Consider the following 258764-nt stretch of genomic DNA (forward strand, 5'->3'; position numbering starts at 1 on the left):
AAGCCGGATTTCAACAGCTCTAGGACTAGTGAGGGCACCACCCTCACTTTCTCTATTTCTGATACATCTATTGCAAACATTTTTCTTCCAGGATGTCTATGTGTTTTAGTTCCAAAGCACATTAGCCCACATCTGTGCCTTAGAGACTGGAAATGCTGTGGTAGAGGAATTCAAACAGTGAATGTCATATAAAATACCCTAACTTCACTATGGGAAGGAGGCATCGTCAGCCCGCAAATAAATAGAAACAGATGCTCCCCATTGTAAATTCAGACAGGGAAGGAAGGGCCAGATATGAGGATTTGTAAGCTAGCCCAGCTTTAACTCTGGATTTAAAAAATGTATACTCTTTTTTTTCAGACACTGCTGGCTCACACCTGTAATCCTAGCTACTTAGAAGGCTGAGATCTGAGGATCATGGTTCAAAGCCGGCTTAGGCAGGAAAGTCTATGAGACTCTTGCCTCTAATTAGCCACCAGAAAACCAGAAGTAGTGCTGTAGCTCAAAGTAGTAGAGCGCTAGCACTGCGACAATGCCCAAGCCCTGTCAGCAATATATGTGTGTATGTATGCGTGTGTATGTACATATATTACATATATATGCATGTATATATGTACTCTTTTACAATGATAGGCTACAACTGAACTTTTAAATATAATTATTATTATTAAGGTGTTGTACAGAGGGGTTACCATTTTATAAGTCAGTTAATGAGTACATTTCTTTTTTTAACAATGTCACCCTTTCCTTCACTTTACAACTGAATTTTATAAATGTGTGCTTGTCCTACCACTAGCTAACCATGATGGCATTTAGTTAGAGTGATGAATCTCAAGTTTATTGACATTTCTCAGGAGTCATATTGTGAATTTTTTCCTTGTAGATTTCCTACTGATTTTCACACATATAAAAGTGGAATTTCTCATGGTCTTAGCAACAGTGAGTTCCATCTGACAATTCAGAAACTTGGAGGACAGTGAGAACTCTCACTTCACATAGAGCTCCTTGGGTATGGGGGAAGAGAAGGGAGGAGGGGAGGGGAGGGGTCACAGGTCACGGGGTCACAGGATCCCATGACCTGAGCACACATCCTACCTTGAAGGAAGCTGCTTTGCTTTGGAACATCAAGACTGAACAAACAGGGTGGCTCTCCAGAGACCTGGGGTTGGAGAAGGCAGGCTATCAGCATGAGAAAGGCAATGGGACCCAGGCGTTCCTTGGTTTGCTGTCCTTTGAGATAACTCCAAATAGGTGATTAAAATCATCCAAGATGAGTGAATCTATGGGAGGAACCAGAATGTTGAAAATTGTAATTATTTTTTTGAAAACATGTCATTGGGTCTTCATCTCTTCCATACACACCCCCACCAAAAAAAGAAGACAAAAAAGAAGAGAAAGCAAAGCTGTGGCCAGATCTTACCACAGGGCTTGGTCAGGAAATCCACCTGGTTTGGTGAAAGTTCAAGGACTTATTCTAGACAAGGGAAAGGTAGATCTCTATTCTCTTTTCCATTATTCCAGAAATGGTATTTCCCCAACATGTTTGCTACTATGTAAGTTTTGAAGTTGAAGAGAAGATCTTGGAAAAGAAATACAGACAAGTCTCAGTTCTTGTGCTCTATTTGAATAAATAACTTACATAAGCTTCATTATATTAAGATCATTACAAATACAGCCACCTGGGAGTGAGGGCTTTGGTGTCTGAACATGGGAGTGACACAATTCAGTTTATAGCAGTAGGAGATCCACTCCCACTTCACAAGTAAAGCTTACAAATTAGGGAACTAAATTCTCACTGCTTGTCAGTGGAGGAAGAATTATGAGGCTAGGAAGCTAACTTCTAAGCCAAAATGGTCTTAACTATTGGCCCAAAGTAAAAAAGGTCAATAGCCTGTACGTTCTCCATCTAGGTGACATGGTAATCACTCTAATTTCGTGGCTACATTTTCTTATTGCTAATAATGTATAGCCTCATCAATCTATACACTGCTGTTATTTTTACTAAACAATAATTGGCATAACCACCTCTAAATATCAAAGGCTAGGTGCATACTTGGTATTTTACACTAGTTTCTGATATTGTTCATGAATACCTTAGGAACCATTCCTTTACTACCACAGCCTTTATCTGTGACTGTCCAGCAGCACTGTCAGAGTCCCTTAAGTAGGTCTGTGGTTTCTTGAACTGTGTGTTCCATCATCTGAACTACTCCCAAAGTGATCTTTGTAAAGTATAAATGTTTAAGTCTAGACACATGGCTTAAGCCTAGCAAAAATAAGGCCTTGAATTCAAATTCTACCCCAAGGCAGAGATTGATTCAGTCATGGTTTGAAGCCATTCCAGGCCCCTCCACAAAAAAAAAGTCAAGAGACTCCATCTCAGGAGAATAAGATGGATGGATGTAGTAGTGCATGTCTATCATCCCAGCTAGTAGGAGACTGAGATGAGGAGGAGTAGAGTTGCAGCCCAGCCTGGGAAAAACAAAAAGTTCACAGACTCCATCTCAACAAAAACAACTGAGTGTGATAGTGTGTCTCTCAGCCTATCATCCCAGCTACAGTGGAAAGCATAACTAGGAAGATGAAGGTCCAGGCTGGCCCAGACCAAAAAAAAGCACTATCTCAAAAATACCTGGAGCAAAAAAAAAAGGATGAATGTCTGGCTGAAATGGTAGAGCAGCTTCCTGCAAGCACAAAGCCCTGAGTTTAAAGAACATCTCCATTCTTTGTATGTAATGGTACTCAGTTAAGATGGAGGAAAATATTAACCACAAACTCTTTGCTCAGAAAACCATGTGTTTCTTCTCTTATTTTTTCCTAAATTTCTCCTGCTTTGACTTCAGCGAAAGAAACTGGTTTACAGAAACTTTTTCCTCTAGTGTTTTCTGTCTGGTTTTATTGCTCCAAGCATAGCTCCTCCTTTGATCCTTGAACATCGAGGATAATTATATTTAGGTTCCTGATTGTGACATCAGAAGAAAACCGAAAAGGCAAAATGTTAAACATAAAAAAAGGCACAAACATCTAACCCTCAATCGGACCCTGACTTCTCACCCTTCCACCCAGTGATGGCTCCTGGGTTTGCTGTTTGAATGACCTCTTGGTATTCCTTTCCACCCCCACAACACAAGTTTCAGCTCCAGAACAAATATTTGTCCTGGTGTTGAACAAAGTTAGAGAGCTTTACTTCTTTCTCTTCTTTTTAAAAATGAACTGTGCTCCTCTGCTGTTCCTTTGAACTTGGTTCAGTAGGAAGAGGAGTGCAATTCTCCCCAGACCATATGCTCCAGGGAACTTGGCACAGCTGCCCAGCAAAATGAAGCTACTCACATACTTTCTCATCTGGGTATTTCTTTTGGAAGTACAATCTTTTGAAATTCCCACAGATGGCCTTTCCGAAGTAAGTAGTTCCAGACAATTGCTTGCTGTTGGTTTAAGTTTGGGGTGGGGGGGTTGTTTGTTTGTTTGTTTGTTTTTGCCAGTCCTAGGGCTCCAACTCAGGGCTTGGGCACTGTCCCTGGGCTTCTTTTGTTCCAGGCTAGCATTCTACCACTTGAGCCACAGAGCCGCTTTCAGCTTTTTCTGTTTATGTGGTACTGAGGAATCAAACCAAGGGCTTCAAGCATGCTAGACATGTACTCTACCACTGAGTCACATTCCCAGCCCTGTTTTTGGTTTAAATATGGTCAGCGCATATGGTCATTGCAATTGGCATTCAATGAACTTGTTCTGTGGAGAATGGAAACGTGAGAGAATGTTCATCAGTGTACACATGTTTGCTGGCATAATCACTGGAATATATTTGCCTCTTAAAATGTTCACAGGTCTTGCATCAGAATTAAGTCAAGTTCCATAGTCAGACATCATACTGTAGCATTTATTGATGGTGCAAAGTTGCTATTCCTTGCTTGGAATGATAGGGCTGGGAAGGTGGCTCAGTGGTAGAGCGCTTGCCTTGCATGCATGAGGCCCTGGGTTTGATTCCTCAGCACAACATACACAGAAAAAAAAGCCAGAAGTGGCACTGTGGCTCAAGTGGTAGAGTGCTAGCCTTGAGCTGAAGAGCTGAGGGACAGTGCCCAGGCCCACAGTTCAGGCCCACGACTGGACCTCCCCCAAAAATTATGTGTGTCAAGCAACTAATGCAATGCATGGACTAGTACACTTTTAAGAACTACTAGTATGGTGAATAAATTAGTAAATTCTTAATAATCATTGATGAGCTGGTCACCAGTGGCTCATGCCTTTAATCCTAGCAACTCAGGAGGTTGAGATCTGAGGATTGTGGTTCAAAGGCAGCCTAGGCAGGAAAGACCATGAGATTCTTATCTCTAATTCTCCAATCAATCACCAGATAAAGCCAGAAGTGGAGCTGTGACTCAAGTATACCCAGGCCCTGAATTCACACCTTAGTATTGGCACGTAAAAAAATCATTGGTATTATGGTGATGAAGAAATATCCATCATGTTTTACTCAGCATCATTATCAAAGCACACTGTTTTTCCTACCTAAGTAAACAGTGATTAGTGTGATGAGGACATTTCAAATACTCCTATTAAAGGGGCAGGGGCCAGGTACCCCAGAATAAGCACCATGGAGTTCAAGGTCTCTACTTTGGATCCTCAGCCATACCAGTGGAAGAAGAGTCTTGGCTCAGGTCATTCTGAAAGTTATACATGAGCTACTTTTATAACAAAAAAAAAAAGAAGAAAGAAAGAAAATATATTTGTAGGACTATTCTAGCAAAAGTTAATAGCTGTGATACTTCAAGAATGGATTCCTTCCAAACATATCAAAATATGATATAGTGTGTTTTCAGGAGGAAAAAAACCTGTTCTGTTTAGAAGCTATCATCTGTTCCACATTATATATTCCAATACTTTGAAATCTATCACAGTGGGTAGGGACTTTCCTATAGAAGGCAAGACACTCCAATATGTTTGTAGTCTTAAAATCATTTCTAACTAGTTTTCTTTCTATAGCTACATTAAGGTAAAGGAGATAGATAGTTCATATTTGTCTAGGCCCACACTGCTAATGCCAACGTTCCTCTATCCAAATATTTCCCCATTCACTACTAATCACTCTGGGCTCTTTGTATTGTCTGATCATCTCCAAGGGGACATAAAAATAAATGTATGCATCTAACATATTTGAAGATGTGAATTTCCATTTATTCACTTCTGAGACCCAATTAATAAACATAAATTCATTGAAGAAAACTTTGTATAGAGACTGGGCTTGTTCGGGGGCAAAGGAAAGAATGTGAAATTGTTTCATGAATCATGAACACTACCAGTTACCTCTTTTCTTCTGGCTATTTTGTTGCAAAATAATACTCATCCAAAATTCCTTTTCAAGTTTGCAGAATATGAAGATCTGGTGGAACTGGCCCCAGGCAAATTTCAATTTGTGCCAGAGAACCGGAGGCATCAGGTAGGGTAAACTGCACTTCCCGACAGTAAAATACATGGAAGAAATCATGATTGAAGAAGTAAGAGAGCTATGGAGATATCTCTTACAAGATTTGCCTCCAGTGGCATTTCAGTCACTTGGAAATGTAAAAATAAAGTTTATTTCTGCAGACCTTTCTAGAAACTTCCAGACATAATGGCCACTTAAAAGATTCACCATCATATCATTTCCACACCCTCCCCCAAATGAAAGATTATGATGTTATTCTAGGACAGAAGTTTGGAGAGTTTTTCTTTGCCCAGACAGTCACTGTGGACATATATTGTCCTTCGTGGGGTCACTGTCTTGGGGAGCAGCTCAGAGAGCCCGTGGGGGAGACAGCATGGACAAGTCCCGGTGAGGAATGGGCTACATCCTCTGCACAGCCAGGAAGGCCTGACTGCTCCCCAGTGTCCACATACGGGGAAAGAAGGAATTCACCCACCTTCAACTCACCGCTGACTTATTTTGTCATTCAATATTTGACTTTCTAAAGTCCAGGCTTTTATAGATCAGCAATGTTAAAACACAACAGGAATGAAGATCTATGTCAGGTTCTTCACCCGGATGCGGGGGAGAGAATGTAGTCAGGCAGCTCGCATTCAGAAAGGGGGGGCAGTTCTAGACCTCTTGATGCTACATAGCACCCCTAAAGCCTGAACTCACCTCAAATCAGGCAAGCCTGAACCCTGCATTTTTAAAATATATTTATCGTTATTATCCTTAAGTAGTTGTGCAAAGGGGTTTCTAGTCAGCACGTCACTTTGTGAGTACAGTGGATTTTGCAACCCACTGGTCAATCACTCTTCAGTTGTTCACCTTCCAAAAGCAAGGTGATGCCACTGGTCCAGGCCCATGGGCGTTTACGTGGATAATCCCCAAATGGTGCTCAAGAGCAGAGAATCTTCCAGATGCCAGCCGCTGTGCTTAGCTGCAAGCTCCTCATGGCAGGAACACACTGATAGCCCTGCAGTCCTGAAGGAAACAGACAGCTCTTAACCAAGTCATCGCTCATGTAGAGTAGATAACCATAAAGCAATGTGGATGCTCTGAAGGAGAGAAAATGCTGCTATGGAAACAGAAAAGGAAGCTGACCTCATCAAGATGAGGTTTTAGGGAGAATTTCCCTGTGATCTGGAGGATGGGAAGGGGTTCACTACACAGGATCGGGGTGTAGAAGGGGCACTTCACTGTGAGAGCAGCAGTGCATGTAGAGTGAAATGTCAAGAGCTCTTCAACCAAACACAAAGCAAATCAGACAGAGAGACAGAAGGGAGTGCATGATGCTCAATACGACCTTGATTGAATGTCTTCATTTAAAACAATGTTTGTTTTAGAGCCAGGTGAGGTAGCTCACACCTGTGATCTTAGCTACTCCAGAGGCTTATGAATGATTTCAGTTGGAGGCTAGCCATTCATGAGACCTCATCTCAACAGAAAAGGCTGAGTTTGGTAAGGTGTTCCTGTCACCCTAGCTAGGGCAGGAAGCATAAATAGGAAGATTATGGTTCAAACTGGCCTGGGATAAAAGTAAGAGCCTGTATCAAAAATAACCAAAGGAAAAAAAAAAAGATGGGGCCATTTGGATTCTATCTACCACACATGAGGGAAATGATGCAACCTTTGTTTCTCTGGCTTGCTTCACATAATATCATTTGTTCCAGGTTTTTCTGTTTCCTAACAATTGGTACAATATCATTAACTGAAGTATAATAGACTATGGAGAGCCCAAGTGGTGAATTGAAATCCCTTTGTAGAACTACTTAAGAATAATACAATATGTAAAGTAATAATTTTAAGAATTTAAATGGGCTGGAGGCTTGGTTCAGTCAGCAAGGCACCTGCCTACCTAGCAGGAGGCCTTATGGAAACCCTAATTACACCAAGGAAAACAGAATAAAAATATTTGTTTTAGGATTGTATCATAGAGAGCCATATGCATGCAGTAAAAATTGTTGGATGAAGTCTGGAAGCAAAACAAAACAAAAATAGTTTTTGAGGATATTCCAAATAGTTTTCTGAAACTATTCACACATTTATTTCTTGGCTCCATTGGATGAACTATAGCTAAGTTATAGAAGGAAAACTTTTGGATTGAGAGAGTAGTTTTCTGCCCTGGAGATAATAAATACCATGCACATAACAAGTAACTCTCTGTCTTCCTTCCACAGAGAAGCCTTTCCGAAGAGTCAGGAGAAAAGATGGTACGTTTGCTTTGATTTTGTTACAGATTGATGTCTGAATGATTTTCCCGTTAACCATTACCTGAAAACCAATCTGGTTGTCTCCTTGTCTATGTCATTGAGAGTATTTACCTAGCTTTTGAAATACTCTTTGCTCAACTCTCTTTGGAAGTGTCACTAAAATTCAGCATTGAATGAGCAAAGTATTTGCAATCAGGTCAGATGAACCAAGAACTGCAAATGTCTTCTTTATTTTCTTCAGTTTTTCTGACAACATATGTATTTATTCCAGTATGACATTTTTTATTTAACATGGAGACTGAAAAAAAATTCCTGGAGCATCTCAGGTGCCTAAGATGGCCCAAGCAGGACTTCCTGTGGCCAGAGAATACATACAGGAAGTGGGTTATGTTATACTTCCTGCTCTGAACAGACAGGACCATCAGAGCTCATACTTAAGGGAGAAAAGAGCAAGTATATTAGCCTGGTTTTTATCTTAGCTTGGTTTTAACAATAATCTTAATACATGAATATAATGTACTTCAATCAAATCTGCCCTCTTCTATTACTTCTTCTCTTTCTTTCTTCCTTCCTCCTCTCACCACCTTTTTTACACTTTTTATTGGTTTTCATTGTGATAGTTTCTTTTTTCTTTTGGTAGCATTGGAGTTTGAACTCAGGGACTCAAGTTTATTAGGCTGGCCCTCTACCACTTGAGCCAGGCTCACAGCCCTTTTGTGCTTTAATTATTTTTCAGATGGAGTCTCATGAATTTGCCCAGGGCCAGCCTCAGACCATAATCCTTCTACCTATGCCTCCCATATAGCAGGAATTACGGACATATGCCTCCATACCAAGATTATTTGTTGAGATAGACTCAATAACTTTTATCAGAGCTTGTCTTATGCTATAATCCTCCTGATCTCTATTTCTTGAGGAATTAAAGTTGTGACCCACCATGCCTGACCTTATGATATTTTCATTTGTACATGCATATATATATAGTGTATCAATCATTTCCACTGCCCTATCACCTGACTGCTGATTTCTTCCCAACAGTCCTCCTTTCACAATAATTATTATTTTTAAATTTTTATTGCTATTACTACTTTAGGTCTAGATCTCATATATGACAGAAAATGTGTGATATTTGTCTTTTGAACTTAGTTTATATCACTCAGCATGAACCATAGTTTCATTGATTTACTGCAAGCAATATAATTTTATTCTTCTTTGTAGTTGAATAATGTTCCACTGTGTGTATGTATCACATGGCCTTTATCCATTTGTCAAAGAATTCAGCGTATTATGACTCAGAAAGCAGCTGGATTCTTGTGGTTCATGCCTGTAATCCTTGCTACTCAGGAGGCTGAGACCTGAGGATCACAGTTCAAAGTCAGTGGGACAGGAAAGCCCTTGAGAGTCTTATCTCTGGTTAACTACTAGAAAAGCTGGAAGTGGAGCTGTGACTCAACTGGTAAAGGACTAGCTTTGCACAAAAGAGCTCAAGGACAGCACTTAGGCCCTGAATTCAAGCTCCAGGACTGGCAAAAAAAAAGACTCAGGATGCTAAAAGGCATCACAAATTATTGCAAAATAATTTGCATTGTTACTAGGAATCAGGGGCAGCTTAATAGCACCTGAGCCATGTGTTTATCAGTGCCCTAGAATGGTTTGCGACAAATTCAATGTACTGTGGTTGACACCATATATATATGGTGCACTACATTTTCTCTGTGGGTACCATTATATTGTTTTTCCTCTTTCAGGAGGATGCCGATCAGGTAACACTTTACAGCTATAAAGTCCAGTCTACCATTACTTCTCGAATGGCCAACACCGTCATCCAGAGCAAACTGGTGAACCATTCTCCACAACCTCAGAATGTCGTGTTTGATGTTCAGATTCCCAAAGGAGCCTTCATCTCCAACTTCTCCATGTAAGTAACTCTACACAGAGCCTCTGTTAGAGTACATTAGACTTTGTCAGAGAACCACATAGACATCCAGATACAAAGAACAAAGAAAGGTTTATTGCCAGTGAAGGGATTGGCAAGACCCCTTCTCACAAGGGAGGAGTGAGAAGAAGTGCCAGCTATTATCTGAGGTGACCTATATAACCTACAGAAGCTGGGAGGGCCTAGGAAGTGGAGACCCCAGTGTGAGCTTGTGGACCAGGGGCTTCATGATGTCAGTCTAGGATTCATGGCTGCTGCCCAAGCAGTAGATAAGGGGCCCTGCAGCTGCCCAGACCTGAAGATCACTCTGAGGGACTCTTGCTGCCTTATTTGGTGGTAGCTGCCCACAGAGGAGTGCCATCTCAAGGTAAAGGGGGGCTGGAGGCTGATTATTTACTGCCTTTACTACATGGGCTTAGTGTTGCCTAGGAAGGGAGCATTCCAAGCTATGGAAGGGGGAAGGCTCTTGCTAAGCTATGGGAAGGGAGCTCAGTGGGCTAACAGCCCTGAACCGGGTAATGGTCTCCTCAATGATTCAAACACCCTCCTCATTAGCACTGACCTAAATCATCCACTGTTCTGGGGAAGGACAGGTCTTACTGCTTGAGACATACTGCCCTGTCTTAGTCAGCTGGTGCTGCTATGACTAATTACCACAAACTAGGTAGGTTTCAGCATTAAAAAGAAAAAAAAGATTTCTCATAGTTCTGGTGTTTGAAAAGCCCAAGGCCAAGAAGCTGACAGCCTCAGCTTTGGGGAGGATTCACTTCAGGATTCATGATAGCTGTCTTTGTGCTGCCCTCATATGGCGGAAGAGGGCAAGTGAGCTCTTGGCACACAGTCCTATTCATGAGGACCCTACGACTCTCATTACATGTTCTAATTACATGTTCTAACATGTTCTAACACCATAATATTGGGGGATAGATGTCAACAGATGAATTTTGGTGGGATACTTTCTGTCCTATACGTACCCCAGACTATGCTTAATTCTTAGTTCTCAAAGAATTATCTGATGAACCAAATATAAGTTGGCAAAGTAGTGACTCACCTGTACTTCTCCTAGTTATTGTAAAGGCATGCCTAAAGAAATTTGAGCGTTAAAATTTGAATATGAAAAAGGTTTAAACACAAACAATAATATATAAAGGGAAGTTTGTAGGGTGAGAACCAATGAATTACCTAACATCTTGCCAGTTCTGGGGCTTGAACTCATGACCTAAGCACTGTCTCTTATTTTTTGTATTCACAGCTAGCATTCTACCAGTGGAGCCCAGTTCCGCTTCTGGTTTTTTCCTGGTGAATTGAAGATTGGAGTTTCACAGATTTTCCTGCCTGGATTGGCTTTGAACTGTAGTTCTCAGATCTCAGCCTTCTGAGTAGCCATATTACAGCATAAGCCACTGACCCCAGGCTATTTTTCTCTTCTTATTTCTTATAGATACAAAGTGGCCATTGATCCGCTCATTAAGTCAGCCTTGTTGGATTGGTTGTTTGTTACTCATTCATTTTGCTGAGACTCCTGTTCTGATTGGCTACCTTATTGTTTTCCAGGACTGTGGATGGTACAACATTTACTAGTACCATTAAGGAGAAAACTGTGGGCCGAGCACTGTACTCACAAGCAAGAGCAAAAGGCAAAACAGCTGGATTGGTGAGGTAAGGGCTGGGTGAACAGGATTTGCCTTCTTACTTCCATGGCTGCTGCTCTTGCTATTCCATTTGCCCAACTAAAAGTAGGCAAGTGCCAGGTGCCGGTAGCTCCTGTTTGAATCCTAGCCACTCAGGAGACTGAGATCTGAGATCACGGTTCAAAGCCAGCCAAGACAGCAAAGCCCATGAGACTCTTATCTCCAATTAGCCACCAAAAAACCTGGAGCTGTGGCTCTAAGTGGTAAAGCACTAGCTTTGAACTCAGGGATAGCATCTAGGTCCTGAGTTCAAGCCCCAGGACTGGCTCCGAAAAAATAGCAAAAAGTAAAAAAGTAGGCATGAAATCTGAACAAATGCAACTTTCTCAGTCATATGGTAGAATCTGGTCCCACACTATGTCCTAAAAGACCTTGCTTTCCCCAATGGGCTTTGGGAGATCTCACACATGTTGCACTTACACTGATTGTCTCACAGGTAGATGCCTGCTCTGTAAATAAACTCTAGTCTGTTTTCAAAAAGTGTAAAGATAAACTGCAGAAATAGTGTGCTAGTGAGCTTGTCACAAAACAACACAGCCACAGAAGAAAGCTTGGGATATATTCTGATGCTTAATTCTTATTTTAATGCTTTAGTATTATTTCTTTATTTTATTTTATTTAAGAACATACTGTACAGAGGGGTTACAATTACATGGGCAGGATAATGCATACATTTCTTACCAAGCATTGCAGCCTCCTCCTTTGTTTACCCTTCACCTCCCGCTTTAGTATTATTTTTATTGGAATAGGGCCTTCTAAAGGATTACACTTAAGATTTGGCAGATTTTTTCCCTTTATAATATTACATACCACCCATCTCAAAAATAAATAAATAAAATTTTGAGTAAGAAGCTGTAAAGAATTTTTGACTTATTACTCCTTCCATTACTCATGTTCTGTCAAATTCTGTCTGGCTTTTTCTTCTTCATCTTTTCTTCTACACCTCCAGATTTACCTCTAGTAGTTCTTTTCATGTTATTTTATTCATTCATTTTTTTCATTCAGTCCATCAATAGAATTGCATCCAGTGTCAATGCTGTACCCAGTTACATTAGAGATGGCAGCCACACAGAAACAGACAACTGCTCATGGGGAAGAGAGAAAAGGTGACCTGGGTTACCGTTCGGATAGTGGACGAGGGCTAATATACACAGAGTATAAAAGACTATGGGAGCTCAGCATACAATTTTTAGGAGATCCAAGGCTGGGAAGGTGGCTCAGTGGTAGAGCGCTTGCCTTGCATGCATGAGGCCCTGGGTTCGATTCCTCAGCACCACATAAGCAAAAAGAAAAAAGCCAGAAGTGGCACTGTGGCTCAAGTGGTAGAGTGCTAGCCTTGAGCTGAAAAGCTGAGGGACAGTGCCGAGGCCCAGAGTTCAGGCCCCACGACGGGGAAAAAAAAAACAGTAACAATTTTTAGGAGATCCAGAAAACATCTTTGCACAGGCTGGATGTTTCAGCTAAGTCCAAATAGGTGCATGGGAATCAGCCAGATGGAGAAAAGGAAGAAAAATTCCAAGCAAAGAGAACATTCTAGACATGCTGCAAGGTCAAGCAGCCCTTACGTCTTCACAGAGCTCCTGGCTACCTCTCCCACCATTTCTACCACACCGTGTATTCATTTATTCATCCCACAAACATGGAATAGAGACTCTTCTGGATTTAACAGAAAATCTATAATTCACCTTCCAGCGCACTAAACTGAATCTACCACTCACCTTCCAGCTCAGACTGCAAACATGACTGCAGACCACTCCCACCTTCTTTCCCATCCTGACACTCACAGTACTTCCCTGATCCCAAACAGGCTGATTATGTACCATCCTGCCTGGATTATTTAGATTTTGTTTAAGCATTCATTGTTCATCCTAATCCTGCACTCACATTACTGTCGAATCCTGTTTCCTCTTCAAAGCCATAAACCTTCCAGATCAATAACCTCACAACTTTCAATACATAGTTATAACAAAAGACTTTATAGTACTCAGTTTCATGAAATAATAAGATTCTCCCTAAAACACTTGCAAAATATGTAAAGAATCTTTCAGTAAGTCTCAGAATAAAGTAAGGAAGCGGAATTCTCTTTGGAGGAAGGTAAACTTGGGGTTGATCCCTGGTGTTACACTTGGCTCACTGTGGGGTCCTGAGCAGGGTTCTCCTCCTCGGTGAGCCTGGCTTAGTATCATCTAAATAAAATGACAGTATCGATGCTCACCCCACAAAACTACTATGCGGGAGATGCAATAGGCTACTTCCTGGCAGAGTAGGGGCCAGTCAGTGGTAGCCTTTTCCAGATATCCCTCAAATCTGTAAGAAGCTCTAGAAAAGCTTCGATCAGGGAGGGAAAGTGACTGAAATTCCTGGTGGGATTAAACTTATCTAGAAATTGTACTTTTCTCTGGTGTACCTTGTTCGTGAAACACTGAGCAGGCCTGGTTACCTAGGATACAGACCTGTGTCTAGATGCTAGGACTCCATGTGGTCGCATGTTGATGATGTGGGGGTGGCTCTCGCACGTAGGAGCACCGCTCTTGATATGGAGAACTTCAAAACTGAAGTAAACGTCCTTCCTGGAGCCAAAGTACAGTTTGAACTTCATTACCAGGAAGTAAAATGGAGGAAGCTGGGATCTTACGAGCACAGGCTTCATCTACAGCCTGGCCGGCTAGCCAAACACTTGGAGGTGAGCCTGGGTTCCCAAAGTGATGCTGCAAGGGTGTGACATCCCATCACCCTATGGTTCCCAGCCTCAGTTTATACTTTCTGATCCTAACCACTACCAGTGGTGTTTGGTGTTCTTATCCCACCCACCTCCCAAATATATGGATATAGTAGACCGAAAAGATTTGGTTTGAGGTCAATCATATCGCTTTTTTGTAGATTCTGACACCAGCTTAACTCATCGCTGACTATAATAATATTGGCTAATATAATAAGGTACCAGGGATGCTGAAAAAAATTACCACCACAGAGCTGCATTATCTCCCAGTCCGAAGTCTGAATTGAAGGCATTAGCAGAGTCCCTATGATTTGCTCATAGATATAGACAATAAAAAAGGATGCATTAATTACAGTGAAATCTTAACTCCTATTTGAATTAGAATTCTTCACTTGTATCTTCTTAGCTGGCAATGGTGTATCTTGACCAGTGATTTTGTGGCCTTGTAAGTCTACTTTCTTCCTTCTTGATCATTTTGCTTCCGCTGAGTATCCTAAGTCTCCCTCAGTTTCCCCTTAGAAGAAGACTTGTTATTGGATTTAGGGACCAAAGGAAGATTCCATTTCCTTAGCTTACTTTTATTTCCCAAAACACCTTTTCCGAATAAGTTTGCATTCATAGGTCCTGTAGATTTGACAAGATATCTTTCAGGAGACTATTATTTAACCCATAACACTGACTAACAGTCGACTTTCTCCAAGTTTCTACTTTCTTATCAACAAAGAGACGAATATTTGCATTCCTTATTTATGAGTGAGATGGACTTAGGGACATAGTTGGAGAGCACCCATTAGTAAGATGGATTTATGGAAACAAGAGTTAAATGAATATTAAATTGTCTTCCCTAATTACCCCAACTATCTCCTAAAGATAGTTCCTTCGGGGCTGGAATAGAGCTCAGTGGCAAAGCACTTGCCTAGCAAGTGCAATGTCCTGGGTTCGATCCCCGGTACCAAAAAAGAAAAGACAAAAAAAAAGATAGGTGCAATTGTAATTCTAATTTGAAAATCTGCACACCTGATAAATCATATCATTTTATTCTCAAGGTATATGTAATTGAGCTCTTTTCTGGGCTTCTTATAACACATACTGTGCCTTTCTGTGAATTAATAAAGATGCTTTTCCTCCAGGCCAAGATGTCCCACACAGCTATGTAATTCTGGTTACTTTTCTAACAATGATAATGAATGTGTGCCAGTTAGTCACCCACATTGTCTTGCTCAATACTTATAATCCCTTGTAACCACGATGAGTCAGCCATTGCACCTGATGATGAGACCACACACACACACACACACACACACACACACACACACACACACACACACCTAATAACACAAAGAACTAAAAGGCCCAAGAAAATATTCATTTTTGACAGAACTACAGAGTAGATGTAGAGATGTAGAATAATTTAACAATAGCTTTCCTTTCTTTTCTTCTCTGACAACATGAAAGCGCCTATAAATAAAAACGGAATAGTATGAAGAAGAGTATATGATTCCATTTTTAGGTATTCCCAAAAACCCTGAAGGTGGACACCTGATAGGTGGAGAGGTGGGTGCATAAAAATAGAGTGGAAAAATAGAAAGAGACCCGCCTTGTGCTTCTAGAAGGGGGAGGTTTGTGGAGTGGCCTTGGTTTATAGCAACTTACTCTCTTGCAAGCTAACTCATTCCATAAGGCTTGACGACCCCATGACCTAACTCCCTAGTGTAAGGTGCCACCTCTTCAAGTCTCCAGCACTTGAACACTGCCATCAGCTCCCAGCACACGAGAGCTTCTGGGTTGCTCCCAAGTCATCCCAGAGAGGAAATGAGTCCTGAGGAGTGACACAGTAGAGTGCATGAGTTGCTGGAAATGGTAGAATCACAACCTGGGGAATTTAAAGAACTTCCAGGATGATATAGAACATAAAGAATTTCCCAGAATGCTACAGAATCATGCTGAACAGACTCGGTGATGATAAAACCATCAGAGGAGGTACCAGTAGTTGTACTGCTTAAAGACTTAAAGACCTTTAAAGCCGCAGCTTATTTTCTTTCTCACCTCCAGGCAAACGTGTGGATTATTGAACCTCAGGGAATAAGATTTCTTCATGTTCCTGACACTTTTGATGGCCATTTCGATGGTGTTCCAGTCATATCTAAAGGGGCCCAGAAGGTACCATAAATACTCCATGTTTCCACCCATCTAAGTGGCCATTAGCTGCTGGCCTCTGGTCTCCCTTGTGACCTGGCATTGGACTGAGGGCACTTGCTCTATGAACAGTGGTCCATAAGCAGAGGCTAGACTTTCCACTCAACATATAAAATAACTCCCATTGTTTCATTCCATTAGATCAATGACTATACTACTGACCAGCACCTAGAGCCTGCCTCACAGATTCATGGTGACTCTTTATGACTCATAGCAAGAAATACTCAGTTTAATTCTCTTGACCTTCCTGGCCAATCACAAGCAACTAGGGAGATGTCAAACTCCTCTAAGAACCTTTTACAGATTCTTTTCAGAGCCAGGAGCCTTCTCTTCCTGGCAGAAAGGCGACATTCTCTGAAATCTCTTTTTAAAAGGCCTGATGCCTAGCAAACAACATCACAGCCTGGCACAGTTTCTTCTCAAAAGCCTTGGCTCTTCTACACATGGTAGATTAAGCTCACAGTCCTAGCTACTTGGAAGACAGAGGGTGGGAGTATAGTGGTTCTAGGCCAGCCTCGGCAAGATGTTGACAAGACCCCTTCAACTAATGAAACTCTGAGTTTAGTGCTAAGTACCATTATCTCGCTACATGAGAAGTATAAATAGGAGGATTGCAGTTCAGGCTAGTCCAGGCATAAATGCAAGACCAACATGAAAAATAACTAAAGGAAAAGAGAAATAAGGATATAACTCAAGGACTTAGAGTACCTGCCTTGCGAGCACAAGGTCCTGAGTTTAAACCTCAGTACTGAAAAATAATGGGGGTGGGGAGCTACTTGTGTGAGTGGATAGATGCACAGTGCCCACAAGGAAATCCCTCTTACCTGTGCAGAAGCAGGTGAGGCTACCACGCTCCCCTGCTGGCAAGGGCTGGACGCAAAGACCAATTTCTGATGCTCTGTTCCTTCCAGGCACATGTCTCTTTCAAGCCAACAATAGAACAGCAAAGAAAATGCCCCAACTGCTCAGAGACAGCAGTAGATGGGGAACTGGTGGTGATGTACGATGTGAACAGAGAAGAGAAGGCTGGAGAGCTTGAGGTGAGTGTGAACAGACTCATGTGAGCTACCACACTGAAGCCCAGAGACTCCTGCTTTCTAGCCACAAGGCCAGTGTCATGGCTCCACAGAAGAAACTCCACACAGATTTCTCTGGTCTGCCACTAGGCATCATCTTTTATGTCAGGAAAAGCTAGGTAAAGGTTCACGGGGTCTCATGCTAATCTATTTTCTCTCTCTCTGTAACAGAATCTATGTGTTTCCACAGGGATGAAGGATAGAGACGAAATAGTAGAGGCCACAGCCACACAGCCTATAGCTGGGGATTGTAGTGTCCTGGACAGAGTAGGAGGAAAAATTAGGCAAGCCAATTTTTAGAAGACAAAAAAGAGACAGAAATCTAGCGGGATGGCCTCCCACTAACTTCAAGAAAAATGCAGATTCTCTTGTGTTCTGACTTTTCACCTCATCTCTTGAGTTCTATGGCCTCATCTTGTTGGAGCATCAATAGAGCCCCAAGAGTACCTTGTTCTCCCAACACTGGAATCTTCCTCCCCACTCCTATTCGAGCCCTCTGCCACAATGGCAGGCTGACTCCAAGCTCATGCTCAGATTCCAATGTAGAAGCCATTTCTTTGGGGACGCCTTCCCATCTGAGGGAGATACTTGTCCTTTGGTCTCTGGGAGCCCTTTACTTTGCTAATCATGACACTAAAGACCTTTCCTGATCAGTATCACCACTGGCCGTGAGTCCCACAGGGATGAGAACTTTGCCTGACTTGTAGTGGGTTAGCAGAGCACCCAGCACTCTATGGGCGGGATAGAGCGGAGGATCGAGGAAACTGGTGGGAAAAAGGCCCAAACCTCCGGAGGAGAGGAACACGAAGGAACGGCAGAAGGGGGATCAGGATGTGTACCCAACTTCCACCCCTGCTCTTGGCTTCAGAAGCCTTGTGTCTCTGTTTCCCATCAGCCACCTCTCCTCTTATAGTTCCCTACCCGTAAACATTCATTGTGATCTGACTCACATGTACGTTCTATTTTCCAGATATTTAATGGATATTTTGTCCACTTCTTTGCTCCCGAGAACCTGGACCCAATTCCCAAAAACATCCTCTTCGTCATTGACGTTAGTGGCTCCATGTGGGGAATCAAGATGAAACAAGTAAGTGACCTGGCTTGCAAGGGTAGGTGGGACTCGCGCCTTCTTTTGATCCCCTCCATCTTGTCCCCCACCCCCACCTTATAGTAACAGGGATTAAACTCAGGGCCTTGGACTTGCTAGGCAAGCACTCCACTACTTGATCCGTGCCTCTAGTTCTTTTGCTTTTTTAGTTCGCTTTTCAGGTAGTGTCTTGAGCTAAGTTGGCCTGTGCCATCCTTGAACCATGATCTCTGGCTCCAGAGTAGCTGGACTTACAGGCATGAGTTACCATACACAGCCCTTGGATTCCTTCTTAACAATGCAATAATATCAGAGAGGAGGTGGGGGAGGGAGAGGAAGAGAGGGGGAGAAAAATACATTGAGAACCATGAGAGACACTTTGAGGGAACGACTATTTTAAACGAATGTGTGAAGGAACTAGGTGATTTAATTTGAAATCCTTCGGGAAATATTTGGAAAGCAAGAAGCAAGCATGCAGGTATCTAGAAGGCTGCAAGGACAGCCAGTTCACTGGGCCTGAGTCAGATATGTGACAGGCAGGGACAAATAACAGCAAATAACAGGAAGTTAGACAGTGGAGGAAAGCTATAGAAAATGGGACTTGAGAAGGAAGAGGTAGGGAAAATCCTGCAAAGCCTCCTGGGTCACATTCAGAACTCTGGCTTTTTATTCAGAGATAAACAGAGAATTTTACGAGGATTTGAATGAAGGAAGGGCATGACAGGTGAAGAGTTTATGCGTGTGACATGTGCCAAGTGGTCTCCAGCTGCTATATTGAAAAGAGGCTGGTGGTCTCCACAGCGTATCCCAACACACCTTGGTAAAAAGTTAGGGAGACTCCATCTTTTGTTGTTGGTGGTTGGTTGGTTGTGCGGCTTGACCTCACACTGGGCACTGTCCCTGAGCTCTTTGTGCTCAAGGCTAGAGCTCTACCACTTTGAGCAACAGCATCACTTCTGGTTTTCTGGTGGTTAATTGGAGATATGGAGATAAGAGTCTCAAGGACTATTTTGGCTTGGCTGCCTCTGAATCCTGATCCTGAGATCCCAGCCTTCTAAGTAGCTAGGATTAGAGGCATGAGCCACCAGCACCCAGCTGAGACAGCATCTTAATTAGTAAGTCAGCTGTGGTTGTATGAACCTATGATCCTAGCTATGTGGAAGGCTATAGATAAGAGGTTCAAGGTTTGAGGCCAGCCCAGCCAAGAACTCAGCCCTACCTAAAGAAAAACTAAAGCAAAAACAGGAGGGGCTTGCCCTGAGTTCAAACTCCAGTACAACTAAAACATGATAGCTTGGATCATGATTTGCAGGCATGCATATGGTATGGTTGAATTTTGTAATCTGTTTTGAAAGTAAACATTTTCTTTAGGATTGGCTGTGAGTTAAGAGGACAAAGAGTAGAAAGATGCACTTAGGATTTTACTTTGAACAGTTGGAAGGATAGAGTTTGCCAGTGATTAGCAGAGCCAAGGACAGCCAGGCACCAGTGGCTCATGCCTGTAATCCTAGCTATTCAGGAGGCTGAGATCTGAGGATCATGGTTCAAAGCCAGCCCGGGCAGAAAAGTCTGTGAGACTCTTATCTCCAATAAACCACCAGAAAACAGAAAGTGGCTCTGTGGCTCAAAACAAGGGAAGGACAATGGTAGAGAGTAATGAGAAGCTAATGAAAGGACTAATAAAGACACAGGAAGACACTGTACTAAGGAGACAGTGAGCCATGGGCCAAATGCTGAAGATGGGTGAATCTGATGAGAAGTCCACAGTGCTTGGCGACTTCAAGGTCATTAATGACCTTAACAAGGATGGTTGCAGTGGAACAATGAGAATGAATGCAAGAGAAAATTTAAGAGACACTGAAGCAATTTATTTCAAGGAATTGATTGAAAGGGAAGCTAGAAAATGCAGAAAGGAGGTACAAATGAAGTTCTTAGAAAGGTGAGAAATCACAGCCTGTTTTATGCTTATGGAAATGACCCAATAGAAGAGGGAGATTTAAGGGGTGAAGGTCAGTTACAGGAACTATGGTCTCATTCGATGCCAGGGAATAGAGTCCAGTTTGCAGTAGGTGATTTTGCAGTCAGTAGAAATACCGCTTGATGCTCTATACTATCTAGCAACAGGGAAAAGGAAATACTGGCTGATTGGCTTTTATGGTAGGAGGAGTTTATGGAAATTTATGTCTGATTCCTTGAGCTTTTTCAGTGGAGTAGGAGTTGAGGTCATCAGCTAAAGTAGAGGAAAAGAGAGGTGGTCAGTGTCTAGACAAAGAAGACAAGAAAGGGTAGTTTATGGCAGTGATAGTGGCATACAACCTGGTGTGTCTTGTCTTTGGGAAGCTGAGGAAGGGGAATCATGAGGACAGTACAATCGTGAGTTCCAGGACAACCTGAGCTACATAGGGAGACCCCATTTCTAAGCAATAGATATGCATCTCTCAAAGGTGAGAGATGCATAGATAGATAGATAGATAGATAGATAGATAGATAGTAATTTAAGACAATGAGTAGATGGACTTGAGAATGTTTGTGATCCTTAAACTAGGATTCATCAAACTGATAGTACATAACAAAATCAGACAATAAAATATAAGTCTCCAAAAGTCCATTTATATGTTCATCATAGAAAAGGGATATGTCTGTGTTGACTGAGGTGGATGGAAGAGGTGTTCTTGAAGTTAATATTGAGTCAATACTTGGGGGATGGCAAAAGTAATTAATGGTTCTCCTAGATTGTGTGCCAACTTAAGAGTTTATGGAATGAGACCCTTGTTTATTCTCCTTTGCAATAGACGGTGGAAGCGATGAAGACAATACTGGATGACCTAAGAGCTGAAGACCAATTCTCTGTGGTTGATTTCAATCACAATGTTCGAACCTGGAGAAACGACTTAGTTCCAGCTACTAAAACACAAATTGCAGATGCCAAGCGATATATTGAAAAAATCCATCCAGTTGGAGGTGAGCAAGTATGGCCTAAAGCCCAATGGGAAACGTTCATGCAGTTCAAATCTTAAAAATCATTACTGGAGATGAATACTATGACCTATACCTCTAATTCTAGCCCCAGAAGAGTCTAGATAACAGGATCACAGTCTATGCTGGTCCCTGGCCAAAAAAACATGTGAGACCCTATCCAAAAAAGAGCTAAAGCAAAAAGGGGTTGGAGACATGACGGAGTGTTTGCCTAGCAAATATGAGGCTGAGTTCAAATCCTGGTACTACCAAAAAGAACCATTATCCTTTACAACTATGGGTTTTGCCAGTCTGCAGTGATCTACACTAAATAATATATTTATTGTGGAGTACTGAACACTGTTTATGGAGAAAGTCCAGTCTACCATTCCAACCTTTTACAAAAAAAAGGCTGAGTAAAACATGATGATGATGATCATCATTCATCATCATCATCATCATCATCATCATCATCATCATCATCATCATCATCATCATTATCATTGTCTTCTTTTTACTTGTATCACCTAAAATGTACCTGTACCTTTGAATTTGGTGTTTTGTTTTGAAAGGCTTAGTTTTCTCTACTGGGACACTTAAAATAATTTACTGCATAGAGGGATCTTGATCAGGCAGAGCAAAATTTGCATCACTTGGAAAGCAATACAGTGATTTCAACATTGAATAAGTTGTGCATCCATAACTACCTGACAGACAAACCTGAATCTAAGAGGTAATTACGTGTGTGAAAGGAAAGCCTGTGCAATAATACATTGTATTACTTCTCCAGGCACAAATATCAATGAAGCACTCCTGAGAGCAATCTTCATTTTGAACGAAGCCAACAATATGGGATTGTTGGACCCGAACTCAGTTTCTCTGATCATTTTAGTTTCTGATGGAGATCCGACAGTGGGCAAGTATCACTTCATATTTCTCTTGACAAAGATTTTCACTGGTGCTTCTTAAAAAACATATTTTGCTTATGTGGAAACTCTAATGCCATTTTCTCGAGTTTGTAAGACTATTCTAAGCCCTTCCTTCCTACAGGAAGTCCCCTGACCTGGAAGCAATCCTCACTCCCCCCTCCCCCAAGTGAGTCCTCAGGTACTTTCAATGGTGCTTTCCAGTGTCTCAATTTCCCCTCCAAGATACAGGGAAAAGTTGAGTTTGAATTCTACGCATGAGATGTGAGAACTGCTAATGCACACTGGTGTAAGGCATTGATTTTCTCAGCTATAGGTATATGGAAAAATGGAGTTTATAAGAATGACAAATATGTGTTCCAGCCCTCCTAAGGGTACCTCCAGAGGCCACAATATCACATTTTCTCTTGTTTTCCATTTCTCCTTGTTGCAGCTAGAGACACAACCACTGTGTGACACACCTTTAAGTGAATCATTGTTCTTACCCTTACGCCAGTTTCTTATTCACATCCTAATTGGGTTCAAACTCTCCCACGTTTGGTTTTCTGCTTTTATTTTTGTGTAGTTTATTTGTGTCCTTATGCTAATAAATGTAAGTACAAGTGGAGTAGATTGTGTTGGACTGTCTCCCCTGTGCCTGTCACAGCTAAACAGAACAGCCTGGCAGACTCTAACTAACAACACACCCAAAGTTGGAGAAAGACCAAAGCAACCATTTTATTAATAGTGAGACAGATAGTTAATATGTATTTGCTGTAGACTCGATGTTTTCTCCCTCAGATTAGATAACTTTTAAAATTCTACTTTGGAATAAAATCATATGAAAGGAAATATGATAGCCGGCACCCATGGTTCACACCTGTAATCTTAACTACTCAGGAGGCTGAGATATGAGGATCAAGGTTTGAAGCCAGCCCAGGCAGGAAAGTCCATGAGACTCTTATCTCCAATTAATCGTAGAAAAAAGCTGGAAGTGGCACTGTGGCTCAAGTGGTAGACTTCTAGTCTTGAGCGAAAATGATATGAGGGAGGGCACCCAAACCCAGAGTTCAAGCCCCAGGATCAGGGGCAGGGAGAGGAGGAGGGAATGATACCTATTCTCACTCTTATCCCTTCTTATTCATCCAGTTTCTGTCCTAGAGTGAGTCATTGGTTATGTCTCTAGAGATAAGTCATGCATTGCTGTATTGCTCTATAGACACATTTGCACATATATGTTTATGTGCACATAATGCCTGTGCACATGTGCATGTGTACATAGAAATGCATTCTAGAAATATACTATGTTTCCTCCTCTTTGAAAGATGTCTTTGAGTGCTAGTTGCAGTGATGCATGCTTGAAATACTAGAGGGAGGATTTTTACTTCAATGGCAGCCTTGAGCAAAAAAGCTCAGAGACAGCACCCAGGTCCTGAGTTCAAGCCCTAGGACCAATAGAAGAAGAAAAAAAGGAGGAGGAGGAGGAGGAGGAGGAGGAGGAGGAGGAGGAGGAGGAGGAGGAGGAGGAGGAGGAGGAGGAGGAGCAGTAGCAGGAGCAGGAGCAGTAGCAGGAGCAGGAGCAGGAGCAGGAGGAATCTTTGTAATCATTCAGTATAAATACATAAAAATTGTTGTGTTCTTACTAACCACATGGTATTGCACTGTTTAAATGTAAATTGTTTTAATATGGTGCTATTCCCAAATGACATATGCCATGTTTGCCATTGCCCATACTTCACTTTGTCATGTATGAGTGCATTTATAAAAATTCTTAGAAGTTGAGTTATTGAATCAAAAGGCAAATGCACTTTTAATTTTGATCAATTATTGTTTTTGCTATATTACCTTTTCTGGATTTTCTTAAAACTTGATAATAGTAGTTCTGTAGTTCCTTATTTTTTTTTCTTTCTGTCACCCCCAACTTTAGGTGAACTAAAACTTTCCAAAATTCAAAAAAATGTAAAGCAGAACATGCAAGACAATATCTCCTTATTCAGTTTGGGGATAGGATTTGATGTTGACTATGATTTTTTGAAGCGACTGTCTAATGATAATCGTGGAATTGCCCAAAGAATTTATGGTAACCAGGATACATCCTCCCAGCTTAAGGTAATAGTTTTTCTGGTGTTTCCCCCCTTACTAGAAATTACTGAAGTGCCCAAATCCTAAAGGAGACAGCTAAGTTTAATTCAAATGTGTTAGTATTTCAGCCATGGCCAAGGAAGTCTTCAAGTCCTTTCTTACTCATTTCCCTCCATTCTTGTATTTGTGCACTACAAGTCTACTGGAGGCAGCAAAGCAGACCAGGGCACAGGCTTCCCTAGTCCTGAACCAACAGGTCTCTCCATTCCCACACAGCAGTTGCTCTTCCTGCTATGATGACTACTTGCTTACTCTTCACAATGCATTGGATATTGTGTGTGTGTGTGTGTGTGTGTGTGTGTGTGTGTGTGTGTGTGTGTGTGTGCATGGGTGTGGGTGTGCCAGTAATGGGTCTTGAACTGAAGTCCTGTAGGCTGTCCCTTAGCTTTTTCCATTTAAGACTATACCATTTAAGCCACAGATCCACTTCTTGGTTTTTTGTTTTTTGTTTTTTTTGGTAGTTAATTGGAGTTAAGAATCTTACATGGGGCTGGGAAGGTGGCTCGGTGGTAGAGTGCTTGCCTTACCTGCATGAGGCCCTGGGTTCAATTCCTCTAGCACCACATAAGCCAAAAAAGCCAAAAAAGCCAGAAGTGGCACTGTGGCTCAAGTGGTAGAGCGCTAGCCTTGAGCTGAAGAGTTCAGGCACAGCGCTCAGGCCCAGAGTTTAGGCCCCATGACCAGAAAAAAAAATTCACAAACTTTTCTGCCTGGGCTGGCTTCCAACTATGATCCTCAGATCTCAGCTTCCTGAGTATCTAGGATTACAGGCGTGAGCCACTGGTACCCCATGGATATCCTTTTAAAAATCATGTAATATAGACTGAACTGTGGCCTCTCAGTTTTCTTAATCAGGAAAGGTTCAAATTACTTGGTTAAACTGAACAAGAAAACAAGCTCAATGCCAAGGACCCTATATCAACCTGAGGATCCATAGAACATAATGTTCTGACTCAGGGAACCACAGCCCAGCTGACTTATCTTTATGAGTAGCCATGAGTTTTTCATGCTGACCATAACAGAAAGGAAAAAACACTTGGCCCTTAAATCATAAATCACTTCTCAACAACTCTGTCTCTGAGGAGTTTTTCACTTAGGTATCAAGAGTATTTTTCCTTGTCTTAGAAACCCATGAGAATAAACAAATAGCTATTTACCAAGCATGTGAAAACCCTGAGAAGATTGTGTAGAGCTACAAAGTGGTATGAAAATAATTCACTTTTCTGCATGTCCTTTCTCCCCCTTTTTTAAATTGTAGAAATTCTACAACCAGGTCTCTACTCCCCTGCTCCGGAATGTTCAGTTCAACTACCCCTCCCCGCCCATCACTGATGTGACACAGAACAGTTTCCACAACTACTTTGGAGGTTCCGAAATTGTAGTGACGGGGAAATTTGAGCCAAATAAGTTGGAGCAACTACAGAGCATCATCACAGCTACTTCGGTACCTCTGCTTTTCTGCTTCTTCTGAAAATACTAACCAGCCCCTAGGATCCTGCATGTTAACAAGCCAATCCTCTGTGTGCCCAGAGTCCTATGTGTGCAGAACGGACCCCACAGGAGAGAAGGAATGAGAATACTCTCTGCCATCTTCCTAATTCCTCTGTAAACTCTCACTTTTACACCCACCTCCCAGCCTAGCCTCGGAGCTATGTCTTAATTCCCCAGAAAAACCTCTTCCCCATCTCCTCCTCAAAGGATAGTGTTCTAAGTCACTCACAACTGGTACCAGAAATGTGAATTCAGGGCTGGTAAGGTGGCTTAGTGGTAGAGCACTTGCCTTGCATGCCTGAGGCCCTGGGTTCGATTCCTTAGCACCACATAAGCAAAAAGAAAAAAAGCCGGAAGTGGTGCTGTGGCTCAAGTGGTAGAGCACTACTAGCCTTGAGCTGAAGAGCTGAGGGACAGCGCCCAGGCCCAGAGTTCAGACCCCACAACCAGACCCCCCCCAAAAAAAGAAATGTGAATTGATGAACTATAGTTCACCTTGATGTTCTTCCATGGAACCTTCCATCCTCCAGGCTAGCACAGACTTAGTCCTGGAAACCCTGGCCCAGATGGATGACTTGGAGGATTTTCTGTCGAAAGACAAGCATGCAGATCCCAACTTCACCAAGAAATTGTGGGCCTACCTCACAATCAATCAGCTGCTGGCAGAGAGGTAAGGAAGGAAAGCAAATATTCCTCTCGGATATTTGACATGAGACATGGAGAGTCTGGAACCCAGAGAGGCAGTGATTAATGTAGGGTTTGCATTACTAATGTTCACTGCTCCCCAGAACTGCAGCTAAAACTGGGTTAACTCATTTAACCTGGATACAAGGTCTGTGGGGCACACGAATTTTAAGTGTACAGTTTAATGGATGGTTGTGTATGTGTAGCCTATGCAGCCACACTTCAATCCAGACATAGAATCAGGGTCTTTTTCCCCTTCCTCTATTTCCAGTGGGAACCATTCTTCTGATGTCTGTCATCATCCGATAGTTTTGCCTATACTAATTTTCACATATTTCACTCAATATGGTGTCACGAGATTCATCCACATGACCGTGCATACTGGAAGTTCTTTTGCATTTATTCTTGGGAGCAGGTTACTGCCCAAATAGAAAATATAGTCATGTGATTCTGATGTCCCTTAAGGAAGGTCACCACTAGCTTCCAAGCAAGCTGCATCTCAGCTCTAACATAAGAATTGCAACACTAGAGTAGTGTATAGTTTCTTGTCCACTTGCCTTGGAATTATATGGGGATGTCTGATAGAAATCACCATTCTCAAGCCCCACTCCACTTAAGAGATCAGAGTCTTGGTGAGATGGAGCAAGGTCATCTGAACTAGCTGGGAGGAAATGAGATACTATTGTATAGTCGGGCTCACAGAGAAAATCCCTGATGTCAAGAAGATTATAAGATATACACAGGGCTGTAAGCTGTGGCTTTGAAGTGTGCAGGACTATCTCTGCTCCTGGACAGAGGAACACTGGAAGTGTTTAAAAGCATAGCGCAAACTACTTCAGGAATTAAATATTGATTTTCTCAAAGCCCTCTGAAACGATCAGTGGCTTCCTGGAGCTCAGGAAAGTGGGTGATAAATAGGTGTAACATAATACTTTTAGGGTAGTGAAACTATGAGATACCACAGAGGTGGATATTTGGCAACCTGCATTTGTCCAATCGCAGGAAATGTACAACTCCTAGAGGAACCCTGATGTAAGCTATTGACTTGTGTGCTAATGCCTAAGCGCCAACTGTAACAAATGTACCATGCTGGTGTGGGACACCCACAGTCAGGAAGGCTATGCATGGGGTATTTAGAAATTAGCTTAGAACCTTCTGCTCAATTTCACTGTGAACCTACATCTGCTGTGGTGCATATATATATATATATATATATATATATATATATGTAACATAATATACAATATATAATTATATGTAACATAGTATATTATATATTACATATATAATTATATAATAGCTCATTTATTTTATATATATAATATCTGTCATCCTAGCTATGTGGGAGGCTGAGATTCTGAGGATCAGAGTTCTAGGCAAGCCTGGGAAAAAGAAATGATGAGATCCCATCTCAAAAAAAAGAGCAAAAAGAGGAAGTGGGGCTGAGGCTCAAGTGGTAGAGCACTGGTCCACAGCTGAAGAGATGGGGGACAACACCCAGGCCCAGAGTTCAGGACCCACAACCAAAAAAGAAAAAAGAAAAAAGAAAAAGTGAGAAGTGGCACTGTGGCTCAAGTGGTAGAGCGCTAGCCTTGAGCTGAAGAGCTGAGGGACAGCGCCCAGGCCCAGAGTTCAGGCCCCACAACCAAACCAAAAAAAACAAAAAAACAAACAAAAAAAAGAGCAAAAAGATCTGGGTGCATGGCTCACAGAAGAGCACCTAACAAACACAAAGCCCTGAGTTCTAACCCCAGTACTGCCATAATAATGATGATGATGATGATGATGATGATGATGATGATGATGATGATGATGATGATGAACCATCCCCTTGAGACTGCATAGCTAAATGAAATGCTGCTCTTACTGAAGGCAGTTAGCTCTGGTTCCTTCTCACCTGCAGTATTCCCTGCTCTCTGGCCGACTCCTGGGGGAACACTGGAAATGCACCTGATAAGTCCGACACCAGAGTTCACCTTGAATGTAATGATGTTCTATTATGTCTTCCTTCCTGAATGCAGAAGCCTGGCTCCGACAGCTGCAGCCAAAAGGAAAATTACCAAAGCCATCCTGCAGATGTCTCTGGAACACCATATTGTGACGCCCCTCACGTCAATGGTGATTGAGAACGATGCCGGGGACGAGCGCATGCTGGCCGATGCCCCTCCTCAGGACCATTCCTGCTGCTCAGGTGGGCGTGCTCAGGTGGGAGGAGCAACAGGCAACAGCACCGGGCTGCTTGCTGGCTGCTTCTTTTGCTCTTTCTCTCAACAGTACTGAAGCTTGAACTCGGGACCCCTTCCCTTGCTAGGCTGCTGCTCTACAGCTCAGTCGTGCCTCCATCTCTGTGTGTCCACGGTTACTTTTTTAGAATTGGGTCTCAGTGCCCTCCTGAGTTTGTACTTGAGCCAAACTCCATCCACTTTAAGCTTCCAGTGATTGATTGCTGGGATGACAGGTGCACACCACAGCCTCCAGCTGCCCTCCACTGAGACAGGGTCTCATGGACGTTTTTGCCTTGAACATTAATCCTCCCAACTTCAGCCTCCCAAGTAGCTAGTATTATAGACATGATCCACTGGTACCTTCCCAATGTTAAGAGTCCTAGCACTTCTGCCCTCTCTCATCCCATACTATTGCTTGCCTCCACTTTGACCTTACAATCTACTTTGAGCATGCTTTATTACTTTGGTCTTTGCACACTTTTTTTTTGTTCACATATCTCCCAAGGGAATTTTGAAAACCCATGACCTCTCACATCATTCATTCATTCATTCAAATGTATTACCATACCCAGGTTTGAACTCAGAGCCTGATGTTTGCTAAGCAGGGCCCATAAAACTAATGGCTGCAAGCTCTTTCCATACAGGCGCCCTCTATTTTGGCAGCAAAGTCGCTTCAGCATCCATCCCATCGTGGGCCCAGCCCTCCCCAACACCAGTGATGGCCTTGCCTGCTGTAGGAGCCCGACCGCTGGAGTCCACGCCCCCTCCGCATGTGATAAGAGGTAGGACAGCTTCATCACAATCTTCCTTCTGTCCATCCATCAGAGAACCCTGTGTAAGTGAATAAAATCACCAGATCCTGGGAAATAGAGTGGCTTTTACGGGCACCATTGCCTTCTGCTGGAAGATGAAAGCTATTTATTGGAGCTTGCTGGAGCTGTCATAAAAGACACCCCAGGCTGGGCATGTAAATAACAGGCATTCACACATCTCCATTTTGGTAGCTGGAAGTTCAAGGTCAAGATGCCAGGAGGGTGGTTTGTATTCTGAGGTATCTTTGCTGGGCTTGGAGGCTGCCGTCTCCCCATGTATCAAACCCTCCGTTCTTTTCTTTGTGCTTATTTCTTTTTCTAAGATAGTCTCAGATTTTTGCTTAGAGCTGATCTCAGACAGATCTCTATTTCCTGAGTAGCTGGGATTACAGGCTACATTACCAAGCCCAACCTGTATTTTTCATATATGTGTGTGTGCTTCTTATCCCTTGTATCTTTCTTGTTCATTTTTTTACCTCTAGGATGTAGCCTAGAATGCATGTAGCCTAGTATTAGCCACCAAGTAATTTCCCACTATATTTATGAAATGACATAAAACTCTGATAGATGATCCATAATAAAGGTACAGTGAGGGTATGAACTGGGAAAAGTAGAAATGAGGTGCTACTGGGTCCTCAATGCCTCAGAAGTACCCCGCATATAGAAACACACAATAAATATGTATTCTACTTGAGTTAAAGGTGTCCAGGAATAAAATAAAATAAAATGCTATCCAAAAATCACTTTCCTGGGGCTGGGAAGGTGGCTCAGTGGTAGAGCGCTTGCCTTGCATGCATGAGGCCCTGGGTTCGATTCCTCAGCACCACATAAGCAAAAAGAAAAAAGCTGGAAGTGGTGCTGTGGCTCAAGTGGTAGAGCGCTAGCCTTGAGCTAAAGAGCTGTGGGACAGCGCCCAGGCCCAGAGTTCAGGCCCCACGACCGGACCCCCCCCCCAAAAAAAAAACAAAAAAACCCAAAAATCACTTTCCTGCTAAGTGTGGTGATATGTGTGTGTGTGTGTGTGTGTGAGAGAGAGAGAGAGACAGAGAGAGAGAGAGAGAGAGAGAGAAAGAGAGAGAGAGAGAGAGAGAGAGAGAGAGAGAGAGAGAGAGAGAGAGAGAGAGATCCCCTGCAATCCAGAGGCTGAGGCAGAAGGATTGGGAGTTCAAGGCCAGCCTGCGCTAGAGTCAGACCCTGTCTCAAAAGCAACAATAATAAATCACCTTCCTTCTTATAATTCTGGTTTTATTCATCTTATTTATGCATCTTCCAGTTGAAAATGACCCACATTTCATCATTTACCTGCCAAAAAGCCAAAAGAATATCTGTTTCAATATTGACTCTGAACCTGGGAAAATCCTCAACCTGGTCTCTGATCCGGAATCAGGTAAAGGAACTGAGCTATATTTGAATTAGATGATTAGATATTTGTCGTGCTTCACAATTTGTCGCAATTGGAGTTTCTTTCTCACCTGAATAGAAATCCCATATTTTTCACACTTTGGGAATTAGTGAGACATTAAATTGAATTATAAATATATTCTTATGTTTTGAACAACTATAGCTTAAAATATGTATTCTGAGCATGAACTAGCTTAGTAATGAAATAGATCAGCTCTAAAATGAGATTTATAAAGTAAAAATCCTGAAGCAATATAATAACAATTGTTTTCAAATTATTCAATCTTATCCATTTGAGCCATGGTTTCCCTACTTGCAAATAAATGGCAGGAACCCAAGAGAGAAAAAATTTTTTTATTCACAGGAATTTTAGTCAATGGTCAGCTTATTGGTGCCAAGAAACCTGAGAATGGAAAACTAAGCAGTTATTTTGGAAAACTGGGATTTTATTTCCGAAGTGAGGACCTGAAAGTAGAAGTCAGCACAGAGAACATCACTCTGAACCATGGCTCTCGGACATCTCGCTTATCCTGGGCAGACACAGCCCACATTGCTCATCAGAGGCAAGTACTATTCTGCAGTCCTGGACCCAGGGATGCAGAAATAAGTCCATACAACAACCTCAAATGGAACTGCACATCATCATTTCAAACACAAGGAAATATAAGGTCAAAGACCTTTGGTTTGGGTCACTGTTGTGTCTCAGAGCTAGCTAGCCTAGTATAGAGCATACAGGAAGCACTCAATACATGTATGGGTGTTAGATCACTGAACAAATTCTTGTACTGAAATCTAGTAGCCAACTCCTTGTTGGAGAGTGTCCTCCAAACAGTATGACTGTGTCATGGGATCTGCTGATTGGTTGTTCATTACAGGCATGCATATTAGCAGGACTTTAGAGCTGGGAACTGAACTAGCAACATTTCATAGCAAAAGTAAGGTGAGGCTCCAGGAAAACCAGTGGCATTGTACAGTGATGGAGCCAGTCATGATCATGGAAGGAAGAAGTCTGTCCTAGAATCATTTAGTTCCATGTTGACTTTCTTTCACACTAGGGTGCTTGTCTCAGTGAAGAAACAAAAAGTGGTGACTCTCACCCTGGGTAGTGACATGTCCTTTTCCATTCTGCTGCACCGAGTTTGGAAGAAGCATCCGGTCAATGTAGACTTTCTGGGGATCTATATCCCACCCACAAACAAGTTCTCACCCAGTGTGCATGGACTGATTGGTAAAGTATCTCCACTCTCGGGTCAGGTGTGGGCCATTCTAGGTCACCAGTGACTTGGGTGAGTGGAAAGCAGAGGAGCCAACACAGCAATAGCAGTACAGCGATTACAGGAACTACCTGCCCTTCTAGACTTCCTATGAAGGCCATCCCTTCCTACTGATGCTCCTTTTACCTCTAATTTCTACCCTGGAAATTCTGGGGCCAAATGTCACCTGGATCTCAGGATGAGACTCTTTTTTTTTTTTTTGACCTGGGGTTACCTGCTATTAAGTGTCAGGATTTTGTTTTTCTAGGTCAGTTCATGCATGAGCCAAAGATACATATTTTTAATGAGAGACCAGGAAAGGATCCCAAGAAGCCAGAAGCAAGCATGGAAGTAAAAGGCCAGAAGCTGACTGTCACCAGGTAGGCCTTGCGTGCCAATACCAGTAGCAAAACAGGTCTCTGGAGGACTGGACTTGCACCAGCAAAACAATAGATTTGTGAGCTAAGACAGTGGATTCTTAGTGAGTTAACATCACAGTGGAACTATTGAGACAACAGTGGGTTATCAATAGCCACTGATGAGTGTCAAGTGTGGTAAAGAGCATCTATTATAATAAATACGGCAAGTGCTAGCTCTCCATCTCACCTCTACAAGCACTTCATAGAGTATACCAGAACTTGAAGGTGGGTTCATTCAGGGTAGGCTGTGTGTCATATGCCTTCTCAAATCCTTCAAGTGGAGACCACGAATCTACTCAGAAGTAGCTGGCACTGCCCTTAAATAGCTAAGACATGCATTCAGAAGGCGAAGGCAAGAGTCTCAGGTTCATCCTTCAAGTGCCATACAAGGTTTGCTACATGATTTTGGAATTCTATTCCTACCTACTTTCTACTTACTCTTGCTGGAACTATCCATATGGGTCAACTTCTATGAAGGTTATTTGAATTATCTGAGGACACACGGCTAGCTACGAGCTAGCACACTCTGTGAGTCAATGGTAATCCTAGCTGCTCAGGAGGGTGAGATCTAAGGATCATACTTTAAAGCCAGCCTGGACAGAAAGTCTGTGAGACTCATGTCTCCAATTAACCAGGAAAGAAAAACTGAAAGGAGAAATAATGGCTTAGGTGGTAGAGTGCTAGCCTTGAGTGGAAAAAACTCATAGATAGCACCAAGGCTCTAAGTTCAAGACCCAAGACCAACATAAATGAAAACAAAAATTTTTTAAAGGGCATACTGATGATTTTCTGCCCTTTCTAACCAAGCCCCAGACTCTTAACATCTCTCCTGACTTGGAAAGCAGGAAAAGGCAGGAGATGAGCAGGGATGGTAATAAGAGGGGCCACAAACAGCAAGGAAAAGCAGGTGTCTGGCTCTGCCCACTAGCCAGTTGTGGTCTGAACTCTAACCATGCACATCCTTCCTCTCACAGAGGTTTACAGAAAGACTACAGAACAGACATCGTTTTTGGAACAGATGTTCCCTGCTGGTTCGTGCACAACAGCGGCAAAGGTTTCATTGATGGACATTATAAAGATTACTTCGTGCCTCAGCTCTACAGCTTCCTCAAACGGCCTTGAACATTTTTCATCTTGAACATTGTCTGTATACATGTACAGTTTTTTTTCCCTTGTCACTTTTGCAGCCATTCCTTGGTTTGAATGACAAAACAAGTCCAGGTATCATGGTTGCTTGGAAAGCCTGTTAACGCCTCTGAATAAACCTTTTGCAAAGAAGGTTAGTCTTCTGTTGTGTTTTCAGATGCCAGTGTGTATTAGATGCAAAGGGAAGTGGCTTTCGTGAGTCAAACTGTCATCCAGGGTCATAGCTCACTGCTGCTGTTAGATTCTCAGCGTGGTTGAGTAAGTTACTCAGGAAGGTTAATTAAGAGGTTATAGGAACACAGAAAATGAATGAGTCCTACTTGATCTTAATTTCTTTGTAACTGAGATTGATTGCTTCATTGATTGATTTTCCTTTCATTTATTTAGCTTGCTTGTTCAGCTGGTGCTCTATCACTTGAACCATGACTCCAGAAGAGCTTGTTGCTAGTTATTTTGGAGCTGGAGTCTTGAGACCGAATGTCTCTGGCTTTCTCTGTTGGATCCATTTTCAGTCACTGTTACAAGAGTTAAGATGGTTTCTCACCATCTTCAGTCTTATCTGTTATGTTAGACTGCCAGCAAAAAAGACACTATCTTCTATAGTTCACAAAAGGCCTAGGGTTGAGTGTTATTGGACCACATCTGGGCAAATCACTCCAAAGAAAGTGATTGAACCAGCCTGACACAGGTTGCCGGCTAACCCCTGTGATGTCTTGCTTGAACTGAGAGTGGAGGTGGCTGACGGCTTCCATTCAAAGGCGGGAGACTGTACACTAGTAGTGAAAACACAAGAGGCAGGGTAAGGAATCCTACCAAGATGTCAGCAGCTTCCCATAAAATACTGAGGGATGGATTAAAGCCTTTGTCAAATAGCTTGGCGGCATAGTTTCATGGGCAAACAACTGGACCTTGGAGTTGGGTAGACTTTTAAGTTGAATGCTGGCTGTCCTCTGTACTAGTTATATAATTTTAGAATGTTAGTGTTCTTGAGTTAAAAAATATATATAATATAGTAATATATAATAAAACAATAAATTCCATAATTATGTAATTTCAGAATTGATGTGAGAGCTGCAGAAAATACATAATGTACAAAAATCCTAAAATCAAGCACATAATTGGTAGTTAACATCAGAGAGAAGTGTAACTAAACAGGTTAACATCTGAAACCTGACTTGCTAGAAATCTGGCCTGAATAATTTCAGCGAAGAGATGATGTAACCAATTACATATAACTCCCTAATTCTGTAAATTCAGAATCAACTGTGATTTACTTCATTGGAAAATGCTTCATCTCTACCTTTTAACATTTCTTTTCATCAATATCTTCCTGAAATCATCTCTGAATGAAATAAAGCAGTGTATTCAGGTTCAGTTCAGTAAAATTTTGTTTTAAAGCACAAAAATAGGATCCTGAGCTATATTTTTTTCTGTATGTTATTGTGCTAACCAACATGACACTAAGACCTAAATTCAGTACTTTATGAAGCATCCTGAGCTATTCTTTTTAAAAACAAATGGAGGGCTGAGAAGGTGGGTCAGTAGTAGAGTGCTTGCCTCCCACGCATGAGGCCCTGGGTTCAATTTCTTAGCACCACATAAACAGAAAGGCCAGAAGAGGCACTGTGGCTCAAGTGGTAGAGTGCTAGCCTTGAGCTGATATCATGATAATGCTGTGTACACTGAAGTCCTGCTGCACTCCCTTGTGGTTAGTTATGTGACTTACAAATGTCCCTGGTTGGTAGGCTTAGATAGATATAATCAAGTGTGAGATATGTTTCCTGTTTTTATATCTAAATATTACACTGCTCTACTTCAATATAGAACTATATAGTTCAGAATTGTTGGCATGATGAAGCTGCTTTGTAAAACAGTTCAGCAGTTCCTCAAAGTATTACACATGATGAGTTACACAGGACTCTGTAAAATCTGATGTGTAATTGTCATGAGCACCATTCATAGTAGCTAAAAAGTAGCTACAGCCAAAATGCCCACCAACTGATAGATAAACAACACAGGATGTCCACACAATGGAATAGTGTTTGGTAATAAAAGAAATGAAGTACCCCTAAATGACATAACATGGATAAGTCTCAAAGATATTATAACACAAAGTTTAAGACACCTCACATAGAAGACATTGTATTTTTCCATTTATATAAAATGCACAGAATAGTTAAGTCTATACAGATACAAAGTAGACTAATGGTTGTCAGGGGCTGGGAGAGGTTGGGAAAAAATAGATTGTTTACAGGTTTCTTACTGAGGTGACTAAAAATACACTGCCCCCCCTCAATTAAGATAGTAGATATGGTTGCACAACTCTAAATATATTGGAAACTACTTATACTTTAAATGGTGAATTGTGTGAAATGTGAATTACATCACAATAAAACTATTATATTTATAGCTTGGCTTGAAAACTTTTAATTATAATTCAACTTTGCTATTTTGCTACTAAAATATACTTAGAAGTATCCAATCATATGATTCTAAACTGTTATATAAAACACTTTACAATATTCTTTAATGAAGATAGAAAATCATCAAGGAACTATTACAAAAAAAAGCAACAAGGACAAAATTTACAGTTTTGGTACTTCAGGAGACATAATTAAATTTTTCTATAACTTTACACAAATATACAGTAATATTTAAATAAAACCATTTGTTTTATACAAAAGAAATACCCTAACACAGTAGAGTCTCACAATGCTTTGGCAAACATCAATTTGATGCTTTAGAGTTATTTTAATGTATTGTTAACAAATTTTTCAATCAGGCAAGTTTAGATATGTCTTCATATTGAATTCCTTCAACTCTCCGTCCTTTTAAAGGCCCCTAGAAATTCAAATAATTGAAGAAAATGTTAAAAAGACAAATGTGCTTAAAAGGCAAAAACATGAGACCACACTATCAATGCAAATGGGCCTTTTCTATATCTCTAAAACATCTCTAAACCTATGCATTTGAAAAATCAATGGTATTACAATGAAAAGTCACCATGTTTTCTCCAGTGATGTTTGAAATGTGTTATTAGTAGGTTGTATGGCAGGAATTTGGTAGCTATTCAGTATGTGTTCAGCTTCTTGGATAAAGGGCTACAGTTTCTGAATTCTACTGTGACTAGGGAAGCTAATGGCCATAGCTGGAGCTCCTACCCATGGGAAGCCTATATAAGACATGGCTTGGCCATGTTGATCTCCTGGTACAATATGCCATGATCTCTTGTAACCTGCCCATCTCACATGACAACTGAACAAGCCACTTGTTGAAGATGGTTGAGCCCCAGTTGGAAGGATCCTGATGTACAAGTTACCAATGTTCCCTGATAAAGAAAACCCATGTTGAACTTTTACAACGCCATTATCTACTTGGAGATTTCTTTTTTTAGAACATCATCATAAGCAATCCAGATAATCGATAACTTGTCTTCCAGTTTAGTGATGATTTGGGGGGCTGGTCAATATTACATAAAATGGGTTTAACTTTAAATATATTTTCTTCCTCCTTTCACATCCAACAAAAAGGCAAAGGGGAAATCTTTAGAACAAGATGCAACCCAGCAGCACTGAGGCTAATATACACTGCAGGAGTTTCACTCCCACCACCAGTAGGTGGCCTTTACGGTTTTCCCATTCAGTTCTCTTTCCCGGTGTCCCCCATGTGAGATAACAGTGCCTACATTATAGAGCTGTTAGAAAACAGAACATGTGTGAGCATGAGCTCCCATGTAATTGTAACCCCTCTGTACAGTATGTTCACAAATAAAATTAAATTAAATTAAAAAAAAAAAAAAGAAAGTAGATCCTTACAAAGTATAAGAGAATAGTGGAATGAGAATCAGAATTTCCCTTAAAACTGTTGCTCTTTTCTTAAGGAACTAAGTTTCCAGATAAACTGTGACCTGGAAGTGGCACTGTGGCTCAAGTGGTAAAGAGCTCTCCTTGAGCTGAAGAGCTGAGGGACAGCGCCCAGGCCCAGAGTTCAAGCCCCATGACTGACAATAAAACAAAAAACAAAAAAACAGATAAACTGTGACCAAAATTGAATTTTTCATTATTGTGTTTAAAAGTCTTCAGTCCATTATGCCTTTTTAACAAATCTGAATAAAAAGGCAGCCAGACATTTGAGTTCATTAGACTAACAGCTAAAAAGCTAAGCCTGCTAAGGGTCAATGTTCAGGCGATGAAAAGTCTGCCATTAGGGGTCACTCTCACACTAGAGGTGACCCACTTTCAGTCTATTCAAAGTGAATTCCTTTTTTAATGCACTTTCCTATCACTTTTATTACATTTTACACTTGCCTACATTCTTCTCTTGCTGGAGTTGAGGATTGACTCTCCAGTAAGACATCCAATTTCAAAGGAACTTCCTGAATGACCATTAATGTGTGAGCAAAAAAACCCAGGATCTCAGGCTGGGAAGGTGGCTCAGTGGTAGAGAGCTTGCCTTGCATGCATGAGGCCCTGGGTTCAATTCCTCAGCACCATGTATGCAGAAAAAGCGGGAAATAGCACTGTGGCTCAAGTGGTAGAGTGCTGATGAACTGAGGGACAGTGCCCAGGCCCAGAGTTTAGGCCCCACGACTGACAAAAAACAAACAAACAAACAAACAAAAAAAAAAAACGAACAAAAAAACCAGGATCTCTTTTCTCTTTTATAGCCACTTCTAGATGGAGGATTCTAGACTGGGCAACATTCACTGTTAATGTAACCATTTATGTACAGAAACCACCAGGAATCTCAACTGACAAGCCCCCATTACTATAAAAGAGGCAAGCAGCCAGACCTGGGGAACTCCTGGGTTTGGGCTTAGGATCTAAAGACACTGGTTTCAGTTCTGGCAAGCCATGCAGAAGGAAATGTACCCTTTAGGCATTCTCCACTTGAAGACAGTTGATTTTGAATGGAGAGAAAAGATGGAATTGGTTCCCCACAGCTGTTGAAATTATTTTTACTTTTGGGCTGGGAAGGTGGCTCAGTGGTAGAGCACTTGCCTTGCATGCATGAGGCCCTGGGTTCGATTCCTCAGCACCACATAAGCAAAAAGAAAAAAGCCGGAAGTGGCACTGTGGCTCAAGTGGTAGAGCGCTAGCCTTGAGCTGGGACAGCTCCCAGACTCAGAGTTCAAGCCCCACAACTGACAAAAAAAATAAAAATTAAAAAAATTAAAAAAAATTTTTTTTACTTTTATGCCAAATGTTTCCACTTGGAACAGCATCAATTTTTGTTTTTAAAACCACTGTTCAATGGGCTGGGAATATGGCTTAGTGGCAGAGTGCTTACCTAGCATGCATGAAGTACTGGGCTTACTTCCTCAGTATCACATACACAGAAAAAGCCAAAAGTGGTGATGTGCCTCAAAGTGGTAGAGTGCTAGCCTTGAGCAAAAGAAGCTCAGAGACAGTGCTCAGGCCCTGAGTTCAAGCCCTAGGACTGAAAAAAAGGAAAAAGAAAAAAACAAAACAAAACACTGCTCAAGCTGGGCACTGGTGGCTTATGCCTGTAATCCTAGCTACTCAAGAGGCTGAGATCTGAGAATTGTAGTTCAAAACCAGCAAAGGCAGGAAAGTCTATGAGACTCTTATTTCCAATTAACTACCAAAAAGCCAGAAGTGGAGCTGGGACTCAGCTTTGAGCACAAAAGCTCAGGAACAGCAACTCAGCCCTGAGTTCAAGTACTAGGACTGGCACCAAAACAAAACAAAACAACCAAATAAGAACAACAAAAAAACTTTTTTTAAATCCCACTGTTCAGTGGAACAGTGGATTTAGAGGCCTTCTGAGTAGAATCCCTTCAAGTCCTGTTTAATAATGCACACTGGACACTTGTTTTCACAGTATTTAAAATACTGTGGCGATTGTCTTATTCTTTTGAACTCTTCCTACCCGTTATGGGCTTAGATCATTTGTTTTTAGAAAAAAAAAAAAAAAAAACCCTTTAATTCTGAAGGCCCAAATAGTAAAGAGGGATGCAAGGCATGGAAACTGGATGTGGAATCCCTCAAATAAGAACCTAAATGGCTTTTCTAAAAACTCTTTGAGATACATATCTTTTAACAGGCCTACCGGCTTAATGGGCCTATGGATAACCAAGAGAACACATAAAATTTCTGGAATGATTATAAACTTCTATTAGGTTGTCTTAAGAGGTATATTAGCCTCAGAATACTAAAACTTAGAATACTGACGATGACAAACTCTTGTTTACAGATGAAAGTATACTGTGCAACAACAGTGCAGAGCTCTAAGAGCCTTTCCTTCAGATGATATCTGGGCCCCACTCAGACCCTTGTCAGTGATCTCTGATAAGAATGTGATTGCTACAGCAGAGTTCCTGACATTACTGTACTGATGTATGGTACCTTAAATTCTCTATGAAAGGGGGAGGCGTCTGACACTTAAAAACATAGTTGACCACTACAGCAGCTTCCCTATCAACTTTGTCTATAGTCTCTCCACTAATTTTAGTATTCCAAATCAAAATTTATATTATATGAGGGAAAAAAATTTAGTACATAGAACTGTTCATTGTGTACACAATTTTATAAAATATGAAGACTGAAAAGTAACAGACACAATGAACACAATGAATACTGATTGCACAGTAATGAATATTCTTTGGTAATGAAAAAATAAAATGCTTCATTCAAAGGCACAACCACTCAAGAAAATAGGCTTATAAATATTTTCAGTGGCGTTTGAACTTAGTGCCTTGTGCTTGCTAATGTAATAAGCATTTTACCACTTGAGCCTCCCTCCAAGCCCTGTGTATAGATATCTAAATGGGAGGGAAGGTAAACAAGAACCCCAGATTCTAAAACAAAGACCATTACAATTAAAAAGCAGTAGAGTGTGTTTTGAACCTTTGCCTTGTGTGAACATACTTACAGTCTCGATGGTGATGGTGGCTGAGAAGGTCTTCTCATTGATGGATTCCAGCGTGGCTTCATTGCCTCTGTAGCCTCCATTTAAAACTAGAATTCTTTTTCCTATGATGGGGAATGAATGTAAAAGTTAACACAAAGAAAACAGCTAGGTTTTTCTTGTCAGGGCAAAATACACCACACTGAATAAACACAAGGAACTCAAAACCCTTCTCTTAGAAGTTCTCAATCATGTAAGAATTGCAAACTTTGAAAAGAGTTTGACTATAGTTACATAATATTCCTCATTCTTCCCATTCATTTGTTAAAGAGATATATTTTAATTTTAGATTATATATTCTGAAAAAATGGTAAAGTCAGAAGTAATCAGAATAAATTTAGTTTACTTTGTCTTTTCTAATTCCTTAAATAGTTTGGCAGTTTCATAAAAATGTAACCTTATGCCTACCATACAACTGGGCCACTTAAAGCATTTACTCAAGAGAAAAGAAATCATATTCACGAATACACAAACATGAATGTGCACAGCAGTTTTATCTGCACCTGTAAAAAACTACAAATTATCTAAATGTCTATCAACAACTGACTTGGCCAATCTGTGATCTACCTATACAATGGCATACTATTCAGCAACACAAAAAAATGAACTATAGTTATACAACAGGCTCACTCTCCTCCCTAAGAAAAAGACTATAAAAGCTCTGAAAAATATGAACTAAACTGGAGTGACAAAAAAACAGATCTGGGATTGCCTGGAAAGAGAAGGAAGGCTGAAGTTGAGGGCAGAGGATTAGAATAGGAAATGAAGGGTCATATTCATTATCTTGACCACAGGATGGTTTCAGAGTAGTCAAATGTTAAAATGGGTCAAACTGCATTTTTTTATATATGTGCCATTTACTACATACACACTGATAATATATCAATAAAAGTGATGAAAAATTTTCTTATCTGTGAGTTATTTTAAGAGGGAAAAAAATGAGGAATAGGACAAATAAACTAATAAAGACAGTCGCCAAGGCTCACATCATCAATGCCAGCAATAACACACAGAAGAATATTCTGAAATCAGAGGCTAACAATGCAAACCAAAATATATAGATGTGGATAAGAACCCAAAGAAATATACATAGACAGACAGACTTTAACTGGTAGCTAAAAATGTTAATAACATACCTAATATGATTGATTTTTGTCCATGTTTTGCTTTAGAAGAAACAAACTGCAGGAAGGAAAATTCACTCATGCCTTCAAATGGCTTGCTCAGAGGGGTGATAAAGTATTAAGCCACCTGAAGTTGGTTAAATGGTATAGATTATGCTGGCAGTTAATGTTTCTAAATGGAAACATGCCCCTAACTATCCAATAATGTCAAAAGGCAGGTATGTTTTCCAGAATAGAACTGATCATTTTCATAACATACGTATTAGACTGTTGGTCTGCAAACAGATTTACCTGGTGCCGGAATTACTGTCTCTAAATGAGTCTGGTCAAGTTTCAGCTTATCTCCAGAATCAATCATCTTTACAACAGCTGTATACTTGTCAATTACTTCCTGTTGTGTAAAATGAACACTTTTGTAATACAAGAATATGTAAAAACTAGGTAAAAAGGAATAAAATAAAAACAAATGAAATTGCAATTGAATGAGTCATTTCTTCTATAAATAATGCGATTTTCCAGATTATTATGCTTGATTTCTCAGCCCATGATGCTTAATAAAGAACTCATTTCAAAGCTTAGTTGATGTTTTCATCTGGAAAGAATAAGAGACTGATGATCTTAGAATAAGACTTAGAGTAAGTACAGAAGAAGGGCCACTCACAAATACACAAGGCTGGGTGCTGGGATCAAGCTATATTCAGGGAATATGAAAAAGCAGAAAAAGACAGAAATTTCAAAACTCTATGGCAGTCAATAGATTGTTTCCCAAGCAATATAAAAGAAAGTCCTCTGGGGCTGGGAAGGTGGCTCAGTGGTAGAGCGCTTGTCTTGCATGCATGAGGCCCTGGGTTCAATTCCTCAGCACCACATAAGCAAAAAGAAAAAAGCCGGAAGTGGCGCTGTGGCTCAAGTGGTAGAACGCTAGCCTTGAGCTGAAGAGCTCAGGGACAGGTCCCAGGCCCAGAGTTCAGGCCCTACAACCGGATCCACCCCCCCCCCCCCAAAAAAAAAAAAAAAGAAAGAAAGAAAGGCCTCATGAGTTCTCTAGACTGTAAGTATAGTGTCTATCATTAGCAAGACAATACATTTAACTGATAATTAGCAAAGCTTTCACATTGAGTTTTAAATCAAGACTGATGGGGTTTCATATATCCTGTCTGATCCATTAAGAAAACAGACCAAGGTGAACTGAAAAGAAAGTATGTCTCCAAAAGTTGTGAACTTAGATTTCATTTCATGTAATTTTTAGAAACATAGACCCAATACTTCTGCTATAAGGATTTGATTTCTAATAGTTTCACTTGGTCACCCATCAGCTTTTCTTTTCTTTCTTTTTTTTTACGAATTCTCAGCTGGGTGATGGTGGCTCATGCCTATAATCCTAGCTACTAGTAGATTGAGATCTGGTGATTATGGTTTGAAGCCAGCCTGGGCAGACAAAACAATATCATTATTTTCAATTAACCAGCAAAGAGCTGAAATTGGAAGCATAGCTCAAGTTATATTGTGCAAGCTGTAAGTAAAAGTTCCTGGGTTCAAGCCCCAGTACCATCACACATACAGACACACAAGACACATACACATTCTCCCTACCTTAACAATAGCCTTTTTCTTATGATATTTATCTCCAAGTTTTTTGGTTATAATCTTTACAATGATTTCCTAGAAAATAACAGAAAAAGTAAAGATGAAGGAAAAGTCTCAAATTTTGTTTACTCCATACTTTTAAGTCACATTCAATAAAAACATAGTAAAATGGAACTCTTCTGCTAAATAATAATTTAGAAATTACAGTTCTAACTCTTCCCAATAAAGGCTAAACATTGTGTTAGTAATTCTTTATTTCCTTTTCCTCTTTTTTATTCAACATAGTTACCGAAAGGGAAAACAAAACAAACTGGCTGGTTTTCACAGTGAAGGTTTCTTGAGAGCAGGGACTTTTACCATTCACAGCTAATGAATGCTCTACCACATGAACCATGCCTCCAGTCTCATATTTTCTTGGCCAACTAGACAGTCTCCTAGACTTTTATGCCCAGATTGGCTTTGAACTGTGCTCAGATCTCAGCCTCTTGAGAAGTTAGCATTACAGGTATAGGCCACTGGCACTTGGCTTTCACAAGGTTTGTCAACAGGCGGAATTTTTCTTCATTAGGCTGATTTTTAAAAAAACAACAAAAAAAGTAAACAGGATTCCTCTAGATCCGCTCTAGCTGAAAGTATCAATCTGGTGAGCATGTCTTTGGAAACAGGAGAAATCCAGGCTTACTTCATACTAGTTTCACTGCTCTCATTCTTTTTGTGATTTGGATTAGGCAATTAATTTGCTTGATGCATGGCTACATTCACTGCAGGGATTCTATAATCGCCATTTCAAGTAAATAGAAGAAATGGTCACAAGCACTTCCTAAAGGTGTACCAAAACCTGATAAAAACAAATTATTAAGAACTATAAGGAGATAATTAGACAACTGATGACAAAACACCCTATCTGAGTTAGGCCATAAAATATCTAGGCTAAATTTCTCCTAAGTTCTTACAGTTTTATACTGTAGTAATTTAAGACAATTATATTTGCCAACAAAAATAGATCTGTTCAAAATGTTTCTTTTGCTAAGTTGAAAAAATAAAGTCTTTCAAATATATCTCTATAGTCAGCTGGGTATTTCAATAAACTTTACTACCCATCAAATAAGAGACACATTGAACCACTAATGCAGTGTTGGCTACTTGGCACTTTTAACATAATTCTAAGAGAAACTATGAAAAACATGAATTTTTTGTAAGAGAAAATTACCAAGTAAGAAATAAAGTTTAACTGAAAGTATGCTCAATGAAAAGAGAATTTGGAGGGGACCAATAAAAATTTGAAATTATATGTGTATATATTTATATATATATATGTATATATAAATATACATATACACATATATCTTCATGTTGGTTTTCCTTTTACTTTACATCAATTGTTCTTAGTAAGGGTATACATCAGAACTTGGAAGGTGAGTAAAACAATCTGCCTTTCACACTAGGAGACTGGATGGCAGTAGTACTAAAGCATATGTATTTTAAAAATAACTCTCAAGGGCAAGCGTAAGTGATAATAACAGCTATATCAGAGGTTGAGATCAGAAGGACTGCAATTCCACGAACCTAGGTAGAAAAATCTTAAGACTTCATCTCAACAGAGGAAAACTGAGTTGACTTGTATGTGCCTGTTAAACTGGGAAGCCTAAAACAGGAATATTACACTCTAGTTGCAATCTAGAGAATGAGACTTTATCTCAAAAACAAGTGAAAAACAAGGCTGGAGGCATGGCTCAGCAGTAGAGCACTGTCTAGCAAGTGCAAGGCTAAATTCAAACCCTAATACTGCTCCCCTCAATGAGAAAATTTATATTGATGAAGCAAAAATCCCAGAGGTAAGACATTTATGAACAAAAAAATCATGTCATTATGAATGTAGTATGTAGAGCTATATATCAAATATGTACATAGTTTCAAGTTATTATTCTAAAATAAGCAATTAAAAACAAGCCTCCCTTGTCTTGTCAAATTAAAGTCTGTTTTTTTTCCTACAAAGTACTTAAAAGTATGACTTAAAGACTATACATTTCAGCATTTACAATGGTATACTTTAATCCCATTTCTGAAAATACATCATTTCCGTCCTATAACAACAACAAAAAAATCTGCAACTAATTCCAGGCTCAAATTCACGGTGACCATAAACTCAGCACTAAACTAAAGGAACACCACTGATCTATGAACGCAACATAGTTGCACCCAATAATTAATTAAAGTTCAGTAGAAAGTCACTACAAATGATAACTAACTCCATTTACAAATTTTACATATATTTAGGAAATTTAGTTATACCAAAGGTGGCTACATCATTCACTGAATGCAAATGTAGGAGGTAAAAGGTACAGTCGTAACACGTACAGGCTGCAGCCAGTGGTCAGTTCGGGATGTTCTTTTCTTTTCCTCTTCGATCTACAGAACACACAAGATATCCTGAAAATATTCTCCTTAGAATCCTGTTTATTTCAAAATACTATTCTACTTAGCAAAATGACACTATGCAATTCATATTTCACCAATGATAAGGTTTATAAGCTCTAATAAATTTTTTAAGCATTAATTAACTTGTTTGTTCGCTTGTTTTTGAGACAGTCTTACTATGGAGTCTGGTGTAGCTTGGAGCTTGCTATGTAGACCACACTAAATGCAAACGTGAAATCTTCCTGCCTTTACTTCCTGAGTGTTAGGCATGTACCACCACCACTTAGAGAGGTGTTAATTCATTTTGAAATAAGAAAATGGATCATTGGATTTAAAAAAACCAAAACCAAAACAAAAAAATATGTGATAAGGCCAGCTAGCTGACCAAAACACAAAAACCACTTAGGCTGCTCAATACTGAAAGCCGTCTGCCAATCCCACAGTACCCTCCTTGCATTTTCCCCATCCTCTGTGACTGTCACAAGCTGGAAATGTATAAATTATTTTTCATGTGGTGAAAATATAGACAATTTAGCATGGCATGGCTGGGGACACAGTCTGAAAGCAAGAGAAGGCAATGAGAATAAAAGCTCAGAAGTCAAATAGAAGACAATCACCACCAAGAGAGATGTAACTAAGAGAGACAAAAAGAGAAAGTGCTGTCTATTATGGCTATATACCATGCCTTTTTCATTCCCAACTGCTTCAAACTAACCTTAAACACAACTCTGAATGGGATCCAATAATGTCATTCTAATCCTTGTTTTAAAATCCTCCAACAGCAAGGTATGAGCTACTAGCTCATACCTACTAGTAGCTCATACCTACTGAGTAGATAATTCTATCTACTCAGGAGGCTGAGATCTCAGCATTGAAGTTCAAAGTCAGCCCAGGCAAGAAAGTCTATGAGACTCTTATTTCCAATTAAACACCAAAATGCTACAGTGGAGCTTTGGCTCAAGTGATAGAACACCAGCCTTGAGCATAAAAGCTCAGAGAATGTTCAGGGCCTGAGTTCAAGCTCCAGGATAGGCACAGAGCACCTGTGTAGCATGCACAAGGCTTTGGTTCAATCACACCAGTTTCACAGATAAAAAGAATCTTTTGGATAAGATGGCCCTAAATCGAGGAAATACATGGTCAATGACCCATCACATATATAAAGCATTAGGTAAAATAAAAATAAAAGCATGTCTCAGCTGGCTAGGAGGTGATACTTGGGTGTCAGGGGCACCAGGAGGTACAAATGTTAGCGGGAGGACCACCAGAGGAGTTCAATCTGAAATACCACTGAAGTCCTAATCAAATACTAACATAACTGTTTGGAGAGTTTCAAAGTTAGCTCTAGAGACAAGAGAATAAACACAAGGGGATTGGGGGAGGGCAGCATGATGCTCTAATTAGCTCAGACAAACCAAGGCTTTTTTTCCCTCAACACACAGAAAAATTTCCCTAACTTTATAGTAATGTGGTAAGTGGTGTAACTTACTTTTCCTCTGACTTGAGTTACATTTTTCCACTAATTGTTTGCATGTATGGATGTAGCTCATATGGTATCATACCTCCATGATTTCATCCAGTGCAGATTTCTTTTTCTTCTTTTCTTTAGCCTGCGCTGAGCTCTGGGAAGAGTCTTTTCGCTTTACCGACGCTGCACTCCCTAACGTTTTCAGGGCACTTGGCCCCAAAGAACTGGGAATAGAACAGAACCATGATTGCTATACGCAATGTAGTTTACACACATGTACAACCAACAGTAGAACATAAATGCAGCCAAAACAAAGGATGTGCCTGCATCTTCTGCATAACAGCACACGAGGACACAGCTTGCCTGCCTTCGCTCCCCTTATGTCCTCTCTGGCTAATTCAGTACATGCAATATGCACCATATGCAATATGGTGGGGACACAGGCTTCAGCATTTGGAGATGAGGGTTTGCAGCTACTCATGAGGAACATTACGCACTCATTTAATCTTTACATTCTCCTCTGTAATGGTTTTTGGTAATATCCTGGGGACACAGTTCAGGGGCAGAGCACTTGTGTAGCATGCACAAAGCTTTCGTTCAATCACACCAATATCACAAAAAAAGAAAAAGAAAAAAGAATCTGGGAGGGGAATGTGGCTTAGTGGTAGAGTGCTCACATAGCATTCATGAAGACCTGGGTTCAATTCTTCAGTACCACATAAAGAGAAAGAAGTGGTGTTATGGGTCAAGTGGTAGAGTGCTAGCCTTGGGCAAAAGAAGCTCAGGGACAGTGGCCAGGCCCTGAGTTCAAGCTCCAGGACTGGCAAAAAACAAAAAAACTTTTGGATAGGATGGCCCAACTCAGCTTGATTCCAAGAATCAGATAAGAGGTTTTAAAACAATTACTAAGAGTCTGACACCGTACTGACGGTGGTTTTAAAGTAAAGTTCAGCATGTCACTTAACTGTTTTATATTGGTCCTAAGTGTCTAGAGTTTGGTAGTGTACATTTAAAATTCTCTAATGCTGGCACATGGCGTCCCCTGAATGCCACTCTAATCACTACAGTTGAGAAAAAGGTTTGGGGCACTTCAACTGTAGCAACCACCATCTCCAAGACTTGCACAGCTGTATGATTTCTAGCTGCAACTCACCTGGATTTGGAAGATGTTCCTGCTGAACTGCATGCTCCTTTATTCAGATTAAATGTAACTAGAGGGAAAAAAAAATTATTATATATATATATATATATACATATTATATATATGTATTTATTGGTACACACATACATGCATATTTAAGAAAACTTATATAATAAAACTTCTTAAAGATTTCATAGACTTCACAAACTTTGTTTTTTGAGACAGCTCTCACTGTGCAGCCAACACTAGTCCTTCACACTCACAGGCATGCGCCCTGTGTCTAGCCTTAGTCACAAACATTTTTGATCAATGAGGCTAAAAATATTCCTCTCAGATTCCTGCAAAATATCCTCAGCTGGTACTTGTAGAGTGGGGCAGGACCTTATCCATTATGTCACTCTAGCAGTCAGTACTGGCTGCTTTGACATCCTGCCCTCCTCTTCCATTCTTACTAGTACGCCAACTTGGTTTACATGTCCGTACCTCTTCCCTGTGGTTGAGGGGAAATAACACCATCTTCAGCTCTGAGGTCAATTTATGCTGGGATAAATTTTATGTCGATTTGTCTACATCAATCAATATAAAACCTGTGACTGCTTTTAGGGTACGTATGTGAAACAGTTCTGGCACAATGGCATTTGAAAGCAAGTCCACTGGGATGATGACTGTCTTCTAGGAAGTTTGCTTGCTCTGGAAGAGATGCTTTCTGCCATCCATTGGAAAATGCTGAGTCTGTATGTGATGGATGGAATGCTGGCAGCTACCTTGTCTCTGTATGGCATGACCCCATTTTGCCTCTGAGGTTTTTATTACAGCAAGAAATTTCCTTCTTGCCTAAACCTATATTATTTTCTGCTACTTCTGGGTGAAGGCATTCCCATCCAATTCACACTATTATATTTTCATTTTATAGATAAGAACAGTCAAACTCTGATGAAGTAAATGCTTTCTTCCCAGACAAGTTGTTTTCCTTTAGTCAGCAGGTACAAAGTAATTGTTTAAAATATTTAAAAAGGAAATTTAAAAACAACCTTTCTCTTCATCATTTTCTCTGCTTAATTCTGTGAAAACAGGGGTCTCCTGGGGGAAAAAAAAAGCAAAGAAAAAACTTGAAGATGTGGTTTACAGTGTATTTACTATTAGCAGTCAGTAGGTTTAAATTATAACTTACTGATGTAACTTACTGATGTTGCAAAGTAGCTCAAAGACAAAACTATGGATTACATTCCCAATTAAGAAATTACATAAATATGCACTATATTCATAAAATGACATGATAAAATGAAATCCTCACAGCTGGCAGGCTCTCTTCAGCCATATCCTGGGTCTGATATTTTGCTTGTTAACTAGAGACAGAATCCCACGGACTTTTCTGCCTAGGCTGGCTTCAAACCTCTACCCTCCAGCCACCTGAGTAGTTAGGACTACCAGCATGAGCCACCAACATTGGGCCACAGCTGTCTTCATACTGTGTTTAATTTCAATGTTGTACTAACTGCAATTGGATGAGATTAGGGACCATCTCTGCTTTAATGATAAAGAGGCTACAGTTTAGGAAGATTACTTAATGACTCCAAGATTATAAAGTTAGCAAGTGAGGAACTGGTTCAACTCCTAGTCTTGTTGTGCTCTTGCTCCTCCTTAATGACAATACCCAACTCAGTTAACAGCAAGCAATACTCTGTCAGACTTGTACATGGCCTCTGTGGAGGATGAGGCCACTGCCCACCTGCTCTTTCCCTTCCAGACCTCGTCTCACTTGCTCTTCAATAAACTTGGCAGTTTTTTCTTCATCATCAAGGTCCTGCTTCTTCTTTTTCTCTAGCTCCAGTTGCCGCCGAATAGTTTCTGGGTCCCTGTCTATGTACTGAATGTACCAGCCTTTTGGTGTCTCATCCACTTTGCACAAGCCTTAAAGAAAACAACAGATACAGTGTGACTGTGTATGGTGATGGCAAAAGGAGCCTCAATGAAAGCTGTTGATCCAAGGAGTGGAAGAAAAGAGCAACAGACGAGGTTATTCTGAGAAAAACATAACACACACACATCTGAAATGCAATAGCAAAACTCCTCCATGCAATAAATGAACACTAAAAGAAAAAGGAATGGCCAAAAAGTAACACAGGCTCAGATGGCAGGGTGGGCAAACAGTGGGAGGGAGAGGGCTACTGAAGTGGGGAAATGGGGATGGATATGGTCAGTGTAGTTTATTTGTACTTATGAAAATATAAAATGATACCTGATGAAATAATTTTTTAAGAGGGAGAGGGGAGGGGAGGAGAATGAGGGAGAGAATGGATGGTTGGGACACCCTGTACATAAGGCTATGTCACAGTGAAACCCCTCTTGCACACCCAATGTATGCTAGTAAAAAACAAATTACAGATTATGTAAGTTTGAATCTAAATCAAGCAGAATATAAATACAAGTGTGTTTCACTTCTGCAATATAGCAAATAGATTCAAGCACATGAATTTGGAATACTGGCACTTACTGTGAGTGAAGTGGTATCACTCTTTCTTTAAACAGAAAAGATTGTTGTGCATTTTATATATTATACTAAGGTAACATTTAACAGAGAAGCACATGGAAAAACAATTGTTTAGCATAGCAATTATCTAACCATTTCTAAGTATTGAATATCCAATGAGTACATGATGTTTTGTTAACTTAAAAGGAGCAGTAGGCAGCTAGGGGCTCACACCTATAATCCTAGCTACACAGGAGTCTGAGATCTGTGGATGGCAGTTCAAAGCCAGCCTGGGGAGGAAAGGCCGTGAGACTCTTATCTCCAATTAAGCACCAGAAAACTGGAAGTGGAGGTGTGGCAGAGCACTCGAGTTGGGACAGCACCCAGGTCCAGAGTTTAAGCCCCACGACCAACCCAAAACAAAACAAAACAAAACCCTAGATAATAAATGAAACCAACCCTGGAATAGTATGTCCCTCTTCTCCCATTCTGAAATTGCCCTCACATATCTTCTCTTCTATTTGATTTAAAAATTACACATCCTCTCACTCCCATTAATGAAGCCACATGGCAGCTCTCCTCTTACCTTCCCTGCCCAGCCACTTGGTAAAGTCTGTTAGTGTTTCCCACTGAGTGGCATTCATGTGGATGTGCTCACGGTGGCTGATGTACTCATTGTAGACGATGTTGTTGTGCACTCTCTTGGTACCTAAGAACAAAATGTGACACTGGTGACCCTGAGAAGACTAGACAAAATTATAAAGTCATTACCTAGGCAATACTTAAGATGCTTACCAAAGCGTCTCCTAAGAAGTTCTAGAAAGTCATTTCTGAACTCCCTAGTAAAAGAAAGACAGCAAAGTGTTACGGTATTTTCTATACATATATATCACCACCTTTCTGAAATCTAAGCAATCATCATTTTAATACCTAAACAATATAGGAAACAGCTATGAATCTTTTTTTTTTTTTTTTTTGGGTCCGGTCGTGGGGCCTGAACTCTGGGCCTGGGCGCTGTCCCTCAGCTCTTCAGCTCAAGGCTAGCGCTCTATCACTTGAGCCACAGCACCACTTCCGGCTTTTTTTCTTTTTGCTTATATGGTGCTGAGGAATCGAACCCAGGGCCTCAGGCATGCAAGGCAAGCGCTCTACCACTGAGCCACCTTCCCAGCCCCACAGCTATGAATCTTTAAAACTAAACAAGGAAAGCAAAGAATAAGGTGAGGAGTTGGAGTTTGAAGTCAGATCTTCAAACCTGACTAGGCAGGAGGCTGTACCAGTTTAGTCATACCTCCAATTCTTTTTGGGTTGGCTACTTTTCAGATGGGATGTAATACTGACTGCTTCAGAGCACAATCCTACCTATGCCTCCCAAATAGCTGGGCTTATGGGCTTTTCCAAGGTAGCCTCAAACTATGGCCCTACCATCTCCCCACTTCAAGACAACGGCTGTTAAGGGAAAGTCAATTTAGAACTGAAACAGTTTCTCCTTAGTGAAGCAGCCATACAAAAAGTTACCATATAGAAGCAACACTAAATGCTAATAACGATAATTATGAACTAATGTTCACTGACTACTGGATACTCTTCCGGGTACTTAATCTTCCTTCAGACTCTGAAAGAGCAACAATACTGGGAAGTAGGCACTTTTTCAGTGTTGTCTTACCAATGAGGAGATTAAAGCACAGAAAAACTCAAGTAGTTCATCCATGGGCACTCTTCACATCTCCTAAGAGGACAGGAATTTGCTATAGGATGGTTGATAGCATGACCTGTATTCTCAGTCATAATTGTGTCAGAATGAAAGACAGCTTTATAGTTTTGTATGTTTCAAATAGGAGAGGGAGACCAATATTTACTAGAAACACTTTCGTAGCAATTTCATACTGTGATAGATTTTCAACACAAGATAAAACCTGAGCAGAGAGATAATGGAGCCTTCATATTAGCATATAATGATAATAGATCTCCAATATACAAAACTGCATTAAGCACTTATAAATGTCTATGAGATGAAAATGCCTTTCAGTTACTTACTCTGAAAAATAATCCATAAACTGTTGAGGATTTTCTGAAGCCAGCAACAGTTGTCTCTGATGAGATTCAGACATACAATGACACTTGAAGCCATTCTACAAAAACATGTAAAGGTAGTAATTACATTCTTTTAAAAAACAAACAAAACAACAAAGGAGGAGGCTACAATGCTTGATAACAAATGTACTCATTATCTTGCCCATGTAATTGTAACCCCTCTGTACAGTATTTTCACAACAAAAAAAAATAAGAAAAAATTCAAAACAAACAGACAAAACAACCCTGTAGCATTTATTGTCATCTGGTAATAACCCAAGATAAATCAAAAATGTTTGAATAATAAGATCTCAACAATAGGGCTCATTAAACAATAAAGAAGGCAAAAGACAATCAGATGGAAAAATTCAATATAGGGACAACGCACTAGGAAAACTAACTGTTCTAAACCTCTTCAACCAGTCAATGCAAAAGTAAAAAAACTAGTGGGGTGAATGAGAGTGGGTTCTATTCCAAATTTAGAATCCTGAGAAAATTGAGAATTAAAAGCACCAATAATGTGGAACACAGTTTTTAGAAGCTATTTTGTAAAATATTATAATGGTGAGTATAGTAAGCCTGTTCTATTTGTGAAACTTTTAAACATGGTAGATAAACAAATACCAAAGAAAATTTAAAACAAAAATTTTCAACTCCAGCATGCATACTGGGTAGTTCAGTTGATGCAGAACTTTCAGCTAGTGCTGTATTATTGCTGTGTTTAAGTCACATATGGTTGTTTGCCTGCTCCCTAATTTTTGAAAATCTACCTCCCCAAAAGCAAATAGTCTCCACAAAGCATGGAAAAAGTTAATGTGCTTAACGGAAATGAAAGTAAAAATCTGAGAATTGTTGATAGTATGTCTTTAGTGGGAGCTGGGTGGTGTTAAGAGAAAAAGGAATCAGGCATTGGCAGTGTCTTCTTTTTTTTGGGGGGGGGGAGGGGTCCGGTCATGGGGCCTGAACTCTGGGCCTGAGCGTTGTCCCTCAGCTCTTCAGCTCAAGGCTAGCGCTCTACCACTTGAGCCACAGTGCCACTTCCAGCTTTTTTCTTTTTGCTTATGTGGTGCTGAGGAATCAAATCCAGGGCCTCGGACATGCAAGGCAAGCGGTCTACCACTGAGCCAACTTCCCAGCCCTGGCAGTGTCTTTTAAAGCATGTGTAGTTTGTCTTAAAAAATGCTCTCCTTAAAGAGGAGAAGATATCAGGGGTATCTTGTATAATTATACATGTTATTATGCACTTTTCAAAACCCACAGACTCGTCAACACCAGAGTGAGTCCTAATATAAACTGGACATAGGGTGATACAGATGTGTCAAGGTAGGCTCAGCTTACCACAATAGATGCAATACTCTGTTGCAGGATGTTGATGGGGGCAGCCATACACAAATGGGAAGAGGAGGTATATGGGCAATCTCTGTACCTTCCAGCTGGTTTTGTTGCTGTGAACATAAAGCTGTTCTAAAAACTAAAGGCTAATAAAAAGAACAAAGGCCAGCTGCTAGTGGCTCATGCCTGTAATTCTAACTACTCAGGAGGCTGAGATATGAGGTTTGTGGTTTGAAGCCAGGCAGGCTTCAGAAAAACTACTCAGAAAAAGCTGGAAGTGACTCTGTGACTCAAGTGGTAGAGCACTGGCCTTGAGATAAAGAATCTCAGAGACAACAACCTGGCCCTCAGATCAAGCCCCAGAATCTGCCAGAAAAAAAAAGAACAAAACATCATACTGTATTATAATCAATATAATTCATGGCTTTTTTCTTGTGTGCTCATAGGGCTTTTCCTCAGCCTTTTACTCAAGCCTGACACCCTATCACTTGAGCTATACCTTGAGGCTTTTTGGTAGAGATGAGTCTCATGGACTTTTCTGCCTAGATGGGCTTTGAATCACCATCCCCAGATCTCAGCCTCTTCATTAGCTAGGATTATAGGCAGCACCTGGCCAATTCATGGCTTTTGATTGAACTTTGGTTGGTTTGAAAGTGTGACTAGGTAGTGTGTGATACAAAGGATTTGAGATTAAGTATGCTAGATTAATGACACACTAACATATATATATATATATAGATAGATAGATAAATAGATAGATAGATAGATATAAAAGCATCCTGATGGACTGGGAATGTGGCTTAGTGGTAGAGTGCTTGCCTAGTACCCATGAAGCCCTGGGCTCAATTCCTCAGTACACCACAAACAGAAAAAGCTGGAAGTGGCGCTGTAGTGGTAGAGTGCAAGTCTTGAGCAAAAGAAGAAAAGAAGCTTAGGGACAGTGCCCAGGCCCCGAGTTTAAGCCCCAGGACTGGCAAAAATAAAAAATGAAAATAATAAGTAAATAATAAAAGCATCCTGGAATGCTGAGGCATATCAAGTGTTCAGAGGGAGAATATCCTGATACTTAGGGTTTACACTAAAATATTTTAGAAAAAAATAAATATGGCAAAGTACTTCAAGTGTTATATATGGGTGTCTACTACCCACAGTAAAAACCTTAAGAACCAAGTCTGCAGCCAGCCTCTTACATCCTAACATTTCATTACAAGTTGCCAAAATTCATTACTAGGGGAAATAAAGGCATCTTGTGACTTTACAGAATGGTTTACATATGGTTTTCTCTTTGCTATTTTCTTTTGTGTTCTTTCACTATAATAAATCATAGTAAGTAATACTGCTAAAAAAAAATGCACCTAGTTTACTGTATTGTTATAGCAGCCTAAGCAGCTAGAGATACTGGATGTGTAAATATCCATATATCCATTGTACTAGTCTCCAGTTTTCTGTGTGAGAATCTCACCCTGACTTAGAGAGAAAAGAAAGAAAATAACTATTGATATTATTCATTGTATGTTCTACCTAAACTAAAGCACCGAAGTAGACTGATCCTTTGCTTTTCTGAGAAAAATGTCACATCACTAATCTGTTCCTAGTTCTTCAATGGGCTGCCACCATCCACCCCATTCATGGGATAAAAGTATAAACTTCATAGCATGACATGTAAGGGTAAAAAGGTCTTCCTGACTCACTTTACATATGATTCACTCACTTAAAACTTAACATCCAGTTGGGTGCCAGTGGCTCAGCCTGTAATCCTAGGTGAGGCTGAGATCTGTGATGTAGATTGCTAGCCTGGAGTGAAAAAGCTAAGGCACAGGGACGCGTGCACAACATACACTCCCACCTCCACACCCCCACACACCTCCACACCCCCACACACCTCCACCTCCTGACAAGTAGGTACAACTATGGTTCTCACTTTACAAGTGAGTAGGCAAATAAAGAGAGAATGTAAGTAGTTTGCCCAATCTTAAGTGGCACGGCTGGAAGCCATGATTCTGACAGCCTGACTCCCAGCTAAGTCCTTCATTTTATAAGCGCAGCATAATGCCATATTGTCGGTGCTCGATAAAGTCTTGTTAAAGACCATTGTTTTCCTTTGTCATCAGAAGCCGACTGGGAATCGTCCTACTTTTCTCACGAGTGAAGTCAGAGCCGCCGCGCGCCGGCACAGCACTCACCACTCCCGCTGCCAGGAGAGCTGTGCGCGCCTTTTACTTGTTGTGGTTGTTGTTGTTTCCTTTGGGGATTGGGAGCTGGAGCGGGGAGGAAGAGAGTGTCAGGGGCCGGGGAGCCCGGCTGAGGCCCGAGCCCGCAGGGAAGCACAGCTCTACGGGGCTGGGCAGTTGGGTCGCTCCAGCAAGATCCCAGAGGCCCCAAGATGCGACTGCCAGGTGCCAGCCTTCATCCGCGCCGGGGACCCCAACTTGGACTTCCGGGACGGCCTCCGGGGCATACGGAGCCATTACAGGCCTACTCACCTCGTCCCGGCACTGCTTCTGGCACATCTGGCAATACCATCGCAACTTCTGAAGCCCTTTGGATTTGATTCTGTTGGCGATGGCCTTGGGAGTGAGAAAATCTGACTTCCCCATCGCGACCACCACAGCTAGCGACCGCCTTCGGGAGCGCCGAGTCCCGCCGACCGGAAGCGGAACTGTCACGACGGGAGGGGGCGGGACAAAGTTGACAGCCGGAAAAAGGTGGGTCCAGGGAAAAGGCTGGGTTCCAACACTCGCGAGACTTCCCGGTCTCTGGCGGGAGGGAACGAGACTGACAGGGCGAGTGAGGAGAGAAGGCGTGTCGAGGGAGACTTCGCACATGCGCACTAAGGCCCGCCTACTCGACCTTCAACAAGGTAGCCACCACCATCTTTGCTGGGACGAGGGTCGCCGGCCTGTCTGCTGTGGCCCTGCAGTCGCAGTGGTATGGAAACTTGCGGGAGGGTTGCCAGGCACGGGAGAGCTCAGTCAGATGGCAGGGGGAGACGGCTTGGGGGTGCTGCGGGACGGACCCGAGCCTCAGGGCCGAGCTAGGCCCCGAGTCCTGCCCAGGCCGTGTTGGCCCGGGCTGCGGGGAGCGGCTTGGAAGCGGAAGGGCGCGTGCGAGGGCGGGAACCGTGATCCGAGGGATGGAGGTCACGCCGCGTCCCCCGGGGCCGAATCCGCTCTGGGACGGTCGTCGGAGTTAGCGACGGGGCGGTCTCCTGCTCACAAATCCTCCTGGAGCTTGCGCCGCATACCGGGCACCGAGTGTTGGGAAGGCCTTTAGCGGGGTCCGCAGGCAACTAAGGAAAGCCTGGGGTAGAATCAGGTTGTGCTTCATGCCCTTGATGGCCTGCGAGGCCCTCCGGGGCTGGTCGGGGTGACCCTGCAGCCCTGATCGGCCCCGTGTGCACGCTGGTCCGGCACCCACTGTGGCAGACGCTTTCCTGGGCAGTGGGGAAAGGAAGGCGAACGCCGTAGACCTTCGGGGGCTGGTGGTCGCCTGGTGGCGGACGAGACTTGAAAGATGGGTCTCTTGATGGAGAAGGACTAGGCTATTAGCACTGACTCCAAATTCTTGGGTGGAAGCAGGAGCCTGCAAGGTCATGAAATAGCGTCAAGGTCTGTCCTGAGAAGGAGGAAACAACAGGTGGACTTTTAAGTGACATTTGTTAACTGCTGTTCAGGTGTAAAGTGCTATCACGTTTGTGGACTTTTAACCTTAGTTCGCTGAGGCCAAAAAAAAAAAAAAGTATTAGAAGCCCTAAGAATGGCATTAAAAGTCCTTGGGTGGCGGCACAGTTGAACAGGATGGGATATTTTAAAGTTAGATAGGCTGGAATAGTTTCTTACACGAGGCAAAGAGGATTTTAAAAAATATTTTTATTGTTACTGTAGAGGTGGTGTACAGAGGGGTTACAGTTACATAGGTCAGGTAAAGAGTGCATTTCTTTTGGACAGTGTTACTCCTTCCCTCACTCTCCCAGTTTTTCCCTCTCGTCCCCACCCTCAAGTTCTAGAGTTCATTTTCAACATAGTGTTTAGTTGAGTAGCACTGCTGCATTTGTTCACCCTCTGTCCCTCCATTTCTGTGCCCCCAGCTAAGGTTTTTTTTTTTTTTTTTTTTTTTGCAAATAGGTTGTATCCTAGCAATTAATTCGATTTTACAGAGTGGAGGATTTCTAAGGAGCTACAGCAATGAAGTCGGGTTCTGTATGCAACTTCATAAGGAGGAACTATAAAAGCATCGACTGAAACAATTCTTACATTAAGCAAAGAATCTGTAGCAATGTATGAGTTTCAAGATAAAGGGGAAATTAAATATGGAAACATTATGGAGGGTTAGCCTTAGAAGTCAGATTGTTTTCCTAATACTGAGAAGGAAGATTCATGAGAATTAATCCAACAGTAGTTGAATTCTCAGGTGTGGACCTTTTCCCATAAGCCAATCAGCAGACATTTGAGCAGTGCCTATCCTGCACCAGTTGGCAAGCTTGTAAGTGTTAAAATGTACTGATGAACAAATAGGGTTGGAGAGTTTCCTGGCATGCAGTGATGCTCAGAAATGTCAGCCCTTTTCTTTCCTTCTTGTGCATTAATGTTATCTGCAGGATATTTTTTGGAAACAAGTCAAATCCAAATTGGTTTTTAGAACCTTAAAACTATTTTTTAAAAACAGAGTTTCAGAGACGTAATCATCAAATTCTAGAAATAGCATTTAATAAAAACACATACAAATTATTGGGGTTGTGAGGTGGCTCACCCCTGGAATCTTAACTATCCAAGCTGAGATCTGAAAATAGTTATTTGAAGCCAGTCCCAGGCATGGAAGTCTCTGAGACTCTTATCTCCAATTAACCACCAAAAGGCTGGAAGTGGAGCTGTGGCTCAAGTGGTAGCAAAAGAGCTCATGGACCACTCTCAGACCTTGAGTTCAAGCTCCAGAACTGGCACAAAACAACTTGTAAAATAATTTTGAACACCTTTTAGTAAAGGATTGGTTTAAATAAATGTTGGTAGTCAGACAGCTACTGTTAGGAACCTAAATTTGAAATTTCAGTTATCAAATAAAGGTGAGAGTCCTTAGTCTGGAGTGTTGGTTTTTAAATCAGCAGATTATAAATACTGATCTTCAAGCATCAGTGTTCCACTGTGGAATGTATGTTCTCTCTTTCTGCTCTTGGTGTCTTCATTGCTCTTGGTGTCTAATGGTTTTCTCTTCCCACTACAGTTATCCTTTTTATTCAGATATTAAAATCTTACTGGTTTATACTTCACAGAATTGATTTGAAAGGGAAGAGAAATAACTTTGCCCTCACAAAACTATTAAGATGCATTTCCTTGGATCTGTTTTGGTTCTTGGGAGTTTGAAAAAGAAAATATCATTTGTTACTGCTATGTTTCTGTTTTCAAGGAGAAATTTGAGAAAAGGAGTTCCTGGTTTTGCTGTCTTCAAATTTGGGGAACATAAATTCCTTTTTCTTTAGTGTTCAGTATTTTCTAAAATGAAATTGCTTTGTAAGGAGCTATCAGTGGGCATAAATCGTACTCTGTGTACTGAAGAGAAGAGGGCTGGCATTTCAGGAGAGAAGAGGCAGGTCGTCCTCTGAAGCTGAGAATACACATTTGCTGACAGATGTAAACCTCAAGGCAGCAGCAGAGTGTACATAGGCCAAATTGTAGACTCTGGAGCCTGTGTGTGTTGGGCACTGGGGTCCTGATGCTACAGTTCTGCCTGGATGTGTTCTTGGGTGCATTTCTTCTGTGTCTGAGCTGTTGGTTCCTCATCTCTTTTTTTTTGGGGGGGGGGATCCGGTCATGGGGCCTGAACTCTGGGCCTGGGCGCTGTCCCTCAGCTCTTCAGCTCAAGGCTAGCACTCTACCACTTGAGCCATAGTGCTACTTCCGGCTTTTTTCTTTTTGCTTATGTGGTGCTGGGGAATTGAACCCAGGACCTGAGGCATGCAAGGCAAATGCTCTACCACTGAGCTACCTTCCCAGCCCCCGGTTCCTCATCTCTTAAATAGAGGTAATAGACACATTTTGGATTAGCAAGGGTATTACCTTGGTATTCTCAAAGAACTTAGCACAGTGGCAGAAATGATGCTCTTGACTCAATTAGTATTTGAAAAAAACAAGTGTATAAACAGTTTCTACCTGAAATATGCAGTTATTCTACATGGCAAAGGAAGAAGGATTATGGGTAGGTTTTGGAGAAAAAGAGTGAGGCATAGTCACTTTTCAGTGTAGAGGTAGATGATGGACTTGAACACAAGCATTCATTTTCAGAATTAGACATGTTAGACTTTTCCTTGGAAACTAGCTGCTGGTGCCTTTTCCTTAGTTTTTATATTACACAGCATTATATATTCTTTAACTATAAGTCTCTTAAACTGCAATTTCTTTGAACACCTCCACTGACATTTGTTCATCTAACAGTATCCTATGATCATGGCAGATATGGTAATTTACATTCCATTGGATTCTCTATCCATTGTATTTGACACATGTCAAGTTTCTCATATAATCTGAGGGTTTCTTGCGGTGAGAGGACATGATACAGTGATGCAGAACTTTTATCTTCTCAATGCAGAATCTTATTAGTACAAAATTCAGTATCAGATTATGTCCTAAAGAGAGGACAGACCATTTATGCCTAGCCATTCAATGGCCAGATTGTCCTTGGAAAATAAAATTTCGACTTCACAATCATCTTTAGAGCTAAGTGAAGGTCGTGCATAAGAGGGCTTCAAAACACATGACAACACATACCCCCTCTAGCATAAAGAATCAGAAGACACTTCCTCTTCTAGCTCTCACTTGAAATGCTTATGGAAACCAAAACATTTGTTCATCCATATTTGTTCCATATGCTAGTCTGTAATGTAATACTTGTGTCAGTTAAATTGAAGTATATGCATAAAACCATAATAGCTAAACATCAATTGTTAAGGCCTATCAATTTGGCATTTGGGGTGAAAAAGTCATTATACTGAAAAAAAAAAAGAAGCCAGTGAATAACTGATGTAACTGGTGATACTTTTCTGATGCCATTCTGAGAAAAGCTTGTTAGCACTGCAATCGTTATATCTAATAGTTTGTGCTCTGAAATAGCCATTTGTTGATATTTCCCTGCTTTTATTTTTATCCACTCTTAAATCAATCCTAATATTTTACAAATATGTTTCCTCTAAATTATTTCTTTATAACTACTAGAATTATGTAAGTCAGGAGACTTTTTAAAAATAATTTGATTATGACCTATTTTAAAACTTAATTATTACTAATATGCACAATCATAAAAATGATATTGTAAAATACACGTCATTTCTTGACTTGCATTTAAAAAATTATAATGAAGATTTCAGTACAGAGGGTTGTTTTGTGAACTCAGGGCCTTGCGTATTCTAGGCAGCCACTCTTCCATTGAGCTCCCTCTCAGCCCTCTTGCTTTTTTCTGTCTCGTTTTTGAGATAGGGTCTCCTTAATTTTGTTGGACAGGCCTCAAATTGGAGAACCTCTTGTTTCTATCTCTTAGTAGCTGGGATTACAGGTACTTGTCACCATGTCCAGCTTAATAACATTGTAAAGTACAGAAAAAATTAACATTAAAAATTCACAGTTCATTAAGGTTCACTCTTTTTGGTGTATAGTTCAATGAGTTTGGACAAATGTATCCACTATTACAGGGCAGTTTACTCAAAAAATTCTTCCTCCCCTCTCAAAACCCTGACAACCACTGATTTCTTTGCTATTGTTATAGACTTGTCATTTGTGGCATGTAATATAGTAGAATTATGTAATATGTAGCCTTTTTCAGACTGTCTTCTTTCAAGTAGCATATAATTTAAAGTTCTTCCTTATCTTGTTAGAGCTGATTGTTCATTTATTCTTTTCTCTTATTTTTATTATCTCTGCTGTACTGTTACTTTCCTCTGCTAGCTTACAGCATATTTTTTTCAGTTCTTGAAGCCTTAGAATCAGATCAATGTAGTACTTTTTCTTTTTTCCTTTACTTTTTCCTTTTTTTCTTTTTTGAACTTAAGACTTATGCTTCCCCTCTGTACAGTATTTTTACAATTAAAAAATATACACAAAAAAAGACTTTATGCTTTCAAGACATTCTACGATGCTCCCCGCATATGGGAAGGTTATTTGTGTAAATATTATGCCATTTAATAAAAAGGACTTGAATGTCCTTTGGTATACACAAGGAACCTTAGACAAACCCTTTGAATACTGAGGGTTAACTTTTATGTAAATTATCCGTATATCCGACATCCTTGTAGGATATAATTGCATTTTGACTCTAGAAAGGTTCTGGGTTTTCTATATAGACAATCATATCATTAGTGAACAAAAGAACCTTTTTCTTTTTCTGTTTTTGTTCTTTTCTCCCCATCTGTTTACTTCCTCTTCCTGACTTAGTGCTTTGGTTTTGACTTCCAGTATGATGTTGAACAAGAATGCTGTCTGTTTCTCAGTCTTAGGGAGAAAACTGTCATAGGTTTCTTAAGTTTATTCACAGGCTTTAGATGAATGGGTGTTAGATTTTTGTTAGATACTTTTGTGTCCTTTTGTTGTACAGTTTCTCTTCTTAACTTGTGGTTGTGATTCTGTTTGATTTTGAACATTAAATGAGCTTGCATACCTGAGCAAGTCCTACCTGGTAATGGTGTATATTGCTTTTTTATATGTTGCTGGATTTGATTTGTTCATACATTACTGAGTATTTCTGCACCTATGTTCATTTAAGACCTTAGTCTCTAGTTTTCATTTCCTGGTGTCAGCATTAGGTTACTGCTTGTTTCACAGAAGTAGAAAGTGTTCCTTCTGCTTCTAGTTCTATCTGACATGATTGGGATTATGTTTGGGCTTTGTTAGTTTTTAACAACAACTATGGTGACTGGTGGTTTTCAAATCTGTATTTCAAAACCTCTTGAAATATAAAATCCATCATTTCTCATTGGACATTCCACCTAGCCTTCTTGCTATCTCTCACTCAGACTCCTTATCCCCAAGGAGTTCATCCCACCCAGTCTCTCTGTAACCATTATGACAGCACCATCCAGTCAAATCATTAACTTAGAAGCAAAGCTTCTTACTGTTGCCTTTTCCTGTAAGCATCTGTGTGCGTTGGTTTGCCCACATCTTGTCTCTTGTCTGCATGCTACAGGTGCCCATATCTCCATGCTATGAATGTTATCAGTATTCCAAGCTCATTTGACAGTAATCACTTACTCTCTCATCTGAAAATGAAAATGTCTTGTGGGCTTACAAACCTTCATCTCTTTCTTCCTACCTGCTAAATACTATAGTATTTACACACATTTTCTTTGAAATATTTAAAAGTAATAAATTCTTTACATGATATTTAATTATGCCCCATGTCTGTAATTCCCCTCTATTCATGGATGCATGCATGTTTGCTTTCTTGCTTTCCCTCCCTCCCTCCCTCCTTCCCTTCCTTCCTTCCTTTCTCCCCCTCTCTCCCTTGCTTCCTTTTTTCTTTCTTGTGTAATGTTGAGGATTGAACCCAGGGCCTCGCATAGGCTCTGTCTGTCTTTCATGCTCTCTGAGCATGACATTATCTTTCAAAACTACTGTTTGTATCTTGCAAAAATTCTGTTAAGAGAATACCTTCCCTTGGTTAGCACATTCTTTTTTTTTTTTTTTTTTTTTGCCAGTTGTGGAGCTTGAACTCAGGGCCTGGGCACTGTCCTTGAGCCTCTTTGTGCTCAAGGCTAGCACTCTACCACTTGAGCCACAGCACCACTTCCAGCTTTTTCTGTTTATGCGGTACTGAGGAATCGAACCCAGGGCTTCATGCCTGCTAGGCAAGCACTCTACCACTAAGCTACATTCCCAGCCCAGCATATCCCTTTAAAAAAATACTTTCTTATTGTAAAGATACTGTACAGAGGGGTTAGAGTTACATGAATAAGATAATGAATACATTTCCTATCGAGCATTGTTATCCCTTCCTTTGTTTTTCCTCTGCTATCCCTTTGCAGGGCCCTGGAATCAAATACGGTGACAACAAGGATTATACCATGGGGGTAGAACATACAAAAGAAACAAAAAAAATCACATAGTACATTAAAAACAACAGTGACAAAGAAAAAAAAAAAAAACCTCTTGTGTTCCTGTCTTGGGGTCCATTTCACTTAGCATCATCTTACATGATCATATGTACATAGCTTTTAATCTTTTCTGCTTGTCTGGTAAGATTTTCCTAGACATATACTAGTTATTGCAAATAAGGGAAACCATGGGACCTATGTTGCTTTGGGTCTGGTTTACTTAATATAATTTTTTCCAAGTCTTTCCATTTCCTAACACATGGGATGGTGTCATTCTTTCTGATGGAAGCATAGAATTCCATTGTGTATGTACACACACACACACACACACACACACACACACACACACACACACACACACACACACACACACACACACACACACACACACACACACACACACACACACACACACACACACACACACACACGCACACACACACACCCTATTTTCTCGATCCATTCATCTACTGAGGGGCATCTGGGTTGGTTCCATATCTTAGCTATGGTGAATAATGCTGTGATAGACATAGTTGGGTTAGCATATGCTTTATGCACAAATTACTGGGTCTTCAGTTCTCCCATGTACTTTTCCTGACACATCAGTATTTTGGATGGATTCAAAAGATTAAAGATAATATCTCGTGACATGCTATTTTTCCCACTGGAGCAAGCATTCATTGATCTCATTCATCTTTCACCAACATTTCAGTCACTGATTTTGACTTTGTGTAGTAACATTTCGACTTTCAAGACTTAACAAATATATGATTCAATTTATATAAATGTTTTCAGGAATCTTACCTTTGAGTTGTTTCTTGTGTGTTTACATACAATATCCTATTAACCAGTGCATGAACACAGAAGTAGCTTAAAGATTTATTAAATTGACTCTAATTTTTTTTTCAAAAATGTGCTTCCATCTGTGTGGCCCTATTAGTGTATGGCTGCTGCTAAGTACTATTGTTTGCCTGAACTCAAGGCCTTGCTTCCTCACAGAAGGCAGTTTACCACCTCAGCCCTATTTTTTTGCTTATTGAATAGAGATGGAATCTCTGAGACTTTTCCACCTTTATCTGGCTTTGAACTAATCCTCCAGGTCTCAACCTACTGAGTAGCTGGGATTACTGGTATGAGTTACTGGCACCTAGTTTCTGAATATTATTTTTAAAAGTTACTAGGCACTAATGCAGTCAAAGTTGTTTTTAGATGAGTGTGTCCTTGCATGGGGTTTTGGGGTTGTGTTTGTTTGTTTGTTTGCTGGTCCTGGGGCTTAAACTCTGGGCCTGGATAACGGTCCCAGGGCTCCTTTTCCTCAAGGCTAACACTCTACCATTTGAGCCACAGTGCTGCTTCTGGCTTTTTCTGTGCTTAATTGGAGATAAGTCTTATGGACTTCCTTGTGTGAGCTGGCTTTGAACCAGGATCCTCAGATTTCAGCCTTTCAGCTAGGATTAGAAATGTGAGCCACCAGTGCCCAGCTTTGTTTTTTGTTTTTTATTTGTTTTTTTCTTTTTTGGGTGCTAGATTGAACAGAAGGTGTTGTACTTGCTAGGTAAGCACTTTGCCACTGAACTACACCCCATACCTTGGCCTTGAGTTTCTTTTTTTCTTTTTGCCAGTCCTGGGACTTGAATTCAGGGCCTGAGCTTCTTTAGTGAGTGCTCTACCACTTGAGCCACAGCACCACTTCCAACTTTTTCTGTATATGTGGTTCTGAGGAATGGAATCCAGGACTTCATGCATACAAGACAAGCACTCTACCACTAACTCACATTCCTAGCCACAAGAGAGAACTGTAACTTTTTTTTGGTCAGTCGTGGGCCTAAACTTTGTCCCTGCGCACTGTCCCTGAGCTCTTCAGCTCAAGGTTAGCGCTTTACCACTTGAACTACAGCATCACTTCTGGCTTTTTCTGCTTATGTGGTGCTGAGAAATCGAACCAAGGGCCTCATGCATGCAAGGCAAGCACTCTACTGCTGAGCCACCTTCCCAGCTCCATTGAGTTTCAAGTATAGTTAGACAGTCCTGGATATAATGTAAGCCTAGGGATGCAGTTGGGGAAAGACCACTTAACAGTTGCTATCACCAATGCCAGTGCAAGGTTTATGCTCAGAGTTAGGTCAGGTAAAATGGGGCCTTTGGTATTTGCTTGGAGAATTTAAATATAGAACTATTTCTATTCATATATATTTGATAGGTTATTTTTATGAACTATTAAGTAAACATTAGCTCTGAATATGTTTCTTTTATAATGGAGCTGTTTCAAAAGAACTGAAATATTTTTACAATCTTTATTCTCAGGATCCAAGTTTGAAAGATGGTGACGTTGAAAGATAGTAAGTATTTTGTTTGTCTAAATATGTTCATTGTGAAGAATTAAGTTTGTATGACACTTTCTTCATCGTCTATTGGTCAAATAGATAAGATGAATCTATGTTCTATGAATCTATCTATTCTTTGAAAAGATAACTCTGAGGTAACACGTGAAACAGGTTTTTTAATTCTATGCTGTGTCCAGTAATAATACAATTAGAAAAAATGATTATGTGTATATATAATGTTATGGAATATACAGGTGAAGCCATTTTTATTTATTTATTTATTGCCAATCCTGGGGCTTGAACTCAGGGCCTGAGCATTGTCCCTGAGCTGCTTTTTTGCTCAAGGCTAGCATTCCACCATTGAGCTACCGCTTCCAGCTTTTTCTGTTTATGCGGTACTGAGGAGTCGAACCCAGGGCTTCATGCATGCTACCACTAAGCCACATTCCCAGCCCAGGTGAAGCCATTTTTAATGTCAGGAGTTTTTTTGTTGTTGTAGTTTTTGTTTTTTGGGGGCCAATCCTGGGGCTTGAACTCAGCAGTGTCCTGAGCTTCTTTTGCTTAAGACTAGCACTCTACCATTTGAGCTACAGTGCCATTTCCAGCCTTTTCTGTGTATGTGGTACTGAGGAATTGAACTCAGGGCTTAATGCATGCTAGGCAAGCACTCTATCACTAAGCCACATTCCCAGTCCAATATCAGTTAATTTTAAATGTATACTGTATGGTCTCTCATATTGCTGTTTATCCTGTCTAAATAACTATAGTCTTATCTATTTACTGGTACTAGTATTGACATTAAGAGTGGCTTAGCCATTCTGTTCATTTGTACTATAAATGCTGCTTGCTCTATGTTGTTGCACTTTAGAAGAAAATTTCAGACTTCACAAATGAAATTATATTGTAATTCCTTGGTCTTAATGCAGCACTTCCATTTTTTCAGTAACCAGGCGACTGAAGTCGATCAAAAACATCCAGAAAATTACCAAATCTATGAAAATGGTAGCAGCAGCAAAATATTCCCGTGCAGAGAGGGAGCTGAAGCCGGCTCGAGTATATGGAATAGGATCTTTGGGTAAGAGAAGAGTCATTCACACATTACTTAATGTAAGAATTACTGATGACTTTTATCTACTGCTTTACCCAGTGGCAGGCCCATTCTGAGTACTGGCTGTGTGACATCCTCCATGTGCATGCACTTTACATGCATGCATAGCAGCTCGGGGGGGGGGGGGGGGTAGGAATCTTGGGATTCCTACACCTCCAAAGCAAGTGATTTGCCCAAGGTCACATGTCAATGGATACCAGCCTCTGTGTGTGAAACACTGCTTTGTTATCAAATTCTGTATATTAACTACTGCATATGTTAACATTAAACATTGATTCCCCCCCTAGGAATATTAAATATACCGCAAAATATTAATATTAAATGTCCTATGAAAAACCTTGGAAACATAATGCATTAGACACAAATGCTAGCTTTTATCCTGCTACCTCCTCTGTGTTGTTATAGGACTCTGGAGGTGGCAGGTAGTAGAGTGGTACTCTGAGGTGGAGAATTGATTAAATGGTGGTGGAGAGGATGTGTGACAGTATTTTAAGAAAATGAATGATGTAGGATCAAGAAAAGCAACTGAAAACTTTTAACTTTTTTAGAAATAAGGAGTTGCTATGTAGCCTAGACTGTTCACAAACTAAGATCTCCTGAGAGCTGGAAATACAAGCATGTGCCACTATGCGGGACATGTGAAGATCCTTATTTATTTATTTAATCCTTTTCTGTGCAAATATTGGGGCTTAAACTCAGGGCTTCAGGTTCTCATTTGGCCTTTTCACGCAAGGTTTGCGCTTTGCACTGGAACCACACTTCCATGGACCAAACCTTCTACTTTACAATACTTGACATTTTTCAAAGCTTCAAACACAGTTTTACCTTACCATCTTATAGAACACTCATTCTTCATTAGTCTTTGGGTGCAAAGAAGTGATGCAATGGTTTTAAAAGGAATTTTAGTTTTTGTTCTTAGATGGATTCATACCTGATTATTAATTTGTCTCAGAAGCAAAGTTGAAAATGCTGGGAAGTTCCTATCTTAACTTGTTATAATATTTTCTGAATTCTTGCATTATGCCATCTCATGGCTGAATTGAGGCCACCTCATAGAATTTTAGATTCATTATTATGAAAAATGTATACAGGGCTGGGAATGTGGCTTAATGGTAGAGTGCTTGCCTAGCATGCATGAAGCCCTGGATTCCATTCCTCACTACCACATAAACAGAAAAGACCAGAAGTGGCACTGTGGCTCAAGTGGTAGTGCTTGAGCAAAAGAAGCTCAGGATCAGTGCCCAAGTCCTGAGTTCAAGCCCTGGGACTACCAAAAAAAAAAATGTACACAAAGTTTATAGTAAAGAAAATCCTAGTGCGCCCTATGAGGAAAGGCCTAAGTTAAATAGCTACAAGGCCACTTGGCTCCTGTCTTCCACAGGGTTGTTCTAATTAGAACTAAGTCCCTTCCATCTGTTTGTCTAATCATGTAAGTACTGTCCTTGCTTCTGCTCTTGCCCCTGCAGTCTTCTCTCTACCCCACAGGCACAATAAATAAGTTATAAATTATTACTGCTGTTCGCTGCTTAAAACCAATTTGCAACAACATGTTAAGTGATCTTGATTTTCAAGCCTTTACATAATCCTATTCCTGGTACCCCTTCCTTCATCTACATGCTACTGTTTCATTGCTCTATCTGTATGTGTGTGTATTTGTGCCAATACTGAACTAGGACTCAGGGACTGGTACTCTCACTTGGCTTTTCCTGTTAAAGTATGGCATTCTACCACTTTAGCTGCATCTGATTTAGATTTAGATAAGTCTCACAAGGTTTTCAGGTAATATCAACCACAGTCCTCAGATCTCAGCCTCCTGAGTAGCCACTGGTCCTTCACATTTTCTGTTGTTTTGGTAGTTCTGGGGATGCAACCCAAAACCTTGTGCTTGTTACAAGGCATATGTTCTACTACTTGAGGCTGACCTCCAACCCCTTTGTGCATTGGCTATTTTGAGGGTAGGGCTTTGCTTTATTCCCAGGTTGGCTTAGTTTGTGTGCTTTCACCTATGTTTCTGGGGTGGCCTGCACGTATCACTGTGCCTAGCCATTGTTTCCGTAGTAATGGGATTAACAGATGTGTGCCACACACCCAGCCATGATTCAGATGATTTTTTGTGTGTGTGCAAGTTTTTGTTGCCCAGGCAGACTTTGAACCTTGATCCCCTGATAGCTACTTCCCAAGAGGCTAGCTGAGCCCAGAGCCCAATGTGGTAAATTGACATGATTTCTCCCCATTCTCACTGCCTTACACCTCGTTAAATCAGCGTATTCTTATTTAATTTCCTCTTAGCTTTTGCTGAGATCATCAGACCCACAAAGTTGGTCAGATAGTCCCAAAAATAAATTGGCATTCATTATGTAAGTATCAACAAGTTTTTAAAAACTTGATAGGCAGATGATGAGAAGCTCAGTAAGTCTTTGTTTCTGATGTTTTAGTTTTATGCTGGAAGACTGCATTCTGTAGGAGCTTGCTGTCTAGGTGAGTTAGGTACTTCTAAAATTCTAACTTTTTTTTTATTTTTTGGGTCCGGTCATGGGGCCTGAACTCTGGCCTGGGCACTGTCCCTCAGCTCTTCAGCTCAAGGGTAGCGCTCTACCACTTGAGCCACAGCGCCACTTCCAGCTTTTTACTTTTTGCTTATGTGGTGCTGAGGAATCGAACCCAGGGCCTCATGCATGCAAGGCAAGCGCTCTACCACTGAGCCACCTTCCCAGCCCCAAATTCTAACTTTTTTTATTCTTTAGTTTTAGAAACTTCTTAGAGTCAGTACATATGAAAATTGGCCATTTATGACCCTTAGGAATCTTCCCTAGATAGAGATTTAAATCTTTATGGTTTTCAGTCGGGTTATTGAGTATATACACAGACATTCCTGAATGTACTAGTCAAAGTGCCACCTAAACATAAATGAATATATTGACTACAGCACTTTTTTTTTTTTTTCTTGGTCATGGGGCTTGAACTCTGTCTGGGTGCTGTTCCTCAGCTCTTCAGCTCAAGGCGAGTGCTTTACCTCTTGAGCCACAGCGCCTCTTCTAGTTTTCTCTATTTATGTGGTGCTGAGGAATCAAACCGAGAGTCTCATGCATGCTAGGCAAGCACTCTACTGCTGAGCCACCTATGGGCTTCTTTTGTAAATTTGGTTGAGATCATTGCACCTTGAATGCAAATTGCATTTGAAAAATCATATTTTTTTTTCAGCTCTGTATGAAAAAGCTGATATTAAGGTAACTGAAGATAAGAAGAAACACTTGCTTATTGGTGTGTCCTCAGACCGAGGACTCTGTGGTGCTATTCACTCATCAGTTGCTAAACTGATAAAAAATGAGGTGGCTACACTCACGGCAGCTGGAAAAGAGGTCATGCTGGTTGGAGTTGGTGATAAACTCAGGGGCATTCTCCATAGGTAAATATATGGCTTTTGTGCAACTGTACAAGATGTTTTTGATTTACTCAGAGAAGCTTTTTTATTTTGTTTTTTTCCTCTGGATATATTGGGTGGGGGGAGTATGTATCTGTACATATATATTTTACTTGTTTTTAGATTCTCCTTCATCCACACCACTGTGGAATACATTGGTAATATCCAAAGCCATTGGCATTAATGCAAACAAGAAATCAGAGACTCTATCATCAGAGACTGGAAATGTTAGAAAGGAACAATCGTTAGTTCAGATTTAAAGTAGCCAAAGGCAAAGAGAGTGTAAAATAAGGAAGGCCTAACGTTTAGTCCTTAGTTCTTTGTACTGAAAGAAAGGAATGATAAGGTATGATAAGGTCCAAAACTGGACCCTTGGTGATAACATAAGCATTCCACTGAACTGTTTAATGTGATTTCTAGTACTCATTCTGACAAGTTTCTGGTGACATTCAAAGATGTGGGAAGAAAGCCCCCTACTTTTGGAGATGCATCAGTCATTGCTCTTGAATTATTAAATTCTGGATATGAGTTTGATGAAGGCTCTATCATCTTCAATCGATTCAGGCAAGAAACATTCAGAATTCTTAATTCTTGTATTTTCCTGTTTTAAAATAAATGCTTAATTTTAAAATTATTGCAAGATTTACATTTGATTTTTATCACTTCTAGGTCTGTTATTTCCTATAAGACAGAAGAAAAACCCATCTTTTCTCTTGATACTATTGCAAGTGCTGGTAAGTAGTTGCCTGACAAGTATTCTGAGGGTGTAGGTGAAACATCAATTCACTAAGGAAAACAGTCAGAATTTACCAGCTGACACAAATGATACGAGCTGAAATTACAGGTATGAAATACCATGCCTAAAAGATTTTTTTTTTAATTATAGAGAGAAGTTATGATCAATACTATTTGAAATTTGATGAAATACAATAGTGCTTCACGTGTGTGTGTCCTGGTCCTAGGGCTTGAACTTGGCCTAAGTGCTGCCTCTGGGCTTTTTGTGTTCAAGGCTAGCATCTACCACTTATCTACAGCTTTTTGGTGTTAATTGGTTTTAAGGGTCTCACAAACTTTCCTACCCTGGCTGACTTCAAACCGCAATACTCAGATCACAGCCTCTTGAATTACAGGTGTAAGCCACCAGTGCCTGGCTGCTTGACCACTTCTAATGATTTAAAATTGGCATTGACGCAAACAAGAAAAACGCTAAATTTCTGTAGCATTAAAACAGAAGTTCTTATCAGTTTCTGTTTTTCTTTTTTGTTGTTGTTGGTGGTAGTGGTTGTGGGGCTTGAACTCTGGGCCTGAGCACTGTCCCTGAACTCTTCAGCTCAAAACAAGTGCTCTACCACTTGAGCCATAGTGCCACTTGCAGTTTTCTATTGGTTAATTGGAGATAAGAGTCTCATGGACTTTCCTGCTGGGGCTGGCATTGAACCGTGATCCTCAGATCTCAGCCTCCTAAGTAGCTAGGATTACAGGCGTGAGCCACCAGGCACTAACTTTTCTTGAGAATAACATTTCATTAAGTTCTTGATGTTTTTGTGACACTGTTAATCAGAAGATATCATACTCATTGAGTTTAGTAGTTCTTTTAAATGTCACTTTCCTAAAACTAGACTGTCCAGTGTTTTGTTTACACATATTTTGCTAAAAATGTTATCATCTGTGATATAGAAAAAAACCATGTAGAAAATATTATAACAGCTTCATTCAGCTTACTGTAAAGTTATATGCTTGGTAATTTAAAAGGATTTTTAATGCAGTCAGTCTTCTGTACTTATTCTAGATAACTTCAAAAAAAAATTCATTGCTTGTTTTAACAGAGAGCATGAGTGTCTATGATGATATTGATTCAGATGTGCTGCAAAATTACCAAGAGTACAGCCTGGCCAACATCATCTACTACTCCCTGAAGGAGTCCACTACCAGTGAGCAGAGTGCCAGGATGACAGCCATGGATAATGCCAGCAAGAATGCTTCTGAAATGATAGATAAACTAACTCTCACATTCAACCGCACCCGCCAAGCTGTCATCACTAAGGAGCTGATTGAAATTATCTCTGGGGCTGCTGCTCTGTAAGTAATTCTACGTTGTTGCCCCTAGAAGGTTTTACTCTTCTCTCCTGACAGCTCGTTTAACATTTGGATGCTTAAAAGTTTTCTGCCTTTGTGTTGTATTAAGGTGAAAATGATTCATTACTGAATTGTGTGTCCTAACTCTTTGGATGTAAAGATTTGGTAAAGATGGGATTGCTTTGATTTCTTCTGATTGTTTTAGTGGAAACTGGCTCAGGCTGGCTTTCTTGTTTAGAGATCTGTATCTGGTGAGCTCTCATTTTCCTAAAGTGGTAGGAACAAGAATATGAATTCATTATCATTTGGAAATTATCTTCGGTATTTAGTGCATTATAATCCAAACTTTCTGAGATAGAAGACTAGTTTTGGGTTTGTGAACTATTGAATGATGGTAGAGTCCCAGTTTCTATTCAATTTTCTGTATTGTTGCCATTTGGTAGCATGCTTCTCTCCTTTAGAAAATGTCTTGACTATTGAGAAATTGAGTATGTAGGTGCAGTGTTAAGGGTATGATCCTTGAACTTAGGGCCTTGCTAGGCCATTGCCACTTGGATTATACCTAGCTTCTTTGTTGAGATAGGCTGTGAGGTTTTTTTTTTTGTCCTAGTTGTTATTGTTACTGAAAGCATGCACCACCATGCCTGACCCCTCTGGGGTATTTAATACTGTAAGAAAAATACACTAGAGTGTATTTTGCAAGATGAAATGTGTGCTGAGTTGTCTTGGATTTATCCAGTCATACCTCCCACCAGTTGGTTATTAACTTGTAAAACTTTTACCTTCTATGTATCTCTTTAATTTTTTCATCTTTAAGCCCATTTTATACAGATCCTTGTCATTTACCTTTTGAATTTAAAAAGTTCGTATTTGTTTTTTGAGGTAGGTCTTGCTCCTGCGCTTAAGCAGTCCTACTACCTCAGTCTACTACCTCAGTCTTCTAGTTGCTATGACTACAGGCACACCTGACAAAAGATACACATCTCATTTTTGAGTATCAAGCCCTTGCATGGACATGTTTTTATCACTTCTAATCAGATTGGACTCTACAGCTTTTTATCTTGTTGAGTTGGTTTTAAAGGAATGTTTGTTTGTAAAATCTTTATGTGTTATTCTCAAGGTAGCATGTAAAGACATGGACTATGATTAACTCATATGGATTGCTTCTTGACCTGCTTGTTTTGTGTTTGTCTTTTTCTTCTAATATAATAACCAGGGATTAATGAAAACCAACTTCCATCCTCAGACAAGAGGTAAAGTTTACATTCCCCATACACTTTCAGAAAAGAAACTAGCCATAAGGAGGTAACAAAGACATTTGAGATTGGCAATCAGGTTTATTGTAGGATCCAATTTGTAGAAGCATATGGATGGTGGTAGTTGACTTTTTCTTTTCACATTAAATATGCTGCAGAAAAGGATAGATCAGTAACATTATTGTGAACTATTAACTTTGGGTGAGTGAGGACTGATGATTCTCAAGCTTTATGTTGTAGGCACCCCTTAATATCTGATTTGAGGGAGGATATTTACATTTTCATTAGCCTCAGTGTTTATGTTGCTGTGATGCCATGCATCATGTGTCCTCTGGAAAATCTTGTGTACTGTACAGATAAAGAGAACCAAACAGACATAACCAAATTATAAATTTCACAAATAGTCCCATAGACCAAAATTTGAGAACCACTGGGACATCGATATGTAAATTCAGTTTTTTCCACCCCAAGTAGATGAGTTATTTTCTTGACATAATTATGTTCTACTGTTTGATTTTTACTTGTACTTTGTTTTTCAGGTAAAGAAGGAAAATTCAGCAAGCTGATTTTGTTTTTAGCTTATTGCTGTCTTTGTCAGAAGAAACCTGCTTCATTGTTTGAATTACTAAAGACAGCAAGATGTTTGTAAATTATATTACAATAAATGACTTACAATAAGAAAAATCATGGTCTCTTCTTAAAATAAATAGATGTAGTTTTCAAAATGAGGTAATGTTAAGATATTTTAAAATATTAACATGTTAACTATCAAAAGTTTCTAGTGGAAGCCAATTTATGAAGCTCTTCTGGTTTTATGGTTCTGTACAAGCCATAAAGGCCACAATTTCTTCAGGGCTAGGGAAAGAAGAGCTGTTGGACCCACTTTAGCCTTGGCTGCCATTCTTTTGCAAGTTTAAAGAGCTGTCAACAAAATGTAGTTAAGAATGATAACCATTTATCAGGTATTCCTGGCATCAGGAATTCCAGGCATACCCTTATATTTTATATATAAACAGATAAGCATACACTTTAAAACCATTGAGTATATATCATTTCAGTATATTTAGATTTGGATGCTTGACCTAATTCTATACTGTGTTGCCCATGCTAAACTCTTAGGTCTTTTTTCCTATTTATATAAAATAGAGCATATACATTTATTATGAAAGTATTCCAGAATATAAAAAGTAAAACCCATTCTCATTTAAGTTGATGTGATGTATATTCTGAACTGAGAAAAATACCTGAATAAGTGCTTATGTTTAGAAAGGATTCTTCAAGTATTTTCTTATTTTCCTATAACTGTAGTGATTGTGTGTGTGTGTGGGCGGGGGGGGGGGGTAACGACTTTGAACCTGGGACCTGATGCTTGTTATACAGATGCTCTACCTTTTCAGCCATATCCCTTTACCTCCTTTTTGGCATTTTTCACACAGTATGTGGTAGTTTCGGTCTACCTCTTCAGTCATACTTCTTTGCTCCCCCTACCCCCTTTTTGGTGTTAGTCATTTTCCAAATAGGGTGTTAGCCAGCCATGCACCACAGTCCTAATCTCTACTGGATTTTAGCCATCAGCCACCTCACTCAGCTCCAAAAACTATACTCCTTTTTAAAGTTATTTTTATTATTGTTTTTTAAAAAAATATTTTTATTAAGTGGTTGTACAAAGAGTTGCAATTCCATATGTCAGATGAGTGCAATACACCTTGATCAATGCCACCCTTTCCATCATTCTTCCCCCATTTCCCCCCTCCCATCCCTACCCTGTTAGGTAATTCAGTTATTACATACTGTACATTGAATATAATGACTGTATTTGCTCAACCTCCTTTCATGTTTTATTTCATTACCTTTCCCCAAAAAGCATGTTTCTACTTCCTGGTACTTGTTTTTTTTTTTTTTTTAAAGCAGTTTATTAGTCGTTTGGAGGAGTTACTCCTTTGACTCCTCCCTTAAGTATGTCATCCTTTAGTCAGCTTGTGTGTAAATGCATAAAATGTGTTACCATGCATGTTTGTATTGTAGATCTAGCATACATATATAAGAGAAAGTGTGCTGTTTGTCTCTTTGAGGCTTCAGCTCCTCATAAGTCAGGTTATGAGTACAATGCGTCTTGATCAATGTCACCCCTTCCATTGTTCTCGGCATTTTTCCCTCTCCCATCCCCATTCTTTTTGAGCTGGGGATCAAACCCAGGTTCTCACAAGCTCTCACCACACACTGTATTAAGCACTGCCAGTTTCCTCCAAAGACTTAGGTCTCTTATTCTCAAAATTCACAATGATGATGGATATTGTGTTGAACATTAGGGCTTTTAGCTGTGGAAATTCAGACAAAAAGACCCACAATCCTGAGACATTGGTTATTTCAAGTGGCTTCATTGTGCTACGTATTACATGTGATTATTTCTACTTTCTACAGTCATCTCTTGTCCTGAAACTCAGTTTTTCTATTTGGATTTTTTCCAAAGGGAGAAAAAAATCCTGTTAAAGGATTTCCTCCAGTTTTTCTCATTCTTTTATTACATTCCTTTTCTATTGAGTATTCTTTTTCAATAATTGCCCAAGATCCTGATTTTACATAGTAATAATTTCATCTGCTGTTTCCCTGCCATGATCTAGGTTTTGGATTCCAAAGTGTTGGCATACATTTGCAAAGCGCCAGATAGTAAACATTTCAGGCCTTCTGGCCTATATAGGGTCTATGTTGAATGTTCTTTTCCTTTTTTGTTTTGCTTTAAAATGTAAAGGGGGGTGGGGGGAATTCAGTGACCAGGTCCAGGTTTTCCTCAACCCTTAGTCTCAAATTTTCCCCAGATGCCTGAAAATCTTTGGTTTTCTGCCAGTGAGTTTGGGTAATTTACTAGGTCAACTTATATGTCAGTATCTATAGGTTCTTCCAGGCTCCTTCTGGAAAGTGATGGCTTAAAAGCTAGCATCTAGAAAGAAACCAGTAGACAAAGTGGCTTCGCTTGCAGCTGGTAGTAAGAGCCCATCGTCAGGCCCACACAGGCACCATCAGTACTCAAAGATCCTGGTGGCCTGCATCCAGTTGTTCATTCTCTCTAAAGTACAAACCTGCTGTCTGCCAGGGCTGGGAAGAGGCTGTCCCCCAACACTGCCACATGAGGAAAAGGATACAGCTTTCGAATTACTTTCCTGTTGTTCCCTCTGGCTTTTTGTCCAGTTTATCATTTGCGGGGGGGGGGGGGGAATCCCTTCTAGAAGTTTTACAAGGAATCTGAAGAATGAAATTGGGTATCAGTTCATTGGATTTGCATATTCTTTAATGGAAATCCAGGGGAAAGTTTCTTACAAGGAAGTGTTCAAATAAATGCTGCCAAACTGCTCTTGAAAAGATAAACCAGGGCTGAGGGTATGGCTTGGGGGTAGAATGCCTGCTTACCATGAAGAAGGCCTACATTCAATTCCTAGCATTACACACACAGACACAAAATGAAAACCAGGTTATAAACTTTAAATGTTACTCTGCTTTCTAGAAACATCTAAAAACTACCTAAATTGCTAGTTCTGTCAACTTGAGTATTGTATGACCAAGTTTCTATTATTACAAGGCCTGTTTTCTATAATTTGCTCTGTACAAACCTTTTGTGTTTAGGATGGAACATTAGTAACCTTTCAAAACTATTACTGTTGTTAACCTGCCATGTTAAGCTTGAACACTCTGCAGGCACTGAGCTGCTGGGACCGACTGAATGAAAAATGATGCTCTTACCAGAGCTAGTCTATGAATGCCCACCTGTAAACCCTGCCAGCACTGGTGTCTAGCCCAGAACCTAGCTTTGTGTATCTGCTAGCACCAGGGTTCAACCCACAACCCAGCTTTGCTGTGTTCTTGGTGCTCTTCATCACTCAGCAAGATGGAATGATCAGGATTAGGGCTCTTAGTAAGAGCTGTGTCCTATTAAGTTGTCCATAGATAAGAGTTAAACTCCACAGTCCAAAACATCTGCTTTCACACTGCAGTAGTTCTTGCTTCCTGGAATCCATTTTTCCTTCTTTCTACTTGAAAATAACAGCTTTACAGATACAGGTCCATTGCTATAGAAGTCACCCTTTAATTCCATGTTTTAGTATATTCACAATTTAGTTATGTTCAGAGTTATGCACTATACTCATTCTTCACACTATTTCAAGGTGAGCTTTTCCTAGAAAGCATATTTACCACACACTACCTACTAGGTACTATGGACACCAGTGTTTTTTATCATACTGATCAGTGAATGAGATGAACATAGTTCTTGGTTCCTCCCCCCAAGTCTGGCCAAGAACAGAGAGCAATGAATTTTGTTTTGGGCACCCATCAAATATTAAATTTGCGATGTAGATGGGAAATCCAAGCAGACATTAGTCATCAGATACAGTGACCTATGTTAGTATATTTGGGAAGAATGTAAAATCAGATGAGTCACCTTTATATAGCTAATGATTAAAAACTGGCGTGAGTCCTATGAAATGAGAACAAACACTTAGAAAGGAAACAAAGGCATTACAGGATAAAGCAAGCCTTTGATATTACTGAAGTCTGAGTTCTTCCTTTGTGGGAGGAGGCAGACAGAAATGTGATATGGAAGGATGAAAGAACATGGGGTTTTAGTTTGAATTAGGAGCTGCATGTACTTAGTACTTGAAGATACATATGTTCTCCCATCTTTACCACTTCAAAGTCCCTGGAGCAGTGATGCACATTAGTAATAATGGTCACTGTTGCATATAATTATGCTTTGTCATGCAGCCCACTTTCCATGCCTGATCAATGTGGGAGGCCAGATTGGTCCCCTTGCACTCACGTGTATGTAATGTGTTGGCAAAATCCCTCCAGAGTGCAAACTGATGTCTCCCTGCCCAAATCCTGCTTCCTTCTATTCTTCCCTGCCCTTCCTTCCCTCTCTTCACTTTCTTCTCTCCCCATCCCAGCTTCCTTCCTTCCCATGTCCTCCCCTCCAATCCCTTCCTTTCCTTTTCCCTCTCTTTTCTTTAATCCTGCTCCCTGCTCTTCTCTCCCACTCCTAGGTGCTAATGTATTAAAGGCTCCATTAAGTACATATATCCCAGAGAGTAGACAATTCAGAGGTTTACAAAGATTTAAGGGTCTACAAAGGTTCACTGGCCTACTGTATCAGTAAAGCTTTTAGGATCTAGTTGCCTGTCATGTCTTCTACAAGCAACAGATCTAAGCAATTGATTGCCCCTTGTGCCTTCTACTATGAAGAAACATGCCTGCTACGTTTTTTTGGCTTCTGAAAGCAAAGCCTGTCACCCTTAGGGCTTCTTTCTGGACTATATACTGAAGGCATGAAAGGTGAAAGGTTGCCAATTTTGAGATGAGGCCTGAAGCAGGAAGGGGTCTGCAGCTGGTGCAGTATCAGGTATTAATGCTGCCTTTTTCTTTTTCACAAGGCCTGGGTAACCTGGTGGACTCTGGCAGTAGAGGCATCTGCAATGTGATGTTCATTGTAAGTTCTAAATGGTAAATTGCAATGGCACCCCATGTTCTGGAGTAAGATCATGATGTGTGGGGGAAAATTCTAGATCTTTGGTAAAAACAGCTCCTGGCATGGTAAATTACATGGAATGTCTCATCACAGGAAACCAAGTAAGTATAAGAACCGCCTAGCACAAGTTTGGACAAAAGGCTAAAAATAGCAACAGTTGACTTTAAAAGAAAGTGTACATTCAGAATCTACCATAAACAGGGTCCCAGGACACAGCAAGCTACAGGGGAAAGGAGGCCAGCTTGCAGTGCCTTCATTAATGTTGTACCAGTGTTTCTCATTTCACCTTATGCTCATGGTTGCATGGCAATTCCTTATGACCAGCTTGTAACAGGAAGGACAAAAAGCCAAGCTTATTTCACGGATGAGCAGCTTGGGAGGCAAATGAAAGTCAAAAATAGATGGATTGGATTCTGTGCTCCAGCTGATTTCATATGGATGTGAAAGAGGACAGCAATGGGACTTCTTTCTTGGGCAACATCTAGGCTGCTTGCTTGCCACAAGATCAATGCTGATGTCTCTGATGAAGTGAGAGCTGTGTTCCTTTCCAAATATGTGAGGCTGGAATGGCAGGTAACACCTCAGTATGTGACTGTATTTGGAGATGGGGCCTTTAAAAAGTAAAATTAAATTGAGTCATAAGGATGGGGCCTGGTCCCATGGACTAGAAGAGACACAAGGAATGTGTACACAAAGAAGAAAGGCCACTTGAGGATACTTGGTGAGAAGACAGCAGTCTGCCAAGGAGAGTGCTCTGGGAAAATCAAATCTACCTGGACTGTAGTCTATACAAGGATAAGAAAACTCAAAGAAAGCCAGGCGCTGGTGGCTCACACCTGTAATCCTAGCTACTCAGAAGGCTGAGATCTGAGAATCGTGGTTCAAAGCCAGCCGGGGCAGGAGAGACCGTGAGACTCCTATCTCCAATAAACCACTAGAAAACTGGAAGTGGCGCTGTAGCTCAAGTGGTAGAGCGCTTGCTTTGAGCTGAAGAGCTGAGGGACAACGCCCAGGCCCAGAGTTCAAGTCCCACGACCAACAACAACAACAAAAAAAAGAAAACTCAAAGACTATCCAAGAAGACAAAGTAGACTGCATTAAGTTCCTCTGATCCTAGAAAGGGCAGTCATTTATTTTGGTAAGAAGCAGACCAGTACTGTCACATATTATATTTCATCAGCCCTTGGGACTTATTATTCTAACAAAGAAGGTATATAGGAGTACATATGAGGCATGAAATCCACTGGTAATAGGACATACTATACCACTCAAGCTGTCAGCCTGGCAGAAAAATGCAATAACCTTTTGTAGGCACCATTAAAGAACCATTGCACAGGCACTACCTTGTAAGCATGCAGTATAATCCACTGGAGTGCTGTGTATTCTTTAAGTCAGTGGCTTGTCTATGGTGCTGGGTTCCTGACAGTCATTTTAGGGTACAGGCCAGAATTTCTCCTCTGACCATCATTCCCAGTGACTTATTTGGGGAACTCTCCCTGTCCCTGATACTATAGGCTCTCCAGGTTTATAGGGACAATGTTTTCTCCATGGCATCCTGATAAAATATTAGCTATGGATACAATGTTAGTCAAGAGTCAGCCTCAAACTGAGAAGCCATCATGTAGGCAGGAGCAATTAATCCTAATCATTCGGAGAAAGTCTAGCTTCTCTGACAAAGTTGTGGACCAGCAGCAACATCTGGCATGGAAGGGGTTTGTTTGAGAGCCTTTTGGCATTCTTATTTAATGTTGATGGTACATTGACAAACTCAGCAATCACTGTTTGGAAAAGACATGGAAACTAGGGCTCAGAAGTACTGTGCATGAAGTTCTGGGTCATGTCACTAAGGATGCTCCAAGACCAGAAGTGAGAGCAATCTAGAATAGATGGTAGAGGAAAAAAGTATGTATATAATAAATACAACATATATGGTAAATATGGCAAAAATGTTAACAATTGCCTGTTTCAACTTTTCAGTAGGTTTGAAATTTTTCCACTCTTCACAGGCAAATGAAGTTTCAATATTATCAAACAGCAATAAACGTGGTCAAATATGGTGAGGACTGAAAAGTGTGCCTCTGATTTAGCATCAGAAATGTCCCTAATAAGACAGGTGCTAGTGGCTCATAACTAAAATCCTAGCTACTCAGGAAGCTGAGATCTAAGGATCAGAGTTCAAAGACAGTGCTAGTAGACAAATTCCTGAGACTCTTATCTCCAATTAATCAGCAAAAAGCCAGAAGTGGAGTTGTGGCTCAAGTGGTAGAGCCCAGCCATGAGCAAAAAAGCAAGAGTGTAAGTACAAGGCCCTGAATTTAAGCCCCAGTTCCAGCAAACACACACACACACACACACACACACACACACACACACACACACACACACACACACACACACACACACACACACACACACACACACACACACACACACACACACACACACACACACACACACACACACACACACACCTTGATAATTTTGGGAACAGAAGCATCAATAGAGTAACTATAGGCATGCTCCCACCTACTACCTTGTTTCTTCTCTGCAGATTATTTGGCTGACCTACCATGTTTTCAGGTCTACTGAGTTTTCATAAGTTTGTAAAAACTGATTCTTATGCTCAATGTTCTGGAGTATTTCTTGTAGAAAGGATATAGAGCTACTCAGAAGCACAAATATTGGTGAAACCGCATACACTCATGTACTAAATCATTGTTAGTAGGGACAGAAAGGCACATTTAAGAACAAAGTAAATCAGCAATCACAACTTGGCTCGAGCCAAACTAAATTCAGATTAGTCATCTAACCTATGAAATTACTTATGCTTGTAAATTAAAGCTTGTAAAAGCGGGGTGTCTGTGGCTCATGCCTATAATCCTATCTACTCAGGAGGCTGAGGTCTGAGGATCATGGTTCAGTCAGCCTGGGCAGGAAAGTCCATGAGACTATTACTTCTAATTAAACAGAAAACCAGAAGAGGCCCTGTGGCTCAAAGTGGTAGAGTGCTAGCATTAAGCAGAAAAAGCTCAGGGACAGCACCCAGGCCCTGGAGTTCAAGCCCCACTACCAACAAAATAAATAAAAGTTTGTAAATTCCATGCCACCCCTAGCCTGGTGTAAGCTTGGGCACCCTCCCTCCCCCCAGTTACAGGGGAGGCTGAGGGCAGGGAATCACTTGAGCCCACGAATCAGAAGCCAGCTGGACAATATAGCATGACTGACTCAAAAAACCAAAACAAAATTTTTTTCCCAATATTTAAAAATGTTCTTTATCAGACCATCCCAATTTCAGGCATCTTCAAAAAAGACCTGGCAATACTCTGCTAGAGCTAGAAGGGTCTGCTGCAGGCAACCAGGCCTTCCGGAAACTTTAGGTGAACAGGATACAGTCCATGTCATGTATTTTGATTAGTATTTAGCTCTAGGAAATCAAGTTCCTCACATCCTGGTTAGGTCACAGTGGCTGGCAATGTTTGTGGAACAATGACGTTTTGCCTTTTACCGGAAAAGGACTGTGAGATGAGGGCAGTTTATAGCATGCACTTTGACCTTTCATATATATATATATATATATATATATATATATATATATATATATATATATATATAATGCAGGACTCTAAACATTCACACACAGTGACACCAAAGGGAGGATACTTTGGGGGGGGGGGTTACACAAATGTGCAATGCCTCAGTGCTTCTGATCATATAAAATATTGATTGAAATGAATTGTTTTAAAAAAAGAAAATATTGGGGAGGGGGGCTGGAGGAAAAAACAGAGACAATGAGGGAAGAGGTGACACTGTTCAAAAGGAAATGTACTCAATATCTGACTTATGTAACTGTAACCCCTCTGTACATCACCTTTACAATAAAATCGTTTTGTTTTTCATTTTATGTTACTGTAAAGATGCTGTGCAGAGGAGAATTGTTTTTAAAAGAAGGAAATATTGATCTTGGCTGTTGCTTTGGGGGTGGGGGTCATTACCACAGAGACGCCCCCCCCCCGTTCCAGCTGTAATGCGATGACTGTTGAAAGACACGCTAAACCGAGTGGGTTTTTGTTTTGTTTTTGAGACAGGATTTCACTACGTGGCCCAGGCTGACCTCGAACTCCAAGATCCTCCAGCCTCAACCTCTCCAGTGAACAGCTTGTTTTTTAATTCATGCACTAGCTCCCTCCTTGGACCCCCGGAAACACAGACGGCGGCCCCCCTCTCATTTCGACGCCCCCCCCCCACCCTGCCGTTCCTCCCCCCCCACCCCCCGGGGGACCCCAGCAGCACCTGCTAGTCCCAGAGCTCGGCCACCAACTGCGTTCAGCCCTGCCGTTTCCGGTTGCCTTCCCAAGGCCCGAGAATCGATACCGAAACGCTCGCTCTGCTCCCACGGGGCGGAGCTTTGGCCTCGGCGCTCTCGGGTTTCGTCTGGTGCTGCCTCGCTCCGGCGGCCTTCCAGCGGGAGGCGGAGCGAGCCCAAAATGGCGGCTCTCAGGCTGGCGCGCTCGGTGCTGCCGGGGCTTTGAGGTGGTCGCCTCTGAGGGTCGGGGTTGGGAGGCGGGAGAGGGCCGGTGTCCCCGCCGCGGGGCGCGGGGCGGAGGGGGCCCCCCGTCCCCCGAGGATGAACCCGAGGCTCCGCTGAGGCCCGGCGGCGGGGGGCTGGAGCGCGGCGTCCGCGAGGGCTGCGGCGGCGGCGGCGCCCGTCCACGCAGCGGGATGTGCGAGAGTTACTCCCGGTCGCTGCTGAGGGTCTCGGTGGCGCAGATCTGCCAGGCGCTGGGCTGGGACTCGGTGCAGCTCAGCGCCTGCCACCTCCTCACCGACGTGCTGCAGCGCTACCTGCAGCAGCTGGGCCGGGGCTGCCACCGGTACTCGGAGCTCTGTGAGTACCGGGCTGGGGGAGGGAGGGCTCGGCGTGACACCTCCGCGGCGCCCCCGTCTCCCACACTCCCCAACCCCCCCGGGCCGTCCCGAGCAAACTCCAGGCATCCCCGGGGCGGCTCTGCCTCGCCCGCTAACTTCCCGCCACCGGCCCCCCGCGGGAGCCCCGGGCCGGAGCTCCGCGCCCTCCCCTCCCGTCCGCCGCGCCGAGGTGCGCCCGGGGATGGGGGGGGGGGGATCTTCATTGTCCGCCGTCTCAGGGGGACGGCCTCCCCCACACTCCTCCGGATCCCTCCTCACCCGGTCCTCACCTGGGTCCCCCCCCTTCCCGCCCCCCTCATCACCACCCCCCCTCCATCCCCGTCGCCCGCCAACTGCTACACCAGTTGTCACCGGCGCTCCGTCTGCCGTCCGTTTCTGACCGGACGGGGCCACCCCCGAGCTCCCGGCGGCCGCCCCGTGCCCACTCACTCGTTGACAGCTCCTTCCTGGACTGGCCTGCCCTCCCCTCGCTCTTCTTTCTGCATCCCCGGTCGCCAGACAGCAGCTCCGCTCAAACTTTCTCCGTCGCTGCTGGGTGTTTGGGTTTTTTTTTTTTTCCCTGTCGCTTTCGCTGCTTAAGAGTCACTTTCAAGTCACTTTCGCTTGACTCCCCTCCCCTCCCCCGGCAGTGCTCATCCGAACATGGTTAAGGGGGGGGGGGGGTCACACAGGTACTTTGCTACTTCCTCGAGGTAAAGCTGGGCCGCCGCGGCGTACGGGTGGGTGGATGGCTTTCACGTGTAACCGGCCGTGTGTGGTCCTGGGGAAGACTTGAACAGCTGCCCACCCTGTGGTTTAAGGGGCTTTCGCATCGGTGCGCGCGCCGCCTGTGTGACTGTGATGGGGAGGGCACCGTTCATTCAGATGTCACCTTCGATCGTAAGTTGATGAAGTGTTTTCATAAAATGCTTGGTTTTGTGGCCGAGTGCTGGCCGCTCTCACCCGTGACCCCAGCTACTTAGGGAGGCTAAGAGCTGAAGGTTGAAGGTTGCAGTTCAAGACCAGCCTGGGCAGGATAACCTGTGAGGTTCTATCTCCACTTACCCATCAAAAAGCTCCAGAAGTGGAGCTGTGGCTCAAGTGATTGAGCTCCAGTTTTGAGCAAAAATGTTAAGGGACAGTGCCCAGGCCCTGAGTTCAAACCTCAGCATTAGCACACACACACACACACACACTTCACACACACACACACACACACACACACACACACACACACACACACTTCGTTTTGTTGAAGCAGCTTCTAGATTAAATACTTGAAGCCAGGCACAAGTAGTCCCACCTGTAATCACACACACACACACACACACACACACACACACACACACACACACACACACACACACACACACACACACACACACACACACACACACACACACACACACACACACACACACACACACTTCGTTTTGTTGAAGCAGCTTCTAGATTAAATACTTGAAGCCAGGCACAAGTAGCTCCCACCTGTAATCCTAGCTACTCAGGAGACTGAGATGTTAGGATCACGGTTCAAAACCATCCCAGTCGAGAAAGTCTGTGCAACTATTACCTCTAATTAATCACAAAAGGCCAGAAATGGAGCTGTGGCTCTAGTAGGTAGGGACAGTGCCCAGGGACTCCGTGATCAAGCCCCAGGATCTCCACCCCCACCCCCAACCACACACACACAAAGTTTGAAATACAGTACTTACAATTCCATTTTACTGCCAGAGTAATCTGTCCATAACACAGATGGAATCATATGCACAGCACAAATCTGAACCTGTCATTCTTCTGAAAAATACTTCAGTTGCACTCGATTTGTTATAGCTAATAGTCTAAACTTTTAAATCACACATTTCCCTTTGTAAGCTAGCATTTTTCTTATCTTCTCCTACCCTGCCATACTAATCTGCCACCATGCTGAGCTACCTGCCTTTCCAAAACATCTTAAGCCAACTACTCCTATATGTATGCTGTTTCTTTGAGTGTCTTGCACCCTGGTCCACTGTACTGCTTATATTTTGATACTCACTTATCATCGGCTCTAAGGAACTCATGTTGTCTGCTCTTATAATTCGGTTCATGTTTCCCATATGTTATTTATCACCTTGTTTTGTAATTGTTCATGTATGTCTGTGTTCTGTAATCTTGTAAAAGGCCAAAACACAATAAGCATTGAGGAAATACTTGTTGGATAAATGAACTGATAATCCACTACTATAATAACTATTTATTTACTTCACTTTTTGAGTTCCTAAAATCTTTGAAGCATCTTTTGAATGCTTGATTTCCCCGGTACCATTAATTGGGATCTTTAAAATAGAGTTCATTCATTAGTATCTTGGGAGTATACTATTGGTGAAATATTCTGGCTTTTGCCTTTTTTCCTTCAGGTTCCCCCTCTGTAGTCCTTAAGTATATTGTTACCATTATGGGTAGTCCAGATTATAATTTTGTTACCTTGTTTTCTAAATAAAGACAGGTGCTGTGAACCTTTAGGTATATGAAATATCCTCTGAATACTTAGTTACATTTTATGCCTTCTACACAGAGCCAGAGTATGAACTGGCAGTTCATAGTCATCAGTGGTTCACTGTAGTACCTTAGTGTGAGCCTGCCTTCTAGCTACCCATTTTATTGATCAGTTTTCTTGGATTTAGTGTGAATGTGATTGATTATCATGTTCATCGTTCCCTATGTGATTTGGTGACTTTTGAAAAGTTTAACTGTATGTATTTGACAGACATTCTTAGGTTATATTTCTGACATGTCATTTTAAAATGGAATTTTGTAACCTGTATTCTACCCATTTATATGCTTTTTGTCTTTTTGACAGTTGCTTTGTGGGTACTGGCCTTTAACTCAGGGCCGCAAGCTTGCTTGGCTTTTTTGCTCATGACTGGTGCTATACTACTTGAGCCACATGTCCTGCCCAGCCATTTCTGGTTAATTATTGGTCCAGTTCCTTTTATTTTTCTGGATGGGCTGACTTTGAATCTTGGTCCTCTGAATCTCAGTCTTAGTAGCTAAAATTGCAGGCATGAGCCACTGGCACCCAACTCTTTTTCTTGTAATAAGAACACTTACGAACTCAGCCCTGCGCTGGGTGATATAAAATTACTAAGATGCAATCTCTGTCCACAGCGTGTGTACAAGGGAATCAGAATGTTAACACAAACTGATGGCATCCAAAGCTAATATTCTCAAGTATAAATTCACAAACAATGAATTAAAATTTTTCCTCAGTTAACAATTTCTTCAGGTGTTCAGAGGCATATATTTTGGTGTGCATAGAAATTATATTACATATATTACATATGTGTCCAATCATACCTCTTTTAGAATGACCCTTTAAAACTAGATCTGTAACTTGATTATTGCATGGTACTAACAGTTAATATGAAAGGAGTAAGATAAAGGAGAGATGTTTGTGGACTCTGGGTTCCAGGATTACTTTAAAGAAAAGTAATCTGTTGTTAGAGAATTCTAATTCTAGGGTAGAGAATAGGGTAAAATAAATATCCAAGTAGAAGTAATAAAAGTACCACTGAAGTAGCCAGCTTGACATGTATAGCTAGTTCATTGGAAGGATATTCAAGGAAAATGTGCAAAAGGATGAAATCAGGTTGTTGAAGGAATTAAAGTCTTTATTGAAGTAAAACATGTGAGTTATGGTGCCCATCTGTAATCCAAGCATTAGAGAGGCTGAAGCAGGAGGATCTCTCAGGTTTGAAGACAGCTTGGACTATATAGAGAGACCCGTGGAGGGAAGAGGAGACAAGAAAACAAACTTGAAGGCTGGGCTCCATGATAGAAGCAAGCAAGCAGGAAGCTCTTAGTTCAAACCCTAGGGTTGCAAAAGCGAAAAGAAAAGTAAAAAGAAGTAAAATGGGGGTAGAAAACATTTTGTGCCCCTAAGTAGGGGAATGCTGTGATGAAGATGGTATTTTAAGAAAGTTATACTGGCATGCCAGAGAGATTCAAGTGGGACGAACTTAAAACTACAGTAGTAATCTGCCTAGATTTGCCATCTACAACTTTAGTTAAATTTGGTCTGAAAATATCCATCTTTTTTTTTTTCCTTCTTGAAGATAGTGAGAATTGAACTCAGGACCTTACAGTTGTGAAGCAGGAAGAACAAAATAAAAACCGTGTCTTAAACAACTTTAATAACTCATTGTGATTTTCTGTTATTCTGTTTTGGGGAGTTTTGTTGTTGTTGTTGTTGGTGGTGGTGGTGGTGGTTGTGGGGCTTGAACTTGGGGCTTGGGTGTTCTCCCTGAACTCTTTAGCTCAAGTCTAGTGCTATACTACTTTGAGTCATAATGCCATATCTGGTTTTCTGATAGTTAATTGGAGATTAAAAAAAAAAAACTTTCCTGCCTGGGCTTTGAACCAGGATCTTTAGATCTCAGCCTCCTGAATAGCTAGGATTATAGGAGTGAGCCACCAGCACCTGGCTGTTATTGTTAATCTCTTACTGTGCCAATTTATACATTAATCCTTATCGTAGATATGTTAAGTACATGACAAGCAGAGTATGCATAGGTCTCAGGTATCCACTGGGGATCTTAGAACACTGTCTCCAGTAGGTGAGTGGTGACCACTCTGTATTGATGTGGCCATAGTAGGAGTAACAGAGATAGAAGAAAGTCTGATATCTGTGGCAAGAAAAAAGCAGGGGGGCTGTAAAACATAGAGAAGTATTCAAGATTCTACTTTTTTTTAGACTAAGAGAATAATATTAGAAGAGTTCAGGTTCCATGGTAGCCTATCTGCCTAGCAAGTGCAAATCCCTGAACTCAAATCCCATTGCTACACAAAATCAGTAAGAGTTGAAATATGACTTCATGTTCAGTAAGATGGAGAATATCTTTTTTTCACATTGTCGAATTCACTTGTAGAAAAATTATTATAAAAATTTAGAAGTGATCATCCTGCTTCAGCCATCCCAGCCTCCTGTACTATATCTTTCACAATTAATTTGACCATATATCCTTTGAGTTTTTTTATTTTTTTTGAGACAGGGTCTTACTACAGAATCCAGACTGACCTAAAAATTTTGATCCTCCTGCCTCAGCTTCCCAAATGCTAGGGTGCCAGTTGTGTACCACCATGCCCAGCATCCATCCAGACTCTGTCCCTGTGAGCTTGTGCACATCTACCTCTTACCACATTTGGATTTTCTTTTACATTTTATAGTGTGATTTAATTTCAGACATTTTGTGTTATACTTTTTGTCGTTTTGATACAAATAACTGAGAGAGACAGTTCAAAGGAGGAAAGACTTGTGGTTTCATTCCATGGGCAGCTTGTACCATGCTGTAGCCCTGAAGTGTAGCAGACTATCATGACATTGAGAACCTATAGCCAAGTGAAGTTAGTTGTTCACCTAATTATGGTCATGAGGCACAGTGAGAGACAGTAAGGGGCTAAGGACAAAATAAGCTTTAGAGGCAAGCTCCTCTCAAGATTGGACATACCAGCCCGAGACCCAGTTTTCAAAACATGAGCTTCTTGAGGGTACACCACATATCTTAAGTATAACTCCAATTTTGAAGGGACCAAAGGGAATTTCAGTTAATAAAAACATCCTGATAGGTTCACGCTTGACATCCCAGCTACTCAGAAGGGTGGAATCAGAGGATCATGGTTCAAAGTAAGCTCATGCAGAAAAGGGCACATGACTCCATTTCCAATTAACTAGCCAGAAGCTGGAATGGAGGTGTGTGGCTTAAGGGGTACTATAGTGCCAGCCATGAGTAAGCAAACTGATCAAGGGCTGAGTTCAATCCCCAAAACACTCATGTATACGTATATGTATGTGTGTGTGTATTCGTGTAAATGTGTGTACATATATACACAGATAAGTAATATGATACTCCAAAATTTATTGTTTTTTTACAGTAACTAGGTTTTAAGTAAGTTATTTAATTCTGAACTATTTACTTAATATCTTTTTTTGTTTTGTTTTTGTTTTTGGTTGGTTGTGGTGCCTGAACTCTGGGCCTAGGCACTGTCCCTCAGCTCTTCAGCTCAAGGCTAGCATTCTACACTTGAGCCACAGAGCCACTTCCGGCCTTTTCTATTTATGTGGTGCTGAGAAACTGAACCCAGGGCCTCATGCATGCAAGGCAAGCACTCTACCACTGAGCCACCTTCCCAGACCCTACTTAATATCTTTTTCCTAACATGTTTTGATTGTTCATAGGATTTTCCTAAAATGGTTTGATTTGATTTTAACTTGTTTCAGATGGCCGAACAGACCCAATTTTGGATGATGTTGGTGAAGCTTTCCAACTTATGGGGGTCAGTCTGCATGAACTAGAAGACTATATTCACAATATTGAACCGGTCACCTTCCCACATCAAATTCCTTCATTTCCTGTTAGCAAGAACAATGTACTTCAGTTTCCTCAGCCTGGAAGTAAAGATGCAGAAGAAAGAAAGGAGTACATTCCTGATTACCTACCACCCATTGTGTCTTCTCAAGAAGGTTTGTGGTTTGCTCCTCATATATTAATGTCTTTGAATGAATTTTTAATCTCAATTGTCTGTGCGTGCTTACATTTAAATTGTGGAAATGCAATAAGAACATTTTAATGTTGTTTACAAATTATTCTAACCTTTAGTCTGACAAACTTGGAACTAGTATTACCAGGCAGGGTCATGGTATCAATATTCTGTCTGATGGGCGTTTATGCCCTTTGCATCTTTTAAATTAGGGAGAACTGAATGTGACCACAGAGAGGCCTTTCCATAGAATGGAATATTTAGTGATTTGAACACCTTTGAAACAAAAGGGAAAAATGGAGTTTTCCTTCTCCCTTATTATATTACTAATGTGAGTTGAATGCCATTGCTGTTTACTGGCATGAGTTGAGAGTACTCACTGGTATTATTATGCAGACTTGTCTCTGTTATTTTGTGTGTGTGTGTGTGTGTGTGTGTGTGTGTGTGTGTGTGTGTGTGTGTGTGTGTGTGTGTGGATGTGGATGTGTATTTATTTGTATATGTGGGTACTGGGGCTTGAATGTGGGGCCTCATGTTCTCACTTGACTTTTTCACTCGGGGCTGGTGCTCAACCACTTGAGCCACTCCTCCACTTTCAGCTTTAGATTGGTAAGTTGAAGTAAGAGCCCCATGGACTTTCTGTCTGGGATGGCTTTGAACCTCAACTTACTGACTTGCTAGGATTACAGACATGAGTTACCATTCAGTTTCTGTTATAAGTGTCTACTTTTTTAGTTCCACTTTGATAAGTAGGATCATACAACATTTGACTTGATAGTTGATTTCACTTAGCATGTTGTCTTCCAGGCTTATCCATGTTGGAACATTGTCAGAATTGCCTTTTAAAGACTGCATAATCCAATATAAAATGTACATTTCACATGTTTATTTGTTAATGTTTCTCCATTTCGGCTTTTGTCTATAATGCTATTATGAACATTGGTGTGTGTATATATATGTCTGTTTGAGTCCCTGTTTTTGATCCTTTTGGACATAAGTCCAGCAGTGGAATTGCTGGATAATTGCTAGATAGTATCTACTTTTGTTTATTTGTTTAGGTGTTAGAGATTGAATCCAGGGTTTTGTACATGCTGAGCACATGCTCTAGCACTGATTGTCTCTTCTAGCCTTTAATGTTGAGGAACCCCTTACGCTGTTTTCCATAACAGCTGTCATCATTTTACCTTCTCAACAGCAATGCCCAAGTGTTATATTTCTTACAGTTCATCTTTTAAGTATCATGTTCCACTTTATAAGCATTTGAAGTGTTAACCTGTTAAACTTGGAATACATGGTTTTATAAGCTGTGTTTTCATGTTACCTCATAGGAAACACTGAGTAAATGTTGAACCTAAGCTGTAGATCATTGTTGTGAACTGGTGAATCATCACTGAGCTCAGGGCTTTGGATGTAGAAGACACTACTGAATAGTAGTAGTGCTATAATTCAATGTGCTGAAGATGAAGCACTGTATCTGTGCTTGTCATTAGCCATGGCTGATAACAAAAGACTCACTATAATCTTCTGGAAAGTTACCAATCTTCTCTTATTTGAGACTGTTGGAATAGACGCTGTTTAGTAACTTAGCACTTCTCCACTTCAGGTTTTGGAGATTAATACTGACTGTCAAGAATCATGTTCAATAGGACCTATGATGGTGTTTGCAACAAAATATACATTCAGCAAATGATTTTGAACTTATAAAACACTAGTTGTAGGGTCTTGGCTATAGAAGTTTCTTGTTTCTCCTTCTACCCAATTATCCTTATCAACAGAAGATCTTGGAAATCTACAGATTCACCTCAGTCACTCAGTCATGCTGAACTTCCCTTAATAATGGCTTAGTTTTCTGTCCTCATGCCCACCTTTGAATTCATTCATAGGTAAGGCCTTTATTACCTGTCAGGAAATCTTTTTGTTTATATCTTCCTATGTAAAATTGTCCTCTTTAAATCACTTCCCTAATGTCAGTGTTTTTTATCTTAAAACTCCAGTTCAATTTTAAATAGACTGTACTTACCTTAAAAATATAACAATATCTAAGGAGGATTTCTTTATACATAGAGGCCTGGTTTGGACTGAAAAGAACTTTGTTTTCTTTTATTAGGGAGGCTGGGAATGGCAAGTGTTTAGAGAATTTCTTTCCTTATCTTTAAATATGATTTGTTAAGCATCTTAGTTATCTTTACAGAAATAGGACTATATTCTCAACCTGTAGTACATCTTCTTCAATTCTGAGGATTATTCCTTGTATGGCTCTGAAAATTTTAGCTCAAAATATACATACTTTTGTGTACACAAAATTTCTAACTGTGCTAAAGAAAAAAATGAATAGAAATCAAATCTAGAAGAAAATTTGAGGCATTACAGAGCAAGAAACTAAAGAAAAGTTATTACTATATAAATGCTTCAGTGCGCTTATATATTAAGTGCATCAGTTAATTTACAATGATATGAGATCACTAGTTTTACATCTGTGAATTAAACAGTGGTCAAATTTAACAGCTATAATTTATGTGCGTTATTAAATGGTGTGGCTGTGAGCTAGAACTGTCTTCTCCATGTTAAAAAATTGAGCCTAACCAGTGCCTCCTATCTGCAATCCTAGTTACTCAGGAGACTGAGATCTGAGGATTGCGGTTCAAAGCCAGTCAAAGAAGGAAAGTCCATGAGACTCTTAACTTCCAAGTAGCCACCAAAAGGCTGGAAATTAAGCTTGTAGCTCAAGTGGTAGAGTGCAGGCTTTGAGCAAAAAAGCTCAGGGAGCTTGCCCAGGCCCTGAGTACAAGCTCCAGGTCTGGCACCAGTAAAACAAACAAATAAATTTTAGTCCATATTCTTTGTGATTTTTGGAGCTTTATAAATATTTTATGGTTTCTATGTAGTATTAAATCTCCTATTTAATAATTGAGTTTTTAAATAACTTAGTTTTGGCTTTGAACCTTGATTTTCAGATCTTAGCCTCCTGAGTAGCTAGGATTACAGGTGTGAATCTGTCACCAGTGCCAAGCTAAATGTTGTTTCTTATTTCAGCTAATCTGTATTATATGAGGAACAGAAACACAACACATAGATATGGTTCATAAGGGTATAATAGATGATGGTATGTTAAGGTACTTATCAAACCCTTTCTTATGCTTGAAAAGTTATAGAATGTAATTCTGTAGTTTCCACTTTTCTAATATAGCTACACCATCAAGTTAATGAATATTTCCCACCTGAATATTTTTTAATGGGTGGAGCATGTTGGAAAGTTGCTAATATCCTAATCAGTGGTGCAATCTGGCATGTACAGAGGTCGAGAACTTTGACAGACATTGTTCACCAAGTTCTTTATTAAACTTGCTCAGAGTCAGAGTTCTGAGTGCTATGGTACATATGTTACAGTAAATGCCTGAAGTGGTTTCATGCGTAGTAAAAAAAAAAAAACACACACACACAACAAAAAACAATAGAATGGATTTAATAGAATCATTCAGATGTGATGAACTTTATGAAGTTTATTGTTTTCCCAGGTATTGTTTTTTTTTTTGAACTTAAAATTCATCTCCTAAAAAATACTGTCTACTCTATTGATGTTAAGGATAATTAAGGATGCAGTTTGTAAGACATTTGTGTAAAACAGAACAGTGCTTATTAACACATAAAACTTCATCCTCATTCTGAAGGAATATTCCTATTAATTGAAACACAATATATATTGCTCAAATCACTACAATGATAGTAAGTGTAAAACAGTACAACCAGCACTTGCTTAGGAATGGAAGGAGCACAACCTAACAGTAGCAATTGGAGAAGCTGTTTGATTATCAGCAATGGGAAGATGATCAGAGAGAAGATGACATAGAAGTTCTTGCTTGCTATATTTCACTACAGGTGTAGAAATGAGGCTTCTCTGAGGAAGTGGCGCTGTGGCTCAAGTGGTAGAGTACTAGTCTTGTGCTGAACAGCTGAGGGACAGTGCCCAGACCCAAAGTTCAAGCCCTGTGACCAGCAAAAACAAAAAAGACAGAAAGAAAGAAAAAAGAAAAGAATTGAGGCTTCTTTGAAAATATTTTCTACATGTACATTTGCTTGGGCTATTACAGTTTTGATCGTCTAGTACCCAAAGAGAAGAACATTACCTACCCAGCTTGCCATATGTGTTTTCAGGTTTACAGAAACACCATATTTTTTGCTTCCAATATTATTAGGCAGAGGGCTGTTTGAAATAGTATACTATGGCAAAGGCATTGCTTGGTTCTCAGAGTGAGGTCAGTAGATGCTGACCATTGAGTCTTGACTCAGAATATTTGCATGAGAAAGAAATGCGATGGGAACCTGTACTTTGATATATTTATCTCAGGAAACTTACCAGCACAGTTTAAAGTTGTTAAAAGCAGTATGATGTTGCTACCTTTGAGATTTCTGTTTTTAACAAATTTAAATAAACAGTTTTTAGAATACCTTCAGATTTGCAGAAATATACAAGAAGATAATCTAGAGTTTCCTTATTTTTTACCCATTCCCCTATTGTTAGTATCTTATATTTATTATAATTATACAAAATTGATACCTTTTTACTAACCAAAGTCTATATTTTACTCAGTTATCTTTAGCTTTTAAAGGTCCATCCATGTATCTAACATAAGCATGATACATTTGTTATAATTAATCAAACTGGCATTATTAACTCAATTCTCTTACTAAGTTATCTTTAGCTTTTTTGTTTGTGTCCATCCTTCCCCATAGTTGTCATGTCTCCTGAGACTTCTTTTAGCTGTGACACTTGTTTACACTTACTTCTCCTGTGTTTGATGATCTTGACAGTTTTGAATTGTTAGTCAAGTATGTCATTGGATGGTTATCTATTAGAGAGCCCTTTTTCTGATGTTTTTCTCTTGTTTAAAGTAGGATGGTAAGTGTTTGCAGGGGGAATGACTGCATAGATAGAATGCCATTGTACCACAGACAAATCCTCTCTCCTTGATTTATTTCTGTTGAAGTTCATCGATCACTTAGCTAAGATATTGCTTTTTAGGTTTCTCCACCATGAAGCTGGTGTTTTCCCCTTCCACACTGTGCTCTTTGGGAACAAAGTCACTAATTACAGCCTACACTGTAGGAATAGAATAAACTACTTTTTGAAGGATACACTTGAAGTTCTTTTGCAAGGAATTTGATTCATTTGTGCCTGAAATTTCTGTCTCTATTATAAAGCCCTCAACAAAAAAATTATAGGTTTTCCAAAAAAAAAAAAGCAACTCAAACTTGTTGAAAAAAAATACTCCCCAAGTTTATCAGGAGTACAAAGAAAGATTCTGCTCATTTTCACCATGCTCTCATTTTCCTCATAATATTCTTTCCCCTCCACATAATTTTGTGTGTGTGTGTGTGTGTGTGTGTGTGTGTGTGTGTGTGTGTGTGTGTGTGTGTGTGTGTGTGTGTGTGTGTGTGTGTGTGTGTGTGTGTGTGTGTGTGTGTGTGTGTGTGTGTGTGTGTGTGTGTGCGTGTGCGCGCGCTCTTCAGCTCAAGGCTAGTGCTCTACCACAGCACCACTTCTGGTTTTTTTTTTGTTTGTTTGTTTGTGTGGTGCTGAGAAATCAAACCCAGGGCTTCATGCATGCTAGACAAAGCACTCTACTACTGAGCCACCTTCCCCGCCTCCCCATAATATTCTTAATGGATGTGAATCCTTCTGGATCTTTCCAGGTGAAACTCTTCAACTCCTAAGACTACAAGTCTGTTCCTTCTTCTTTGATAAGATTTTTTTGATAGGATTCATTCTTATTTGATATGATTACTAATTTAATCCAATGTCTCCAGTCCCTTTACTTGTGGAGTTCTATGATTTTGTTTGTTTTTATGCTAATAATGGTGCTGGAACTCTGGATTTGTGTTCATTGTGAGCTCTTTTGCTCAAGGCTAGTGCTCTACTGTTAAAGTTACAACTCCACTTCAGGCTTTTTTGTAGTTATTGGAGATAAGAGTCTTACATACTTTTTCTGCCCAGGCTTTCAAACTGAGATCCTCAAATCTCAGCCTCTGTAGCTAGGATTACAAGCTTGAGCCACTCTGCTTAATCTGCTTTCTTTTTTAAACTACCTTTAAATTTTAAGGACAGAGAAATTTACCAGCTGTCTCAGAAGCCCCTGCATGTCCTCAGTCCTGATCATGGTCCCTTCTTCCTGCTACCAAAAATAACCAGTCTTGACTTTATAGGATTATTTCATTGCTTTAAAGATTTTCTAGTCAAATATATATCCCTAAACTCATTAATTTAATGTTCTTCATATTCTCTGTCTCTCAAGTCCCTAAGTCTCAAAATTTTCAGGTTTCCCCCTACATTTGGGGAGTTGGGGGTTTGATCTCAGGGCCTATTGCTAGTCATGTATTCTACTACTTGATCCAGGCCTCCATTCAAACTATGGCAGAACATAGTAGTAATTATCTTTTCTTATGGAATATGTGTCTCCCTTTGTACTGATGTGTCATTCTCTTCAAGAAATGGTATATGTAGCTATAGATGTTCCTTTGACTTATGATAGAGTTATGTCCCACTGAGCACATTGTAAATTGAACATACTGTAGGATGAAAATGTATTTAATATGCTACCTAACCTACTGAATATCCTAGCTTAACATCACTGTATTGGTTGTTAATCTTTACCATAACATGGCTGAAAAGGAGCTGTGGTTTGCTAGGTCAGTGTTTCGAGAATATTGTACCACTTATCAAAACAAAAAATGATAATTAAACCTTTGAAGTACAGCTTGTACCAAATTTGAATCTCTTTTTCACTGTCATGAAGTCAAAAATATTCTAAATTGACAATAATTAAATTGGAATTATCTGTATATTCTTTTAACCTATTATAAGGTTTTAGTTTCACAGTGCTCCCTCTTCTGTTCTTTTTGTGTAATGTCCAAAAATATGGTAACTTTGTGAGATTTTCTGTCCATGTTTTTTTGCCACTTCACTTTGTATCTTCTCTTTCCTTCACGTTAACTTTCTTACAGTTTACAGTGGACTTGAAGAAAAAAGGATTTGCCTAATGTGTAGATAGTGTTTGAAATGATAAGTGAAGATATTTAAGGAGAAACAGAGTAGGTCTCCAAACTCTTCAAGTACCAGAGGTTTTCTAATCTAGTATATAAGAAAGAATGAGGAAATCAATTAATTTTTTTTAAGTATAGGGAATAAGATGAGTTGTTTAGTAAATACTGTTGTCCTGAGAAAGATAGACTCCAGGGAGGAGATGCCACTGGGAGAGAAGCTAGATAGAACTCCACACACTCATCCAGGACAGTGTAATAGGAAGGATCTGGTTATAGACAAGATGTAAGAACATAACACCAAGAGGCAGCAAGATTGTGAGCTCTGCAGGCTGTGTGGATAATCAAGCATATGAATAGCCGTATCTTATACAGACCAGCTAGATCTGGAGTTAAAATTTACAGCGGGCCCTCATATCTATCAGGGAATACTTTAATACAAGTTTTCATTAGACTTTTAGAAATAGAAAACAGGTAGAGTGCAAGATTACATAGTGTGTTACGAACCTCAGACTGGAGTGAACTTGGACATGATTGCGGGATACTGGCAGCAGATCCGCTGTATTTACAAGTGGGCCATGGTCTAAGTTCCTGAAACAGTGCCTCTTACCAGGTCCCTGGCTGGAAACAGTCTCATTTTCTCTTGTTTTTTAGTATATTCAAAGGTATCCTGTTTTATTTGTGAGTTCATATTCATATTTGAAGTCCTAGAACAAAAATGGCAGCAAATATAAAATTGGTTCTATTAGAGAGGATTAAACAGTCTTTAGGTTTTTTAAAATTAAGACTTAAAGTAATACATCAAAATGCATTTGTATAGTGATGCTTAACATCCAATATAATCAAATGTTATTTGACTACCAAAGACTTGGGACTTGGCATTTCATTGAATTATGCCAATTTAAAGCTTTTTTCATTTTCTCCCAAATATAGTATACCTACTAAGTGGGAATAATTATTTGTTAAGTTGGAAAACATTTTATCTGAAAAATAGGAATAATTAACTCCATAGGATTATTATAATTGAGTGAGATGTAAATGAAAATGTTTATTCCCTTAGATCTTGAATATGTCAGGTTCACATTTAAAGGTTCCCCTTCACCCCATAACCTCAGTACCAAGGACAGTGATTTTCTTCTCACTTGTCTTGAAAAAACATACTGCAATAAATATATAAATCTGTGATAACATCTCAAATTTCCTGGGAATTTTAGCTATGGAACATAGTAGGAATTACTTTACATCTGCCCAGGGGATTTTTCTGCCATCTGCTTGAGTGAGAGTTTGCTCTTCCTTTCTTAAGGAAATGACTAAAGCTTACTTAGCTCAGTATTGGAAAGCAAATTAGCCATGAGAAAAATCAAATAAAGATGTGAATATGTGACTTGTATTTGCCAGATCTTTATATTTTTGCCTTGAATTTTGTGTGTGTGTGTATGCTTGGAGGCTGGACTCTGGGGCTTTGGGCACTGTCCCTTAGCTATTCCACTCAAGACTGGCTAGCACTCTCCCACTTGAGCCACAGTTCTACTTCCAGCTTTTTGCTCATTAATTAAGAGTTAAAAGTCTCACAGACTTCCTGTCTGGCTGGCTTTGAACTATGATCCTCACATCACAGCTTCCTGAGTAGCTAGGTTTATAGACATAGCTAACAGGACCCAGCTTGCATTGATTTTTGATTTAAAAAAATTTTTTTTGCGATCTGCTTTTAGTAACTTTTAGTAACTTTTACACACATACACACAAACACACACACACACTATTTTTTAGCCTTTGGAAATATTTAATTTTTTTTAAATTTTAAGTAATACCTAAATATAGTCATTTTGCTTCTAATTTTATCACAGAAGTGAAAAAAGAAATGCCAGTCTCTTTTACCACTGCCATCTCTATTGTTCCTTGTCTGTCTTTTTATTTTCTCTATATTTTGTGACAAGTGCTGATTAACTGTGATATTTTATGCTTATTAGTATCTTTCTTTTTCCTGTGAAAGTGACTGCAGTTCAGTAGGTGGCACTCTTTCCTTTCTTGTTATTGTTAATGAATCTCCAATTAAATGCCAAAGTGTTGAGAAAGAGCATATAACTTAAAACATTCCTGGCTTGATTTAGAAAGAATAATGACAGTTTTGCGTATAATGTTGCTTCTATAGAACTTAGAATGATTACATATGACTATACTTAATGTTTATTTGCCTTAAGGAAACTTCTGTCTCTGGAACAGAATTCTTTGTAGCAGAGGCTTTACATTATTCTCTCTGAATCTTTGGATTATCTTCCCAGAATTGGAAATTATTATCAATTGTTGCTTGTTTTTCCTTTCAGATTTTGGTTTCTAAACATTCTCCTTAAAGTTCCATTAAAAGATACTTTAGAAAGTACCTCCAGCAGCTTATCCTCATTCTTTTTTAAAAGAGTTCTATTATCTGTTATAGTGTTTTATTGTCTCTGTGTATTTTTTTATTTTCCTGCTTTTTAAAGAATGTACATAATTTATTTAGCTATTCTCTTATTGTTAGACACTTTATTATTTTAAAATAACACAGCATCACATCAAAAATATCCTTGTGCATATTTTTTTACATTATTTCCTTATGATCAATTCCCAGGAGTTCTTAGGTCAAAGGTATGGACACATTTATGGTTTTTGACACATATTGCGTATTGCTTTCCAAAAGAATCGGATCAGCTTACAAGGCCGTAATGAATGTGTGATTATACCAGTATCTTAGCACTCTCACTGGAATTGAATTTCAAAGTATAATTTTCTCACTAGCTTAGATTAAACATTTTTGAAGGGGAGGGTCATTTCGCTTTAAGACTTTTCCCTGAAATGTGGGAACTACAAAAAACAAAGATCTCCCAATGGATGCCCACTGATATTATTTTGATAGTCATCCAACTCTGTGTGTGTTTATATGTGTGTGAAGTACCTATTTTAACATAGGATGTGAATTTTTATGTAAGTACTGCATTTGTCATTTTCTTTTTCACTTACAGAATGCTAGCCATTAACTAATTTTTCTTTCCTGGCCAGTGCTAGGTCTAGAAATAAATAGGAAATGTTTAAAATGAACTGAAATAGTTTGGTTTGTGTGGTTCTGTTACTCACGATAGGAATGTAGGAGCAAGATTATGTTTGGAATAGGTGGTATTACAGACATTCAAGTTTGTTAGATAATTTTATCTGAAGTGCTGAGTATCTGTGAGTATGTGTCCGTGGTAACTGCTGAGATTTAAAATGAAAGTTGAGACATCTCATCTGTGATAAAGATGAAGAACATTATTCCATATTACTATATAGGCATATATTTGGGAATGTATAGAATATATAGAAATATTTGGTTTTGGTTTTGTTATTTTAGGGTACTGGGGACTCAATATCTCCTAGGCAATGCTGGGCAAATGCTGTTCTACTTTTGTGTATATTGTTTTTTGATATAGTTAGCCTACCTTTTTGTCCATTCTAGCAGAAATTCAAGGTCCTTCTGACTCTACCTCTTAAATAGCTGGGATTATAAGTAATCTCCACCACATCTGGCCCTATGCAGTTTTTATAACCATTATTTCAAATGGCGGAATCCTAGGTCATGCCTAAGTGTTAAATATTTAGACAGCCTCTAATTTTTAACACACTCTGATACTACTGTGATAAGTATTTTTATGCAAGTAGCTTTTCAAAATCATGTTTTACAGTTGATTGAAAATTTTAATACTGAGTTTAAGCGTATGCTTTAAGGGATAAAAGTATTGCCCAGTCTGGCCTCAAACTTCCTACAACCTTCCTGATTCCACCTCCTAAGTTGATGAGATTACTGTCTTGTGCTATTAAACTGGGATAAAGGTAAAAAGTTGGGTTTTTTGGTTTGGTTTAGTGTTTTGTTTTGTTTTGATTTTGATTTTGTCAGTCACGGAGCTTGAACTCATGGCCTGGGTGTTGTCCCTGAGCTTTTTTGCTCAAGGCTAGTGCACTAGTGCTTAAGTCACAACTCCACTTCTGGTTTTCTGGTAGTTATTTGGAGATAAGAGTCTCGTAGTCTTTCCTGTCTGGGCTGACGTTGAACTATTGAGCTATGATCCTCAGATCCTAACATCCTGAGGGGCTAGGATTACAGGCATAAGCCCACCAATATCAGCTAAGATATGAAGTTTTTAAAAATAGCTTTTGTTTAAAATATATTTAAAATATTAGCCTATATTAGGATTGGTAATATAGAATAGTCATTTCATTCTTCCCCCTAAAATAATATTTCTAATTTAATAGATGTTTTGTTTATACTTTTTAAGTTTTGGAGCATAATTTGGGGAAAAGTGTTTTTATTCTTGGTACACTATTTATAGAGTCCATTGTCTCTACTTCTGTTTTTATGTTTCTTTTCTGCATAGTGTTTATTGTTTGAAAGGATTTTTCCTTGGAGAGACTCTCAGAAGAACAAAGAAAAATGTATTCTTTAAAAGAATTGAGAGGGCTAGGAAGGTGGCTCAGTGGTAGAGGGCTTGCCTTGCATGCATGAGGCCCTGGGTTCGATTCCTCAGCACCACATAAGCAAAAAGAAAAAAAAGCCGGAAGTGGCACTGTGGCTCAAGTGGTAGAGTGCTAGCCTTGAGCTGAAGAGCTGAGGGACAGTGCCCGGGCTCAGATTTCAAGCCCCACGACCTGACCCAAAAAATTAAAAAAAAAAATAAAATAAAATAAATAAAAGAATTGAGAATTTGAAACATGTAATTTGAGTGGTCATATATTATATATTCCTTCATTTTGAAATGATTTTATCATGATAAAAATTATTACTCACCAATGACTCAAATATTCTGAGAAAGTAAAATAATAATAGGGAAATAGGAAAATGATTAAATTGCCTAGAAAAGAAAACCTTATAGTGAAATACTCATCCTTGATCATATTGTCGGACTCAGAATATTATATTTTAGTAGCATATTAAAAAAGGTGAGTTGCTAGACACCTGTGGCTCACACCTGTAATCCTAGCTACTCAAGAGACTGAGATCTGAGGATCACAGTTCAAAGCCAGCCTGGGCAGAAAAATCTCTAGGGGACTCTTATCTCCAGTTAACCACTCAAAAACCAAAAGTAGTGGCGCTGTAGCACAAATGGTAGAACGTTAGCCTTAAGCACAAAGTAGTTCAGGGAAAATGCCCAGGCCCCAAGTTCAAGCCCTACAACTGACAAAAAAAAAAAGGGGGGGTGCTGTTAAGCAAATATAGTCATCCAATGTACTCAATGTAAAAATTGAACTATATAACTTGAGGATAGGAATGGATGAAGAAAGAAGGGTGAGAACGATGGAAGGGGTGCCATGGACCAGCATGCATTGTACTCATAACCTGACTTCTGGAATTGAAATCCCTTGTACAACTTCTTAATAATAATAAATTTTTATTTTATTTATTTATTTTTGCCAGTCCTTGGGCACTGTCTCTGAGCTTCTTTTGTTCAAGGCTAGCACTCCGCCACTTGGACTTCAACTTCACTTCTGGCTTTTCCTGTTTATGTGATCCTTCAGGAATCAAACCCAGGGCTTCATTCATGTTAGGCAAGTACTCTGCCACTAAGCCACATTCCCAGCCCATAAATAAGTATTTTTTAAAAGAGTATATTAGACTTTGAGTGGTGACATATAACTATAATATGACAGGAAGCCAAAGCAGAAGAATATTGAATTTGAGGCCTGCTTGGAATACAGAGGAAGACCCTGTCTTAAAGATGAAGAACAAAAGAGTGTATTAGAAAGATGTCTGAAAACACTGTCCTTTTAGTCTGCTTTTATCTTTCATATCAATGCAATTCAAAATTCAAAAATTTTTATCTCTACTAATAATAAAAACTGACATGTTTTATGATTATTAGTAAATTACAATAATGCAAAAAGATAGCATTTCTGACTTTGATAATGGAATTGGTCTTATAAGTGTAATTGCAATCTCTTAAGTCTATCAGAACATCCCCTATGGATTTTTCAATTTTGATAATTGATATCTTTCTAAGAAAATAGTCTCTAGGGGCTGGGAAGGTGGCTCAGTGGTAGAGTGCTTGCCTTGCATGCATGAGGCCCTGGGTTCGATTCCTCAGCACCACATAAGCAAAAAGAAAAAAAAGCTGGAAGTGGTACTGTGGCTCAAGTGGTAGAGCGCTATCCTTGAGCTGAAGAGCTGAGGGACAGCGCCCAGGCCCAGAGTTCAGGCCCCACGACCGGACCCACCCTCCCCCCCCAAAAAAAAGAAAAGAAAATAGTCTCTAATATTCAACAGAAGGGCTTAGTTGTGCAGTGACTGGGCCAAAAACCCAAGTCATCTAGTTTTAAGAGACTATAAGACAATATTATGAAAATACTTTGTTATTCTATGCTGATTGATATGACATAAAGGATTTGGTATATTTAAGTTTATGAATAAAATTGCAAATAAAGGGGCTGGGAAGGTAGCTCAGTGGTAGAGCGCTTACCTTGCATGCATGAGGCCCTGGGTTCGATTCCTCAGCACCACATAAGCAAAAAGAAAAAAGCCGGAAGTGGTGCTGTGGCTCAAGTGGTAGAGCGCTAGCCTTGAGCTGAAGAGCTGAGGGACAGCGCCCAGGCCCAGAGTTCAGGCCCCCATGACCAGATCCCCCCCAAAAAAAATTGCAAATAAAATTATTTTCATTTCATTTTCATTTCATTATTATTTACACATACTTTTGTAAATTATGCACAAAACGCATCTAAGATAAAACAAGATTCCATTAGACCCATTTGTTAAATGTTAGTGGCTATTCTTCCTGATAAGCTGAGGGTTAAAGTAAAAAGTACTTGTCCAACTGATGGCATTGTTATATTTTAACACCTTCCTTTAGTGCACAGCTCTAATTATGGCTGGCAGACACAATGGGGAATAGCTAGAAAGAAATAGTAGTGTTGGACCAATCAGCAATGGAATGGAAAACTCAGGAAGTCCCAGTGCCCTGGTAAAGGAGAAAACCTTATTTTTCATTTCCTTTCATGTGCAATGTATTCAGATTAACTTTAAAGGAGCGTGAGAGGTAGGTCAGAAGATTTTGTCTACAGTTGAGCATTACCTGCGTGTGGAGCCCATCTCAGCAGGCATCCAGTCATCAACTAACAAGCTTTTCCAGGTCCCTTGACAGCTGCCAGATATCCTGTTGCAAATTAAATACAAAACAGGGATGGACTTTAGGTTTGCATTTGAAGAATATTTTTAAAAGTTTAACCTCAAATGAAGCTGTTAGTGCATGCATTTTTATTAAAGGTGGCTTTGTCAGGAAGGAAAGGATACCTAGAACTCTCTCTCTGTGGGACTCAGAAAAATGCTTTGGGAAAAAGTAAAATAGATGGAATGAAATTTTGTGCGTTTACATATTTATACGGCACATTATCATGGCTCTCTTTAGAAATACTACAGAATTGTCAAGTGGTATTTAACCTACTGTGACAATAAAAGTATGTTCAATATTTTAACAAATGTTTCATGGACAGATCCTTTCGAGAGGTTTCTTTTTCACCTTGGCCTTTTTACACTTTGGTAGCAAAAAGAAATATAACACATGGTGAGATTAAATCATGCCCTGAAGGACAAGAGGCTAAATTCTGGATTTGATGAAACAGTAGCTGCAACAGCACTTGAAAACTCTTTACCTATGTGCCACATGCTGATCTAAGGGCTTTCCACATACTGACTTATTTAATCTTCATCAAAACCATTGAAGAACTAATAGGATCTTTATTTCATAGATGAGCAACATGCGTTGTAGGCATGATAACTTTTAAGATCACATGTTAGTAACTTGGAGGTCCAAAATTTGAATACAGGCAGTATGATGCTAAAGAACTATTTTTTTTAATTGGCCTATTTTTGGACTTAGAATCTAATTTTATAAGTGGTGTTCCCACTAATAAGTGATTATCCCAAAGGTTCAAAGACCCAAAAGGAATAATTAGGATACATTATGCCATTTGTTTTTTAGGAAAGACTTTGGGTTATTGCATGGAATGTGTGAAGTCATTTGGGGTAGGCTAAATTTTAAAACAAATCATACATACAATAGTTATGTGATCATATAGAGTACAGGTTGCTTGTAAAGCAAGGAAGAGCTAAAGGAGTAGTTCAGTGAGTAGAGTATGTGCTAGTCAGTGAAAGTCCTTTAATTCATAACTCAGTACAAAAACAAACAGAAAAAGTGTGTGTGTGCGTGTGCCTGTGCGTGTGCGCGTGTGCGTGTGCGTGTGCGTGTGCGTGTGTGTGTGTGTGTGTGTGTGTGTGTGTGTGTGTGTGTGTGTATTTGGTCCTGGAGTTTGAAGTCAGGGCCTGGGCACTCTCTAATAGGTATTTTTTTTCCTCAAGGCTAGTGCTTAACCACTTGAGCCACAGCTCCATGTTGGCATTTTTGGTGGTTAATTAGAGGTATGAGTCATGTCTTGGTTTGCTTCAAACTGTGATCCTCCTATCTCAGCCTCCTGAGTAGCTAGGATTACAGACATGAGCTACTGGTACCCAATTTCTAAGTATCATTATGAATGGTAGGTTTAAACAAATTGGATGAGTGTTGGTCCAATGCAGTTATAAAATTATCCATCATTGTTTATGATACTCCATCTTTGCTTGTGGGACCTGGGGTGTGCAGGAGTTTGCTCATACCTACTTAGGGGAGCTGACTGGTAAACATTGTTAAGAGTTCAAGAAATGGGAGGCTAATTTATTATAAATTAAATCATATGAGCTGAAAATTAAGAAGAATAAGTGCAAAATAATTCAAAACCAATTATTCCCAAGGTATTTCCTCCTCAAGGTTAAGTGGATTATATTATATAGTGAAAATACTGTATAACTATGTTTGAATGAACTATATAGTGAAAATACTGTATAACTATGTTCAACTCCACATTCAGTAATAGCATACTGGTAGTTTGAAATTGGCCATTGTTTACATGATAGTGTTTCCATTACAGAAATGAACAAATGCTATAAATCCTGACTTCATTTATCATTGTGTTAATAATCTACATTTGAGAAAGTGATGGTGGAAAATGTTGAAAAAGTGTCTTAAACTTCAGAATGTGAACCAAAATAGAATAGAACCAAAATAGTAAATAGTATCAAAAATGAGGAAATACTCTTCTGGTATTGTAAAATTGTTACACAGTTAAGCAGAGATGCTGCTCCCATCTTTAACAAGAGAAGTTCTTTTCCCTTCTATGTTCTACTCTAGACTAAACTAGAGGTCAGCAAAGTATGCCTGGCTAGCAGCCTGATTCTTTAATAAGATTTCATTGGAATAAGCTGTGCCTGGTTACATGTTGTCAATATCTATTTTGATGCTGTATTATCAGAGAGAAGTAGTAGTTACAGCAACTGTAGTTTACAAGCTTAAGATGTTTATTCTGTGGCTATTTAAGTAAAAGCTTTCTGTCTTGTGGCCTAAACTGATATTCATGTCAGAAATATACTCATTCAAACTAAATGCCAGTGGCTCACACCTATAATGCTAGTTACTAAGAGACTGAGATTTGGAGATCATGATTTGAAGCCAGCCCAAGCAGGAAGAATCCTTGAGACTCTTACCTCCAATTAGCCTCCAAAAAAACAAAAGTGGAGCTGTGGCTCAAGTGGTAGGTAGAGTGCTAACCTTGAATACAGAAGCTCAGGGACAGTGTCCAAGCCCAGTTCAGGCCCAGGACTAGCGCGCGCGTGCACACACACACACACACACACACACACACACGATAGAAGTATACTCATTCACCAGTTGCAGCCATTGGTTGACTATTGATACACGAGGTTGGCAAATACTAACCAAAATATTCTGAGAATTAATTGATCATATGGAATTTATAAGAAATTATACTTTTTGTGATTTGTAACTGATTTTCTATAATCTTTGATATATTGGTAAAACTTAGTAAACATCTACCTGTGCATCCCTTCATGCAGCTTTACACACTTATCAGCACACCACTCAATCCACCATAACTGTCATTTAGCAGATGGATGGACCCAGTGAATTCATTACAGAAATTGACTCTCCCCTTTGATTGAGGGATTGAGAAATTTAGGAGGAAGTGAGACCCATTCCATTTACAAGGAAAATATATCTGAGGCTTATCAGAAGCAGTTATTCTTGTCAGCAAATGCATATTTGGAAATATTTATAGGGTTTATTTTTTAACTTTGTCCCTGATTTTGATTCTTCAAAAGATAAGTAGAGAGCCAGGCACAAGTGGCTTATTCCTGTAGTCCTAGCTACTCAGGCTGAGACCTGAGGGTCGTGGTTCCAAGCCAGCCAAGACAGGAAAGACAATGAAGTCCTTATCTCTAATTAACCAAACAGATGGATCCAAAGTAGATCTGTAGCTCAAGTGGTATAGCATTAGCCTTGAGCAGAAATGCTGAAGGACAGCACCCAGGCCTGAGTTCAAGCCCCAGGTCTGGCACACAGACACACAAAGATAATTGTAAAGAAGCATCTGTATCATCTACATGCTGTACCTACTATTATGCTAAACACAGCAAGACACACAGATTTAAGTGTTCCAAAAATAAACAAATAAATGCTTTGTTGATATTTACTGAACTCTTGTATCTGTCACCAAATTACTGTTACAACTGACAAATCAGTATTTCCAGCATGAATATTGGTTGATATTTTTCCTTTTGTTAATGAAGAACACAATGTGAAACATTAAATGTGCACATCATAACTTCACAGATTTGTTAGATATGAGTGACTTGATGAGTTTCATACTAGTCATTGAGTACTAGAACAATATTTCCTCAGTTTTTTTTTACACTATTCACAGTGAAACAGCTGTGGTCTCCATAAGTTTTTACATCTTGATCTATCACCATCGTTGATCATTCTGTGTTTTGTAGCACTGGTTGGTTTTTGTGGTATAAGTACTCTCATCACAGTCAATTTCAAACCTCCAGTGGGATGCTACAATATGTGTTGTGTATGGAATAAAACCATGACCTCCACCCTTATATAGCATTCCTATCAAACAGATAGAATGGATGTGAATAACAGCAGTAACATCATTGGGAGTGGTAATGTTGAGAAATTATTAGCTTTGTTTTTTATGTAATTGAGTTCCAATCTTATATTTGGTCTCTCTTTAAATCATTTACTTATACTGTCATACTCTTGTGTGATTCTCACTTTTTGGGGGGGCCTGAACTCTGGGCCTGGGTACTGTCCCTCAGCTCTTCAGCTCAAGGCTAGTGCTCTACCTCTTGAGCCACAGCGCCACTTCCGGCTTTTTCTGCTTATGTGGTGCTGAGGAATTGAACCCAGGGCCTCATGCATGCAAGGCAAGCACTGTACCACTGAGCCACCTTCCCAGCCCCTCACTTTTTATTTTATTTTATTTTTTATATTTTTGCCAGTTATGGGGCTTGATTGCAGGTTCTGAGCACTGTTCCTGAGCTTCTCTTGCTCAAGGCTAGCACTTTACCACTTGAGCCACAGAGCCACCTCTGGCTTTTTCTGTTTATGTGGTACTGAGGAATCAAACCCAGGGCTTCATGAATGCTAGGCAAGCACTCTACCACTAATCCACACTCCCAGCCTGACTCTCACTTTTTATAATAAATACGAGGGCTGGTATTACCGTGTGTGTGTGTGTGTGTGTGTGTGTGTGTGTGTGTGTGTGTGTGTGTGTGTGTGTGTGTGTGTGTGTGTGTGTGTGTGTGTGTGTGTGTGTGCGTGTGCGTGCATGCGTGTGTGTGTGTGTGTGTGTGTGTGTGTGTGTGTGTGTGTGTGTGGTGTGGTCATAGGGCTTAAACTAGGGCCTGGGCGCTGCACTGAGCTCTTTTTGTTCAAAGCTAGTGCTCTACCACTTTGAGTTTAAGGTTCACTTCTGGTTTTCTTGTGGTTAATTAGAGATAAGAATCTCATGAACTTTCATGCCTGGACTGGTTTTGTTTTAATTTTTTTAATTTTGTTGTAAAGATCATGTATAGAGGGGTTATAGTTACATAAGTCAGGTAATGAGTACATTTCCCTTTGAACAGTGTCACCCCCTCTCTCATTCTCTCCCAGTTTTTCCCCTTGGAACTTCCCTCCTTCCCCCACCCCGTTTTATAGTTCATTTCCAACATACTGTCTAGTAGGTTCCACTGCTAAATTAGTTTGGTTTGTCCTTTGTCCCACCATTTCTGTGCTTCCCCTCCCATCCCCAAATCAGATAAACTTATATACAAAACAAATTGTACAGAAATCAAAACAGCGTCAGTAGGGAATAAACCCAAGAAAAAAGGAAAAGAAAAAAAAAAAGAACCACAAACAGTGCAATTTAAAAAAAAAAAAAAACCTTATTTCCATTTCTTGGAGTTCATTTGATAAGCATCATTTTATATGATATTTGAGCATAGCTATTGAGCCCTTGTGATCCTCTCCTAATGTCCTCCATTGTTCTTCTTTGTGTAAATGTTTAGACTATTTAGTTAATCATGTCCAAGTATAACTATTTGTCTTTTACTATCCATTGAGTTTGCTTGTATATTTATAGGCATATTCTAATTATTATAAATGAGGGAAACCATGCACTCTGTTTCTTTTGGTCTGGATTACTTCACTTAGTATAATTTTTTTCCAGGTCTTTCCATTTCCTTACAAATACATTGTCATTCTGTCTGATGGGAGCATACAATTCCATTGTATTTTCTTGATCCATCCATTCACTGAGGGGCATCTGGGTTGATTCCATATCTTGGTTATAGTAACAACCTGGGCTCATTTTGACCACAGTCCTCAGATCTAGGATCCTCAGATCAGTAGCTAGGATTACAGGTGTAAGCCACCAAGTGCCTAGCTTAAAATAGAACTTAAAGACAAATGCTCTCTAACTTAAAGAAAGGAAATATTCCCTGAACTCTTCACAAAGTTCAAATCCTTCCATAGTAAATGCTGATCTTGTAGTTTGAGACTTGTATTTTGGGGGAGCATCTATTATACAAAATCAAGGACCATCTTGAAATTTTCTGTCATTAGAAGCTATATGTACTGTGTATTTGAAATAAGATAACAATATTGTAGTTCCATCCCCAAAGAGTATCTTGATGACTATAAATTCCCTAGTTAGTATTCTGAAATTTCTTTTGAATTTAGTTCTTAAATGGAATTAAATCCACTTCCTCTATATCCCATTAGCAAGTTAGAACTGTTTCTTACCATTGCTCCCTAGATGATATGTCCAGGAGAAAGTTCTCTGGAATTGGAGGAGGTATTGGCAGGGTGCCTATTGAATAGCAATGGGTACTCTGGAATAATAGTTGGTGCCGCCAAGTCTTTGGAACGTTAAGGTAGACACTGGATAGTGTATTATTTGGTAGACTGTCACAGGACTCTACTCAGACTTGTTCTAAAGTTTTAAAAGGCATTTTGATTTTATGTTGCTTGAATTCTTCATCCTATTTGTGAGTTATTTCATGAAAGGGTAATTGTATTTTGATTTGAGGGAAATACTGACTTTTTTCTTTCACACGGGTATAAATATCTAAGAAAGGCTCTTAGCTTTCACTTAGCTTTTTTTACATGATTATTTACCTCAGTATCTTAAGTGATGTTTTTGTTAAGGTCAAGAAAAAAAAAGATAGGAGAAAACTAGAGAAGTTATGAAACGACTATTAGCTTTCTACGTTCATTGGAGGAAAAACTGATTTTCAGCTATCTCAGACCCCCGGGGTTCTTTTCAACATTTCTGAAATATTTTTTTTTCACTAACCTTAGGGATTTCTCAGAAACTTTATCTATCAGTTGACTTTTTGAGGGAGGCAGGAATTTCGGGATTTATAGGGTTGACAGATTACAAATAGGTTTAGGTGACTTCAATAGCATATTAACTTTTGAGCTCTGTTTTATTACAAATCAGAACAGAGACTCATATTCCCTTACATGCCATAGGCAAAAAACTGCTCTTTAAAATAGTGATTGCCTAGCTGTTAAGGGTTACTAGCTTTCCCCAAAGAATTCTGATAGAATAATATAGTCTTTACCTTTATTTTAAACACTACTGATTTATAAATCATCAAAGAAATGAGTGTTATCATAAATAATGTCCAGAACTGTGTATTGTTCGTACTTGGATTAGTTCTGTCACTATATTTTAACTTTAGTTTTTCTTCCCAGCATATGATACTAGAATCTCCTAGATAATGTAATTACTACATAGGTCACATACAATTATCAGATTGTTTTTAGATATACTCAACTAGTTCTGCACTAGTTCTGGCCCTTAGTTAGAAGATTGTAGGCTTATTACTCTTCTGATCTGGGAGGCACAAAAAGCTAACATTGATTCCTAAGTTCCTAGCTTGGCAGGGTGATGGCAAGGTCAACAGCATCTTAGTTTTTTAGCTGACTTTGGTCCTTTTCTGAGAACTGACTTTGGGGTTTTGGGGAATTCAATGTATACAATACCTTTAAAACAGGGCCTTGAACATGATCCAGTGCCCAGGATATGTCAACAGCTATTAATTGTTTCAATGTCAACATTGTCATTATTATCATCATGAATCCACTGGTTTTCATTAAAGTATAACGAAGCAGAAAACTGAGTACTCTTAAGTAGAAGAAATAAATATTTCTCTGCTTTCCAATGTAATTTAAACAAGTTGTTTTTATTGATATTATAAAGGAACAGTTCTACCTTTTCTTTACTGACCCAAAATGACAAAGTATTGTAAAATGGTAGATTAAGGAAAAACAGAAGTTTCTTGTTTGTTGCAATGAAACTTTGACCTATGGTGCACATTTCACAGAGGCAGCACTAGGCCCTATTGTTGTAGGACTTGATGTTGGCTTTATGAGTGAGTGTTTTCACATTGAAGTTTAGGAATAAACCAACTTGTGTAAACATCTACCAGTATTATATTATGTGCTTATTGCTTCAAATACATTTATTTTATCCTCACAGCTCTTCTGAAGTTTGTGTTATCTTTATTTTTGATGGAAAAACAAAAACCTTGAGGAATAAAAAGTTACGTCTTTTAAGATAATACATTGCTTACGTGGGCAACTCAAGCTATAAAGAAGGCTTCTATGACCATTGGAGTCTTATTGCTTAATTTTCTGGTGAGCAGTTTTGAATGACAGGACCACATAGGGTTTCTAAAAATTACCTTTCTTTCTCCTGTTTCAGTAGATGACATGAGATGTGGTAAGGATGATTGCAGAGCCTTTACTGCCTGCTTATTCAGTCTCCATGTGCCGTATATATGTCATCTTCTTTATAGAGATGATCAGTTCTATTCCTTGGATGACTTAGTATTTTTTCTTTTTTGTTTCAACAAGATTGATTGATTCAGTGCAAGTACTGGGGCTTGGACTCAGAAGCCTTCCACTGCTTCATAGTTTTTAAATGAGTTTTGTTTTGCCTTGGAATTTTGTATACATTTTGAATCTGATATTTTGTTGATGCTTATTTTATTGTTATCTCTTCAGTTTTAGATGGCTTGTCTCAAATAGTTTTACTAACATTCAGAACTCCCCCACTTAGTGTTGTAGTGTAGTGTTCAAATAAATGAGTAACAACAAAACATATAGCATTTGGATTTCTGATTTTTCTGCTGTGTATTCCTCACTTTACATGTTTGTTCTCTCTTTTCTTCTGTGTGTGTGTGTGTGTGTGTGTGTGTGTGTGTGTGTTTGTGTTTGTTTACCAGGGTTTGAACTCAGAACCTGACATGATTGCTTAGCTTTCTTGCTCAGCTAGTATTTTACCATGCCTCTAGCCCAGGTTTTTTTTTTTTTTTTTTAATGATTATTTTGGAGATGGAGTCTCATGGATTTTCCTACCCGAACTGGCTTTGAATAGCTTGGATTACAGGTATGAGCAACCATTTCTCACAGGACCTGGGATTTCTCTGGTGCTAGAACATCTAGATGCCCTCCCAGTGTTAGCTATGGTCCTCAGCAAGGCCCTGCACTTTGTAGTGACCCTCTGCTGGCTATTCCAGAGAGCTTCCTACTCTCAAAAAGTAAAGTCACTTATTCTGTTGTTTTACTTTTTGTAGAACAGATGTTGATGCTTGTTTGCTGGGTCATTTGTCTATTCTACTTGTGCTTTGGAATTCAAGGATTACCTTAGTTTGCTTGTGAATATTACTGATGGGTTTTTTGATCCTACCATCTCATCATCCTTCTGTTTTATGTGGCACTTGAGGAAGACTAAAAAAATTACTACTGTTTCTCCAGAAGCTTTATGTGTAAGTTTTCTAGTAAGTAACTGAGATGAGACAGTAGAAACAGCATATCTACCGAGCTGTGAAGGACAATCCTGAGACTGGTGAGCTGACAACGTATGGAAAGTTTAAAAAGGAAAACATTAAGTGAAATGAGAACCTGTTTAATGCTGCTAGGATAGATGTAGTGTGTCTCTAAGATCAGAGATGGAACATGTATGGAGAGATTGCTCTATATATTCTAAGTTGGATTCACTGTTCTAACTTACACATGGTGGAAGGCACTTCCTTAGAAGATGGAGTGTGCCCTTTGTGCACAGCCATACAAACACCACCACAGTGAGGATGTGGAGTATTCTTGTTGGCTCAGTATGTCCTCATGCCCCTTGCCTTCCAGCCTTACCCCCAGGCATCCTGATCTGTTTGACATTCCTATCACTTACCTTTTTTTTTTTTTTTTTTTTTTGTCAGTCGTGGGGCTTGAACTCTGGGCCTGGGCACTGCCCCTCAGTTCTTCAGCTCAAGGCTTACGCTCTAGCACTTGAGGCATAGTGCTTCCTCTGGTTTTCTGGTGGTTTATTTGAAATAAGAGTCTCACGAATTTTGCTGCCCGGGCTGGCTTTGAACCTCGATCCTCAGATCTCAGCCTCCTGAGTTGCTAGGATAACAGGTGTGAGCCACCAGCACCCGGCCTATCACTTACCTTTTATAAGATGTTATATAAGGGCTGGGATGTAGCTCAGTGGCAAAGTACTTGCCTAGCAAGTGCAATATCCTGGGTTCATCCTCCAGGACCCCCCAAAAAAGATGTTATATAAATGGAAAACATTGGCATATAACCTTAGAGGTCTGACTTCTCAGCATAAAACTTATGAGACTCAGGAATTTTGTGTTCATCAGAGGTTATTGCATTTTATTTCTTTGTTGAATCCCATATTTTGAATATACCTCAGCTTACTTACCTACTCACCAGTTGAAGGATACTTCTTTAAAAGTCTGCCAGTTAGTAGTAGATCTATTGTAAACACTTATGTGTGGCTTTTTTTTTTTTTTTGTAAAATTGAAAATAGAGTTTTTTTTAAACAAAATTTTTTTTAATTTAATTTTATTTTATTTGAGAACATACTGTACAGAGGGGCTACAATTACATGGGCAGGATAATGCATACATTTCTTTTTTTTTTTTTGTCGGTCATGGGGCTTGAACTCTGGGCCTGGGCGCTGTCCCTCAGCTCTTCAGCTCAAGGCGAGCACTCTACCACTTGAGCTACAGCGCCACTTCCGGTTTTCTGGTGGTTTATTGGAGATAGGAGTCTCACGGTCTCTCCTGCCTGGGCTGGCTTTGAACCGCGATCCTCAGATCTCAGCCTCCTGAGTAGCTAGGATTACAGGCGTGAGCCACCAGCGCCCGGCATGCATACATTTCTTACCAAGCATTGCAGCCTCCTCCTCTGTTTACCCTTCACCTCCCTTCCCAGCCTCCCCCCTCCCCCCACCCAATCATACCCCCCTCCCCCCCCCCACACCGACATTGTAAAGTTGGTTTTGACATGACATTTTGTACTTCTCATTGTTGCAACAGGTCCACCTGAATCCTTAAACGACTTGTTTGTCCCCATCTCCTCCACATGTTATACTGACATCAAATATAGTGAAAGCGGGGGTTACACTGTGGGGGAGGGACATACAAAGCAACAAAGAAATAATCTTATAAATGCGTTAGAAACACATGCATGAAAGAAACGAAAACATTAAAATACATATTTAAGGGTTCATTTTCCTAACATCACATTATCTGACCTTTTCCGCTTGACTCATACCTATACTAGATATTGCAAATAAGGGAAACCATGGGACCTATGCTTCTTTGGGCCTGGCTTACTTCACTTAATATAATTTTTTCCAAACCTTTCCATTTCCTAACAAATGGGGAAATGTCATTCTTTCTGATGGAGGCATAGAATTCCATTGTGTATATATACCACATTTTCTTGATCCATTCATCTACTGAGGGGCATCTGGGTTGGTTCCATATCTTAGCTATGGTAAATAATGCTGCAATAAACATAGTTGTGCTGGTAGCTTTAGTGTGGTCTTGTTTGTAAACATTTGGGTAAATGCCCAAAAGTGGGATTGCTGGATCATAGGGGAGATCTATGTGAAGTCTTTTGAGGAACCTCCATACTGCTTTCCAAAGTGGTTGAACAAGTTTACATTCCCACCAACAATGAAGTAAGGTTCCTTTCTGTCCACATCCCCTCCAGCATCTGTTGTTGTTAGAGTTCTTGATTTTTGCTGTTCTAACTGGAGTGAGGTGATATCTTATGTGTGGCTTTTGTAGAGACTTATATTTTCATTTCTCCTGGGTAATGCCCAGAAGTAAAATGTTGGGACATATAGAACAAAAATAGGGTATGTGATGATGACTGCCCACAGAGAGACTTTTCTAAAAAGGAGTACCTGCTGGGCAGTGGTGGCTCCCTGTGTAATGCTAGCTACTTAGGAGCTGAGGATTACAGTTCCGAGCCAGCCTTTGTAGGAAAGTCCATAAGAATCTTATCTTCAGTTAAGCACCCCCCCCAAAAAAAAAGGAGGAGGAGGAGGGTGGCTGTGGCTCTTGAGCAAAAAAAAAAGCTAAGGGACAGTGCCCAAGCCTGAGTTCAGGCCTCAGGACTGGCACAAAAAAGAGAGCTGGTATCTCAGTAATAATGAAGAGAAATGCTGGGAAGTAAGATTAAACTTGATGTGTTTTCAAGAGACTGCAGTAAAGCCAGAGTGTCTAGAATTCACTACCAGGCAAAGTGGCTTAAGATGAAGCCGGGGTCAGTTCTTTTCAGATCATCAGGGAGTGATACTTAGCATTTTATCTTAAGTGCAAGGACACCATGGAAGAGTTTTAGCTTATTAGAAAGAAAGCAGTAAAAGACAAACTGGATCAAGACTGGTGATGTAACTCACTTTACCAGTTTGTATTCTCTATGTTAGATTCTGGGTTTTGATCACTACTAATAAAAAACAATTTAAAAAATTTCATCAGTATGCATTTTAAATTGCAACCTGAAGGGAAGAAAACAAATGTTAAAGATTTCAAATATACTTTTGAAAACTGTTGTGTGTCATGGGAGAAGCAATTAGAATTTGATTCACTCATTTCTTCTAGTAATGAATGCAGATTCAGAATGCTGGTATTGGGGTTCCTAGAAATTGACATCGAAATTAGAGATCTGAACCAAATATTTCCTGACTTACTTAAAAACCATGCTGTAGCTTCGGACTAGTCAAGTGGCTTATGTCCTATATCACTAGAGCTGCAGTGGCCTGGAGGATTTGCAGAACTTGAGGAAGCCACTGGGTTAGATGTGGAAAAGGCAGGATGCTGCTAGGAAGAGGAGGATCCAGGCCCAGGGAAGGAAGGGAAGGTTGGTGTGGGTGTTAGCAGCCAGAATGAAGAGTTGGATTTTTGTTATTGTTGTTGTTACATTGTCAGGCAGATGAGATGTTCTTTAATGCAAATCATCGGACAAAGTAATATAATAAAACATCACTGGCACAACTACAGTGACCATTAAAGAGTGGAGGCTGTTTCTGACAGTGATTAAGACCTTCCGTCTAAGGTACATGGTGTTGTTGAGTCTGCCACCTTTGGTTTCATCTTTCTCTGAATGGATGGCTTAGACATTCCAACTTCATTTCCTCCTGCAGTTGTTTTCATCTATAGAAACCGGTGAGGAGGAATAATAATTAGATTATTATTAATGTATTTTTGGCAAATAGAAAAGAGTTAACAGCAACAAACCCATGTTTAAAATAAATGTTATTATAATTGTGTTGTCTGCTTTTTTGTTTTTTTGGTCCGGTTGACCAAAAAACTCTGGGCCTGAGCGCTGTCCCTCAGCTGTTTAGCTCAAGGCTAGCGCTCTACCACTTGAGCCACAGTGCCACTTCCGGCTTTTTTCTTATGTGGTGCTGAGGAATCAAACCCAGGGCCTCAGGCATGCAAGGCAAGCACTCTACCACTGCGCCACCTTCCCAGCCCATGTGTTGTCTGTTTTATTCATAATCCAGACATGTATTAATTCTCGCAGTTTTCACATGAGAAACGGAGAGAATTTAAATGTGTTCCTTAAGTCTTTCCTTAGGAGATAGAAAGGTTGGATTTAAACATAAGAAAGTCTGATTCCAGAGTTCATGCTTAAACTTGAAACTTTTTTTTTTTTTTTGGGGGTCCAGTCGTGGGGCCTGAACTTTGGGCCTGGGCGCTGTCCCTCAGCTCTTCAGCTCAAGGCTAGTGCTCTACCACTTGAGCTACAGCGCCACTTCCGGCTTTTTTCATATGTGGTACTGAGGAATCGAACCCAGGGCCTCAGGCATGCAAGGCAAGCACTCTACCACTGAGCCAACTTCCCAGCCCTTAAACTTGAAACTTTAACCATTGCTGCATCCTATCTTTTAGAACAGTCCTTCCAAGGTAGTGGGTGGGTTCTGAGTATGAACCAAGATACTCCAAGAAAATAACCTCTTTCTGTTGTCACTGTTAATATGGAGCTTTCGAACTAGTATTCTAATTTCCTACTCATATTTCAAAGCTAGAAATATTAAATAAGAAAGATACTAATTTTAGAAAAAAAGTTAAAAGAAGATATAGGAAAGGCACCATTTATAATAATCCCACAACATAATGTGGTATATCCTTCCTGGTCACCCTCTCTCCTTCCAGTTTGTGTGGCTGGCGTGCTCTCTCGCTCTCTCTCTCTCTTTCTCTCTCTTTCTCTCTCTCTCTCTCTCATACATATACATATGCAATATGTACATTGATTTCCTTTTTCCCCCCACATTCTGATTTGCATCCCCTCTCCTTTCAAAATTAGGGTTTTTTTCTTTTTCCTTGAAATGGTTAGTTGGAGTATAATTTTTTGCAATATTCTCCTAATAAAAATGCTTTCAGGTAGTTCATTGTAAAGCAAGTATTTTAATGTAAGTTTCATCTTTTTTTTTTTTTTTTGGCCAGTTGTGGGACTTGAACTCAGGGCCTGGGCACTGTCCCTGAGATGCTTTTTTTTTCCCCTCTCTCAAGTCTAGCACCCTACCACTTGTACCACTTCTGGCTTTTTCTGTTTATGTGGTATTGAGGATTCAGACCCAGGGTTTCATCCAGGCTGGGCAAGCACTCTACCACTAAGCCACATTCCCAGCCCCTTGTTCATTTAAAACAAGTATTTAAATGTAAGTTTCGTCTTTCCATTGATTTCCCTAATAAATTGGAAATATGATTATTGTTGGTGAACAGTCAGGATGGTAACTTGTTAAACCATCAACAGACTTCTCACGTGAAAGTTTTTGCCCCTCTTGGAACTAGCTGTAAAACTTGACACACTTATGCTCTAATTTCTTCTTTGTTTTTCAAGTTCTTTCCTTGGCTATCCCAAGCACTCTCCTGCCCCAAGACTTTGCCCTCTCAACTGACATTTCCTGCTGTGGCCCTTCTGTTCTTGATCTCTTCCTCTCCTGGTCCTCTACAACCCCCTTATTTAGGATGCTGAAAGAATGTATTCTAATCATTATCTTTCTTGAAGCTCAGTTTCATGTTATATAAGACAAATTGTTTTCCTATAAAGTTGTAGTACAGTTTTTGAAAGTAAACTTTCTTGGATTCAAAACTATATATCTGTGATACAAATAATGTATATGGTTGTAAAATATATATTATTTATAATTTATATGAGTTATATGTGGAAAGGCAACAACATTTTCTGCTAAGTCTAGACGTAAATAGTAATATAGTAACACATTGAAGTCCATTTTTAATGTTTGCTTACAGTTTTTCTTTTCAAGATAGAAAATGGGGATTGAACTCAGTTCCTCATGCTTGCTGGACAAGTGCTCTACCACTTGAGCCATGCCCTCAGCCTGCTTTTAATTTTTATTAGTTTAAAAATTCCTATGTTACAGTATAGGGTTCAAAGCTTGTAAAATGCATGTTAGAGAGCCAATGGCTCATACCTGTAATCCTAGCAACTCAGGAGGCTGAGACCTGAGGATAGTGGTTTAGAACCAGCCCAGTCCCCTACAACGCTTATCTCCAATTAACCACTCAAAACTGAAGTGGTACTGTGGCTCAAAGTGGTTGAGCAGCACTAGCCTTGAGGGAAAGAGCTCAGGGAAAGAGCCCAGGCCCACCGCCAACAACAACAAAAATGCGTGTCAGCATTATGAGCTCTTGTAAATGGTGATTTTTGTTATTGTTATGTTGAGTATACCTTAGAGGTTGTTGCTGAGACCACAGATAGTTTTATAAAATACTTGCAAGTTAAAAGAAATAAGTAGGGTTTTTTTCCCTCTGAATCTAAATTGATTTTGAATAACTGTTTTGACATTGATATCATGTATGATAGGCTAAGAAAAAAAATCCATGCATTTAATGAATGAGATTTAGTAAATATCTGAATTTTAGATTAAGAAAATAATGAGAACAAGAAGTTCTAATATTTATTTATCACTTAAAATAAATATGGCTAATCTTTTAGTCAGATGGTACATGTTTGGAAACTATATTTGTTATTTCAAAACTGTAAATTTTTCCAGGAAGCTCTTCAAATGTCAGGTTAAATATTGGTTTATGTTTAAAGTGACATAACTTGGGTTTCATCATTTCCATTTTAAAAAGGCAGCAAAATTTCCATAATTAATGTTTGTTCTTCCTGGTTTTCTTTTCTAAGAAAATGTCCTATTTTACCTGCAGAGTTTTTTACATACCAGTAGAGGGCACTGTTGTAACGTGGTAGAAGTATTTTATTGATTTGCTAACTCCTCTGCCTTGGCAGTTTGGAAAGTGTTTTTAAAAGCAATATTCTCAGTGTAATTAAAATCAGTTCCCTGTATAATTAGCAATCGAGCCCTATTCTTTGTGACAGAGTTTGTGGATGGTGTTCTCTTTTTTTTTTTCTTAAGTCTATGTTCATTTGTAGCCAATGCCAAAATATTAAAATATAGAAAGTTGTGTTGCTGTTTATCAGTGCTAAGCAATTCTGTAGATGGAAATATATAAAATTACAGTATGTTTCATTTAGGTGCTTCGAGAAAATTATTCAGTAGTGAATGTTTAACATTCTTGCTTCTATCTTGAAAAATAGCAGAGTTAATGTGCCATAGTAATAATATCTTGTGTTCAGGTGCCCTGAATAATAATAGAGGACAATTAATTCTTGTAGCATTTTTAAAAATGTATCAGCATTAGTATAGTGCTTAAGAAAACCACTAATCTACTTAGCAAATTCTCTATTCAATTTCTTTTTCATGCTGTCTTAAAATCATGCAATATTGATATAAATATCAAACTACTAAAACCATGAATGATAAGGAACAATTAGTTATACTACTTCTTAAAAGAACCTAAATGTCACGTTAAACGGCATGAAAGCTGCATTCATTGCCTGGCCACCTTCAGAAGTGTTTGGAGTAGAGAGCTTAGAGAGAATCTAAGCCTGAATTTAAGTTGTCAAAAGTATAATTCATGAAGGATGATTTATCCACAAACCCCAAAGTCTCCATACAGTTTGGAAATAAACAATTCATATTTTAAAAATAAATTATAAATTATTTTCTTTATGGTTTTCAGAACTAAAAATCTATAAGTTTTAAAACTTACTTTATTCTATGCTTTAATATTTGTGAAAGAAAATTATTTGAGAATCAGAACTCTTAATGCTTAATCCTTTGTTAGCCCTGTAAAATTGGGCCATTAACATTTTCTTATAGAAGTTTTTTTCTTTTTGAAATAGTCTAAATAAAGTCCAATTGACTGTTGGAATTTATAATTCTGTCTCAAAACAGGCTTTTATTTAAAAGGTTTAGAAGGGCTTTCATTTGTTCACTTTATCTTACAGACTAAGGAAGCTAAATGGGCAACTTTTACTTAGCTATTTACTTTGATAATAAAAAGGTAAGATTAAAATTGGATAGAAGAGTAATATTTTCAGGGATGCTATCTTGTAACTTAAGAAAAGCATTTAGAAATATCTTTTATGCATTAGTCACTGGAAGTGTAATTTTAGAATATTTTAGAGAAGCTGAAAATTTAAATGCATCTTAAAAGCTCTTTCTGTTTTTTCATTTACTCTGATGTTGTAACTCTAAAAGAAGGTATTCTGGGTTCTCTATCATGTTAGTTAGTCCATTCTTCTTTGTGCTTTTTGATACTGGTCCAGGTGCTTTGAACAGAAAATTACCACTGAGGCTGTGCTAGTTTCTTGGTTAAAATTGAGAATATTAATGTTATTTACCGGTATAAAATTATTGTTTTCTTTTTTTTTTAATACCAGACTGAGAACACTAAAGCACCTACATCCCTGTGTCCTGGTAATTTAGATTATGGCTGGTTTTCCCCCAGAGAGGCCACCGCAGGTTCTAGCCCAGGCTATCTGTACTCAGCAAGGTCAAGATAAGTTTATCTCTACAGATAAGTCAAGTGCATTAGGATCAATAGGTAATAGTAAAATGCACTGAAAATACCATTGCCAAGCTCCTAATGAATTTTTAAAGCTGTGAGTAAAATATGCCTCTTATTATTTTCATTTATTTGAATCAAGCTAAAGAGTGCAGCAAGTTTTACATATGTTTTGGAAGTAGAGAAACAGACAGATGAAAACATTTTTGGAAATCATTAATGGCTGTAGACAATCCTGTGCTGATCAGTCTTACAGACTAGTTTCTTTTAAGAAAAGAAATGGAGCTAAATATAGAAAGCATCTGTAATTACAAATATAACCTTACTTGTTGAGATCATTTTTTGACAATGTATAGTTCTTACCTATAGATTTTGCCATGTGAATCAAATGCCTACTAACTTAGTTGGGAAATGATGGCACGAGAAAGACATCTTACACTTCTCAAAGAGTTGGGGTGACTATTATCTTAGAATTCCTGTTCTAATATGAATAAATAATAAAGTCAAAGGACAGTCTAAACATAGTCATTGACTTTTAATGAAAAGGAATACTTTCATGGTTCATGTTCACGAACAAATTAAAAATATGGACTTTAAAATGTTTTGTGGGTTTTTTGTTGTTGTTTTAACCTTTTGTGGATAATGTGTGGTATGAGCTGTGTAGATGGTGTTTATCTCTTCCTAGGAACAGATTTCACAGAAGATTGTTGTCCAGTTCTTCACCTAACTCAAGAAATAATGTATTCAACTCATGTTATTTTTCTTTTTCAGTTCTTAAAAAGAAATCCTGAACTTCATAGTCTGCTAGTCTGGAGTTTGCTGGGCCTGCATGTATTTATGCTTTTTAATTTTCCTAAAATGCTCTCTTTTCCCTTCATACTCAGGAGGACATTCATTTGTAAGTTTTCCTTGTTTCTAAATGGAGTTTTCTTATTTTTAAAGTTCTTCATTGAAATAAGAAGACTGAAACCGATTTTTATTTCATCTTATGTCTTATCAGTCATTATTTTTAGGACCGTAAACGACAAACTCTTTTGCTCTTACAATTGTCTTGGTTTTTTTTTTTTTTCCTCTCTCTTCCTCACTACTTCATACTTTGTTTATTTAACCATGTAATATAAAGACACTGTTGCTGGAAATTACAAATATTCTTTTTGAGCCTTACATTCATTAATCTTTATGGCCTATATTTCCAGTGACTTGGCCACTGCTTTTTCTGGCTGAGATGTGCCAGTTTCTCCTCACCATTAGGTCAGTTTATTTTATTGCTGGACTCCATAGACTGTGCTGTATGTAGGAAAGAGGGGAAAAAAAGGTGAGGGAAGGTGTGGAAACATCCACTGAGAAAGCCGCTGGAGCAGGCATGAAGACTGCTGCTGCCTACAGTTGAGCAGTAGCACGAAAGAGAGGTGACTGTCTCTTTTCAAAAGTTATCTTTGTGTGGCAGGCAGAGTACAAAATTAAGAAAAGTAGGGCTTTAAAAATAGAACAATGGTCCTTTTAAAAATATATTTAGTTTAGTCAATTTACCCCCAAAGTCTCTGGTGTCTAGTTACTCAAGAAAAGAAAAAAGGAGCAATCTTTTTCAGCTAGCAAAAGCTTGCACTGCAAAACATGGCAAGTGTTCATGGAAAACATTTTAATTCTACTTTAATCAGAAGGAATTTATAGAAGCAAACTAAAAATTTGTTTTTCTTATAGAAATAATTATACTGATCAACTCCAAACAAGTGATGGTAATCTTATACTGTTAAAATTTTTAAATGTTTAAAATTTTTGAATGTTTATTTGCGAAAACAAACTTTGTTTTCCTTTCTGCATAATAAAAGAAGTAGTAATGACCCAAAAAGTCTGACATGTGCTAAAGTTTATATATATATATGAAAGGAAAAACATAAAGACATATGTGTGTGTGTCTTTGTTTTTCTTTTATTTTGTTGGTAAGTAATCCACTGTAGAAAATTCTAATAAGACAAAGATGAGACTATTGTTTTAGGGTTAAGTTCCTAAAGATAAGGTAAAGTTTGTTTTTAATTTTAAAATATTTCATTGTTGCCTAAACACACTACTTTAGCTTCTGGTTGTAGGGTCTCCATGTTTTAGTATGTTGACCTGTTTTTCTTTGATTAGTAACTCATATAGACAGATACTTTGAAAGGGGGCAGGTGCAGGTAGGTTAAGGTGTGTATTGTTTTCTAAAAATTTCTCCTGTTGTTTCATAAGCATTAAGTTTATAGAACTTACTTCTAGCATAACTAGCTACTGAAATTTGATTAACCCCACGGGGGAAAGAAAGGTTTGACACATTCACACATGTGGGAGCTGAATATAAAGTTATTCTGTCAGCTTAGTTGAAAGTAGATATATTGTTCTAAAAATTGTGGAAGTTCCTTTGAATAACTGCCTTTATCTTTGGAGGATGGCCAAATCACCATTTCTACTGAAATCTTCCTCAGTGCATTTTCCTCTCACCTAGTGAAACTACATTTCCCTCCCCAGGTAGATTGCTTCAACTTTGGGAACTGTGAGGCACTTCTTTCAGACTTTTTCCCTGTGCTGGAAATGGGAACAGAGCTCAACCTAACACTTTTACTTTGATTTGATTTGCTTCCTTTATCTTTTAACAAATCTAAATAAAACTGTCATCCTGATTTTCAAGTCTCTCTTTGCACTTCCTGTACCCTAATTGTTCACTTTTCAATCGGCTCACTAGTTTTTTAAGTGGAGATTCCACATCTGACGTTTATTTTTCACCCTGTTGCTGTTCGTACTGGATTCTTAAGTGTTTTACCACCTACTGGTGGGTTCCTGCCTTGTAACAACACATTTACTGGAGAACCGTACAGAATAAGTGGTACATTTGCCATTCTGACTCCCTCATTTCGTAAAAGATAGTTGAGTATGACTTTAGGAGCTATTATTAGGGCTGAGGTGGGGAAAACAGAGGGAAGATACCTAGAATGATATTCCTTTCATATTGGAATATATTTCACATCAGCAGTCCCCCTGTGTTATTTAAAATAAAATAAAACAAAAAAAAACCTTAGGTAAAATAAATAACATTTTTAACCCAGCAAATGTTTAAAAAAGAGGTATAGTTTCTTGCTTAATTCTTTAATATAGACAGAAGAAATTAAGGTAAAACAATCCTGTTTATTTAATTTCTAAATATTTGGAATGTGAGTGAGAGGATAATGAGAGCATGGCATAATGTAGTGTTATAATTTTTAATGCTACTGTAATAAAATAAATAATACAAATGTTTCTCTTTACTATTGTCCCATATCTGAGGTGGCCTTTGACATTACCACCCAAATATTTAAAAATAAAGCAGCTGAGGCCCATCATGACTTGACCAAGGTCTAAAAAACTTAGTACTGACAGAGAAAGAGATAGAAAAGCATTCTTGGTTCTTAATCCATTTTAAATGTATGTCATTGTGCTTGGCTCCTTTGAGTACCCCTTTTATACCACTTTAAATGTTTTAGAAAAGGAGTAGCCAGAGGTGGCTTCTGCGCTGCAGTGACAATTTAAATTGAAAATCTCTCACCTTCGGTGTCATGTGTCTTTTGCGTAGACTTCTACTTCCAATTTGAAATTTTTCCTGTGTACATTTAAGTACATTCAGTGTGCCACTGCTGTGCATGATGATATGTCACAAATATTGCTCATCTGACCTTCTTGTGCTACATATTATTCTAAAATTTTATTTCAAAAGTAGCACATGGACTAGTGTGGTGGTATTATGCCTGTATCCCAGAATTCAAGAAGCTGAGGCAGAAGGATTGAAAAAAAGGGAGGAGAGGAGAGATACATGATATTATGTGTATTTACCTAGGAGTAGATCATAATGGTTATGAAGCCTAAAGCAATTTTGGAAGTCTTTTTAAAGAAAGTAATATAAAGTTATAACTACAAAAACAAGTGCAAAGGCCTATTAGCAGCACAATGGATAACTGTGTGAAACGCTATGCAGTAATGAAGAAAAGATCTTCAATTTCATGCAGTTGAAATATGGTATTTCTTCAAACATCAAATGGAGTAGGAGGATGCAGGCCTCAGCAATGCTCTGCCAGTGGAAGACTGGCTGATGATTGCTTAGGGAGTGGTTGGGTCTGCGATGAAGCAGGGGCAGTTGGGATACAGTCTCTATTGGTCTGTGTTTGTTCAGATTGTAAAAATCTATGGTGCTGGTCATTGTGTGAAGAAATTTATAGACATTTATAGAAATTTATAGACATTTGACACTCATGTTTAAGTCAAAACATGTCTTTCTCTCTAGACATTTGGGGTAAATAAAAAAACAAAACCCAAACAACTTATTCTTTAGATTTTCTGGAAAAAAATTAAACCTTAATTTAAAATTATACCTTAATTGAACATATTTTGGCATTGATCATAGTGTGGAGGAAATCAGTGGATGTGAGAAATAAAAATACTCATTATACTGAGCAATGTCCCTAGTACTCTGAAACACTGCTCAGAAGTACTGGAGAGGGCAATAGTATTAAGCAATGGCCCTATTACAGTTTTCTTGGGTGTGAATGATTATGCTATTGTTTCCTATAAGAGCAGCTTCTTGTAAATATACCCACATTCCTAGAGCGTGTTCTTCATAGAACAGGGGTGTCTTTCTGTGCCTACAAGTCCCTCCTCTGACCACCAAGGTTATCAGTGTGGACCGCTTGCTATTCACCAGTAATACATTTATTTGTATTATAATTTGGCCAACAGTAGCTCTGAGAATGAGGAGTATAGAATGCCTATATTTAGACTATATAACCTGCCTAGCTAGTTGTCTGCAACTCACTCAGTGGTCAGAGATAAATGATGAAGTTAAATGAGGAAGAAATTAGTTACATTACAGAAAATAATCCCTTAAAAAAATAAAAACAAGCTTTATGCTGGACATTGATGGTTCACACCTGTAATCCTAGCTACTCAGGAGGCTGAGACCTGAGGATCATGATTCAAAGCCAGTCTGTGCAGGAAAGTCTGTGAGACTCTTATTTCCATTAACCACCAAAAAAAGTGGAAGCAGAGTTGTGGCTCAAGTGTAGAGTGCCAGCCTTGAGCACAAGAAGCTTATGGACAGCACCTAGGCCCTGAGTTCAAGCTCCAGGACCAGCAAACTCTCTCTCCCCCCCCCCCCTCCCCCCCTCCCCCACTCTTCCCCTCCCACCACCCTGCACACTAAAAAAAAAAAAAAGCTCTTTTCCCACCATGTGTTGTAAGAGTCTTCAGTTATATTTCAGTAATCTGAGTCTCTAATCCTGGAGAGTTGCCTTTAATTAATACTGTCAAGTCAGCAGTATACCAAAATTCCAGAAGTCTCTTTAAAAGGACCATATGCTGTAAAACAGGGTGATCTAATTAAAGTAGGAAAGAGATAAACAAAGGACATTTAAAAAAAAAGGGGGGGAGGATGGTAGGGGAAAAACAAAGGAGGGGTAACAATGCTGAATAGGAAATGGACTCATTACCTTGCTCATGTAACTGTAACCCCTCTGTACAGTATCTTTACAATAAAAATTATATATTTAAAAAAATCCAAAAGACATTTATTTCTCTATCACAAAATGGACAATTTTAGGTGCAAAATTTAGCAATGAAGCATGAACTTTATAGTTTGCATTTTATAGCAAACTGATATATGTGTTTTACAAGCAAAGACACCTTTACTTTCTGTAGAGCCCCCTATATGAGATAGAGTAACACTCACACATTTTAAAATAGTGAAAAGAAATTGTCTGAATGGGAACATTTTAGCATCAAATTGACTGAGTGATATAGGAGTTCTGACAGGAGCCTTGAAACTTGAGTTTTATTTCATCTTGATTTTATTTTACTTCATTTTATGTGGTGTTGAGATCAAACCCAAAGCACCATACACACTTAAGCATGTATCCTACTACTAAGCCACATCTCAAGCTCTATTTCAACTTTAAAGCTAATTCATTGTGTAAATTTGGATAAGTTGTTTTCCTTCTGTGTTCCTTGTTGACTCATTTAAAGGGAAAACAAAACAAAAATGAATACAGAATTGCATTTTTCTTTACCTTAAGAAGAGATATTATCATTAGTCTTTTGTATTGGTAGATGTTCCGGTTTGCTGCTCATGTAAATTCACAGGTGTGTCCCAAAATGAATAATGTAAAGAAGCACTAAGTTCACTTCAGCGGGTTTTGGTTGGACAGCTACAATGATACAGTGATTTCATAACTGTAAACCAAGCAGGTTTGATTTATCTGCAAGTTTTCACAAGCACAGTTATTTCCTGATTTCTAGCAATATATATTTTACTAGATTACAGAGAATCAATTAGAAAAATAAAGGTATTTTCTTGCAGAAATTTTAAGTGATATTTTTACCTGTTTCTTGGACACTATTGAAGAAGCAGTGATCTCTACATTACGCTTGCAAGTTAATCACTCCGATACTATATTCCCCATTTATGACATATTTACAACATTTCAGTCCTGGCCATCCAAGTACTCCACAGTATTTGCCTCTAATAGCTTCCTGATAGGCTCATAGAGGTTATCTGGCCCATCTGTCTCATTTTATGGCAAAGGAAATAATATTGTTGCAGGGGTAAGAAAGGAATCTTCAGAAACAAGAAATGAATATGAAATATCTATTCCTTACTTAAAAAAAGAATATTATAATTAAATCTTAAGTATGGTAGAAAACCTTTTAAAAGTCTTAGGGAATCATTTCAACCACATGAAAAGCCATGTAAATTTGATGGATGAAAAAATATACTAGAATAGATTTGGATTCAATGTTACTTGTCTGACATCATAGTGCATAAAGGTATAAAGCTCTTATCAGAAGGTAGTGGGTGAGTACTGAGGTTGCACTGGTCATGTTCAAGATTGCTTGGGTCATGCTTCATAAAGGTCTTGCAGAAGGTATTAAGCAATGGCTAGGTTAATACAACAAATTATTTTCTTCTACTTTTTCTGATTGTAAATATAGAAAAATATAAGCCCAGAGAATTCTCAGATAATCTTTAGCTCAATTCCCCAGAAGTTAGTACTTTACCTCTGCCCTTTTTTTTGTTTTTTTGTGGATATGTTATTTTTTTATCAACTGTGTTTGAAAATGAGTTGCAGAGTTAATGCCTTTTCCCATAAATACTACAGTGTGTTATTTTCTAAATGAAGGGCTTCTTACCTATAATATTAGCTAATGTCCTAACACATTAGCTAATACTGTTACTGAATCTACAGACCATATTCGGGTTATTTCAGGTGTCCCCATAATATCCTGTGCTATAAGGAAGTTGGTATTGTCCTGTGCTATACGTCCCATGTTGCATGTTGCTTTAGTTCTCCAGTTTAGAACAGTTGCTCATTCTGTCTTTGCCCTTCATGACCTTGCCACTTGGAGGAGAACTAGTACAGTGCCCATCTGTTTCAGTTTCGTCTGGTATTTCCCATAAAATTCAGATTGTTTTTGTCAGAAATACAGTAGAAATGGTGGTGTTCTTTCTCCCAGTGCATTACTACACGGTAAGAACCTCTCATGTTGTTAATTTAATGTTAATTTTGCTTGAGCAAGGTAGTGTCTGCAACCTGGTTGTTGTGCCATCAAGTTTTTTTTTGTTGTAACTATCTGATAAGGAAATGCTTTGAGAGTCTGTAAATACCTACTTCTTTTCAGAATTTTACCTGCTAATTTCAACATCTACTGGTGATTTTTACTTGGATTAGTTATTACTAATAGTTACGGGTTGATAAATTTCTTATCTGTTTTCTCCCTGTAGTGGGAATCAAATTCAGGGCCTCTCATACTAGACAAACACTCTGCCACTGTGGTAGATCAGCAACTGGATGGTAAGGTTTTAATCCATCCTTCCTTCTACCTTTATTAATTGGCATTCTACTGTAAGGAAAGCTTTCAGTTTTGCTAACATTTGGGTATGGTCTCAGCCACTCCCAATAGTCCATTATGAGGTGTTGTTTCATGAGGATTGGAATACTTTGGGAAGTTCGACCTTGTGAGAAATTTTTAAGTCATTAGTGCATGAGGTAGTTTGGTGTGACCACTTGAGTTCTTGCTAAAAGGAATGTTAACTGGATAACTAGTAGCTACCTATAGTCCTAGCTTCTCAGAGGCTGAGAACTGAGAATAGCAGTGGTTCATTCATAGCTACCCTGGGCAGAAAAAAAAAATCTGTAAGACTCATATCCAGTTAACCCGCAAAAACAACAACAGCAACAAAAAAACAAGTGGAGGCGTGACTCAAATGACATAATACTAGCCATAAATGGAAAAAGTTAAGAGAGGGTGCGCGGGTGCAAGGCGCACGCGCGCACACACACACACACACACACACACATTATTATTCTGGCCTCATTAATGCATTTGTACTCTCTGTCTCTCTCCTTCCCTTTCTTCCCACTCCTCCCTCCCATCCTACACCACCATCTTCCACACTTATAAGATACCACATCAGTGACCTCCCTAGCCCAAACATGAACATTAAATCTCCAAAATGTGAGCTAACTAATAAACCTTTCTCTTTATAAGTCAGCTGCCTTGGATACTTAGTTGTTATTAATGTACTATTTTTCCCACTTATTTATCAATATTTTGACAAAATGTATACAATTCTGGATATCTGTCTTGTACTGTATAACCGTCATTATTGGTTTTGGTGCTTAAGTTGTTGCTTTCATCTATGGACTCCTCAGTACTTCTTATCTTTTGGCCCCTCCCAGTTCTATCCCCAGAGCCCTGGCTTCTACTTTTTTTTTTTTTTTTGGGTCCGGTCATGGGGCCTGAACTCTGGGCCTGGGCGCTGTCCCTCAGCTCTTCAGCTCAAGGCTAGCGCTCTACTACTTGAGCCACAGCTCCACTTCCGGCTTTTTTCTTTTTGCTTATGTGGTGCTGAGGAATCGAACCCAGGGCCTTGAGCATGCAAGGCAAGCGCTCTACCACTGAGCCACCTTCCCAGCCCTGGCTTCTACTTTTGAAGGGCAGAATTTAGAATCCCCAAATGTGAATACTTGGACTGGTCATTGCTACTCCAGAGCCATCGCTTTTAGTTCTTCTTAGCAGAAGTTTATAGATATAGGTGTAGATATAGATGTATGTATAAAGATATATATAAATGCACACACATACACATTTATATTTAGTTCCAGAATTATCACTCCATATTAAAAGCATTAGTTCTTACTGACAACTCTAGTTCACATTTAGGACTAGAGAGTTTATACTCATTTTGCTTAACTCTAGAATATGTAGAAAGCCATTTTAGAATTACTAGCCCTTACCAGTATACAGCTAGCATTCTGAGTTTGTTCAGTCTGTTGTGTTTTGTTGATCATTAGCTGAAAGGTATTTTAGCAGTGCCCTTTATCTGCAGGTTCTACATTATGAGACCCCTCATTGGATGTAGAGGACTGAACTCTTTAACTTAACATCTTTTCAGTCTTACAAAGGACTCACCAGATACTATGACCTTTAACTTTTTGCTGTTTGAGGAGTGATGGCAAAACTTCCATGATTTTCTTTTTCCTGGATAGATTTGTTCTTGCCATAAATCTTAGCAACTTTGACATATTTTTTTTTAAGTTAAGAACTTTCTTCCTTTTCCTTTAAAGGGTGAACTTTACACCTTCTCTCTAGCATATCTGAATTGCTAGCATCACTACTCTTATGGTTTGGGGCCATTATTGAGTAAAATAAGGGTCACTTGCACACAAGCAATATGATACCACTGCAGTGGATCTGATAACTAACAGGGCTACTAAGTGACTAATGGGCATGAGTAGCAGCTACTTGGGACTATCTGGTGAGCAGTATACACAGCCTGGCTGTGCTGGACAAAGGGATGATTTATGTCCTGGACAGGACCGGGTAGGATGGTACAAGATTCCATTGCCCTATCAGAACAATGTACAATTTAAAACATATGAATTGTTTATTTTCAAGATTTTCCAATTCTTCAAATCCATGGATAACTGAACTGATGGAAAGTGAAACTAGTCAAAGTTTTGTGTTAAAATTCTTTCAAAGGGCTCAGGTGGGGAAGATGGAAGGGAGCCACAGTATTTCTGTTTGGAGTGATAAAAAACTCTGATATTAGGTTTTGGTGATGGTCATACAATATTGTGAATTTAATCAATGCCACTGAATTGCATTGTGGGAAATGTTCAGTATACTTGATATATGCTATTTAAAATTAGTTTAGATAGAAAATTTTGTTACATTAATTTTTCCATAACACAGAAATGTTACTGTATTATCCTTTTCCTCTGCTCTCAATTTAGTTGTTATTTCATTTGATAAAATATAGTGAGACCCAAGTATAGATAGATTTATTTGGGATTTTATTTGTTAGTTTTGTGCCAGTCCTGAGGCTTGAACTCAAGTCTTGGGCACTTTTCCTGAGTTGTTTTTTTTTTTTAGTTGATCATGGGGCTTGAACTCTGGGCCTGAGTGCTGTCCTTCAGCTCTTCAGCTCAAGGCTAGTGCTCTACCACTTGGGCTACAGCACCACTTCTGGTTTTCTGGTGGTTTATTGGAGATAAGAGTTTCACAGACTTTCCTGCCCGGATTGGCTTTGAACCGAGATCCTCAGATCTCAGTCTCCTGAGTAGCTAGGATTACAGGCATGAGCCACTGGCACCTGGCTTACCTGACCTTTTTCACTCAAGGCTAGTGCTCTACCACTTGAGCCACAGTTCAACTTCTTATTCTTTTTTCTTTTTTCTTTTTGGTGGTGGGGGTGGTCATGGGGCTTGAACTCTGGGCCTGGGCACTGTCCCTCACTCTTCAGTTCAAGGCGAGGCTTTACCACTTGAGCCACAATGCCACTTTTCTGGTGGTTAATTGGAGATAAGAGTCTCACAGACTGCCCTGCTGGGACTGGCTTTGAACTGTGATCCTCAGATCTCAGTCTCCTGAGTAGCTGGATTACAGGCATGAGCCACTGGTGCCTGGCTTCTTATTCTTTTTTATATATGTTTCTTTTTAGGCTTTTGTCCTACAGTGCTGAGTGAGTGAGTGAGTGTGTGTGTGTGTGTGTGTGTGTGTGTGTGTGTGTGTGTTGTGTGGTGTGTGTGTGTGTGTGTGTGTGTGTGTGTGTGTCCAGGTTGTCAGAGCTGTACCAAAAAGGTACACTAGGAAGTGTTCTTCCCTCATTTTATCTACATTAATGTGTTCTCTGTCCTTCCCAATTTCTTCCCACTTATCCCTACTGCTTCTAGACAGCCTATCGCCTATCTCATTAGACTGTTCCTCAGATTCATTGTCTCCTTTGCTTCTGTATTTGATTGTATTTCTAATTCAAATAACTTCTTGTGCCTTTGATCTTACTGCTTCCCACATAGTCTTCACTCTCCTCAGATAATCAGCCTTCCTTTCTTCCAGGGATAGGCACGCACATGTTCTCTCCTGCTAGCAAATGCCTTCACTTTACCATCTTCTCTGTAATGAAGGCGCTGTGAGCTGAACATGAGTGGTGCTTGTTTCTGCATTATTATCTGTGATTACCTGTGATCATGGTTTAAGTCTGAAGGACTCTAGCTAGGCCAAATATTCCCTGCTTTTTGGTGAGTCCTACACATTGCAAATAACAAGTACTTATACAACTGTCTCCTTCCCCCATAAAGCACTGGTACAACTTGGGTCCTCTTCCTACCGCTCTTTTTAGGATGGTCATTGTTTTTCTTTCTCCCATCGTTTCCTCTCATTACAGTCCCCTTAACTTTTTTCTTTTTTATTATGTATTGTAGGCTAATATATAATAACCAAAGTATGATTTTTGTGTTAAGAGATGTGGCTTAAAATTTCTGATGGGGAGGAGTGGGCTCAGTGATAAGAGCACTTGCCTGGCATGCACAATCTCTGAGTTTGGTCTCTCTAACACAGTTTTTGTTTTTTGTTTTTTGGGTTTTGTTTTTTGTTTTTGTTTTTGTTTTTTGTTTTTGTCAGTCATGGGGCCTGAACTCTGGGCCTGGGCACTATCCCTCAGCTCTTCAGCTCAAGGCTACCTACCACTTGAGCCATAGCGCCACTTCTGGCTTTTTTTTCTGCTTACATGGTGCTAAGGAATCAAACCCAGAGCCTCATGCAAGTACTCTACCACTGTACCAGCGTGCTAACACAGTTTTTAAAAAATCTGATTTTGTTGGGGCTGGGAAGATGGCTCAGTGGTAGAGCACTTGCCTTGCATGCATGAGGCCCTGGGTTCGATTCCTCAGCACCACATAGGCAGGAAAAAAAATCTGATTTTGTCACTTTATGGCTATCTGATGCACTTTACCCTGTAAGAGGAACTTTCTTTATCAATAATAGCTGATAGGGTTGTTATAAAAATTAATGAGATAGGGGCTGGGAAGGTGGCTCAGTGGTAGAGCGCTTGCCTTGCATGCATGAGGCCCTGGGTTCGATTCCTCAGCACCACATAAGCAAAAAAGAAAAAAGCCGGAAGTGACGCTGTGGCTCAAGTTGTAGAACGCTAGCCTTGAGCTGAAGAGCTGAGGGACAGCGCCCAGGCCCAGAGTTCAGGCCACACGACCGGACCCAAAAAAAAAAAAAAATTAATGAGATAACATGTACATTGTAGCCTAGCCCATATTCCAGAAATGATTTCTTTCTTGTGTCCTCATCTTCTTACTGATACTGATGTCCACCTTATACGTAACAATATGATCCCTGCATTCAATCAAGTATTTATGTAGTCTTACTCAGGAAACAAAACTCATGCTGTTTATATGAATAGAAGATAATGTTTGTACAGTATCTCTATTAAAAATACCTACAGCATTTTGATTGAAACTTTTGCATATCTTTAAGAGGATCTTCAAATTTTGTTGGAAATGTTCTGTCTCTTTTATATAAGAGATATAAGCTTATAAGAAATTGATTAGGAAAACTGAGTCTAAAGCAGGTATGTGAAATAGTACTGTTAAAGTTTTGCCAGTGTGGACAGAACTTTTTATGTTCACAGTCAGTGAGGGCTTTATTTTCACAGTGATGAGGTTGGGGAGCTCTTCTCTGTTGCTCCCTATTTCTCTTCTCTTTCTTTCCCTCCACTTCTGCTGTTTATAGGAAGAGGAAGCTGGAGCTCAGAGAGCAGCATAGGTAAAAATGCAGCATAAGACTTTCCTAGTGATAACTGTGAACTGTTCAGGAAGATGAATTGACTGCCCGACTGAAACAGATAAGAGCCCTGGGAGGGTTTTGATGCTGAATCATCTGAAGTCTGAGAACAAATCCTAGGAAAGGCTTTTCAATCTAGCTGAAATTAGAGGTGATAAAAGAAAAGTTAAGGATTAGAGGAGAAGGTACCTGATCATACCTTTTAGATGATTAAAATTCTTTATAACTTTAATTGGCCACTTAACAAAGAATACCAAAGTACCTTTATAGAGTTGAAAAAGTGAAGCATTGGAAACCTGCTAGTTTCAAATGTTTTATCTGAGCTAGGCCAATGGTTCCAGCCCCATTTCACAGCCCAGCAATATCTGAAAAACTCAAGTTGCTTTTTTTTTCTTAATAGAGCTTTCCAGACTCTTGAATCCATATTTGAGAAGGCCCTCACCATCTGTCATCACAATGAATGTGACCTGCCTTGTCTAGAGTCCACTGATCTGCATTCTATTACCTCTCATTCCCAGTTCTTCCCCTCCACAGGCTCTTCCCTCTTGCCTGCAAACGTGCTTAAAGCTCACTCACCTGAAAAAAATTTTCCAAGCTTGAAGCTTTTCTTAAGGCGATCTTTCTCCAGGCCAAGATCTACATTCTTTTTTCCTTTTACAACTAAGCTTCCTGAAGCACTGTTCAAATCTGTTTTTTCTTACTTTAAACTATTTTGCCTTTTTAACAATGTTTTTTAAAAGTACAACACATAAGACAATCCAGTATGACATAGGAGAAAATGTTTAACCTCTGTTTTTATCTAAATTCCTTTCTAATGCCTTAATACTTGTCACATTTATTAACATTTAATACATTTAAATGTTGGTGTCCCCTTTTCAGTCAATAATAGGCATAAGTCACTTAGGGTCTGTAACCTCTCCTAAAGAAGTCTGAGCAATCTGAATGTGGGGTTGACCATGAGCATTTGATTGTTTTCAGTGTATAGCATTGTGTATCGGTTTATACATGGCTAGTTAAGTACATTTGTGAATTACATATGGACCCTCACCAAATAGAAAAATGTCTAAAAAGACACTAGCCTAAAAGCCTTTGATTGATTATGCTATTTTAATTGTAAAGTCATTATAATTAACATGGCAGAACTTACATGTCAATTCCTGGTCCACATGTACTATATTGTTAGCCACATGTGCTTTTAAAAAGACCATCTCTGAATAATAAGACATTATTCCAAAATTGCAAGTTCTTAATCAACTGTTTGAATTAGAGTTTCCTCTTGCTTATTGGTGCTTAAAAATTCTCTTGGGTATATATTGTACCTTGAGAGGTAACCTAATGGTAGCAATATAGATAGTTAATAAAGGTACAGATATAGAATGATTGAACTTTTTCATTCATGGTATATGCAATTATAAAAGTTTGGGGACTATCCCATGGAACTTTATTTTATTAAATCTCCACTGATTGAATGGTTTTGGTACTAGGGTTTGAACTCAGCACCTCATGCTTGCTAGTCAGGCATTCTGCCACTGAGCCACACCAGCCTTCCAGTGATTTTTTTTTTTTTTGTCTGTGTTTTTGTTTTTTGTCAGTCATGGAGCTTGAACTCAGGGCCTGGGTGCTGTCCCTGCGCTTTTTTTTTTTTTTAATCTGCCTGTTATAATCCACATTCTCTGAATTTTATGTAGAGCCAGGAACCAGTAGCTTACACCTGTAATCTTAACTACTTGAGAAGCTGAAATCTGAAGAATGCAATTTGAAACCAGTCCAGGTAGAGAAGTCCTTGAGACTCATCTCTACCACCAGAAAGCTGGAAGTGGAGCTATGGCTCAGCAGATAGAGAAAAAGTTAAGGGACAGCACCCAGTCCCAAATACCGGTGCATGCGTGCGCATGCACGCAGGCACACAAGAATTTATTCAGTTTCCGTCTTTGTGGTCTTCAACATTACTGATCTTTCCTGTCTCTGAAACTCTATACTTTAGTTGATTTCTGTGACAGCATTTTTTGTTCCCTACTCCTGCCTCTGACTTTTCTACTTCTTAATTTTTAGTCTTTCTGAAATTTCATCTTTGGTCTTCTTATCACTTTCCACGTTTGGAGGATCTGTCATACAAAAAGCTTAATTGTAGCCAATAGCAAAAGCTAATGCACCAAGGTGCACATGTTAGCATTACTCTGTTTCACATCAGCTTATTTAATCTTCACAACAGCGCTAGAAGGTAAGTACTCCTATGCCCTTGTTTCAGATGAAGAAACAGGCAGAGAGAGGTTAAGCAATTTGCCTATGGTCACAGAGCTGGGACGTGACAGAGATGGGATTTGCACACATTCTGGCTCCAGGGAGCATGCTTCACATGGTTGTTTAAAGTATACCTCTCATCTCTTCCTCAAACCCTGACCTCTTCTGTAAGGTCTAGAGTCACAGTCAGTGGTTTAGTGAACAAGTTCCATTTCATAGTCATGTTTCCCAGAGACACTTATTCCTTTCATTGATTTGGTACTTCCCCAAAGTCCTGGTTCTTAGCCACCATGTGCCTTGTTTCTCATGGTAAAAGCGTGGAATCTTCTTTTACACTCTTTTCATGAGTTCCCTAATTCCTGTCAGTTCTCCCTCCTAAATAGGAAATCCACTTTCTTTTCGAATCCTGTGGGTCCTGTTCTAACTTGGATTGCTAATTTTACAGTTAGTCACTCTTCCAGAATATCCCTCTTCTGGTTTATCTTCTCCACTACTACCAGAGTAGTATTTCCAAACTAGAGATCTGTGTCATTACTGCTGTGTATAAAGTCTTCTAAATCAACTCTTGGTTGTGGTGGGTAAGACCTTTTATGAACTAGCTCCTGAATAGCTTCACTTTCAGTCATTTCCCTGAGCTTTTTTCTTTCAATGCCTAAACTGCAGCAACTGAAATCCTCCCTGCTCTCTCTTTGCCTTCCTTTGTTTCCTCTGCCTATGAAACTTCTTTAGTCCTGTAAATAAGATTCTGTTCATCTCAAATTCTTCTCACCCTCACCCTCTATCCAAACTGAGATTGGTGTAGCATTTTAGCGTACTGAATTTTATCATTCATTAATTAGCTTTGACACAACTAGAACATAGTAGGCTAGAAGGCTCTTTTCCTCTCCTACTTGATCAGTTAATCACAGAAAAGTTTCAGTAGAAAAAAATTTTGAGTAAAAGATTCATTTATGAAGACTATAGGATTTTAAGACATGTACATGTACATCCAGCCTTTTTTAAGTATTGCCAAGGCTCTTTCTGATAGTATTGGTTCTCTAACTGGAACTTAGTGTTACATTTTTTTTACACTATGTATGTACACTGCCTGGATGCAAATCCACGATCCTCCAGCCTTAGCCTCCCCGGCACTGGGTTACAAATATGCCCCACATGCCAGGTAGTAATGTTGCTGTTTTTTGCATAAAACACACTCTAGTATGTCAATTATCATCTCCAACTTCAGATTCTTTCAAGTGAAGTTACAACTTTAAAAACCTACCAACTAAGTGCAACAGAGTCCTTCTAAATTTTAAGCTTTTAATCCTTCTAGTTTGTTTTTTTAAATGCTTGCTCACACCTGTGTCATAAAGACTTTCTTTTCCCAGTGATTAGTCTAATATCTGAAGCATTCAATTTAGTTTTCATTAGAAACAAATCTCTTTTTACACCCATATCTCTTTGGTTAATATTTAATTAAGTAACATAACTAACTGCCAAAAGCTAGCTTGAGAACAGCAGACTGATTTTTGGTAAGCGCAGCTCAGCTGGTTGATGTCACATGTAGGGAACTCTTGGAACTCAGCTGTGCCCTTTGCCAGCTGCAGACTTGCAGCAGACAGTAAGTGTTGAAAGATTTGTGTGCCAAGAAAATATGGAGAGTATTAGTTAATCTGTGAGACAGGTAATGGAGGATGCAGGTTTTGGTAAAGTTATCTCTCATTGTTTGGTTGCTGTGTGCTGATTTTATAGTTTTACTTATTTTCATACAAGAGAAAAATTTTCTGTTTTAACCTTTTGTTTTTGTACGCCTTTATTTTTTTATTCCTCTAGATACTTTTAGAAAATATTTGCAAATGTTTATAGAAAGGGCACAGACATTAATTTAAACTTGTACATGAATCCATTTAAGAAAAATAGTGCAAATAGTACCAATTTTAAAATGCTTAATATTTTTAAAAGTGGTTTTGATTTTTTTAATTTTCTTGTAAAGAAGCTATACAGAGAGAGAGGTTACACTTACATCAGTAAGGTAATGAGTACATTTCTTATGGAGCATTGTTACCCCCTCTGGTTTTGATTTTTTTTAAGTTGATTATTAGTATGTTAACTTATAGCATGGTCCAAACTAACCAGTACCATAAATATATCAAAAGCTGTGGTGGTTTCTTATGATATACAGACATTACATAACTTTTTTTTTCCTAAAAAAACAGGAAGCTTTTTTGTTTGTTTGTTTTATGTTGCTTCTTTTCTGTGTTTACCTTCCCTACATTTTTGTTAGAAACTTTTTTTCTTAAGATATTTGATTATGGCATAAGACAGCTAATTTAAGCATCTGTTTATCACTGCCTGGCTAGACTGAATGTAAAAATTTCAATTGAATTACCTCCCGAGAGAGCTTTCAGCTCTTAGGGCAAAACACATCATTTTCTACTCTATCCCTTGGGATTGTCAGCAGAAAGAATTCATCTAAATAGTTTACATGCATTTTGAAAATGTTGTATCTACTGGGCTTAGCTTTGTTGTTTGTGGAACATTGCCAATATAAATAGAGTATCGACTGTGCTTGTTAACTCAAGTACAATAGTGTTATATGGTGCTACAATGTGTGTATAAACTGTAATCATGAATGACTTCTGCTGATAGTTAACTTATAACCAATTTTCATATTGGCAAATAGGATATTTTCCTCTTAAAAATTTAGTTCCAAACCTACATGTTTAATCATTCATTCATTAAATATTTATTCAGCAGTTACTATGTATACAACTTTGTATGATACATAGTTCAGATATACATTGTGAATACTTACTTTTACCCCCTTTTCTCTGGGAGAGTTTTGGACTTTCTGCAGATTTTATCTGTTTCATTAGAAATAAGTTACGGAACTAAGTAAATTATTGCTAACTAAAAATACCCATAAGCAAATCTAATATATACTGTATGGCAGGATTATGTAGGGTGAGTGAGTTCCTTTAACTTCCCATAATATATATTCCTCTTTTCAAATACAAATTCCTTAAGAAAGTACATAATTTATTTTCTTTGTTTTACCTGGCTACAAAAAAATTGAAATTTGCATCACAAAGATGAAAAAAATGAAAATTTGATTGATGGCTCTAGTTTTTTCATCAACTAACAATAATAGATCCTATGCTGGGACCTGTCAGGATTCTTCCTAGGCCAACACATTGCTTATTATACCAAACTCAAGTCTTCTCTCCCTGCTTTGTCTCTGGCTTTTGTTGCCTTAGTTCCTTGTTTTCCTTCATATCATCGATTGTTTTTGTCACTTCTCTCTCTCTTGTGGCCGCGTCTGTTCTGGTCATCTTCTGCTTTGACTATTGCCAATTCCTTCCCATTGATTCCTTGGCATCTAGCATTGTCCCAGCCTATCTGATCCCTCTTCACCAAGGTTATCTCTTTCCCCTGCTCTTCCACCTTTGACTTTTTACCTCTGTTAGCCCATATCAACGTCTTATCAGATATTCTCAATCCTTATTAGGGTCCTTCTTGTATAAATTGATCCTTATAATTGAAATACCACTTTCTAAAATACTTCTGTATACCCTGCCTATTTAGGAATCTTCCTCAACAGAATTATGTCTTTAAAAAAAACAAAAAGCAGAAAGAGGAAGAGTTAATCTCTCTTCTATCTTTAACCTGATATTGTCACCATTACAAATAGATATAAAACTTAAATTACCTAACTATAATCTTTTACCCTATATCATCAAAATAATTCTACATTTTATTGATACAAATATACCATTTTCTTTTCCATTTTTGTATTGTATTACAATAAGCTCAAAATTTATAATTAGCCATCCCAATAGTAGCTCTGGTATCTAATCCAACATTATATAGTTAGTCTGTAATTTGACTTTGGAATGTGGCATGTTTCTTAAACTCTTTTCTGCCTAACAATGCCCTTTTTTTAAGGGGAAGAGAGGTGATTGAGACAGTGTTACTATCTAACCCATCCTGGCTTCAAACTCACTAGCCCAGGCTAGCCTCAAACTCATGCTAAGATGATAGACCTGTGCCCCATGTCTGGCTATAAATACTCTTTAATGCCAGAGTTACTGTCAACAGGGAGAGTCAGCAGAGAGTAAATAAGAAAAAAACTTGGGCTGGGAATGTGGCTTAGTAGTAGAATGCTTCCCTAGCATACATGAAGCCCTGGGTTCTGTTCTTCAGTACCACATAAACAGAAAAAGCCAGAAGTGGCACTGTGGCTCAAGTGGTAAAATGCTAGACTTGAACAAAAGAAGCTTAGGGACAGTGGCCAGGCCCTGAATTCAAGCCCCAGGACTGCCAAGGAAGAAAGGAAGAAGGAAGGGAAGGGAAGGGAAAGGAAGGGAAGGGAAGAAGGAAGGGAGGCGAAAAAAACTTATCACATGGGCTGGGAAGGTAGAATGCTTGCTTGCCTTGCATGCATGAGGCCCTAGGTTCGATTCCTCAGCACCGCATAAGCAGAAAAAGCCAGAAGTGGGGCTGAGGCTCAAGTGGTAGAGCGCTGGTCTACAGCTGAAGAGCTGGGGGACAGCGCTCAGGCCTAGAGTTCAGGCCCCACAATTGGCATTAAAAAAACAAAACAAAACAAAACTTATCACATAAGGTAGAAAAAGTATTATATGAAAAGTCAAAAACAACCAAATAATAGTCTAGTGTTGGGACCTGTCAGAATTTCTTCTAAGCCAACATTTTTTTATTATACCAAACTCTCATTATCAATGCCCAGATTTTATTAGTCAGTTTCTCAAGTAAAGAGGATGTATCTGTCCACCCTAGCAAGGGTAGTGTAGTATACAAGTTACCGAAATGATTCTTGGTTGATGACTTTACATTGAACTCCTGAAAGTAGAACAATGATTTTCCTGTTAGTCATTGTTTTGAATCAGAACTCATTTCCCAAGAACCTACTTTGTATTCATTTATTCCATCAGTTACTCTCCATTAAACATTTTCTACGAATGCTGAAATCATCTATAAAAATTTTTTTTTTTTTTTTTTTTTTTTTTTTTTTTTTTGGGTCCAGTCATGGGGCCTGAACTCTGGGCCTGGGCGCTATCCTTCAGCTCTTCAGCTCAAGGCTAGCACTCTACCACTTGAGCCACAGCGCCACTTCTGGCTTTTTTCTTTTTGCTTATGTGGTGCTGAGGAATCGAACCCAGGGCCTCAGGCATGCAAGGCAAGTGCTCTACCACTGAGCCACCTTCCCAGCCCTATAAAAATTTTTATATGTTGTTAACTACATAAAATGAATATCTGATGAGACCATTTTAGTAGCATTTTCTTTTCAATGGTTTTCCTTAATAGGCTTGAGGCTAGGCCCAGTAAGATAATTTAAATATGAGATGGGTGGTATTATGGTATTTTCACTAGAGAGTATTTCAGTGCTCTATAGCAAAACTTCCTTCCTTCCTTAAAACTGCATTCAGCTTGGGGTCATTAGCTCTTGAAACATTTTACTTTTAATTTGTTGTTTTTTAGAACTTCTAACCTTTCCATTGATAAGCAGAGAATTCCATGTTGAATTTTCTTAAATTAGAACATGATTCTAACTGCAAGGGAGTGAAGCATCTTGTTGCATACTTTTTTCATTAATTGTGGCTGGCAGCTCCATGGTTATAGATCCTGTACTTTCGTATCTTTGAAATGAAAATAATAGTATGTGTTTCATACAGTTGAGGTAAAAATTATATTAGATAATTGAGATACTTTTTCTGGCATGTAGTAGACATTCACAAGTGTTGGTTCTATTTACTCCCTACCCTTGCTTGAGTTTTCACTTGACAAGAATGTTAGTGTTGTGACTACAAGGCAACGTGGGGGGGGGGGGGGGGGAGTGGGAGGAGTAATGGTAAAGACCATACAAATAGGTGTAGTAGGATGTGCAGTAGAAGAATTAGGGGAAGTAGAAAAGACTGGGTGACTGAAGGTAAATGGAGCTAGTTATAGTTATTATAGATCCTTGTGCTTAGTTCCCTATTGGATGGAATAGTAGAATTTTGTTCTGTTTTACGATGATATAAAGTTAAGTTAAAAAGCAAATCCCTTTCAGCCTTCCAGTTTTCTAAGAAAATAATCTTTCTTTGTATTCTATTTCTCATATTTAAAAAAAAAAAAAAAAACTTGGCACAGTTACCCTCCCAATCATCTTTTAATACTATACTAATGGAGGTTGGGGATGATGAAGAAGACTGTAGGCAATTCTTGCTGAAAGCTTCTTCATTCTGGGAATGGTTGCAAGCTCTAATGCTGTCCTGTATGACTATTCCTGAGGACCTGAAAGAAATCTTAATATGAGGAGGAAGGAAAAGAGTCTTTTTATAACCATTTCTTACCATGTTTAGCTTGGCAACCACTGAATAATGGAGAACTCTTAGATCATAGAGTGCTAGTTCTCAGGCTCTAACATGACACTCATGTTATGCTCAGCAACCTTTCATTCTAAAATTTCATTTTGGAGCAGATTTAGTTAAATTTCAGTTTGGTGAGAGGTCTCTCATAAAGTAAATCATCTTTTTCCCATCCAGTATTGAGCTGTTAGGGAAAGGAGTATATATTATAACAGCAAAATACTTGACTGAGATACTTGTTTGCTACTACTGCATAGCAAGTCATCATAAGCTTAACATCTTAGCATAACATTATCTCACAATTTCTGCAGGTTAAAATTTCAGTGTAACCCCACTAGAATCTTTCCTTAAAGTAAGATCTGAATTTCAGCCAAGTAGAGCTATTCTTTATTGTAGATTTGTTCTAGCTACCATTAACCCAAGACCTCCCAGTTCTTAGCAGCTGCCCATATTCCTTAACATGTTGGTTCTTTCCATCCATAAGACAGTAATGGCCCCATCGGATTCTCTTTTTATGAATCCCAAACTTCTTTTTCTGCTGTTAGCCCAGAAGGCTTCGGCTTTTCATGTGATAAGATAAAGCTCTCTTGGCTAAGTCTCCCTGTTGTATAATTGAAGGAGTAATATCTCATTATCTTCTCATAGTCCTGACACATTCAGAGGGAAAGGGGTTATTATATACCAGCCAGGGTCACTGAGGGCCATTCTTAGAATTCTGCCTACCTCAGATCATTTCACTGAATAAAAAATTGTGGACTAATACTTACATTTCTGTGGAACTTTGAATGTATTATCTCATTATCTTTTCACATTTAATAATACACTGTTCTGATCATGTGTTTTCTTATTTCAGCTTTTGGTCCTTCCCTTTAGAACAAATGTTTTAATTTTTTTCTATTATTTGTGGTTTTCTTTGTGTGTGGGGGGGTTCTTTTTCATTCATTGTACCACTGGGCAATTAATGGGCTGTTTTTATATAATAATTCCTGCTGTTTTTTTCTTAGAATTTTCTTATTTTAATTTTATTCTTTCTAAAAGCTTTTTACTTGATTTTATCCTTTAACCTTTTTGTATTAACTGTGTGTTTTCAGTTCTAGAATACCCAGTGGCTTAAATAATAATGATTTTTTTTAACCTAACCAGGAATCAAGAATTAGTGTTACCCTAATCAAGAACTAGGGACTAAACAGCGTCCTCAAGAGTCCAGAATTAGCACCAATGGCTCATACCTGCATCCAAGCTACTCAGAAGACTGAGATCTAAGTATCACAGTTCAAAACCAGTCCAGCAGGAAAGTCTATGAAACGTTATTTTCAATTAATTACCAAAAGGTAGAGATGGAATTGAGCCTCAAGTGGTAGAATGCTAGCACTGAGCAAAGAGCACTCAGGGACAGTGAGTTCAAGCCCCAGGACTAGCACCAAAAACAAAACAAAACAAAGCAAAAAAACCAAAAAACAAAATCTCTACTCCTCTGCCATTGTTCTTTGATGTGAGATAGTACTTCTCCCTTTTTTTTCTGTTTCCTTCCTTGCTCCTTCTCTACATTGACTGCAACTCTTCAAAAATTAGGTCTTTCAGCTTTCTAGGCTGAGTACCTGGCCTTGCTCTCCACACCCCCAAATCCATTCTAGCTCCCTCATCCCACCCCTCCAAACACTAGAGTCCAGGAACTGGACTTGGGGTGGGGGAGCGCTCTCTTAGCCCTCCAAATAGATTTCTGGGGAAGGGGTGTTCCCCTTCTTGGTCTTAGAAACCTGCCCCTAAAATGTCCCCACTCTACATTGGAGTACAGGGTGGACTCAGCCTGGTCATTCATCTCCCCACTCCCCCCTAATCGGGAACATTTTTTGAGAAAAAGAAGGGGGGATATGGGGACTTTCTGTCTCCAAAGATCCTCTCTGTTCAGCTGGATGTATAGTGTATACATGTTTTTTCTGCCTGTTCATTTGGTGGGCAATATTTCTCTCCTACCAGCCATGACCCCCTTTCTCCCAGTCTGCATCACCCCTGGCTTTCCTAGCCCCTGGGGGGGATGGGATCAGCTTTGATCTCCTTGCCTTTCTGTTGGTTGGTCTTTTGCTCCAGCTTGCTGTATGGCTTTTTAATATTTCACTAGAGGTTTTTTAAATAAAATTTTAAGAAAAAAGGAAAGAAAAAAAATGGGTCCTTGCACATCAATATACAAAAGCACACAGAAGTGCTCATTTCCTTTTCGTTGGAGAAGAAAGTCCTTTCCAGAATTCCACTAGTGGAATTATCCTTAAATTTCAGTGGCCAGAATTAAGTCATTTAGCTACTCTCAGTTGCAAAGAGAGATTGACCAGGTAAATGTCTGATAGTATCAGCTGCTTGTTATAACCTAGTAGATTGAGCATATCTACAAACAAGTCTCTTTCATAGTTAGGAACAAGGGCTGTTGTCTCTTCATTATCATATTCCAGTGGAAGGGATGTAGTAAGATGACCTGGATTTTCAGAACTTGCATGTTAAATTAGATGGTGTGACTTGCTCAAAAGACCTGTTGCAACTAGGTAGAGTGAAAACATTAGATATGACTGAGGGTGTAGGAGGTAGGGACAAGCCTTTGCTTGGGCTTACCCCGTATGACTTCACCAAAGGAAGTCAGAATATGATCACCACTGATCCAGATATGTCTCTATGGGCAACAATGAGACTCAGGGAGCAGTGCCCATTGATTACCTTCCTACTTGATTTGACAGTGCTCCTTCATTACAATATAATATTCCAGTAAGTTGCATTCATAAGATTGATATATGAAGTGGTTATTTTTGTCAGATCCCCATTCTAGCCTTCATTCATTTGACTTCTGAGTCTATTCCAGAATGCCAAATACTTTTCTATGCAAAAAGGTAATAGGAAATGACATTTTGGTAAGCGAGCCATAATTCTGCCACTTACATTAAATTTTTTTTGTTCTGAGAATTTTTGTGCATCTTCTTACTTTTTAATTCTTATTTTTGTTGCATGCAAGTAATTTTATTTTGTTTTCACTCTGAGAATTTTGATTGTATTGTTGCTTGGAAATTTCTTTTGTCCCTTGTAGATTTATTTATTTATTTATTTTGGCTGGTCATGGGGCTTGAACTAGGGGCCTGGGCACTGTCCTGAGCTCTTTTGCCCAAGGCTAGTACTCTGCCACTTTGAGCCACAGTGCCACTTCCAGTTTTCGGGTGGTTAATTGAAGATAAGAGTTTCATGGAGAGAGTTATCATCCTCCTAAGTAGCTAGGATTACAAGCTTGAGCCACCATTGCATGGCTTTGTATTTTTAAACGTTGCTTCTAAATTTGTTTTTCTTTTCTTCAGTTGAAATTATCTCAAATGTTTTGTGATTAATTGATATACTTTTTTTTTTTTGCATTGGAGAGTGAGATATTTAAAAACTGAATGAAAGTTTTCTGTGTATGACCGTGGATTGTTACTGGTAGACTGAAGTTTAGGGTGAAGTTTTTAGCCAGGTACCAATGACACACACTTGTAATCCCAGCTAATATTTTTATTCAAAAATCTACAATCCATAATTCCCCCAAATTTGCAAAGTTTTGAGGACCAACATGACACCAGTGGAAAATTCTATTGTGATCTCATATGATAGGTTGCAGTTAAAATGCAGCTTACTAGAAATATATAAAACTGCCTTTTAATGTATATGTATAAGGTACATATGAAACCTAATTGTATTAGAATTAAGTCACATCCCTATCATGCTCATATACAGCTATTCCAGTCTGAAACAATAAAAATTTAAAAATTGAACTAAAAACCACTGTGGTTCCAAGCATTTCAGATACAAGACAACCTCAATCATAGTTCCTGCAATGTAGAATGTGAAATCCATTCTCAGAACATAAATTAGAAACTTATGAACTAGTTCTAATTCCATTAATTCCTACCAAAAAACTATATAAGAATTTTCTCCCTCTTTGGGGAAAGTTGCAGAATAAAGTAGTGTTTAATTACCATTTTATGGAGGTTTTTGCTCTTTAGGATTCATAATAAGGAAGTAAAGTTTTGATTGGAAGCATGTGAATTTATAGTAAGTTAACAGAGATCATAACACTTGAATTATAACATACAATATACTTAAGAAAACATCCAAAAAAAAAAAAAGAAAACATCCAAATGTCTTGATTTTTTGTGCTATTTTTGTTGTGGTATTGTTTTGTTTTGTGCTGGTTCTGGGCCTTGCGCTCAGGGCCTGAGTTTTTGTATTCAAGTTTAGTGCTCTTGGAGCCACAGCTCCACATCCAACTTGTAGATTGTTTTTTATGTAGACCAGTAATCTAAAATGAAACCTTTTAGATTACACATTTAAAGTTACCAAGATCTACTACATTTGATTCTTATTTATTTTTAAATGAACCACATTACAAACTTGTACTTGTGGGGATATATCCAGGTTTGTAATGTCATTTATATTATTAAAGCTTTGTAAATGTTAAAATATGGTGACATTATGAAGAAAAAACTCTTTAAGAAAACTTTTTAAATAAATAAATGCATCCTTGGAGTGTTTAGCCCTCCATGTCCTCCATGCCACAAGAGTAAGGAGTCTTCCTTGAAAGAGGTTAATCACCCACAGGGTGCATGTTGGACACTCTTTAAAATTCTTATAAAAACAAAGAAATTAATTACCCAGTATGAAAACGAATCCTACTCTTTCTGGCAAACATTCAATTAACTTTTTAGTGCTTGCTATTTAATGTTGTTTTTGACCAACCAACCATTGAAAACTACTTTCCTTTGAAATTGGGCTTGAGTAGAAAACAATATTGTGTGTAGCTGCTTAGATGGTCAGTTTCATTTGGTCATCAGCTTTTTTTTTCCCATGATCTTAGAATTCAGTGGCTCATAATATTTTAAATTCACTATGGGCTGTACCTGAAGCTCATTTGCTTTTCATATTTAGTGTTAACAAAGCTAACGTCCCAGATCACTTGGGAATAATTGGAAAAAATTACAATTACAAATATGTCAAATTAAGACACTTCAAAAATGCCTGTGACAGTCACTTTTACATAATTTGCTTCTAGAAAGTAGGTGTTCTTATGTCTTTTTTTTCTCTTTTGCTGTTCTTAATCCTGGAGTTTGAACTCAGGACCTTGTACTTCTAGGCAAATGTGGTATACCACCTTATCCCTTGTCCTGAATGTCTTTTCTTGTTGGTTTCTGATATTTTAGCTAAATATAGATAAATGCCTCCTATTAACATCATTAAGTTGCCCAGGATTAATATTCTATCATTCTGCTCCATTGACTTTCTCTCTCTTTGAGCCTGGATATGTGCATGTGTACAGAAATCACTCGTAATTCATTTTCTGAACCATTTGTTTTTGCTAGCACTTTGACACTTCACCCTCATATACTTCAGTGTGTGTTTTCTGAGAACAAGAATAGGACTCTTCCATAATCACGAACTACCAAACTCAGGAAATTTAACATTTAAGGCATTATTATATAGTATTGTTTCCTCTGTTTTTCCATTAATATTATTTGTTGTTATTATTTGATATAAACCAAAAGTAGAAATCGAAAAATCAGTATTCTTCCACTCGGATGTGTATGAAAAGAAGTTACATTAGAGAAGGTCTTGATCCTTGTCCTTGTCCCAAAAGATGACAAACTTATGACAGTGGTTTTTCTAAAAGGCAAAGAGCAGATGACATAGATGTTGGAACAAAGCCAGTAGGATAAAGGACAGATCACACACACCCCTTTAGTCATTTATAAAGTTGATATTAAGTATTGATTTAAAAGAATAGTGATTAAAAAAAATTACAAGAAAGCCAGGCACTGGTGGCTCACACCTATAATCCTAGCTACTCAGGAGGCTGACATTTGAGGATCATGATTTGAAGCCAGCCCAGGCAGGAAAGTCCATGAGACTCCAATTATCCATCAGTAAACCAGAAATTGAGCTGTGACTCAAAAGTGGTTAAGAGTTCTAGCCTTGAGCAGAGAAGCTTGGGGACAGCACCCAGGCCCTGAGTTCAAGACTCACAACCACAAAAGAAAGAAAGACAGACAGAGACAGAGAGATGGAGGGAAGGAAGAAGGGAGGAAAGAAAGAAAATAGGGAAATCAAGAGAATCATCTGCTGTCAATAATTTGATAAAAATCAGAAGAAGCATCATTGGAGTCTGTGGTTTTTGCTTTGTGTTCATTTTGAGACAGAGCTTTGCTCTGTAGTTCAAACTGGCCTCTATCTTCCTGCCTTAAGCTTCTACTGAGATTATACACTTGTATCTCCATACTCAGCAAAGCCAATGATTTGACAGTGGAGATTTTATTAATTTAGTTCAAATAAATTGCTTAGCATATTTTCTCTTTTAGAGAATACATTTGTTTTCATGCACAGTGAAAAAAAGTATTCACTATCCAAATTCATTCAATTTTGAGTTTGGTTCACAGACCACTAGTAGACAGTATTAAAGCTAGTAGACAGTATTAAAGTCTGGTTTTGGTGAAAGTTATGAAAGAAGTAAAAATACTGCTAAGTAGTAATATTTCTCTAAGAACTTAAAAGTAAACAAATATCCTGCTTTGTATAGTTTGTATATCAAAAGATATATGGTAATTGTATTCATTTTTGGCAGAATGTTGTATTTGTTTGTTGGCAGCTGCTAGTCAGGCCAAAGAAAATTTAATAAAATGTTCTTTAGCAAATTACACCAAGAATTAAAAGTGTCCCTAGGATAGGAGTTGAGCCTATGAACAGATTTTTCTTTCTTTGCTTCCATAGTTTAGACTATATTGGTAATTTTTCATCTGTTGTCTAATTTTTCCCTGACCCCAAGCTTCCCTTTAATTTTCCCTCGTGTTAGTTTTAGTTTCATAGTATCTTATCTTTAATTTCAATATTGGATGGTAACATTACTCTCAGTTATTGGCACATCTCCCTACCATGAAGTAAAACATGCAAGATATCTGATAATGTCCACATTTAAATAGAGCAGGATTGGATTATTCAATATCCATTGCTTAGTGACAAAGCCCCAGAATCAGGCGGTAACTATAGCTACGATTTTATTCAAAAGGAAAAACCCTCTGATGGGGGAAGGGGGCTATTTGCTGATTAAGATTTTTACCCTAAAGCTTCCTTCTCCTTTCAAAGAGAAACACACACGCGGGCGTGTGGGCGCGCGCACACACACACACACACACACACACACACACACACACACACACACACACACACACACACACACACACACACACACACACACACACACACACACACACACACACACACACACACACACACACACACACACACACACACACACACACACACACACACACACACACACACACACACACACACACACGCAGACTCGAGACAATTTAGGAAACTAGCTGTTTTATAAGGGTTCTAAAGAAGTTTCTGTTAAGTTGTTGCTACTTTCTGGAATAAAAATAAACTTCATTTTTTGGCCTCTTCCCCTAACCCAGTAACAGGATTTTTTGTTTGTTTGTTTTTCTTTTCTTTTCTTTTAACCTACGACCTTTACAACTTAAGCCTATCCTTTCCATAACACTTTACTTCTCTTGTGCATTTCAGGTTGATTATAACTGATTGTTATTGGGTGAATTTATTCCTTGGGTGAACAGGCTTTAACTTCCTATAAGCTTGATTTACTTGATATTGAAAATCAAACCCAGGTCTGACACACAAAGAGTAATAGCAGTGCACACTGAATTCTTAATAGTCAATAGCTTAGGTACATCCTTATCTGCATGGGGTGTAGTTTCAGAGCTTCAGAAGATCTCTAGCCCTTCAGGAGTTTTGTCAGCAACACCACACTTAGACTTAACTGGAAGCCATTGGATTTCACTATTTCCTAAAAGTGTGATACACATATCCCTGCTGACAAGAGATTTCATCTACATATTAAATGAAAATTGAACATTTACACTTTGCTTTTGTATTTTGATATAATTACCAAAGGATCCTGTGATTTCACAGGTATTACTGTGTAAAGCATGGATACTGTGGAAAGAGACAGTAAATCAGATGTTTTAGTCATACTGCAATAATTTATATAGATAATACACAAATATAGATGTTTGGGGGTGTTTACCTAGTTGAGCCACAGGCAGAAATGGGTTTCACAAAGCTGGTTGGTGGCAAACACATAAGCCCATTGTCCTATATGTTTTTGTCTCTGTATCCATTGGGCAAACATTTTGTTCAGAGAGAGGGTTCTGTGTCTTAAAAGCCACTGTCATAATGTGGAACCGTAGAGTATTTTTCTCAAGTGGCATAATGATTAGACTAATATTTAATTAATATAATTCTGATGTGGTGGAAGGGTTGGATTGAAGCTAGAAGAGACTGTAGGATAGGATCAAGTAAAGAAGTTCTGTAATAATGAGCAGAAGTTGGTAAGGACGTAAACTTAATCAGTGATGGTAGGAGTAGAAAGACTGATTTCCAAAGCTACCTGTAGAAGTTGCCCTCTACCCACAGCTACAGGGAATTCTTTTTTTTTTTTTTTTTTTTTTTTTTTTTTTTTTTTTGTGAACATACCGTACAGAGGGGTTACAATTACATGGGCAAGATAATGAGTACATTTCTTATCAAGCATTGCAGCCTCCTCCTTTGTTTTCTTCATGAAAGTCTGTATTCTACATTTCCAACCTGTTTTTTATTTACTTATTTATTTGCTTTTATTATTATTAAGTACTTTTACAAAGGCATTTCAGTTTGTGAGTACAATGCTTTACCAATGCATCCCTTTCATCATGCTCCCCCATCTCTTTCAACCCCACTGATCTCAATTTTTCTAGTTCCATTTTCACATATGTACATTGAATATTATGATTACATTCACCCACCTTTCCTTTCTCCATTTGTCTAACCTGCTTTAATTACACTATTCCTTTCTTTCTCCATTGCCATCTTGTATCTACATAGACATAGATTTTTTTCAAAGCAGACATCACACACTCATATGCTTTATAGAGCTAGGCATTAATGAGAATGATTAAGGGGGGGTGGCTACTGTAAGGGAATCTGAGCTGGAGACTGCCTTCCTGCCTACAGTGGCTGGATAACTGCTTGGCTTAGCCTTCTGTTCCCATTCAAGAACTCACATTATATGTTGCTGGACTTTTCAATTTTAAGTACAGAAATAGGAAATTCACATTATTAAATGAGATCTCCTGACTTTTAAATGGCAGATGTGTTAGGTGAAATTCTAACAACTACTACTACTCTGTGGGGTAGTTATGAAGGTTAAATAGGATAATAAATATAAAATGTCTTAGACTAGTGCCTAACAGCTTATAAATGTCATCTGCCATTATACAACAATGTCATCTCTATCTCTATCCTTCTATTCACATTTTCTCTTTCTAAACCTGGGTCCCTAAAAACTGCACAGGGAAACAAACAGTAACACAGTTCTTCTATGATAAGAAGCATCTAGGTTGCTCCTTGTAGCCAGAGCCACAAAGCACATAATAGCACATAAGCTAATAACAAACATTTTCCAAGCCACACAACCCTTTCTTCAACAAACATTTACATGGAAACCTGATATGTAGGAGAGATTAACTTGGATCTGCACTGTTTGAAGTGGTTATGGGTAGTTGAGTCTTTACTAGAGCAGTGGTTCTCAAACTTTGGCTTGCATCAGAATCATTTAGAAAGCTTATTAAGGTGCAGATTTCTGGGCTCAACCCTAGAGCTTCTGATGAGGTTTGGGATGGGGCCCAAGAATTTGTATTTCTGTGAAGTTCCCCAGAGAGATGATACTAGCACTTCCGGCTGAGACTTGGGTTTGAAGTCAGGTGAAATATATATATATATACACTCAACTTTTAGCTAAATCCTAGTTTATTTGTCCAAGTACAACTTAAATAAGAACTACTGTGCTAGAGAGTAGTGGTTTTATATACCAAGGTGTGGTTTGAAAACCAAAGATTAGCTGGGCACCGGTGGCTCATGCCTGTAATACTAGCTACTCAGGAGGCTGAGATCTGAGGATTGTAGTTCAAAGCCAACCCGGGTAAGAAAGTCTGTGAGAATCTTATCTCCAGTTAACCACCAGAAAACCAGAAGTGGCACTGTGGCTCAAGTGGTAGAACACTTATCTTGAGCTGAAGAGCCTAGGGACAGCACCTAGGTCCAGAGTTCAAGCCTTATGACTGACAAAAAAAGAAAAAAGAAAAAGAAAACCAAGGATTAGAAGAGACATTTTCTGTTTCAGCTATAACTGTGGCTGTGTTTTCTTGGAGGTCTTGTTGGAAGTCTATTGCCTACAGTACATTTAGTGTTTCTAGACCATGTCTGCATGGCCTACTGACGAGCTTTGTTAGCTAGAGCTTGTTATAAGTGCAAGTCTATATGCCTCATTGTAGATGTATTGAACCAGTGTTTGGGGGCCCAAGATCTATGTTTTTAATGTCTCTAGTTGATTCTTATACATGCTGGTTTGATCATTGCTAACATACATGTACAGTACTTACAGCTTGAGAGATAGCTTAAGAAACTACCCATGGATAGAATAATAGTTTCTACCTTCAAGATTTAACCTCCACTCCTCTCCACCCCTCAATACACCATTTCTACTGAATTAAAGTCTTGCTACTCTCAGAACCTCCTTTTGGCCTTCACTAGACTGTTGTTCAGATTATCAGATATTGATGCAGCTTTAATTAGATTAATTCACCATCTCAAATCCTAGTAGGTGAATCACACTAGAAGAGGAGATTCTGGGATCCAGATCAGAAAGAAAAAGGAAAGTACTGTGGATATATAATGCTCCCCAAATAGTTTTTTTCTATAGCAAGAACCTATAGACTTAACCACTGACAACCAAGTGTTGGACTGGATCTGGATTTGGAGGGAAATAACTGATTTGACTGTGTTTCACAGTAGGTGAAATTTTAAAATTAAAATATAAGCTAGTTACTGGTGGCTCATACTTCTAATCCTACTTACTATTCAGGAGGCTGATATCTAAGGATTGTGGTTCGAAGCTAGGTGAGGTATATATATTCTACTAGTTTACTTGTCCAAGTACAACTTAATATTTAGAATCTTCTTAAAATCCACTTCTGTATTGTGAATTTAGGTTCTTATATATCTTCTTTCTTTAAATCAACCCAGGAAGGTTTTGTACTTCTTTCAACAATGGTGCTTTTCTGCTTTGTTTACTATTAGAAGCATATGGTTTATCTTAATATTTAACTGCTCTGAAGCTAATTAATTGGGAAGAATGTAATTGGGTTCAAAATCATTCATCTCATTTTCTTGAGAAAAGAAGAGAGATAATTTTTAGATAAATGAGATAATTTTCTCATACCTCATACTTGTATGCCCGAAGGCCTGAGACTTTGAAGTCATGGGTACCTGGGTTCAAAGCCTGTCCTCTGCTGACCAGGCTCATTCACTAACACACATATTTATTGAGTAGCTGCTATTGTGTTTTAATAAGTATAAGTATGTTGTGGGCATGTCAGCTACTTCAGTAAACAAAACACAGTCATTGCTTTATTATGGGTACATTTTAATTGGAGAGGCAATGAACATAAAAACAAAATAAGCATGTGCTAAAAATTTCAGGAAGTAATAGAGGCTATGAGGAAAATAATCCAGGAGCAAAAAAGAGTAACAAGTTCACTTTGGCTGCTATGCAGAGGGTAAAGAGCAGAGGCTGGGTAAGAGGATGTTAGATAGGAGGCACAGTTGGTTTGCCAAAGACTAGTAAGTGGAGTTGTTACTGAACTGGATATGATATATAAGGTAAAATAAAGATTTAGAAATCATTGAGGAAGGGGGAAATGAAGAAGGAAATACTTTCAAAAAGTTATGTAAGATAGACTAAAATGGGGGCATTGATAAAGACCCTAGATGACCTTGACAAGAACAATTTCAGTAGAGACTGAAGTGAGATTGGAGAAGGCTGAAAGGATAAAGAATGGAATGTAAGGAAGTTAGAGACAAGGCAATGTGAAATGTTTAGACATAACAAAGAATAGACTGGTGGCAACATAGCTAGGTCACACTGTGAAGTGACCAACCATTCCAAGAACTCAATAGTTCTTGCCAAAAGCTTGCAGTGTGCTATCCTAGTGCTGTGTACGTGAACCATACATGGAGCAAGGCAAGACCTCCCCAAGCCTCTGTGTTATTTGTAAGATAGAGAAGTCTAGGCTTGAAAGTTCTCAAGATTCAGACATGATTATATATAGAGAACCTAAATAGGGACTGGGTTATGGTATATGCTTTATGACTCTTTTCCTTCTATGTACATAGAAAAGTTTCTAATTCCTCTCATATTGTCATGGTTGATTCAATTGTTACTACTCATATCAAAAATTAAAAATTTAAAAACATTTGTATATATAAGCATTTGTTGGCTTAGATGAATGCTGCGGGTACATTTATATGATTCCAATCTTTGTTTATAATATTGAGCTTTTCATGCTGTGCCTTTTGTTCTGATATATAAATGATAAAAATGCATTACTAGCCTTCTTAGCCCAAATAAAGTCATACTGATTTTTGTGTAACATGTAATGAAATAGAAAATAATCTCCTAATGTCTATTCTGTATTATGCACTGAAACAATTTCTAAAGAACAAATCTGAATTTGAACAATATAAATACCTTACCTTATTTATTTGATACAAACTGACATTTTTAAAGTCAGAATTGAGATTTTTTAAAAAATCACAGTTGTTTTCATTCTTTAAAATAATATGGCTAACCCTGAAAAGCTTTTGTAATTGCAGTTAAAACATTTTTGAAATAAAACTTATCTTCTTACCAGATATTTTAAGGAAACTTGGTAGCCTTAGAATCAAGGTAGATTGTTTTTGTCAATTTAGAATATATAATTTTTGTAACTGGTTATACTGTAGCTACAAGGCCCTTGCTAGTTTCCCAAATCTTTAAGCACACTGACCTCCCATTTGAACCCAGCTGTAATATAAACATTTGCTTGAGATGTTTAGGGCTGGGCCTGCCAATCTGGAGGATATTAGTAGTGTTCTCTTCCAGAGAAGAGGGACTCCCTGGATAATTCTCGGGAACTCCTTTCTAGGTCAGAAACTCTCGTACAAGTTATATCCCTTAATTCTTCCTTGGTTTCATTAATAATGCCTCTTGGAAATCTCATTAGTGAAAGATGTGATTAACTTTTCTTTGAAGTGGAAGGTAAGAGCAGTTTTATTTGGTAGATCTATCCTTTCTTCACTAGTTGTTAAAATACATAAAGTAGGGTTCGGGCTACTCAGGTTGAGGTTATTGCCATACCTACTGTCTTTAAAATTTCCTGTTTCTTAGCTGTCTATTACATATCAAAAATATTTTTGTTCAACACTAAGCTAGGCAGTCTATCAACTCCCTTTGACCCCCATCCTCTTTAAACTTTCTGAGATATACTGAGCAATGTTTTTCAACCATAGGTCATGACCCATCAATGGTAGTTAAATCAGTTTAGTCGGTGAGATCAACGTTAAAAAAAAAAAAAAAAAAGCAGAAAAACCTTAAATAGAATATTCTGCTCATCATAAGGACAAGTTATTGTTTCATGATATTTTTATTATACTTATACAGATACACATCTGTGTGAGTCTACATGTAAGTGTGAAAAACATTAAATGCTGTTTAGCTGTCACTCACCATCCAAATTTGAAAACCATAATTACAGAGAATATTTCTGGTAAAGACTTACTAGTCTGTTGTATAAGTGTTTACATTTTAATAACTTGGGTTTCCAGCTATAAATAGAGGCAGATGCTACTGTAGATTGAATAGTTTAGAAGAAAATTTAGAAAACTAAAGTTGACTTTTTTAAAAAAAACTATATATTTTTAAATCATGCTTCTTTTCTAATTCTGACATTTTCCTGTAATCAAAAGTTAAATAGCAAGAACTAAGCAAAAACAAAAATAAGAAAACAAAAAGTGCTTCTTTTAATCCAAGAAACATTAAAGAACATCTTGCTAGTAAAATAGGCATCTTGAAATACAAAAATCAGATACAAAAATTATAAACTTTTATCCAGCCTGTGTTGGAATTCATCATGCTCATATTTGTTTTAGTTTATCTCCTTAAAAGTGGTGGCATATTCACTCTTGGTATTCATCTCTAAGAAATTTTTAGAAGAAATGTTTGCCCTTTTGAATGTTGTCAAGCTAGACATTTGAGTCTATCTTTACTTGAACTTTTTTTTTCTGCTCCTTGAATGAAGTCATTGAAACGTTTTGTCAAGTGTTAAAAATTTTTAGACCAGGTTTATGTTTCAGTCTTAATGTGGTAGGTATCTCAATTGGTTCTTCCAGAATCAAAAGAGGAACAATCTGAGTTTTCCAGTTATGGGCTTTTTCTATCTTAAAATTTGTACTGCCATAATTTCCAGCCCTTAATATCTCCAAACTTCTTTCTCATTTGTAAGTATGAGTCATAATCAGGTCTTAATCCAAATATAAAAACAAATCCCAAGACAATGCATATCATAATATGTTGATTAATAATGTTGGACATAGTGTTTTTATATTAAGTACTAACATACTAAAAGTACTGCCTAACTTGACTGAGAACATGATGTGCTCTATTCTCACATAAATTGTAGGTTGTAAAATGGATGGCTCACAATATCATAGCTTACTATTTCCTTATTGGTATTTTGACTACCAAATGAGTTTTGTATCCTGGTATGGATAAAATGTATTCTATTTTCAAGTCAAATAATAATAATGTTATTTCTTGAAACATTTAAAAACCACTTGGAGTACATTTTATGTCATCTCTATAGCTTTAGAGATAATAAAGGCAGATTAAAATGCATAACTAGAACACTGTAAGGTTTCTATCTCCCAGGTTATATTTTATTTAAACCACCTTATTTAGTTTCTCTTACTGTGTATAAATCATCTATATAAGATGTCTGGTCTGCTTATCAGTTTTCTCATGCTGTCTTTAGCAAATGCTTTTTTTTCTTTCTAAACAAATAAATAAAAACTGTCAAAATATGATCTGCTATATTTAAATACTACTATGATTATGACAGAAATTTCAATTCAAGGTGAAGGCTGACATCCTATATCCTTGATTCATAGTGTCTGAGCAAAAATAAAGCCATACTAAGACCAGGATGTCAGGTGTACTTTAAAAATTGCTTTTTAGCTGGGCACTGGTGGCTCATGCCTGTAATCCTAGCCTCTCAGGAGGGTGAGATCTGAGGATCTCAGTTCAAAGTCAGCCTGGGCAGGAAAGCCGAGAAACTCTTATCTTCAATAAACCACCAGAAAACTGGAAAGGGTGTTGTGGTAGAGCTCCAGCTTTGAGCTGAAGAGCTGAGGAACAGCACTCAGGCCCAGAGTTCAAGCCCCAAAACTGACCCCCCCCCAAAAAAAAAGCTTTTTATTGCAACTTAAATAAGAAGAATATAGCATATATGTCTGTTTATTAAACATTCTGATATAGGTATTGTGTGTGTGACTCATGTACTTTGGGATGAGGATGGACCTTTGTTTAATATTTGTATTCTGTAATAGTTACTTCGATGAAAACTTGAAAACTAATGCTAATTTTTATTCTTCTTTTATTCTTCTAGTGTTTATCCAAGTTCATGTTTAAAATAACCTCAGAATGAGCTTAATCACTTTTTCTTACTTCATTTTATTTTTAAAGTTTGTATTATTATGCTTGCTGTATAGTAAACAATAATATTAATAAAGTCTTTTTCCTATCTCCTACTTGCTTTGATGTTCATTCTGAATTAAATGAAATACTTGATGCATGATGATAAAACTTTTGTTAAATACAAAGTATGTTTTGAGTACAAACAAAATATGCACTGCCCAATTATTTTGGATTCACTATACAAATATTGCTGTAGCTGATCATCTATTGTATTAGAATAAATAGGGAAAGAATTGAGGTTTTGCTTATGATTGGCTTTTTATACAACAACCAGGCTAGATATCTTGAATAAGAAATTTCCATAGAGCTAGCATTTGATATGAAGTAATAATGGAGCTGTTTATTTTCACTTTGAAAATAAACATTCTAAGCTATAAAGGACATTTCAACTTGTTTTTTTTTTTATATATAGTATTGATAGAAACAGAGAAAACTAGGACAGTTGAAATATGCTGCTGACAGTATTTAGGCTTTCTCTTCAAAAGACAAAATTCTGAGCACCCTGACGCCATTAAAAAAGAGTGTTAAGCATTCTCCTATCAACAGGAGGATTTTGAATGTATCATTTTAGGCAATAATTGTCATTTATTTTTCTGTGGTTTGTGTCAGATTATGTGGGAAAGAAATGGAAAAGCAAAGCTTCTTTTTGGTAGAATATGCCAAATTTGTTTTACTTTGTGCTGACAGATGGGAAAGTACGTGGATACAAAAACATTAAAGAAAGCCATAGTTTTAAACTAGCTTGTTTATTTTAACAGGTAGTCTGGGAAGTATAAGCTTTTGTTTTGTAGTGTAACTGATTTGATTTAGTATATGGACTTGCTTTTTTTGGATGAGTTTGAAATTTCTTGTGAGCTTTTGTTGAGTCCAGTGATAACTTTTTCTTTCTTTCTCTACTAATACCTCAAGTCACAAGTACCTGGTTTTAGGTAATGTGGAATCAGAATCTTTCATGGGTTAACTAGTAACTAATTGTCAAAATGATTGTCTGTGTCTTATGAGCAGGCAGTGTCTAAAATAAAGTCAATTATAGGTGCTGGGATGTGGCTTAGTGGTAGAGCACTTGCTTAACTTAGGTTCAGTCACTAGCACTGCCAAAAAAGAGAGAAAATTATCTGTTATAGCCTTTCTACTTTAGGTTATATTATGGTATACAACAGTACATGTAATCAACAGTATAGTAGCTACTACCTAACCAGTTTTCTGAAAGAAACTCTGACAATTATAATAAAACAAGTATAACAATGCTTTGCTTAGGAAGGGTCATTGCTTTCTTTGTTCACAATAACAAGAAATTTGCAAAAATAACAAGCAAGCATATATAAAAGTATGGTCTTCTTGGAGTCACAGGTAAAATATTTCTTCCTTTAAATCTGGACATTGTTTTCTTGTTTACTTTTTTTGAACTTTTGAATTTCTGATGGATTGGTTGTTTTATTGGCTCAAGCAAATCAAAACATTTTAAAATAAAGCATTAAGAACTTAATCAGTGGCACTTGTTTGGGATATGTAAGGTGGTAGTAAAAATATTGATATAAAGACCTTTGACCTTCCACAATAGAAAGAACAACAGAAATAGAAGCTATTCTTAATATTTTGTCTATTTCCACTGGGATATAAGTTCCATGTGGGACATCTTTCATTCCTTGTTGTGTCCTCAGACTTAGTACCTACTGGCACTTAGGAGTACTCGAGGTTTGTTGAGTGACTTAATTAGAATAGTTTACACTATAGCAAAATTACCTTTATTCTGCATTACTAGGTTCCAGGGAGAGGGAGAGAGTACATGAATGAATTTTTCATGAAATTTTCTCTTTTGTGTCAAAAATACGATTTTAGGGAACTTACACAAATTTTTTCAAAGTGTTCATAGATTTTATTTAATTTTATATGTATGGTATTCCAAACATACTTAATGATTCAGGCATGTCATTATGAATCATAATTTCTATCATTCCTAGGTGGACCAGTGAAGCTTATGGACTGTGCTTATATTAATAAGCATTAACCCTTGCATTGTGGATTCAGAACAGATAACATGTTGAAATGGTTTTTATATTCCTCTTATTCTACTTATGATTGTCAAAGCCTAGACTGACCATCTTTCTCTTATCAAGTTATGCCCATGGGTTTTGGGCAGAATACTGTTTAGTACCTTGTTTTCAGAGACTATTCCAGAATGTGAAAACTTCCTGTTACTTGACCTCTGGAAAAGTAGGCATTATAAAGTAGGCTATACTGTCCAGTTGAAAGCATGTGGCGTGGCAAAATTTTCATCTCTAGAGAGTTACATGTTTAGTATTCTACATTTAAATTCTTGTACTCTTGCTATCAAAGCAAAATTCTCAGAAACTTTAATTTAATACAACTATATATGGTCATGATGTCAGATTAGTTTCTACCAGCTTTTTATTTTAGTCAGGATTTAATTCTCAGCATTAGAAATATTTTATACAGATAAGTATTCCTACATGTAACTAGAACTGCAAGAATTTCTTCATTTGTATTCATTGACAGAAGTATTTTTTTCTCTTTTTGATAACATAGACTTTTCAAACTCCATATTGCCATTATCAGTTCAGCCCTTTATAGTCAAGGAATGATTGTATGAATGAAGATAAACATAAAAAAAGTAGTGCCTCTGGGTGTTAGCAGTAAGCATGTTTTTAGTTGTTCACATTGCTTATCTCTATTTTCTGCATTTTAGAAATAATGAGCTTATTATTTCATCAGTGTATTACTAATAAGTGCTGTTTATGTTTAAGAGTTAGGTCATAATCTAATTTTTATAGGTTCTAAAGTAGTGAAATACAAAAAAAATGTAGACATAACTTGGGATATAGTTCAGTATTTTAACATTTACCAAGTCCTAGATTTGATCCTAAGTATAACATAAATAGGTGAGTAAATAAAAACAAAAATGTAAAAATCTAAATGTCCAATGGAACAAGAAAAGAAAACAGTGAGAGTAAGCCCAAATGAGAAATTTTATGTCTATACAATATTAAATAGTATAGCCCCCCAAAAATACTAAAAGGCTAGCAATTACAGTAGGCAAGTTTGTAAAAGAGGAAAAAAGCCAAATATGTACAGCCATCTCTAGGTATCTGTGTGATATTGGTTCCAGGATTACCTCTCACCTATAGATACTAAAATTCTAAGAAGCTTAAGTTCATTAGATAAAACAGCATAGTTACTGGGCACCAATGACACATGTTATCTACCTGTAATAGCTACTCAGGAGACTGAGATCTGGAGGATTGTGGTTTGAAGCCAAATCAAGCAGAAAAAATAAGGAAACTCCATTCCCAATTAGTTAGCCCAAAGCCATGCTGGAGGCGGCCATAAGCAAGCAGGCCAAGTAAGCCTTAAGCCCTGAGTACAAGCCCTAGTTCCAGAAAAAAGGTGAGGGGGCATAGTTCTTGTATAATCTACACACATATACTCCCATACACTCTACAACTTTTCTAGATTGCTTTTAATATAAGGTAAATATTTTAGAAATAGTTATTATACTGTATTGTTTAGCAAATGATTATAAGAAACAGTCTGCACATGTTTAGTACAGATGCAGGCTTATTTCCCAAGTATTTTCTATCTGCAGTTTCTTTACCGCAAGGATGTGGAATGTGTGGACATGGAAAGCTATCTGTACTTACTTGATTTGTAAATAACTGAGTTTTGATTATTAGTTGGACAAGCCTTGTATTTCTAGCCCTATTCCTAGATTAGGGAGTACAAATTGATTTTTTTTCTACTTGGTTTACATGTTCATCTGAAACAAAAGTAAAATGTATATGTTTAATACATTTGGGGGGGGGGGCGGTCATGGGGCTTGAACTCTGGGCCTGGGCGCTGTCCCTCAGCTCTTCAGCTCAAGGCTAGCGCTCTACCACTTGAGCCATAGCGCCACTTCCGGCTTTTTTTTCTTTTTGCTTATGTGGTGCTGAGGAAATGAACCCAGGGCCTCAGGCATGCAAGGCAAGCACTCTACCACTGAGCCACCTTCCCAGCCCCTGTTTAATACATTTTGAAAGGTTTAAGTAGTTTATTAATGGTTTACAGCATAAGTTCCCTCCTTTTGTTTAATGGGGACTTAATTCTCTCCCTCTCTCTCCTTCTCTCTCTCTCTCTCTCTCTCTCTCTCTCTCTCTCTCTCTCTCTCTCTGTCTCTCTCTCCCTCTCTCCGTCTCTCTCTCCCTCTCTCTCTCTGTCTCTCTCTCCTCTCTCTCTTTCTTCTTTTCTCTTTCTTTCTCTCTGTCTCTCTTTCTTTGTCAGATTTTCTTGCCTGGTCTAGCTTGGAACCATAATATTCAGATCTCAGCCTCCTGAGTAGCTAAGATTACAAGAATGAGCCACTAGCACCCAACAGGGATTTACTTCTTTATAATAGTTTAAAAGACAAATTTATTTAATGCTAGAACATGAAGAGAGTGAAGTGAAAAAAGTACCAAGTTTGCATATCATCCTAAGCACTATGACTAAAAACACTTAACTCTTCCTTATGAAAGATTCCATTTGATTAATTTTAATTAATTTTTATAGTCATCAACACTGGATCCAGTTTTTTCTCATTACTAAAAATATAGGAAAATTTAAGGACTTGTCCTTTTTTTTGGGGGGGGGGTCCGGTCATGGGCCTGAACTCTGGGCCTGGGCGCTGTCCCTCAGCTCTTCAGCTCAAGGCTAGCACTCTACCACTTGAGCCATAGCGCCACTTCTGGCTTTTTTCTTATGTGGTGCTGAGGAATTGAACCCAGGGCCTTGAGCATGCAAGACTCTACCACTGAGCCACCTTCCCAGCCCCAGACTTGTCTTTTTGTAGGACATATATATTTATATCTTTAGAAGGAAAATGAATCTTTGTAAGTTCCATTTTTTTCTGAATTTTATCTACTAAATCTTTGGTACACACTATACATACATCAAGAACCTAATCTGAAGCTACATTTACCAACTAACTCTGTTCATTGTCATAAGATGCTAGTACTAGTAGGAATATTGCTTAGTTTTTTTTTTTCAGGTTGTTTTTGTTTTTTGTTGTTTTGCCTCCTTTTTTGGTGTTTAGATGGTATTCTTGATTCTTTCACCCAACAACCTGTAAGTCTAGGTAAAATATGTTGTTTAATATATATTATGTGTTAACTGCATTTAACTCACTTCTCATCATAACTTGGAGTCAGTTCTATAATCATCTTTTTGTACTGTGTGGTAAAGGAGGGTGTGAAAAAGCCAACAATTTCTCCCTGTGCTGTTTCTGACCAGTGGCAGACTGGTTCCCAGTTCACTGGGAAACTCTAATCTTAAGTGCTCCAGCATTTATATTCTTGTTGACCCCAAAGTTCATGTAAGACAGAAATCCTTTACTCTTTCATTCTGAAGTATATTGTCCATGATTCTGTAAAATTCTGGTTAGTTTTAGGCTTAAGTCTTAGGAAATTCAAGCCCACAACTTAAATTTATTATTCTACATTTCTGAAATAGTAAGATTTTCAAAATAAATAGAATACCAGTTTTCAATGAAAATTTCAAAAAGTAAGAAGATAATTTTATTTCTTGATAACTCAAAAAAAGAATATCTTTCTTACATTTCAGCTGGGCACTGGTAACTCATGCCTATAATCTCAGCTACTTAGAAGGTTGAGATCTAAAGATCATGGTTTACAACCACCCTGGGCAAGAAAGTCCATAAGGGTCTTAGCTCCAATTACCCACCAAAAAGCTCAAGTGGTAGAGTAATATTCTTGATCATAAAAGCTCATGGACAACACTCAAGCCCCAGGACTGGCAAAAACAACAGCAACCATATTTCCAAATCTTAGTTCATGATCAGATTATTTGTCCTGCAGTTTGATAGTGTAAATTAGTTCTCGGCAATGAGGCCACAGGTCTAATGAGTGCTTTGTTTCTTTTCTCTTTTATTGTCCCACAAATGTATATGGACAGATATTATATACCAGGTGCTGGATGTACAGGAGTGATTATGACAGTTCCCATCTTCTCAAAGCTTTGTTGTATTACTTTGGCCTTATGGACAAGATAAAAACATGATTGGATTATTTATAAAAAAGTCAGTGAAATACACTGAATCTTTAAGGAATACTGGATCTTATAGCATCAGAATATATTTATCATATGCTTTGTATAATTATTGTTTTTCTGAAAGTAATCTATATGTGGAGATGAAAAACAAAAAACCCAGTTTTGTGTTTCAACTTTTTTTTTGAAAATTTATGTCTTGAACATTTAACTAGGGGCATATTTATCACTAAGAGTATAGTTGATTTTTGAAGAAGTAAAATGAAATGAACATGTAATTAACCACAATGTTAACCTAGTTCTGACTTGTTTTTCTTTTTAATCTCATTTTCTCTTGACCCTACCTTACTCCCTTTCCCTGCCCATCATGTCTTTGCAATCTTGGAAAGGGAAAAGTTCCTATGTCAGTCATTGGGACAGTTGATCCTGTTTAAAATAGTATAAGGAATGGATCTGTGCACTAAAGAGTGGTATCAGATTTCACCCGTGCTGATAATTCTCTGCACCCTTTAGAAAACACAAAAAGTTCATTGAATGCTGAATGTGTTGGCCACATTGGTCCAGTCTGCCATAGTTGGTATCTAGCATCCCCGCTTGTTCATAATCCATCAGACAGTACAAACTTCTGACTACTAATGGAATGTTTTCTGCTGCAAATATCTGAAAATTGAGAGCCAGCAGAGTGGGCAAAGACAAAGATTGATTGTGACTCGGGGTATGCATTTTTAAATATGCAGCCAGAATCACTAACAAGACAAAAACTATTTGTGTATTCTCTAGTTTAGAATAATCCCAAATTAAAGACTAATGGTAACCTCATTTTTTGACCAAAATACAAGTTTAAAACCTGATGTTGATTCATATTCTTCTCGAGATTGAAAAAAATTAGAAGAAAGCCTAATTTAACTTGAATCCTTTGAATTTGAACTTGCTATCCTGTTGTCTAAAATAGGTAAAAAGCTCTGATTACTCTGAAATAAATGTACTTTCATCAATTCTACCTTCATCTCTGTTGTATATTTCATATTATTAAAAACACCGTTACCAAAAATGTATAGCAAAATTCACTGTGAAAACACAGACACCAGGGCATTATGCTTTATAAAATTTCAATTACTGAAAATACAAGTGATGACATGAAATAAATTCCAGATCAGAGGCATTAGTGGAAAGTTTATCTCATCACATTCACATTCTCCATTTTCTCACTGACAGCCTTACAGCATCTACAGAGAGGAATGGAAATACGCTATGTGGAGCCGAGCACTCTATCTGTAGCCTTTGATGACCCCTCACTTGGGCAGTTGGAGAACAGACCTGGGACTGGAAGTGATTTTTCCAGTACGGATAACATCTTCCAGGAGTTTCTGTGCTGGGTCCTCTTTCTTTCCTTCTCAGCTTTGTGTCCTTCCTTCTTCTCTTCCATCGTAAATCCAAGTAGAAAGAAAAGTAGTGATAAAGTGATAGTGAAAATGCCTCGTTTATTCATGCACTCACATGTAAACACACACTAACACTACCTCTTATAGGACTCTAGAACTAATGCTTTCTGCTATAATGCTCAAGAAGAGGCGAAGATAGTAACAAAATGAACATATAGTTCAAACTATAAAATTATGGAAAATATTTAAGCCTTTTCCTTGACTATTAAATATTGGGAGGGGAAGCATGTTTTGTAGATATGCAGTTTTTCTGTCTTAGCACCTCTGAAAAACACATACATCCATCAGTCACTGCCTGGTAGCTGTCATGCCAATTGTCATCTCTTACACAAATACACCAAAACTCACAAAATTAATGTCAGCCCCTTATAAGAAAATCGCAGAGATTCTCACTGAGTATAAATTGCTGTCTTTCTAACACTTTTGATGGCATAGAGGTTGATACTATATGGTAAAACATAGACTTTGACAACTCATAATTGAAAAATAACTCAGGCAAATTAGACACTGAGAGAAAAGAAGTTTTGACTACCACATCCAACCACGTCCAACTGAACTAAATCTCCAGCACCTATATTTTGGATAGTAGTCCTTTATCAGATATGTCTTTGTCAAAAAATTTTTTTCTCAGTCTTGTGACTTGAATTTTTTGTTCTTTTGATTGGGCTGCTTCTTGAAGAATGATTAAATAGGCAGAAGTGAAAATCATGTATGCATGCCATCAGAGAACAGTAATAGTAGCAACAACAACTGTTAACAAGTGCTTGCAGTGAGCCAAGCCCCATGCTTACCACTTTAACATGAATTAACTCATTTATTCTTGGCTGAAGTGTGCTCTTTATCCTTTTGGTAGAAATGTCAGCTGGAGTCATACATAGTGTGGCTGGATTGCTTCACTATAATTTGCCTTGGTTAGTTTAAGGTCACAGATCAGTAGAATAATAACCTGTTTAGAAAGTAAGGATTAAGTACAGATGATTTTGTGGTAGATGGTGGCAAGCTTATTTACTGTTTTAAATCCCAGTACAAAATAATTAGATGTTAGATAAGTAATCAGCACTTGGGAGGCAGAAGCAGGAGGACCACTAGTTCAAGGCCAGTTCAGGCCACATGAGGAGTGTATTATATAGAGAGTAATATATAGAGAGTGTAATATATAGAGAGTCTAATATTTAGAGAGTTCCTATCTCAAAAGTAAGTGAATAAACAGGAAAGATTTAGAGGACTATGATTTAAAACAATAAATAGATTTCCTTGGAAGAATAATTGATTTATGGCAACCCTGGGTATAGATTCATGGAGTTTGTTAACACTAGCTTCAGGTCACAGGAATCCCTGGGGAGGTCGATTATACAGAAAAAAGGATATTGTGATGTGATGGAAGGGGGGAGCATTGACAGAATGTAATGTCTGTTAGGCACAGAGAAGTGTGGGAGTGGACTTGTTATAGTTAACAGACTAATACAGTTCAAGGACAGTGAAATATGAGGACCTAGTCCAACATAGCAAATAAGAGTAATAGAGGAAATGAAATATAAAAGTGATTTATACTGGTGTAGTGACTGGATATGGATGGTGAATGGAATAAAGTAGAAACCTGAGTCTAAATTACCAAAAGAGTACAAGGCCTATTCAGACAAGAAAAAAAAATTTAGGGATGAGCTTCCCTTTGGAGAAGTCAATGCCTAGGGGAAATCAAAGAATATGAAGCCAAGATAGGAGAAGGAACAAAGTGAAGGTAAAGATTTAAAAGTCTGCAACATTATTGTGATAGCTAAACTCATGAGAAGGAATGAAATCGCCAAACGCTAAGTTCTCAAAGAGGCTGACAGTTGATCAATAACTGAACCTCAGAACAGTGAAGTTCAATCCTAAAGGAACCGAATTTCTGTTTAAACACAGTAGATTGATCCCACAAGTTCATTTATTCGTCTTCCTAAAGCTCACTGTATTGACAGGAAAATAGTGGGGGGAAAAAAGTATAACGCAATAAGGACTAGAGAGCAAGGGAAGACATGGCAAATTTTAACTGCTTTAGCAGAGGAAAGACATTGAGACCTGTTAGCCTACAAAGAAGAATACTAAACTGATTGGTGCCCCAAAAGTTCAGGTATCAGAAACCCTAGATGGGAAGGATGCTGAAGTGTGTTTGATTACTGGCAGAACTGAGTGACCAAAGCACAGCAGAGACAAAGTCAAGGTTCAATACTGAAAATGGAGTTGAGATGAAAATCTATATATTGAAAGATAGGACTTTGCCTCACCCTTTTCCATCAGGTTTCTGCTGTATGGTCAGGTAGAGGACTATAGGAGAGAAAAATGTGAGAAAACTACAGAATTAATTTATGAGATTCCATAGTTAATTTAGGGGACTCCTAGGGGAAAAAAAGCAGTGAAGCAAAAAAAAATTATAAAAGAAGTAATAGAAGAAAACTTCCTAGTACTAAAGGATTTAAATCTCTATATTAAAAGAACCTAAAAGGTACCCATAATAATGAATGAATAAAAGTGCTCACCAAGACACATTATTGTGAAATTAGAGGGCATGACAGATTAAGAAAATTATACATACTTCAAGGTCATGAAATACAGTCCATTATGGAGACAGAATGAAGGCACAGCAATGAAAGAAAATAACAATCCGTGGCATCTGAGCTTTTATTCTATATGTAGCCAAACTCAATATAAAATAGGTAGAGATGTTCTAGACATGCAGAGTCTTAAAACATTTACTGCTCATACATTACTTATCAGGAAGTTACCAGATAATTTAATCCAAATTTAATTCAATCTAATAGACACATTGAGTACCTATAATTTTTAATGTCTTGCCACGTATGACAGCATAACTATCCTGTGAATATTTACACATTAAAATTGAAAACACTTAAGAAAACAAAGGTGACTTAAGACACAGTTTATGCCTTTGGCAAGTTTATGATTTACTGATCTTAGATAACTAAGATAAATAGGTGAATACAAAAATAATCAGCACAAAATGTTTTCAAAAAGTTAGAAATTGCTGTGGAAATGGGAATAGAAAGTTCATGTAATTAGGAGCAGAGCTTCATGAAAGGAATATTTGGGATATTTCTTTTGTAGCCTTACATTTCTTAAGGTAAGAAATAAGCATATAATTCTTGAGAGCTTGTTTGGAGGTTCTAGCAGGGAAGCGCAGCTACTCGTATACCCTTGACCGAAGACCTGTCCTCCTCTATCGGGGATGGTCGTCCTCTTTGACCAAGCACGCAGCTTTGGGAGGGACGCACATGGAGCGGTGAGGGAGGAAGGGGACACCCGCATAGCCAGCCAGATCAGCCGAATCAACCCTGGCGATCAATGGGGAGACAGATGTCACAGCAGATCGCCCTCACATCCAAGCATATAATTCTTATAAATAAGATTTTGGCAAGCAGATGTGGAAAGAAAAACTTTTCAGTCAATAAACAATATCAGAATCACAAAAATGTAAAGCTCAGGACTTCTTGAAATAAGTGTTTCTATTCTACTGGGATGAGAGGAAAGCACAGAAAAAAAAAAAAAGAAAGTTATGTTAAAATTACAATATAAAGAGCTACAAGTATCTGGCTGATGGTGAGAAATCCATCCTAGTTCATCAACCAATAAAGTTCCTTGAGAGATGCCCATTAAAGAGCTCTTTACAAAAAAAAAAAAATCATATTGCAGATTGGACCATATTTTTCCTCCTAGACCTAATTCATTGATAGATGAACTATCTTTTTTCTCTCTGACACTTCCTTTCCTGCTTGTCACTGAATAGTTAAACAATAAATATTTGTTGACTTGAACTTTAAATGGATATAATATTAATATTTCAAGAAAGAGGAAAGATGATCGGCTGTTGGTGTTAGAAGGTGAATGGGATGAACGAGGTGTCAGTAGAAATGGGAATATTAAGGCAGGCACTGGTAGCTAGTGCTTGTAATTTTAGCTAATCAGTATGTTGAGATTTAATGATGGTGGTTTGAAGCTAGTCAGGGCTTTAGAAAAATCTTCGCTTACCCAGCAAAATGAGGTGTGACTCAGTTGGTAGAATGCAAGCTCAGCAAAAAGTCTGAGCAAGGGGCTGGGAAGGTGGCTCAGTGGTAGAGCGCTTGCCTTGCATGCATGAGGCCCTGGGTTCGATTCCTCAGCACCACATAGCAGAGAAAAAAGCCGGAAGTGGTGCTGTGGCTCAAGTGGTAGAGCACTAGCCTTGAGCTGAAGAGCTGAGGGACAGTGCCCAGGCCCAGAGCTCAGGCCCCACGACTGGACCCCCCCCCCAAAAAAAAAAAAAAAGTCTGAGCAAGAGCCTACAAGTCTTAATAAATTCAAGCATTGGGACTTGTACATCATCATCATAAAAGAGAGAAATGAGTATATTACAAGTGACCATGGGAATGGCATCGCAGGTACGATAGAGGAGCTCAAGAGTAACTGGTGTAGCAGAATAATCAAGTCAGTGTGCTCTTTGGAACAGTTTGGCCAAGGTTGAGGAACCTTCCTTTCTGCTTTGAAGCCCCAGTGCTTTACTGTGTTCTCATTGTACTGAAGATGCTTCTCACCCAGTGGGCTGAGAAATAGATACCCTTCCTTCTGACTGTATCCATCAGGTCTGGAAAACAGCAGGTTCTCAAGAAGTCATCAGATACAAGGAATAGATTCACTAGATACAAGGAGTCAGTAGGCCCTTGAGCTGGGTAGCAGTGTTTAGGTGAAGCTAATGGTCAAATTGGGTGAATTTACAGTTGTGAGCATAGAGAAATATTGAGCATGTGTGAGAAGCTGGGAGAAAGATACCTCTTGTTGGATCTGACACTGTGTCCCTACTTAAATTAAGTAAAATGTTACTTTGGAGCATATTTTGATTTTAATAGATCTGTTTCAATTACTTCTTATTTCCTCAAAAGTGTCAAATTTAATATAGAATCAGAGTCAGGAATATTATTCTGAGGTCTATTTCTTGCTTCACAAGGAGGGTATCTTGTGGTTCTACTTCAGTTATCTTTGAAGAGGTGGCAGGTTGACATTTTCATTAAGTTCTATAATGTTCTATTAGGTATGTTCTTATAACTTATAATTCTGTATTTAGAAGAAACCCCTCTTGTAAGAGTCAGGGAAAAAGAGTTAATCTAACAGTCACCTGTAAAAATATGTTATATAAATTCCCTTACATAGTTTTTAGTAGACCTTCCGTATGTACTAAGTATATGAATAGTACTCATCTGAAAAGAAACTTAAGATCAATACTTTATCAAATATATTTAACCTCTCTGCTTTATTTAAATTTCATTGCATATTTATAGAACTTATCTCTGCTGGTTGAGTTTTTAGATGAAAATGTTAATATATTTTTAGCCAAACAGTTTTAAATATAATATATATTTAATTTTAAATGTAATGTATATTTAAAGTGTATGTATATACATATATACATACATAATTATATATAATAGTAGTGTACCACATTCTTTTTTTTTTTTTTTTTTTTTTTTTTTTTTTTTGTCGGTCGTGGGTCTTGAACTCTGGGCCTGGGCATTGGCCCTCAATTCTTCAGCTCAAGGTGAGCGCTCTACCACTTGAGCTATAGCACCACTTCCGGTTTTCTGGTGGTTTTTTATTGGAGATAGGAGTCTCACGGTCTCTCCTGCCCTGGCTGGCTTTGAACCGCTATCCTCAGATTCAGCCTCCTGAGTAGCTAGGATTACAGGCGTGAGCCACCAGCGCCCGGCTACACATTCTTGCTCATGTGCCTGTGAAGCCATAACTTTGCTTTTCTAAAAGTAAAACTGCTGAGGATAAAATGCTGGGGAAGCCAACCAAGGCATAGTCTTTGCTGACTGAGAACCCTGGGGTAGGTCCCAAGGCCTTCTGCGGCAGTTGTAAACCCAGATCCCAAGAGGAGCTGGGGATATGGTGATGGGGAAGCACACGTGCCCTTCTGTGGTAGGCAGCTGTGCTTTCTGCCAATTCATGGCAACATGTTTAAGTTCTAGATCCTGATGTCTTAACAATGGTCAGAAATAACGATTTTTATTAAAACATTTTGGTATTTGTGCATACTTCTTTTTTGTTTGTTTTTGTTTCTGTTTTTTTTTTTTTTTTTTTTTTTGGTCGGTCGTGGGGCTTGAACTCTGGGCTTGGGCGCTGTCCCTCAGCTCTTTAGCTCAAAGTGAGTGCTCTACCACTTGAGCCACAGCGCCACTTCCATTTGTGCATACTTCTATTTTGACAGTTAATTCAAAAATTTTTTAAATGTTGTGTAGATGAGGAAAAAAATCACATTTTCAGGTCAGATTTAACCTTGAATTGACTGGATCTTCTATCTCTCTCTCTCTCTCTCTCTCTCTCTCTCTCTCTCTCTCTCTCTCTCTCTCTCTCTCTCTCTCTCTCCCCCCCCCCCCAGTTTTAAAGAATTTATTTAGTAAAGAGGAAGTAAAGGCAGACCACTCAGAATAATGAGCAGCAGGACCCAGAAACTGGTTGTCCCACTGAACGGCCAGGGGCTATTGCTTTATGTTACCTCTATCCTATCCTCCCTTTCTCTCTTTTCTTTAGGCAACCTGTCAGATTATGGTGGTTATGTTTAAATCATGGCAGACCTTCTCCAGAGCAGTGGTCACAGCATGGCAGAATGGCCTGGGCTCTTGATGGGTTTGTTTGAAATAAGCCAGACTCTCCTGGATGGTGGTCTGAGAAAGGTAGATTTGGCCTGAGACATGTCAAGACCCACTCCCCTGAGTGGTGGTTTGTAGGAGGGCTGGCCTGGGTTATGGCAAGACCCAAGACCCTCCCCTGGATAGTGGCCACTGGTAAAGCTGGTGGAACCTGTTCACTGATGTCCTTCATTTCCCCCCAGTGTTCCTTGATTGCTGTCAGACTGGTCTTATACTCTTAACAGCACTTGATTGATTACCTATCAGAACCTCTACTGACAGTGGTTTGAGCAACTGTCATCTCTCTCCTGAGCTGTTGTTCTTTCCTGTCAGCTTTTATTTCCCTGTGTTCATTTTTGTTTGCTCCCCATAAGTCTGTTCCCTGCCCCGCAGCCATTGTGATCTTGCCCAAATTAGATGAATCTGATCCTCTCACTCATTGTAGCCCCATGTGACCACTGAGAACTTTTGCAGCTTTCCATATGGCCATAAACAGTCTAAGAGCAAAACAAAGTAGGCAACTCATGCCAGGCTTTCCTCACATGGGTTCTTGGAGACTTGTCTTCTATATCTGGTCTTTCAAATCTCACTAACATGTTAGTGAGCTTACCTCTAAAGAGTCAGAAAAGAAGAGAATATAAGAGGCAAGGAGAAAGAAGTAGGGAGATGAATTCCAGCTTTTCTGGTTACTCATAGGAAAGCTAGAAGCAGAACTGTAGTGGCTTTCTGTAAAGAAGAAAAACTAGAAGGGATATGTATAGTAAACATCGAATAAAATATTGGCTAGACAAAATGAAAATTAGACCAATAATAATAAAGGTAAAGAAAAGGTGAGGTGACTTCAAATGCCCTCTCTGGAAAAAAGAGCTGGGCGGGGGGGGGGGGGGGGTGGAATCTTAGAGGGAAGAGAGTTTAAAAGAGTACCATGTTTTAAAAAATATTACATATGGTGATTTTTTTTGTCACATACAGAAATAGCCAGTGAAGGTCCCTTCTAAAGTCCCTAAATTAGCTATATTGAAAGTGCTGCCTACTGAAAAAGACTTCACTTAACATTTATGAAATAGAAAAAGATACCTAAGGATATTTTACAAAGACTATGCACTTGCCTTGTGGGTTTACAACAGAAAATAGAAAGCAATAGTTGGTTAAAAATTGGTGGTTATTTCCCTTTTTACCTCCTTTCTTTTTTCTTCTTTCTCATTTGTTGAGTTTTGTTTTTACTTTATTGTTTAGCCAAAGCAGTATTCAGAATATAAAGTCTATGTCATAATTATTTTTAAGAATTTATAATTAAAATTCTTTGGAGATAAAATGATAAGGGGGAAAAGATTTTAGAGCTGGGTGCAGTGGCTTACGCCTCTAATCCTAACTAAAGAGGCTGAGATCTGAGGATCACAGTTTGAAGCCAGCCCAGGCAGGAAAGTCCATAAGACTCTTATCGCCAATAAACTACTCAGAAAAAGCAGAAGTGGTGCTTTGGCTCAAGTGGTAGAGCCCTACCTTGAGCATAGAGAGGCTCAGAGACAGAGCCCTGGCCCTGAGTTCAATCCCCAGGACCAGATTTTTTTTTTAATTTTTAAAATTTTTTTATTTTTGTCAGTCCTGGTGTGTTAACTCTGGGCCTGGGAGCTGTCCCTCAGCTCTTCAGCTCAAGGCTAGCACCCTACCACTTGAGCCACAGTGCCACTTCTGGCTTTTTCTACTTATGTGGTGCTGAGGAATCAAACTCAGGGCCTCATGCATGAGAAGCAAGCACTCTACCACTGAGCCACCTTCCTAGCCCCAGAAAAAAAAAAAATTTTTTTTTTTTTACTTTTTTTTTTTTTTTTGGTTCCGTTGTGGGGCCTGAACTCTGGGCCTGGGCGCTGTCCCTCAGCTCTCCAGCTCAAGGCTAGTGCTCTACCACTTGAGCCACAGCGCCACTTCCGGCTTTTTTTCTGCTTATGTGGTGCTGAGGAATCGAACCCAGGGCCTCAAGCATGCTAGGTGAGCGCTCTACCACTGAGCCACCACCTTCCCAGCCCCCAAAATTTTTTTTTACATAATGGAGTTTTTTGTTAGGTATTATACCAAAGGACACATCGTAGGAGAATTCTGTTAGGAATTCTGGATTGGATTCCTTTTCTAAATTGGATTGGATTCTTTTTCTGAATTCTGTCTGGATTCCTTTTCTACATTATTGTCTAATTATTAAAACATAATTACAAGGCCAGACATCCTTAGCTCAGGTCATATTCACAGCTTTTTACAACTATCATCACAAACAATTTAACATTCTTTTTCTCCTTGAAAAATAAGTCTTGGTATGGAGCTGGTGTTTACCACATTGGAGGTTACATGCTGTCATCAGAATTGTCTTTAAGAACTTGTATCTACTCTTCCATTTAAAAATCTTCAGTAACTTTTACAGCATTCTTCCTGTGAACATCCAGGTCTTCATACCATCTGTGGTATAAGAGAAAACTGATAGTATTTAATGCCCTTCTTATGACAGAAGATTTTAAAAAAACTACCTTATTAACTGTTTTGCTGTTGCTACCCTGGTTTTCTCTTAATTGCTCATAGCCAATTTTCAGTATTTTTCATCCTGCTTCTTAATTATTTTATCTGTACCTCAAAACTATTTCCTGGTCTCCAGCCTAAGTTGTCCTAACAGATTTCTAGACCTATATTCAATATAATAGTCACTAGCTACAGTGTCTATGGAGGAAACATGTTCATCAGTAGGACTGAAATTCTTATTTTATTTCAATTTACATATTAAGCCAGGTGCTAATGGCTCACACTTATAATCCTAGCTGTTCAGGATATTGAGATCTGAGAATCTTGGTTTGAAGCCAGCCTGGAAACTTTGTGAGATTCATGTCCAATAAACTACCAAAAAGCTGGAAGTGGAGCTATAGCTCAATTGGTGGAGCACTAGCCTTGAGCCCAAAAAAAAAAAAAAGAGAGAGAGAGAGAGCTCAGGGACAACACCCCAGGCCTTGGACTAGTACCCTCCTTCCCCTCAAAAAAGTAGCATCTAAATAATTTATTCATTATAGGAAACTTTTAATTAAGTGTAGAACCCCTTGGATGAGTGGGTCCCTTTTTTATCTGTAAATTTTGTAAAATCTACGTTCAGATCTCTGTGAATTGATTCAGGGATTTGCAGGGCTCCGTGAACAGATTCATGTACAAATGAAGATGTATATTTCCAATTTAAAAAATTTAATTAGTATTAAAAATTAGTATCCAAATTTGATATATGCTGTATATAAAATACATCTCAAACTTCAAATTTACTATGAGAACAAACTAAAATATCTCAATAAATATTATTTTGTATTAATTGAATGTTGAAATTATATTTTTAAGGATTGAGTTAAATATATTACTGAAATTAATCTCACCCATTCCTTTTTCTTATTTTAATGTGGCTCCTGGACATCACATGGCTCAGTATGTCTCCACTGAGATGTGCTGCTCCAAAGATTGATTTATAGACTACCATGTCATTCTGCTCCATCCTTGCACATTGACACATTTTAGATAGCATAGTTGTTTTCCAGTTTCTGAGCTTCTTATAAGTAAACACTTTGGAATTGTTTTTTATATTTAAGTTCTTAGCACTTAGCACCCAGCACATAGTAGATATACTCTACAGCCAGTGCTACTGAATGGAGACCTGTTTTGCTGGCATTTATCACCAAGCTTCCAAACCCTATCTCATGTTTTTTTGCTTTGTTTTTTTGTTTGTTTGTTTGTTTGGGGGGGGGCGTCCGGTTGTGGGGCCTGAACTCTGGGCCTAGGCTCTGTCCCTCAGCTCTTCAGCTCAAGGCTAGTGCTCTACCACTTGAGCCACAGTGCCACTTCCGGCTTTTTTCTTTTTTGCTTATGTGGTGCTAAGGAATCGAACCCAGGGCCTCATGCATGCAAGGCAAGCATTCTACCACTGGGCCACCTTCCCAGCCCCTGTTTTTGTTTTTTTGCCAGTCCTTGGGCTTGAACTCTGGGCTTGGGCACTGTCCCTGGGCTATTTTTGCTCAAAGCTAGAGCTTTACCACTTTGAGCCATAGCACCACTCCCAGCTATTTCTGTGATTAATTGGAGATAAGAGTCTCAAGGACTTTCCTGCACCAGCTTGCTTCAAACCTCTGTCCTCAGCCTCCTGCATAACTAGGATTACGGGCATGAGCCACCAGCACCAGAGCCACCAGCCCTGTCTCACGTTTTGTCATCCTTGCCAGGTCCATCCTAACTGCCAGAAGCATCAGAGAGCCACTAAACATGGGCACTGCTAAATGCATAGTTAATTTGGGCTTGCAGAATAAACATTCTTCATGATTCTTTGAACAAAAGGCATGCACATAATAGGTGCTTGGTAAACATTAAATGCATAGTATCTTGTGTCTTTTCATTTCTGTGCCAACTAAAGAGCGTTTAGGACCTAATGTAAGCAAAAATTAGTTATGTGGATTTTGCGCTTTTTAATATTTTCCAATCTAGATACAAACTATCACCCATATCATTAACTGATATAATAGTTTTGCTTTATTTGATAATAAATAAATGACTTAAAAAATCATTACCCCTTTGTAAGCCAAGTTTTAGTCAACTTATTATAATACAGTCCTTTGTACATTGAAGGATTAGGTTTTCTTCTATCTACAACTAGTATGCAAATGAGGAAGAATGCAGCCTCCTAAATCCATTCATAAAGTATACCTTTGAAATTACTCACTTTCTTAAAATGCTGAAGTATGTGTATGTATGTATGTGTTGAAGAAATTGGAGGTAGAGAAAGTAACTTACTTAGGCATGATTGTCAATTTTCTTTTATTTTCTGTCTACTTATTGCATTGGATAAACATTGGAATACTGCCAAAAATTCAGGTGGCTGAATGCTAATTTTGCTGAAATTAGATGAAACAGCCATCCCTGCCAATTTTCTTACTAAATTATGCAAAAATTTGACTCTTTTAAGACCTAAATCTGGTCAAAATAGAGCCCTAATTTTCTAGTTAGTAAGACCTTCAATAGGCTAATTATTCTTGGTTTCAGCTTTTATCTTTTATTTAGAAAGAAAAAAATCAAAGAAAACCAAAATACGGTAAAAATTATAGCTTTTTTTTTCATGTAACCCAAATACAGATTTGCAGTATTAAAGAAGTAACACTGTTAACTTTTTCTGATATAAAACAGAAGTGAGGCTCAAAAAACAATTAGTACATCTTCCAAACGTACTGAATAATTATTCAAATAATGAATGGTCAGTAATGGAATACAAAGGGTTATCTTTTAGCTAATCCACAAGTAATGGAATTGGTGTATCTCTGATTTTTCTCTTAGCCTTCCAGGGTTTAGAAGAATGAGCTGAACGTGATTGTGGGAACTAGAGGGAGCCACTGGAGGCCTACAAGGAAAAGGAGACCTTATCTTAAGCAATTAATCAAGAAACTCATATTGTGGGACAATTATTCAAAGTTAATTCTAAAATAGCTTTAGAGCCCCAGGTCCTGAGATACTTTTTCCAGAATTTTGTCAAGGTCATTTAGAGACTCTTAAGTTAGAAAAAAGGGTAAGATAAACATGTATACATTTCTCACTTCTTCCTTAGGGAAATACAGCTTCTGATGGCATAAATACAGGTGTAACTTTTTACTTTTGTAAACTACAAAAGAGAATAAAGCTTAATTGCAAAGATAAATAACTCTTCTTCAGGAGCATCTTGGTATCTGTCATTGGTAGCATTAGAAGCTGTGTTTTTTTGTACTTAGGTCACCTGTGTGTTCACCTTGTGGATAGAAATGCGCATCATGCCAGCTTAGTGAGTTTCTGTGTGTATGTCTTTCATGTAATAAATGATTTCCTACTGAGTAAGTTGTTTTAAGCCTTACCAGCCACCCTCAACTTTATATTATTGTGTCTTCTTCTCACTAGTAGAATAAAATGCGGTTACTTTCTACTTCTTATATTTATTAATCTTTTCGAACAGTTCATCTCGTTTGCACAGTTACCATTTGAAGACTTCCTCAGCTTTGTCTGCTTGTCTTCCTGGATTTTTTCCCTTCTATTCAGGCTAGCCTGCTCATGCTGGCCAGGGACCCTCTCTGGCCCATAGGTACTCCAGACTACCTGGCCCCAGGCAGAGGCCAGGCCTCAGGCCACCCTGAAACTCCCTCAACCCTGCCACATACTGCCCACTCCAGCTGCTCCTCTGTCAACTGCTGGCAAGCTGATCCCCACAGCATCTTTTGCCCTTGCTCCCATCTCTCCCTGAATGCTTGTTCAAAACCTCCTCATAACTACCTCTTCCTTGTGGATCTGGTCTTGGTGACATTTCTTTTACTTGTCACTTCCTCAGTGACTATCTCTCTAGCCTTCCCCCCCCCTTCATCATCATCCTATTTGTCTTCCTAGCATTTAATCACTGAATTATCCTTTGTTTTTATTTGTTGCCTCTCTGCCCTACTAGTAAATTCCACAAGAATAGAAACCTAGTCTTTTGTTTACTTCTAAATTGCTTAGAAAGGATTTTAGCATGTATCACTACCTTGGGAAAGATCAAGTGTTAAAAAAATCAAAGTCTCATTTCTACTATAAAGGTCTGTCATTTTAGCACATGGCAAGGTCAAAAAGTAAGTCAAACCAATATGAATAAGGACCTACCCTCTGTATTTACCATCTGGCTGTGATGGCTCCTATAGTGGTTCCTGGCTCAATAAGACTTAACTGGAGATGCAGAAAAAAGGCATCATAAATTGTAATTCTTTATTTGGGGGATATGGAATGCCCTGAGAATATTTTTTTTGGAATAGGCAGTGTTAAACTTGAACAGTGAGAGAAATAAACCAAGGGCATAGCTGAAGGAAGAGACCATGATGTGCCTTACAGAGAAAATACATGTGTGACACAAGCTTCTTTCCAGGCTGTGAGTTTAATGTTAATGAATCAGCACTATGTATGAAATAAGGTATCTTCAAACAGAAACTCACATAAAACAAGGTTATAAATTGATCATATGATAAAAACATTGTGACCCTAGAAGCTCACAGAAACTTAACCTTGTATTTCCTATAGGAGCAGTGGGTTCAGAATTTGCAGTTTAGCATTTGCAGTGGTTGTAAGATAGTACCACCACAAATACCACCTGACTCTGTGTGTGTGTGTGTGTGTGTGTGTGTGTGTGTGTGTGTGTGTGTGTGTGTGTAAAAAATTAATTGTTTAAAAACAGCTGTTTATTTTCAATTCTGTGAGCTGATATTTTGGACTGGTTCAGCTATGCAGTTCAACTGGTTATGGATGGCTCAGTCATATGTTTGTGATCAACTCGTGATTGATGGACTTATTTTCACTTCTGATTCTTTGGCTGGGGTTCTGTGCTGTATCATCCAGCAGGCTAACTCAGACTCATTCACTGGTTGGTCGTTTCAGGTTTCCCAAGAGCACCAAGAGAGCAAACTCCATTGTACAAGTGTTTTCAAACCTCCATTTTGTTTGTCAGTGGTGACCCACTGGCCAAAGCAAGTCAAAGGCCACTCAAATTCATGTAGAATCCACCTCTTGATTGGAACTGTGTCAGTTCACTGAAAAGATATGGAGGGAGGGAGAAAATTATGCCCTTTTTTACAGTCTCTTTCATGTGTTAGACACTTGTCTTTCTATAGTTTGTGTCTTACTATTACTCAAAAGTCTGGGAAGTAGTACTTTGTGTTGCCTTAAATTGATGAAAAAAGAAAATTGAAGTTGAGAAAGATTAAGCAGCTACATAGGCAATCATTGATAGAGGCACACACATGTCTATATCATTTCAAAGCTTTAATTTTTTTCTTTGCTGTTTTGCCCTTTGATAGCAAACTAATTTGTATTATTCTGGGGTGAGGAGAACAGGTCTTATTAATACAGGAAAGGAACGACTGCCATTGTCTTAGAAAAGAAGCTATACTACATAGTCTTATTGTAGCAAGTTTAAGAAAATGATGATAACGATGATTTGTGAATGTGTGGTACTTGATTATAAATCTGATTCACACCAAGGGCTTACATCCTGGATATGGAATCTCAGTTGTAATAGAATTTATACTGAAAGGCTTAAAAGAAGATGATTAAAATATTAGAGATACTGACATTGTCTGAGGAGATCTACTTGTATTTATTTCTTATAAAAAAAGATCCACAATATTACCATAGCCAGACCCTATTATGCTATTGTAATCATAGTTGAGCCAAGAAGGGTGATTAACGATAGCAATTTATTGTATCTGAGGAGGAGAGAAAATAGGAGATGTTGTCGTTATCATAAATCATATCATAAATAACCAAAAAGAAGCACTCAGAGTGCTTGTGTGGTGTCAGCAGCCAGCCCTTTCTGGCACGTTAGCCCAGGATGTAGTCATAGAAACCCTGAAGTCATATTGTTATCTTAGTCTTGCTGCGGTTATATGATACAACAGTATTAACATATAGATTAGGCCATTTATAATACTAGGTGTCATTTCAGGTTGGCTTGCTAATATAGCATTTTGGTCTTTTATTGTGCAGAATCTTAGTGAAATAGTGCTTTTTTACAGGTCAGTGTGTATTTGGTATATATAACACATCATCTTCACTCTATTATTAATTTGTTGTGTTAGTGATTGATCATACTCTATAAATTGTCACTGCCTAATTTTCTTGTCTTTGCTAGTAATGTCATTTTTTTAAGTAAATAGGCTTATTTTTAAAACATACCCACTTACACATGTTAAGTTGTGTTTTAAGGGACTGCTTTCTGTTGCATTATAGAGCAGATAGTTTAAAACATATTTTATATAAAAATATAAATAGTATTTTTTGGCCCATTTAGAGCTAAGAGAACAAATGTTAGAATGGATTACCATTGTTCATAACCACACTGTGCCTTCCTAGGTACCCATACCTGTCTATGGCTGCTGTGTGCCAACTTGCCCAGGCTTCCTCTCCTTGCAGCAGCTTCCCTGCTCTTGACCTTGGCCTTCCTGGAAACTCCCTGTGTCCCCAATCCATTTCCTCTTCAACAGCCCATCAAATTATTTTACATCTATTCCATATTTCTCAATCTTCTTGTCCCCCAAATAAGCTAACTTTGTTCATTAGTTTCACTGTCTTAATATTTTGGTGGCAACATTTTAAAGATACTACCTTTATCTAAAGACAAAAAACCAAGTGGCTAGAATTCCAATCACTGTTGCATGTTTTTCACAGGAATATTTCAAAGCAGAATAGCTCTGTCCTGACCTTTAGCTTGTCCTACATACATGTTCAACTACATGTAAAAATGGCACTAGTATTAAAAACCTTCAGTTCTTAGGTGGTTAATGTCAATGCTTGTATTTTTCAGAAGAGAAAGCTTAGGTCTTGGGAAATTGATTAGGCTGTGCTTAGTTGATTATGGCTCTGGGAACTTATCCCACTGTTATTTTCAGTCCAGTTTCATTTCTAGTGAACCTTTCCATTTCTACTATCATTTCCATCTGTACCTTGTACAGATCCTTAGCTTTACCACTTGAACTGATGGCCAGAATATTGTGTCTGGTCTGACTTGATATCCATACAACCTAATTGAAAGCTCTTTTTAATTTTTTTTTTTGGGGGGGGGGGTCAGTCATGGGACTTGAACTCAGGGCCTAGGTGCTGTCCCTGAGCTCTTTTGCTAGAGGCTAGCCCTCTATCATTTTGAGCCACAGCGCCACTTGTGGTTCTTGAGTGGTTAATTGGAAATAAGAGTCTCATTGGGACTTTTCTGCCCTGGCTGGCTTTGAACTGCAATCCTCAAATCTCAGCCTTCTGAGCAGCTAGGATTACAGGAGTGAGCCACTGGCCCCTAGCCAAAAAGTTCTTTATAGTGACATTTAGATGGCATACCATAAGCAAATGACTCAATGAGTCATTGAGTCACATCAAAGAACTGGTTACGATAATGTGTCTTATATCCAGAAAACTATGAAGATGTTTTTTGGAAGAAAATAGCCTTTTTAAAATCCTTTCATCCCTGGTTAATAACTAGGGATCTGAGTTTTAAAACACTGAGGAAGCTGAGACAGGAGGATCACAATTTCTATGTAGGCTGGACTACATAGTAAGTTCAAGGCCTTCCTATAGATAGCATTTCACTGTTCATTTTTTAAAGTTGAAAATGGAAGTGTATTTTCTGCTTGGTTTGGAAACATGTCACTGAGTTTTTTAAGGTTGCATGCATCTGTGTAGTTAAATGAGATAAAAAGCTTTCATGCCATGTGCAAACAATTTCCTTTTTTTCTAATGTCTATGAGCGTTTTAGATTATAGTGTTTCTTTAAAGGCATTTACTATTCTAGCTTAAAAGATATTTTGTTCTAAGTCAATATTTATAGTAGATTAGAATTAACCTCACCAAAATCCTTGTGGTATAGTCAGACCTTATTGCCTGTTTTGTTTTTGTTTGAGAAGCATGTTTTTCTCATTACTCCTCAGGGAAATGTAGGGAGTAGGAATTATTTATTTGTATCATTAATGAAGTTTGTAGTTTCCTGATCCGTCAACATTTGTGACGTTTTTTAAAAGATAGATGTAACCTATGTATGCATTTTCTTTCTTTTATATAATTAAAATAATTTATGTGAGTCATTAGTAGTATTTCACATTATATCCCTTTTAGGACATGGTAGCTGGGGGAAGTATACTGTATGTGTTAGGCAGCTTTCCATCACTATAACAAATATATGAAATATTCAACTTACAACTTGTGGTTTAGAACTTTCCATCCATGATTGGTTGGCTCTCAGCCTGTGGCAAAGAAGCACATCATGGCAGACACACATTGCCAGACATGTGTTTTCATTGTCTTAGGGGGAACCCACATTTCCTTTTTGAGGGCATATCACTAATCACCTGAAGCCTTCCCACTCACTTCACCTCATCAAGTGTCTCCCACTTCCCCACAGCACCCACCTGGAGCCAGTCCTCAAATACATGGTCCTTTGGAGGACAGTTTAGATCCAGATGTACCTAGCAATGTACATCCAGCACCCTATATGCAAAAGTATTTAGCAAAGTGAAAAGTTCCTGCTTGTGGTAATTTTTTCTATGATGCATTTCATAACATTCACATTTTAGTGATGATATGAAAAATAGGTTGTTGGTAGTAGATTTGCAACTTCACCAGTGAGTAAGTTAAAATATTTTTGAGATGAGGGATTTCTACACTGGCTAAAGTATCATTCTTCATTTTGTTGTTAGTGCTTTCTTTTTCTCTTAAAAGTATAGGGGTTCTGTTATTGGCCAACATTATTATTTAGAAGTTAAATTCTTATCTCTAGTGGTTTCTCATTTGCTCTTGCTGTAGGTGATGCTAATGTCTGCATCTGCTGGGTCAAGAAAGAAGTTGAAGAATGCCCTTAAAATCTCACAACTAATAGTCAGTTTTCCTTGAACTACTACTTTCTCCAATAGTTGTTTATCACATATATACAGAAGAGTCTTTTTCTCCATTTTCAAAATATTGAAACAGTAGAAGTGACATCATATATTGTGTAATCTCTAAGTTCTGTTGAATAAATTAGTCTTTTAGTAAAACTATTTCCACAGATGAACATGGGAAAATATTAAAACACTTGTAGAATATTTTATAGATTCTTTAATACTATCCAAGTTATCAAACTGAAATTAATCTTTATCCACAGGAAACACTTAGTCAGTAACCAGTATACCCTTACCTTATTGTAAACTTAACATTGCCCATATAATGAAAACCAAGAAGCTTTTTATGCACCATCAGCTGAGTTGGTGTTTTAGCAGACATAAGCTAGAACAACTATATTTGTTTATTTTAAGTTGCTAATATTTCTAAAACAAAAGGTATTCACTGAAGTGGAAAACTTCTCTATCAAGAAAATGGATTACTAAGTGGAGGGCTTTCGACAGCAATGAAAATGAATGAACAGTACCTGCATCAACCTGGGTAAGACTCAGGAAATGTGATGTTGGGTGAAAACAGCAGGAAGTTATGGTGAGGAATCATCTGTGTGAAGTTCATGAACAAGAAAGCTACATTCAAACATGCTAAAACTATAATGGAAAGAAAGGAATGAAAGGAATTTTTTTAACCTTAAGTTTTGTTCTGTTTTGGAGGGGGGGGATTTTTTGGGGTTTTTTGTTTGTTTTTTGTTTGCTTGTTTGTTTTAATGATAGTAACCTAAAGCCTGGGAGTAGGCACAAAGAAAGCAGGGCAGGGGTAGTAAATAGGAAAGGGACCAGAGAAAACTGGCATGGTATTGCTAATGTGAAGTGGTGGTCCCAGAACTGTTCATAGATTGTTTTGCCTTATACTTTATATTACCTGTCATAATTTCACATTTAAAAGAAAATTACTGGGGCTGGGAAGGTGGGTCAGTGGTAGAGCGCTTGCCTTGCATGCACGAGGTACTGGGTTCAATTCCTCAGCATCACGTAAGCAAAAAGAGAAAAGCCAGAAGTGGCATTGTGGCTCAAGTGGTAGAGCGCTAGCCTTGAGCTGAAGAGCTGAGGGACAGTGCCCAGACTCAGAGTTCAGGCCCCATGACTGGACCGCCCCCCCAAAAAAAAGAAAGAAAATTACTTAAGCCAGGAGCTGGTGGCTCATACCTGTAATCTTGGCTACTCACGAAGCTGAGATCACATTTCAAAGCTAGCCCAGGCAGGAAAGTCTGACTTAAAGTAGTAGTACTCTAGCCTTGAACAAAAAATGCTCAGGGACAGTGCCCAAACCCTGAGTTCAAGCTCCATGACAATCAGAAAAAAAAAAATTACTTAAGTATCTTTTCCCTCTTCTTACTGTTCTTTTTTTTTTCTCTTCTTTTCTTACTGTTCTTAATTTTGTTTTAGGTTTTTCTTTGTTTATTTGTTTTTTGCCTGGCACCAATAGCTTACATGTGTAATCCTATCTACTCCGAAGTCTGAGAGCTGAGGATCATGATTCAAAGCCAGCCCAGATAGCAAAGTCCTTGAGACTCTTATCTTCAATTAACTACCAAAAAGCCAAAAATGGACCTGTGGCCCAAGTGATAGAGTGCTTGGCATTGAGGAAAAACTTCAAGGGAAGAGTCCAGGCCTTGAGTTCCAGCCCCAGTACACACACTCACATACACACAGATTTTCTTTTCCATCAGAGTTCTTTGTTCATCTTGGTTGATTTTGATACTGCACGGGAAATTCTCCTATAAAATCTTTAAGCATAAATAAGAAATAGTAAATAAATATTCTGTTGGTTCTTTTTAAAATGCTTGTTTTTAGGTATTTCTAAAATTATTGTGTAATAGCTTAGTTTTTTAAATCAGTACCTATACCTTTAAAGCATTGGCCTCTAGACCACTACAAGTTGGCAGGGATATGAAATAAGCAAAAGAGAAAAATGAATAATAAGCCAGGTAGCAGTGTGGCTCATGCCTGTAATCTAGCTTCTTAGGTGGCTGAGACATGAGGATTATTTTTCAAAGCCAGCCTGAGCAGGCAAGTCCAGGAGACTCTTATCTCTAGTTAACGGCCAGAAAACCAGAAGTAGATCTATGTATCAAAGTGGTAGAGCATTAGCCTTGAGTGAAAGAGCTCAGGGACAACACCCAAGCCCTACAACAGATAGATAGATAGATAGATAGATAGATAGATAGATAGATAGATAGATAGATAGATAGATAGATAGATAGATAGATAGATAGATAGATAGAGATAGATAGATAGATAGATGATAGATAGATAGATAGATAGATAGATAGATAGATAGATAGATAGATAGATAGATAGATAGATAGATAGATAGATAGATAGATAGATCAGAATAATCAAGCCCTACTTTAAATCAAGATTTAGTTTTTCTTAAACATGAGCAACTATTATCATGAGCTTTCAAAATACTTTTTATGAATTGTTTGAGCTGTAAATGAGCAACTATTATCATGAGCTTTCAAAATACTTTTTATGAATTGTTTGAGCTGTAAATTCAAAGTGAACCAATATATTTTTTTAAAGTAGTTGAATGAAACTATTGCCTTTTTGCCATGCCCAAGATAGCTCCTGTAGTCCAAATACCTAATAGCCGTCACACCAGTTCCAATCTGAAAGAATCACACACTAATGAAATAATAGTTTTCAAACATCCTGCATAGAAAACTGGTGCTCAATGTACTTTAGTTGTACAATAGTTCTTGGAAGAATCGTCCTCAGTTTGCCTTTCAGGAATTGCTTCTATTACGGCACTTTCCCTTTGGTCTACCAATACCTTCCTAAGGCATTCTCTAGGAGACTCACTCAGAGCTAATCTAGCTAGAAATTGTCCTCCACAGTTAGAAGAACTTAGTGTAGTGTAGAAGTATTCTACAAGCCTGTCATCTACCTAGGCCAAACCTTTATCTTTCTGCTTTGGCATCTTTGGAGTTTATGAACTTTCTGCAGAGTAAGGGGAGGGTTTTAAGATTTAGAAATACAGGACTAATAAGTATTTAAATTTTTTTCATTCTCTTAAAAAATACCCTAAAACTGTTCTCTTTCTGATTTTCATATTGTTAGCAGTGGAGCAGGTGTGAAATGGATTCTGTTCTCATAAAGATAGAAAGGAAAGCTTTCCTGTAAAAGGGCTAATAAATCCTAGGCTTTCTTTGTTGAATTTATTACCAGAATACAGTAGATCCCAAAGGCATGAGTGGCTGTCTGGTTACTAAGAGAAAGCATTACAGGAGATGTAACATTTGGTCTTAGAAGACATAGTCACTGACAAATCAAGAAGGCAAAAGGATGCGAGGTGTAGGGATTTGGATAAGCAGGGGCATGCAAGGGTGACCTTGTATATTTGAGGAACTGTGAGTGAGTGAGCGTGGCTATTGTGAGTAGCACACTCAGGCTTGCTGTAAAAGATGAGGTAAGTTCCTGAACTGAATGATATAGCATCTTTCTTGATCATGCTGGGGAAATTGGAGTTTTATATTTTAAAATAGTAACTTTCAAACTTATTTCACAAGTCTTTTGTGGATGTTCATCCTGTTAAACAGATAACCCTGTGCATAGCTCTTGTATGTAACAGAGAGTATGAGATCACATTGCATCTCAATTGTACAATAGCCTCTGAAAAGGGTCCACACAGCCCTCAGGCTCTAAAAAGTTACAAACTCCTTCTGATAGGGCCATTGAGCACTCTTAGGGATGGGCAGAGTGGCTTATGCCTGTAATCTTACTACTGGATTCATGGAAGAAGAATCTGATCATGGTCCCAGACAGATTTCAGGCCAAAAGCATGAGACCCTAACTGAAAAATATCTAAATAGGGGGTGGCTTGAAGGGCATGCCTCAAGTGTACCTGTATAGCAAGCATAAGCCCTGAGTTCAAACCCTAACAATGCACAAAACCCCATAAAGTCTTAAAGCCAGGAACCACACACTCACATATGGCCTGCTCAGGAGCTCATAGAAGGCAGAGACTAGGTAGAAGGTGCTCACTAAGGAGACAGCAGCAGTGGGGGAAGCACTTCCCAGAAAACAAAGTAGAAAAGTTGTGTTCACAAGTTCAGATCTGGAGGGGAAGTAGTCTGAAATGGCTCCCATGTTTCCGCCTTTGGTGGTGGATAGATGATGGAGTGATCATCAAGTAACGGCAGCAGTAATGCCATGCTGATGTTGCATCATGCTTTATAGTTGACATTGTGCCTCCGTGTACGTATATCACCCATGCATTCCCTGTCAGCCATGCTTACGTAGCCAGACTTCTATCAGCCTTCATTCTCATTGTTCCTCTTAAGCATTGACTTTGAACACTAAGCTTCCTTTTGAAAACAACACATGCTCCTGTGATCTCCTTGACATCTGATCCTATATATATTTCTTTAGTTTTTCCATGAAGGTATACCTCAAATATCTGAACCTGTTACCTCTGCTCACCCTTGTTCCTATGTGCTTTATTGTGATGTCGGTTCTCTTACCAAAGAGCCTTCTCTTATGCACCTTGTCCTATTTTCAGAACTTCAGTACTTTTAAAATATCCAGTAGATATCATTGACTGTGTGTTCAACAAACTCTGGGGATTGAACTAATAATCAGATCATCCTTCTCAATGACCTTACTTTCAGTTCCTGTTGGTGGGTTCTATTCATTGCCTTCAGAGTATCATTTACACATATGACTTCCTATTTGCTTCCAGCTATTCCAGTATGAACTCATCCTGAACTTTTTTGCTGAAGGCTAGTGCTTTACCACTTGAGCTACAGATCCACTTCCAGCTTTGTTTTTCTGGTCCCTAATTGGAGACCCAGGCTGGCTTTGAACCTTCATCCTCCGATCTTGGCCTCCTGAGTAGCTAGGATTACAGACATGAGCCATGGGCAGCTGTCTGGTATTGCCTCTTATCTACATCTCAGTAACCCCTAACTTTTCCCTTCTCCTTTAGTATCTGTTATCTTCCCATATCCACTTATCATTCATATTCCTGCCAGTATAATTTTCCTAACATATACCCCAGACATTTTCTTCTCTATTTCCTAAAAGTATCACTACATCTTGTCTACCAGTATATTAGAGGCCATATTTCTTCTGGAATTCAGATATCATAGGATCTGAATATAGCTTTGCTAAACTTGCTTTGTACCGTTCCCCATTTATACCCTAGTTTCCAGACCAGCTAAATCTTAAGTCTTTGGTTCTTATCTTTTCCTTTGTCCCACCTCCATGTGTTTGTCATCTAACCCTTCATCCTGGACCTTCACCATTCCCAGTTCCAAATATTACAAATAAACTTGAAAGTGAAGTAATCTGAATTTCTTTCAAACTCATGTGCTTGTCATCTATCTGTGGTACTAATGGTTATTCCTATAGTCCTTTTTGCCCTTATCATTGTATATTTTGTGCTTAGTTAACATATGTAAAACGAAATAATCTAGTTTTTTAACAGCTTGGTTATGTAGGCAGGGCAAGTAACATTAGCTCCTTTTGAAAGGCTAGCAAGCAGTCTCAAGGAGTTTGGGAGGCTGCCCGAGGCCATTGCTCTACAGTGTCAAAACTCCAGGTAAAGCACCCCTTTTCATATGTCTAAGCCAAATGTGTATTGCATTAGATCATGCTGCCTCTTCAAGTAGGTGACATTGACACAAAGTAGAACTTAGAAGCAGGATATGAACTGTCCATAGAACTAAAATTTGTTACAAAAGTGCTAAAAGTATCTTCCTATCTTTTCTGAGAATCGTAGTTATGTAATAACCCATCTCTTGATTGTTTTGATTGTGTGTGTGTGTGTGTGTGAGAGAGAGAGAGACAGAGAGACAGAGAGAACACAGCTAACATGATGGATATAGAAATATAAAACAGTATTTACTTGTGTTAGAAACTGAATTAAGGAAGCAAGAGAAGACAAACTAAAAATAATCAGCAAAGTCCAGATCCTGAAGTTAGGACATGAATCAGTTTATACATCTGCTGTCACTGATTGCCACTCATAAACACACATAGATTGGCAAAATCCTTGAAAAGTTACTGCTTTACTCTAAACCCTCAGTAATTCTCTGTCTTTTCCAGAAGTCATGTCTGAAACATTGTTTCTGTCTGTTAGTCTTTGATACAAACATTGCACTAATATTTCTTTCTTCCTTTCCCAGAGGAAGAAGAAGAGCAGGTGCCTACTGATGGGGGTACATCAGCTGAAGCCATGCAGGTTCCCTTGGAGGAAGATGATGAACTGGAGGAGGAGGAAATCATTAATGATGAAAACTTCTTGGGCAAGAGGCCACTGGACAGTCCTGAAGCTGAAGAAATGCCAGCCATGAAGCGACCACGACTGTTAAGCACTAAAGGGGACACACTAGATGTAGTATTATTGGAAGCTCGAGAGCCTCTCAGCTCAATAAATACACAAAAGATCCCACCAATGCTTTCCCCAGTCCACGTGCAAGACAGTACAGACCTAGCACCTCCTTCACCAGAGCCACCAATGTTAGCTCCAGTGGCAAAATCCCAAATACCAACTGCAAAACCATTAGAAACAAAGACATTCCCACCTAAAGCAAAGACTAAAACTACTTCTCCAGGACAGAAAAGTAAATCACCTAAAACCACCCCTTCACCAGCAATGGTCGGAAGTCCTATTCGGTCACCAAGACCTGTTTCCAAAGAAAAAAAATCACCTGGACGTTCTAAGAGCCCCAAAAGTCCCAAGAGCCCCAAGATTACTACTCATATTCCCCAACCACCTGTCAGACCTGACACACCAAATAGGACTCCTTCAGCTCCAGTAAGTGAAAAACTTAGTAAAGAAATCATCCAGGTAAAACAAACACCACCTCCCCCCGACACTGGGAAACTGAATAATGACACTCAGCCGAGAAAGGCTTTGGTAACAGATAAAACTATCGATGACTCTATAGATGCCGTGATTGCCCGAGCCTGTGCTGAACGTGAGCCAGATCCTTTTGAATTTTCTTCTGGATCTGAATCTGAAGGAGACATTTTTATGAGCCCTAAGAGAATTTCAGGTTCAGAGTGTACCACTCCCAAAGCATCCACTTCCTCAAACAATTTCACTAAGGCAGGATCCACTCCTCTGCCTCTTTCAGGTGGAACTTCTAGTTCTGATAACTCATGGACGATGGATGCCTCCATCGATGAGGTTGTACGCAAGGCAAAACTGGGAACACCTTCCAATATGCCTCCTGGCTTTCCTTACATCTCCTCTCCTTCAGTTTCTCCTCCCACTCCTGAACCTCTCCACAAAGTGTATGAAGACAAAACCAAGACACCCTCATCAGTGGAAGTAAAAAAGAAGCTGAAGAAAGAGCTGAAGACTAAATTGAAAAAGAAGGAAAAGCAGAGAGATAAAGAGAGGGAAAAAGACAGAAGCAAAGAAAAAAGTAAAGACAAGGATAAGGTGAAAGAGAAGGAGAAAGAGAAAGAAGCTGGCAAGGAAACAAAGTACCCATGGAAGGAGTTCCTTAAAGATGAAGATTCGGATCCCTATAAGTTTAAAATAAAAGAATTTGAAGATGTTGATCCAAAAGTGAGATTGAAAGATGGAATTGTGCGGAAGGAGAAAGAAAAGCATAAAGACAAGAAGAAAGATAGAGAAAAGGGCAAACGAGATAAGGAGAAAAGAGAAAAAGAAAAGGCAAAGGATAAAGGGAGAGAAGACAAGACAAAGGCTCCACCCACACCACTGGTATTGCCCCCGAAAGAGATGGTACTGCCCCTGTTCAGCCCTGCTGCAGTGAGGGGCCCCTCCATGCTGCCTGCCCTGTCGCCAATGCTCCCAGAAAAACTGTTTGAGGAGAAGGAGAAACCTAAGGAGAAAGAAAGGAAAAAAGACAAAAAAGAGAAGAAGAAAAAGAAAGAGAAAGAGAAGGAAAAGGAGAAGAAAGAAAAGGAAAGGGAGAAAGAGAAAAGGGAGAGAGAGAGGAGAGAAAAAGAAAAGGAGAAACACAAGCATGAAAAAGTAAGCAGTTTATCATTTTCGGGACTATCTGAACAAAGTCCTAGTGAAAAATGCAGGTAAACAAAGCCAGCAATTATATCTGTATTTTAGATGTAAATCGCCCAGAACTGGGGAGATATTTGTAATGAGGTTACAAAGTTTAATTTTAATTCTGATACCCATAAAGTTGTTCAGACCCACTGGATGGCCAAAGTCCATTGACTAATATTTTTATTCAGTATCAAGTCTACTTCATAATATTTTATATAGACGGTTAGATAAGTGAGAAAGAGAGCAGCCATCTCTTTAAGATTATGGAGAACATCCCTTCCCTATGAGGTTAGTGAGACCAGTGGAGGGACTGCTGGTTCACAGGTTTTCCTTTAAGGACTTTTGGTATTTCATTAACGTGTGTCTGTCTGTAGTACTTTCCATTAATATCACCTCTTCCTTTCACTTTCACTTTAACAAATTAGAACTTACTGCTGAATATCTCAACTGAAAATTTAAGCTGATCGGGCAATGTGGTTGATAGAAAGTAATTCCACAGAGCAGAAATGTTTTATCATGTCAGAAAATCCGGCTTTTACAGAGTTCATACAGAGAACAGTTAGATTATTTCCAGAGAAACTAGGTAGATGCTGCACTTTGTAGGATCTAAAGCCATGATCCTGCAGGCAAAACAGGTAGCCTCCAAGGTCTTGAAGTTATTATAGTAATCAAGTGGCCAATTGACACATTGCCTTTAAACCTCTAAACAAAAGTAGCTTGGTATTAATAAAAGCCTATCTTTGACCTATAGCAAATAGATTGCTGCTAATTTTGCAATAGCTTTTGGAGCAATAGTAGGATTTGAATTCAGCTTTATACTTCCTAGACAGGAGTTCTACCACTTGAGCCATACCCCCAGTTGTTCCTACACCATAGTCATCCTATGATAGGAATATGTCATTTTACCTAGCTTATTGGTTGAGATGGAGGCTCACAAACTTTATCTACTTGGACTGGACTCAAACCATGATCCTCCTAATAGCAGCCTACCAGTTAGCTACATTTATAGGCATGAGCCACTGCTCCTACTGCTCCCAGCTATAATATTTTAAACTTCAAACTTACCTAGAAAAATGAATTTAGCCGACAACAATAAGGACAGCTGTCACATTTTTCTGCCTAACTTTATTCTTTGTCTCCCTTGGCTAGTTTTAAATGCAAAGAAATTAAGTCAGAGCTAGGTGCTGGTGGTTCACACCTCTATCCTAGCTACACAGGAGACTGAGATCTCAGGATCTCAGTTCAAAGCCAACCCTCAGACAGGAAAGTCTATAAGACTCTTACTTCCAATTAGCCACCAGAAAACTATAAGTGGCTCTGTGGCTCAGAGTGGTAGAGTGCTAGCAAAATAGTTCCCTGGCCCATAACTGACAAGAAGAAAAACAAATGAATAAATAAAGGCACATGGCTCACACCTGGGGCTCTAGTTCCTCAGGAGATGGAAATTGGAAGGACTGTAGTTTACAAGCTAGCCCAGGCATGCAGGGAGACCCTAGTCTCAACCAGTAAAAAGCTAGTTATGTTGGTACATACTTGTTATCCCAGCTATACTGGAGGGATAACTGAACTGACAAGTTATGGGCACTGAAACCCAACTCTTAGTTGTATTTCTGAAACCATTTTATCATAATTTTTTATGGTATTTATCTGGTTTTAAAGCACTTCCACACAGATCTAGCATGTGTTTCTAATATTTATGAATAAGGAGTTGGACCTGAGAATTGTCCAAAATCAAGGTCAAGAAACCAGTCACGGGGCTGGGAAGGTGGCTCAGTGGTAGAGCGCTTGCCTTGCATGCATGAGGCCCTGGGTTCGATTCCTCAGCACCACATAAGCAGAAGAAAAAAAAAAAGCCAGAAGTGGCACTGTGGCTCAAGTGGTAGAGCGCTAGACTTGAGCTGAAGAGCTGAGGGACAGCACCCAAGCCCAGAATTCAGGCCCCACGACTAGACCCCCCCCCCAAAAAAAAAAAAAAAACAGTCACTTATAGTTCACCTGTTGAAGTGTTTGTTAGAGACATTGTCTGTCAGCAGTTAGTTACTATCCATCTTGTTCCTAATAACTTGGCAACTGGTCCCTTAACAAACCAAATGTGCCATTATTTCTTTCATCACGATCTTACCTTTGCAAAGGCACCGGCATCATTTCAACAGTGGTTGTGAATGTGAGAGAAGCACATCAGATTAGGTTCATAATAGCAGTCCATGGTTTTCCACAGCAGCCTCCTGACATCAAGATAGAAAAGTCCTTCGTATCATCTGGAGGAGGCAAAAGCTCCGTTAACAGTAGCCCAGATTTCACCTGACAAAAGGAATACAAGCCTTTGCATCTGTTTTAATAGGCTGTGGATCAGAGAAATGACAAAAGATAGCTGTTTATCCAAGTCAGCTATTTTACAAGGCCCACTAATTATACCTCAATTCAGATCCTGACTTTTGAGAAATCGGGTACATTGCTTACATGAGGATTAAGTGAGTTACATATAAGTAAGATGTGCAATTACTGTGTCCAGCACAATAGTAAATGGTGGTAGTGGAACTAACCTATAAAATTGTAGAGAGCTAGAGTTTGGTATTTCCTTAGACTAGGCAACAGGTGAATCAACTGTGACTCTAAAAAGAAATTGTTTCTACTTTCCTTTAACGTGTAGTCCTTTATACCAATAGGTAGGGAAAAAATAAGTGTTACCACAGAAATACTGTACAAACATGATGACTTTTTTTTCAACAAGTATAAAGTAGAGGAGGTAATTGAAAGTATCAAGTGTCAAGCAGAGGAGGTAATTGAAAGCATACTCAAATGGAGTCACACATGATCTATGAATTTTTTTAATGAATTCATAGAAGAAGGGAAAAAATTAAACCCTCTCTATCTCTATTAAAATTTTGCCGGATTTGTCCACATTTATCAATTCCGAGACTAATACAGATACCATAGGTAAACAGCAGTTTGCTTGGTGAGCAGAAGGACCTTTGAGCTATAGGTTGGTTTCAGCAGAAGATCTAGAACATGTTGTTTTTTTTTTAAGCTTTTTTAATATATAGGTGTTTTGTCTTTTAAAGTAGATCATGATCATGGCACTACTAAGAATAACAATATAGTAATAGATAATTAACATTGAGCAATTACTGTGGACTGAATACCAGGCTGAGTCCTTACTATAACCTTCTAGGGTAGATATAGAAATGATTATCACTCAAGATGAAAAGCAGGAAGTGGTGCTGTGGCTCAAGCGGTAGAGCGCTCGCCTTGAGCTGAAGAGCGCAATTTATGTAGGCAAGTTTTTACTTCCTTTTTTTGAGCAGTAATATGAATTAGTTGAGCTTGAGAATCTACTTTGTCACTTATTTAAAATGGAACCAAACTAACTTGTTAAGAAAAATCTACTAAAATCAATTATGGTGACCATATAGAAACAGTATAATAGCTTAATCAGTAACCAACCTAATAGTATATTACAGAGTAGTTTAAAATTTCTATTAAAAGGTTTATTTCTGTACAACTCAGTGTTTGTAATGCACTACTTAAGTCCTTTTAAACCATGAGTCTTTGGTGTTTAAATGAATGGATGAATAGGATTATTTTAACCAAAATTTATTGTTGATATTTTAAGTTTTTTCTTGAGGAAGGATCATTGTGGGGAAAAAAGTAAACATCTTGTTACTTATGTCAGTGGATTAGACAGTTGTGCCTATAATCTTTTACTTCCTTTGTGTGTGTATGTGGTGTTAGGGATCAAATTCAGGCTCTCTCACTTGCTGGACAAGCAAAATACCACTATGTTGTCCCCCCAACTCTACCTATAATCTTACAAAATCTACTTTTTGTATTTTGAACACATACTTATTTGGATTTGATCTAGATGGCACTGGACAATGTGCCCAAAATGATGATATCATCATGCATAGGTAAATAGGCAAAAGTCGGGCCCACAGTCAGCATGTAGCATGAACTCCAGCAATCACACTGTCCTGGTGCAAATTCCAGCTTAACCACTACCTCATTATCATAGCCCTCTCTTAATCCATCAGATCTCTGTCCACTTTCCTGTGTTTCAGACTTAATTCATAGTAGAAGACAACATCCTTATAATTTACCCTTGTTTATAAACAATAGTTTTATTCCTTCTCTCATATGTATGTTAGTGAAAATGTCTTTGTTCTGCCTTCTCATAGAAAACACTAAGAGATGACTAGTCTATATCATTAAAGATGATTGACAATTTAAAATTTTCTTACATAAAACCAATGATGCTAATAAGCAACCTGTGAATAATGACAAGACGTTTATAGTTGAAAGCCCATAGACTTTATAAAGGATTCTCAAAATTGTACCATTCTGATAGCTGAATTGTTTCATTTGCATTAACATTGCCTATTGAATGAACTAACCTGGATAGGAAATGATAATGAGGAACTATCATTTACTGACTACATTCAAAGCCAGACATGGCCAAAGCTCCATTATTTACTCCTCCACACAGCTATGTGGGTTTGGTGTTGCTGTCCTATTTTGCACAGAAAGGTTGAGTGACTGCCACAGCAGTGAGGGTAGCCAGTGGCTTGGCCAGGTCCTGTGACTGAAGTCAGGGTTCTGTGTTGTCTCTCACAGCCTTCTCAGGCCAGACACTATCACTGTGGCATGTCCACATAACAAGACACTAGCAAGCTGGGAAAGAAGAGTTAACATACAGGAATAAGGAGAGAGCCATCAAAACTTGATAAAATGTCAAGTCCTGGAAGGAACCTTGGAGAGCTCCCACTCTGTGTTGAAGAACAGAAAAGAGATGCCCTTAAAGCTCTGCTGACTTCAGTCATCTGAACAATTAAAGCCTTATCCCCAAATCCTTTGGGATTTGCCCCCAAATCATCTTTCATTGAATTTAAACAGTTCATTCTTCAGTAGCCTCACTGGTTTGTCCCTTTAACAAAAGGACAAACAGTAGGCTCATTTCTAGTCTTCTCTCCTCACCCCTCCTAATTAGTAAAATTAAGGAGTTTTCAGTAATAATACAGTAAAGTAGGGAGAAATAGTCTCAAATATTCTTAGTTTTGCCAAGAGGAAACCAGTTGCTTAATGTTTAGGTTGAGTATGCTTGAATTTGTAGAAGTTTGCCAGACACCACCTCCCAGCCTTGTTCTGAATATGTTCTGAGCACTTGCTGAAGGCTTGAGTTTGTCTCTCTGTCCATGCTTTCCATTCTATACTTAACTACGCATTTTCTGATTATTTTCAATAGCTATGCAGAGTTTTATTACACAGTTTCTAAAATGAAATAATGGAAAGACTTTCATTGCTAAGAAAGACAACAAAAAGTCATGGTTTAGCATCCATAAAAGTACTTCATCAGTAGTGTTTATGGGATTTTCTGACATGTCAGCATAGATGGGAATCTGAGCCAGTGTTTTCTGGCCTTGCTACTGGACCTAGCTAGTACACGTATATGGTAGATTTTTTTTTATTTAATGAAAGGAGTTTAACATTAAAAAAAATAAAAAGTTGGACAGATTATATTGACAAAGCTGCCCATTACCTTTGTAGAAAGTCCCTGTCAAAAGATAAACTTTAAAGCTGGAATGCATGAAAGAGTTCCAAGATAGAATTTAAATTTAAACTGATTCCTTATAGATAAGCTTTTTAAAAATCCACCTCTTTGCTTCAAGTCAGGATTTTTAAAATAAATTTCTCCTTTAAATCTCTTGAGCGATTTTCATTTTTTGCAAGGCCGCACTGCTGGTGTCCTGGAAAAATGGAGAGTTAGAGCTTTATCAGTTGGTGCCCTGAGGTATGTGGCAAAGAAGCTAAATCCTTGAAGATTAGCAAAAAAAATGCAGCACATGGCAATAAGGGGCTTATATGACTACTAGTATTAGTTCAGGTGAAAGAAGTATTGCTTATACATAAAACTGGACAAATCCACTGACAATGTATTTTTAGTTAGCTACAAAGGAGTCTTATATTGCTGGACTTTACCTCTTTGGTGAATTGGGAAGCTTAGTAATCCACTGTAAATGCTCTTCTGCTCGCCCCAATTCTCAGCATTACTCCAAAGTGCAGTTCTTTTATTTTAACCCTTACAGGCTCATGCTGTCCCCAGATTTGGGCTCTGTGCCATTAAAAGGTGGCATTAGTCGTATTGTGTAAATAATTGAAGTCATTGTTGTTCACTTTGTCTTGAAAAGGGCATGTAAAAAATTACTTATAATTGTAGGAAGTATATTTTTATTTTGATAAACATTCAGATAAACAAAAAACTAGGAAGAAATCTTTAAACATACTTTCTATAGCTATAATATTAATGCTCTTGATAATGTTTTGCTTTTTCAAAATCTTTCAGTAATCTATTTCTCCACTTCCATGAACAGTTTCAAAATAAATCTGATTTAATGTCTTTAAGGCTAAAATTAAAGTATTGTGATGTTTGTAGGTGGGGTTACCATTTGTCCTCATTTGCCTAGGACAGTCCCAGTTTACATCTGCTTTATGGTTTTATTAATAGTTCCCTCTTTCCCCACCAGAAGTATCTCTGCTTAAATGATACATAGACACTATAATTACAGATAAAACTTTGAGCTGAGTTAGCAGAATCATTCATTAATTGAACCAGTTGATTATATCATTTAACTTTTTAATGGTCGGACTTAAGTAGACCATGTCTTGATCAAGTTGCCTTGCCAAACCATCTAAGAAGCAGCAAAAACCCAGCTAGTTTAGTTGGCTGGAAGTGATGCCAAAATTAATCCCAATTTTCATAGCCTTCCAGGAAAAAAAGAATTATTTTTCTGAGGAAAAAAAAAAGCCAAACATTTACAACTAACTTTAACCATGTTGTGAGTATATATTACTTATCTTAAGAGATCTTTGCAAGGGAAATAAATAGTTCCAAGCAGGATATCAACATTATAAGAAAAGGGACTCAAAATGTATCAGAGAGTGAAGGAGCTATATGGGAGAACAGGAGATGAGTTTGGTGTCAGCAGGTCTAGATTTAGGCCATTCATTGTCTGCCCAGTTTGTAACTGGGCAAACCACTAATTCTTCATGAGTTCTTTATTATGTAGAAATAATAAACCTGCCGCACCTGTCATAGAGAGTTGTGAAAATCAAGTCGATTAATGTATATGGAACAATTTTTTTAATACTATGCAAGTGTAGGTTACAATTGCCATGTAAGAGTAACCAGACACAAATATAAAGTACAATAGAAAAGCAGAATTTTTTAAATAAAGGAAATAGCCTTATTTTTAAAGTAAAACTTGAAGGAAAAAAAGGGCTACATGTTTTTCATAAAAGTATTGTGAACAAGAAGTTCTTGTATGTTGTTACATTGTAGGGTGTCTATAGATAACAGTAATTTACCATATCCTTCAAAGTGTTAGTAGAATGGAATCTGAAAGCTTTCACTAGAAAGAAATTATGTTTTGAGGTATGTTTAACTTGATATAAATATTATACAATAGATGTACATCTCAAAACTATGTGATACTCCATTAATGTATCCATTTTTATGTTTTTATATATCAGTTTTTAAAGAAATATCACTCATATTACCTCATTATCTATGAGAATGCTTACCTAAAATTTTTCGAATTAAAGAAGCAAGGGAGGCTGAGCACTGAGCAAGGATGGCTCACTCCTATAAGTGTAGCTACTCAGGAGGCTGAGATGGGAGAATCAGAGTTCCAAGCCAGCCAAGGCCGAAAAGCTATGAGTCTCTTACCGCCAATTGACAAGAAAAAAGGCAGAGGTAGAGATGTGAGTCAAATGGTAGAGTCCCAACCTTCAGTGGAAAAAGCCAAGCAAGAGCTTGAGATCCTGACTTCAAGTCTAGAAGTTTAGAAATTTGTTTTTTGTTTGTTTGTTTCCAGTCAAAAACATTATAATCAGCCTGACACTGGTGGCTTGTATCTGAAATCCTAGCTACTCAGAAGGCTGAGATCTGAGGATTGCGATTCAAAGCCAGCCTTCATAAGAAAGTCAATGGGACTCTTTATCTCCAGTTTCCATGAGAATCTCTATCTCCAGTTGACCACCAAAAAGCCAGAAGTGGAACTATGGCTCAAGCGTTAGACTGATAGCTTTGTGCAAAAAAAGCCTCAGGGACAGTGCCCTGAACAGACACCAAAAAAAGAAAGAAAAGAAAAAGAAAAAAATCAATCCCAGTTCTGCTGTTTGTATAATCTTAAAATGGAAAAGAAAACAAAATGGAAAGGAAAGGAAACAATGATTGCTGCATATATGACCTGTAAAACAACCCTATATGTGTACCCTATATGTTTCTTAAAAATCTAAATGAGAACATCTGGGAAATGACCAGGCACAGTACCTGGAAAGTTGCAGGTGGCTTGTAAGTCTAGTTATATTTTATGTCCTCCCACAGGAAACTAAAAGGTAAGAAAAGTATGGAAGTCTTCACAGGTCACAAAATACAAACTGGACTATTGGTTTTTAGATTTAGATATGGAATTCTTTGTTCAAAAGCAAAAATTCAGAAAGTAGTCACAAAAATCTAGCTCATGACGCACTTGTGTTACCTTCGTCTGATGAGCTTTGACCCTACAAGTTCTTGAGAAAAATCAGTTTTATAGTATACACAATTTAAGAAGTGGTTGTGAGAATGTATATAAATTTAAGATTCAGTTCATATAATGTGTGCCTAGCCATGTACAAGGTTCTGGGTTCAGTTCCAAGTACTGTATGAGGGGGGGAGAAAGATTAAGTGTTATGAGACAAAACATATACAAGATATCTACTTGAAAATGTTCAGTAGGCAAGATTATATTTTGATCTTAGTGTTTTGGACTAACAGTGTTTATCTTGAATGGGAAATTGGAAGACATGACATAGAGAAAATATTAAAATCTATAGAAATGAATGAGATCATAGGAAAATAACAACCCCCCCCCCAAAAAAAAGAACAATGGTAAAAGCACCGGACTAAATTAGGTCAGACAAAAGTAGAAGTCTTTTTGAAGAGACAGAAAGAGCAGGTGAGACCCACAGTGAACCAACACAGAGACATTAAGAAATAATTAGCATCTACAAAGATGGTTGAAGCAGAGAACAGATTGGAGTGGTTTAAGGAATGAATAAGAAATGAAGAAATAGGCACAGTAAAGTGAATAGACAGAAAATAAAGACTGAAAAGTGTGAGAGATTGTTAGTGAAAGATCAAAGAGAATGGGCTGGGAAGGTAACTCAGTGGTAGAGTGCTTGTCTTGCATGCATGAGGCCCTGGGTTCAATTCCTCAGCATCACATAAGCAGAAAAAGCCAGAAGTGGCACTGTGGTTCAAGTGGTAGAGTGCTAGACTTGAGCTGAAGAGCTGAGGGACAGCGCCCAGGCCCAGAGTTCACACCCCACTACCAGCAGGAAAAAAAGATTGAAGAGAAGATAATATTTTAAATAAAGTTTAAAAACTAGATAAAAATAATTAATAAACCACCTAAAATGAATAGAAAGATTAAAATACTGTAAATTATTAAGAAAAAAATGATTCTTAAAACTAGAAGATGTGGACTCTAGTTATCATTGTATAGTTATAGCGTGTATATTTGTAGGGAGGTGAAATAAAGAAAATCATCTGCTTCACAGCCTCAGAATCTTCACCTGTGAACTTTAAGCAAAAAGGGGAAAGGATGGGCTGGGAAGGTGGCTCAGTGGTAGAGCACTTGCCTTGCATGCCTGAGGCCCTGGGTTCGATTCCTCAGCACCACATAAGAAAAAAAGCCGGAAGTGGCGCTGTGGCTCAAGTGGTAGAGCACTAGCCTTGAGCTGAAGAGCTCAGGGACAGTGCCCAGGCCCAGAGTTCAGGCCCCACAACTGGACCAAAAAAAAAAAAAATTAAAAATTAAAAAAAAAATTAAATTAAAAAAAAAAGGGGGAAAGGAATTAGATAAAGAGGTCTTTAAAGAGAAAAAGATTTGTAATCATATTTTATGTCCACGTTCTTACATGTTACTGTGACAGACACTGGAATGTAGCAACAGATCAAACATAGTGTCTGCTCTTATCTGTGTGAACTCTAAATGGACAGATAGTATGGAGGCACAGATGAACCTGGAATTGGGTTTTAAGATTCTTTGGTATTATTCAGTGCTCTAGAGGATGAGGTTAGGTTGCTCCTGGAAGAATAAAGATTAATCCAGAAGGGGGAAAAATTAAGGGTACATTAAAGTTGAGTTGTTAATTCAACATATATTATGGAGTATACCCTACATTCTGCTACTGTTCAAGAGAATAATCACAGCAGATTCCAATGAGATGATGGACTAAAATAAAAATAAGCAAATAAAAAATAAACCTACAGGAAGAAGCAGTTAATACATATGAGAACATAGTAGATTTGATCCATGGTCAAATAGCTACATGATATATATCTTACTAGATATTAAGTAGTATTTCATTTATCCATTCCCTCTTAGAGCCAAAGCACTCTTCCATTATTATTTAATTCTTGAGCTTGAAATACATAAGTTAGTGGTTTGCAGCCAGCTGTCTGTAACTAGCAGTAGACTACCGTATGGAATATTGCAAGACCTAAACACCAACAGTGCTTGTGATGGTCCTGTACCACGAAGAAGTAGCCCCCCAAAAGCACCAATCAAATCTACACTGAAAAGCTTTGACATAAACAATAATTTTGTACTACAGAATTTTTGTTGATCCAAAATGTTGATTCTCAGGGTGCTGGTGGCTTATACCCTGTAATCCTACCTACTCAAGAGGCTGAGAGGGGCTAGGAAGATGGCTCAGTGATAGAGTGCTTGTGCCGCATGCATGAGGCCCTGGGTTTGATTCCTCAGCACCACATAAGCAGAAAAAAAGCCAGAAGTGGTGCTGTGACTCAAGTGGTATGGCACTAGCATTGAGATGAAGCGTTGAGGGATAGTACCCAGGCCCAGAGTTCAGCCCCCATGACCAACAGGGAAAAAAAAAAAAAAAAAGGTTGAGACCTGAGTTTGAAGCCAGCCTAGGCAGAAAATTCCATGAGACTCTTATCTCTAATCACAGAAAAGGCTGGAAATGGTGTTGTAGTAAGCACCCAAGCCTAGAGTTTAAGCCCCAGGACCCACAAAAAAAAAAGTGTTTATTATACTGTTAATGTCTTCAAACCAAAAAGTGTAAAGAGAACCTATAATACCATACTTAATTTTATAGTTTCTTTGTGATAGCTCAAACATTTGTGTATTCTTCAGCTTTTTCCAGCAGTCATTGTCTTCACCATAAATTCTGTCTAGGAAGTATATAGTGGGTTATTATTTTTGTTGTTATTATTTTTTACAAATCATCTTAGCTAAAACTAGAATACTACAATGCTATAATTATACTTGGCATTCCAGGTTTTTTATACAGTAAAGCAATCTTATTATGAGTTTAACATTTGTCAAGTCCCATGAATAGTTGCACTCTTATAGGAAAGCTATCATTACAGGTTTTTTCTACTTACCTAACTGATATTCTAATAACATAATCTAAACCTGAGAAATTAATTCAAACTAATAAAACAAAAATAACTACCATATTTACCTGATGTGATTCAAATCCATGGAATTTTTCATGATGTCAAGTAGCCTTCACTTGCCAAACCTGGGTTGTTTTATGTCTAGTATTTTAGACATACATGTCACCTACAAACTTGTATGAGAAGTAGAAGGTGCCATTTTTTAAGGAGGAAAAAAAATTAACTGTAATGTATTTAACTTCCACAGATAAAAGTAGAACCAGTGGTTCCAGCCCCAAGTCCAGTCATCCCCAGATTGACTCTGCGAGTTGGTGCTGGCCAAGACAAGATGTAAGTACAAATGTGGATCAATGAGACAAGGAAAACTTAACCTTCTTTTCCCTGTCCTGTTTGAGTCCTATAAAACTTCCAGTGTGAACACATAGGGTCAGGCCTTGTTTTGAGAAGTCTTTGTTCTCAGGTTTTTATTGGTCTCTTCTTCTCAGTAATGCTTTTTTTCTGTACTTAAAAACTAACCTGTGACATTGTTTCTGCCCAGTGTTTAATGTCTTGGTTATCAAAGAAATAAGTAACTATATTAGATGAACTAACTGCCATAGTTCATCCACCTAGACATTATGTTATACCTTCTCAAATACAAATTGTCTTTCAGTGTCACAGAATAAAGATTCAGCTAGTACATGTTTTATTCTATTTCTATAAAACAAGATATTGCCACAGACTTAGTGAAGCCATGGGTAATAGTAACAATGGAGAACTTACCTTCTACTCGTTTTGTTGTTGTTCTTTATTTTTAAAAAAACTAGAAATATAAATCCCATGTCCGTCTCAATTTCCACAGAACTATTTTATCAGCCTATTCTTTAAGGTAAATTAGTTGGGGTTTTTTTCTTTATTTTTGGAGAACTATTAAGGACTTTATTGTTCTTCAGTGATCCTAATAAAGTATACATATATTGACTACTTTTGTAAATCTTATTAAAAACAATTATCCTAGTAAGATTACTGTGGGTCATTTAAATGAAATTCACAAAATGAAAGTACACATTTATTTACCTTAGTTTTTCCTGGCAAGTCTGAAAGTGGAGTCCTTTATATTGCAAGCAACCAAAATTACGCAGAAAATGGGCTTATATGGCATTCCATTTCCATTCTCATTGAGTCATAAAAGTGGGAGTAAGATCCATGAATTTGTTAAAGAACAGAACATTTGCTTTGTTTTCTTGTGGTTGGTTTCCTCTCTAGTTTGTGTGGGGTTTTTTTTGTTTTTTGTTTTTTTTGGGTCCGGTCGTGGGGCCTGAACTCTGGGCCTGGGCACTGTCCCTCAGCTCTTCAGCTCAAGGCTAGCGCTCTACCACTTGAGCCACAGCGCCACTTCCGGCTTTTTTCTTTTTGCTTATGTGGTGCTGGGGAATCGAACCCAGGGCCTCATGCATGCAAGGCAAGCGTTCTACCACTGAGCCACCTTCCCAGCCCCTAGTTTGTGTGTGTTTATGTAACTGCTTCCATCCGCCCAAATGTAGTGCAGTGACAAAGGCCAACATGGTAATGAGAAGGTAGCTGAGAGCTGACATGGCTTCCAGGAGAATGCACACTCCTATAAAGACTTAAAGGAGAAAATCCAGATACCTCATATTTTTCTCACTCCATTCTATGGAAAATTTCCCATTGTTTTTGGTTGTTCTCATATAGAGATCTAGACAGTAGGGATGGCACTACCAGCATACTTAGAAAATATTAGCAAAACAAAAAAAGAAAAAATATTAGCAAAATATTTAAACTGACATCAAGTGCTGTTGGCTCACTCCTGTAATCCTAGCTGCTCAGAAGGCTGAGATCTGAGGGCTGAAGTTCAAAGCCAGCCTGGCAAGAAAGTCCTTGAGATGTTGATCTCCAATTAACTACTCAGAAAAGGCCAGAAGTGGTGCTGTTGCTCAAGTAGTAGAGCAGCTAGCCTTGAGGAAAAGACGCTCGAGGATAGCACCCAGTCCCTGAGTTCAAGTCCCAGGACTGGTGCATGTGTGCACGCGCGCATGCACGTGCACACACACACACACACAAATTTAGATTCGGCACTTTTTAAACCAGATACTTGTTCTTACTCTCTATCAATCTGACAAAAATTTGAATAAATGTGCTCATGTCTCAACCAGTAGAGCATAAAGACCAACCAAAGTAAAGTGATACCATCTCCTTGGAAATTCTGTCTGCTCTCATCTCTGTAAGGAGAAGATGCTCTTATTCATCATTTACAACCTATTACTAGTTCCTACTTCCTCAGTAGTTTATCAATACTTAATCTTAACTTCTCACATAGAAGTTTGACTTGCTCAGTCCCTTTAGAGTAATAAGGTTGAAATAGGAAGTTATATTCATTCTCTTAGCCTTTAAGCATCTTTGAATTATTCTGTCAACTATTTTTCTCCTTTTCATATATCATTCATACACCTAAGATATTGGAAGTTGTGAGAAACAGATCCTATTACTCTGGAACAAAATGCCTACTTTGAAAGAAATTGTAATAACCAGAGATTCCAGACAGATTGCCCTTGGAAGTACATTACATAAATGTTGATGTCAGCTATCTAGGTAAATAACTCACATGATAGCATTCAGAATAATGATAACATGAAGGATAATTGTTTAACAAAGGCAGATGCAAGAAAAATCCTTACAGTGATCAAAGAAATTATTTAAGTGAAGTAACACTACATTTCAAACTAAAACAAGAGAGAGTGTAAGAGAAAGAATTCCCAAGTCAAATTGTTAGAATGTTATGTAGAAAATAACTTATTCAGTAATGTACTCTTTTGAGAGGGAATTAAATCAGGTTCACTGCAGCCTTTGAAAACCCTCCCCCCCACCACTGCTTGTTTTTGTGTGACCTATAAACTAAAAGTGGATTTTGCATTTTTAAATGGTAAGTTAAAGGAATATTTCTGACATAAAATTATGTGACTTTTGAATTTCTCTGATATTTGATGATTGTAGAATAAGGACACATGGCCAATTCCATGACTGTAATAGTGGAAAAGTAGTAAAGATGCATATAAATGTACCTTTAGTTACTGTTTGTACACACTTGGGGGTGAACTAATATTCTTTTAAAGTGAAATTAATGAGCAGACTGGGATTCAAAATTGAGGGGATTCAATTAGTCCAGGGGGCAGGGATGAGTGTTTATTGCTGAAGGATAGGCAGAAAATAGAGTCCTTTGAAATTATGGGAAAAAAGAAAAAGGTTTACAAGGTTTAAATTATACCCTCTTGTTGGAAGATCTTTAAGACAATATTTGGTTTCTAGTTCTTAAATAAAGAAGCTATGTCTTCTACCCTTCATTCAGAAAGGACTTTGAGGTTAGTTTCCTCTGTTTCCTATTAATGTTCCTTGAAGCAAGATAGAGGTAACTTGTTTTTCCCTCAATTTCACATTCCTGGAACTGTTTTCTAAAGAGATCTGTGGTGCGGACAGTACCTTTCCTTGCCTTAAAATTCAAGATGTCTTTCCAAAGATCTCAAGTTCCTTTAATATGTCTTCTAGTTATGGATATCTAGAGTGCCTGTAGTCCATTTTGAAGATAAAATGAAATCCTATCCCTGAAATTATAATCTCAATACCTGTAAAATAGGAGTGTGGAAACAACATATTTAAGCTTCTTGCTGAAATATTTGTCTAGCCAGTCAATCTGGCCTTGATACCAAGGAAGAAAGTAGGCTTCAGTTTGCCCAGGAGCACTGCCTACAGCCCTGTTGGTCAGGGTCCTGGAGTCCCAAGGACCCTATGGCAGAGTACAGTGAGTGGAATGTGTATAGTGCTGAGTTCCTTTATTTTGAGCAAGTGTAGGAAGAATTGGCTAATGGCTAGCATTCATTGTTTTATTCCTTTTCACAAAGAAAATAAATGGAATAAAGTGGTAGAATGTCTTAGGCCCAGAGTCTGATAAGAGAATTGTCAAGGAAGATACGGCAGAATCTGACTACAGAATTGCCAAGTTCAAATTTATGACTACAAAGAGCAAAATTTTGCTGAAGGAGTTTTATATACAAAGACAGTTTTACATATTGGCAAAGTATTAAGAAAAATATAATGTAGGGCTGGGAAGATGGCTTAGTGGTAGAGTGCTTGCCTTGCATGCATGAGGCCCTGGGTTCGATTCCTCAGGACCACAGAAGCAGAAAAAGCCAAAGTGTCACTGTGGTTGAAGTGGTAGTGCCCTAGCCTTGAGCTGAAGAGCTGAGGGACGGTGCCCAGTCGCAGAGTTCAAGCCCCATGACTGACAAAAAAAAGAAAAGAAAAAGAAAGAGAGAGAAAGAAAGAAAGAAAGGAAGGAAGAAAGAAAAGAAAGAAAGAAAGAGAGAAAAAGAAAGAAAAGAGAGAGAAAGAAAATGTAAATTTGCAAAAAAGAAAAAAACTTTTAGGGGGAATACTGATGATCATTCTTTCTTTCACAAGTGTCTCCTCTAATACTGCCCTCTCTTTTTCTGTCTACTTTCCCATGCTTCCAATAAATGGAGAGCTCTTCGGCCCAGATATATAACTCATGCTTGGTGGTGGGGAAACACTGTATTGGGGGAAATTGAACCACTCTCCATGCTCTCAGGACCTTCCTTCCTGTGTTCCCTAAGCTCACCATGGAAGGGTGGCGAATAGAAGCCCTTTCAACTTCCCAAGGTGGTTGGCTATATTTGTTGGCCATGAATACCTAATAGTATATCTGACCAGGTGATGCATCAATTATTAATGATGCCTGTCAGAGAACAAGACTGCTCTCAATAATGTCAAAATTCCCTCTAGTAAAGTTCACAGCAGATCTTCTTTTTTCTTTTCTTTCTGTTTTTTTTGTCGGTCATGGGCCTTGAACTCTGGTCCTGAGCGCTGTCCCTCAGCTCTTCAGCTCAAGGCTAGCGTTCTACCACTTATAGCGCCACTTCCCACAGCAGACCTTCTAGTCAGCAGATTTCACTCTTTGTTCAATGTACTCAGGTTAGGTTGTGTTAGTTTTTAGGGACTGCTTTTCTGCAGACAGTGATGTTTTCTTTTTTTGCTAACATTTATTTCCAATGGCAACTGCATTGGCTCCCCAAATTCAGGAAAGTCTCATTCTTCAGTTCTCCATGGCTGAAATACTTGATGTCTTCAGCTTTTTTGCTATTGATCACAGGTTTTCCTTATGCCTTGTGGAGGGCCTTTAAATATAATTTCTAAATTATTTCAATCTATAATCTGTGAAAAACACTGCTAAAGCTTTGTTTAGAAATCTTGAAATATATAAGAGGTTTAATGTTTTGAAACAAAACATAGATACTTTGCCCCTGTGTGACCTGAACATTTTGACAATAGAAATAGAGAATAATTAAGGGCAATTACATCATTTAAAGGTCTTTCAAAGAAAATTAGCATTTAATATTTTAAAAGGTAGCCATATTTGCCGGGTGCTGGTGGCTCAAACCTGCAATCCTAGCTACTCAGGAGGCTGAGATTTGAGGATCGTGGTTCAAAGCCAGCCTGGGCACGAAAGTCCATGAGACTCTTATCTCCAGTAAACCACTCAGAATACTGGAAGTGGCTCTGTGGCTCAAGTGGTAGAATGCTTGCCTTGAGCTGTAGAGCTGAGGGACAGCACTCAAGCCCAGAGTTCAAGCCCCATGACCGACCAAAAAAAAAAGGTAGCCAGATTTAACCAAAAGACATTTAACAGTGAAAATACATAGTAGCATTTTAGTGATAAGTGTTAGTGATACATTCTTAGAGACATACTAGTAAATGGTTCTTATCTCATTTTCTGCATTTTCCTTTTTATCCTTGAAATCATTTTTTTTTCTAGTCTAAATTTATTTAGGGTAATTTCATGTGTTGACATACAATATATTAAGAAATAGAAATAAAAAAGTAAGGAAATAATCAAATGTTTGTGTATCAAATATGATTTTAACTTCCTAGCTATGAGGTTAAAAAATAAAGTGTGTTTTGTGGGGGAGGGCTGGAGACCAAATCCAGGGCCCTGTGCATGCTAAATATACATTGTACTGCTTTGCTAGATCCCTACCCCAACAGAGTATTTGAGATTGTTGCTGCTGCTGTTGTTGTTCTGTTTATTTTAGAGACAAACTTGTTATTTAGCCCATACTGGCCTCAAACTTATGAGCCTCCTAGTTTAACTTCTTCAATGCTTAAGATACATGCACCATCATGCCTGGATTAAAGTGCTTTCTTCAAAAAAAATTGTTTTAACTTGTTATTATTAGCATATTGTTATTTTTTGTTTTTATTTGGGCTCACCCTTCTTCCTTCCTTGCTTGCTTTCTAAGATAGAGTCTCACCATATTGGTGAGACTGGCCTGAATTCATGATCCTTCTGTTTCTACCTCTCTAATGCTGGGATTACAGATATGTGCTCTCTTGACATATATTAATACTACAAAATAATGGCTGGGAATGTGGCTTAGCTTAGCATGCATTATCATGACATACAATATACTAGGAAACCATGGAACCTATGTTTCTTTGGGTCTGGTTTACTTTACTTAACATGATTTTTTTTCCAAGTCTTTCCATTTCCTTACAAATGGGGCATTGTCATTCTTTCTGATGGAAGCATAGACTTCCATTTTGTGTGTGTGTGTGTGTGTGTGTGTGTGTGTGTGTGTGTGTGTGTGTGTGTGTGTGTGTGTGTACCACATTTTCTTGATCTATTCATCTACTGAGGAGCATACAGGTTGGTTCTATATCATAGCTATGGTAAATAATGCTGCGATAAACATAGTTGTGCTGGTAGCTTTAGTATAGTCTTGTTTGTAGTCATTTAGGTAAATGACCAAAAGTGAGGTTTCTTGGTCATAGGGGAGCTCTATGTTTATTCTTTTGAGGTGCCTCCATACTGCTTTCCAGAGTGGTTAAACAAGTTCACACTCCCACCAACAGTACAGTAGAATTCCCTTTGGCCACATCCCCTCCAGCATATGTTGTTAATAGATTTCTTGATTATAACCATTCTAACTAGGGTGAGGTGGAATCTCAATGTTGTTTTGATTTGTATTTCTTTTTATATTTTTATTTTTAAAGAAAATAATTGCAGGAATAATGGCCAAAAAGAAGCTTTAAGAATGACTACATTCTAGTTATGTAAATAACATTTAAATATTTTAATGACTATATTTGAATTTTAAAATAACTGATTTTTTAATGCTACTTGTCAAAGATACCAATATTTGTAAAATAATTCCCTAGCTGCTGAACATCTGGAAGAGAAATTGTGGGTTATATACATTAGTTTTGTCTTCTTATATATATTCTCAGAAATTCAGCAGTTCCAAGCCCATACATGTCAGTGATAAATCTGAACCCTCTCTGAGAGGAAACATTTTCTTTTCTTTTTTTTTGGTACATTTTTTATTGTAAAAATGCTGTACAGAGGGGTTACAGTTACAGGAGCAAGGTAATGAGTACATTTCCTATTGAGCATTGTTGCCTCCTCCTTTGTTTTCCCCCTACCATCCCTTCCCTCCCACCTCCACAACTAACAACTAACCCCCACCCCCCCACCCCACCCCGAAACATTTTCTTACTCATATCATCAGCCATTTTCTGAATTTTCAGACAAGGGGTTCTTGACTTCTTTATACTACTTTCTCAATTTTACTGACCTAGAATTATGATGAAGTCCAGATTTAATTTTTTCCCCTGTCACTTTGTAGTTTGTTCCTGAACACCAAAGATGCAGTGTGTTTAAGAGAAAAACTGGTATACTGTCAGAAAAACCAGCTTTAGGTTTGGGGAAATGCTTTTACAACACAGTAAAACAAGTGGAAAGATTATAATCAAAGCATTTCCATCTTACTTGTAAACAATTACAGCACTTCTTACATGGATGCCACATTAAAAGACTTGGGAAAATTTACTGGATTCTATTCTAATGCAATTAGAGCTAATTTTGTTCTTTAAATGAATAAAAGGTCAGCTAGTAAATCTAGCTTATCTTGAGTCCAGACTTCAATAAATTGTTTTATTTAATTTGTTGTAAAAGATCTTATCCTTAATGGGTCTAGGTCTTATTAGTTCACTTAGGTTTTAAAATATTTATGACCACCTTTTTAGATATGATTTGAATGATGGTTGGAAAGTTTCACTTTGCAGTGTTATCAAGGCCCAAGATCACTAATTGAGTGAATATAGGAAGGTACTTAAGATTTGTTATCTGGAAAAAGCTGATGTAAACCTCTAGAATTTAAATGTTCTTTAACCTGTGACAGGCAGAGATAATTTAGCTGTATCATGGTAACCTTTTGGATACTATCTGATGATTATAATTTCTCCAAACTACTCACACTTCTGGTGTTTAAAAACAATATGTACCTACTGATTAAACACACACACACACACACACACACACACACACACACACACACACACACACACACACACACACACACACACACACACACACACACACACACACACACACACACACACACACACACACACACACACACACACACACACTCTTAGACCTCCTATTGTTGTGACCACCGGAATTTTTAATTCTTTGCATTCTGTTTTTCCTGTCACTTTTTAGGGGTCTATAGTAGATTCATAAACTTACATGAAGATTTTGGATGCACAGAGTAACATTTCTTCACTGCTCCATGCCCACCTTTGTAGCTCAATATATAGATATTCAGTGTACTGTTGGACTGCCATGATTTAGAGTCTGGCAATATTTTCTTGTCACCGTGGGCCAAGGCTCAGGAAAGTCTCCACGCTGTAGGGAAGGGTGTGACATCAGCTCTTGTTTTCCATGTCTGCCTCTCTTGCCTTCTGGGGAGCTGCCCCTCTTCTCTCCTCTGAGTCTTCCTCCTCTTCCTTTTTTTCACATTTCCCTTTAGCTTAACCTCATCTTCACCAAGCTTCCTCTATATAAAGAAAAGGCTCAAAGTTCCTGTTCTCCTTCTCATTTATCAAAACTTACAGTCTTTAGGTGCAACTTCTCCAATCTTAAATCCTAAACCAAATGCATTCTGGTTTCTGCCAGAAGCTTTTCAGTAACTTCTTCCTAAGATCATTAAATGTCCACCTCCCAGATCTAGAGAACATGGCTACCACAGTATAATCCTTTATGCTGTATTGGGCCGTGTTTCCCCTGGTCTTTTTAGAACTTTTGGGTATTCTTGACTCCATACTTATTTGAGTCTATGTTATAATAAATCTCTTTTTTGTTTTTCTTTCATGGACTCCTTTTTCTTGATCCTTCTTCCTTTTTAGTCCTAGCCCATTTACTTTGTTCTTTGTCCCAAAAATGTGTCCTTATTCAGCTCATATTTCTCCCCAAGATTTATGCTAGTCCTCTTATTAGTGTTGACTCTGAACATTGATTTTAAGTATATACTCCTCTCCCTCGAAGTGTGCCTTTTCCTCACAATCTGGTATAAAAAGCAATGGGGTGGGAGTGAAGGTGCGGAAGGCACCAATGGTGTATACCTATAATCTTAGCTCCTCAGGAGACTGAGATCTGAGGATCACTGTTCAAAGCCAGCTTGGGCAGGAAAATCCAAGAAATCAAAAAGCCAGAAGGAGAGCTGTGGCTCAAGTGGTACAGTGCTAACCTTGAGCAAAGAAACTCTGGGACAGCACCAGGCCCTGAGTTCAAGCCCCAGCACCTGAAAAAAAAAAAAAACAAAAAAACAAGACAATTGGGGTTCTTTCATTAAAAAAAAAAATTGAGCAAGTACTATTAGATATGAAAGTACAAGTCTTTTTTTCCCTCATCACAAAAATAATACATAGTCACTATTTTAAAACATTAAGCTGGGCACTGGTGACTCATGCCTATAATCTTAACTACTCAGGAGGATGAGATCTGAGGGTTGTGGTTCAATGCCAGCCCTAGCAGGAAAGTCTGTGAGACTCTTTTTTTTTTTTTTTTTTTTTTTTTTTGGCGGTTGTGGGGCTTGAACTCTGGGCCTGGGTGCTGTCCCTCAGCTCTTCAGCTCAAGGCGAGCGCTCTACCACTTGAGCTACAGCGCCACTTCCGGTTTTCTGGTGGTTTATTGGAGATAGGAGTCTCATGGTCTCTCCTGCCCGGGCTGGCTTTGAACCGTGATCCTCAGATCTCAGCCTCCTGAGTAGCTAGGATTACAGGCGTGAGCCACCGGCGCCCGGCTTGTGAGACTCTTTATCTCCACTTAACCACCAGAAAACCAGAAGCGGTGTTGTGGCTCAAAGTGATAGAACAAAAAAGCTCAGGGATGGCACCCAGTCCCTAAGTTCAAGCCCCATTATCTCCTCAAAAAAAAAAAAAAATTAACTGTTAGGACCAGATACAGTGGTTCATACCTGTAATTCTGGCTATTCTAAAGTCAGCTATCAGGAGGATTCAATTTGAGGCAAGACTGGGGAAAAAGTTAATGAAATCCCATGTCAGCAATAAGCCAGAGGCTGGGAATGTGACTTAGTGGTAGAGTGCTTGCCTAGCATGCATGAAGCCCTGGGTTTGATTCCTTAGTACCACATACACAAGAAAGGCCAGAAGTGGTGCTGTGGCTCAGGTGGTAGAGTGCTAGCCTTGAGCAAAAGCTCAGGGACAGTGTCCAGGTTCTGAGTTCAAGCCCCAGGAATAATAACAAAAAGGCAGGTTTGGCTATGTGTATATGTGTGTGGCCGTGTGTGTGTGTGTGTGTGTGTGCGTGTGCATGTGCGTGTGCGCGCACCTGCACATATGAGCATGTTTCCCTTTAGTGATACTAGTGTTTGAATTCAGGGCCTTGCTTTTGCAGGTAATCTACCACTTGAGCCATACTTCCAAACCCATGATAAATACTAAATTAAAACTTGTTATCTTACTATAGAGGTATCTACAGAAGCTGGCATCCTAGTTTCTAGTGACTATAGTATAGCAATAGTATTTCCTATGTAGGAGTTGTCATGTCTAGCATTTGTTTTATAATATCTGTATTTGCTTTAAAAAAAACTCTTGACTCCAGATTTGGTAATATTAGCTGTGAATAAATGAGACAGTATGGGGCTGAGAAGGTGACTCAGTGGTAGAGTGCTTGCCTTGCATGCGTGAGGCCCTGAGTTTGATTCCTCAGCACCATATAAACAGAAAAAGCTGGACGTGCCACTGTGGCTCAAGTGGTAGAGCACTAGCCTTGAACTGAAGGGCTGAGAGACAGTGCCCAGGCTCCATGACTAAATAAAAATAAATAAGACAGTAACTGGTATGGGCCCATGAGCCAAAGTCTGAAAAATAGTACTTCTACCATATATGTAGGAACTATGTCAATGAACTGTCTGTGATACAATATGTTTATCGGATTGTAGTTTGTAATACGTATTTCATCTTAAGTATACAGTAAAGTTTATTATAATTGAAATGCCTTTAAAATTCCTTTTTTGATCTAATGAGAAATATTAATCTATGACTTGTGAATTCTGCTAAAACATAGAGGAACATAGAGATTAGTGCTATCATTTGTTTTGAACTAGGATGAACCAAATGAGTAGATCACAACTGTAAGTGGTAAACAGCCATATTATTTTTCTCCCCCTCTTACTTATTAAAATATAGAATGTCTTGCTTCTTTTTCATTGTACTACCTATTAGGCTTGTAATAAATACAAGGTAAAAATCCACATTTACTTTATAAATTTAGGCCACTCAAAGAATGTTAATCCAGTAAACTTTGCTTCTGTTTCTTTTTTTCTGGCCTTTCTAGGATATCTTATTTTTCTACAAATGTGCATATCTGTCAATCAGTACATGTACTTTAAAGAATTGCTATTATTTAATTTTAAAATAAATAGCTTGCAAATAAGGAAGATTTTTCCAGACTAATGTTTGGCCCTTTACTAATTTGTGCTCTCTGTAGCAAGCATGTTGGAATTGAAACAATTCTGAGATTACGAATCAAATGCAAGTTTCCCAGCACTGGTGGGTGAGTGCTTCAAGTGAGGGAGAGGAGGAGAGGGGGTGGTCAGGACAGGGAAGAGCCCCCGCAGAGGTACTTCAGAGTCCACCTCTCAGCGTCTTTGCCTGGTTGGTGTCCATTCCACACGGGTCTTCAGAATGGATATATGCAACTGACTCCCACTCTTCTGTTTTTTTGGCAGGCAAAGGGGTTGTTTAGTTGTTTTGTTTGTTTTATGATGCTGGGCAGGCTAAGCCTCTACCCTAGCCTTACTCCCCCATTCCCTTTTCTTGACTACCTCTCTGGCTAAGTTTGAGACTTCTTTCCCTTCTTTCCCATCATCCTGGATGTTAAAGATTAGTAGAAAACACTCAATAGATAAGAGGACCGAATCTAAAGCAGCTCTCTAAAAGTCATAATAAATCTTTTATTTCGACCTGAAAGTCTATAGTAATGTCAGAGACCTTTTCTTTCCTGCTTCTTTTTTCCATCAATGTTTTTGTTTTCCATCTCTTTCTTTTCGAATGGCCTTAACTTCAGAACAAATCTGAAGTCAGTGGAATAATTTCAAAAGCCTTTTCTTGCCTCAGCAGAATTGGAGAAAGTTTTTTTTGAGGGGGTATCTAGGTTTTGTTTCTGTGTTTGAAACTCCTCTTGTTCATGAAAGCTCCTTAAATCAAGGTAATCAAAATTATCATTTCTTAAATATTTTATAATATGTATTGTAACTAATTTATTTTTCTACAAATGTGCATATCTGTTAATCAGTACATGTACTTTAAAGAATTGCTATTATTTAATTTTAAAATAAATAGCTTGCAAATAAGGAATATCTCTCTGTGTGTTTCTCCTTTCCCCCTCTTCCCTTGACCCTACCTTGTTCTCTGTCTTCTTTGTTCTTTTTTATGTTCAATTATCCTGTCTTGATCACTGGCAATTCTTTCATATTGTCTATTGGATTTTGATACAACCTCATTTGTATTTAGTAGCTTTCCAACTACAAAATGTTCCATGTTTATCTTATGGCATAGTTCTGTATATCATATATTTGGAAATATACAATATTTCTGTTCATCTAACGAACACTGATTTAGTCAGGAATGTTTTAGGAGGGAATCACAAAATGGTGTACTAGAGATGCCCATGGCTACTGGGATTTCCTATTAGTAAGACTTCTAGGCCTTCTCGATGGACAGAAATAAGTAAACTTGAAAGGAAAAAAAATGGCAAGTTTATATTATTTCTAATTCAGATTTAACATTATTGTTATTTTGAATGTATTTCTTTAGCTTCTCTTTTTACATTACAAATCTTCAATCTTAACAGCATTATCAAAATTATTTCCTTTATTTTTGCAAGAACTGTATAAAATAGTCTGAAAATAAAAACGCCACCATTACCAAACTAGTAATAGAATGCTGGGTGATATTAAGGATTGAGATTTTTCTTTAGTGCTGCTATAAAGTTCTACTGTAGCTGTGTGAGCAACTGAAATTATTTTTTCTAGCATGATATACTTTGAGGTTTGTTCATTCTCCTTAGTTTCAATTCAGAGGCAATTTTTAAAATTTTAATTTTCTGAATATGTAAACCATTTACCTGCCTCCAAAGTTAAAACTAAATGACAAGATACATTCAGAGGTCTTGAATTCTTCACTTTCTCTATACTCTTAATACTGCTTACCCTATTGGTTGCCATTTTTATATCTTTAATTTCTCATAATTATTATATCTCTAGTTCTTGTTGATACTCTTCAGAGGAAAGAATTAGTATTTATTGAAATATGAGGGAATATGTTATTCATTGTTTATTTCAATATTACTGTCCTTCTAGATATTCTATAGATTTTGAACATTTGGCAATGGAACTATAATCATTTGGGCCTCCCACATGAAATGACAATTCTATAATGGTAATGTTTTTCTCTAATTATTTCATATAATTCATTTCATTTTTCAAGTAGGTCATGCCTACATTATTTGATGTGTACTTGGGCCATGACAAGATAAAATACTCATTTTATGAGATGGTGTAAATATTCAAGAGGCAAGCCATGAGTTTGAGGAATGAAATCCATTCACAATTGTCTTATAATTATATGAATGTTAAAATTTGAGCTGTGAGCATCACAAAAAATAAGGAATAATGAATGATTAATTAAAAGACTCAACAAAACTGATTTTCATAATTTAGGTATTTTATCAGTGTGAAATAAGGAAATGACCATATTACATTTTGGCATATTAAGTGGTGATACTCAAAAATATAATCTCTCCAAAATTAAGAATAATCATTTATATACCTAAGTTAGAAAAGTTGAATATTTGGTATATTAGTTTTCTAATATACCAAACTCAGTGATTTGAAGCAACTTTTTGCATTGGTTATTTTCAATGTAGGGTCTTGCTTTGTGACTAGCTGGCCAGCCCCTCCATCTTCCTGCTTTTGCCTCCCCCCACCCCCAATCCCCATCCCCATTTGTTGAAGTTGACAACCTTTGAGTTTTGGGAACTTTTATGCCCTGGCTTGACTTGAACCACAATTCTCTGATTTCCATCTCCCAGTAGCTAAAATTATAGGCTTGAGCCCTGGTGCCTGGCAGAACTTTCATATATATATATATATATATATATATATATATATATATATATATATATATATATATGAATAGTTTTTTTCTCCTGTGTTTTTCACCTGTGGTATTTAAAAACAGCTGTTCACTTTTAGGGGTAAATAAGTAAGCCATTGTGAGGGAACTTTTGAACTTTGTAAGCAGTTTAGTAGCCAGTAATTTGGACTTTGATAATTTAGATCACTGGTTTCATAGTGTTTGCACACAATAGCTGAATAATGAGGATCATTAAACTCCCTGTGCCAGAACATACCCAAATTGTGTTTGCCTCTAACCTTGGAGGCTCTGTTGGGCTGGGAGGCAAGGATTGGCTCTTTATTGACTTGTCAAGCTGTGAGTTTGCATTACAGCTCATGACCCAGTCTATTTGTTTCACTGCTTTGTGGTGGGGAAACAGGTAAAGAAATCCTGCTGAAAGTCCTTCCTTCTGCACGTTTGCATGAATAACACCAGTGTTAGGGCACTGTGACCAATGCCTCCAAAAGAGGTAATGTTAGCAGCATGGAGCCATTGTGGGACCCAGCTGTGGGCGGTATTGCTTTCTCTGTGAGACATTGGGCTTTCAGCAGAAAGCTCTGGAGGAGAACTTACCATGCAATTAAGTAGGAAAGAAAAAGTGATACTTTAGGGAGAAATATTCAGAGAAGCAGAACACTGTCTGCAATCAAGAACAGCAGTGAACTTGGCCAGGTGTAATTCAGAAGTGTTTTTACAGTGACCATATTAGGTTCGCTGTTGACAGTTTATCTGGCCAGGCATGAGATACCACATTAATACTATCCTGTTAGGTATTTTCTTATTATGCTAAAAATTAAGGAAATAATAAAAGGATTGCCTTTAAAACCGTATGTTCTATTACCACAAGTTACTTAGCAGCTAAGATCAAAATAACTCAAAGTCTGATGAACTATCTTTGGAACTTCCAACCAGTTGAGGAAAGCAGTTCACTTTTGGTGCCATTGTAAATCCAGTGTAATCCCTTGAAAATAAAAAGGACAGTTTGTCTTGTCAACATGTAGTATCCACTCTAATAACTTTTCCTTATGATACCCAAATGTGAGAACTCCATGTGACGCACATATATATGTGTGTTACCTTGCACTTATCCTCATCTCTTAAAAGTCCTACTCTGTCACATCACCACACTGAGGACTAGGCATATGAACAAATGGACCTTGTGGAGCTAACTACAAACGTAGGAATATCTAATGTCCATTCAAACTTACAACTTCAGTTACATGAAAACAACAGCATTGTTATATGAGGCTGTCTACCTTTCCCACTTGGCCACTTTGTTGTTGATCTCTGTTAGTGATGATGGAGTCAATTTAGTCTAAACTAAATTGTCAGCTCTTTGATTTAGCTTGTGGGGTTTTTTTTTCACATCCATTTAGGACTGTTATGGTCAACACTTAGACTTTAGCCACTAAAGTACCCCATATCTACAGAAATGTAAGCAGATTTAACTGTACAACTCAGTTGAAGCATCAATTAAAAACTCCCAGCAGCATGTTAGGTGTGTACATAATGACACAAATTTTTATTTTTTTAAATTGTCTTTATTGTACAAGCTACACAATTAATTATAGACAAGCCAAAAGAAAAAGGAGTCTTAGTGTTTAGATGAAATTTCTGGGTATTTTGGTATTGTATATTCTTTTGATTGAATTTTTTTCAAAGTACACATTCATAGAATTTATGTTTTAAGGAAGGAGTTTTTATGAAAATGTGTGTGTGCGTTTGTGTGTGTGTGTGTGTGTGTGTGTGTATGTGTGTGTGTGTGTGTAGAGAGAGAGAGAGAGAGAGAGAGAGAGAGACTACTACTGCCAACAACAGTGCTGATCATCCTGTATTAATTTAACCTTTCCCCTACTTGGGGTATTTAAAATTAGTCATTCTACCTCTTTATATTTTCTTTTTTTTTCAATCATAAATATGAGTTTATTAGTAATTTTCTTTACCCTATGGCATTACATAATTGTCTATTTCCTCAGAATCAATTTCTAGAAGCCTAACTCCTGGTCAGAAGCTTGAATATTTTGAAAGTTTTGGTAACTACCCAGAAATACTATACCATCACCCCTCCTATTCCCCATCCCGATAACACTGGGTGGAGTTGGTCCTTTTAGCTCTCTCTCTCTCTCTCTCTCTCTCTCTCTCTCTCTCTCTCTCTCTCTCTCTCTCTCTCTCTCTCTCTCTCTCTCTCTCCCCCTCCCTCCCTCCCTCCCTCCCTCCCTCCCTCTCTCCAGTACTGGGGCTTGAATTCAGGGCCTGAGCACTGTCCTTAGCTTTTCACTCTAATGCTCTACCACTTGAGCCACAGCTCTAGCTCCAGATTTTTGATGATTAATTGGAGATTCAAGTCTCATGGGTTTTTCTGTCCAGGCTGGCTTTGAACCATGATCCTCATATCTTAGCCTCCCTAGTAGCTTGGACTACAGATATGAGCCATTGGCACCCAGCTTTAGCTTTTAAAGGCATTTTATTGTGTGTTTTATTTTTTCAATTACTGTTAAGACAGAACACTCTTCCTATGTATTGCTGGCTTGTTTTTCAAAACCCTATGCATTTGCTTACTTGGGTGGATGTGTTGTCTTGTTTTTGCCAGTCCTAGGATTTGAACTCAGGGCCTGAGCACTATCCCTGAGTTTTTGTGCTCAACCTCATGCTCTACCATATAAGCCACAGCTTTGCTTCTGGCTTTTTAGTGGTTAATTGGAATAAAAGTCTCTAATTGGATACCTTCTTGCCTGGGCTGGCTTTAAACTATTTTCCTCAGTTCTCAGCCTCCTAAGTAGTTAGGATTATAGGCCTGAGCCACTCATGACGGCTGTTTTGTTTTACTTAATCTTCAAGACCTCTAACATTTATAGTTGGTGATATAGCTGTAACTTGATAGATTCCCCTTCCCCCCCAAATTGCAACCATCACAAACTGATCATTGAGCTAATAGTCAACTGCAAGTGATGGTTGTATAGTGAATCATAAGATCTGTTCATTTTGACAACGGGTTCAGTCTTTATCCCCATCAAGCATTTTCGACTGGAGTAGCTAACAAGTAGTAGAATGGAAATAAAATGCTACACTAGTTCTGTTCATGTAGCGTTCTAAGTTCCCACATGTCAATCCTGTTGTTAGTCTTGGATAGCCTCTCATTGATTAATACTCTTTTGTTGATGACTGATTTTCTGGCTAATTTCTGTGGTAGTCATTCAGATCATAGTACTATTTCCCTCTTCCTATCCAGCTTTTTTTTTTTTTTTTTTTTGTCGGTCGTGGGGCTATCCAGCTTTTGTTCTCCCTCTTCTTCTTCCTTTCTCCCTAGTTAACTCCACTTAACTACAAACGAAAGTACATGAGTGTTGCCCAAAGCTTCCCAGCCTAAGCTGGCAAATCCTTCACCTTTTACATGTCTCTGTCCTTTTACCCACTCTCCTCCTATCTACCCTCGCCTTCATCACTCTCCTCCTCAGGTCATAGAGTATGTTACTACTTACTTTGTTTGCTATAATTTTAATTGACCAGAAAAATATATGAACTATATAATTTCATCTAAGAGGTCACTACCTTTCAGGACCGGATTTTGTGTTGTTTGTTTAACTAAATATGTTCAGATTCATCAAGTGCCTACTGAAAGCTAGTTTAGATTTAGTTAGATGCTGGCATCTAACATGATACAAAAATTGTGAAAAAATGAAGATAAAAGCTTTCTGTTCTTTTCAGAAACTACTAATAGAGCTGGGTTAACAAACAAGTCTACAAATTAAATGACTGGCAGTCCAGCGCAGAGAAGAGTGTATGTGTGCCTAGCATGTTCAAGGGGCCTGAGGATCTCTCTCTCTCTCTCTCTCTCTCTCTCTCTCTCTCTCTCTGTATTTGTGTGTGTGTCCTCTCCCTCCTTCCTTCTTTCCCTCTCCCCCTTTCGCCTTCTTTCCCTCTCTAGCTTCTTGGAATAAATAATGTCCTTAAGAAGTTTCTAAATGGCAGCCATCCAAGGCTTTGTTTGAGATTTACAGTTTTTCATAGTCATAATCTGACTGATGACAATGTCTTAGGGGGAAAAAAATCATCTCATAGTATGGACATAAAACTGCCATAGCCCCACTTTTTCAACGAAGTCCTTGAATGAGCATGGGAAATATTTATATTTATCTCATTGATTACCTGCAAGTGTGATGCCACCATCATCTCCAGCACCAAAGCAGACCTAGGCCTCCCGTGACTGGGGATAGAAACTCCCATCATTTATTTGGCTGCTGGTGGTACTGTACGAGCCAGTGCTATGCAGTGTCCATGTCTGTCATCTTTCTTTCTTTCTTTCTTTCTTTGTTTCTTTCTTTCTTTCTTTCTTTCTTTCTTTCTTTCTTTCTTTCTTTCTTTCTTTGTTTCTTTCTTTCTTTCTTTCTTTCTTTCTTTCTTTCTTTCTTTCTTTCTTTCTTTCTTTCTTTCCTTTCTTCCTTCCTTTCTTTCTTTCTTCCTTTCTTCCTTTCTTCCTTTCTTCCTTTCTTTCTTTCTTTGGCTTGAATTCAGGGCCTGGCACTGTCCCTGAGCTTTTTCAGCTCAAAGCTAGTATTCTACAACTTTGAGCCACAGCTCCACTGGTTTCAAACTGTGATCCTTTGATTCCAGCCTCCTAAGTAGCTAAGATTGCAGGCAGGAACCACCAGCACCCACCTCTGCCATCTTTCTAATACTGTCTTTGCTATTTTTTGACTACTTATTCTGTCAATTAACAGAAAAATAGATGTGCTAAAATGTCTAATTATGATTGTGGATTGGACTGTTTCTAACACCTCTTCCATTTTTACTTTATATTTTTAAGGCTATATTATTAGATACATACAGACTTTAAATTGTCAGATATTTAACTAGCAAATTGGATTCTTTTATCATGGGCAACTGGACTTGCAGTTTTTCTTTTTGAAATCATCCTGGGTCATCTCAGTCTGCACAGATATTTCCATAGCACTGGCTTTGATGCTGAGAAGACCTCAGAAATGCACTCGATATCATGATATGTAGGTCCTCCAGAAGGTTTTGTTGTTAGCAGGAGCAAATGAGATAACATAAACAAATATTTAGTACAGTGTCTGGGCTATAATTGACTTTCAAGTGTTTAGTACTGTGGGGCACATAATAAGTGCTCAATAAATATCCACTGCTAATTATGGTAAAGATGGGCACTCTGTGACCAGTGACTTTATTGCTAAGAATAAAGCTTAAGGAAATCCTTGAGCATTACATGTGAATACATACTACCTTTAGAAGGACAATGGACAAAAACCACTGTCTTATTCAGAAATAGAATACTATGTATAGAAATTAAATAATACACATTTGGATGTATCAAATAAGTTGATCAAAATATAGAAAACCAAATATGAGGGCTGGGAAGGTGGCTCAGTGGCAGAGCACTTGCCTTGCATGCATGAGGCCCTGGGTTCCATTCCTCAGCACCACATAAGCAGAAAAAAAGAAGCCGGAAGTGGCACTGTGGCTCAAGTGGTAGAGCGCTAGCCTTGAGCTGAAGAGCTGAGGGACAGTGCCCAGGCCCAGAGTTCAGGCCCCACAACTGGACCCAAAAACAAAAAAAGAAAAGAAAAGAAAACCAAATATGAAATCTAGTTACAAAGAATATACTGTGATACTGCTTATATTTAAGTTAAAACGTAAATAATCATAGTATATATTCTTTATAGATATCTACAAAGGCGGAAAAGCCCAGAGAACAAAAGTGGGTTCTAGGTATGATTGCAGGGAGGGAGGGAGAGAAGTAGGGAGGGCTTTGTTTCCTGATGGCTCTCAGAAGTGACCTTGTCACAGCTGCTCCAGCCACAGGAAGTGCCCACTGACCCACTTCCCCTTCTGTATTGATTATTAAAAACTTTTCTAAGTAGCTGACCATTGAAGGACAATTTGAGAATACAAAAAAGTCTAAGTAGGGCTGGGAAGGTGGCTCAGTGGTAGAGCGCTTGCCTTGCATGCCTGAGGCCCTGGGTTCAATTCCTCAGCACCACATAAGCAAAAAGAAAAAAGCCGGAAGTGGCACTGTGGCTCAAGTCGTAGAGCGCTAGCCTTGAGCTGAAGAGCTGAGGGACAGCGCCCAGGCCCAGAGTTCAGGCCCCACAACCGGACCTAAAAAAAAAAAGTCTAAGTAGAGCCCTTAATTGAGGAATGGTCCTGAACTCTGAGTTCTTTCACTATCTCTGAACTCCTGAAAACATCCTTTGCGTCTAGATGAAGGAAGATTTTAACATGTGCTTTGAGTTGGTTATCCTGTTCTGACTTCTGCTTTTCCCTCTCTTCTTTCTTAACAGTGTCATCAGCAAGGTGGTTCCAGCCCCGGAGGCTAAGCCAGCCCCTTCTCTGAATAGACCCAAAACCCCACCACCAGCCCCAGCCACGGTTCCTGTGCACGTGAACCCCACCCCCCTGCCACTCCTCGCCCAGGCCGCAGCATGTCCAGCTCTGGTGCCCTCCCCATCCCCTGCCATCTCTGGGGCAGGAAGCTCCAAGGCCCCCGTGAGAAGCGTAGTGACTGAGACAGTCAGCACTTACGTGGTACGTAGCATTTTCACAGTAGCTGAGAGCCTGTTAGGAGAGCATTTTCTAGTAGAAGGAATAACGGTATGTGTCACTATTAAGTTGCAGAGGAAATTCTTCATAACAAAAGAAGTACTTTCCAACTTTTGGCTGAAAAGCATTACCTTGCAGCATTTGTCTATTCAGTCTCTAGAATGTCAAAGCATTGTTTTTCATTATTTTGTATTGATTTGGAATAAGATTGTATGCAACAGTATCGCCATATAAATACAAGAGTGAATGCTGACATTTAAATCCAAACTGAATTTCTTGGTCGAGCAATGGAGATACTCACTTAAAAGTGTTAGGTTTTTAAAAAGAGGTAGCCGAGTAAGAACAGCACCACGCACGTGGTATTCAGGTAAGGGGTAGGTTTATTCAGTAGACCTGCTGGGACCAGGCAAGGTTGGCACTCCACGCGCTGGCAAAAGAGAGCGTCTAGCTGTTGGTTAGGCCTTATATAGGGTAGGGGTGGGGAAAGGTGTGTCCAGGTAAAGGGAAGTGGGATCTGGTGGGAGAAAGGTGTGGCCACATCAGATTAAGATGTGATCTCAGCGGATGCAGATGTGACCTCTTCCAGGTGTCCCAATTGCCTAGGTAACGCAGGTACTGGGCGAGGTCTGTTCACCATCCAGGAATGGACCTAACAAAAAGTACAATTTATGTTATATACACCGAATTTTATAAGCTAGCTATTTGTGAGTTGTGGTACTAACTACAGCATTTTATTGGCTAAGACTCAGAATGTGTCAGGGCTTGTATGTTACATGGAAATGGACTTTTAGACTGCAGAACTTGCTCAGTGTACACGATGGTTCAGTTACAATATGCACCATGATTAATGAGTCCGTATTGTCCAGGGAATGTTTTAGGTATTTTCTCCTGATTTTTTTTTTTTTGGGGGGGGTCCGGTTCTGGGCCTGAACTCTGGGTCTGGGCACTGTCCCTCAGCTCTTCAGCTCAAGGCTAGCGCTCTACCATTGAGCCACAGTGCCATTTCTGGCTTTTTTCTTTTTGCTTATGTGGTGCTGAGGAATTGAACCCAGGGCCTCAGGCATGCAAGGCAAGCAATCTACCACTGGGCCACCTTCCCAGCTTCTCTCCTGTTTTTCTTCTGGTGCTGGGGATTGAACACAAGCCCTATACTTGCTGGGGAAGCACTACAGCGCTGGAGCCACTCCCCCAGCCCTTGTCTTTCACATTCTTAACAGTCTCCAATCTTGTTCAAACCCAAATTCATTCTATATATGAAATATTTATAAAGCTATGCTCCATAGACACTGAAGAGTGACACCCAAACACACACAGAATGCTTCTGGAGTGTGAAAGCATTGGCGTGGCCATGACCCCTGGCTCTGCAGATGGTTGTATGAGCCTGGCAATAGCCTTGGTCTCTCTGAACAGACATGATTGGGAAGTGCTGAGGTGGTATTCATGGTATTTAGTGTTATAAACCATACAACAGCATGTTACTTAAAGCAACTTAGAAGGAAATACATCATTAAATGGTTGAGCTATTATGATGTTACACAGTGCACAAAAGAAAATCATAAGTATTCAAAGAGGATATAAATGTGAAAATTATTAAATTATGCCAGGTCCTGGTAGCTCATGCCTGTAAATCTGGCTATTCAAGAGACTGACCTCCATGGCACACAATTCAAAGCCAGCTCAGGGCAGCAAAGTCCATTCTTATCTCCAATTAACCACCAAAAAGCCAAAATTGGAGCTGTAGTTGGAAGTGGTACAGCACCAACCTTGAGAACAAAAGCTCAGAAATAGCACCTAGGTGCTTAGTTCAAGCTCCAGGAACAATCCCCACCCCACCCCCCATTTTTAAAAAAAGTGATTTTCAGCAAGAATTTTAAAAATGGTAGCATGAGCTCAAGTGGTAGACTGCCAGCCATGAGTGAAAAGGCCAAGCAAGAGCCTCAAGCCCTGAGTTCAATCCCCTAGTATTGGCAGAAAGGAAAAGAACAGTAATGGTTTTCCACTGTATGTGTGGGCCAACACCATTGAGAAGGATTCACAGGAATGACAATGTAACCAAGAAGCTTGGAAACCTTAGAGACACTGTGCATTCACAGTGTGAAAGATGTGACGGGGCACAAAGCCCATGTGTCACTATCTACTGGTGGTGTTGGAGCAGTACTTCCAATCCCAGGGCTCATGTTTCCCATTCTTGACCTATCCAAAGGCTCTTCTATGATGAGTAAATACAGTAGTATGTTTGAGAGAACTTAGTGAACTGTGACGTATTGGGTGATGTCAATACAAAGGCAAATTTTTTAAGTAGCAGAGTCATGGGCTGCTAATTTCAAGGAAGGTCACCCAGCAGCAAGACTGGCCATGCGTGGTAGCTTTGGGGCATAGCGCACTAGAACAACCTCAGCCCCTCGAGGGCTAGTGCATGGGGACGGCTGGCCATCTCCACGTGGTGCACTTCCCTCAGGCAGGGAGACATTACCTCTCACCCACTGCTGCTTTTTGGGTCTCTATAGAATTCTTTCTTCCAGCCTGGTTTTGATCATGCGAAATTTGAGGAAGTGGAGCAATTAAAGATGCTTCCTATTTAACTGCTAAGTTAATAAACTCCAGAGTATATAATATTTGTAGTGAAATAGTGATTAAATGTGAGGTTCTTTGGCCTCCTGAACCCCTTATTTCATTTGCCATTTAGTTGATTGTACTTTTCTAAAAATGTCATGAAAGGAATGGAAAGTTACTTAGTAACAACTCTTTTATATCCTTGATCGTATCAGCCTGTTCAAGAGAAGGGTTTGGCTAATAAGTAATTGAGTGATACATGCATGTTTGGCTGTATGTATAATCCCCTGCCTGTGATGTGCTTGAGGAAGCAATGAGTGCTTGAATGCTACAGTCCAGCTTTCAGAAATACCAATTGCTACTGCCATTAAGACCCTAATCATGCCAGGCACTGGTGGCTCACGCCTGTAATCCTAGCTACTCAGGAGGCTGAGAATTGAGGATTGTGGTTCAAAGCCATTCCAGAGAAGGTTGTGAGACTCTTATCTCCAATAAACTACTCAAGAAAAGCCAGATCTGAGCTGTCACTCAGACAGAACACTAACCTTGAGCAAAAGCAGCCCAGGGGCAGCGCCCAGACCCTGAATTCAAGACACAGGATGGGGGGGGGGGGAGACCCTAATCATCAAGAACTGATGTGGCTATAGGAATTTTTCAGATGAAGCAGATTATACATCACTTTATCACATTGTTCACAGAGGTGATTATGAAATAGCATATACAACAAAGTTTAGAATATTCATTAGCAATGGTTTATCATAACTGGATGTGGTGGTACAGGTTTGTAATCCCAACCTAGCACTTTAGAAGCTGAGTCAGATGCATTGCAAGTTTGAGGTCAACCTGAGCTTCAAAGAAAGAAAAAGACAAAGGAAAAAAAAAAGTAAGAGTATATCATTGATTTCATATACTTCCAAAAGAAGAACTGTGCTCATTTTGTTAAGAATTTTTTATTAGCATACATTAGTTGTAGAAAAGGAGTTTTATCGTGACATTTTCATGCGTGTATACCATGTGATTGTGGCTTTAATGACGAGCTAATCTACTAGGGTTTCAGGCTGATTTGTCAGGTATTTAGTAACCACTCTTTCTGGTCTTCTGTTGGTTCTTCTTCCCTATTCCATCTGGATTTGCTCCTTCCCCTGCAATCCCTTCAGATCCGAGATGAGTGGGGCAATAAGATCTGGTTCTGCCCTGGGTGCAACAAGCCTGATGATGGGAGTCCAATGATTGGCTGTGACGGTTGTGATGACTGGTACCACTGGTGAGTCCCCAGATCTCCACCCACCCCACTTCTGGGAGGAAGCAGGGCCTGTCCCCAGTTCAGGGACTACCCAAGAGTGGCCTGCAGAGTACAATACTAGAACCTGGATGATTCAGTCAGTTGCAAAAAAAAATGAGTCTTTGTACTAAGGGTATTCAGCCTAAATTCTGAATAATTTTGTTGTCATCCTTCTTATAAAAATAAGTAAGACACATAGAGGTTTGCTTTTTCCTCTCTACTCATGTTCAGTATAAGCAACAGCCCTTCACAGCTCCAGGAAGAGGTAATTCCTTGAAAACAATAAACTTGATACAGACTGCAGAGATAAAGACAGCTAGTCCGTGTTTATACCCCTTCAGCAGCTTCTTTAAAACTGAAGAGACTCAGTCAAAACATAAGCAATCTTTCTTTTATTTATCTTTAAAATATAAAATGTAAAAGGATACCTGGTCAGTTATAACATATGATGTCTGTAAGATGAAAGTGGAGTATTAAGCCGGGTGCCAGTGGGTCCCACCTGTAATCTTAGCTACTCAGGAGGCTGAGATCTGAGGATCACTGTTCAAAGCCAGCCGGGGCAGGAAAGTCTATGAAACTCTTATCTCCAATAAACCACCAGAAAACCGGAAATGGCTCTGTAGCTCAAGTGGTAGAGCACTAGCCTTGAGCTGAAGAGCTGAGGGACAGCACTCAGGCCCAGAGTTCAAGGCCCACGACCGACAAAAAAAAAAAAAGTGAAATATTACTTAAAAAGACTTACATTATTCCTGGTTGGAAGGCTGATTGAACTAATTAATCTTCTGAGAGGGCCTATAAAAAGAAACATTATATAATAAAGTTATCCAGATGCCAGCCAGGTGCTCATGACTCACGCCTGCAATCTTAGCTACTCAGGCAGCTGAGATCTGAGGATCAAAGTTCAAAGCCAGCCTACCCAGGAAAGTTCATGAGACTCTTTTCTCCAGTTAACTACCAGAAAAAAACTGGAAGTGGATCTGTGACTCAAGTGGTAGAATGCTAACCTTTAGCATAAAAGCTTAAGGACAGCACAGGCCCCAAGAGTTCAAGCCTCAGGCCCAGCACAAAATAGTAATAATAATAATAATAATAATTCAGATGCCTAACAGTAGTGCTGCATATTTGATTTCTGCATAGAAAGGAAAAGAATAAATTTGTAGGAAACTTGTTCATGGGAATTTATTTTTGTGTGTAGGCCCTGTGTTGGACTAATGGCTGCCCCACCAGAAGAGATGCAGTGGTTCTGTGCCAAGTGTTCTGCCAACAAGAAGAAAGATAAGAAGCACAAGAAGAGGAAGCACCGAGCTCACTGACAGCTCCTGGAGGCTGGACCATGCAGGGTCAGCAAAGGCTGCCTGCTGCCTCCCTGGTGCCTCTGGACAGAGCTAGTGTGGTTCTGCCATCCCATTGCCCCCAGGCCTTGGATGAGGAATCAGTGAAGATAGAGGACAAGAACATGCCATCCACTCTGCCTTCCCTTCTGAAACACTCGGAGGTTCCACAGTGGCATGACTGAAGAAAACTCCAGAAGGGGCGTGGCCTGAGGGCTGCCCACCTCCATTTTTCTATTACCAGTGACAAGTATTATTAATAAAAGAGACCATACATCTTCCCTTTTGCTTTTCTTTATTCTCTCCAGGGCCTTTTCTTAAGGTGTAAGATGAGAAGATAATGTATAAACTGCCTTGACTCTAATTTAAGGATGATATCATTAGTCTGTATACAGCTTTCAACCCCTTTCCCTCTAGAGTAAAATAATCGTAATAACATAAAAGAAAACTCCACTTGGGATATTGGTAAATATTTTTGTGATGAGAATATATGAAGCTTCCCCCAACCCTGTTTTTAGTACTAACATGTAAAATGTTTGGGCTTTTGTGAAATACCTTATATTTTTTAAGAAAAAGGTTTCTATCATGTCCTCTTTGCTTCTGTGCAAATTAGTTTTGTTTAACCTATTTGATATCTTTGTTGCATTCTAATTTCGCCCTTCTTTAAACTGCTGGAGTCTCTTCTCACTGCTTGTACATTTCATCAACTTGTATAGAGAAAAACTTCATACTAAAAAAAAATTCTCCTAATGTAAATAATAAATATTTATGAAGTAGTTATTTTTTAAATTTTTATCGTGTTTAATTCTGGCTTTCTCTGAAATCCACTGTGATTTCAGCCATGTCTGTAATTACTGCTGTACATAGGCAAAGGACGAGAAAAAGAGCCATAGAGCAGAATAATTTACCTTGAGCTGAATGAAACTGTGCAGTGCCCAAAACTTGTGGGTAAGAAGACCCTAGCAGTTGGAAGGAGAACAGGGCGATTTGAATCTGGAGTTTATGTTTTGAAATTGTTTTGTTTGTCATCTATCTTGTTTCTGTAAATTTTCTGCCTTTTACTAAAAGGACATGTAGGTTCCACAAAAGTTAAAAACAAACAAAAAAAAAAAACCACCAAACAAGAAAAAAACATACTGTAGCATTCTGTGTTTATATTGTTTTATTTCTACAAATTTGTTCATTGATATTGTGCTTTAAGGCTGAAATGAAGTATATTATGAATTTTTTTAAGAAAATGCATCAAATTTCAGGGTATCTCAAAACCTTATTATATTACTATACTGCCCACTATTTATTATATGTTATAGATATCTGAAAGGTAAACCAAATATTTTATTTTTAATGTAAAAAAGACATCAAATTTAACTTTATTAGCATATTTTAGTGACTTTGGAATAACCAATAATTTTGAACTTTTACTTGATTTTGAAATAATCTTAATTTGGACCCATGTGGTAGATATCTTGAATGCTAGAATATGGGCTTTGAATATAATACAAATATATTAATAGAAAATGTGAATTGTTTTACTGCAAAGTCAATTGATATTAGTGTTTGCATTCATCTTATTCTAAAATATTATGTGGTTACAGAAATGTGGTTTTCAGCCGTGATGTTAAATTGCAAATCAGTGGAAATGGAGTAGACCTTTCAAAAGTACATGACATAATTGCCCTCCTTGTTCTAGAAACCAGAATTTTTCTATCCCTGCCAAAAAAAAAAATTCATGTTGAGATATGTGGTTTTTGTTTTATTCATTTGAGATCATACTAAATACAATATTTTCACATGCACAAACCTACCCATTAGTGCTTTTCAGAGGGGGATGAGGGATAGGGAAACTGCAAAATAAAGATTATTGGCTGTTTCATAGTTTGCTTTTCCATTTTCTTTATTTAGGATTTAGTTCCTTGAGGCATGGTCAGTGGATCTAAAGTTGCCACGTTTAAGTGAGCAGGTCATGCACTGCCATAAGAACGAATGTGCGTATATATAACTTTTCACTCACTCCTCCTGTCTGAGAGACTTCAGCCCGGACTACATTCAAGGAATTTCAATCAGTTTGTTGTCCCTTGCTATTTCATGGTTGCTTTCCTAAATCCAGTTCATGATTTTATAAATGGTCTTTGCAATAATAAAAACCAAAGAATCATTTTCAGGGGGCTGGATGGCTCAAGGGATTAGTAATGGAATACAGAGCCTTTCACCTCTTGGTCAGTGAGTTGAATCCAGTCCAGGTCACTAGAGACCAAAAGTTGTCACCATCTTATGGACTGTTCAGTGGCCTGTGTGAAATGAACTGGTGGTCTCGGTGGTACCAGTCAAAGAAAGTCCAAGAAACTGAAAGAAAAAAAGAAGGTAGATTAGAAAAAAAGAAAATATCAGTGATACAAAGAAAAGTTAGAAAATTGGTCAGAGCCATTCTCCAGAAAGTAATAACTAGAGAAAATGAGAGCAGCATAAAAACATCACAATCATCACGAAGAGAATGGAGCTTAATTGACTTCTACAAATGATGGCAAAACAAAATGGGAAAAGGAAAAAGGCAGCATTGATTGAGAGACAATAATAGGAATAGACGAGGATGACCTCAGGATTTAAACTATAGGGAGCCTAAAAACTTAAATGAGGTGACTGGAATAAGAAAACCGCCATAGCAGCATGCAAGGAACTACTGGATCTGAGAATTGGGTACAAAGGAATTCAAGTATTCCTTTCCTCTGGAAGGTTAGGTGTAAGTAAAATCATGACCTGTTTTCATTTTTAACCCTGCTGCATGATTTGAATAGAAGTAGGAAAAGAGCTTGGCCTGGCTGGTGACTTGATTGGAGAAGATGGTATTTAAGAAGCAGAAAACTGAGCCACTCTTCTAGTGTGATAATCCGCCTTTGGGGCCAGGACTAGCTGGCAAAGCATCAGCTCGGTAGCTGACAAGGTGTTTCTCTTCAGAAGGTGTCTGCCATTAAGCAGTGCATGCACTGAGGATCTTTATCCTCTGGCTGATTTGTGGTTACAAGCATCCTGAAGAAAAGCAGAGACTATCAGAGAATTCTGACTTTGTCAAACTTTTTTTTTTCCAGAGATAAAATATAGTGCATTACTCTACAGTGTCACCTAAACCACCTTTGTTCTCCTTTCAATAGGACGATTAAACAAAAGACCCACTAACCAAATTAAAGTATAAAATGAACCTGGAGATATGGGAACCTTCCCACTGAGAATGCTAATGAGTGAGTTCACTAACACCATGTGGGCTAAGTTTTCAATACAAATAGTTTTATGGCCAATCTCTTTAGATCATAGCAGCTTTCTTTAGAAGTTTTAAGTCTAAAAGTAGATGAGTTACCTTGACTGAAGAATGGAATAGATAATGCCCTGAATAAATCTCTTTCTACAATGCTATCAGTCATTTCTGTTAAGACACTATTTCTTTGAGAATCTTGCATTCGTTGTAGCCTGAAAAATATAAGGTAACTATTAATCTAGGTGTTCAGGCCAGAGGAGGACATCAAAATTAGATAAGAGGAACTGGACAATTGATTGTTCCTTCCACTCAAATTAATATTTTGGCTGGAAATATCGTTTCAGTGGTTCAGTGCATGCTTAGCTTGTATGCTTAGCACACATGAAGCCCTGGACTCATTAAAACACCAGGACCGGAAAAAAAAAATGAATAAAACAGCATATATGTGAGTTGGTAGAATAACTACTCACATACTCACTTTTGTCATCCTGAGAAGCTAAAATAACTTCAGTTTTTCATTGAGTTTGTAGAACCTTATCATTTGCTAGGCACATTCCTGAGAATGGCAAAGATGTGTTACACCCAAGTTTATTCCCAGAGGTGCAGTTTCTGGGGCTCAAGACTTAATTTACCCATGGTTTTACACTTGTTCATGCAGTATTTAAAAAACAAAAAACATACTAGGGACCAACCCAGGACCTCATGCATACTAGCAAGCACTCTAGCACTGAGCCATGTCTCCAGTCCATTCTTTCCAGATTCTGTGAACTAAAACACATTGCATTCCAACTAGCCAGGAGGTGGACATCTGAACAAAAACACTAAACCAATAAAGTTGGGCGTGGTGGTATGTGTCTGTGGTCCCAGCATATTCCAGGTATAAATGGGAGAGCATATTTTAAAAAAAAGAAAGAAAGAAAATTGCTGGGGCATAGTTGAAATGGTAAAGCACCTGCCTAGCAAGCACAAGGCCCCAAGTATGACAATCAATAAAGTTGCACCAGACTCGAAGCATATTGCATATTTGTTCTTATCCCATTTTTCTTTTCCTTGTGTTAAGGGGGGAGGCAGTGTTTTGCTGAGGTTTGAACCCAGGGCGTCCTGAGTTTACCACTTGAGCCACATCATCATTTTGCTTTCTGTTATTTTTGAAATACGTATGAAATATATACCGGTGCCTGCCAAGAATTCAATCCTCTTACATACACTTCCTTTGTAACTGGAATCATAGGCATGTGCCACCATGCCTGGCTTGTTTTTGAGATAGGGTCTCCCTAACTTTCCTAAACCAGCCTTGAACTTCCATTTTCCTGTCTCCATTTCTTGGGTAGCTGGGATTACAGCTTTTCCCATGTTTCCATACAGTCTTTCTATTCATTTAGACTGTATCTCGTTTTTTTGTTGTTGTTAATATAGTTGTTTGTCAGTTGTGGGGCTTGAACTCTGGGCCTGGGCACCATCCCTGAGCTCTTCAGTTCAAGGCAAGCACTCTACCACTTGAGCCACAGTGCCACTTCGGGTTTTCTGGTGGTGATTAGAGATGAGTCTCATGGACTTTTCCTGCCCAGGCTGGCTTTGAAATGTGATCCTCAGATCTCAGCCTCCTGAGTAGCTAGGATTATAGGTGTGAGCCATGCACACCAGCTGAGTTTTATGCTTATAAATGTTCAGAAGAAAATTTTTTTAAAGTTCTGTGTTCAGAGTAGAATCATGTAAAAATACATTGGTACAAAGATGCATTGGGCTTTCAGGACAGAAATGTTTAGGTACTTAGCAATAATTTCCCACTATACCCTTAGAACCTAGTTGTCATCTGTCTGTCTGGTTTTTGAAGTTTAGTTGGGATTTCGTTTGGTCTTGTTTTGGGCTGGTGAAACATTGCAAGTAGGATTATTTTAAGCACAACACATACCTGATGGAGGTATCTGATTGCCATTAATGAGTTCACTACTGACGACTTAAATGATTTTAAGGAAATGTTTGTTAGTTCTAGTGGGCTTGTGTAAAGGTATAGATGTATTTAAAATTCAAAGTATCCATCAATAGTATCTAGTTATTGTCTGATCATTCCTTACACTATTGGGGATGGTGATTAAAAATTGGGGGCTATCTTTTAGGAAGTAGAGCACCTAATTTTTCATCTTTCCTGGTTTGTTTGTTTAGATAAAGTCTCACACGTAGCCCAGGCTAGCATGAAATCTATGTTGCCCATGATGGCCCCAAATCCAGGATCCTCCTGCTTCTGCTACCCGATTGCTGGGATGACAGGTGTGGTGTGCACCTCCATGCTTGGTCCTTCTATTAATTTTGACATAGCTATTTACATTCACAAAGCAAATATCAGGATGGGCCTGTCTTATACTCATCCATATCCATATATTTCTTTAAAAAATGTCTATTAGTCATCATTTTGGGAGAGAGCCCATGTGTACTGGAAGGGTACAAAATGAAGGAGAGGGCTGGGAAGGTGGCTCAGTGGTACAGTGCTTGCCTTGCATGCATGAAGCCCTCAGAAAAAGCCAGAAGTGGCACTGTGGCTCAAGTGGTAGAGCGCTAGCCTTGAGCTGAAGAACTGAGGGACAGCACCCTGGTCCAGAGTTCAGGCCCCCCACCCAGCAAAAAAGGATAAAATTAAAAATAAAAGGGAGTATCCAGTGCTGTAGCAAGATCCAGGAAAAAAGCCAAAATGGAGATTCACAAAGCTTCAGTGGCTGGTGCCTGTAATCCCAGCAACTCAGGAGGCAGAGATAGGAAGGATAAAGATTTGAGGCCAGCTGGAGCAAAAAACATGCATACGGCCCCCATCTCAACCAATAGCCCACTCTTATCATCACTCTTACATCAGGATGTGTAAATAGGGCCACATGCTATCTGCTCAGGAGGATGAGAGCTGAGAATTACAGTTCAAAGCCAGTCTAAGCAGAAAAGTCCATGAGACTTTGTGTCTTGGTTGTCCGACGGTGCATCTGTGTGCGCAGTTACAGGGGCTTTAACTCGGGGCCTCACACTCTTAGCTTTTTTGCTCACAGCTGGCAATGTACCACTTGGCCCACACCTCCAGTTCAAGCTGGTTGGGGGCTGGCTACTTGAAGATATGTCTCTTGAATGTCCCAGATCTGTCGGTACACACTAGGATCTCAGCCTTGGGAAGAATTGGAATCAAGACACTCTACTTGGGGGTCAGCCTGGGAAACATAGTGAGTTCGAGGTCAGCTTGAGCTATATAGCAAGACCTTGTCTCAAACAAATAGCATTGCATGCCTATAATCCCAACACTTGGGAAACCAAGACGGGAGTACGGGAAGCGTGACAGTACCCTGGGCTGCCACATAAAACCCTGTTTTAAAAACCAAAAATATAGCTGGGTGCTGGTGGCTTATGGCAGTAATCTTAGCTACTGAGGAGGCTGAGATCTGAGGATCATAGTTCAAAGCCAGCCTGAGCAGGAAAGCCTGTGAGACTCTTATCTCCAAGTAATTACCAGAAAACTGAAGGGGTAGGGTGCTAGCCTTGAGCAAAAAGTACTCAGGGACAGTGCTCAGGCCCTGAGTTCAAGTCCCAAGATCAACAAAAGTAGTAGTAGTAGTAGTAGTAATAGTAATTGTCAGGTCTAGGTCTCAGCATGAAATGTAGTAGAACGCCAGGAAATGGAAACGAGGGTTTTTTTCTTTGTTGTTTGTGTTTTCTTTTTGTCGTGTTTGTTTATCTGTCTTTGGTAGAGTAAAAGGGGCACAGAAATAGAGGGACACAGGATAGACAAAGGCAGCAGTGGTACTCACTAGACACTATGTTGAAAGTGAATTATACAACTTGTAGGTGGGGACAGGAGGAAGAGCAAGGGAAGGAGTAACATTGTCCAGAAAGAAATGTTCTCTTTACCTGACCTACAAAACTGTAACCCCTGTCTATATCACCTTTATAATAATAATTTTAAAAATAAAAAAGATGAAGAAGAAATTTACAAAACGAACCTGTCTAGGAATAATGATCAGATCTGATTCTAAATAAATAATAAAGTCAGGCACCCTGTGGCTCATACCTGTAATCCTAGCTACTCAGGAGGTGGAGATCTGAGGATCTCGTTCCGAGGCCAGCCTGAGCAGGAAAGTCTGTGAGACTCTTCTGAAAGAGTCGGGGAGGGAGGGAGGGATGCAGGGAGGGAGAGGCTTACCATTGTTTTACTAATTTTTACAAACTAAGTGGAATTGGCCAGACCAGTGCCTTTGTGTATGTATGTGTTTGGGTTTTTTGTTGTTGTTGATGATCTTGGGGCTTGAACTCAGGGCCTGAGTGCTGTCCCTGAGCTTCTTTTGCTCAAAGCTAGCACTCTACCACTTTGAGCCACAGCTCCACTTGCGGTTTTCTGGTGGCTAATTGGAAATACAAGTCTCATCGACTTTCTTGCCCAGGCTGGCTTTGAGTCACAATCCTCAGATCTCAGCCTCCTGAGTAGGAGGCTGGATTACAGGCATGAGCCACCAGTACCCAGCTGTGTGTATTTTATTTGTGGAAGCCAAAGCCACAAGCATGCTGGGACAGCACTGTACATCTGAGCTGCATCAACAGCCCAGGTACAGGGCTTTGGTGAGCTTCGTACATTTGGTTGGAGCTTCTCTAAGGGTCTTCCTTTTCGCTTGCATCCGGGTCTTATGTCAATCAATCTATTAGCAGGGTCTTCACCAAGAGCTGCATTGTATCAGAACCCAGATTTAAAACGTGGCTCCGTCACTTAACTACTGAACAAACTTCAATAAAGCATTTAATTTCTCTAACTCCCCATTTCCTTCCCTTTAAAAGGAGAAAAGTAAGAACATGTGCTTTCGATAGTTGTAAAATTTAATGAAATCATATACAACGCAGTTAACACATGATAAAAGCTCAATAAATGGTACCTCTTGTGGCTTTTTTAAAAGTCCTTCATATATATTATTTTGCTTTTTCAATTCCTTTTCAGTATCTCTGGGTTTTCCTGTGAGTCTCAGATTCTGAGATTCAATGTGTAATCTTCATACCAGAGTGTAGGCTTGGCACATAGGAATAACTAGATGATTTCCATTGCCAAACCATTTGATTCTTTGACATAGAAACTGGACAGAAAAAAAAAAGAAAGAAAGAAACTGGACAGGACAGGGAGCTTCCTGCCCATGCTCTATTTCTCCTATGTGGGTGGTCCAGTATACTTGTACATGTCTGTGTGAAAAACAGAGAAGAGTAAGGGGATAAATATGACTCAGTGCCAGGCCTAAGCTCATCCATTAGCAGCCTGCATGGCCAGTGTATTGATACACAGGAAGTCAATGAACAATTGATTGCCACTGGTGCCTTCGAAGGATTGCACGATGCAATCTAATGTGACCCAATGCAATAACAGGTCAGGGAGGAAAAAGTGCACGTAGGGTTCCCTGAACTCTGCAGGTCCCATGCCTGCACTTGCATGCACTCTTGGTCAGCTTCAGAGGTTCAGCACAAAACATAGATCCAATCAAGAAAGGCTCAACTTGAATGAGGATGAATATGGTTGAAGAAGTGTGTTTGCATATTTGAAAATCGAACCAGGAAACCTGTTGGAATTGTATTAAGAAGGAAGAAGGGCAGCCAGGTGCTGGTGGCTCATGCCTGTTCCTTTACCTACTCAGGAAGCTGAGATCTAAGGATCACGGTTCAAAGCCAGCCTGGACAGGAGAGTCTTTGAGACTTTGATCCCCAATTATCCACCAAATAGCCAGAAGGGTAGGGCACTGGGGGCTCATGCCTGTAATCCTAGCTATTCAATCAGCTTGAATCTGAGGATCACGGTTCAAAGCCAGCCTAGGCAGAAAAGTACATGAGACTTGTATTTACAATGAAACACCAAAAAAGCTAGAGGTGGAGCTGTGGCTCAAATGCTAGAGCATTAGCCTTGAGCACAAAAGCTCAGGTACAGCGCCCAGACTCTGAGTTCAAGACCTAAGACCACCATGCGGGCGTGCGCACGTGCATGCATATGCGCACACACACACACAAGAAGCCAGAAGTGGATCTGTGGCTCCAGCCTTGAAGAAAATGTTAAAGAACAGCACCCAGGCCCCGAGTTCAAGCCCCAGTACTGTCAGTAGCAGCACAAGGAAAGGGAGTGGTGAAAGTGATAGAAGGACATGGCTGATTGGGGTACATTTATATAGGATATCATGATGAAACCCCTCATAAAATTAATGTAGGCTGCTGGGCACCAGTGGCTCACACCTGTAATCCTAGCTACTCAGGAAGCTGAGATCTGAGGATCGTGGCTCAAATCCAGCCCAGGCAGGAAAGTCCATGAGACTCTTATCTCCAATAAACCACTAGAAAACTGGAAGTGGCACTGTGATTCAAGCGGTAGAGCACTAGCCTTGAGCTGAAGAGCACAGGGACAGTGCCCAAGCCCAGAGTTCAAGCCCCATGATGGACAAAAAAAAAAATGTAGGCTAATAAAGAAAGGAAAGAGCCCATTTAAAATTAAATTTTTAAAAGTTTAAGCTAGACCTGTGTCACATGTTACTCAGGCGGTGAAGGTAGGAAGACCATGATTTTGACACCAGCCCTGGTGTCAAAGATCCTAAGATCCTAACTCAAGAACTCAATGAAATAAAAAGGGCTGGAGGCCTGAGTCAGCATGTCTTGTGTTCAATCCCAGTACTGGAAAGTGAGAGAGGGATATGAGAGGGAGAGGAGAAGAACGAAAATGAGAGGGAGAGGGAGAAGGAGTGAGAGACAGGAAGAAGAAGGAAGTGGAGGAGGAGAAAAGGAAGAGGAAGGAAGAAGAAGAGGAGGAGGAGGAGGAAGAAGAAGAAGAAGAAGAAGAGGAGGAGGAGGAGGAGGAGGAGGAGGAGGAGGAGGAGGAGAAGCTGCAGTCAGGCTCTGTTGGCTCACTCCTGTAATCCTGAGATCTGAGGATCATGGTTCAAAGCCAGCCCAGGCAAAAAAGTCCCCGAGACTCTTACCTCCAATAGGAAACTATGCCTCAAAGTAGTAGAGCACTAGCCTTGAGCAAAAGAGCTCAAGGACAGTGCCCAGGCCCTGAGATTAAGCTCCATAACCAACAAAAAAAAGGAGGAAGAGAGGGAGGAGAAGAGGAGGAAGAGATTTCTGGAAGTTTTAATGGGGTGATCCTCTGAGGTTTAGAAATCCATTCACTATACAATATGTATGTTCTTTAATCACTGCCTTGCATCTAGGAGTTCAGGCTGTTCAATGTAGAACTTTCAGTGATGACAGAAATGGTCTATAACTTCTACGCCAACCAACACAGGCTAGTTACTTTTTTCAAATAGTTTAATGGCCAACTCAGTGTCACTAATCTTTGTTTCAAATTACTAAAAAACAATAGAGAAGGTCTGCTTGTGGATTACAAAATACCAGAACCTGTTGGAGAGTTTCAAATGTCCTGGCCACCAAAACAAAGCTAGCTCCATGTCTCAGTGTGTAGTCACAGACAATACAGCAATTTAAGCGGCAGAAATCCTGGCTGGATTCAAAAGATGGTATTTAGGCCATAACAGGGTTATTCAGTTTCTTTCCCAAGAGAAAGGCTCGTGTTGATTTTGAATGTGTCTTTAAGAAGCATCTAGAAGTTTGTGTGTAGAGATCCATATAATGGATGCTCATAGAAAAATAGGGTGTCATTAACTGTGTGGCTCACAGAACATCATACTCAACGAGATTTGTACACTTATGTAGTTTAGATACGAAAGTTATACTGAATGGCTATCATTTTGGATACTGTACTTGGAAATGAGAGAGGTTGATCCAACTTTGCAACGTCCCATGTTTTCATTCCATTGGGAGAAATATGTTTCATTAGCACTAAACCATCAGAAGCAAGTTAAAACATGTGGAGTCATATAAGTAAAGGCCTAGGTGAACTGTGTCCCCCTTTCTTCTTATTCAGCATTCAGGTGTGAAAGCAGCCATGGTCCTGAAACAAGCAGCCATCATCGCAGCTCTCTTCACCTCTTTGCTATCATTGTCTGATGCCTTTCTTCTGCTTATATTTGTTTTCTTTTTCACAAGAAAAACTGATCTTGTACATTAAGTGAAATAACATCCAAATCATACAAACAACTCAACATCACCCCCCCAAAAAAACCCTCACTTTATATAACAACCGAAGTTGTTTTTTTTAATAATAAAATAATAAAATGCATATCATTGGGGGTTTCAATTCCACAAGAGCACAAGCTCTTGGAATCCAAAAAGGAAAAAAAAAAGGGAAGAAAAGAGAAAAGCGAGAGACCTCCCCTCCTCCCCCCCACCCCACCCCACAAAGGAAACATTAATCGTGTTGTACGCAAGCCAACATGGTCATCAGAAATACAAAATAGAGCATGCTAAAATATTAAGGTGCAAAGCGCTGAATCCTGGACATGAAAGTAAACAGCTGCCACCTAATCTGATCCAGCCACCCAATGGCTCTGCGTTCCGTAAGAGGAGCCGGCTCCCTGGGCAGTCTATCACAGGCTTTTAAATGGACTTCTATGAAAACCTGAGTTGACATATCTCCTGGGATCACTGTGGCGTTGAGTTGCCGCCTGGCCCCAATAAGTTGCAGACACCGCCCCCCCCCAGCCTTTCCAAAGTCCACTGTTAGAGAAAGCATCACGTGACCACCAGGGTCCACTTCCCCACCCCCCTTCACCCCCGACTCTGTTTTCAAGGTCTTTCCTGAAAGTTGGCCACATAGATAACCTGGTTTCATGCTATTTATTGCCTAGGAAGGAGGCAGGGTTGAGCCCAACCCCTTTGGGATGTGAACTTGTGGTTCCAGCCAGTCTAGAAAGTCAAATCTGATTCCTGTGCAGTGAATCACCCTGGAGTTTTCTCTCTGAGAACTAAAAAGGGAACTTAATTACAATAGCTTCTTTCTCAATTGTGACACACTAAAAGAGAAAAAAAAATTTTTTTTCTTACCTTCCTCAATACCTTAAACCATATTGAAAAGGTAGCTTTTGGAAAGAGTCGTTTTGCTACATTAAAGATAAGTTTCTTATACATTATTATTAATAATCATTATTATTACTATTGTTAAACAGCATTTTACCCAGGACTTCCTTTGACTGGTGGGCAAAGCTGGCCTAATATCATTGCTTCTATCCAAATTGATTCCTGTGGCGGTTAGGAGAGATTATAAGGTCAGGTCAAGACTCTTTCCTCCCTCCCCAGCATTTTAGCAAAGATAAAATTCAAATGATGGGTTTAGTTAAAAATAAATGACTGCCTTCTTTTAAAAGATGGCATTAAAGATAACCATATAATAATACTTTTTTTAACATCAGGAAAGTTTGCTCTCTTTGTATCCTGCTTTATGAAACAGCTGACAACGTGCTAGAAGGCTTCATGTTTGGTCGAGTATGGGCAGTGCATTGCTCTAAATCTCCTCTCCTTATTAAGGAAGGAGGGGCCTTCATAGACATGATGTCATCTAAAAATGACAGCCACAGCAGAAACAGCAACTTCCCTTATCAATTATTAAAAATAAACCTAACCAGGTGCCAGTGGCTCATGCCTGTAACCCTTCCTTGCTACTCAGGAGGCTGAGATCTGAAGATTGTGGTTTGAAGCCAGCAGGGGCAGAAAAAGTCTGTGAGCGGGCTGGGAAGGTGGCTCAGTGGTAGAGCGCTTGCCTTGCATGCCTGAGGCCCTGGGTTTGATTCCTCAGCACCACATAAGAAAAAAGCGGGAAGTGGCGCTGTGGCTCAAATGGTAGAGCACTAGCCTTGAGCTGAAGAGCTGAGGGACAGCGCTCAGGCCCAGAGTACAAGCCCCACGACTGGACCAAAAAAAAAAGAAAAAGAAAAAGAAAAAGTCTGTGAGCATCTGATCTCCAATAAACTACCAAAAAAGCTAGAAGTGGAGCTGTGGCTCAAGTTCTAGCCTTGAGCAAAAAATTTTCAAGGACTTTGCCTAGACCTTGAGTTCAAGCCCCAGGACTGACAAAATGATGATGATGATGATGATGATGATGATGATGATGATGATGATGATGATGATGATGATGATGATGATGATGATGATGATACAAATCTATCCAGTAACATGTTGCAGGGACAAAATGACTTGTGTTTCTGGGAAGAACTAGAAATTGTATGTCATTCTGTGCATGGTAGAGAGCTTGCCTGGTACATCTAAAGGCCTGGGTTCGATCCCCAGCACTGCTCCACTTCCTACCAGGCACCAGTAAGCTCACACCTGTAATCCTAGCTACTCAGGAAGCTGAGATCTGAGGATTGTGGATTGAAGGCCAATTCTTGCAGGAACATCCAGTGAGAAGCTTATCTCCAATTTACCACCAGAAAACTGGAAGCAGAGCTATGGCTCAAAGTGGTAGAGCAAAAGAACTTTGAGCAAAAGAGCTCAGGAACAGCGCCTAAGCCCCGAGTTCAAGTCCCACAACCGACAATATATATGCTTCCCCATTTCCATTTCCCAACAAAGCATTTACACCAAGTTCTCCAGACTCTGCCCATGCTGTGTAGATAGGTCCTTCGGAAATTCAGCCTGGTGCTCAGCTTCTGTGTGGTCAAAACATAGCCCACTCTGAAAAAGTGCATTGGTCTCAGAGGTTCAAATCACACACATGCCCGGACTGCCACCCGCATATGGTCTCATTCAGAAAAATCCTTCCTGCTCATTCAGAAGAGAGAAAAATGTAGGACCCCATTTCTAACCCTTTAAATAAAGTTTCCCCTTTCCCAGGATTATTTATCGTGGTGAGTGAGTTACCATCCGTCATGAAAAGTTAACAAAGACCTATCGGGTTTTATCTATAGGCAGCCAAACAAGCACATCTTGCTTTTCTGTTATCTTCGTGTTAACAAGGCCCTATCAGGATGCTCCGTATTTGCTGCCCAGTGGCCCTTTATCTAGGATGATATATAGAGCGCCCATCAATTAGTGGGAGGCTTTGTAGATAGCTGCCATAGAGTGAGTTCTCCCCGGTTCTTTCTCTCTCCCATCGCAGGCTCTTGGAAGGCTGCTGGGCCCCTGCCTCGCCTCTGGGCATTGGTTCATCCCTTTCACAGTTGGCACACGGTTGGGCAGTGGTCCAGGCCTGGGGGCGGGTTCTGCAGCAGAGCCAATGAGCAGGGCTCTTCTTCCCAATGCAGGCACACAGCCCCGTGGTGCCATGGTTCTGGGGAGACATCTTGAGAACGCAAAGCCAGCTTGTGTGTCAGTGTGGCTCTTACCTAAGCATTTCAAAACAGCAAGGTTACTGTGCACTTTGTCGATAAAATCTGAAGCAGTCAGTCATTCCTGGGGGTGTGAATGTGGGCAAAGAGTAGTAGCCAGACACCAGAATCTTCAATCTCTTCATCTGACCATGCCGCACCTGTGTGCAAAACTAGGTCTGGTCCCCCCAAAGCCCACAGAACAAAGCTACTGAGCTTGAGGGTTGAAGCACTTCACTGTGGCATAGCCCTGCCCCTGCCCTTGTCCAGATACTTGGCTCACATCCCATTCCCCTTCAGTCTGTCGGTCTATGGTCTTTCACAACCCTGTGTTACGGAGATGACTTTTCACCTTCTAGATCCTTCTAGCTCTCTCCCCTGCCCCTGAAGTCCTGAAGCATCCTCTGAGAGCCAAGGCATCAGAGAGACAGTCTTTCCTTTAGACTCACACAATGTCAGGCCTTACTTTTCAAACAGCTCTTACTGCATCTAGAATGATCTATTTGTCTTTCTCTGCATGCTCTCTGCAGATATCCTGAAGATATCTTGAAAGTTTCCACCTGGGCTGTCTTAGAGCTTAGCAGGATGGCCCATAGGGAAGGAAGGATTGATGAATATTCATCTAGCTATCAATGCTCTTTGTGCTACTACTGCTAGCTCCTTCAGGATATACTGAGGCCCACTGGAAGGAAAGGAAGAGATCCGAGGTGCAGTAGCAAGAGAAGGGCTGGTGTCTCAGCCACACCAACTGCGTCCCTTTGAAAAGGAGGGATCCACCCTACCAGCCTAGCTACTCAGGAAGAGGAGATCTGAGGATCATGGCCATTTAGATCCAGCCCAAGCAGGAAAATCCATGAGCCAAAAGTGGAGCTATGGCTCAAGTGGCAGAGTGCTAGCCTTGAGCAAAAGAAGTTCAAGGATAGTGCCAGGGCCCTGAGTTCAAGCCCCAGGACACACGGACACACACACACACACACACACACACACACACACACACACACACACACACACACACACACAGAGGCCAGGCTTAAAACGCATTTCCTTTGTGATTGATTCAATTACTGTTATTCTCTAAGGCTATAATTGTCCCCTTTGGTGCAAGTCATCTGGGTAACCTTTGTCCTAAGACAGACTTTCCATCAGTTTGATTTCCCTCAAGACATTTTGGGTTGGTGGACAGTGAGTGCCATTAACACTTTAAAGCAAGGATGGGCCAAGAGTCACTTAATGCCTGTAATCCTAGCCATTCAAGGGGCTGAGGATGACAGTTTGAAGCCAGAGCTGGCAGGAAAATCCATGAGACTCATCTCCAGTGAACAACCAAAAAGTTGGAAATGGAGCTGTGGTTCAAGTGGTAGAGCACCAACCTGGAGTGTAAAAAAAAAAAAAAGGGACAGTGCCCAAGCCCTGAGTTCAAGCCCAACTACCTACCTGCACCTGGCACCAAAATCAATACATACATACATACATCAAAATGAAGTAATAACGTGAACACCAAGGACAGGGCAGACCTCACTCTTGGCGGACAGGAGGCTTCTGGGCTGAGTTCGTGTGTCCACCTGGCACTCAGCTGCCTCCCTCCCACATCTCAAGCGCCTCCTTGTCTCAACTCTGGGTAATGGTCAGGACCTGGCCCTTCCCTTTAACTCCTCCCCCCCCCCCCCCCCCCCTTGGGAGAGAGGATCCTCTAGGCCAGGCCAGGCTCTTCCAGATGGAAACCTGTGCTCCAGGAACTCAGGTCTTCCCGTCCAGAACGCAGGGTCGCCGCCCTCGCCCCCCCTAGCGGCCCCGGCCCGCAGTGCAGCTCAGGCTCTTCCGCCCAACTCCAAACTCCACCACCTCCAGGGCCGGCCAGCTGGAGTTGGCTTCTCCCAAAGCACGGTAGAAAGAGCCCATCGCAGGAGAGAGCCACACCCGGGGCCCGCAGCGCGTCCCCATCCCTGCGCCCCGGGGAGTGAGGGCCGGGAGGGGGGTCGCCCAGGGCGCCTGGCATCCTCTCGGGCACCTGCCGCCCGCCCGTGGTGATCGGATGGCACAGGCAATCGCTGACCCCTGGCGCCCTTTGGAGTGCCTTCCACCTGTCACCTGTGTGGGGGGGGAGCAGCCCCCATCTTTGAGCCCCATGTCTGGCCCTGACCAGCTAGGGTTCAGCGGCTGGCATGTGCGCATGTGCGGAGCAGGGAGCGACTCTGGGACCTGATCTTGGTCTGCAGGTGCGCGCGGGATGGTGTGGTTGAAGAAGTCCAGGAGAAGGGGGGGGTCTGCAGAGGCGTTGGGGCGAAGGGGCTGAGCAGGCCTTCTGCAGTCGGGTTCACAAGAAATGTGGGTGACCCTAGGCCGGTGCCCTAGGGTCCCAGGAGGTCAACCATTGGCCCTCAAAGGGAGAAGGAGGACCAGGAATTAGGGGAGTGCTGGAAAGGAAACCGAGGCCTTGGCTATAGGTGACCACCGAGTAGGGTGAGCTTGCAAGTTGAGACTAGAAATGGTAGCTTGAACTGCGAGAGCGCCCTTGGATGACAGGGCCCTAGACCCTCGCCGTCCTTCGGGGCACCCCACCCCGCCCGCCGCAGCCCCTCGGGCGGAGCGATCGGGTGCGCGCCCCCCCTCCCGGCGGGAGGCAGGCTAGCCCGGGAACCTGCACACCGCTAGGCCGTATTTCCCCGTTAAATTGGAGAAGGAAACCTAAGACGCCAGCGCTACCAGGCAGGTGGCTTTCTCTGGAGCCCAGGCGGTGGCCCGGAGGCGCCCCCGGACCAGCCCTCCTGGCAGGCGAGGCGTCGCGCCCCGCAGACCTCAAAGACCAGAGGAGAAAGGGGGTTATTCCGGGGGGGGGGTGAGGGGGAGGAGTCCCTGAAAAGGTGTGGCTTTAAACAATTTCTTTTTTGGAAGGTAGGCGGAGAAGTTATCCCAGAAGAGTTGAGGTGGCCTGGAAAGTCAGATTCCCTTTTCAGATCCTGCGAGGGACTCCCCCCCTCCCAGAGGCGACCCCCACCCCCGAGAGGCCGAAGGAACAGCGTTCAAGTGTGGCCTGAGTAAGGCAGTGGTTACCAATACATAGCAGGGCAATGGTACCCCATCCACCACACACACACACACACACACACACACACACACACACACACACACACACACGCTACTCCCTACAAGTGCAAACTAGTTTCCGTGTTGGAGAAAGAAAAAGAGAGAGAGGGAGAATAAAAGTTTAATAAACGTGTGCTGTGTTGTGGATGACTTTGTGACGACCTCTGTTGCAAATGGCCTATGCATGCGGAATAATGGTCTCCTTGCAGAGAGGGAAATAGCTTAGTGCTATCATGGTTGCCTCGGTAACCATCAGAGTCCCCATCTAGCAAGAGAGAAATGAGTTATGAAAAGGCTTGAGTGAAGAAGGATTAACACATGATCCTGGGGACAGTATGTCAATCAAAATCAACTGAGAAATTACACTGCTCTATTTGAGAATTTCTCCGGACCCTGAACGGTAGTGGAGTTGGGTGCGCATTTCTCTCTCTCTCTCTCTCTCTCTCTCTCTCTCTCTCTCTCTCTCTCTCTCTCTCTCTCTCTCTCTCTCTCTCTCTCTCTCTCTCCCAATTTGAGAAAGATGAAGGGGAGTATCATCCTGATTATTCTTCATGACTATCATGGAGAATAACACGGAGGGGAGGGGAAATCTCACAGAAAAATGAGGGTTATTTAAGAAATAAGTGCCCCTCCCATGACACCTCTGCGCCAGGGCACCTCCCTCTTGTACCCTCTCCCCCACCCCAGTCACTGTCCCTTCCTTCTTCCTTCACAGACCCCCCCATCCCTCAAGCTGGCTGAGAGGCAGACCCCAGCCTGGGACACAAACAAACACTTCGCCTCGGACGGACCTGAAGCTGCTTGGGGTGCAGGCAGTGGAGGAAAACGGGGGACTGCGGGAGGGTCTGAGTCCTCTCCTTGGAGAGCCCTGACAGCAACCTCCCACCCCAAGCAGCCTCCCCCAACTTCCTGGAATTCCTATCGCTGTCCTGGAAATGCAATGCACTCCCCCCCACCTCGGCTTTGTGCCCTCCCCACCCAGCTCCTAAGGGGAGCGCCCTCACAGCTCTTGCGTACACATGGGCCTCAATATAGATTTTTTTTTAAAGACCTCATATGAAGCATGGGAGCGGGCTTTGTTTGGTTAATGGACTTCAAACCAGGCCCGTGCTAGGCATAGATCCACTGTGTCCTGAGCTCAGAAGCTGGGTGGGTGCAGGTCATCCAGCCCAATGCAAGCTAGCATCAGGAATCCTGCAAGAACAAGAATTCTCACTCTGCTCTGCCCTCTGCCCCCAGCAAAAGGAAGGTTCCCTTTAGGAAACTCTATAGCAGCAGGTAACTCTAAGTGGGACCACCACCCCACATCACCTAATAATCACTAATTATTAGGGTGCTGGGAGTGGTGGAGTCCCTATAATGTCTCTCTCCCGAGGCTGGACAGTCTAGCACACCCCACTTGCAATTTCCTGCCCTGGCCCCCAGCTTGCCTCAGGGACTTAGCCATCATCTTTCTAACTCCTCCTTTAGCAGAAGGGGAAACTGAGGCCTGGGCATGGTACCGTTTGTAAAGCCCGACATAGAGCAGATAGATGATGACCCAGTTCTTAGAAGTTTGGTTACAAAAATGGACCCCATTTTAAAAAAAGAAGAGGTTGGGGAGTCTCAAAAGAACTTTTTCCTGAAGAGATTTAGAAGCAAAGGAGGGTGAAGGAGGTCCCATATCAGACCTTGCTGAAGTCCTCTCATCTCCTAGGCTTACTCCCATCCATTCACCCATCTACCCACCCACCCACCCATCCATCCATTCATCCATCCACCCATCCATCCACCCATCCATCCATCCATCCATCCACCCACCCACCCATCTATCCACCCACCCATCCATCTACCCACCCACCCACCCATCCACTCACCCATCCATCCATCCATACACACACACATCCATCCACCCACCCACCCATCCACCCACCCAATCCATCCACTCACCGACTCACTCACCCATCCATCCATCCACCCATTCACACACACACACACACACACACACACACACACACACACACACACACATCCACCCATCCACCTATCCACCACCCACCCATCCACCCAATGAACACGCCTCCCTGCTCCCGCCTCCCCTCCCCCGCGGAGTCCCACACAAGTTCCACGTCCTGAGCGTCCCAATGGTTAACTAAATCGCCTTGACCCCAGCGCTATTTGATATTTGCCTCCTCGACACTCATTTAGGAGCCCGCAGCGGTAACGCAGACATTGGACAAGTCCAGCCTGAAACCGAAGCCTCATGAAAGGGGGAGATGGGGAGAACTTGATAGCTGGAGACTCGTTTTCTCCAAAGGCTTTCGGGACATTTTAGCCAGGCCCCAGGTCCGCGCAGCGCCAGGGCGTCGCCAGTGCGGGTGTAATCGTTAAATGTTAGCTATTTGTTCCAATGATTGGCATGAAAATAGACTCTTTCTTGTCTTCTTTCTTTCCTCGTTCTCCCTCTTCCCCTTCCTCCCCCAGCGCTCTGGATTCGCACAAATACTAATCCAGCCAGGGGCTCCTGTAATCCTCGGTTCCCCGTACAGCGCTGCCACTTAAATCGGGAAAGTCCTACTTTGGAGCAAAATAACAATGACAGGCAGGATGGGGCCAGGATGTAACTTTTCTGGTTTTGCTTTGCTTCTGGAGATGACGTTATTTGTGTCCATCGATTCACTGTCTCCTCTTTTTAGAGTCTCTCTCTCTCTCTCTCTCTCTCTCTCTCTCTCTCTCTCTCTCTCTCTCTCTCTCTCTCTCTCTCTCTCTCTCTCGTTTATTCTTTTAAACAAGGCTAGGGCGAATACAACGTGTCCACAGCATATTAGTAATTCAGGAGTGCTGGGCTGTGTATGAATAAGAGACAAACAGATGGGCAGATAAGAAAATCACCTGCTTCTGCTTTCAAAAACTTCCCGTCTCCGCTTCAGGGAAGCAAATTGACAGAGACATTTCACTCAGAGTAATTTTTCTGTCTCTTTAAAAAGGAGAGGCCCAGAGTTCACAGTCCCCCAAACTAACCCTGTGCATTCTCCCCGCCCAATCTCCCCCAACCCCGCTTTGCATACTCTACAGAGCAACCCACGTTTCACAGGTTCTCCTCCTACTGCGCCCCACTGTGTACCCCAAGTCTCCCATTCACCTCATTTGCCCTGTCAACATCTACACCTTCTTCCAATGTAACCTTTACACACTGGGATTCGTGGAAGCAACGTTACGTTCCTGCGAGGTTCCCCCACGCCCCTCCCTTTTTGCCTCCCTCCTTAAGAAAGATTTTGGAGCCGGGAAGATAAGATATGCAATCCTCTATCGGGAACCCTGCGCGATATTAAAGATCAAACGTGGCATCAATGGAAGACCAAATGCAAGGGGAAACAAAAGGGGGAAGCTGGGAGATGCTCATCAGCTAATTACAGCTGCAAATATTATGCAAATTTATCTTGGCACAGAAACGGGAGAAAGCGAGTTTAAGTGTGGAGATAATGCTGGAAAATTGAATGTTCATCTAGGCATGGGAAACAGCCCAGTCGGCTCCATTGGGCTGTCTCATCTACCAAGCTCTTTTTCTGCTATCAGATGATCTGCACGGCACTGGTGGGGGCTGAGGAATTAATATTACTTATAATTGATACTTGAAATTCTTGGAGTGATGTATCAGGAAGAAAGAGAAAGGGAGGAAGAGGGGGAGAGGAGGAAGGAGGAGGCGGCAAAAAGGAAACCACACAATATTGAATACAGAATTAGAATGAGTTGTCTGAAGCCTACTCTTCATAAAGGCAAACTGCCCGGTGTCTCCTTTACCTCAACCTAAAACCTGGCACACTTCACAATCAAAATCCAAGATAGAAAACACTTAAGAGTTATTTGGCTGCCTTCTGGAATGGAGACTTGAACTTGAATTGACATGGAAACCTTGGGTAACTCCAGGAGCAAGAAAATTTCCCAGGTATGACCACCCCAGGACTCTTGCACATCTACGGAGGGGCGGGAGGAAGGATGATTTGTTTTTAGCAGAACTTCATCTGGGCTTCTGCACAAACTACACTCCAATTTCTTCCATCTTTATTGGCCCATATCAACATTATTCAAGTCTACTCAAGAATTAATTTGGAAATTATAGTCCCAGAAACTCAACTACAAATTCCTAGGCTTCAAGAAATCAACCATCAGCTGGGCACAAGTGGCTCACACCTATAATCCTAGCTACTCGGGAGGCTGAGATCGGAGGATCTGAAGATCTAGCAGGGAAATCAGTGTCACCTTTATCTTCAATTAACCACCAAAAGGCTGGAAGTGGAGATGTGGTTTGAGTGGTAGAGCACCAGTCTTGAGCCAAAAAAAAAAAAAAAAAGCTAAAGGAAAGCACCCAGGCCTTGAGTTCAAACCTCAGTACTCAGTATGCAAAATAAATAAATAAACAATAATAAAAAGGAGTAAACCTTCTTAAGTTTAGAGGAGAAGAGAGACAGTAGGTACTACAATGAACAGAAAATTATCCCCTTTAAAAAAATAAAAAAGCAAATTTTTTCCCACCTCTTAGTATAAAAATCTTCAGTGTCCTTAGAAAAACAGGGACACTTTCAGACAAGCAGGATCTGGGTGCAAGTCTCCTAATCACCAAGAAACTTTGAGCTGAAGTCAGGAGAGACAATTGAAGGGTGAGGGTGTATAGATCTTCTCTCATTGGTTTGCATCTATGCCAATATGGTTTGAGTCAAACAACCAGCAAGTAACAGAAACAAAAAACTTAAAGAACAAATTACCAAGGACTCCAGACTCTTCCACTAGGCAAAGTGGGGGACTTCGCCAGTGCTGTCAGGTGTTGGGCGGAGACTGCTGGTTTGGCCTGGGATTCTGAAATCTGTCCCAATAAAGCCTGTTGCATTTACATGGCTTTTGTTCTTTGGGCATTAGCATGAAAGACAAAAGAAACAAAAATGCCAATTATTGGAACTAATTAGCCATTAAATGAGATGTGTGTGCCCCCCCCTTTTGCTCTCTAAACTGTAAGGAGGTTGATGGGAGGGGTTGTCTAGGAGAAACCACCTACCCTTGTTCCCTAAGAAAATTAAATTTATGCATATTCTGCATGTGGTAACAGGCAAAGACAGGAGAGCTGAATGTGTGTGTGTGTGCATGTACTATAGTGTACGTATGTGTGTGGGGGTGGAAGTACACACACGTACATCCACACACTTTTATAAAACAAGACCAGTGATTGCCATGAGGAACGGGAATGAGTTTGTTTTCTTGTTGATTTGGAATAGGCTGGAGTGGGTAGCAGAGGTTGGAGTCCTGGGGAGGGAAGGGGGAGGAGAGAGAAGAGACATGGTGAGGAGAGAGAAAATCTCAGAAAAATGAACATCATTGGTATCTTTCTATATAAAGATGCAAATGGCATTTTATCTCAACTTGGCCCTGTGCTTTAGTCAGTGTTTATGATTAATTATCTCCTTTTTCATAAAAATAAATCATGTTAAAAATTAGGATCTCGGCACTGGGGGAGAAAGTAAGAGCTGGTTTCAGGTCGATCTTGTTAATTTCAGCCTGAAATTGACACACTAATTAAAGAGCAGCGTGGTAAAGCAGAAGCAGGCAAGATTATACCCAGTTCTCTCTCTCTCTCTCTCTCTCTCTCTCTCTCTCTCTCTCTCTCTCTCTCTCTCTCTCTCTCTCTCTCTCTCTCTCTCTCTCTCTTTATCAGATCTACCTTATATTTTCCCAATTAAAAACTGCAAAAAGCAGTTTCATTGCCCCGGGATAAAAAATAAGGGACCCCTTTTCACAACGTTGGCCATCACTTTCTACCATCAGATTCATTGTGATGTATTAGATGCAATAAATTATCCCATGTAACAAAACATTGGGAGCTGAAAGGCAGATAATCTGGAAAGCAGAGATAAGGATTCATTATTCCAAATCATTATGAATCCAACGTTGCCTCTGACTTCTTTCTTAATCAGCTCCTCTGATCCTGGATATGTGAGCAGCACAGATAAGGGAAGAGTCGTTTATAATTCTCCACCTCGTCTAATATTTTAAAATAAAGTCAGAGGCAAGAAAACGCCATAAAACACTGGTGAGCAGGGAAGCGCCGAATGAAAAATCACTTCCATGTTATTATATCCACAGTAAGATTTAATTAAAATTCTCCACATCCACGTGCTTTATTTTCAGATAGGATTTTTTCCCATCACGTAATAATTGATAGGAATTTGCAAACGGGGCTATTTCTTTAGGGCGCCTGGAAGGAATAGGTCTGAATGTTGTGTTTTTAAAATTTTTTTCTAGTCATTGTTTTTTGAAACTTTTGAGACATTCAGAGTTGTATACTACCCCGCCCCTCCCCCACCCTGTACCCACCACCAATCTGACCCCTCACAGCTCTTCTTGGTCAGAAAAACACCAAGTCATAGTTCAAGAAGTAGAGCTTGGTTTTTTTGTTGTTTTTTAAATGTATTTAAAAGGGAGGGGAATAAAGAAGCTGAAGTCCATGCCGTACTTCCTTTAAAATTGTTTTTCTCAAATATGTAGAAGAAAATACATCTGACTGAATGGGACTGAACGATTAGAATTCTTACACCAAGGGCAAGATTGGAGTGGATTACCGAGACCTAAACTAACCTTAGTGTAGCTGTAGAAATGTTTTTATTAAATGGAAAAAGGTGGGAGAGGGGATGACCCTAAAGACTGATGGGCAGAGAATAAAAATCCTGCTTTAGGGGAAAATGGAGTGTTGAAAAGTTGGACAGTAAATACCACTGGGGGTTCCTACCCCCTCCTACAACAACTCTAGGCATTCTTAAAAAGATACTGGAGATTCTGGAAGCCATTATTTCTTCCTGTAAGATCTCTTTTCTCTTTATCCAACAGGTGAACTTCCTATCTCTGGCCATCGGAGAGATCCAGACTCTTTCTATCGTGAGATATTGACTGATCCATCTTCTGTCTCCACATGCCCAGAGTCTTTCCTTTCTGTTGAAAATCCAATCAAATGTCTGAGCTGGTGAAGGTGGAGAAGTAGGAGAAGGCTCGGAGGGGTTTAAAGTAGAAGATGGTGGTGACAATTAAGATGATACATTTGCTTCCAGGAAAGGTCCTGAAGCCAAGGAGTCTCAATCTATCTCTCTAACCTCAGCTCTGAATCCACATTTGAGAAGCAGAACTGCCGGCCCAGGGCTAAATGGTTTAAAAAAAAAAAAAGCAGCCAGTGTAAGTGCACCAGGGAAGAGAAAGGGAGTCAGGGAGCTGTGAAGCAGAGAATGTGGGTGTGGATGCTGGAAGCGAGGAGCAGTGTCCGTGTGGCTGTCTACTTCCTGTGTGTCTGAGTGGCCCAGGTGTCCTGCAAACAAATATACAAACAAACAAAAAGACTCCATGAAAAGATGCTGGAAAATCTTCCAAGTGGAGCCCTCCCATTTTCTCCTGTGGGTTTCGGGGCGGGGGAGGGGGGCTGCCTCTGTTACCCCTCAAGAATACCGAAATATGAAGTGTTATTTTATTTCCCTAATTCTCTCTCACAGCCACAATGGTACACACACACACACACACACACACACACACACACACACACACACACACACACACACACACACACACACACTATATGGAGGGTGGGAACTTTTAAAATTCAGAAAGCAACTTATAGCTTCATTAAAGGACGATCTGCCTAGTATGAAGCTCACGTCCTTGGATGACAGCTTTAGTCACAGCCAGAAAGTGGGGTTCGGTGAATGCAAGCGGGGGTGTCCTCACCTGGCTCACAACTCTGAATTAAATTCTCTGTCTTCGAAATGCTCCCCCTCCCGCTTACTCTCCACCCTGAAAACTCCCCCTGGGCTCTCCAGGAATAATTTATCAATATTATTTTCACCCCAGGAGCCAAGATAGCAAGACTTACGTCTGGCCGGCCCCTCGGCCCTGTCTGATCATGCCATTTAAAAGCCAGATCTTTTAAAAAGGAACTCCTTCACATATTCTTTATTAATTTTAAAGCCGTGTCTCGGTGGTCGTGCCATTTCTTGGAATTAAGGCTTGCTTTTGTGAGAGGTAGAATTGGGGTTTTCTTGGGGGGTCGCCTTGTGCCACCCCTTTACCTGGTACCAAGCTTGTGCCCGTGTCAGCAGAAAAAGTCATTAAGAGCCAGGCCGCTGGACCGACGGACACGGGCGGAGGCAGGCGCTGGGCAGTCTGGGTCCGCGTGTCTTTGAGGGGTGCGGGGGGGGGGCTCTCAGTGGACACCAGTGGCAGCACCCACATGCTAAGAGAACTTGTTGGGAGGGGGTAAGGGAGGGAGAAGGGAAGTCTCAAAACCAACTGGAAACGGGGCGACTAGATCCAGGTCCCCCCCTCCCGGGAGGCACAGTGGGCAGCGATTTGGGGGTACAGTTGAGCCCCAGGTCAAAGGGACAACGGTCACTGGGTGACAAACGCGCCCTTTGCCTACATGTTCCTTACTTCCCACCCGGCGACGTGCACCTAACAAACAACGAGGGGGGATCTGGAGCCCTCCACACGCCCCGAAATACCTGCGACCCTCCTCTTCCCCAGGGTCGGGGCTCTCTCGGGGTGCTCGGCCTCTATCCCCCTCAAAACCCAGAAGCAACAGGTTGGGCCCAAACGGTGAAGACCTCGAAACCCTCGGTAGAACGTGGCGCTGCCACTTGGTGGCAGAAGGCGGGAGGGACAGGATGGGGGGGGGATGTAGAGGGAAGCGCTAGGTGGGTGACCACGACCAGGTTGGGGAGGGGACTCCCTAAACAGAGGGAACCCCCTTCTCTTTTCCTGGACAACGAGACCAAGAATGAGCTCTCCAGGCCCCCACTCTGGCTTTACAACCTCTCTGCGGTCAGGAGAGGTGTGGGGTGTCAAGGGGAGGGTGGTGTGGGGTTTATGGGGCTAGAACCCCACCTTTGGAATGAGACTGGTCATCTTGGGGAGTTGCTGCCTTCCCTCATGTGGCCTCAGCCGGTGCTAGTCCAATCCACACTTTGGCCCTGCACAGTGAGATTGTACCCTCACCCTGAACTCCCAGGCCTCCTTCCTCCTCTTCCTCTCCCTCCTCCTGCCTGCCCCCCCATCCAGTCCCCCCCCCCCGCAGAGCTGACCAATTGCTTTGCCCTCCTTAGACACTGGCCACCCCCAAATGCTTTGCCCTATGAAAATGAGAAACTCCTGTCCTCCTCGACAGGTTGGACTACCCAGAAAGTCCGGGCTTTCCTACTTCAACTGTGGACAACTTTTGTTTTTATTTTTCCCTCCGAGAGAGAGAGAGAGAGAGAGAGAGAGAGAGAGAGAGAGAGAGAGAGAGAGAGAGAGAGAGAGAGAGAGAGAGAGAGAGAGAGAGATGTATTTA

The 258764-nt window shown here is 39.5% G+C and overlaps 4 protein-coding genes across 9 annotated transcripts; 3 read left to right on the forward strand and 1 right to left on the reverse strand.

Annotated features, from left to right (window-relative positions):
* Positions 1-3205: 3205 nt before the first annotated feature.
* On the forward strand, positions 3206-33929 carry Itih2 (inter-alpha-trypsin inhibitor heavy chain 2). Its single transcript, XM_069990312.1, has 21 exons — positions 3206-3400; positions 5363-5437; positions 7627-7659; positions 9408-9577; positions 11150-11254; positions 13807-13969; positions 16058-16165; positions 17113-17241; positions 18248-18364; positions 21157-21325; positions 22110-22235; positions 24152-24333; positions 25625-25810; positions 26388-26527; positions 28563-28732; positions 29411-29548; positions 30852-30965; positions 31344-31542; positions 32035-32207; positions 32501-32612; positions 33626-33929. Exons 1-21 carry the CDS (start codon positions 3317-3319, stop codon positions 33771-33773), a joined length of 2841 nt encoding a protein of 946 aa, XP_069846413.1. The 5' UTR covers positions 3206-3316; the 3' UTR covers positions 33774-33929.
* Positions 33930-35819: 1890 nt separating this feature from the next.
* Positions 35820-57014, reverse strand: Kin (Kin17 DNA and RNA binding protein). Of its 3 annotated transcripts, none has more exons than XM_069990313.1 (13): positions 56824-57012; positions 52973-53067; positions 51731-51774; positions 51522-51644; positions 50195-50376; positions 49497-49545; positions 48478-48535; positions 47419-47548; positions 45797-45847; positions 43445-43513; positions 42143-42242; positions 40692-40792; positions 35820-36638 (listed from the first exon to the last, which is right to left on the reverse strand). In XM_069990313.1, exons 1-13 carry the CDS (start codon positions 56935-56937, stop codon positions 36576-36578), a joined length of 1179 nt encoding a protein of 392 aa, XP_069846414.1. In that variant the 5' UTR covers positions 56938-57012; the 3' UTR covers positions 35820-36575. The 3 variants fall into 3 exon arrangements, with proteins under 3 accessions (XP_069846414.1, XP_069846416.1, XP_069846415.1); XM_069990315.1 differs by lacking the exon at positions 56824-57012 and adding an exon at positions 56524-56582; XM_069990314.1 differs by lacking the exon at positions 45797-45847 and having other exon boundaries at positions 56824-57014.
* Positions 57015-57141: 127 nt separating this feature from the next.
* On the forward strand, positions 57142-75278 carry Atp5f1c (ATP synthase F1 subunit gamma). Of its 4 annotated transcripts, none has more exons than XM_069990318.1 (9): positions 57142-57200; positions 66714-66748; positions 67677-67808; positions 71043-71247; positions 71683-71826; positions 71932-71996; positions 73089-73341; positions 74555-74591; positions 75134-75278. In XM_069990318.1, the coding sequence occupies exons 2-8, from the start codon at positions 66730-66732 to the stop codon at positions 74559-74561; spliced, it is 825 nt and encodes a 274-aa protein (XP_069846419.1). In that variant the 5' UTR covers positions 57142-57200; positions 66714-66729; the 3' UTR covers positions 74562-74591; positions 75134-75278. The 4 variants fall into 4 exon arrangements, with proteins under 4 accessions (XP_069846419.1, XP_069846417.1, XP_069846420.1 ...); XM_069990316.1 differs by having other exon boundaries at positions 57163-57268; XM_069990319.1 differs by lacking the exon at positions 74555-74591 and having other exon boundaries at positions 57163-57268.
* A 9335-nt stretch (positions 75279-84613) lies between these two features.
* Taf3 (TATA-box binding protein associated factor 3) lies at positions 84614-233791 on the forward strand. Its single transcript, XM_069990321.1, has 7 exons — positions 84614-84994; positions 91274-91516; positions 192319-194144; positions 205886-205968; positions 226492-226735; positions 230461-230567; positions 231781-233791. The coding sequence occupies exons 1-7, from the start codon at positions 84829-84831 to the stop codon at positions 231896-231898; spliced, it is 2787 nt and encodes a 928-aa protein (XP_069846422.1). The 5' UTR covers positions 84614-84828; the 3' UTR covers positions 231899-233791.
* Positions 233792-258764: the final 24973 nt, after the last annotated feature.

This window comes from Dipodomys merriami, unplaced genomic scaffold (assembly GCF_024711535.1).
Source record: "Dipodomys merriami isolate MVZ:Mamm:240054 unplaced genomic scaffold, mDipMer1.0.p SCAF_4, whole genome shotgun sequence".
Taxonomy (NCBI): Eukaryota; Metazoa; Chordata; class Mammalia; order Rodentia; family Heteromyidae; genus Dipodomys; species Dipodomys merriami.

Excerpts from the sequence above, each read along its gene's own strand:
- Itih2 (XM_069990312.1), top strand. The coding sequence starts at position 3,317 with ATGAAGCTACTCACATACTTTCTCATCTGGGTATTTCTTTTGGAAGTA. Across the intron at positions 7,660-9,407 it reads AAGAGTCAGGAGAAAAGATG|GAGGATGCCGATCAGGTAAC; the intron begins GTACGTTTGCTT and ends TTCCTCTTTCAG. Across the intron at positions 26,528-28,562 it reads AATCAGCTGCTGGCAGAGAG|AAGCCTGGCTCCGACAGCTG; the intron begins GTAAGGAAGGAA and ends TCCTGAATGCAG.
- Kin (XM_069990313.1), bottom strand. The coding sequence starts at position 56,937 with ATGGGGAAGTCAGATTTTCTCACTCCCAAGGCCATCGCCAACAGAATC. Across the intron at positions 51,775-52,972 it reads TTTATGGATTATTTTTCAGA|GGAGTTCAGAAATGACTTTC; the intron begins GTAAGTAACTGA and ends TTCTTTTACTAG. Across the intron at positions 42,243-43,444 it reads AGAAAAAGGCTATTGTTAAG|GAAGTAATTGACAAGTATAC; the intron begins GTAGGGAGAATG and ends TTTACACAACAG.
- Atp5f1c (XM_069990318.1), top strand. Across the intron at positions 67,809-71,042 it reads ATATGGAATAGGATCTTTGG|CTCTGTATGAAAAAGCTGAT; the intron begins GTAAGAGAAGAG and ends TTTTTTTTTCAG. Across the intron at positions 71,248-71,682 it reads CTCAGGGGCATTCTCCATAG|TACTCATTCTGACAAGTTTC; the intron begins GTAAATATATGG and ends TGTGATTTCTAG.
- Taf3 (XM_069990321.1), top strand. The coding sequence starts at position 84,829 with ATGTGCGAGAGTTACTCCCGGTCGCTGCTGAGGGTCTCGGTGGCGCAG. Across the intron at positions 91,517-192,318 it reads CATTGTGTCTTCTCAAGAAG|AGGAAGAAGAAGAGCAGGTG; the intron begins GTTTGTGGTTTG and ends TTCCTTTCCCAG. Across the intron at positions 226,736-230,460 it reads AGACAGTCAGCACTTACGTG|ATCCGAGATGAGTGGGGCAA; the intron begins GTACGTAGCATT and ends CAATCCCTTCAG.